Below are 284,011 nucleotides of genomic sequence, written 5' to 3'. Positions count from 1 at the left end.
TGTGAGCAGAGCTAGAGGAGGGACAACACCTTCTGTGGTTTATTTTTACATAACAAAAGACTGACTTGGACAGGAATCATTCAAGATCTCCTAAACCCCCCTCCCCAGCCCATCCTCTCTCCTAGAAAACTCCTTTGTCTTTGCTTTTTACCACCTCCAGAATCACAGCAGCAGAGATCTCCTCGGTGCTGGTGAATCTGTTGTGGATCCCCATCCCTCCCACCACCACCCACTGCCACCTGCAGCTCTGGGGACAAGGGGCCACATCTCTAGCAGCAAAGCCAAGCAAAGTGCTTTGACTCTGCAGCTTTTCCCTGAGAGGCTGGGAATTTTGGCAATGGGGAGGAGAAAAGAGAGGATAAGCATCATCATCATCCTCATCAAACACAGAACTCCACAGGAATGAACAGCTCCAAGATCACCTGGTAGTTGGCACGGAGATGGGTGGGACAGACTTTCTCCCTGCTCCCTGTCCTCTAAGGAAAGATGCACTTTAATGTGCCGATTACATTTGCACCAAGTTCTTATAAGTGCAAAACAAATGCAGAAACTCCAGAGATTCGCTGCACTGCCGGAGAAAAATAAACCCCAAAGCCTTTACTAAATAAATAGCATAAAGCTTCCATTTCTGTATGGGAGTTTTGCCGGGTTTACAAATTGATACTAGGGACAGATCTTGCACAGCAATTTCAGGGCGTTGGGTTTACACCTTGTCCATAATGTCATCAAAATCGCTCAGCAAAATACTTTTGGTTTCTTAATTATTGTGATGTGTCGGTGATGACACAAGAAGAAAGAAGGAAATCTCACCGGGACAGCGTGGGCAGGAGTGCCTGTTTTGGATGGAACTGGAAGAAGAGGGAAAGAAACAGATCTCTGCTGTACATTAATTGTACGAGAAACGCAAAATGGCTGAAAACAGAGGGATGGTATTTGTAAAGCTCTGTGCTTTTCGAAAGATCAAAGGCAGAGGAAGAGAAATAATCCGTCGGACGTGTCTAATTGCAAAGGGTATATTGTAAAATAATACTCATGCTCAGTGTGTTTCGCTGGCGTCCCGCGTCCTGCAGAGCCGGGGCCGCACCGGGCTGCGCTCACCGGCCGACGGCCGCGGCGGCTGCGGCAGCGCTGCCGGCACCGCGCTGCGAACGCGCGTGTCGGACGGAGCACAAACGCGGAGTGGCTTTGGAGGACAGAGCTCGGAGCAGGTCACAGGGACACTGGCTGTGACACCCAGAGCTGTCACTCGGAGGACGCGCCAGCTAGTTGCCACTTGATGCTCAGAGGAAAAAGCCTGAGATAGAAACGTCCAAGTGCCTTTTTATGGCTGATGGGGAGAGGCTGGATTCCCTTGAAAGCCTCGTCCTTCCTCAAAAATGCTCAATGGCCAGGTGGGCTCTGCAGTTTATACATCCCAAACTGCATTCACTCTCCTCCAAATCCATGTACTGCCGTCCCCAGTGCCCCGGGGACCAGGGCAGCGGCCGCGGGCTGCAGGGGAGCTTGGCGGGCTGGGGACGGTGACATGGATAGACAGGGGCAGGCAGGGCAGGTGGAGGTTGGGACAGCCAGGGCAGGAGCAAGCAGGGCAGAGACAGGCAGAACAAGGACACAGCAGACAGGACGGGAGCGGGCAGAGCAAGGACGGGGCAGGGACACGCAGAACAGGGCAAAGAAAAGGCATAGCAAAGGCAAGGAAGGACAGGCAGTGCAGGGAGAAGCTGGGCAGGGACAGGCGGAGCAGGGATAGGGACAGAGACAGGCAGAGCAGGCAGGATAGGGCAGGGACAGGCAGGAGTGGCTGTCGGGGAGCAGGGACAAGGGAAGCAGGGGGAGTAGAGCGCATCTCTGTCCCCGTGTTTTGGGAGAGGGGCCGTGCCCCGGGCCGGCGCTGGGAGCAGGGCGATGGACATTCGCCCTTCCCCCGGAGGCAGCCGCGGAGGGAGGTGGGGGATGCCCGCAGACCCGTGGGGAGGGCGAGAGGAGCCCCGGGGCCTGGACCCCACATCCCCGAAGGGGCGAGGAAGCGTTTTCCCTTCCCGACCGCTCGGATCCTCCGAGGGGCCGGTTGGTCTCCTCAAGATCCCCCCGGGCCCTAAAGGGAGCGGCGGGGGCTGAGCGGGAGGGGAAGGCGCAGACGAAGGGTCCTCCCCAGAGGGTTCCCCGGCCCCGGCGCTCCTGCGACCGCCACCCCTTCACCTGCAGCGGGCCCGGGGCTGAGGCAGGAGGAGGCTCAAGCAGAGCCGTTCTACAACCGCATATTAAAATTAGACTGGGCGGAACTGCATTGCCCCGTCCCTTTAATCCAATAAGTAAGAACTTCTTAACTGATTAATTACAAAATTAACGAGTAAAACGGCAGTGTTCAGTGAGGCGGGTTGGGAAAGGATTATTATTCTTATTTTAATGTTGTGCTCTTTAAGAAAGACTCCTGGAAATAAAGTTACCTCCGAGCGTCGGAGTGCTTTGATGCCTGTAATAGCGATTTAGTTATTACATTAATAGATTTCCTCTTTGTTTTTAACTGGGCGTTATTAAATATGCTCTTGTTTTGTCTGAACGAGCAACATTGGAGTTCACTTTTTTTTCATCGTACGAATTCTCCCCGCGCTAAGAAATATTTTGGGTTATTCGTCCGCGTTAATTCTCGGCATTAAAGTCAGATTCTCAGCGTATTTCACGGGGCGAGCAGGGCCGCCAAAGCTCCAGCATCTCCCTCCTTGACACTCCCCAACCCCTCCCCACCCGGCCCCAGCAGAGGCTGGGTTCACAAAAAACCCTTTTCCTCTACAGAGTACCGCATCCAACTCAGCAGCATCGAATCCTTCACCCAGAGTCCCAAACAACGGGACCGACGCTTTGAGATGGCACCAAAGCGTCAGTTCAATGCACCCTAAACGTATGAATCATCATCCATCCTTCCCTCCCTTCCCCCCCTCCCGCCCCGCTTCCCAAAACTCCGCTGGAGAAAATACGGCCGTGATGCTGCAGCAGCCAAGCGACAGTAGTTTTCCCCCCTCGTAATGAACTCCGCGGTGCCTTCATTTCAGCGGATTGTCATGCTTGTCACAGAGGAATCAAAGGCAGCGATGTCTGCCGGGGTGGTATTTGCAGGTATTTACACTTGCTTTTTCCCCGTGAAAACCGCAGCGCGGGGGCTGCGGCGGGAGCGGAGCCTGGTACCCGGTACCCGATGTTCCATACCCGGTACCCAGTGTTCTGTACCCGGTACCCGGTACCTGGAACGGGCGCTGAGGGCTGGTACCTGCTGCTGACCTCCTCTGAAACCAAATCGGCTCCCACTGCCATTAAAGACTAATATTTTTAGGGCGAAGAGAGGTGAAACTTGGCAGGGCGGGGGGAGGCGGGGAGAGATAGTTTTTTCCTTCTCGAAGCACTTTAGTAAATAAAGGAAAGGGGGAAAGGGGACTGTACCCAGTGACATACCATGGAGCGTTTGTCCCCTCTGCAGCTGCCTCTGGAGGGGAGCAGCAGCAGCAGGGAGATGCCGTCCCCTTCCACGGGACGTTCGGTAGAAAGATGGGCTGAGTTTGGAAGGGAGGATGGAAAATCACACCATGACAAGACTTTTTTTCCCCTTCTTTCCCTTGAGGAAAACAATCTCCCCAAAGCCCCCATCCGGCCAGGAGCACTTCCCTGGGGACGCCGAGGGGGGGAAGTTATTCCCTAAAAGCAAACAATAAAGAAATCATCTGCTTTTCTTTTTCTAGGAAAAGAGCTGCCTGGCCACTGTCCTCCCAAACACGGAGTTTATGTGTGTGGAAGTTACCTCCAAGGAAGGGATGAGGGTATGGAGGGGGAGGAGGGAGCCACCGCAGCCCGGGCCCGGCTCAGCTCCAGCTTCTCCAGCGCCGGGGACGGGGGGAATGGCCCTGCAGATCCTCTGCTTAACTTCCGCGGGGCTTCAACGCCGAAATTAGGCGTGAAACAGAGAAACGCGGCTCCGGCTGGGCTGCAGAGCCAGAGATGTGTCCCGACGTGGACACAGAGAGAGGGACAGCAGAGGAGAGGCAGGGGCTCGGGACCCACGGGAGCCATAGGAATTTAAAGACAGATTCCTTGAAATATCCCCACAAACCAGACCCATACGACATGCACAAGTTGTTCAAACATGGCTGGAAAGCTTTGGAGCAAGGGGGATGTTCCAAGTACACGCAGTGTGTAAACACACACACAGCCTGGCCCTATACATGTATGTGCCACTCCAATTCTATATGCATCACTTATATATACACACATATAAAACCTAGTGCATTCAGTGTAGCTACATAAATGGAGCTGTAAAGCTGTCTCTGAGAGGTGGGCAGTGTTGCACACATGGGAGATGGACTGCAGCTGTGCCCAGCGGCGCCTGAGGGGGCTTTTGCTCCCATTTTATAACCCTCCGAGGCAGATCCACACTCACCCTGAGCAGGGCAGGGGCACAGGACCTGGCAGGTCAGGGGCTGTGCCAAGGGATGGGGAAAGGTCAGATAAACATCCACAGCTGGGCTGAGTTGGGGGGTTTACAGGGGGAAGCAAAGCAGCAGGGATGGGATGGGATGGGATGGGATGGGATGGGATGGGATGGGATGGGATGGGGAGAAAGACAAGGAGGGAGACCTTGGGGACACACACACAGCATCATCCAGAGATGTCCCCAGTCAAGGGGACAGCCCTGGCACCATCTGCCCTGTGTTTCAGGGCCTGTTCACATCTAGACCCCCCCCTTTCCCACACAGCCCTCAGTGCAGGCAGAGCCTGTGTCTGTTTTTCCAGAGCTGTTGACCAATATTTTGCAGAAGTGCCATTAAATAAGTGTTGGACAGTATTTAAATATAGCTCTGTAATTACTAATTTCCCCCACATTCCTCCTTCTTCCCCCACCCCGTGCTCCCCCATCCCCCCAAAACGCTTGGGTTTAATTGGCTCCAAGACGAGGAAGCTACAAACAGTGTTAGAAAATGAACTGACCCCACGAAATGATGCAACATCTGGAGGCAGGGCAGCCAGGGAGGCACGAGCATCTCTGCAGAGCAGCCGTACGTGCAGCCTGCACGGAGGGAAGGGCCCTACCCAGCTGCATCCCAGCTCCTGCCTCACAAATCCCGGGCAGCCCTCGGAAGCCTCTGAGCGTGCTAAGAAAGAGAAGCCCCTCGGCACTTACCTGCCTGGAGCGAGGCACATCCCCTCACCACCTTCGGAAGAGGAGCCCTCTCCTTTCAAACAGCCCTAAAAAACTTCCCCTGAGTCCACCAGGGTGATTATTTTTTTAGAGCTAATCAAGGAAATAAAGTTAAAGAGGAGGAGAGTTCTTCTTGTTTGGGGTCTGATTTGGGGGAAGGAGGGGGTGGGGGGAGTTAAAGAGACCAGTTGCTGCCCACTGCTTTGACCAGCGAGGGATTCAACCCTTATTACCATTTTGTTTTTGTCCAGATTTGAAAGTAGGGCCCCCTGCATTCAAATCATCGCCCTCCATCGTTATTGTAAAGGACAGGCCTTAGTGGGCCCCCTTTGGGTTGTCCTCCATTAACAATCCCTTCTTTTGTGGAGGTGTTTCTTTTTCTATTCACACACATGGCTGATGGTACTTCAGGCCCAGCTCTTAAAGAAACTGTTTGCAAAATTATACCTTTCCACACGCTACTCCACAAGGAAGCAGGGAACTGTAGTTAGGAAAACATTATTGAGGCTTGTAATTTAATTAAAAATGCTAAAGCTGGCCAAGGGGAAAGGGAGAAAGAGGCAAAGGGTGCAAGAATGCAAACCCAGGAACCGGCTTCATTTTGTTTTAAACCTCCACAACAGCACATCCCTGAACACCCAGGGCTGGGGTGCATGGGGAAGTGCCTCTGCCCAGGGGAACCCCATGCTGCCCACGGTGGGACCTGTGCCCCCCACTCCCACACGAGTCACTAAGCTATCCCTAAGCAAATCATGGCTTTAAAATGTGAATGTAGCCTGGGAGGTGTGTGGATAGAGGGGCAGAGCCAAGCAGCTGCCCGGTGCTCAGCTCTTGCCTGGGGTAGGTCTGGGGTGCGTGTGCACCCCATTAGTCTCCTCCTCAAAACCTCTTGCTTTAAGGGTTTAGGCTGAAATAAAGGTGGAGGAGCTGCATCCCCTTCAGCATCCTCGCTAGTAAAAGGCTCAGAAGCACGACTGCAGCGAGGACGCCCTTCCTTGGGTTATTGTCGTTATCCCCGTCACCAACGAATGTGGAAACACTCCGAGAGCAACACGGCTTTAAAAAGAAATAGAATAAGAATTCAGCTGGGGAAGCAGGGCACAGCCTGACCTCCAGCTCCATGGATGAGTGCTTCGCCGGGCCCCTGCTGAGCCAATGTGGACCTTCAACATCAACTCAGAAATTGGTGTGATTTGCCTGGGAAACCAGCAGTCATAGAGCAACTGGCCTTGACAAGATGAAGAGGAAATGTATAGAAGACGTTTAATGGGTCGCAAAAGGAGGAGGAGGGGGGGAGAAACCCAGCCTGGTGTGCTGTGTTCTATATATCTGGAGGGGCCCTTCTGCTGGGGAGAGGAGACCTTCCCAAGTTGGGCTTCATTCCCCAGCCATTCAGGAACACTCTGCCCTGCAAGAGGTGAATTCCCTGTCCCTGGCTGGGACTCGGGCCCGGGCTGGGCTTCCAATAGAGAGGGTGATTTCTTTAATGTCAGTGAATAGCTGAAGGCAGGCGGCTGGCGCGGCTTTGTGCGGGGACTCGCTGGGCTGGGATTATGCACGCCTAATCGCCTCATTTTCTTCGAGTGATCTGGATGCCGTACTCTTGGGCTGGGGAACATTTTATAAATAGCTGTGCTTGGAGTTAATATGATTTACTGGAGAGAGACCGGTTAAGCAATTCCCCATCTAAGTAGAGCGGTAATGAACAGGCTCTGGAGAAGATGCCTTCGCCACCGGCCTCGAGAGGGGAGTGGGCAGGGAAGCAGGGATGTGGAGGGGTGATGTTTGTGTGCGTGCACAGAGTGTCATTGATTTTTAATTGTATGAAAAGAACTGCAGTAGCCACAGGCTGCCTCTAGGACTGGGCTTTTCCCTCAAATATGTAGAGTGGAGCCATGGCCTCCCCCTCCCGCTAACTCCTGCTGCTGCCACAAAACACCGGCGCAGAAGCAAGTGGGGACAGCAGAGCCCGTTCTCCACTGAACATCCCTTCTCCTTCTTCTTCCCTTTTCCCTTCCTCATTCCTTTCTCCTTTCAGGAAGCCAAACCAAACCAGCACCACTCCAGTCTTCATTCCTTCTGGCCAGGGAGCTTCCACCTCCGAGGGGTGCCAGCAGAGCCAGGCTGACCCCAGAGGGACAGGAGCATCCCTGGGCCTTTCCCCCTGCATCAGAGAGGGGACAGTGGCTCCAGCTTTGGCCAGAAGGGTCAACAGTGTCTGGAGATCCGGAAGAGATGGGAATGTTGAGGGCAAGGACACCTCACCATCACTGCTGAAGCCCTTAGCCAAGCCCTAAACCAAAGACACCATTTCAGTGAGAAGAGCAGCGGAGTCTCATGCACAGAGACCTCTCTCCTCCCCACTCCCAGACAAAAGCTACCCTGGGGCAAGGTTCTGTGGCTTGGGAGGACATTGCTGGGATCGAGGGATGAGTAGTAGATTAGAGACAGATGATGAGAGCAACCTCCTTCATCTAGAAAAGGGAAAGAGCAGAAAATACATAAACTTCAAAGCAAACCATGGAGGTGGTGTGGGGAACTATGAAAAGTCTGCCCGAGGCCAGCCCTGGATCTGGAGACAGATGGGAGACGGGGACAAGGTGGTTGGGCCCAAGCCCCCCAGCCCAGGCTGGCAGCAGGAGGGCAGCAAGCCCTGGGGAGGGGCAGGCAGTGTTTTGAGGGGAGTTATTCACATCGCTTCCAAGGGGTAGGAGACACGTTACCCTGTGCAGACATGGGCAGTGAATCCCTCATCTGTACCAGGATGGACCCCTCGCTGCGGTTGTGCCACCTCGGGCAGGGAGGGGCCATGTACTCCCCTTACATGAGGATGGGGGTGACCCTCAGGCACAGATAAGGTCCCCCTGGGGCAGCCTCTGCTCTCTCAGTCCCTAGTGCCAGCTCCCTGCACAAGTGCAGCATCAGCACTGCACCGCAGGCACACAATAACCAGGAGCTCCCCCCCTGCCCACCCCCCCCCCACCCCCAGCAGCTCTCAGCCATGCCTTCGTGAGGTGACTGGGAAAAAATTAGGCTGGAAACCATCCTGGTGATTGATACAACCAAATAAACATCTCTAGGGAAAGGGAGGAGGGGGGAAAAAGCTGCCTTTCTGCAGCGTGGAGCAGTGAGAGGGGAAGCAGGTAATTAGCTACGTGATGGAGCAATCCTCTCCTGCAGAGGAAATTCTTGACACCAGAATCCAGCCCTGAGAAACCATGTGTGACCCAAGGGAAGAATTTATATATCTTGCTCCTTTTTTTTTTTCCCTCTCTCTCCTTCCCCTTTTTAAAATTAAGATCATTATATGTTTTTTAAATGTCAAGCCCAGGAACAAGCAGAGGGGCTGGGGGGTGGGGAGCTGCGGGCATTCTTCACTTCAGAAGCTTGAATGTTTCAAAGTTGCTGCTGTGCTGTTAGCTGATGGCTATTGTGTGTGTTTAAGGCTGGGGGGGGGGGGGGGGGAGCATGAGGAGGGGGCTCAGACCCCCCGTTGGTTTGGATTTGCTGTCCAAAGACCGTTAGAAAGAGGCAAGAATGAATGAGATTGAATGGAATTGTAATGCACAAGGCCCTCCTCCTTTCTCAAGGAGCTGGGAGGCCAGGAAAGCCAGGCGTGGGGAGAGCAGGCAGCTTTCCTCCACATAGGAAGAGGCTTTGCAAATCAGCAAATTGCACATTTCTAGGGGCAGAAGGGAGGGAAAACGGGGGGGTTATTTATTTTATTTTTATTACAGATCTGAAAATAAATAAAACAAAAAGCCCTGCGACTGCCAAGAAGACCAAAAGGAGACAGAGAGAGAAAAAGAGGGAGAGGAGACTTGATAGAAAAATCTGATCCCCAAACCTCTTGTAAGTGTAATTACTTTCTAAGAAAATGAATTTCTTTATAAGAACAAAAAAGAGGGGGGAAAAAAGGCAGAAGAATACTTGAAATTATAGCAGGGACCAAACCCTGCTGATCTCTTTCCTCCGCAGCGAGATTTCTGGGGCCGAAAAAGCAGAGGCCTAGAGTCTGCAAAACCTTTCTCTGAGATTTGAAAGAGATCTGGGCTTCATTTTAAAGAGATTTGGCTTTCTCCTCCAGGCTGCGGGTCAGCTCCGAGGCCACGCTGGGGATGGCGGCGGGGCAGCGGGCGCTGAGCACCGCTGGGGTACCTGGGCCGCATCCTGGGGGCAGACAAACAGACAAAGGCTGTTTTGTTATTGACTTATTGAGCAGCAGTGAGGATGTGGATGAAATTTTGGGGGTGTTTTGGGAGCTCTCCTCAGCGTGTGTGTCTGTGTGTGTCTGTGTGTGTACACGTGTGTCACGTCGCCCAGGACAGGGCTGAGGGTGTGTTATTTTCATGGTTTGTTGTTTGATTTCGGGTTCAATCTTGTGTATTTTGCTAATGTGGTCATCTATGCACGGTGGAGCCGGGGTCTGGAAATGGAAGGAAAGTGGAGGCATGTTGCTTGTCTCTGGGATTTCTTTGTTCAGGGAACAGTAGGTGGTGGGTTTAAAAAGGCAGAGAGCAAAAGAGTGGGAGAAGAAGAAAGAAACAAAAAAAAAAGAGGAGGGGGGGGAAATGGCCTTTTGCAAATCATCTGACTATTTTCTTCCGGGATGTAGAAATGCTGCATTAGAGATTAAAGAAGGGCCGAGCTTAAGACAAAATGTCTCACTGGAAGTGTTAATAAAATAGCAGCCAAACCCCAGCCTACTTTTCAAGCCTGCAACTCAGGGAGAGGCTGCAGGGGCACGAGATGCGGGGTGAGCTGGTGGGGGTAAACTTTAGAGGGGTTGAACCTTTGGTAGGGTTTGTTTTAAGGGAGAAATAAAACCCCGCCGAGCAAGAGCGCTGCCCCCACCCCATACGACATCAAGTCATCAGCGCCGGGCTTTGCACTGACAGGAGCTTCACCATTCCCCATCACCGCTACGCTCCGGGGGAGGGAGGAAAATAAACCCCGCGGGTTCTCAGGGAGGATTCGAGTTGGGGGAAAGAGGCAGGTGAAGGAGAGTGCCCTGCCCGCACGAGTGACAGACAAGACAGACCGACCTCCCTCCGCAGGGCCTTTCAGTGGAGTAAAGATCTCTCTGGAAACGGGGATGAAGGGAAGAAATAAAACTCTTCTGTTTTATGGGGAGTAGCAACCATCCCCCCCCGCCTCCCCCGCTCCCTCCTCCCCTTCCCGGAGTGTCCCCGCGCCCCGCTGCTGCCGGCTCCGCTCCTTCAATACCATGGACAGCGAGCCGGAGCGGGCCGGGGCCGGGACCGCGGGCCAGAGGCCGGCGCTGCGCCCGGGGCGGCAGCTGGGACCGGGGCCGGGGGTCGGGGGCCGGGGCCGGGAGCTGGGGGCCGGGGGACGCCTGGGCGTCCCCGGAGTTTCTCCCCGGGCTGAGGGCAGGCTGGGTGCGGAGCATCCTCGGGGATGAACGCTCAGCCCTGGGGACGAGTCTCTCCCGAGGGTGCACACATGGGAAACCTTCGGGACAAGAAGAGAGGTTTCTTCAGTGTTAATTTGTTTAGGTTGTTTTCTTTTAAATCGATAAAAGATTGAGAGCCTTGATCTGTCGGAGTAAATAGGTCAATATGGAATAGGTTCTAAAGAAGCAGGTTTGGGTGGGTTTTCCTCCTTTTTAAAGTTTCAGGAGACGAAAAGCGAAGGGAAAATTCCCTTCACTGCATAATGTCAGACAGTGCTTTTCTCCGGCTTGGCGCCTATGCCACGAACTGCGGCGTTATAAAAGAGAGAGAGAAAAATGCACACAAATAGGGACGGAGGCTCGCAGTGCTGTGGCTGCCTTTTAAATATGGCTCTTGAGCTCGGGAGGTGATATTTCACCTCACTGCAGAGTATTTCTGCTCATTCATCGGTAGCCAAACGTGGCCCAACAGCTTTTTATGAGCTGCTCGGTGGAGGCAGCTTCCCCCTCGGAGCCTGCTCGGCTCTCCGGAGGGGAGATGCCATCCTCAAAACAACTGTTTTGATACAGCTTTTCCAGCGGTTATTACCCAGCTGCCCTGGAAATGCTCACACTGCTGGGGCAGGGAGACACTTCCAAAGCTGGAGCAAAACACTTTGCATCAAAACAATTGCATCCTGCCTTACGTCCTTCCTAAGAGGAAGGAAAATACCACAGTGCGTGGAAATCCACACAGGCAAATAAAACCTCACCTGAAAGCTCTTCTAGCAAATACGCATAGCGCTGTTGGCCATAAAAGTTACTCTAGATGGAGAATAAGGGTGTGCAGAAGCGCACAGACCTGCACCTCCCATCCTAAAAATCAACGTGAAGTGTGTGTGTACACACAATCTATTTATTTCATTTTTGAGGGGGGACAGAGTGGTGTCTGGAGGGAAGAGGATGGATGATTAGTGGAGAAGCAGTTTGCTCACCAAAACATGAAACACTCAAGGCTTTTAAGCAAAATCTCTCCTGGCTGGACATAGTCTGATTGTTGTTAAAAACGTTTTCACTCCCCAGAGATGAAATTCGGAGATCCAAGATAAAGAAATAAATCCTAGTGCCCATTTCCATTGTAAAAGCCGCCCCGTGATGAGGTCTGTAAGTTTAACCAACAAGAGCTGCAGTAAACCCATGTCTGACTGCTTTCTAAAATGAATATGGGGGAAGCAGGCAGAGAGACAGCGACTGAAGGGTGGCACAATGTGCCCGAGACGGGGACAGGGCGGCGGGGAGAGCTGCCCACTGCCAGGGCACACGCTGGGGCAGGTCGAGGGCAGCAGATCTATAGGTGATTTTGGCGTTTTCCAGGGCAGGAGTCTTTTAAAAACCCCACAACTCTCTCGGTTTGTCAATTGGAAGTCAATGGCATCTCCTTTCAGGTTCTCGCTCCTTTGAATCTGTGCTCATGTAATGTCAAGGAAAATGTAGCATTAAACCCCCAAATATGAAATTCGCATTGTATATTTAAAGGGAACCTCTTACTTTATATAACTCGGGACACATTGTCTCTTCTCGGAGAGAACGGGGGTGAAATCCTACACATTTCTCCTTTTTTTTTTTTTTTAAGGAAAAAAAGAAGAAGAAAGAAAAGAAAGCACGTTTTAAATTTACATCCATGTCAGCTTTAAAGAAAATTATCGCTGATGGTTTTTTGAGCTTGGAAAGATAACTGTAGGATGCAGCTTTCCCCTCCCCCTCTGCCCCTCCACCCCCTCCCTTCCCAGCCAAAAAAAAAAAAGGCAAAAAAAAAAAGAAAAGCAAAAGCAACAGAATATATAAAGCTCCTCTGATTAACAGTTTAGGTGCAGAACCCTATTTATAGGGTGGGCGCTCTGCTATAACGCCTCGGTCCTCCCTCCAGCCCGAAGCGGAACATTATCGATGCAGCTGCAAGTGCTCAAAGCTTAAACAATATTTTTGCCGCAAGCCCCCGCAGCCCGCCCGGGAAGAAGGTGGGGACGGGCTGGCGATGGAGCCCTGAATGTTACTCCTCCAGTTTCAAGGACATCTTGCTGATGAGGATTTGGTTAATGGAGGAGAACTTATGTCCTAGCGGTGACGTCATTGGGTCCCAATGTAATCCTCTTGTGCTGAACCCAATCAGCAGATGTGCTGAGAGCCGGGATGCGGAGAAGAAGCTCTAATCCCTTAGACTGGATGAGATCAGCTGAAACAGCCAGGACTAGACCCCAAACCCCTCTGCTAGGAAGATCAAGAGAAAAGGGATAAATTGAGAGAGACGCCTCATAACCCCTTTAAAGAGCTTTGGAGAAGAGAAGAGAAAGATGGGTGGTGCACCAAGTTCATCTTGCTTTGAAAGCCTAGCGGGAGCCTGGTTTTCGCTCTGATGAGGTCCTTCTGCATTGTTCCCGGGCGGGAGGAGAGAAAGGAGAGGAGAAAGGAAAAAAAAAAAGAGGAGGAAAAAAAAAAGAGAGAGAGAGGAAAGAAAAAAAAAAGAAAGGAAAAAAAAAAGTCTGAAATTCAAAGATAATGAGAGACTAGGCGCCTTTCTTCTTCCTCTCCAGCTTGCCTACCCGAGCCAGCGTGCGGAGCCACGGGAGGGCGTTTGCTCGGGGCTGCGAGGAGGCAGCAGCGGGTTGTGCCGCCGGCGCCACCGGAGCGGGTAAATCCGCAAACGCTAGTCCGTAATCCCGGGGTTCGGGCGACCACGGTGGGAAGGAGCCGGCTCTGTTGCTAACTTGGAAGAGCATCAGGAATTTTTATTTCTATTTTGTTTTTCCCCCTCTCCCCTTGTGCAAGCGACCTTAATGGGCTTGTGAATTGTTTTTCTTTCTATCTTTTTCTTTTTGACAAAAAGGACGGGGAGGAAGGGGAGGGGGTGAGGATTTTTCAGACGCGGTATCTAGAGAGAGAAATCGTCCTAAATTGATAAGACGCCTCTAAGTCCGACGGCGATCAACGAAACCGGTTTAATTGCTTTACCCCTCAATTCAACCCCTCTCCATTTTTTTTCCTTTTTTATTTTTTCCCCTTTTTTTATTGTTTTTAAAGTGGAGCGATGATCGTGCCGAACCGCGGCGGAGCGGAGAGCTGGGAAACGCATGTTTAAACCTCCGCCGCTTTCCCTTCAAGAGGACAGATAATCGGCTCCTTTGCCTTGCGAGCAAAGAGAACCACACGAGCGGGATTTTCATTTTGCTTTGGGGAGGGAGCGGGTGTCCCCCACCTCCCCCGCAGCCACCCACGCCTGCCCAGGGCTCAGACGGCGGCGGCCCGGCGGGTGCAGCCGCAGCGGCGGGACCGGGGGTCCGCGAAACATCTCCGGGCGCTTTGCCACGGCTCCCGCCTCCGCGCCGGGACGCGTCGCACGGCAGCGGCAGCCGGAGGTTTGTTGCGAGCTGTCCTCGGCGCTATCGGCTTTTGTTATTATTAATTATTCTCATTATCACCAGCCGCATTTTTATCGCTGTTAAGGCCGGAGCTCGGGATGTGTCTGTCTGTCCGTCCTCCCGTCCCCGGGGCCGTTCCGCGCCCGGCGCTCAGCATCTGGCCGGGTGCGATGCAGCGGGGGCGGCTGGCGGGGTGGGGAGGGGGGGTGGCGGAGGCCGGGGGTCGATGCTGACCAAGCAGGCCGAGGAGGGAGGGGATGGCAACTGCACCCGGCCGCAAGGCAACGTCCCTCCCCCCACGCCTCACCTTTCCCCCCAAATCCCCACGGCCCCGGCCCCGTCGTGCTTCCGCGGCTGCCCCGGCGGAGGGGCCTTCGGGCGGCGGGGAGGGAGGCCGGTGGTCCCGGCGGGGTGGACCCTGCACTGACAGCCTCTCTCTCTTTCTCTACCCCACACCCCCCGCCTCCCCCACACCCCCTCTCCCGCAAGCCCCGCTCGCCGCCTGCCCTGCTCCGAGCGGGGACAGCCCGAGCCCCTCTCTGCGTGTTCACAGCGGACCTTGATTTAATGTCCATACAATTAAGGCACGCGGTGAATGCCAAGAGAGGAGCCTCACAGCTTCATTTTCATGGAAATTGGGGACATAAACCCTCTAATTACACTTAACAACAGCCACGGAGCGATCTATGGAGCATCCTCGGCCTTTTGACAAATAGGAGTAACAATGCCGGCAGCGCCCGGCGGGGCAGCTGTCTGCTCGCCCTACCGAGGGCACGGGGGGAGGCGGGGAGGGAGGCCCCGCTCCGGCACTGCCGGGGTTGCGGGGGCTCCCGGCGTACAAAGGGCAGGAGGAGCGGCAGGACAATGCGGGCAGAGCCGAGGAGACCGCGGGAGAGAGGAGTGGGTGACAAGCTACCTCTTGTTGCAGAGAAGGACCCCCTATCCCATGCAAGGGGATCTCCTAGAGCAAGGGACGCTCCCTTCCCTTCCTCCACACTGGGCTCCGAAATGCCATTAAGAAGCTCCCCGAAAAAATACTCTTTCTGAGGTTTTTTAGGGAGAGAGAGATATGTTTTGTTTTGGTTTTTTTTTCCCCTTTATTTTCTCACTTGCTTTCCTGGGGGTTATTTTTGCCGCTGCCCCCTTGAAGCCCTGTTCCTGCGTCCCTTCATTGCTCTTCCATTGCGCCAGGGCTCAGCTGTGCGGCCCCTGCAGAGCTGCAACAGGGCTCCACGGCCCCATCCTGCTGTCCTGACCACCCTCATAGCCTCTTTGCAACTCAACTATTTGCAGAACTAAACCGGGAGCCTGCTTTTCTTATTTTTCTCGCCAAAAGCCAGACAGGTCCAGCTAGGTGAGGAGCTGTAGCACTGCAGCCACCCCAGTACCACCTCCAGCTCTGTCACTGAAGCCTGTGAGGTGGGACTCATCCTCTTTTGCCCATCTCCAGTGACACTGCAGTAACCCACATCGGTTCTTAAGGTCAGGCTTTAGACCTCAATAAATCTCTGTTGTGAGACTCGTGTTTTCAGCTTCCTAAAGACACGCCGAGCCGTGAGTTTGAGCCTCCTGAGAGCTGTGCTTGGGCAAGGGAAGATCTAATTATTTGGCTGCAAAAAGTCATAGAGCTGGATTCAGCCACATATATACAACTCTCTGCACCCCCTCCCCTCTTCATCTCTGCTCCACTTTTATCAGCATTGCGTCTGTCCAAGGAACCGAGTCCATAGACATTTCCATCCTCCACCCCTGCGGTGTTTGACGTGGGACACACGACCTCGTCTGCAACAGAGATGTTGGTAGCAGAGCATTTTCCTTGTTTAGGAGAGGGGGAAAAGCAAAACCTTACTGTACTTTCTGGGATTGCTTGGTACCGTGCTTGCCTGTGAGAAGCAGGCCCTCCTAGGTAGGGCTCCTGGGGGAAGCAGGACAAGGAAAGGGAAGAAGCAGAGGATGCGGGCGGCAGCGGCCAGCAGCGTGGTGTGAGGAAGGTAGCCAGGCTGTTCTGCAGCAGCGTCGTCCCACGAGCAAGCAGTTGAGAAGGGGTCGTGCCTCTGACCTTGGCAAGAGGCAGGAGTGAGGAAGCACATGATGCCCATACGGCTACATCCAGCGCTGCGGCGACCCTTTCCTCTCCTGTGGACCTGATCCTGAGCAAGGCCAGGTACTGTGTAACTGCAGAAGCTCAGAGGGCAAAGAGGTTGCTGAGTGGTGCAGGAGGGCTCAGCTTCATCAGGAGGGCTCTAGAGGCACAGAGATCCTTAAGAGAAGCTGGATTTTTCCCCTCCTGCTTTCCCAGTAGATCAGCACAAGTTCTGAGGTGTTGGAGATCTGCTTGCTCCCACGGCCATCAAGAGCTGCGAGGTCACAGGACACATTTTGACCTCATTTGGCCCCACCATAAGTCAGGGGCTATGCGGTGACTGGATTCACTGCTAGGGGAAGGGACATCTGTACCACCCTGATCTCTTCCATGTAACCTTGTGGGGGCAGATTTCCAGCCACAGGGCAGTTCTGCTCTTGAGCGTGTCCTCAGTTCTTTGCAAAGCAGGTAGTGAGGGGTAAGAAGCCAAGTGTAGGGAGCCAGACCCCAGTAAACCCAAAGATGGCATCAGGAGCCAGAAGGGAGCAAGTCACTCCAAGGTGATCTGCAGTGCAGAAGCAAATGTGCTGGCTCCCTCCAGGGGCCACCAAGAGCCCAAGGACAGCTCTGGAGGAATGCAGGTAACTGGGGGGCAGTGTGGGGTCCAATGGACCAGACTGGACCTGGTCACCAGCTTGGGGCCTGACTGGGATGGAGAACCAAGATCAACCATGCCAAGACACCGCAAGCCAGATGCTCATCCTGGATCAGATCCCTCTGCAGGTTTGCAGGAGAGGGAGAGTCACACATACTCCTCAGCAAACAGGACTGCCTCGATTCTCAAATGTTCTCTCCTCCCTCGAGCTTCCTATGTGTGCCCTTCTTCCTGGCCAAGAGGAGATTTAGGAGGTCAGATCACTTAGGCATAACCCTCTCTCTCCCACACAAAGCTCCCTTCAATGCAGCCACATGCATTGCTCTCGTCTGCCTGGCCACAGCAGTTCCCATCCCTGGGCTGCAGCTAGGGGTCTGCAGTAGACCTGCCCCAAACATGCTCCCTGGTGGCTGTAGCACAGCCAAGGAGGTTGGGTCACTCCCCTCTGCGAAGCACAGCCATGGGCTCTGCACTGAAATGAGCCATCCACACCAGTCTGAAACCAAGGGAGACAAGAGCATGAGGCAGGAAGACTCAGATCAGCTATGGCTGGCAGATGGAAAAGCAAGAAAGGCTGATGATGGAGCCAGCCGTGGTTTCACTTCTCATGCTTTCTGCTCATACACTGGCCCCTGTTTATTTGGGTAAGTCAAGGCCCAGTCACCTGGGAGGGGAGGGTTATTGCCCAGAGGCCTACGTATGTCCACAAAACTGCCCCCACCCCACATCCTTCAGTGTTTTCTGCTCAGTGGTGAGATCTCATGTTCTCAGGGATATAGTTCCACTCCTATGTCAAAGCCAGCTCCTCAGCCTTGCTTGCTGGTGATCCTACAGTGATTCCTGCCTGCTTGAGGTTTGCCTTGGGGCATCTCCTTCAGAGGGTCACACATTCTGCAGGCTGGTTTGATTAAAAAAGCTCTCAGAGCAATACCAATAGTCACACACCAAGGACAGCACCCACACCAAGTCATCTCCAGTCACAGGCATCATCTCCTTTCCATTGAAAAGGGGGATTTACCCAAGATCAGATGTGCCTCAGTGCTAGTTGCAGTTTTAGTGGAGTCAAGTCCAGTTTCCTGATGGAAAAGCCTTGGGAAATACGAGCTGGTTTTGCAACAGGAGCTCTGGATCAGGCCATTCCATGATGGAGTCACCACAGAAGATAAATTACCATCCAATTTCCCTCGTGCAGTTTGCCCACACTGAGGAGAGATGTACAGCACTTCCAGCTCTCCAAGAAAAAGCCCATTTGGGTCCAAGTTGGGGTGAGAAGGAAGATTTCCCTTCAACCCTCTAAGCACTCCTTCCTTGTAGATGTACACCAAGCACCACTCTCCCCTCCATACTCATATGACAACTGCTCAGGGAATGGCTTTGCCTTCTCCCCTCCAAGTCCTGACATCAATCATTAAGGATAGATTAAAAAAATACACCTTTTTCCTCTTAAATCACCACATAGCAGATGGAGCTGTCTTGTCATCCCCCTGTGTGTGCCACAGAGGCCTCAGCTTGCAGTCACCTAGAGAAACATAGGGGCTGCTTGCAAATAAGATAAGGAAAAACAAATCTGGGTTGAGGCCAAATCTCGAGGGAAGGTTTGATGAGTGGGTAAAGCTGAGGAAGAAAAAGGTTAGGGGAACAGTCAAATGAATAAAAGGTTGCTGTAAAGAGAGGGAAAACCACCCAATTTCCATAGCTGTGTAGGTAGTAACAAGCTCAATCTGCCACAGGAATGCTTCAGGAATTAGGAAAAGGGCTTCCTGGTGTAAAGGACAGAGAAGCACTGGAACAGCTTGGGAAGGAGGAGAAATTCCTTGTGTACTGCAGAAGCACCTAGCAAGAGTCCCAAGGCAGCACTGGTGCCTCCAGCCTTATGCAGAAGGTACCACAGTGGCATCACACTTTCTTCCCTCCCTCCACCCCCATCCAGAGATTGGAAAAGATTCCAATCACCTTCATGCCTTTTCCTAAACCCAAAGGTTTTATCTGTGTCACCACAGAGACCTGGACAGGTGCCACTGCTCAAGTGACAACAGACTGCAGGGTCTAGAAAGGCCTAGGCTCATCCTCCATCCACATATCAGAACAAGGTAGTGGCATCTCAAGAGAAGTGATCAAATTCACTGTGCCCCTTTTTCCTACATATGGGATGTACCTTCAGCAGTCCTAAGAAATAATCCCATTTGGGGTTACTTCCTCACACAGTTTGTCCCAAGCCAGCTCAAAACCAACTGAGAGCATTCCTGATGTATAATACCCCCAGGTGATACCTCAGAGAGGCTGCTGTTTTCTCTCACCTCCTGATAGCTCCCTTATATTTGCAGAAACAGAGGGAAACAGTGATAATCTGATGTGTCCAGGATTTTATAGGTATGTATGTACACAAACACAACTGTATCTGCAGCTTTCCCATCTACCTGAAAAGGACATGCCCAGGGGACTCACAGAGCCAGACAGGGAAGAATTCAAAGCACTCACTCAAGGACCTTGGACTCTGCCTGACCCTCCAGGGAGGGAAGAGGAAGGTTTTTTAGGTTATCAGGATAATTCAGCTCACCTTCAGCACAGCTTTCCCAGCCTGGGCTGCCAGAGTTGTGACACCAGCAGCTAAGGGATGCTCTATGTGCCCTGCAGGCCCAGCCTGTGTTTTAGAATAGCTTTCCCCATGTTTTTGAGGAGTGTCTAAGGGACTATGAGGGCACAGGGATCATTTTCACAGGCTGCTCTCACAACCCTCTAAGTAAGCCCATCGTCAGCTGCTGCCCAGCTGAAGCAGGCAATACCTGTTTAAACTTGTATCATTCTTATTACAAAGAGAGAACCAAGATAAAACCAGTTCCTGCAGAAGCAGAGAAAATAATAGCAGAGCGAAACCACTCTGTCTCTTGCAAAGGCCCAGGTGACCGCAGGATGGCACTACTGCCACTCCTCCTCCAGAGACCTCGCAGCCTGTGCCAGGAACTGGAATCAGAGAGGAGAAAGCTGTGGCAGTGCCGATAACCTACCCAGCGTTTGGGCCTCCCACGTGGGGTTTCTGTCACTTAACCACCAAGGAACGACTCGGTGTCCTGGATCCACGCTGGCACTGAGCGACGAATTTGGCTGTGGCTTGAGTTAAAATTCATTCTGAACTGGGGAAGCACTTCTGCAACCTCCTCTGGCCCAGCTTTCTCCAGGAGAGAGCCACCTCTGCTCTGGCATTCACAGAAACAAAACCAGAAGGCTGTTCTACCAGATTCTTTCACCCTCCACTTTTTAGTCCATCGTCCTCCACTGCCTTCTGCTCTCGCCCTCAGCTCTGAATCCCTCCTTGCGTTTCGGAGGGAAGCGGTCAGGCATCCTGCAGCCGTTCTGGTAGCCAGCACTTCTGCCTCCTGGTGCCTCGCTGTCCTTGCTGCGGCGTGCGGGAGGCTGCTGGGGAGGCAGGCAGGCTTGGCAGAGCTGTCCCGGGCTGCAGGCACGGCTGGGGCTGTGCACAAGGTGGCACTAGCTCTCCATCGTAGCGAGAGGCTGCGGGGACCTGCGCGAAACGGAGCTGCCGACGCAAGATGCAAAGCAGGCGCTGGATTCCTCCTCTGTGTCAGAAAAAACATGCTCCCGTTCCTTCCCTGCATACTTTGGACCGTCTCTGGATACCCAGAACATCAGCCTACTCAGGTCCTTTATTTTACAGCCATCCAGGGCTGCCACTTCCAGGGATGCACTGGATATTGGCCAAGAGCTTGTGTCTAAAATGAAAAGGCTGAAAGCATGCAAGGAACATAATCCCTCCTGCCCATCTGCAAACCAGGTGCATTTGAAGCCCCTTTTCCCCATAAGGGTGGAAGGTGACAGTCTCCACCTAGCTCACCTTTAGCTGAGTAACTAGTTCTCTCTCCTTTCACTCATTTCCACAGGCTTCTCAACTGAAAGGAACTTGAACGTGTCCCTTCTCCATCCCCAGAACCCCAGAGGCATCACAAGCTTCCCCTTCCCCAGCCTTGCCCCTCCTGAGTTAACTGTGGTAGCCAGGCTCCAGGAAGACTGGATGCTCTTTAATACTTCACTGCACAGTGGTAACCTCCAATCTGTCCTCCCATCATGTTGCAGGAAAGCTTGTGTCCCTTCCCATATGGAAATGCCAGCTGATTTGGAGATGAAAACCTTTTGTGCAATGAAGTGATCACAGGCTTGCTTGCAGTTGCTGAGCTTGATTTTAACTATTGCATGACACAAGAAGCTTGCTGCTAGCTCACCTTTTTCCCAACAGCATCTCCAGATGAGGAGGGAGATTTACATGAGATCTACAGAGATCACCCAAAGTGATGTGCCAGATCTCTTGCATTCAGATGAGGGGAGGGAAAAAGTAGAAGAAGGGGAAATGAAAGGATATATGCACGTGAGATCATTTGCCAAAAGCCTGTACATTGGCTCACAGGAGAGAGGAATTGTATCACATGCTTGTAAATGGGCAATGTCCCTTTTAGAGAAGCTCTTTGTAGCTTGGTACCCTCACAAAAGACATTCCATAGGGTCCTGCAGCAAAGGAGATTCCACAGTCCTGATCACAAAGCAGAGGCTGCCAAATCCGGGGGCAGTAAAGTTTCAGGCTTGGAGTATAAGGCATGAGAGGTTGACACCTAAGTGTCTGGAAATAAAATGAGGGGCAGGGATGGAACAGGGATGTAGCAAAGAAACACTGGAAACCAGCCAGTGGGAGCAGCAGGACACAGGGGGCTGTTTTACCGTGCTGCTTGGCAGTTGTCTGCTGTAGACTTCCTGCTGGCAGCACAAACCCTTCTCACCCTTTTCCCAGTGCAGCTAGAAAGCAATGCCCAGACCAAGCTAGACAGTAGCAAAATCCTGCTGCAAAACTTTACCTCTGTTACTTCACAGCTAAATTCAGGTGCAGACCCCAGAGATAGAAAAAGCTTTTGGCATCATTACAGGAAAAGATCTAGAAGTGCTGTAGGAAGTTACATTCCAATTAGCTTCACGTCAAAGGTGGGGTAGGCATTACAAAGCATTTAAAAGATCAAAAGCAAAAGCACAGCTTGAGTAACAGGAACCAAGGTGATTTCAGCTAGGAACAGTTGTGGTTAATCTGATGGAGCTCTTTGAGGCTGTAACTGCTACAGCAGTCAAAGCAGAGGAAACAGGCAGAGCACAATTAGGTTTGCATCGTGCAGTGGACAAGGCTTTGCAAAAGAAGCTAATGAGTGAGATGGGGAGTCCCAGAATAAGTGGATGTGCTGTGGCTTAATGTTCTGGAAATTGCCCAGAAACAAAGATGCAAGCAGGAAGGTATTAATGGAAACCTTCAATGTCAGAAGGAAACGATTCCTGGGATGGAGAAATACTGCCAGCTCGTCTGGAGCAGAACAAAAGGCAGTCAGGTAAGACAGAGGGCTCCCTAGGGCAGGGAGCTGTATTTCAACCTGAACGTGATGTTCCAAGACTCCTCATGTCCCAAAAAAGCAATTCTCTCCCCTCTCTTTTTTTCTTGAATAAAGCTGCTGGAATTCTGCTTTTTGTACTCCCTCCCTCATTCCTCTGCTCTAATGGTGTTAGGTACTTTCTCAACAAACCCAGGAACTCCTTTCAGAAGAAACAGTGCCAGCAGCAAGCACTGTGTGGGGATGGAACAGTTGCATGGATGTGACCACATCATGGGAAGGCAAAGAATAAGCCATGCCAGATGGTGCTAACTGGGAGTTACACTCCCCATATCCTTCCCTCCACGCATTCTGCAAATCTGCAGTTGAATGTGAATGGCAGGTGAGGAACAGAAAGACCTCCTTTTGTATCTCTTTGATGGAGTTTGCAAGTGATGCATATTCCAGTTGATTGGCACCTAAAACTCATCTAACTTCACAGAGCTTTGTAACCTGAGAGCAGGGACAGAAGAGAAAACCCCATTCTTAGTCATGTTGGAGTAAAGATGAGTTTTTCAGCTGTAGTCCTTGAATTCATTGCTTGGTTGTTGCAAGACAGATTGAGCCTCAGCTCTAGGTACATCAATTCAAAGACCCACTCAGAGGGATTCCTCACTTTCTGGAAGTCACATCTTCCTGTCATGGCCAAGACTCAAGTTCACAAACCTGTGAGCTACTCTTACCAAACATGGTCTAGGGTCAACTGAAAAAAACAAGTAAAATATGCCTGACTCCTGAGGTGCTGGACACAAGGGGAAAAGAAACCCACCCTGACCCTAAAGCAGCAGTAGCCATGAAAGTGAATGAATCAATTTGCCAAGGAAGTAGGGAAAGAATTGTGGGAGGTCACCAAAAGGCTCTGCAATGCACTCTTACCATTTACTACCCACTAGTGGGTTTTCAGGTGAATTTACTTCTTGATTCAACAGGTGTTGCAACTCTTGGAACAATTTACCAGTTCCATCACATTGCTTCAGAGTGATCCCCACATATCCTTGTAAGTTTAAATTAATGCCAAAGGCCTTGCCCTCTCACAAACGTCTGTACAAAGGCATCCTAAACATGCAGTTGGACCTATGGAAAGAGTCAGAGCACCAACAAGCTCCCTTGGCTCATCTAACTGAGCTCTACTGAAATGGTAATGACCAAATTAGCATCACTGAGACATCAGGATCTCTGCAGTAGGATTCTTGGCATGCAGTTTGCTATTACATTTTCTCCAGCTCTTCTAATTCTGGTCTTTTAGCCCGTGCCAGCTTTACTAGCTGTGCTAACTGCAGCCTAGGGTGTAAATCCAATCACTGAAATAAGGTATTTTGGGGTTTATGCTTAAGAGTTCAATTAAAAAATGGGCAGGACTGCATGGAAGAGGAGCAGCCCTCAGTGACAGCTACCTGAAGTGTCTTAAGACAGCTTTTCTACTAGTGACCAGGTAACACTGAATAAAAATCCTTCTTACCAGTGCTTTTACATTGCAAAAGAATTGCAGAGCTTTGCAAACCTATTGCCTTTTTATTTATCTGCAGGACTGAGAGCCCACCGTGGCAGAACCCTCTTGTCACAGGTATGGGCTGTAGTCACCCAGGGTGGGATGTGCTTTTACAGCAGGGTAGCTGGGCAGGCATCACACCAGACCACCCTCTGACAAAGGTTTTGTAAAAGCACGAAGAAGGGGGTTGGTTTCTCTGCTCTGCATCTCTCAAAACAGCCTCTGCTGTGCACTGCGCCTTCCAGACCGCCTCCTTCCTCCGCTCTTTCATCTTTAATCATCCCACTTGTCTCTTTGTTATCACCATTAATACTTTTAATGCATTTCTTACAAGAAACAGGGTGAGATTGTCAGCTAGTGGGAATCAGCAGCCTCTGGGGCCATGCCAATTCACTTCAGCCCAGACATACAGCCATACAGTTATGTCCTTTTCATCTGCATGAAGGAAAAGCCAGCACCATTGCTTACTGCACCTCCCTTGAAGCATACCAATATGTATATGTTTGTATATGTATCTATACATAATATACACACCACTTCCATAAAAGCTACTATCTAGTGGAGAGATCCCAGTGTTTATCCCAGCATGTGATTTCTTTGAAGAACCAACCAATGGCTTATTACATGTAGAACCTTCTTACTCTTCTGAGGATGAAAACTGCCTTGTAGAATTAAGTCTGGGAAAGCTGCAAAACTGTGTTGGGAATGATGAAATCAGATCACAGAGAAAATCCATTTTCATTATCCAGGACTGTGGGGCTCCTGTTTTGTACCACACTTCTTTCCTGGGGGCAGAGGTACTGCCTATAAACACCCCTTTGTCTGTGATGTGATGGCTCTTGTAACTGATCTTTCAAACTGATGGAACATGTGCTGCTGTCAGAATGCAAGAGGTGTTTGCCTCTGGACAAACTTTACCTGACTAATGGCACAGCTGGGTCTCTGGGAATCATTCCAATGGCTTCTTTATTGTCCCTACAAGCAACAACCAACACTTTAATAGCCACAAGCCTCTCAGGAAAGCACACGTGGGCTTCTCACTGCAGGTGTGTTGGTGAAGCTGATGACCAGACACACTGTGCATCTCCTATTTTCCCCCTCCTCCTCCCATTTTTCAATTTCTAACAGGACCACATCCTCACACTTGAAGAAGATGTACCAAAATCACAGGATTACATCCATATTTGCCACCTATCCCTTTGCTTTGCTCAGGTTTAGCTTCCTTGGTCCCCAGCTGTGCCTTTCTGTCTCACTGCAGAACTGATGGGGAGGGTCCCATATGCTCTGCCTGCAGAGCCAGCTTCCCCACAGGCTTCTGACCACTGACCTCAATGCCTGGAGTATTTCTGAACAAAAAGCTGCATGTGTTCAATGACTCAAAAGCACCGCTTCATAAATGCTTTGTATCTTTTCACTTACCCTCTTTATTACCTCTGTGGGCCACTTTTTAGAGCATCAGTCCATCAGAAGGAGGTGCTGAGAAGGAAAAGGGCTGCATGCTCTCCCAAATCATAACACAGGTTACATTCACCAGGGCAGACAATCGTTTTCTGTATGTTTCTGACAATGGTTATGTCTCACAGCCCACTTTCATTTCACCAGGAGGCTTTGGAAACTTACCAAGAGGAAGCTCTGTGCAATCTGTGATGTGCAGGTTGTCATCCTTTGTTGTATATATTACTTAGAATAAATCTTAATGGATTAATAACAAGAATTTTTTAAAACCTGTCCAAAGACCACCCCATCTGCCAGCATTTACCTTCCACTATCACACACTTTGAAATAACTGAACTAGCAACATGCAGTTTTTTCCCATCCTCAGCAAGGTCAGTAAGTTAAGGAAAAAACCTGACATGATACCTGGCTCATAAAATCACTCTTCTTCCCCATCTAGTATTTTACTCACTATGGGCAGATCACATTTCCCATAGGAGCTCATTAGTGTTGCTCTTGGCTCAGCAGCATCAGGCAATCTTTTGGAGTTGTCTTTACTCCCAGCTGGTAAAAATTGCTGCTTGTTTCCTCTCCTGACTTACTGCCCACCACTCCCATTCTGAAGTGGCATTTTTAGAAAGACAGAGCTTTTGGACCAAAATCCCCACTGTGCTTCTAACCTTGATGATGATGAACGAGGCATGAACTGAGGGTACAGAAAAGGAACAATTAAATACCCTTATCAGAGCAACAGGTTAAAACTAGGAACTCCTGTTCCTTATGAGAGCAAACGAGGAATTATCATGGTTTTAATGTCTTTGTTGCAATTTCTGTTTCACAGAGGTCAGATATATGAAACTAAAGGACACAAAGCAGCCTTTCAAAGTGCTGCATTTAAAATGCTTCTGGAGTGCTGCACACACTGATACACACCTCAACTGTTTGGTTCAAATTTCTTTTGGCTGATGGGCCATTAATGACAAAAAGCATAAATCACTTGGCTCCAAAGACTTTGTGAAATAAGCTTAGTTAAGCAGGTACTGTCTACAACAAGTGTAACAAAAAAAGCACTGAATTTGGTCTGATTAAGTGTATGACCTTCCAACTCCTGCACACAGTTCTGTTTCAGTATACTACAATCTAGTTACTTTGATTTAATGCAGTCATACAGCCACTTGCATGGGGACTGAAAGGGTAAAACAAGAAACAGTTGCCCACAGCTTGCCAGTGGCTTAAGCCAGGAAACTTGCTTTGGTATGTCAGTATCCAGTATTGTCCCAGAAATGGAATCCTTACTGGTAACTGCTTCCTTCATGACATGCCTCTGCCTGTTCTTTAGGCTGTTAGCTCTACTCACTGCTCTGTCTCACAGCATCTATGGGAAAGTACAAAATACCCCCTTTAAGGGACTATATAATGCAATCTCTAAGAAGAACAGTTCAAAAGGCCTATGCAATGGCACAGTTTAGTTATCTGTCCTAACCCCCACCTGCCTTCCAGGCTTTGTCCTGTCTCAAGACTGAGAAGTATAAACCAGAATCTCAGAATGGTGGGAGCTGGAAGAGCCCTGCAGAGCTGCTCCAGCCACAGCCCCTGCTACAGCAGGTTCCCCTGGCTCAAGGGGCACAGGAACGTGTCCAGGTGGGGTTGGAAACTGCTTGAGAAGGAGCCTCCACACCCTCCCTGGGCAGCCTGGGCCAGGGCTCCCTCACCTCAGCACCAAAGGTGTTTTTCCTTGTGTTTAAGTGGAAAATTTTGTATTCTGTCTTTTGTCCATTACCCCTTGTCCTGTCACTGGACACTACAGAGAAAAGTCTGGCCCTATTCTCTCAACACATGCCCCTTAAGTGTTCACAGCTGTTGATAAGGTGCCCTCTAAGTCTTCTCTAGGCTAAACAGCCCCAGGTCTCAGCCTTTCCTTGTAAGAAAGATGTTCCCTAATAAAGTAAGTATAGATCATTGTATCATTTACTGGTAGTATTTACTTTCTTCCTATTCTCACTCCATGGAATGGTGAGGGGGGGGGAAATAAAAGTTGCTTGAGAGATGTGTTACTGATGCATTACAGTAATCATTTCTGAACACCTAGAGGATGCAGATTTGCCAAAATAAGCACTTAACACTTCTTTCACACTGTCTTCATTATTGAAACCACAGCAAAACACCAGATCCTACTGATTTAGCAGCAGTTGGACAACATTAGAAATGCATTCAGTGAAGACTTTACCAACTGTCTGTTGTCATGGCAACATCCCAGGTAAAAATAATTTCTTGAATAACTTATAAACAGACAGATGGCATAAAGCCTCCTACACTCTCCAAATTCAGAGACTCAGTACAAGACAGTGTAGAGGTCAGTTCTACAAAGTCCTATATGTTGAAGACAGTTCATCTCCAAGGTCTTGCTCGTGCTATCATTAATACCACTGGAACGCGAACAAAAGGGAGATTGAGGATGTTACAAGAAGCAAGAAGATGCACAGAAGTCAAGTCAGCACTCTTTCATATGGGATTTCCCAAAGGATTACAAAGCTGCCCTGAAATCATGATCCTATATAATAATTCATTCTCATAGCAGGGAACAAAAGCTGTTCTTGTAACTCCTAAAGCCCTGCCCTGCTTATGTTCTTGCTTGGAAACTAACAATGACAGTGTCACCACATGGCATACACAATGCATCATGGCATATGCAATGCACAAGTCCATTTTAAAGGATTTTTTTAGAAGTTTTCTGAGGACAGGAACAATTCAAGTCAAGATAATCCCATTCAGCCTAACATCAGGTCAAAGTGCCAGTATATGTGAGCTGGGAGTCATACAGCGAGAATGACATTGGCCAGGAAACTGTCCCTTAGGCTGTTGCAATCACCATCTGCAAGTGGCCTGACATAACAACAAACATCAGGTGCTTTTATTCAATGGTAACATGTTTATAAAATGCAGTATTGCTTCAGTAAGCTGGTTAAAAAAAGCATGTCAAGTCAGATCACTGAAGTCAGTCAGGAAACACAGCCAAGTGCTGTAAAAGAAACTGTTCCCAGCTTTACTTCTATTTGGAATGGTCTTTGCCCATCTTGGTGACCCATGTCTGCATTATTGCCTCCAGAACAACTTCAGTGATTTCTTCAAGGAGGAGAAATGGATGTACAGCCAACAGCCACTGTACAAGCATGCATCTCCTGTGAGGAACAGCATTCAAAGCAGCTTAAATGTCCTCTGCAGAGCTGTGTGAAACCCTTCTGCAATCACCAAACATGCTGATGGCAAACGCCTTTCAACCACAGTCAGCATAAAGAGTGATTCTGACATAGGAAAACAACTGAATGCAGGGGGAAAAAATGAAAATGACATCAAACTTGCTAAATATGTATTGTTTATTAAGGCTTGTATTCTCCTAGAGGAAAAAGTTAATCTGATGCTGTCCATTACCCCTTACAGGCAGTAACAGTCCAGAGACAGAGTTATACGTTCTAAATACAAGTCTAAATGATACAGATTAAACTTTATTTCAATTGGAGGTCCTTTTGGAGTAAATAGTATTCAGAAGATACTTGCTTTCTAATATAGTAAAAGATCCTCTACAATAAACACGTGCAGATTCAGTGTGCTAGAGCAGCGGACATGAGCACCATTTCCATGCTTAACTGGAACTCCAGTTGGTGACAGGCTCTCCGACGGTCCCCTCACTCCACAAAAACATGACAGCAAATTCAGTTTCTTAAAACAGTTTTGTTTTGTTTTTTTTTTTACTCATCCAACAGAAAAAAAAAATTAGACATACACACTGTCAATTTTCAACATCTGAGGCATAATCCATCATATTATCCGTACTATTAGTTCCTACGTTAAAGCTCAGCATTATTGGTATAAAAACTTTAAATGGCATTAGGATTTGAGGGAGGTGGGAGGGAGTAATGAAGGGAAGGATTAAAAATTATCTGCAATTAACTAATAACACCTGAAAGCTGAAACAGGTTTAAACACATTGTCCAAAACCCCTGCAATGTTGATAGCATCACATTATTATTTAATTAAGCTACAAAAACCGTAAAGCAGAATTCTGGCTGAGAGGAAGCATCCCGCTCCCCCTCAGCAGGATATGGTATAACAAATGCACACTGAAGCACTGCTTAACAGAATGTGAAAGGGAAATATTTTTCCAGAGAAACAATTTCACTGTCAATTTGATTTTTCTACCAGACAGAAGAAACCGACACGGCGCATTAGCAATTCCAAAAGTGTAATTGTACAGGTAAAGAAAGAGGCAGAGCAGCTGCACCAAGTGATCAGAAATGGGAGGGTTTTCTCATTTCACAACTCTGAAGTGCAGTATCTTAAAACTTTTTTTAAAATGATCAAAACAAAAACAATCAATGCATGGTTTCTTACCTCTGCCATGAAGAAAAAAGGGCTTGGGGGGAGGATAAAGGAGGATTGGTGATGTATTCTCCATAATCTCTGTATTTGGCTAGGAACGTAATTTGTGCCAAAAGAAAACCTTTGGGAAGCACTGACACTTTAGTATGCTCACGTTTAGGTCCACATTAGGTTAATATAACTGTTTACCAACTTAAAAAAATAAAAACAGACACACCTTTATTAATGATTTCTACAGAATTTTACATAGAAAAGATACAAATTAACGCAGATCCACTTGGGCAAAAATAAACTACAATGTACTTAAAGATGCGACAACTTAATTTCCCCTGCACGAGAAGATACACTGGAGCTGAAAGCTTTAGTATGTCCTGATGCCAGGATACAGCACCAGCATACTTCAATTTTGTTTCTCATAGTCGAATTTAATATCAGTTCTAGTATAGATATCAAACTGGATGTGTTTATTCTTATTGTTTGTTTCGATTCTGACGTTCCTGCAAAGAGAAAAAAGTTAAATATTTTAGTTAAAAGCAGAAAGATTTCAGTAGTATGACAGCATTAATGTGATCCCAGACAATTACACCCCTTGTTAAAACACTGCTGCTACATTCTATAAATGCGTGGTATATACCTGACAAGCCCCAGAAGTGGATAACCTTAATATTAAAGTGTGGCTTCAAGCTGAATAAAGACTTGCACCATCACTTCAAACCACTAGCAGAGGAAGATTCATGCCTTTCTTACTGGGAATATCAATGCATCTAAGTTGAAACAGGACCTCCAACGCTCTGCTTGTTGGATTACTTTAGCTGCTGCTATTGCAGCACCAGCAATACACCAGTAGAAAAGAGATCAGTGAGCTCCACAGGACTGCTGTTAACTGGTGTTCTGAGTTTAGTTACATTCAGTGAAAGTAGGATTTGCAAAATTCTGTTCCTAAGTCTTCCTCACTGCTCAGCTATTCTGGGAGGTATTGTGAAATACTTGACAAGTCAGGGTGAAAAAAAAAGAATCAATCCATCATCAGATTGTAGAAAAGCAATGTGCTTTTGCATGATCCAACAGAAACCAGCACAGCCAGACTGAGCAAGCCAAGAGCTTCTAGAAGCATTCGGGTAAGAGAGGCCAGTGGACTTTTTGAAGCCTCTCTGAAAAGTTTTGTGCTAATCACAAATACTAAAACCAGAGACAGTGCAGGCTTTGTACTTAGTTAAAAGTGCTATATATTTAGCAAACTTTTAAGCAGTTTCTCCTACCTTGCTGCTTGCTTTCTCTCTCAGGGGCTAATCTGAGTCTTCCTTTCAAAAAGCATCTGAAACCACACAAACTGATGCAACAGTTCTTCGTGCTCCTGAGCACGGCTGCTTTTTAGAAGCTCTAACTCTCAACTTCTCTTCCTTACTTCTACTTAGCACTACTGCAAGCAAGAACAAGCAGTTTTGCAAACAACTAACAAGGCTTTGTTCATTTTGGTTCTGAAGATCCATGCAGGGCCTCATAGTTTCTGTTGTCCAGGGGACTTCTCTGGTATCTCACAGGGGAGCTCCTGCTGCATATACTTCCTTTGTGACATTAATATGTATAGTCTTCAGACACAGGAAAAAGCAGTTTTCATAAAACCTGCAATAGCTTTTGGTTTGCAGACACTCATCTCTGTCAAACTTCTGTTCCCTTCACCTCAGTTTAGAGTAGCTGTCAACCTTCCTACTAGACCTTATTTGTTAAGGTTGGTGGGTTGAAAGCATTCATCTTCTGACACAAAAATGTAAGTGGTTTCTTTATATCAGGAAGCACACTTCATATTAATCTTAAAATACAAGTATTTTTTTTACCTACAGTTTTGTAGGAAGGACAATATTCCATCCTTAGAGGTTGTGCATCAATTAATGTGTTCACAGAAAGTATACTGAGAGAGACTTACACCACACTAGAAGGAAATTAGTATTTCTAAGTCCCAACATGTGCTAGGTAATGCTTGACAATCTTTAATCACCGAAAGGGAGACAAGGAAAGCTTGGGGATTCAGGAGATTTCTGAGATAAGACTACTCATCTCTTCCAGCAAAACACTAAGGTGTAGACCTTGGAGTAGCCAAGTGCCTTGACATGGATCAGAGCTTGACAGCACAGCAGCCGAGTTGCTATGGCCATCTACTTAACTACAGCTGCTGACAGTACATAAACCCATTTGGCCTATGACAGAAGATTCAAGTAAAAATGTACAGAAATCTGCAGGAAGTTCATTTTCTTTACAACCTGAACTTGAGAAGATAATTTTAAGACTATGCAAACATTTTTCATGGGAATGTTAAAAATTAACACCATGTTATACTGTATTTTCTTTTTAAAGAAGCTCTCACACACACTGCAACTTTTAAAAATGTTAAGAGCTTGAGCTTTGATGCCAGAAGTTGCTTTCTCTGTGAACACTGCAGCTGCTTTCTCCATGGACACTGCAGTGGCGCTGAAAACAGACCGGGAAATACTATGAGGGTCAGGAGCAATTTCATGCCACTCCTTTTGCTAGTTCATTTGAGACACTGCTATCCTTCTGTTACTCCTTTCCCAGGTTCTGGGTCATCAGACTGGGCTGAAACAGTTTATTACTATAGCAAATCAAAAGGCAGACTTGAATCCCAACATGCACAAATCGTCTGCCAATTGTTGATGACAGGCCAGTCCTTCAGCAATGCTGGTAACGCTGATGAACCTTTGGCACTGGAGTCAATTTCATCCAGCGCTACCCCTGCCAAACCCTCACATGATGATCTGGTGTTAAAATAGAGGTTCCTGGGTCAGTTAAACTTGGAGAGCACACACTGGAGTTTATTCTACACATCAGTTAAGAAAACACTGGCTAGTGACCAGCTGTAACCATTGAAAGAACTGAAGTGCTAGTGGTTTGCACTGTACAGATTAAGTCATTCTTCCCTACTAAATATTTGTGTATAAACAGAAGTATTCAAACTCTCCACGTGTAGATTTCAAAGAATTGTGGCCCTTTGTAATCACAACAGTGGTGAAACAGAAGTGCAATATTTCAACATGTAATTTTACAGTTAAACACACTGTAATGAATACCTGAAAACTAATTAAGATGGCACACACACAGTGGAAAAGACCATTAGGTCATCAGATACCTTCATTGCTAATACAATTCTTCAAAAACTGTTGTTACAGGAAGGTTAACTTTGCATCAAAGAAAGGCTTCAACTTCAATAGCACAAACTTCTCAACAACAGTAAGAAGCTTAAGTGTGTGCATATCCAGCAAAGAAACTCTCCTAGTCATCAGCTGGACTTCTAACATTTATTTAGTCAATAAAGCAGAAAATATTATCTTTGCAGAGAATAGTGTTATAAAATGCAACCCAACAAGCAGCATCTTATCTGTCATTCTCTCGTTGTCCTTCTGCTTTACCTCTCCAGCACTGCTGCCTTCCTCAGTGTACTTTGATCATTTATATATTGTCCTATTTTGTAAGCTATTCAGAGAAACCCAAATACTGTTTGTTTTTTTTGAATGTCACGTATGCTAGAGCCTCGGTTTTAAATGAGGCAGAAAAAGTGCATTCTGTTGGAAAACTGATCCCGATATAAAGCAGTGAGTTGGGTAAGAATATTGTTAACAATACCTGAACTAAAAGTGGGAAACAGCTGTGTACATGTAAACAACCCAAAGTAGGATCAGCCCAACAGCTGAACACCTGCCCCAAGTGATTATAAAGCAAAGGCAGTTTGGCTTTCAGTAAGCAGCCACTGGGATCTTCCTCAGTCCAGGAAGTTAACTGTTCAAGAATAAACCCACCACTTTTCCCAGTACTCTCACTCCTTAAAACACTCACATTATTCTCCCCTCCAGACTTGGCAGCATGTCACAGGGACACCCAGCTTTAAAAAACCCCAAACAAACACCCACACATATGTTGTAAATACTGGACGAAGGGACTCAGGCCTTTTGACTTATTCAAGATGATCTACACAGGCAACACCTCTCCAAGATACAGGTTGCATTAAATATTCAATTGCTAATTGTCTGCTAAAAGAAGGCACACTGTATCTCAGGGCTCATTTGAGCTTTTAAGAGTTCATAAAATACATCTTCTCCCTCCTGATTTAAGGGTACATCCTATGGAGACTGTTTAAAGCAGTTGTAGCTGCATTTTAAATGGCAATAAAATGTTTAAAGTGGCAACTTCAATTTAAGCTCTGGAACATGTGTTAAGTCTTTCCTTCTGAACCATTTTGAATCAAGTGAGCTGCACTCGCCTGTCAAATGCTTTATTTGAAATTCTATTGAAAATGTATGAAGCACTGTCAGTATCAAGCAACTGTGTTACTTAGCTAGGAACTATACATTCCAATAGTTATTACTTTGTCAGTTCACTACTGCCTAATTAGAGAAATGCATTCTTGAAACTGAGGTCAAGGGATAGGTAAGGACCAATCTCTCGTGGTAGCCTGAGAGCCACGAAAGTACTGTTTAAGTTTGTGCTTTTCTTTCCCAGTTACTGCCCAAATTTCTGTTACTACATCTTGACTCGAAACTGCTTTTCAAGAATCGGTAGACAGATTTGACCTGGGAACTGTAAACCTTTATTTACCCAAATAATGATACATGTGACTCAGCAGCAGAAATGCAAACTTTCTAGCACTATTCCAGCACTTTTATGCAACTTTCTTTTCCAGAGAGATTAACTGAACAAACAAGATGAGGCTTCCTGCCCTTAAAGGCGATGTACAAATTGCAAATGCCAACACAGGTATCGATTTTGATAGCCCAGTCCTAGTCAAACAGTGCTAAAACATCTCGTATTTGTAAGGCAATAAACTCAACTGGCAATCACTGCCAGAACTCAATTCTGAAACAGAAGCTATTTTCTAGTTTAATAACCATTTAAAACAAAAAAATGAATCCAACTCCAAAAAGCTGGACATAATGTCCTTTACCTGCCTTGCTGCTTGGCTTTCTGCTTTGAAACTCAGTAGCTGTGAAACTGGCACAGAAAAACAAGCATCATTCTGGTCTTTGTGTTGTTAAACCCACATAGAACAATCAAGTTGAGATGTGTGAAAAGCATTTTCAATTCCTACTTACAGTTTTTCCACACAGCAGCCTTCACATTTCATTTTCCCCCATATCTGTGTGTAAAATAAAGTTTTAAAGAAGTTTACCTTCCGCACCACCTCCTCCTCTTCTTGGCGCTTTTCGTAATGAGAAAAGTCATCAAAGATGGAGGTCGTGTGCTTGTAAGTAGCAATAATTTTAAGCACTTGTTTTGCTTTTTCTAAGGGCACCTCCTGTGTGTCACGGGAGTTTGTAACAGGTTTGTTGTCATTGTTCTCCAGCCTGATGTGTCGGAGCTGGTTGTTGGGCACATCCTTGACAAAGATCCACTTGACATCAAACTTCCCCTTCCACTTATCCTGAGACCAGACACCTGCACTGGTGCCATAGTCCACAGGTGATTTCATCTCTGCTACTCCACAGAAGTGTCCACTGCCATTGACACTGAATAGCAAGTAGACTGGGCCCTTGCTATTCATGGACCGAAAAGCACTGTCCAGGCGTTTGTTGCCATGTTCTGTACTACACCAAATGGAATACTTAATGGAACGATGAATATCATCCTCAGAATAGCTCTTTATTATGAACACACGTCCATTTTTAAGGTTCCACTCAAAATCTTTAGGATTATAGCTGTGAGCAGCTTTCAGTTTTTCGAGAACAGGGTGGGACTCTCCGCTTGGAACAGGGTTGGGCTGGGTGCTGCCAGCTGAGTTGCTGTCATTACCAGTCCCTCCACTTTGGCCAAAAGCTGCATTTCTGTTGCGAGGAGCTACCCAGCGATTTTGGGGTGGCTGCTGAGGGGTCTGATACTGTGGCTGAGTCAATGGAGGAGGTTGAGTTGGAACGGGCTGAACAATTTGTTGCTGTGGCTGTGGAACAGACTGAGGAGAAGGTATCTGTTGGGGAGCAGGAACTTTTGCCACAGGACCCTTATTGTCCCAAGTACCTATGTCCATATTATGCTTTATAGGTGGAGGAGGCAACGCTCCTCCGATTACAGGTCCAGTTTTTGTTTTCATTTTAGGCTGTGGTTTTGCAGGCTTGCTAGCTATAGCAGCCCAGGAGGTTGGTTTAGATACTGGCAAGTTTACATTAGAGCCCCCGTTACCTGAGAGGGCACCTGTCATCCCAGCACTGTTGACAACAGAACCTACTGTTTTCACTGCAGAAGTTGTAACATCTCCACCAATCTTAAGTCCAACCATTCCCTGTTCAATACTGTTCATTCCAGGAGCTTTATTTAATGTATCGTTATGAAATCCTGTTTGTCCATCCACAATGGTACCACCCAGTGAACTGGGCGGGTAGCTGTAACTGCTCCCATACGCTGAGCTCTGGGTCTGCTGTCCTTGGGATCCGCTTGTTCCCCATGCTGAGAAGGCAGGATTTTCAGGGAAGAAGTTAAACCGGTGTTGATAAATGTTATTTCCCAGACCCCCAGGCTGTCCAAAAACAGCATCGTGCATAAAATGATGATCTCCATTACTGAGCTGTCCATAGGTGGTGAGATACGGGATAGGAGGATCTCCTCCTGTAGACCATGGAGCTTCACTGAGAGAATAGGGGAACCCAATAGATGGTGGATAATAACTGGACAGATAAGGATCAGTCATTGATGGATAGCTATTGTTCTGTTAAAGGAAAAACAAAGGTAACTTCAGACATAAGAAACCCCTTCAGATATAAATAGACACAAGAGTGTTGATAACCAGATAGAAAAGAACAGAGACAGGGTAATTTGATTTTTAATTACAGATCTTAGTTCACACTCCAAGGAAGACTCAAGGCTAAAATGCAATATCTGGGCATTTACAATATGCCCCAGGACCAGTGGCTCACAATCAGGTTAGTACTCAAGCTTTTTTAACTATGTGAGCTTGGTTACTAGGGGTACTTAGTGGCTTCTTCTAGAAGTCTATCAACTAGTATACCAATACTCTGAAATACTTTATGAAACTCATGGAACAGTATACTTCATTTATTTCAGAACTAAGGATATTTAGCATTTCTAGATCACTACATACCAGAAGTTTTAACTTAATGTGATATATGTGTTACATGTTACACATGTAACAAAACATGAGTCCTCATTACAGAATTGTTTTGAGGGGCTGAGTCCCTGACAAGCAAAACACACCTGAAGTGGTAAAACACGCAAAGGCTTCTTCTGACAGAGTGAGGATGACAGTCAGATCACACACTAAAAAGCATGCCAAGTTTGCTGTAAGCAGAGCCAACAACTGCAAACTGAAATTAAGGTGAATGGTATACTGGAGGCTAATATATGCAAATATGGCACGTGATGTATCTCACCTAAACAATTTGAGACTCTACTCAGCTTTTTGCAAAAGCCTCTTCCTCGGTAGTAAAGTTACAAATGTACGAGACTGTTTCTCACTGTCCTTCAACACAGGCCATCTTTCCCACTCTATACAGTAAGAGTCTTGAAGCATATATATTGGAGACCTCTCAAACCGACACTCTAACTGTAATTACCAGCGAGGAGGAGGGAAGGTCAGCATCTCCTGGTAACGAGTCAAACAGTACCCAGCCTTTCCTTACTCATGGAGAAAGATTTGTTTTTTTAAGATGAGGAACTAACCTTTGTTTCAAATTGCTACATTTCAAATTTGAAAAAAATAATCTGTAAGACCAGCAAAATTGCACTGAAACTTCAGTCACTTTTCCAAAAATCACATTTCTCAGCTCATTCAAAAGCTGAAGTAAAAAAAATCTCCTTACTGAAGATAAGCATAATATGCAGCTGGTATTCAGGAGTCATCTTTACTGCTCATTTTCCAGTGACTCCCTTCTACAACATCTCAAAACTGAAGTAATTCAATATCCTTACTTTCTGTACACAGAAAGAAACCATAAAACACTCGAAAGACTTATACACAGTACTACAAGCATACCTGAGATTTAAACTGCCTAAATCCAGTGTTGCGGATTCAAAAGAAGCCTCTGCCACTGTTCATGCTGCCTTTATTCACATGCAAATTCTACCATTAACAAGAGATACACACTTCCTAGGAGGAGATACTCTAAAATTCATTACATTTGCTGAGATCCATAAGCTAAAATAATAAATATTTAGCATATGAAAACATATTTTTCCCAAAGAATTGGCCCTGAGGTTGCTCTATGTGTCTCAGTAAAAAAGTGTAAAAACAAAACAGAGGTGGAAAGGAAAAGACATTTAGTACCTCCAAAGAACTATTTACCTTCATGTATTCTACAGATTTAGAATTTATCAAGACCAAAAAGAGTAAGCCTAGAGAAAGCAGATGTTTTGTCTTGAACTATTTCTGCTCAAGGATTCTAGACAATTCCTGAGACTGGCACCTTCTGTCACACAGCCTATGAAGTTTCCACAAGGATTCTAACAAGATTAAAAGAAGGTTCCAGCAGACATCCTTACAAAACATTCAATCTATTTGGACTGGCTTTAAGCCAGAGTGTGTAAAAGAAACCCTGACAGAAGTCCTTCACTGCAACTGCAGAACATTTATTTCAACAAACTTATCCTTGACCTTTCTGCTCCCTTCTGCATTTCTCTTCTTATTAAATAAAAAACAACCAATAAATCCAGCCATTCCGTTCATTAGGAAAGGGATGCTCCTTTCTCCTAAAGTACAATGCTTGCCAGTAACTAACTCCCTATTATTTATGATTCATCTTTTGGTTCTGGAAGACATTACACAGGAGATGCCTTTCTTGTTTGAGTACAACTTTGTATATGAATACTCTACTTCCCCGAGTTCCCTTTGCACTCTGTGCTTTACCAAAAAAAAAAAGCTATCACATCTGAAATTTGCTACTTGGACACTTGGACTTGATGGCAAGAACAGAAAGTAATTTTCAACAGAAAGATGGAAGACGATTATATTTGATTATATAACATGCTCAATACTCATTCTAAAGACTAATTTGTATTTTTAAAAGATGAAACTAACACATTACCAACCTACAATTTGACCTTTGATGTCAAATGTCCTGTCAGCTGCAGGGTTAATTTATGAAGCATATTTTAAAATATTCAATCAATTTCAAATCTTTTTTTGAGTCCCTGACACTTTACAGTAATTTTGAAGGCCTGAATAAAACTGGCTGAATAACTAAGATAGGTCTTTGTTCAAAAACATGCTTGTCTTCAGCACAAAATCTCATGGTCCTAATTAACGCCACTGTCACTTCCCACTTAAAATTGTAAGACGACTTACACAATTGTTTCTTGTAGCATGCCAACTTCTTACTGCAGCACAAACAAACCAGTCAATGGAGCTACATTTTCATGTAAGATAACCTTATTAGAATTATGGAAATTCTAAAAATCATAGCAATTTTCCCATGTCAACACAGTAATTGGGCTTGTTTGCAGCTGAGACAAATTTTGTAGAATTAAACTGCAAGAGATGGTTAAATATTTTTTTCTACATGAAGTATAATGTTCAGAATATTTCACATTAGGAAAACCTACCTTAAGGTTTAAGTAATTAGAAATTATCTATGAATGTGATCAAGTGGAACTTAAAAAAATTAGAGAGGGTAAAAACCTCAATTTCTTTCAAAACTGAATTTCCATTACAAGAGAAAATTTCACTTCCTTTTTCCCCACAAGCTTCCTGCTTTTACACCTGTTACAGTACATTAAATTTAGAGAAGAGGGAATGTTTCCCATCAAATCATTCTGACTTGGTGTAAGTCTGGAGAATGTGTCTATACTGCAGAAGACTATAAACGCAGCTTGGGAGCTGGAGCCCACCCAGCACAGTTCAGGAGGCAATTCATGTTGCCATACATTCACTCATCCTGTCTTCCAGAGTGGTGTGTCAGGTTTCCTCTGTGACGGAAATCAGCTCAAGTGTATCTATATGGTGCTAAAGTTTTGCACATTTCCTGAAAGCTACTATGATCCAAAAGAAACTTGTAAACACATTTCCATCTATCTGTCATAATGAAAAAGCTGACTAGATCTTGAACAAAACCAATATACAGTGTATCAACTGATACTAGTTGCTCTAGTGTTCAAGATTAAAACATGATTTCCACAAAGGAAACAAAACAACATGCTAATTATCATTTTTTAACCATGTGAAGTTCAGTTATGTGAGCAATATTAACAGTGGTATCTATCAGCTTCAGGCTGAACTATGAATTTCCTTTTTAAAAGATATCACTTAGCCTTTCTGCCAAGAAATAACAGTTCTCCTTCTGAAATGGTATTTCATATTTGTGAAAGAAAATCAAAAGCTATTTTAAGTTAAATAATAGTATTTAAGCCTTGGATTCTATTTAATATACATTATAATGAACCGCATCACACTGAGTTTACACTATAGTGCCTTACTCTTAAAATAACACATTTTTAATTAGTAAGGTATTTCAGAGGACATGAAAGATGAATAATATTTACTGAAGTGTAAAAAGCAAGTGGGATACCTCTACAAGCTACCTAGAAAGCACTGAAACCGAACTTCAATGATGCTAATTTCCAGGATTATATAAATTAATCAGGAGAGCCCAAAAGCAGAACCTTCAGACTCCCACACGCAAGTCATCTATCAAAGAATCATAAGATCAAATAGTCTGCCACAGTCCAAGCATATCAATAACCTGCAATTTGAGGAGAGATCAGCAGACACTAGTTGGAGCATTAACTTCATTTTCACTTGTGGCCATCTGGACATGCAGAGTAATATTAGCTTTGTGAGTACAAATGCTAGTTGTATTACCAAGTAACACAATATGCTAGTCATTTCTTTTTCCATGTCTATTTAAGGAATTCATTCCCTCAACACAATCCCATGAATTGAATGCCAGCAGCATGCCTACGAAAAAAAAGCTAAGTTAAAAATACACTAACCTGATTTGACTGCCCAGAAAGGTAAGGTTCAAAATCGTTGTCATGAACTGTATCCTTCTGATGTAATGAACCATTTTGTACTAGAAGAAAAAAGTTATAACATATGATAACACTCCTTAGTAGTGTTTCAGTAAAGAGACTCACTCTGTGTTATTTTATGGAAAAACCTTATTTCTCATCCACAGCACAAAAACTCTAAAAAAAAGACCAAGAGATGACATTTCCCCCCAAAATAGTTTCCATTTCTATTACTGCTTACAAAACTAAATTTCAGTAGAGTAAAAAAACCCACTAAATATACATGCAAGAGTGAACAGACAACTCATGTGTTACCTCAGAAAGAATAATTCTTGACAAGAATTTTGTGAAAAATGTTGGGAAACAACATCTATTGTTCTGTTCCACAATTAGAACTCTCAGAAACTAATTCACAGTTCTCCCCACATGTGTTTTTCACTGCTTAAGCTGCTGGCTAAAATAAGATGAGGTAATGTTACATTTAATTATGAAATAATGATTACTCAGTGCCTTGATATCCTGATATTTTCAGGAAAATTTAAGTCTTTATTTTCTCATGTGTAAAAAGAGGCATATGCCATAATCAAAGGCCTACTTAAGGATAAATGAACTTGTGAAAAGCATTCAAAGCCCCTTACTGAAAGACACCAAGCCAACCAAAATTGTTATTAGGTCACTTCAAATAATTTCCTTTGTTTGTTTTATATTTAAGAAAACAAGATCAAACACCTTATGTAAAAGCTACTTTGTTTACTTTTTTCACAGAACAGATAAACTAAACTAAAAGTAACACCAGGCCAAATAGGATGCTCAGCAAACAAGTCTGGGAATTTACCAGACTACTTCTGCAAAGTTTGTCAGGGACAGCAGAGGTATAAAAGTATTTACAAACACGGGAAACAGCATCAAACTCTCCCTAACTAGAGGCAGCTGAATTTTTAAGGTAGATTAAGATAAATTAAAAAACATTTATGAGGTGACTATAAGCCTAAACAGTTACATACTTATTAGCAATCACAGTTAACAATCAAGGTACTTTCTTAGATAAATACTTATTAATTTCACATTAAGCATGGAAGTTACCAGAAAAGGCTTATTTCATGTGAACTATTTTTATTTAAAATTCTTTAAATAATTAAGTCTGTAGGCTTATATATGACAGCTGGTACATACATCACATACATAGTTGTATTCATATAGTAGGAAGAACTATGCAAAACTATGTAAAATATACACTGAGCAGGCATATCCTTGTGTTTTTATGCAAAAATCTCCAGAAATATTATTTTAAGAAAAGCATTATTATGTTTTGCACAACACAATCCCTCCAACTGTAAACTCAGTAGCATTAAACAGATGCAAGTTTGCACAAATAACAGTGCCTGTTATTTCTGAAACAAAGCAAAACTTCCCTTGTTCCAGATGTTAGCCACATGGACTAGAAGCAATACCTTTCTGCTCACCTACAGATACCTGTGTAACTCCTCTGTTACAACACCAATTTAAACAATCAGATCTCAGAATAATCCTCACCTTTATTATCCTGTCCTTTCGGTCTCTGGGAAGCCACAACGAGATTGGGTAAGAGGGGAAAAAAAGAGAGGAAAACAGGAAAGTTAATTTTAGAGAAACGCTTGTAATGGTCACTGCAAAACACACAGCTTTTCATGACGGATACGAGGCTCATAAAAATGGCTAACAACGCATCAGGGTTTGATAGACTGGGGTTGGGGACTAGATTTCGAGTATCATTCAGCACCGGCCTTCCTTAGAAATGGCCACGGCTCTCGAAATACTATGGGAAACACGCTATGCCCACGGGGGAAGTTAATGAGAAAGACTGCGGTCCAAAGGCGCGGGAAGGGAGAAGAAATGCCTCTCCCTAACCAGACGCAGGCACCGGCCTGCAAGGGAAACCCCCTGCCCGCGGGTGGGGAGGCTGCAGGCCCGCGCTCCGCTTCGCCACTTACCTGAGGGTCAACGCTTGTGGCAGACATAATTCATGTACAGGGCCGCCGTGGTTCAGCAGAGAGGGCCGGGAGAAGAAAGCAGGGCCGCTCGACGCGGCACGGAGCTCCGGGGCCTGGCCGAGGGGCGGCGGCGCCTCTCCCCTCAGGCGGCGGCCGGGGAGGGGAAGGGGCCGGGGCCGAGGGGGAGGGAAAGGGGCCGCTAGCGCGCGCGCCGCCACTCGGCGTCTCTTCAGGGCACCCAGAGAACCACAGGCCGGTACCGGTCCCGCACCTCGCCTCACCCTGCCGGCCCCGTCTCCTCACATGCCCCCGGGCCTCGCCGCCCGGGCCTGCCCGCTGCCGTCGGGCCGCAGCGAGGGGACGGAGCCACAGCCTCCAAACTCCAATGGCGGCGGGCGCCGGGATGCGGTGACGTCAACGCCGAGAGCGCGCGGGGCACGGCGGGAAGGCACGGCCAGGCGCGGGCGGGGAGCGAGGGCCGGAAAGAGCGCGGCGGGAGCTGCTGCGCATGCGCGCCCGCCGGGCTGAGGGCGGCGAGTGGTCGTCTCCCCTCATCGCCCCTTTCTCCCCTCACCGCCCCGGGCTCAACTAGACCCCCTGCCTCTGTGAGGCCGTACACGATCCCCATTGCCCGCAGGCTCGGCCATGAAGTCTCGCTTGTCGCCTCTGGCGGAGCGTGAGGCCCGTCTCCTCTCATCCCAACCCGCCCGCGGTGCGGATCCGGCCCACGGTGGCTGCGGTGGGGATCCTCTGGCAGAGGGTTACAGCCAGCCTGGCTGTAGCAGCTTCCACTGTTGTCTTTAAAGTCAGGTTAATTCACTTTTTCCCCGTTGCATTCTGCTGTCTTGCAGAACTTGGGTGACATTCTGGGCCCCTTAGCATAGCTTATGTTCATTTCTGGGAGGCCAAAAAGTAAATTGAGTGGTTTTCAGGGAGACTTGGCATTTTCCTACACAGCCTTCTGAGAGGAGGTGAAGAAATGAGGCAGTGTTGAGTAAGCTGTCTGAGCTATAATGCCTCAGTCCTGCTTCATGGCATATTTTTAGGGAGGCTTGGCTTGAGAAATCAGATTAAATGAAAGCAATGCCCTTTTATTTCTAGCATTTGAGTTCTACTCCATCAATGATTGGATTTCTGCTTGTTATACATAATGAGTTGGGGGTTTTGTTTTGGGGTTTTTTTTCTCTGAAACAAATAAAATGTCTAAGGACCACAACTGTTGCTGCTTCTTAATAGTTTTTGGGTCCTACTTGGGATCATTTGCTCAAGATACAGTTTGTAGGTGCTGCACAAAAGAAAAGGGCAATTCCTGCCCTCCCCAAGGTCCTGAAGTTTACAATACATTATATATCGTAATACAGACACTTGTGTGACAGTCTGCCTCGAATCCATTTGAGTTCTGATGTCGAAATCTTAAATGCTTTGTGATTAAATAGAAATCAACATTGGTTTTGTTTCCTGTTGCTTGTATTATGGTAACACACAGAGATGACAGTTCACTCAGTGCCAGGTTAGAGTGTGGTGGACTGGGAGACTCTTAACTCCACAACAAAAGAAAATAGTTACTGCAATGCTCCTAAGTAACACTGGTACCAGATGCCAGCAACTGAATGAGATTTGTGGAATACAAGTTTTATTGACTTCTTTGGAAACCAGTGCAGTAAAAGGATTTATAGCAAAGAGTTTTCATTGATTAACAATATGTCACTGAGACTATCTTTTAACATGTTACATAGGTGTCTGACATCTATTGGGAGAAGGTAAATAATGGTCCTTAAATTGTCCAGAAACCTACCCTTTTCTTGAAGGAATCAAAATTCCAGCAGATATTTAATTTGGTTAAATCTTCCCTGGCTTTGAACATACCTGTTAGAATCATAGAATCCTGTAATGGTTTGGGTTGGAAGGGACCTTGAAGGTCATCTTATTCCATCCTCCCTGCCATGGTCAGGGACACCTCCACTAGCCCAGGTTGCTCACAGCCCCATCCAACCTGCCCTTGAACATTTTCTTTTTGTCTTTTGCTGATCTGTCAACAAGATAAGGAAGAAAGGGTATTGCATTAATCCTCAGCACCTGGAGATGCTTTGGGTACTTTCTCTGGCTTAGCAGGTAAAAAATGGTATGCTTTATCTTAATGTGGTTTGTCATACCATATAGCTATGGACAAAGTCTGTGCTCTTGAGAGTCCTCGAATGAGCTGGAAAGGCTCTCTAGAGAACTTCAAAGACAAATGTGGGAAAAAAGTGAGCACTGTGGCTGGAGAGTGCAACATCTGTCTGGAAGAAAAAAGGAGAAGGTTGTCCTGCATACTTGGGTGATGGGTACTGCTCTGAATTCCACGTGATTGTGTATGTTCACTAGTCTTGATATAGCAACGATGTGACTATGAATCATCCTAGCCATGAGTGTATGTGGGCAGAATGTTAGAACTGTATTTGCTTCAGTATCCTAAAGTACAGGGCACTGCAGCTATTAGGCTATACATGTTAGTTTAGTTTCAAAGATAGAGCATGTCAGGCATATATATATGTGTGTGTGAGTGTATATATATAAAAATTAAATCCTAGAATGGTTTGGGTTGGAAGGGACCTTAAAGATCATCTTGTTTCAACCACCCTGCCATGAGCAGGGACACCTTCCACTAAACCAGGGTGCTCTAAGCCCCATACAACCCACATATATATGTATGCCTAAGTCCATGTTTGTGGGAATGTTATTTTTCCTTTTGCAGTAGAAAAATGACAATTATTATTTCTTCCTGGTAACTTCTGCTGGGTTTGGCTGGGATAGATTAAATTTCCTTCATAGTAGCTGGTATGGGACTATGTTCAGGATTGGTGCTGAAAACGATGTTGACAACACAGGGATGTTTTGCTTATTGCTGAGCAGGACTTGCACAAGGCCTTTTCTGTTCATCACCTCACCCTACCAGTGAGTAGGCTAGGGGTGCAGAAGTCAGGATGGGTCACAGCTGTGACGAAACCCAGACCCTAGGATGCCATGCTCAGCATATACAGCTGGGGGAAGGAGGAAGGGGGGTTCCCAAGTCACCATTACACATGACAGAGACTTGCTGTCTTGGACATGGGTGAACACCTGCCTGATGATAAGAAGTTGTGAATTAATTCCTTGTTTTGATTTCCTTCTGTGTGTGGCTTTTGTTTTACTGTTTAAATTGTATCTCAACTCATGAGTTTTCTCACTTAAACCCTTTTGATTCTTTTCCCCATCCCACTGTGAAGGGAATGAGTGAGTGGCTGGGTAGGGCTTAGTTGCCTGCTTGGGTTAAACCACGACATAACGTTCAGCGTGATCTTGTCTGTCCATTGAGAAGTACAGAATCTCTCAGAAACAAAACCAGTAAGACGAGAAGTCTCAGCTGGAGCATCTAGATGAGGCAACATTCAGAATTATATCAACTCAGGATATTCTTGGAGTATAAAACTGTATCCTAGGGGGTAACACAAGGGATTTTTGTTTAGGTTTGGTTGAGAGAAACATGGTTCTAGATCCTTCTAGCATAAGAAAAATTTACAGATACCTTTTTCTTCCTTTGTTAATACTCCCTGAAATCTCAGAGCACTTCATGTGTAATTGAGAGAATACTTCCTGTTGTGGTTTGTTTGGGTTTCTTTAAATTCAGATTTTACAAGGATTTTAGGCAGCCCTCTTTGCCACGAGCAGAGGAGTGAAATTGAATACTGCCATACTGGAATCATCTGCCCTCTGCACTCTGTGCCTGCGTGGAATGTAACCAAAGCAAGGATCCAACATTACTTTTGATTATTTTAATATGACAAATAAAAGCAGACACATAGAGAAATAGTCTTTTTCTTGCCACTGACACATTATGAAAACACAAGAAGGGAAACCATACGAAGAATGTGCTCTGTGATATCATCTGACATCAGCATCACACATGAGGTTCTTTCCAAGACAACTTCATTGAAAAGCTGGTGCAAGGAGCACAACTGAGCAGGGATTGATCACAAGGACTCTCCCATGATTCCCTTGTGATCTTCATCATTGGAACTCTTTAATGCTCCTATCATTTAGTTTCCATTAAATGGTAAGGTCAGTCTGTCTTTGCTAACTAAAAGATGGTCACCTGTTTTTCAGTTCAGCTTTTTATGATGTTTCAGGTTGATCTGTTGTCTTTCTTCCTCCTGCTATTGATTATTGATATAGGGACTAAATAAACCTATTGCAAGTCAATTGGCAGGGAGAACAACAGACGATTGCTAGTGTGAATAGCTCAGGAATAGATCTTTCCACCTGTCGTCCAATGTTGAGGCAGCTAGACACATCTCTCTGCAATAAAAACATCTTCCAAACTATAGCAGAATTTAATTGGAAAATCAGATGTTTCGTGTTTCTTGATGGCTGATTTTCCACCAATTAAGATGTAGGATGAGCTCCATTAGAGTCATAACAATGCCTGACAAATCCTTCTTTAAAGCTAATTAATGGCTGAATGGTGAAACATAGGTTTGTCACAAGCCGATAGCAATCTCTTTTAAAGAGCTGTTAGTTTTATTTGTGCAGTAGCAATTCTGCCCAGTTTATGTGAGGCTACATGTTTTCTGCTCCTCTACCTCCTGCCAGGCTTTGAGTGGGTAGAGGGAATGAAGCACAAGCATGAGGCTCATTCATGTCAGAATCAGAAGGATTCAGGCAATGATCAGAGTCAGTGAGAGGGAGAGGCAGGAGCAGAAAAGCAGGAGATGCACAACTGGTCCTTTGGGGGAACCAGCCAGATGCTGCTCAGAAAAGGAGGAAGAAAGAGAATATCATTCATGTTTTCTATGCTCACTAGGGGAATTGTGCTTAGCCATACAGTTCTCTCCTGAAACTGTAATTCATGTTCCTACTCCCTGTGTCACTGCTCAGCTCTCTAAGCACTCTGCTTGCTCTCTGGCTGTCACAATGATCTGCTGAAGCCTGAAAATAGTTCATTCAATTAGTGACAGATTGAATTACAGATTTTTGGGTTTTTTGAGTATCCAGAATGTTGTGGGAAACAAACAAAAAACCCCAAATAATGGATGGGGTTTGGTTTTGTTCTTTTATATTCCCCATTGATGTTCTGTGTTCACTGGCAAAGGCAAGAAAGGGTAGAAAGCCATATAAAGAGAAAAAAATGACCCTTGAAAAAAATAATACATTTTTCAACTCCAAAAGCCATTTAGAAAAATAAAGAATAAACTGTTTTCTGAAGTTACCTTTAGAAAAAGCCTTGAACAGTTTTCAGCCCACACCATCTTCTAGAGATGAAAGATTTTTTTATAATAGGCTGGTCACTGGAATCCTGATGTTATGAAACAATCTAAAACATAGCAATGGCTTGTGGCACTTCAATTTTCCTTCCTCCAAGGAGCTAGCATGTTAGCTTGTTTTTCTTTCAGATTACAGTAGGATTTTAAGGTCAGTTCTTCTATTGATTTTCTTTTTGAGCATCTGCTGTGCTTTGCAGATTTTTCTTTTGCTATGAGCTGCATTCTGGTATATTCATCATATTTGATTCTAAGCACTTGCACGAGTCACGTGACAAGCTACATGTTAGCTGTTCCTATTACAGTACCTCAAGTTTTGAGGCAATCAGATGCTAGGGTAGTGGAGGCCAGAAGAAAGAACTAGGGATGGAGATTGAAAAGTTTGAGTCTATAGGGAAACACTTCAGGAAACTTGTAGCTCTTCCTCACCTGTGCAGTCCTTCTGGCAATACATATTTAATCAATGTGTTTTCATGGCGATGTTTCTCAGGCTTCTGGAATTAATGATTTTTATTGTTTGGCAGAACATTTTATGATTATTAATATATTAAATGTGTCCTTCTTTGTTACTGAAAAATCAACTGAGGGAAGTACAGCAAGAGAAGCGTTGATAGACAGGGAAAAGCCCTTTGGATGTAAAGCAGCATTCCTTATGGTAAAACAAGGAACCTTGAACTGCATGAAAAGGCAAAGTAATACTTCTGAGCTTTGCTATAAGGAAAGGACTTTGGTGTGGCCACTCCCTTTTCATTATTCACTGGTTTGGATCATGCTGCTTGTCCACAGTGAATTTGTTTTATGGGTGCTGTGGAATTTTGTGTCAACAGACAGTGATGTCCTTTGGTCCATCACTGCTGGACTGTAAGGCAGCTGAACAGACAGGCACCCTCACAGGTTTTGCTGTTCCAGGAAACATTATGCCAGCCACTCTTAGGAGAGCAGAAGAGCACAGGTGATCTTCTGCAGGATGAAACCAGCTGGCTATTCAGTGTGAAGGAAGATGAAGGACAACAGAGAGGAAGAGGTGGCCAGAAGAGGAAAAGCAAGGCCCTCAATGGAAAAACAGAAGCAACAACTTCCTTGTATAGCTACAAATGTAAAGATTTTCTCTGCTTCAGGCTGGAAAGCCATTGTATCATATATTCTGAATATTTTATTCTGAATAAAAATGGGATCCTTGCCTTCCCAGAGTGGTTAACAGTGGTTTTGAGCAAGTGGGGACAGAAACTATGCCATATATTTCTTTGATACCCAGTCCCTTACACATCTGTTGCAGTGGCAAGCTATGGCACCTCCATTTGTGTTCCCAGCCCCTTTGTTTCTTTGGTAATGCAAACTGATACCTTTATTTTCCCTTGTTACAAAAGCTTCCTTCCTTGGTAATTTTTTATTAGCTCTTAATTTATTGATGGAGGCTCAGTAATCTTCCTTGAGCTACACCACACAGAACACCTTTGTTTCCTTAGAGCTGTGCAGACCCTTGAGGTTAGAGATGCTGAAGCTGAAGTTTTTCCAGGGGCTCCAAGCACTCCAGCCCTTTCAAGTTCTTTCCTGTGCTGTTTCCAACTCTACTCTGGCCTTTGTATTTATTAATTGCTTTCCTTCCAAATCAGGCTGCTATTAAGAAATTATGTTTACATCCCTTTCTTACTGGAATGTTTCAAATCACTGTCTAACGTTGGTTTCCAGTTATGCTCAGAATAGGCTCAGCAATGTGGAAGTTACTGCATTCCAAGTGGAACATACAGGCTTGGCAATTCAGCACACCTTGACCCCACCAGTCTGGGGCATCCATGCTGCTCTGTTTTGTGGAAACATCCATGGGAGCTGCCTGCAAGGCTGCTGGGGAGGCAAGGCAGTAGCTGTTAGGAAGGTGGATCAAGGAGTCTACTGTCTTGCCAACACCTCCAGAGACCACATGTAAGAAACAAGGTGGCTATAAGCAGTACAGGATTAAATCACTGCTTGTGAAATGTTTCACAAGATCAGAACTATCGATTATCCTTATCTATTAACAGGTGATTCACTATAATGCATCAGCAGAGTCCCCAGACAGACTCTGTCTGAGGGATTTTGCCAACTCTGCATCTTATATTTTTAGGATACATTCTTCAAAAATCAATATAGACTTATAAAGAACAGCATCTGTGGAGCAGAAGATAATACCTATCAATTCGTTATGGCCAAAAAAGAACCACATTGATGAGTTACAAGATTCTATACATTTTGTACATAGGCACTGCCCTCTACTGCTCAGGGATTTGCATTAACACCTATTTAATTAGCAAAACAAAGCTTCAACATTCTCCTTTTCAATTAAAACATTTGTTTGTATGGGCTTGTCTGTGAGAAAAGGATTCTAGCTCTTTTTTTCTTAAAAGAAAGATCCTAATATAAACCACCTGTGTTCTCAGGTGGAACTTATTTTTTGACAAGCACATAGTTTAGAGTGAGCTGCATGAATCTTCTCAGGCAGAAAAATGAGACAACAAAACACATTTTCAAGCAATTTCACCTTTCAAAAGTAGCATTATAATGCTGCATTCTGAATTGTGACCCCAGGAAGACAAAGGAATAGAAAGATTTCAAATTGTAAAGATGCAATGGTAGCAAAAGAGTGTTTATTCCCAAAGGTAACACAACCTGTTAAAGCTGTCTTGAGTAAATTCTTGTTGCTATTCATCTATTAATTTTATAGTACATCTCCTTAAAAATTGTGAGGTGCAAAACATTCATATGAGAGCAACTTGAAAAAGACATGGAAATACTGCTTTACTGTAGAGTCACGATGATTGCAAGGGCTTAAGAGGACTTTCAGCCTCAGTAGGAAGCTGCTGTCATGACATACTCTGGTGACATATGTAATAACACCCATCTGGATAGCCTTTCAGAATATGGTTGTGTTCATCTTTGTTAGAGCAATAGAAATTAAAGAAGAAAATTAGGGCTGCAGGAGCAAAGGGACTATGATGAAATAGGAGGATTGCAACCATCATGTTGCAGGAGTAAAGATATCACAATTGGTACTCTGCTGGGTTTAAACACCACCACAAGGCTGGTGGTATCGTTTTGTGGTCTATCTTGGGGTTGTGGTTTAGTTTTGGGGTTTCTTAGTGTGGTGGATTTTTTTTCAGAGGCTCAGTTATTTTCTGAGCTTTACTTTACATCTTGCCCTGGTGAGTTCCACTTACACAGGTGAAATTTGGACCTTTTAGCCAATAGAGAATTTCAGCACAAACCCAGCCAATTGGGGAAAACGAAGAATTACAAATGGTCTCTGCTGCAGGTGGGCTCACTTATGCCTTGGAAGGGTTCCTGCTGCTTTGAGAAGGTATTCTGCATCAACTAGAAGTGGGTAGATTAAGCTTATGGGGTTAGGAGGGTTTTAGTTCTTAGAAGCTATTTGAATTTTTTGAGCATTCTGCAGGTAAATTTCTCTTTTGAGGGTTTGTGGGATTTGTTGTTGTTTTTTCTTATTGTGCTAATTGTAGGGAATTGTTGATATTAGCCATAATGTTGCTTTGAAAGTATATTGCCATGTAGATTTAAGTAGTGGGTTGTGGGAGAACATTGGCTTTTAATAGCACTGTTATTATTTAAAATATCAATTTGTTTTGGAGAGCTTTATCAGCCAGGTTAATGGATCTTCTGCAGAGCATATCAATGTCTTTGCAGCAGGTGAACCATAATGGATCTCTTCATAAGCAAAAGAAGTATATTGTTCTCCTATGTTACATCTTGTATTTAAGAAAAGCTTGATTCAGTTGTTAAGCTTTTGTGTGGAAAATCTCATTTTCTCTCTGCCTGTCTTGCTGTGAAGGTTGCTCTGAGGTGTATTTCCTAATGGGCAGTAGGCTAGGTTAACTCGTTCATCTTTTAGGTAGAAAACAGCATTTGTCATAGCTTAGAAATGATAACTTTTGTTTTGTTAGTGTCCAAGATGAGAGCAGCAATGAGATTGTGGAGTTGTACTTGATGAATAAGTCACTGTTGCCTCTCTGTTCTGAGAGTAAAATCTGCTGTGCAGGCTAAAAATTGTTCTTAAGTTTGCTTAGCTTGCAACTCCTGCTGGATGTCAGTGACTGGTTTTTTTCTTTCTATATGGCTGCAACATAGTTCTTGAGTAGCTACTTTATTAAAGCAGCTTCTAAACCAAATTGTTAGTGCCTTATTTTCCTCCAACTCTGGTTTCTGTGGTTGTGATTATAGAGGAAAACTAGTTGCTAGTGAACTTTCTCTTCCTTGTTACCTACTACTGTGAGAGGCACATGGTTGAGCAAATTTGCTTTTGAAGTCTCGCTGTGTAATACCTCTGAAGGATGGGTTTGTTAACTCTGGCTACAGGTCTTTACAACTAAAAGACCTTTTAAGGTTTTCTTTCCCTAAATATAGTGCTGCAGAGATGCTACTGGTCTGAGTGCCTGTTAAAGGTCTTGTGACTGTGTGTACTGCAGAGCAGCTGCTGTACAGGAGGTCTCCCTTTGATTGTATTTTTTACAGTGTGCCTATTCAGGAGTGCACTGCAATAGTTAGTTATTAAATTGGGGGGGGGGGTAGCAGCTTTGAAACACCATATCTTTTCAGATGTGTTCCTATTTCTTTTTCCCCTGTTTGTGAGGTTTTGGGTCTGTGTGCTTAGCTTTGCCTGCTGATAGCAGTTTCTTGGGATGAACTGACTTCAGTGGTGCAGGGATTTTCAAGACACTCAATAAGAAAATTGATTGCACCTACAACTTGATCACCTGATAGAGACTTCACTCTAAAGGAATTCCTTTGGAGTGATTAGTTAGATTGTATGACCTTTTGGAAGTGTATTTAACAGCTATGTAGAAAGTATCAGAAGCAGCAGCTGAGTTGCAATTTAGCTTACACATGCAGGGAAGGACTGTTACCTTAAGTAGGATGAGGGCACTCTGTAACTTTGCCCTTCATCTTGCACAGAACTAGCACCAGCAGAAAATATCATTGATTTAAGGACACTTTTGTGTAGAAAAGTTTTAGACCCTGTCCTGGAGAAGTTCTCTTTTATCGAGCTGTTTCTGTCTATTCACTCTTTAACCATCAGTACATTTTTTTCAAGACCTTGTGCTAGTCTGTGTAGTGTTTGGCTGTAAAATGAACATTGAGACACTGTTTGGGTGTGACTGTTCTCTGCTTTGTTGTGGCATGCCTTTTTTAATCTGTTTTTAGGAGGGGAAAAAAAAAACCCAACCTAGTCTCATTAATTTAAACTCAGAGCAAAGTGACGGGGGATTTATCAAACAGACCAGATGTGGAAAGCTGGATTGGTTCAGCAAGGGAGGCAGCACAAGTTTTGCCCTCCCCCTCCACTCTGTTCCTGCGAGCATCTCTCCTGTAAATTGGCAAAGGGACTCAGAAAATGCCAGGCTCTTCCCTTCAGGCACTAGTGAGGACTCAGCAAAAGTTCAACAGCAAATTACAGAAACAACAGATCTCTAATTGGGCTGCAATTCAGCTCTGTTAAGACCAGGATCTTTCTGGAACATGTGTGGGAATGAAGAACAAATAATACAGGGTGAATGCTGACTGACAGTGAGAATCAAGCTGACTGCTCTGGTTACCTCATCCTCTCTTTCAGATCAAGAACATGGGGGACATCTCACCAGCTGCTCGCTGCCAGCTGTTTGAGTCCAGCATGAGGAATGAAGCAAGAAGGCTGCGGACATTTCGGCAGTGGCCAGGCACCTCACCCGTATCTGCACGAGACTTGGTCAAGGCTGGCTTTTTCTTTGTGGGTCCAAGAGATGAAGTACAGTGTTTCTGCTGTGGTGGTGTCCTGCAGGACTGGGCACCTGGTGATTGCCCAATAGCAGAGCACCAGAAGTTCTTCCCCTCCTGCGAATTCATTCGTGGTGAGGATGTTGGGAACCAAGAGATGCTTCCTCTTCAGGAGATCTTTGACACTGTGGATGGGCAGTTCCTCAGTTTTTTGCAGGGGATAGACAGTGAGGAGACAGCTCTCCCCAATGAACCAGAATACCCAGAGATGGTAACAGAGGAGATGAGACTGTCTACGTTTCAGAACTGGCCACAGTATACTGACATGCATCCTGAGCAACTGGCTAGAGCAGGATTCTTTTACACGGGTAGGTGCTCTGGGGAGAAGGTTTAAATTTGTACTCAAGTTAACTTTTGAAGCAATCACTATGTTTTAGTGCTTGTACAAATACTTATGAGTATGTGTAGTAAGAAACCACATCCTTCCTTCAGCCTATACCTTCACTTGTTGCTTTTGCAGACTTCACCTCTGTGTTAATTCTTGTTTGGATACTCAGGGATCCACTAGTAGTTCAATTCCCTTACCAGCAGAAGTGGGAAAAGTGACATATTTTAAACAGATCTTTTACTGGTAGAAAAGGGTGTGATTTACTTTTTGATTTAAGATCCTTTGAGCCTACTCATTACTTGCATTTCTGACAGAATTTGAGGTACTTACTTGATGTGTCACATTCTGTGTATGCTCTGTCTTGCATTGAAGATTTCTCTTCTCAAAAAGCAAATTTGAGTGAAACCTGTGGGCAGTCAGCCCACTTGGCTGCCACTGTGGCTTATTGCCATAGTGACCCTGGACTTGTAATACAGAGATATTTTTATTAGGAAAATAAGGAATATTTCTTGCTATACACATGTGAATATCAGTGTAACACAATTGTACCCCCGAGAATGCTTTGCTGGTTAGATAATAGGTTTGAAAGACTGCTCCTTCCTGGGTGCATAAATTAAAACTCCCTTAGTAGAAGTAAAATTGTGCATTCAGAGTTCCTCACACTCTTGTGGAAGCAAAATTTAATTGCCCCTTTCTCCACTTGTTTAAGTACTGTTTGTTGGTAAAGATGGGAGTGGGGGAAAAAAACAGCCTTAGCTGTTGTGATCCAAGATGCAGCATGTGAATGAGATGCACACAGGAAAGACTGTCTGAATGCACTTGCCTTCTATTCTTTTAGCTTGAGTTAATGGAAGTGACTAGTACATCTTTCCACATCTGCAAGATTTTCACTCAAACTGTATGACCTGGATCTTGCTTTAAATCCAGTTAATACTAAAAAGCTGTACCTGTCTGCCTGGTGCACAGTAGCAGAGGCTAAACAGCATGTATGCCTAAATGGAAGAGCATTATAGGCATGTCAGCTTATCTGCTGCTCTTGACTTCTTGTTAGTTTTGAAGGTACACAAGACCAGCATGTCAAGGAACACAGAATAAACTATACAGCAATGTCTGCAACTAAAAGCCTGTGTGTCTTGTGTTCAGCTTCGATTTATCACTTTCAGAGCAGCTGTTTGAGAGCACAGCACAGAGGTTTGCTGGGGAGTGACTCATTAGGCAGATGCCGCCTGACTTGGTGCTGCCCTGTGGTCACTTGAGGGGAATTCTCGAGTTAAGCCAAATGGTGCTGTAACACAGAGTGGAAGATTGTGTCTGTGGCTCAAACTCACCGGCAGCTGTTACTGAGATTGTTTCACTGCCCTTAAGGCAGGGCAGTTGGGAGCAGTTATTCCTATCTGTGTTTGGCTTTTTGGTTTTTCCCTTGGTGATTTCTGTGAAGGGAAGCACAGTAGCAGGTTGGGTTGCCTGGAACCCTAGATTCCACCTATGGAAATGTGCCTGTTGCGGATTATGGTATATTTGGACTAGGAAACAAAGTATGTTTATAGTTATAATTCATTAGAGCTTACTCTAAATGCAGGCAAGACTGGATTGAATAGGTATATGCATACATGGGAGATGTGATACTCACATGCTGCCTGTTAGCTTGTGACCCAGTTCTGGAATCATCTCAACCTGCTGCAGCTCTGGGAGTTCAAACTCTCATCACATTTGCTGCCTGTATACAACTTGCACAGCACTGATGAGTTGTCATGTGCTCGTCTGTTCTGCCCAGCAGTATGTGTTTAGTGCTGGAGCTCTGCCAAAGTTCTCATCTGGAGCTAATGGAGCATGTGGTGTCTCAGGTGTCAAATAACATCTTGATGTCTTTTTCAGGACAAGGTGATGTAGTGAGGTGTTTTTACTGTGATGGAGGTGTAAGGAACTGGTCTTTTGGAGATGATCCTTGGAGGGAACATGCCAAATGGTATCCAGGGTAAGTCAGTCTTGATTGACAAATGTGGTTTGTAGCAAGACCAGAAGATATACTGTGCATTCCACATTGTAACTTCTTTTATCAGAAAATGGGAATACCCTCAGTTGAGAGATGTCACAGATGTGCTGCTTCCAGGCTCTGTTGTTGGCTTAGTCCTAGATTTATTTTTGTTTTAGTTCTAGTTCATATCCTGATAACACTTTTCTAAAATTCAAACTACTACTACTGCTTTCACTTGAGAGTCCCTGAACTAAGGTATTTAAATCTTTCTACTTGTAGGTGTGAATTTTTACTGAGGTCAAGGGGGAGAGGATTTGTTAGCAGTGTTCAGGAGACCTTTTCCAGCACCCTGCTGTCTCCAGTGAGTCATGAATAAATATTTTGTGTGTAGTGGATTGAAGTTTGCTTGATTGGGGAATTTGGAACACGTGCTTCTCTTTTGTGACTATCCTCTGATATTTTCAGAGAGATTCCTGGAATCAGACTGAACAACATTCCTCTGCTTCCCAAGGTCAGTGCCAGAATTACGTGTATTTTTTCTTCTGTTGAAAGCAATGTAGTCTTTACTATTTTCACTCCACCCTAGCTACTGTGTACTCTGTGGACATGATGTCTGTGAGATGTTTTGATATTCTAGAAGCTGTTTCACTTCATTTTTAGGAAATGGTCTCTGGCACAAGAAGCAGATTTGCTAGCTCTTACAAGACCTCTTAGTCTAAGACCAGAGACATTGAGCTGGTCTGGATAATCATGTGACTTCTGGATGCTTGCCTTACCTTCATTTTTGTGCATGCTCTTGATTTGATATGTCTGGAGAGTCTTTCACACTGTAACATCTTATACATACTTGATAGGAGACCAGAGAAGAGCTAGAGGGCTTAGTTATTCATGGAAGTATTGATCCCAAGGATCTATTCCCATTCATCAGTTGCTCCTGGAAATTTAAGTGAAATTTGCCTCCCATAACTATGGCAAAGTGATTTTTCTCCTTCTCCTGAAAGCCTCTATGATAAGATGAGCTTAAATACTGAAGCCTTTCATCAGACTGCCAGCAGAATTTCCCACTTCCATCTTTTCTGATGAATGGTTGAGCTAGATTATGAGGTGGGAGAGACTTCAATTGAGATGTTCCACCACATCTTCATGAAAGCAGTTTTGAGACTTCTATTCTGGGATGGGAAAACAAAGATAAGGATTCTGGACTGAGGCCAAATGTGGGTGACTTGATTCACTGATGCAGTAGAATAAAACATCCAAAATGAGTGTCTCAGCTTTTATTACATTGCCTTTGACTTTCTTATGAATTACAATTAGAAGTAAAACCTGTAAATCTGGATCTTGACCTAGCTATGCAGATAGCTTGAGTATTTTAGAATATATTAATGCTATATATGTAAGTGCTTTGGAGAGTGGCATACTGTTTGCCCACAGTTCCATCTTTTTGGTAAAGTATCTGCTCACTGCTTTACAGATCCTCTGAGGAATTGGGCAGTGCAGGCTCTTCCTTCTCTGGATCAGTTTACCACAGTGCAGAATGTCCTGCAGATGGGCTTTGACTCCACCTGGGTGATTAACCTGGTAGAGAATAGATACATTCTGTCTGGGACTTTCTACCTTTCTGAGTCTGAACTGATTTCTGATCTGCTTCAGTCAGACTGGGAAGAGAGCAGCAGTGCAGAGGAGAGCAGAGGTATGCCTGACTTGCACACCCACATTCTTGGTGGATATTTAACCTCTTATTCACCTCACCTGAGCACTGTTATGAATGTTTTGTGGGTCTGCCTTCTCTCTTCCTAGGCTGGAATTAAGAGTAGTAATGTACCCAAGCCTGCCATTCTTGAGAGGCTGAAAAATGAAGTTCTCCTTTAAAGAAACCTAAGGAGCTGTGATTACTGGCGTACCAGTAACGGTATCTGCCTCCAGTAGACTGTGATTGTAGATATCCTCAATATTTTCTGCTGCCCTTAGACCTGCAGTAGCAGACAGCTGCATGATGTGGAGGCTTATGCACAAACTCACATCTGCAAACAGAGACACGAGGCTTCAAGTATGGATGAGTACTCCAAGCCTATTTAAAACTGAATCAATCACTCAACCAAAGAAGCAGCATGGCTATTTCTGATAAATACATAGTCCCTTAACTTACCAATATCTGTCTTGTGTTACCTGTTTTGTGGAGTCTGTTTGCCAAGTAAAGTTTATTTGAAGCTCTAGCTCCACACAGGCTGTCTCTGGTAGCAAACCTGCTTTCCAAAGCCCCCATCTCCATATCATGGTCTTCCCTCTCCTTTAGCTAAGGCAAAAGATCCAGAATAAATGAAAGTGTGCTTAAATAGTAGCGCAGGAGTAGAGATGAGCAGCTGTTGGCTCTAGATGTCTTATAGATAAAGCAGCTTTGAGGAGACAATGTGTTGTAGGCATGTCTTGGTAGAGAGATTAACATACACAGCAAACATCAGCTTCAACAGGCTGTGTGTATGTGATGTTAACAGCAGTGTGAAGAGATGTTTCACATGAGGCTGCCAAAATCCAGGATATTTCCTTCTTTAAACAGCACTGGCTGAAGAGAGTGGAAAGGGGAAACATTTAATACCATCTTCTTTCCTGGTTATACAGATGCTGCTCAGAGAGAGAGTGAAACGTCACGTTCAAGAGAAGAAGTGCAATCTGTGCAACAAAAGGAATCAGGTGCACTGGGCTGACAGTGGTGGTGAAGTTGAGCCTAGACATAATTAGGATGATTTTTACAGTAATGGTATCAGTGGTCACTGTATTCCTCCTTTCTTTTTAACCCTTGAAGGGGAATGTGTGCTAGCTTGAACGGTGACTGAACAGAGAGGCCCTTACTCAGAAATTAGGGTTCCACTATAACCAGACTTACACAAACACTCCAGTTTATTGGGGTAAGTTGCATATTACAGTAAAGAAATGATTCTCTCTGTCCCTGCTCAGTCCAACATGTGTAGATATGCTGAAGCTTATGTAGATAAGCCAGACTTTACAATAGCTGTAGCTTTTCACCTTCAAGTTTACCTGAGAGATACTTTGGCTGTTTTCACAGTCAATCTCTGAACAAAATGATGAGTTGCAGTGTGACTTCCTAAGATGCCAGGCCTGGCACTCTGGAGCTGTTGGAATACTAATAGTTTGGGCTTATTTCTTTTTTCTTCTTGGTAAAGCTGAGTCTGGGATGAGCACAGAAGAACAGCTCCGCCGCCTGCAAGAGGAGAGGATGTGCAAAGTGTGCATGGACAGAGATGTGTCTGTTGTGTTTGTTCCTTGTGGCCACCTGGTAGCTTGTGGAGAATGTGCTCTCAATTTGAGGTTGTGTCCTATCTGCAGAGCACTCATCCGTGGAACTGTGAGAACTTTCATGTCCTGAACCATGAGGTGCCTAAAGGGGAAGAAATCTGTACAACCCATTCATAAAACATCAGAGGAAGGATATAAGTGAATAATTCAATTGATGCTGGAGCATTCTTATTTGCAGAGTAGCTTGGCATAAGTGTAAAAACTTCCTATGTGTGCCTTCTTTGCACAGTGTTTCTTGCAAGAGTTGCTGGTTTGCTGTACTCTTGCTGATCTTGCTGTAAGACTGCTCCAGGAAAAAAGAACTCTGCTTGTCTCTTTTGTCCTCTAAGAACAGAGCTTTGTGGATAGAGACTCTCCTCCAAATTCTTGCATTCTTAAATGATTCCCTGCTCTGTGTTGATATCAAAAGCTGTTTTCAGTAGGCTGTCTCTGGTTCTTTTTCCTCTCATTTACCAGTTCTTTAGAGATTATTCTGCTATGCTTGATGGCTTCCTTCAGTAATTGTGAGTCAAAGTGGGAGTATTTATACAAAATGCATGCTATTGAGATGAGCCTACTCAGCAGCAATGTAATGTGGGGAAAGGAGAATCTGGCTCTTCTGAGCTGTCTATGTTTCCCCTCCCCCTTTTTGGACTTTCAACAATTGACAGATGTTTCAGTAATACTCAGATCCACATAATGAAGTGAAAAGCCTGACCTGTTGTAGACTCTCCAACCTCTTTATTCTCAGCTGACCTTCTTAGACAGAAGGTAAAAGGCCCTTTGATGGTGAGGGTCACTAAATTGTCTCAATGAAGTTTCCTACAGAGCCTCTTCTCTGTTAAGTGCTCTCCTACTACAAGATAACAACGGAAACCTACCTTTTTAGGACCTGAGTTTGGCTAAACTGGTGACTCTTATTTTAAATGGAGCATTCTATCATGTAGCCAAAAAGAAGTTGTTTGTCAGTGCTGTATCATGTGAACTGCAGGGGAAAGGGAAGATATTTTTAAAAATGAACTGTTTTTTTCACTGAATAAAATCTGCTTTGTTTCTCTTAGAGGCATGAGTATCTGATTCTAGTGTAATGCCCTCCTAGGAGAGGGAGCATGATGGTGTTGTAAGATGTTAGAATGGCATCAGATTTTAGATCACTTTAACTTCTGTCCTTCAGTATTACATGGGCAAGAGTGAGAGAAACAACTGTTCTGTCCATACATTAGCTTCCTTTGGAACTGACAAGATAACATGTGAGCTCTCCAGGTTCTTGTAGCTGTAAAAGAAGGGGTAAGGATGCAGGAAGATAAGGACCTGATACTTGAAGCTGTGTAAGTGAGGAATAATTCTGCATCTGAACTCCAATGCAGGATTTTGGTACATGTGTGGAGACTGGAGTGATGGCTCTAGAGTTGCTTCTGTTTTCATTGCAGCCCTGGACAATGAACACAGTTATAAGCTTGTCTCTGAGTAACTTTAAAGTGTAAGTTATCCCTGGGCCATATGGGAGGGAAAATCTCTTCATCCTTGCCTTCAAAAGAAAGTAATCTTAATGCAGCTTTTGGCAAATAAGAGAAATTACTAGTTGAGCAGTCTAAACTCTCCAGCTCTGAGGAGTTGATAGGTCTTTGCCAGACAGCAGCTTTCATGGGAACTTAACTGCACACCATGCTGAATTAGGTGTTGTGTCTGGGTTTGAGCTATTCTTGGCTTAGTTTTACTTCTGTAATTAACAGCAAAAGCCTCCAGTTTAAGTATATACATGGTAATCTGAGGTGGGAAAAGATGCCCAGCTCAGTGTTGGTATAGTGTTGTTTCCTCCTAATTTTTAGGTCAGGCTGGAACCTAGCCTGAGTACCAGCAGAACTACAATGCTGTAACTATACTAGCTAGTTCTGAGACCTCTTTTAACACTGAAAACTGGAGCTTTTCCACCTCTGGAAGGGTGGAGCTATTTTTATTGTGTGAAGAATGTCCCTGCAGAAACAGGTACATATGGGTTTTTTTGACTAGTATTATGTCAAATGTGTCTGTCCCCAATAGAGGGCACTCTGAACCCGGTGAGAGCTGAACCCACTGGCGCAAAACCTTCAGCTCCTCCTTACTCTTAAAGCAACTGGAGGTGGAAACGACTGGGAGTGCCTTACCCTTGCAGAACAGGCTCATTGTGTGACCTCACGGTACTCGGAGTAGGTCTAGCACAAGCACACCAGGAGGAAGATTGTCAGTGTGAAGGATGAATGGCTCTGCTCTTGGAAACTAGAAGTAATCAACTGTGAAATATGATCCTTGGTAGCTTGTCTTCTTTCTTTTCAGACTGAAGGCTTTTTTCCTTAAATGATATGTGGCTGTCACTGAGACTAAATATCATAAGCTTACCTGAACATTTATTTGACTCCTATTAAAAGATGCTTAGTTACCTGTGTAACACAGTGGTAGTTATGAAGCTACTCAATCATCACACTTGTATTTATTTAGTTGATCTTTACCAGCGTGTATGAAAGTGAAGAGGCACTCTTTTAATGATATAGCTTGCTGCTTAGCTTCTTCAGAGTACTTGGCAAGTAGTTTTGGTCAGTCTTATTAGTAACTGTGGCATCAAGGCTTGATCAGTTTGAAAGGTATAGTGTTAAACATGCAGACCTCAAAATAATTCAGAGTTCCTCTGACTTCATATTATCATCTAGAAGAATTCCTTCCTGCAAACACCAGTGAAATCTTTCATCTGTTCTTTCTCCACCATCTGTGCTCAATTTTGCCAGTAAATAGTGCTGCTGTCTGATAGACAACACTTTTCTCTGAGGAAATCTTATTAAACCGAGAAAGTGTGAAGTCAGTGTTTTCTGATGAGGAAAGGGAAGAATTAATTTCAAAAGCCCTAAATAAATGAAATTTTTCATGAAACAATCTCATGGACTAAAGGGTATGTGTTCTTCCATTCCTTTTTCTGCTTCTTCAGAGACTGTCAGGTGGGCAAGTAGAAGTGAGTGTAAATACGTAAACTGAATCAAAGAAGAGGTGAGAAAGTGCTAAGATAGTGAGGAAAAAATACCTGCACAAGACAACATTTGTACTCAAAGCTGCACCTGCTCAGAACTTGGGATGTTAGGCTGCAGGGGGTGTCTGGAATGGGAGTTACACAGAAACAAAAAGTGTTCTCTTAGTGCTTATATTTTGGGTTTACAGAGGATTTTGCTTCCCGTGCCCTCTGAGATGAGATTGAGGTGCATCATTCTGTCTTTAGCTTAGCACTTAATGGTTTTCTTTCAATCCTTCCCTCATGCTTCCTCTCCTTTGCATGGCTCTTGGCTTGACTCCTCTGCAAAGCATTACTCAAAAATAGCAAGTCATCTTAAACAGATTAGGCAAGACAATAAAGAATTCGACTTGGAACGTACCAGCCACGGATGGCTGACAAGTCATCTTTCTCTGCTTGACACATAACATGCTGGGAGACATAACTAACAAAACTGACATTGTTTTTTGTCTGTTTTTTAATTAATTGCTGCAGCTCATTAATGCAACTCAATTCCACTTACATTCCCACTTCCCTTCAGCCCATTCCCTCCCCGCAAAGTTATCCTGTCACAAAAAGACCTTTTCCATGAGGCTGTTGCTAGGCTTGTGCCTGGAATAAGCACATTGTCTTTGTGAAGAAGGCAGGTACAAAAACAATCAGATCCATGAAGAACTGGGCCTTTTCCAGTGTCCTGCAGCAGGCTTCAGTTGTGTATATGGCTACACCAGTGTTAATTTAATGTAGATGGGCAAACCCAGAGCAAGCGTCAGCTGCTCTGAGAAGGGCTCGGCATGTTGAAATGGGGCTAAGCTCCATGCTGAGTAAAGACTTGGTGCTAGTTTTTAGCTGTTCAGCATTACAGGAGTTAGGTCACAGAACACTGAAATCCAGGACAAATGCCTACTGCTAAGGCCCTGATCATGTCTAAAGAAGAGAGAATGAGGAAGGGAGTCCTGGATAGGCAGTGGGGGAAGAAGGGAAGAGCTCTCATCTATAACTTAACAAAAAAAAAGCTTAAGTAACTCAAATGTAAATACCCCCATGTAGTTTAATACAGGCAGGGAGGAGATGAAGTTGTGTTAAGGGATTTAGGCTCCTTTTCACAATGCAGGAAAGGAGAAGGGGAAGAAACTAACTATAGAACATGTCCCAGGGTGTTACACAGTGCTTCCTCCTTCTTGGATCCGTGGCACAAGGAAGCAGCTCAGACTTCAAGTGTGTCTCTTGAGAGAGGCTTTCGGTGAACTTGTTTTTGCCTGAGGTCTTCAGGCCTGTGCCATTTATTGGTGAGTACCACCAGACTATGGTAGGAATGGTTCATCAGGGCACTTGGAGAGTTTCAAACCAACCACGTGGCCATTCTTCAACGTACATTCATGGCGTTTGAAAAGGTGACAAGGAACAAAAAATGGAATGGAGTTCACCATCCTGCTTTTCCTCTGCCAAAGATCCAGGCCACAGGGGATTGCTTCCTGCAGCACCTTTGATGGTGGAGTGCAAGGTTCATCCATCCTCTGGCTCTTCTTTACTTATGCAGGCCTGTAGATGGGAAAAGTAAAGGCAGGGCATCAGTGTAGAGCAAGTACTGAGTTCCTTATGGAAAATAACACATAATGTGGGAATAATGAGGGCACTTCCCATTGTGGGTTTTTAAATAAGATTGACTACAGATGAGAAATAAGACTGAGAGCTCAGAAGTAATGGGGTTAAGCAGTCCAAGTCTGGAAAGAATGCTATGCATATACCAGACCTGAACAGTTAGACTAAGGAATAGATATGAGCCAAAGTGTTAGATCTGCATATCCTCAGCATTTGGAGCTGCCTACAATTTTTGGTTAGGAATTGTAAAAGCTAGGGGTCATCACTAGAATAAAGTAGCTTCTTGAAATTCAAGTGATGTGCTTTTACTATGTAGATGCAGCAGTATAAGCAGATCTACTTTGTAGCCAGCAGTAAAGATGAGTGAATGTTTTCAGCTGAAACATCACCTCTCAAACATGCAGCTTCAGGTTGATCAAAACAGTTTGCAAATTCATGGTGATATTCAGCAAATTGTTTGTTTGGAAAAAAAGTCTACCTAGAAAGAAAAGCAGAAGAATTTTGTTCTGTGGGTTTTTTCTCTTCTCCAAACAAAGTGGGAGGTTTTTTCCCATTTAAGTTTTGTTTGTGAAGTATTCTGGTCATCAAAGTGTGGAGGAGTGAGGGGGAAAATGTTCTTAAAGGAGTTCTCCCAGTTTCAGTCTAGATTTTGATGCTTTGAATTGAAGAATGTTGTTTGTGTACTTGTACCTATCAGTTGATCTATTGAAGAACCCACTTCCACCCATAAGTGGATGACTTATATGAGGTCAAATCCTTTAAGGCTGTCTGCTCACAGCTGCTTCATGCCTATGGCTATCAGACAGACTGCACCACAAAAGAATTGATTAGGGAGTATGAAAGCAAGTGATTGCCAACTGGAGCCTTAAATCAATTAGCCAATACCTCCTGTTGCTGCCCTGTCAATACTGAAGTCTACATCTGATACAAGTCACACCCTCTGTTACCATATGGCCCTTTCCAGTGGTAGATCTGAGGAAAGCCAGGTCAGTGAAATCTGGCTACACAACTAAAATCAAATTAAAGGTCTTAAGCCATTCTTGTAATGCAGTACTTGGGGTGCTAGATCACAGCAGGTGTTACAGACTGGAGCCTCACAACTGTGCAATTCACAGCTTGTCCTTATAAGTGCAGTCTTAAAGGGCAGGGAGATCTACTCTTCTCTACCTTTTAAATAAATAAAGGCTACCTCTTGTCATCTGGCAGGCTCTTGATTTAGCACTAAATCATGTACAAAACCATTCTTTGAGACTATTCCACTTGAATTGAGATTGCAGGGTGCTTTCTGAAGCACATTCAGAGAATGATGTCAAAAGACTGAACGGCTGCAGCAGGCAGGAAGCACTGACAAATGATCCTGAGGAGCTGGGCCTCCTCCCCTCTTGGCAGGTGTTGCAGGGTACTTGGAGATAACAGCTTCAGTCAGGAACTTCAAAGCTGTCTTTAACCCACTGACAGTTATCAATGCATGGAATGCTTGCCTCTCTTAAAGGAGGAGAATTCAGTTACAAGTGAACAAGCAGTAAAACAACCTGGAGGTGACGCCCTTTCCTGTGCAGCCTAAGAGGAGACAGTGGTGCAAGCAGGCACAGCCTAGGTTTGAGCTTCAGCTCAAGGAGAGGCAAGAACTCAGCCTTTCCTTCCTGAAAACTCATGGCAAGTGTTATCTTTTTGACCTTGGGAGAATAACTGTTTTTCAGTAAGTGATTTATTCTCCTTTGGCAAGCACTTTGACCCAGAAATCCATGCACTGAAGGCTCTAACACTTTGCATCAAGATTCATACTATGTTAAATAACCAGTGCAGTACCTTGATTGGTAAGCAGCACTGAGATTAAGGGTAATTCTAGTAGACACTAAGACTTTCAGAACAATTTTTGCATGATAATTTGAGTGCCTTTTAATAAAGCTTGTGACTTGAAATAGGAACTATCACAACCAACCCCTCCTGGAGTCTGTGAAATATAGAACAGAAGCAGACATGGAACTTGGAATCAAAATAACTGTATTTATAGAGTATCATTATTGCTGTGTGAGTGTTGGAGGTGCTAATTAAGATGAAGCATATTTAAATCATGCCTTTGTAAGCAACAGTACTAATTTGTTGGTTGATTTGTTGCTGTTGCCTTTTTTAAAAAACAAAGAAAGAAAAACCCCACTTGGCTGGTAACAGTTTGTGAGGTTTTCCACTAACTGCTGACTTGCAGCTGAAGTCAAGGAGGTTGGTAGACTGCCATGCTAAACCTGGGAGAACTGGGTTGTGGTCTGGAAGTACCCACTGTCAATAATCTGGGGAGATGTTTTTGCCTCTTAGTTGGAGGCAAAGGTATTTAAGAACTTTTTCCAGTGCAGTGGGTGGAAGCTGAAGGCCAGAAATGGGGTGTACATTCTGAATCCTGAATTTAGCAGCTGTTAACCAGTGAAGTGGGCTGCCAAAGAATACAGCACTTTCTCTTTAATATCTTTGAACCCTGACAGTATATTAGGAAGTTATCTAACTCACAGGCTGTTTGGATGATACAGAGATTATGGGGTTGGTCTTGGACTTCAGCTATGCTTATCAGTCTAGGTCATTGCCATTGTTCTGTGGCACCTTCTGATCTGTGAAAACTCAAACATTTGATGAGATGAAGAAAGACTAGGGGAAAACTGCAAACAAGGACAAGGGAAAGGACACTGAGAGGAAGAGGAGAGTATGATCTCATCAGAAGAGGACAGATAAAGCCATAGTGAACAGGATAATTCCATTAGGTATTGAAGGAAAGTGATCCTGTTAGAGTTGTGCAACAGGGCAAGTGTGCTACCAGGAGAGCAGCTGGTTGCTGACAATGGAGTGATGCCTTCCTAAACTGAAAGTTCATTGTAGCAGTTAGCTCCCTGTCAGTAGCTGTAGAATAGATTTGGTTTTGTTCAGCACTTTCTTCAGCAAAAAGGAGTTAAAGCTAAAAAGCCTGTGTTCCTGACCCCAAGCTGTTCTGTAAACTGAAACTCGAAAGAAGTTGTTGTTTTGCATCTTCTTGACCAGGATATCAAAAAAGACACTGCCTTCAGTCATCATGGAAGTATTTTTATGGTAGGACAAGGGCATCTGGCACTCAGTTCCCCAGATTGTAAAACTCCATGGCACCATTAGCTGAGAATCAAGTGTCCATTCCTGATCTCACTTCCATCTGTACATGTGGAAGACAGGCAATAGCTAGATTGAAATAAATAAACAAAAATTTCTGTTTGGTGGCTGCTGTGAAATGTATAGGGGTTACCTTATTGCTCAGCAGCTGTTTTCCCCTCCAGAAAGAAATACTGTATTGTGCTTGCAGAAGCTATCAATAGATAAGTGATGGTCTGAAGAATGGGATTGAAGAACAACAAAACTATCTCTGTGCTTCCTTAGTAGCTTTACCATCTTACTAAGACCCTTGTAAGGAAACTTTTTGGTTCATGTTACAGTCTCCCCATACAGAAAACTTAATTCACAAGTTTCTTTCACAGGCAGAATTTGTCTTTTAAAGAAAAAAGTAGCCCAAGTCACAGACTGGGGAAGTGCAATGATTTTACAGCACACTGCTGTATCAGCCTAGTAAATCAGGGAGCTGCTTAAAGCTCCACAGCTTCTGCATACTGGAAAATTCCATCCCACTAAATGAGAAGGAAATCAATATTTAATCTCCTGTAGCATCCCTTCTAATAATGCTACAGAACCCCCAAAGTTACAGGGAATTTAACTGCTTTGCAAAAGTGACTTGTTCTCTTGGTCTTGTGCTGCCAGTGACACAGTGAGTAGTAAGTCCATGCAACACAAAAGGGGCACATCTGCAAATCTATTTGGGGGCAGTTTTTCTTGTCTCAGCCTCACTTTTCTCTCTCATCTTCACACCCTTCTTTTTGGCAGGCTTCTAGTAATTTTATTCCCCCAAAAAGTCCTCCTTTAGCAGCTGCTTTAAAAAAGTTCTGCACATTGAACTACCTTCTTGTGGCTTGATTCAAGGAGTATCAACAATTCAGATCTTGATGCTGCTTTAAACAAATATTACTGGCATTTATGTTTGAGAATCTCATTAAGAACCAGCTTTTATCTGGACTGCATGGAAGGGTGATCTTGTGCCTTCAGCAGGAGGAAGAGATTATCTGAGAACAGAAGTTGGAATTCAACAATGGATTTCTATCAGTGTAATGAGAAGAGCTGCTGTGCCCTTTCTGCTCCCTGCTCTCAGCTGAGCTCCTGGGATGCCCTGCACATAGAAGCCTCTATTCTTGTAGGCAACAGAATTAAAAAACAAATGAAACCTGAAGAGCAAAGCTTTGCCATTCTGCATACAAACCATCTAATGCTCAGTTCAATTTCATTCACTGTTGTGTTAGCTTTGTACCCTACAGATTCCCTGGAAATATAAGAAGATACAGGGAGACCCTGTACCCAAGCCAGAGTCAAATTTTGTGGTGCCACCATGAGAAGATTATTGGAGGATGACAAAGACAGTTGTGAAAATGACAGGAATGTATAGGTCAGAGTTCAGTTCTGACTGTCTGTCCATAGAGCTAAAATATGGCTTAAATTGTTGCATCAATTTTACTCCAGTAAAGATCTTTGCCTGGTAGACTACAACGTAACCTTGAGCCTGAGGATCATATTCTGCTATCCCCATGGCTTCCTCTCAGCATCCACTGAGGCTGACTGACTTCCTCACAGCTCTCACCTTTACCTGCTTTGGTACCATTCACTGCTGAAGAGCCTCTCTTTGCTTCCTTCAAAGAAAAGTCATCTAGTAGTTTGTTTACAATAACATCCTATAGTTGGCCTCACTGCTTCCTATCAAACAGTGCTACCATAAGCCAAGTATGGCAACACCAGGTTCACCCTGGCAACCTGGGGCTGAGCAGAGGCAGTTTCACCCCTTCTTGTGTCCACTTCTTCACTCCTTCCATGCCTGAAAAACCTGCAAGGAGGAAAAAACCCAAACCTGTGGCACCCTTGAACCATCAAACTATGAGGCCATGTGTAGCCTCTTAGCACAGGAGAGGATACTTACAGGTATGTCTGCTTGAACAAAAGGTTGGTGGGCTTTTCATTGACATGGTAGAGAGGAAATGGATCAAATCCACCAATGAAATCAACTGAAAAAAAATCAAAACTCAAATAAATAAACAAACATGGCCAGAAAGTTGAAAGGAAAGAAAAAGTGGGTGTGTGTCATGGCATAACACAAAGAAACTAGAGAGAAAAGAGAACAGAAGAATGGTTTTTCAGGCGTGGATTGCCTGGTGGAAACCTCTGCCTGCATAGACTGCTTCTGGAAGCTCCTGGGATGGTCAAGAGTGCCAAAGAGGAGATTCAGCTAATACAAGACTTAAAGCAGAGCCAACAAAAGACTCCAGTAAAACAAGAAGGGTTCCCTCATGTCCTTGGATATTGCCACCCTGCTGTGCCTTCACATGACAACGGAGCTAACAAGCCTCAGCCGTTCAGTGATGCGCTGAAGGAAGGAAGCTGAGGAACAGCTCATGAGCACATGCCAGCAGAGAGGATGGCACCACAGCAGTCCCCATGAAGGTTATATAGTGAAGTGGGAATTCTCTTGCCCCACTTGCCTTTCCTACAGCAGACAACAGCAGCTTTGGAAAATTGCAAACACCTCATTATCTTCAGCTCTGGTATTTTTCATGTCCCCTCTGCCAACTCAATTCCTTTTAATTGTATACAAGTAGGAACAATGCTTCCCTTCTCCAGTATTCACAGAAGGGCAATGCCACTAAACAGGGAAACTTTTAAGGGACAATTTCCTTAGTAACCATAGAAGAATTTTCCAAGTATCTCTTATTTTCCTTGAAATTAGGCCAAGTCTACACCACTGAGCTGGCCAACACAGCCAGGTCAGCGTGGGCATGATGCAGTGTGATTTGTGACTGACCTAGCAGGCCTTGCAGAAACCTTTAAACACATCCAGCTTCAACCACTTTTTGGTGCCAAGTTAGTGCATTTTGTTCAGAAGCATGAAAGCCATTCTGTTTCTGTCCAAGTGCCATTTACCAAGAACTGGACAGGCTTAACTATATCACTGCCTGTTGATTTTCCTTTCCTGAAGGTGGCACTATTATTTTAAATTTTACCTGAAGAGTTTTGGTATTTTTTAGTGAAGCAAACAACAGAAAAAATACTTACTAACTACATTGTAAGTGGAAAAAAACCCTCTTAAAATACATTTAGGAACCTGAGGACAAGGTCTTCCCACAAATGCCATATTAATGGAATGATACTGTGACTTTAGAGCAACTGTCAGTTAATGGAGTTAATCTGGAGAGGTTCTAAAGATAATTGCCAGTCGTTCCAGGGAGACTTGACCTTTTCTCAGCTGCTTTTGAAAGTGTTTGAGTATTTTAAAATCTGTTTAAAAAAGAACAGGTATTAACTAGGAACTTTAAAGAATTGTGGGTTTCAGTAACTGTTTAATACCTTGAACAAACAAAAGTCCTACTGTCTGAGCAGCCCAACCATGGAAGCACTCAGAATCCAAGCCACTTACGACGAATCTTAGCTGTGGATCATTGTTGCAATATATTACAGTGCATTAGCACGTCTGAAATAGTCTTGCCCACAATTCAGCATCAGTACATCCCTACTGCTGTGTTTTCTCATGAAAATCACGTTAGCACGAGCTTCCTGATTAATGTGCCTCAGCACTTATAATTACTTCATGCTGCATATCAAAGCAACATTTAAAGGAAACCACAAATGGAAGAGAAAATTAAAACGCAGCTCGAATTTGTTCGGGTCACTGGAAGGATCTGCTGCTGTGACGGTGAAATATTGATGGTTTGTCATTGTTAATTATTCAAGCTGGTGTTTTAACTCCAAGCTGGGAAACTGGGAGGGAAAAGGAATTAGTGAGGGGAAAAAAAATGACATATCCTGAAATTAACAGCTCTGTGTCTCTAGATAATGCTTCCTTCCATGTGGCTGCTTCTCCTAACAGATCGCTGCTATAACAATGAGCTCTGTGAAGTTATCTCCTGATCATATTCAAAAGGGGCTCAGAACTCAAGCTATTTAGCTATAGGATAATCTTAAAAATATCAGTGTTATTGTGGCACCTTTGCTAAGTGTACTGCCCAGCTCTGAACAAATGGTCAACTCCTGCAGAATCAGTTCAGCCACACGGGAAGGAAGAGAAAAACATGAGGACAAGTCAGAGGAGCAATGCATCTCATCTCACTCCTGTACAATCAACATTCTTCACATATTTTTAAATATTCACATAAAAGCTGTTGTTTTTCAGCTGAAATCCATGCCAGCTGCTGTTGAAGACAACAAAGCTGCTTGCACAAATCTAATCAATGTCCTAAAGAAGCAATACTTGGATATAAAGCCTTTGGATCAGAGCTTTACCTGGAGCAAACTGGCCTAGACCCAACACATTGACAAAGAAATCAGACTTCACAGTTATTTGAACACTCTGCATCCATTTTGGTAGTAAAATTCTTCCTCTCAAAAGGAGCTTTAGAAGAGTAAAGTAATCCAGGACCAGACTGTTCATACCTGCATAGATCCCACAGACCTGAGAGATCCCCTCTGAGTCTTTGCTCTTTGACACAAGTTATAGCAAATGCATGGCACTTAAGAGATTTGTATACCAAACATGAGGGAGTCAGCTCCTTCCTCCTTATAATTCAAATACAGTACTTCCTCTGCTTTTAAATTAAGTGGTCAGGTTGGGTTCTTGGCAAGAATCCTCATGCTCTGCTTCGTCCTCAGCTTGTGGCATATGATACTCAGCAGGTAACCTACTTGAGTGCTGGGCTGAGTTCATTGTTGTAGGTACTCTTAATTACAATAGTAATATTTTAAGCTTGAGAACACAAGCATCTGCCCAGTTGTCTGAAACTTAGAGTGAGAAACCAAAACCAAGTCTTTTGTGTGTGTGTGTGTGCTGGAAGTGTAGCAGAATTACAGCATCTAACACATACTGACAAAAAACACCTCAGTGAAAACAGCTGAGCCTTGAAAGGGAGGCAGTGCCATATCACATAGGTGGAGGGATGGGAAGAAGTCTGATGGCAACTCAAACATCTGAGAGAACTAAAATTTAATAAAACCTTTGCCAAGGGATCTGTTGATAAATACTTACAGCTGTCTTCTTCTTCTGTAAAAACACTAACAACGTAACAGGCGTAGACAAAGCCCACCAGCTGGAAAATACAGAGAATAAATCATTTTAGCAACAATTTTGTGAAGCTGGTCAAAACCCACTTGGCACAAGTTCAACAGCCAATATTTACTCTCAGCTTGGCAGCATTGCTGTAATGATGGAGCCAAGTCATGTTTGCTGTAAGGTAGAGAGTGCAGGTGGAGGCTTAAGGGTAGACACTGCTGGGAATATACTCAAAGCTAAAAACTTGCAAGACCCGCTTGTCATCTTCAGAGCAGCAGCCTCCTGTTGCCAGAATGATTGGCAAGAAGGTGGGTTGTCTCTGATAGTGAAACTACCAGGCTGAGTTTACTCTCTACAAGAAGTGATGGGGATGCAGGAGAGATACTTCTATAACATTTCAGACAAATGACTACATACAAGGCAGACACACATATATAGGGGTAGGTTTCATTAACAGAGGTCCAGTGACAAAAGCTCTTCAGCTCAATACTCCTGTCATAAGGGGTATGCATGGGAAAAGAAACGACATTGGTGCAGGAGCTACCAACAGGATGTGAGTAGTTTTTATGCAGATGAGATAGAAGTTTAATTAACCATAAAAATGGTGAATGGCAACTTTCAGAGACACTAAAATCTTTAGTAACTTAGGCTTGGGGATCAAAAATTCATTGGAAAGAAACCCCAGTCTTACTCTAGCTCTACAGTTTCTAAGATTCAATCTTTTCAGAAGAAACACTTCTGCATGAGCTAATCAAGCAGTTGGCCTGCAAAGTAGATGGGCCAGAGCATGGTGAGAAACAGACAAGGCGACAGCAATGGTTGTAATTCACATATGGCAAAGTTAAGAATAAATTGTCACCTCCTGGGAACCAGCTAGAAGTGTGGAAGGAGCAGTAAAACAATAGGGTGCCTCTCAAATAACAGCCATCCTGGTATGGCATGGCACTCCTGTCAACCCATTGCTCAGAGTAACCTTTAGAGCAGAGAGCTAGAATGAACATTCAGAAAGCAATTTAAACAAGCCTGATGGGTCTGTGTAGTTTGTTTTCAGTAGCAAGTTGTTAGCCTGACTAGAGATACAGACTTCTGGTACTATGGGAGTTAAGCATTCTAGATCCAGCAGGGCTTTATTTTGCTTTGCCTTCTTCCTGTTAATCAAATATCCTCTCCATCCTTCATTTTACATCTTTACATAACACCCCACTTAGCAAGATCTTGGTTGACAGTAACTCTATTAGTAAAGTTATTGTGAGACCTAATTGTTTTCCACTGTGAACTCAATTCTTTTGAACAAGAGTTAGAATGTAACGTACACTGACTCACTCTAAGGGAAGACAGAATGATGCATGGTAGGGCTTCAAAAGCAGAGTCCATTCATTTTTAATATGACAGAAAAATACATCATACTAGAAAAAAGAAAGCAAGATAATGAGATTTCTGCTGGGCAGTTATAAGGCATTCATGCTTGCTCCAGCTCTCCCTGACAAAACATACCTTGTTGGAAGGAAACAGAATGTTTTTGTAGCATCACTAAACCTTGTATTTCCTTTACATTTTTTCTATAGTTCTGAAAGCCAAGCCATCTCTCTCCTTTCCTTAAAGTGACCCTTATGGAAGCATATCCCAGTACCTCAATGGAGGAGAGGCAATCCTTCCCCTTTTGTGCATATTTGAAACCAGGGCTGCTTCATACCAAGTTTCTATAAGCTACAGTGCACTTCATGCAGAAAAGCAATAATAAGAACCCTTCTGGGTGTGATGGTAACTGTGAGGCCACGTGCAATGGCCTCTAATCTAGTTCTACCTGCTGACTTTCAGAATCACCTCCAAGTAGAACCATTGCTCAAAGGCAGACAAAAAAACCCCAAACCAAACCAAAGTCAGCATAATCAGAGGTTTTTCTTCTCTTCTTTTGCCTGTAGGGTGCTGACATAAAATCCAGGGATCCTCCTTTCCCTTCCTTCCTTCCCGGACCTGTGGTAGGTTCGGGGCGGGTTTGACAGCCCCGGCGCTGCCCGTGGTGCTGACGCAGCCCCGGAGCTGCCGCCGCCGCCTCCCGTTAGGAGCAGCTTGGCAGCTGGGCTAGGAGAGCTGACCACATCACCCCTTAGAAGTGCTCCTGGGAAAAGAGAGTGCTTCAGTTTAAAGCCCTCCCAGCATTCAAGAAGGTGTCTAACTCCACATCTGCACAATCTGGTCATCAACTAAGTGTGTTTGCTCTTGCCCTAGGAACAAATGTAGTCACACACCTTCTTTGTACTTCCTCTAGCACTTTTATAGGCTGAAAACTCAACCTTTTTTAGTTTGGCAGGATGTAAAGTCAAATCATGCAGTTTACATACACACAAATATCCAAGCAGGAAAGATACATCTTGAATGTGTGTTCTGATTCCAAGGAAACTCTTGGAAGGTTTTCTCTTGCCTCACATTTTCCATTATGCCTCAGAGTAAGAACTTTGGGTTCAAAGCCATGCTAAGTGGCAACCCTGAATCTATTAGCTGTTATTATACTCTATCACATGAACACCCCAGGAACTCCTGATAGTATTAACAATGACAATTACTTACCTGCCCAGTTTATGGACAGAGTGCATGAACAATTATCAGCTTTACTGTCATGGGGAACCTGTTAAACCTCTGAAAATTGTTCATGGTTCAGAAGCAGAAAGATTGATTTGGGAAGTTTGTTTTGCACACAAATTAATGCCTCATAACCCTCAAGCATCATTCTTCTCAACCTGTACATTTTTCCTTTATGACTAAGGTGACATTTTGCCTTCAGGAAAACAAACTAATCAAAAGCCAGTGAATTAAGTGAACTTCCCTAAATCTCCAGTCCCAGCTCTGTTGGAGTGGAGACTTTTCCTTTTTATTTCTCCTGTCTCCTGGCTTTGTTTTTAAATTACCTGTTAGTGTTTTAAATTCCTTTTCCTCTTCACATGCTTTTCAACAATTAAAAAATTGTTTGTTTAATGACACTTTTTACTTAAAGAAGTTTTGCTAATCTTGTGATCTGGCCAGAACAGGAGAGTTTCAGTGGTAGGGAAGAAGAGACATACAACATAAACATGAATTGCATTTTTACATGGGCTGACCTAAACTATAATTAAACATATCACCTCAGGGATGAAATTAACTCCTGGGGCTCCCATGTCTCACTTCCTGCATGAATTAAGAATGAAATACAGCTACAGAAAAGAGATGCTGCTCCCATTGCCCAGTTCTTGTCACTAGGAAGAGTCTGCTAGAGTGTGGGATGAGCAGACTCCAGGAGACACTGTCACTTCCCTTCTGACTGCATCCTTGATGAAGATGTGTCAAGCCCCCAAACATCACCAAGGTTAGCAGCAATTAACATAGAACAGAAAGCTTCACAAAGGCCAGGAATTTGCAAGTCATTTCACTCTTGCTCAAAGTGCCATGTTAGTTGCTTGTTTCAATACAAAAAAAGGGGTTTAAAGTCTGCTTTCCCAGAGAAATAGAAATAATTCTTAGATCTTTGCATATTACATAGGGGAGGTGGAAGAGGAGGAGAAATGTCAGTGATGTCAAATGACTTTAAGCTATTGCTCTAATTGCCTAAAGAATGTTATTGAGGTTTAGCTTCTGCTGCTGTTTCTCTCCTTGTTCTGCATGTTCAGTACCAACTTCATCCAGGCCACAGAAGTATCTGATTAAGCTTTTATTAGGAACACATGTTGTGGGCAGGTGTGTTCAGTCAGCCTGTCAGGCAGCCTGGGAACGCACATGCTGCCAAACAAAAGAGGATGGAGATGGGATGTCCCAAGCATTCTGCCAGCAAATGAAAAGAGCAGGAAAGACAGGAAGAGACAAGTGTGCCCAAAGGGAATGAGGAAAACATAAGGCTGTCACATCCCCTGTCTTGCAGTCATCTGAAGTTAACTTTTTAATAGTGAGTTGAAAAGTGCAGCATTGAACTAAAGTGATGGAGCTACAAGACTGAATTACAGCAAGATCTACAGAGAGGAACCAGCTGGCTGCCAGTGTGCAAAATACATGAAGGATGGGAAGGCAAATTTTAGGAGGTGTTACTGTTGCTTGTGCAAGATCTTAGCTTTAATTTACATCTGTCCTAGTAAAGATTCTGGGCTCTCCAACTTTTCTCTCAACAGAAAAACTTGACGTCGTTTTTTCCACCACAGAGAATATGTGCAGAGTCTCCTCCTTCGGGGCAGATGTATTCTAGGTTTCACTTCTAATCACAGCTAATGAAGTGTGTATGCTCTCAGCAGTGCAAGAGAGGGGAAATGAAGAGATATCTGCTACAAGAAAGCAAGAAGCCAGCTTGTGAAATAGTTGTTGTGACCAGATAGCCAAAAAGAGCCAATCAAAATCCTTTGGTTCCTTGACCTTCTTTACCCTTTGGATGCAATTACGGCCACTGAAAATTTAGCTCCTGCCAACAGCAAAGCATCTCTCTCAACGTTGCTTCTCACATAACATCTGCTGTCAAGCCTTGCACTGCTGCCTTCCTGGGAACCTTCCAACCTGTCAGTCTGAGTGAAAACAGCAGACAGCCAGGCAATGAGTTCTCTCAGTTGGGAAGATATTTTCCATTTCCATCCCATTCACTGCAGCCTCAGGAAAAGCCTAGCCCTCCCCACCCCAACCACCATATGGACAGCCCAGAGCTATGCCAGGTATTTCAGAACTAGAAATCACTCCTCTCCCTGCTGGCTGGCAAGTTGGAGAGATGCAAGATGAACCCTTGCTAAGATAAAACAAAACACATTTATTTTCCTGACAAACTAGTTGCTGTTGCATTTCCTAACTGGCTTGGTAGCATTAGTTTTACAGTGACATTTCTATAGCAGTACAGATTTTAAGAAGTTGCTACAATAAGCTTTTTTCTCCAGTGTGTTCTGTGCTAAAGCATTTAGAAAGATTTTCATAGCGGGCCCTCCAGCTACTTGCAGCATGCATGATAACTGACATCCCCAAGTTTGATTGCATTCCAGATTAAAAGCTGCTTTTGCCTTCAAGGAGTACAGACAAGCTCTGAGCAAAAGCAGACTGAGACCTCAGGTATCTTCAAATGCATGCCCAAGAGCAGGATGATCCAGTCAGCAGGAGTTAAGATGACAGCCAACACTGTGTTCACCATATGGATTTGGGTTTGCTTTTCCCACTCCTTTGGCATGCAAGATCAAGTTCAGTGAGCCTTACCCCAAGTACACAATATGGTGTATCACAGTTCCTCAGTGGTCTCAAGAAACTGGGATTTCCAGAAAACAATCTCAAATGTATGGTAGACAAGGTAAACTAGGTCACATCCCTTGTTGCATCCCCTGAACCTTCAAGTTCCTAGTTGTGTTTTTTGTGCTATTGATTTGGTCTCTGTGCAGCACAGTACCTGCCAGGAGCTCTGGAAAGGACAGCAGCCTGTAATAAAATCTGCCTCAAAATGAGATAAAGAGAACAGAAAAAGATACTGGCAGGCATCAAAGTGGCTGACCCTCAGAGACTAAAAAGGGAGAGAACTGGCTGACTGTTTTCAGGCAAGGTCTGGCTGGGAAAGTGAAAAGTCTTGCTTTTTGCCTTACCTCAGCAAAGCAGAGAGGAAAACCTCTATTTGTCCCACTACATGACAAAACTAGACAAGCGTTTCAAAGCAGGCAGGAGTTACAGGTCTAGGTTTAATACTCTACATTTATTACAGGACAAGTAGAAAGTTACTTCCCTCTGCATAGCTCAGCCTGTATGGTTTTCATGCATACAAGTATTTTAGCCTCATTTCCAGAGTTTAGGATTCAAAAATCCACTGCCATTTAAATATCAGGGAGAAGGAGAAACAAAATATTTACCTAAATCTTATGTTATCTCTGTCTCCCCATCTGGCACTTTGTGGTGTTTTGCAGATGCACAGAGAATATTGTCATATGCCTTTGGGAAGAAGCAGGGGAGAAAACACTCCCAGGGAAACAGACTCCTACATATCAGTTGATCACTTAGCTCAGGGCCATGTGCCTAAGTTAGCAAGCTGCCATAAAACAAAAGGTCTGTTCCAAACAAACTCAGGACCATTTGTTGGCTGAACCTCTAGCCTGGAGCACTGGGGGCTCAGCTCAGGAGGGGTGTTAACAGTGACATACTTCTGCACTTAAAAAATCTGGTGTGGTCAAGGTCTCTCAATTGTTACACCAAACTCTGGAAGAGCCCCAGCCCAGCAGCATCAATCCTGTTCCAGCTAACAGCCCTTACAAAAGACAACAGGGTCTATTCTTGTGGATGTACAGGTTTGCATCTCTCATATACTTGCAGCAAAGCAACTCTCTGACAGTTGAATGCAGATCATTTTCCCTGAAGGAGAACTAACCAAATATTAACAGCCAGTACACACGCCAGGGAGTCTGTCCAACTCAGGAAACAGGAGCTTCTCTGTCTGCCTCTTCTTTGTGACATGGCAAGAAAAGGGTCTGAGCCCTCCCCCTTCCCTGCAGTTCACTGGGTCACACAGATCGTCCCCAGCTAATAGGAAATGCAGGATCAAGGCAGCAGAAAATTGTGCCAAAAACGTGCAGAGAAGTACTTGGCAGTCCAGAAGCCTGGACTTTCTCTGTTTGTTATCCTTTAACGTTTAATCAGGGCACGTTAACCTTTCTAAGCCAGAACTGAAACGTGAATGTTTCAGCAGCCCATGTCCATTTGTACTTCAAGCCATTAACCACAAAGTAACAAACCAAAGCAGATTAGAAAGATAGAGGCTGCTGACTCGAATGCAGCCACAAAATGCAAGAGTAGCCATGAAGTAAGGGGAACAATGGACATTTTGTTTCAGTTCATTTCACTGACAAGTGAGGAACAATTAAGTAACAGTGAACACTATGGGCACTGAATTACTGCAGAGTACTCTAAGAGGCCTGTGCAAGACTGATGAAGAAAAAGTTGAGGAAAACATTTAGCAGACATATCTTAGGTGTCAGCAGAAAGAAAATACCCTGCTTTCTGCTTCCTCAAAGTTCCTTTCATTTTATGGAGATAAGGGTCTTCTCTCTTTTATTTCTTCACAACAAATGCACACATAGGTGCTTCCCCACCCATCACTAAGTCATGTGGAGTAAGAGAAATCCTCCTTCAGAAGGGTCTCTGCCCTTGTCAAACATGACTGTCCACCCCAACAGAAGGATTTGTTATCAGCTGGCTGTATGTGATGCATTGCTTCAGCTGTGAGGTTGCTGCTATCCATCTCCAACTCTTTCAGGCAATATTCTTCATAAGAGAGAACAGGAGAACAAACAAAACATTTCCAGAGGATTTTGCAATCAGATGATACAAACAGGGTGGAAATTATGGCCAGCCTCCATGCCTGAAAAAAAACCCAAACCCAAGAAGCATCTCATCAGTAATTGCAGCCCCCAACAGTGCTCTCATCACGTACTCACCGCAATCAGGATCTGGAAGGAGCTGTGCATGACCTCGATGTAGCGATACTCCAGGGCACAGCCGATCACAGAGATGTAGGAGTGGCTGTCCAGCCCTTTGATACCAGACATTGAAGCCTCCTTCCTTACACAGCCAGGACCATTTTCACTCCACCATGACTGGTGCCGGGAGATGTTGAATGTCAAGAGTTCACTGTCCTGAAGAGACAAAGTTGCCAAGAGATCTGCATTTACTATGGAGGTCTGATGTGCTGTCAGAGGTCATGTTAAAACCAAAGGGAAACCTACAGTTTCTAAGATCTCTACCCTCAAGAAACTATAGCACAAATCAAAACATGATGGCTTTGTGTTCCTATTTTACTGGCAAACTTCTGTGGTGGGAAACTGTCTGGGAGGCAATCCTGCAGCACTCCGACAAGTCTGTTTCACCATCATGAAGCACAATCCAGAAGGAGAACTGAGCAGCTTGTAAATCAGAAGGACACTTTCTAGGCTGCAGACCTAAAACCACTTTGTTAGTGGCTCCTGATCCCAGAAAAGAATCCTCAGGTTTGGTGAGCCTAACCTTGCAAACCTAGAAGAGAAAGGTAAACAAAGCAGCACTAAGCATCCTGTCAGAATCACATTTAATACATATGCTCTTCCCAGCACAGGAATCACAGATAACTGAGAAATATTAACTTGGAACCCTAAAGGGATTTCCTTCCACACTCCCCACAAATGGTGCTTCTGAGTCTTCTGTTGACCTGACACTGCCAGCCTCAGGTCAGATGAGCCAGCAGAACTGATCTCACAGGGATGACTGCAGCTTCTTGCAAACACTTCTCCTGCAGTTACTTATCATCTCTATGCTGAGAAAGGCTTTTTGTTTTGCTCTTCTTATCTTTGCTAGTTCAGTAATTGAAACTGTGCCATTGTGGGGGTTACACAGCAAAATGCCACACAAGTAGTGCAGGAGTTTGGTATCCAACCAGGTGCCCAGTTAAAAAATGACAACACATTCCTCACACTTGAGAAAAGGGTGGTACTCACTGGAGTACCCAGGAGAGCTTTGGGATTTTGATCTTACAGGATATGGCAAAGCTGTAAAAGACAAACTGAGGACTGGCTGAGGATGTCAGCCACATCCCTTCACAGAGGAGTGCGAAATGCTGGATGCCCAGCAGACATCTCAGTCACTTTGATGCAGAATCAACAACCCCTTTTGACCACAAAACAGGGCAAGGGCTTGGAAGTTTTGTTCTAAAGAACAGATTATAAAATGGATCAGGCAGAGAATCCAGGTGTTTCTACAGAGCAGAAATAGATACTGACTATATACTTCCCATCTAACCATTACTTTAGCACCTATCCATTTACTAGTTCACTGCTCATACCAGGGTCCTGCACAGCCCCTATAGGAAAGAAGTGGCTCCCAGGACAGCAGCAGTCAGAGCTTGGGGCATTCACACTTCTTATCATGGGAGACCTCACATGGCAGCTCCTTTGCCTCAGCTCCCTGTAGAGTCAAGAGGGAAAACTAGATTGAGAGCAGATAATCCAGGCTCCTGGACTGAGTTATCCTCCAAAGAAAGAAGCTGTCTGTACTGCCAACATAGGGAGCCTAGCCAGGCTGTCCTACAGATACACTTTTCTGTGTCCATGTTTGTATCCAGGGGTAAACTCGAGTTACAAGAGCAGGGAAGTTGAAAGCCACCTGTGAACAGAAACCAAGAGCCCCACTCTGCACATTGTGTAGTTACCCTCCACTCCACCACAGACACTCAAAACCAGTTTGCAGAGCTGTTATTAAAATATGCTGCAGGAAGCACATGTTAAGAAATGCGGACAATTAAGTGAGAAGACAGCTGCCAAACTCCTGACATAATCACCACAACAGATGGGATGTTTTACAGTAGATGGATGAGGGCACAGAGATGAAGTGTGGCACCAGTGCAAAAGCAGCCTGAATGGCAAAGACCATAGAGGAAGCTCTATTAACAGTTGGGAGTTTAAAGGGAGCTGTCTGCATTTGAAAGGCTACAGGGAATAATTATGAGATTGGCAGGATAATGCAGCAGGGCAGGGTGCTGTGCTATTGACATTTCTAGAGACAGTTTTCTCTTCCAGCTTCTCACAATTTTGGCATAAGTCTTTGGCTTGCTCTCTCTGCAGGGCATTGCTCTTCAGTGGCCCACAGACGTCCCACCTCTCCACCAAATCACACCTTTTCTGCAAAGCTTCTTTTCTCTCTCCCAGGTTCACATGTTCTGAGACACATGGGTCTTCCCCAGAAAAAGGCATTTCCTCCTGGAGACAGCCAGCCCTCCCTCCAAGCTGCTGGACTCCTCTCCCTCTCACAAGCCACTTGCCACTTAGGTTAGGGAAGAATCATCTTTCTCAAAAAAAACCCTAACCCAAAGGACTCAATTCCTGTTTCTTTGCCTGGGGCTTCCCCCAATTAGCACAGAAACAAAGCTGTTCCACAGGGCACCACAGGATCTACTCTTAATCTCAGTCCCCAGGGTTTCCCCTCTCTCAGCTCACAGATGGTACCTCCCCAAACCTGCCTCACTGTGAGCCCTTCAGTGCCTTCTCCACTCCTTACAGAAGCATCTATGTGTATTTGGCAAGTAAGAAATAGGCTGCTTTCCTCCTTGAATCTCCCTTATGTCAGTCCTTATAGAACTGGCTCTGGTTTAACTTTACTGCAGAAGCTGAACTTGCTTGTGAATTAAGCCTAAAAAAGCAGAACAGGTGCTGAGCTGGAGGTGGCAGGTGGAGGAACAGTAGGACCTAAGCAGCACTCACTGCTTTTTGCCTGCAATCATGCTCTGGCTCTGCAAAGAAACCCCTCCACACACACACACAACTTCAGAACAGATTGGAAAAACTGAGCACATTTGGATTCTAGAAGCACCACCACAATTCACACACATAAGCCATCCATCCATCTCACAGATGTAAAGTGAATACTGAATGCACACTGGGATGGTGGATGCCCTCATGTTCAAAGACACCTTTCTGAACAAGCATCTGTCTGGAGTGCTGCAGGGCATGAGGGCAGCATGAATGAAAAGGTCTCAACATCCAAAGCAATGCCATCCCTTTGCTTGTGTCCCTGGCAGGATGTCTTCAGAGGATACCTGCACTGATGGGGCACAATAGGAGAGCATTCAAGAAAAATCACTTGATTGACCTCCAGTTGCTCAGAACTTGCTGAGAGACTGGGAAAACTACCCAAAGGTGTCTCCTGGGGTTTGCCAGCTTCATTTGCAAGGAGAAGGTTGAAAAGAAGTGAAACTACAACATAGGGACAACACAATGAAAATCAGGAGAAAAGCATCAGTTGCAAGAAAGTTTAGGAAACAGCTATTTCCCAAAACCTTTCTGCAATGCAGTTGAAGCCTAAACACACTAAAACAGTCCCAGAAGTGGGCTGCAGGTTGGAAGATGTTAATCAGACCCAGGAGTGAGCCCTGCTGTAGGGAGAGAGGGATCTGTGGGTAGCTGCACTCCCCCTTGTTTCTTGGCAGGCAGCTATTTGAAGGGCTATTGCTTCCTTTTTAACCTTCAGCCTGGAGAGAAATAAATATGAGTGAAGAGTGATATGAGCTCCTTCCCAGGAGCATGTTGGAGACCAGCCAAAAAAATCCCATGTCAGTCTGAGCTGCTGTAGCACCTGGTTGCCATCCATTTGCCATCAGTGTGAGAAGGCAGGCAACAGCACTAAAACTGTAGTACCTACATTTTACAGAGTCTAATTTTCCCCACTCCCAGCCTCATCCCACTGTGTCCCATGGGGAAACTCACACCTACCTCTGACCCACCCAGAGCCAGCTGTGCTCCTTTTCTAAAGCAGTTTTCTGAAATGATTTTCTAAGGGACACTATCAGCAATGGGTTGATTTCTTAATGTTAACAGCCTCCTGAACCCACATTTCCCTAATCATCAGGCAAGCCTGCAGTATAATGGCTCTGGAAACAAACTGAACCCCGTGGGAGCTCCCAGAGCTTGACAGCAGAATAATTTTTAATCTTTGCAGTTGGAAAAATTTCTTATCAAAATAGGAAATATAATGTTTCTCTTTTAGTCATGTGTGCTGAATGGCTGCATCACCCTGAGACAACACAGAAGCGCCTTCCTTGTCTCTCAGCAGGCTTGTTGACAATGCCACAGCATTTAAAAGCTGAAGCCTAGGCTTCCAGTTTCTAAATTTAGATGGAATTGAGGGACAGTTGTAATTACACATGCCTTTATCCATCCTCCTCCTCACAGGAATTTTTCCAGGTATAAAGTCATCCCAAGGCATCATCCAGATTCTCTGGAATACAAATAACCCTCCATCTGACTATCTAAAGGCTGCTTCCACTTCAAGAAGGGATTTAGACCACCACAGCTCTGGATTCAGATCAAAGCACTTGGGTAGACAAGACAGAATATAAAGGAAGCTTAAAAAAAAGATAAATCACCATTCCAAGGGGAATCATTCCAGAGGGAAAAGACAAAGGGATAGACTGAAACACACAACACTAATTCCTCAAACCTTTCTGAATGTTTCTCAAGTACATGATGAAGAGTCAATCAGCATGACAGCTGGACAGACAGATGCTCACATGCCTCACCAGCAGGATTTTAATAATTAACTCAGACTTGGAGGTTGCAGGAGAGACTGTTTCACACTCAAGTAGACAGGGAGAAGCTTAAAGTGATTTCAAGCACAGCCTAGAAACTTCAGAGGTAGCTCCCAATGATTCACCTCACCAAATGGCCAGACAAAGAGAGGGAGATGGAAGAGAACAGACCAGAGGAACAGCAATCTGGAAGTTCAGCTGTGAGTCCCTGCACAAAGCAGTGGTACAGCACTTGCTGAGAGGCTGCCTTTCCCCCAGATGCTGCAAGTGTGCTCAGAACTGAGAGCAGAGCAAGTCAGCAAAGCAACACTGCCAAAAGTTGCTCAGAGCCACATCACCATCACACTGCCAGTGCTGAGGAGAAACCTTTTAAATCCAGATTGCTCTATCTCTTGTCTGCTCACTGGCAAAGCACATACAGGAAAGCTGGCATAGGCCCTGCTGCTCCAGTTTCTGTTCTTTAGATCAGCTGGGCACCCAAAGTAAGGGGGTCACAGTGTCTGTGCTCACCTGAACCCTGTACTGCACAGCACTCCCCCCTCACAGCTTGTGCTCCCTCACCACAGTGAAATCAGATCTGGGCCCCAGGGCACAAAGAATGAATTCCAATAAGTCCACATAACCATTTCCTCATTTTTTCAATTCTTTGAGCTTTTCCTAGACTTGTTACAGCAGAGTCACTGGCTCCTTTCCCCCTCTCTCTCACCCCACCTGAGGTATCACCTGTCTCTTTTGCTCTGAGCTGTCGTTACCAGCCACCAAGTTAACAAACTCCATCCCTTCTAGCTCTCTGCCCTTTCTGCATTTTGTCATTACAAATTAGCTTATTGCTGACAGATCTTCCTGGAAGGCTGCCCTTGTCAGGGATACAGAATGCTGCTCTCCCAGAGGCTCGCCAGGAATCAGAGGGAACAGCACCTGAAGACCTTCCTTAGAGCTATCAGCCCCTGGAGTGACTTGCACAGGAGCACAGCACTGCCCAAAACACTGCTCAGCATATCCATGCTTAGTCTAGTTGTTAGTGGGTTAGTGTTTACCTGACCAGCTCCATCAGCTTTGCTTCACCAAAGTTGCTCTTCTAATATTTGCAATCTACCTGCTTGCTGCCAGGCTGTTTACAAGCTTTGACTTCTTATGAGGAACTAAAGGGCAGCTTCTTCCCAAGGCCCTTGAGGGCACTCAGGTACTTGCTCCTCTGCAGCACCGCTGCCATGGCCCCCAGAACCTGTCTGACACTTGCTCATCCAAGCCCAGGTGTCCTTCTGGGGTCTGATCAATAAAACTCAGCAGTCAGCTGGCTTTGGATCAGGTTTCTAGAGCTGTAGGAGGAAAGCAATCCCACCTTTGAGTCCAGCCTGCAGCACCCCACACTGTCCTACAGAAAGCCCAGTTTCACATGTGTCTTTTCTCCTCGTGTGGCAGCAAAGGGTTTGTTCTACAAAGATTCAAATAATTCAGCTAAAGGGGAGGAGGGGGAAAGAAAGCACCATCATGAGTTTCTCTTCCAAGACAGCCTTTTTAAATCCAAGTAACTCATTAAGAACAGAGGCAAAGCTGCAAAGTATTTTACTAGCAAACAAGTACAAACACTTTCTTGTTTATGCCCGTTGCCACCAAGTGAGCAGCACGAATTTCTCATTACAGTGCTAGAGGGAAGTCCACTGAGTCCATAACAACTACTACTGCAGCACAGTTCTATAAAAAGAGTCCCCAGTCACAAGTGTCATCCTGGAGGCTAAATAAAGGTCCTCTGTGTGCTGGCTTTGCTAAAACGAGCCACGGCGCAGAGCAAGGTTATGAGATGAAGCTCCTCTGTGGTGGAGAGAGTTTGCCATGCTATTTGAATTGCAGAACAGCAACCCAACACATTGCAGGGCAGGTTGGGATTAGTAAACACAAGTAATCAGCTGGCTGGAAGCAAACACTGGCTGTCAGAGAAGCTCCCAGAGCAGTTCATCAAGCCAATATTTTCTCTGCAGAAGGAAACATTTAAATAGTTACATAATCATCTTTTTTCAGTTGGTCACAGCCAACCCCAAGATCATCTCAGGCTGAGTTTTCAGACCATGAGTAATCACTGTTTTGGACAAGAACTCTCTCAAAGTTTCTGTGGATAATTGAGAGGGGAAATGGAGATTAATTGAGGAATTAGGAAGTTGCATTTTCTTATCTGCAAAGGATTTATGCTGTCACTCATGGCTTGCTGTAGGCCTTGATAGTGCAGTTCCAATTATGACTGCACCTTAGATGTATGAGCAGGGAATTCAGGCCAGATGTAGAGTGCTCCCAAATGAACCTGTACCCTATAATCACTCTGAGTCTGCTAAGCTGCAGCAACACTTACTAATTCTTTGCTTACAGCCCAGGCTTAATTTAGGGCCTGCCTCCCATTTTTATTGTTTCTGACTCACCCCTCATTAAGCAGACAGCAATACTTAGCTTATCTAGTCTTCAAAGAGCTTCACAGATTAACTCTCAACACCCCTGGCCAATAGCCATGAATAACTTCCACTGTATTTGTTAAATAAGAATTAAGAGAGGGAAACCACATCACCTCTGAGGCTGCATCCAGAGGAGATGCACCAGCCTGCCCTGCATCCCTCTGCCTTGTTCACTGTTTAGCAGGGAGAGAGAACTCTTCCAAAAGGCACCTTGGGCAGAAGATGTGTCTTGGAGGGGAAGGCTCTCATGCAGCATGAAGTGTGCTCTCTCTGCTAGCTCTGTCTCAGGGAAGAGCTGCAGCAGAGACTCAGTCTGCTTGGGCTGACTTGCACCAAGGACTTTGCTGTAACTCTGTAGCTGACTAGATTTTGGTGTGGCTTTTTTTGCCTCCCATTCCTGCTGAGTACCTAGTGCATTTCAACAGCATCCTACCCCTCACCTTAACCACTCCTTCTCTTATCTCACAGCTAAACTCCATCCCTTTGGCTGTGTAACCTGAGTGCACACACATAAAGCTCTTACCTTTGAAAGCCCTCCCACTTCTAAGTAAAAGCAGATGATGAAGATGTTCCAGGTGACCCAAATTGCAGTCCAGATGGCATACTAGAAGGGAAGTGTGGGGAGAGACAGAAGCAACAAACATTAGGAAGTCATTGCAATTAGTTTATACAGATGTGATCTAGATGGAGAACAGTTGAATACTCTGAGTCAGCACTGCAATGGTTTTCTCATACTCTGTTTCCCATATGCAGATGGTCCTTTGCCTGATTAGAGATGCAGGGGTAAAAGTCTGGAGGGAGTGGAAGAGCTTCTGCCATGCATTTGTCCAGCATTGAGCTCTCCCTCTGTGTTGTGCAGTGTCTCAGTGTTACTTTGGTACCAGCAGTAATTATCTGAAATCTTCCAAGTTTGGTGTAAGTACAATAAAGCATTGTAAAGCACAAAGAGTGCAGCCCACTGAACAATGTGCTCCTAAGCACAGCCAGGCACCTCCTGCTGGAATCATTTGCAGTGCTTGTGCCTGATTTCCCAGGGGCTTTATGCAGTTCCTCATCACATGCTGCATCCCACCAGAGCAAGGGCTGGGAAAGGCTCTGAGTGGCTCTGAACACAAACCACTTACCACCACTATGTAGCGAGGTCTGTACTGAATGGTGCCAAACAGGCCCAGGATAACGATGATGATGTGGAGGAAGTTGGCTAGGATGGGAGCCCACTGGTATCCCAGGAAATCAAACACTTGCCTCTCTAGTGCAGCAAGCTGGAAGGGAGAAGGAGAAGGAGAGTTACAGCTTCTGGACCACTGATGTTTATTGTCAAGGTTTTGACATGTCCCCTGAGCAAATCAGTGCAGCAGCTGAAGTTGTTACTCCATCCCCAAAGCAATTTACTGCCTATGAACCAGGTCACTTGGACTGAATGTGTGTCTATGTGCTTCCCCTTCCACTTTCTACTCATCTCCTCTGATGGCTAAGCTAACACAGGCCAGTGAGCTCCAGTACCTGTGTGGGGCCAAGTCCTCTGTTCTGTGTACTTTGCAATGGAGGGCAAAGCTTTGCTCTGACAGAGGGCAGAGGTGAGCAGTGGGACAGTAACATCTGAAATGGCTGCACAGGGACTTTCAAGACCTCATTTGCAAGAGCCTTCAGCATCACTCCATCATTCCTGACACCTCTCCTGTTTCTACTCTCCAGCACACATCCATCAAAGTAAGAGAGAGGAGGAATCTCTCCCCTCCACCTTCACCTCACAGAAAATGCTGCCACCCAGTAAAGACATTCTGCCAACACATCAGTTTCCCAGGACAGACTGTGTTCCTCTCCAGCACTAACAACATGGTTCAAGGCTAGTGCTGTGTTCTAGAAATGAAACTCCATTACTGGGGAAGTGCTGGGCCTGATTTTCAAATCGTATTTGCATAAAGATGTGTTTTTCATCTGTGCCATCATCTGTTTATCAGGCAACAACTGGCCTCCTGGATCTGAACTGCTGTGTTACACATACAGCTGAAAGAGCACAGTAAACATGTGATTGCTTCCTAGTCTTTACATCCCCACAGCCTTTAAATACTGCATCTATAGGAGAAACAGTGAGTGGAGGGGCCAAACCCATTCCTGAAAGCTTTTCCTCAGGGCCCAGCCTTAATGCAGGGAGTCTTCTCTTTGCTTGTCATCTCACACAGTGCAATCAACCTCCCCTCATTGGCCAGTGGCTTTGCTAGTGTTGAGGCACAGCAGGAGATTCCCCTGTCAGTCTAAGTGTGTTTAATTACCACAGGAGCATGCTGGGACTGCATTAGGGCATTTCATATTTATTTTCACCTAAATCACGATTTACCATGGACAGTCAATACTAATTTAACTACTAATTAGCCAGGGGTGATCCTAGCTTACATACACTGTTTGTCATCAGCTATGTGACTTTTTTTTCCTGGCTTGGCTTCCTTTTTAGATGGCAGCTGGGGACCCAGCACAAGAGCTTTTGTAATGGCTTAAAGCATTGAAGGATGTGAGTAGTTGCAGGTCTCTGTCAAGCCAAGTGATGAGGGAAGCCCCATCTATTCAATGACTGTTATTCCTCCTTCTTCCTGGACCAGTGGGGAAATCACCTTCACACCTCTCTTGGGCTAGGAAGGTTTGCAATTCTCAACACTGCCTCGGTATTTCAACAAAAATCTGTATTTCAAAGAAATCTGTAGCAGCCCTGGCCAAGGGACATCAATCAGGGCAGTGGGAAGCAGCTTTCCCTCTCTGACATCTCTCTTCTGGCAAAGGAGGGTAGAGACAGTGGGCAGGGAATGGAGGCAATCTCTATCTTCTCTGCTAAATAATCAGTCTTCCCTTTGAGGCAACACACCCTGCTCCATTCTGATCCCTTTGAACCCCCTGGAAGATGCTGTGTGATGTGCTGTGTGGCCACGCTCAGGGCACGGGGCTGGAAGAGAGCAAACGCTGCTCATTTCCCCTCTCCGCCTGCTCTCCCCCCAGGCAGGGCAGATTGGCTCTGTCTCATCAGAAACAGCAGCAATAGGTTAAACACTTAATCTTCTAGGAGGGGATTAAGGCATGTACCTTAACAATATTTGGCAATTTGGGCCCCTGACTGATTGGCAATGGGTCACTTGACTGGGAGAGCTTCATTCAATCAGGCATTTAATTGGCTTGGTGTGTTCTATTAATGGGGGGGTGTGCCATGAGGCCAGTGCTGTGCTGCCTCAGCTACCCCAGGGGACACAACAGGGGCTGTTCTGCACAGATAACACCCTGCTCAGCTTTGCCTCTTGCCTTCAGGCACTGACAAGAGGGATAAAGGCAGATCTTTCCTACCCATGCCTTCTGCCAGGAGTTTTCCCACTCCAGACTTGGGGCATCCCTGTCTGGAAAAGTGTTTTCTTCTCTCAAACAAACATCTGCTATTAGGGCTGTACAAAAAGAGGAAAGCTTGTCCTTTCACAGCTTTGTGATGTTTCCTGGCTTGTCTGTGAGGTAAGAGGTATCCAACCATGCTGGAGACAGACCTGCCAACCTATGCTAACTTCAGACTGGGGCACAGCTTCTAGAGAAGCCTTCAATCCTGGCCACACTGGATTTTTCCCCATGATCACAGAAGTTACCTTCATGTCACACCTCTGTCTTCCTTACTTTGATTACCCTAGTCTCCAGATTGTTTCTGTCCTGATTTACATTCCTTTACCACTTGCTCTGCATTTTTTCTTGATGGTTTTATGTCTGTGGGAGCTGCAGGTGTGACACAGAGACTGGCTGTCTGAACTTTAGCTGGTTCAGCTAAGGGGAGTGGGAGCCAGGTGGGAATAGCTTGGTGTGATGTGAGAGCTCAGGCAAGCTGTTTCCTCCTCTATAAAAATACAAGCAATTCTCAGTAAGATGTGTGTCACTGACATGAGCAAATTCTACTGATAAAGCTCTAACACTGTATACTGACAGGCAGGTAGTGAGTCTGTGCTGCAACCCAGCCATCAGAAATGCAGCCTGAAGTTCCCCTGGGCTTGTCCCTGTTCCCACAGGAACTGAGCAAATCTAAGGAAGTATTTGCTAAAAACAAACAGACAACCAACCATTTCACCCAATACACTCCAGGTCTGAGTGCAAAGCTTCCCCATTAAACACTGCCGAGATCTGCAGGGAATCAGGGCTGTTTGTGCTAAACTGGCTTTGATTTGGGGTTGGGATGTGAGGAGTGTTGTGGTACCCTTCAGCCCTGGTTCCTACAGCCTGGCTCAGAAATGACAAGAGTTTGCCCCTGCTACATCTGCACCCTCACACTGAACCTCTCTTAGATCCCCCTGGTTGAGCAGGGCAAACGCCAGCTCTCTGCTGCTGCCACGCTTCTGCAGAGTAATATCCTTGCTGTAGTGTTCTTTACAATGATTCACGGTATTCTATTGAGAAAGCCTATTATACTGTAGAGATAATCATTGCAAAGAGAAATTTCACAGACTGTGACACAGATTTCAACCCATTCAAAGCTGACAGGACCTTTCCATCAGGGAGGGTACATTTTTCTTTATGACTATTCTTATTAAAAGCATGAATCTACTCCTTTTGCTTCTCTAGCCCATGGAACATTTTTACCTTTCATTCTTTACATGAAATGATTTGTTGCAGTACTATAAGCAGAATAGTTGTGACAGACTTTTCTCTCCTGAAATAAACCCCATTTCTGCTGATCTGAGTGAAACTGGAACAGCAACTAACCATGGGAAGCAATTGTTAGGCAGGCAAACAAAACAAGCCAAAGCTCTCTGTTGGGCCATCCTTCATTTATATGTTGAGGAAAGATGAGAAAGGCAGTGAAGATGTTCTGCAGTTTACAGAGAGCCTTATCACACAGCTCATACACTGTGAGCAAAGGAAGGCCTTGTTAGCCAACATGATGGGACACACTCACGCTCTTGACACCATTAAGACTTCAGCAGGGATGGAAGCTGTAGCTGAGCTGGAGGGAGTGTTGTCTGTTGGAGCCTATTGCAGAATAGGAAAATGGTCTTAGAAAACTTGTCAGGATGTGGAAGAGTTTCTTGTGGCAGGGTTCAACCCATTGCAGTTGTGTTTCTGATGGCTCTGGCAGGACAGTCACTGGCAGACGTTGATGCCAGTAGGACACTCCAAGCTGATACAACGTGGGATGGGAGGTGATTGTTTAAAGCCTGGTCCCTCAAATCTTTTCAATCTCCTCATCTTTTTCTTCTGTTGCTCCTGTCATACTGATGAGCTGGAGAGTTCAACCTGTTCCCCTTGTTCCTCCATACTGCTAAGGAAGAAGGGATGCTGCTGAACCAGTCAGTTACCCCTAACTCCCTGTCCTTTACAGCCTACTAACAAGACCATCTTATCAACTAGATTTGCACTTCTTAGCTTATTAATCTCTTAAGGCCTTTAATCTTATTGGCTTTGGATCTGTGTCTTTCACTGCATTTCTGAAATCAGCTGGGATATGAAATAACAAACATCACTTATGAGATGATGACATGACTCGTACATATGCAGGAAGGATGCTCAGCCCAGTGACAGCTACAGATATGCAAAAAGGACATCCTGCCTACACACATCCATATGTATCTGTTCCTGCAAGCAAACCTGCTTTTACACTTTCCAAGTTCAGCTTAAATAAGAGATTTCTATTTAAATGAAAGTTAGAAATAAATTTAGAAGCATGCAATGAATGGAGCAAAGGGGAAAGGCTGATCCTGCTGCTACAGACCAGCCAGGGCTTAAGGGTTCCTGCAAAGAAGAAACAACCTTTTACCCAGTAACCTACACAATTTGCCACTTGGCCTACAAAGAAAGCAACTGGAAAACTGTTTTGCTGCTCTTTACCACCATAAGGACACACAGCCTCACAGACTGCTCCACCTCCTGCACTACCCTTGTTCAGTGCTGTGCACAGACGCCTTGGACCTCTGCATGTGTATCTACAGCTTCAACACAGAGTGAATTTGCAACTTAAACCCCTATATTTACCTTCTCTCTAGTCTGAACTGAGAAAGAGCCTGAGCTGCAGCCCTCGGTCCCCACTGCACTGCTCTGATGCTCAGGGCTGCCTGGCTGATCCCTCACCCCTTGATTCAGCATTTGATTTCCTGCCAACCAGCTTTGCTTTTTAAGAAGATGCTCTTTGTTTGTCTGCTGTGCAAACACCATTGGAGCAGCCAAGACTTTCACTGATAAAGGTCACGGGTCTTTCCTGGAGGAAAAACTTGCAGTGATTTCCTGAGGTACTTTGGCCAGGCAAAGGTTGATGATTTGAGTTCAGGACAAAGTCACAGTGCTGCTGTCCCTGTGAGACATCATATAAGGGTGAAAATTGAAGTCCAGCTTAGCTGAAACAGCAGGGAGAAATGGCAAAGTCTCAAGTGTATCATTTTAAAAAGGCACTTATTTGTACTTGGAATACAAACATCTTTATTTTTTGGCCTTCCATGCCACTGAAGTTTAGCACTACTAAACACCCATCTGCTCTGGTTATTATTATTGTTCTTGTATTGATGTTATCACTAGTATTACTGTGCTATATTATTACACTTAATCCTTCTATACAACTGCATTGCATCTGTAAATGGTGAAACAGAGCTCAAGAATCTAAAGAATCCAAGCTGCAGTGTAGTGAAACTATCAGCAGTGAGCAGAAAATTCCCTTCTGTGCCAATGCTTATTCAAGGTGGAGAAGGTTTTGTGGGTAGAGCAACTATTCAACAATAACTCTGCTTTTCCTGCAGTGGCTGCCTTGCTAAATAAATATTAATGGTTGTAATAGCTGCTTAATTAGGTTTATCTGAAAAGCAGTTCACTGAGCCAGTGCTTCACAGCCCCCTAACCAAGGGGCTCCTTCTGCAAGGTGCCATGTCCTTGTCTCTTCTAAAGTCAGTGTCTCATGGGCTAATAACCATTGCATTCAGGAAAACTCATTTTTCTTCAGTAAGTGTTGTCAAGGAAACCTTCCTGGGGGCCTTGTGATCCACAGCTCCTTTCCCAGCATCCCTCATTCAACCACAGAGGTCAAGAGACTAATTGCACAGGAAGCCTCTGTTTGTCACTTTGTCTCTCAGGCATCTTTGGCCACTCTGGCCACTGGATACAATAAGCTCCATTCTCTCCTCTGTTTGGTCTGTTTTCTCCCCAGAAGCTGCTGAAATGTCTCCTATTCATACAGACATCAGAGAGGCCTCCAACAGCAAACCTTATATCTTTAAATCATTTATGTTTCTGAAGCGAAGTCTGGTCACTGTGATGACCTGGAAGCCCAATGCCAGCAGCTGGAGAAGTCTCCAATGCTGGCATGAGCCTCACACCAGTCAGTGCCCTGCAGCAGGAGTTGACTGAGGGGGTTACACTCCAAAGGCAGCTTCCACACTGCACCATGCCATAGCATCACCACTTCTCCCATCCCAGTACCATCCTGGGCTGATTTAATCCTTCAGTATGGTCCAGCACAACTTCTCTACTGGAGCCTGGAGCATCCTGGTGTTACACAGCTCAGAGTTCAGTCCTCACCACCTCCTCCTTCCCCTCAGCCTGGCACCTTTTTGCTCTAGGTTCTCCCTTCCTGGCGTTGCTTTGTGTATCACCAACGATGCTCTCAGGAGTGACACTGTTTTGACTTTGATCTCTATGCTTTCTGCTTCTGATGCCCACCAGAAACACCCAGGCTGCAAAGATAACTCAACATTCAGTCCCACATGCCTGAATGCTGCTCAGCATTAGAGGAAAGGCACAGTCCTTGCTAAAGGCTGGCACTGAAGCAGTGCAGAAGCCTATTTGTTTGTGCCTGGAGTTGAGGCTCTGGCTTCAGAAGGACTGAGGTTTCCTCATACATCAGGTGTAGCCACCAGCCTTGCTCAGCTGAAGACACACAAGTATTCATGCACACAAACCTCTCACATCTGTTTTTGTTCCACCTGTTGGGTTGGGCCACACGCGCCTACCAAGTGGCACATCCTCAGGTGCAGCAGCAGTGGGGCAGCTCTTCTCCTGCTCCACAACCCTCTCCCTGAGTGCTCAGCAGCACAGTTACTTAGCTGGCTCTTGCACATAATGTTGCAGAGGGGAGAGAAAAGGTTGCCCAGCACTGACTTTCTGAATGGTGCTGAGAATACAGTTCCCAGGAAAAGCATTGCTTCCTAGGAGGAATGTTTCAGTCAATTTTTTTGCCCTGTATTGCCCAAACCTTTCCCAAATCAGAGTCAGTAAGATGCCTGGTGAGGCTTGTGCTCTGTATATCCTGCATGGCCTGTGGCATTTGCTTTTCCTGGATCATATCTCGCCTCAGGGATGCAGAGAGGTGTCTGTGCAGCAGCATCACACGCTGGAGCTGCTCTGGTCCCTTTGCTCCTGCTTGTGCCTCCCGATAGCATCTAAGTACTGCATGCTGCTGTGATTGCTGATTGCTGAGATTAGCAATCAGGCTAAATTAATAAGCAGGTGCCTTTGTGATCCAGGCAAAAAAAAAGCATTCTGACAAGAATGACAAACTTGTTTTATTTGTAACCTGCATCAACACTCAAACCCAAGTTTCCCAAACATAATTAAATTAATCTGTTGTGCCCACAATGCTCTGCCCCCACTGCCTCCCCCAGCTTTTTTCTCCTCCCTCACTTTTATAGCTCAGCTTTGGCTCTCAGCTTTGTAACTGAGAGAAGGGGATGTGACTGTATTTGCAACAGACATAAAAAATGACAAGTTTCTTCAACAAGTGCCTGACATTTCTGTCAGTCAGATGCTCTGAAAGGCCCAGCTTTATCCCAGGCTCAGGCCCCACACTTGTGGCAGTCACAGAATCACACAGAATCACACAGAATCAGAGTCTCAAGGATTGGAAGGGACCTCAAAAGATCATCCAGTCCACTCCCCCTGCCAGACCAGGACCACCTAGAGTAGGTCACACAAGAACTCATCCAGATGGGTTTGGAACGTCTCCAGAGGAGACCTCACAGCCCATCTGGGCAGCCCATTCCAGTTCTGGCTTTATCTCTCCTGTTGGAAGACTTTCTGTCCTATCTTAACCCTCCACCACTGATGACTGTGGGCAAACAGCTTTAGCACTGGTGGGGACTTTCTGCCACCAGTAGCACAAATTTCCCTGTTGAGTGATGTATATTAAAGAGGTGCCAGTAACTCACCAGCCATCTCCATCAGGAGATCTGCCACCATTTATGAAGCCATCTAAACCCTACAGAGGCTGCCTGGCAGGGCAGTGTTGGAGATTGGCAGGAATTTCATTTTCTAATGGAGAGGTTTATTCCCTATGTACAGGCCACTGTATTCTGAGATCCCTGTCTCTGCCCAGCCAGGAAGGTTATCTAAAGTTTGGGCTTGTTCACATGATAGGGATGCAGGCAAAAGGTGAAAATACCTCAAGTCAGCCAAGGCACTGTTTTGGCCAGGCCTGCCCAGTCTGTCTTGTCATGATGTAGCTCTCTGGAGTCTCCTGGATGTGGGAGCAGCAGTTTGAGAACAGCTTGGAGATTCCTGTGAATTCTCAAATGCACTACAAAGACTTAAAATTCTTCAGGGCTTGGACCAAAGCTCAGAGGGTACGTAAAGCCCATGAGATACCAGCTGGACTCACCTAGTTTAGACAAAATTATGGCTATCTTTGCTGTTTTATAGGCACTTACTACAAACTGCTATTTGATTTTGCCTCTGGTCACCCCAAAGTTGAATTATGGCTTTAAATATACTCCTGGCAGTTTCCCAAAGGTGGCAGAAACAATTGCTACAGGCTTGAAAAGCCAAGCTTGGTTTTTCCTCTGTGCTGTCCACACAGCCCAAGTGATACCACTGTCTCCCAGTGAAACCAGGAACGTTCCCTGCCTTTAGCTTTGTGAACAGAAGTGTCTCATTCATGGCTGGCATCTGCAGCACTTTCCCTCACAATGGGTCAGCTGTAGCTTGAGTTAGGAAAATGCCTCTCTGAAGACAAAATACCTGCAGAAAGCCTTCTGAAGCTGGGTTTTTTTTGACCAGGGAGCTATGAGGATGAGAGCTGCTTGGTGTCCATGTAGCATGGCCACTAAAACCCCACTTTCTGCAGAGCAATGTGTGTCAGAGCAGCCCTCAGTTCAGCAGGCTGCTCCCCAGCACTTGTGGACAGTCTCTGTATGGCTGGTCATTTGTGGGCTTTGCTAGATAAAGCTCTGTGCTCTCTTCTTTGCGTGACAGCCCCTCTCCCTCTGCTCCACACCTTCCACCCTTCCCTGGCTCAGCGGCTGCTCTCCCCCAGCTCCATCCCTGCACGTTGCACTGGGAGCTCTGGCAGCTGATCCCCTTAATTAGGTCACAAATAGATCACGTGTCAAACTCTTGCACCAGCCAAATCCTCTGAAGGAAAAACATGCAAGCCCTGCAACTGTGGTAAAAGCTTGAGAGAGGAAGGATGCCAAAGCTGAAATAACTCCTCTAAACTTTGTCCGTAGGAACCCTGTTTCAGTTTCTTCTCAGCAGCTGGGTCCCTGCTCCCAGCCACTGGAGCTAAGTGGTGGTGTTGCTTTAATTTCCTCTTGCTCCTGCTGCAATGCCAGATTGCTCAGATATTCATAAACAGAAGGAGTTTAATGAAAATGATAATTAGAGCCCTGCGGTGCTCTTGCAGGTCGCCTCTACGCCAGGCTGTCTATTTACATTACAAATCAGGCTGGTGTCATCGTGGAGTCTACAGCAAGGGAAGAGGATTCATCAAAAGGGAAGTGCAGGGTGGGTGAGAAATAGGGGAGAAAGAAAATGATATTGTTATTATGAATAATCTAGGAAATTGGGATCTGCCACGGTCTTGCTACAACTTTGGTTCTAGAAGACAAGCGTGTTTGTAACCAGCCTGCAGCAGGAGGGGAGGGAGCACAGCCACCCCGAATTCCCCACTGGTAATTACTGTCCCAGTGCATCCTCTGCATAGGGCAACTGTTCCTCATAGAAAGCAAAGTGGCAATAAAGACTTTCTCTCTCCCACCAGGACACAAAGTAGTGCTCTTAGCACTTCTGCCTCCTAATACCTAGCTGTGAAGTTGGGGAGAGTCAGGGAGAGACAGCACATAAAGCCAAAGGGATGCATTTCCCATGACTATACAGCTGTCCCTTTCCACCTGCCAGCAGCTACATATGATGCTTCTTGCCCCACTGTAATGCCACAAGCAGCAGCTCCTTGAAAAAGACAGACACCCTCTGTCAGTCGAGCATCTGCCGACTTGAGGCAGAGAGGATGTCCAGCTGCAGCCATGTGCTGATGGGCTCTGGAAAACCTGGGTCTGACAGGAGCAGAGATCCCATGGGAACTACACAGAGGCATCTGGCCATTGATGCATCAATGGGCTCCTGTACACAGCAGCACAAACCAGCCATATCCCAAACATGGGCCAGTCTCACAGCTTTGATTCTGCTCCTGCTTCTTCCACCAAAGCCCTCCAGCACAGTTCACTGTCTTCATAGAAGCACAGAACCATTTTGGTTGGAAAAGCCCTTCAAGCTCCTGGAGTCCCAGCCCTGCCCTCACCCTGCCCAGCCCAGCACTAACCCACAGCCTCCAGCACCTCAGCTTCATGGTTTTGGGATCCCTCCAGGGCTGGGCACTGCCCCAGCTCCCTGGGCAGCCTGGCACAGGGGCTGACACCCCTCTCAAGGAAAAGGTTCTTCCTCAGCTCCAATCTAAACCTCTCCTGGGACAACTGGAGGCTGTTTCTTCTTGCCCTATCACTTGGGAGCAGACACTGACCCTCACCTCACTCCAGCCTCCTCTCAGGGAGCTGCAGCATGCTCCTGTCTCCCCCCAGCCTCCTCTTCTCCAATCTAAACACTCCCAGGTCACTCAGAGGCTCCTCATCAGACTTGTGCTCCAGCCCCTTCCCCAGCTCCATTGCCACCTGTACCATGGAATTAGAACTAACACCCTCATTTTACACAGAGGACTTGGTGTGTATTTGTAAAAACCTTCTTTACTATTTCATAGTAATCATCCTGAATCAGCAGAAGCTGCATCCCCACTGCAGGAGTATTTTCAGTGGATGCCCACCTGCCTGTAGTGGCAGAGAGTTGAGATTTTAGGTTAGGACCCTCTCCATGATAACTGCAGCACCAACCCAAACCCCTCACCTTTCCCATCACCATCACAGTCTGCAGGGAGGTAAATTCAACCCAATCCCCTCTGTGCATCAGGACAATATGCATCAAGTTTTCAGTCAAATTAGAAGCTGGAGGACTTTAAGCAGCAAATGGGCCAAGTGCTTTGCTTGGATTTCATGCCCACTGTCAGCAGTATAAAATGACCCATCCTGCCACAGCATCACTAGCAGCACTCTGTTGTTTGTGCTTTAACCTAACATAAAAACATTCTCATTTCACTGTAAGAAAGGACAAAAGAAACATTTCCCTTGAAAAGCTGTAGTTGAAAAACAAAAAAAACAACATGGAACCATTTTTTCTTCAGCTGAAAAATAAATAGCAGTGAAGAAACTCTGACCATCTCTGCCCTAATGAATGTACCAGCAAAGCTCCAGGTCTGTCAGCAAAGCATGAAATGAAAAAGGAATTCAGCAGAAAAGAGCATTTTGGACATGAAAAACATTTAGTGGTCCAGCTTCTGGTTCCAGTAAAATGCTTTTGACAGGAAGGGTTTGGAATGGGAACGAACAAGAAAATGACTGTTTTGTTACAAATAGGGACAGTCAGAGGCTTGGGGGCATTGCAGGAGTTTCTCAATAACCACAGTCCCCACAAACAACTTCCCTTGTACCAAGAACATGAATCCATCACTATTGAATTTCCTCTTCTGATTGCTTCACTGGAAGAAAATTAGTTGTGAAACATAATTGATTAATTACCTTAGTAATTACAGGTAACGAATTTAACTTCCCTTTGCTCCCTCAAGACATGCAAACCAGGGTTATTTCAGCTTTGCAGCCACTTTAAGAGGCAGAGTGAATTTTGTGTCAGCCAGAATGACTTCTTGAGCTGTCACTCACACCATGGGAGGCACCAGGACCTTCAGCACAGCCCCAGCAGCGTGTCCCCACTGCTCTCAGAGGTGAGGAAGGCTGACCACCTCTTGGGTTCCTTCCTCAGCTGTAACCTCCCCATGAGCATTACAGGCTGGGAAGCAGAGACTCAGCTTTTTTCGTTTTCTGAAGCCAATAAAAGCAAGAAAACAGAGACACTACTCTAGGTGGTCCTGCTCTGGCAGAGGGGTTCAGCTGGATGATCTTTCGAGGTCCCTTCCAACCCTTGAGTTCCTGTGACTCTGTGTGAAGTGCTCAAATGGATTAATCAAGTAAATAGCTAAGGATGGAAGTGGCACTAAGTTTAGACAGACATTAGAGGTTGAAGATCAGCCTCTCTCTTTCATGGGTTGATGAAGCAGCTTGAGAAGCTCTGGGTGGTCATTAAAGGGTAAGAGTGCATCTCTGCTACCAACTAGACTGAGTGCTGGAAGGAGGTGCTTTGAGGCAGAGTTGCAGGTTCAAAGTGAGAGTGAGCAGTGGTGGAAGCCACCAAGCCCGTGTTTCTCATGCCCACCATTCCCTGCACTGCTGTGCTTTCCTGCTCTACTTCAGAGGGTTTCTGTGAGACTAAAAATTCTCATCAGGGATGTATCAGCAATACAGTACCATGCTAAAAAGCCCAGAAGGTTTAAGAAGCTCTCCCACTTGCACTCGTGGCAGTGGCCACATCACTTTTTGTGCAGCATCGCCTTTGTTTTTGCTCTTCAGCCCAAGCAGATGATGAAACGAGACCCGTGACGTTCACTTTGATGGAGGAGAGCTGCTGGCTTTCCAACAGGGGAAATCAGGATTCAGGGCCTTTGAAAAAAAGCATTATTTTTAAAGGAAAGCCCTTTTGAGTGAGGGCTGGAATGGGCTTATTTTCCACATGACCAGGCGTCAAAGGGAAAGCGGCAGCCCAGCCCATGCTCTTATCGCCCTCCTCGAGTCACCCACTGGATAGATTTGTCACAAGGTGAAATAAGAGCAAGTCCTCAATTTATTATCATTTTCTACTTGTCTTCCTTAATGCAGTTCCTGCCAGGATGAGTTTGCTATGGGAAAGCAGAGTGAAACCAGGCCTTTCAGTTTGCTGCTAAATGGGACCGGGGGGGAAGGCTTTCAGGAGGTAGAGGAAAATCTCCCTCATTATAAAGGGAGAACGTGCAAGGCAGTTTGATGGGGTGCTGCCCAGCCTCCCAATTAGGATGACTGAGACAAACAGTGGCATTATTCTACGTAACTGTTTATCCAGTGTCACCCAGCCATCGTTTATTTTATGAGCATAATTTATCTCTTCTGTTGTGCTGCCCAATTTGTTTGCATTCTCAGTCCAGTCGAGTGTCTCTGCTTTATTGTGTACATCTTTTGGCCTCCCACCAACCGACTCTCCAATTAAGTTGCCAAGAGTGTCACACAATGGCCGGGCTCCTCCTGCGCTTCATTTCTCACACGACGTTTGTGTCCCCTTCATTTCTGCCGACTCGCAGCTCCTCAATGCCTCATGGTTTATTCAACAGCAAAGCTGAATTTCAGCTTTTCCCTCTCTTTTTTCCCCCCCTCCTTCCCCCCCCTCCTCCTCCCTGCTCTTTTAAAACAGAGGTTGGTCAATAGATGCCACTTCGGCAGCTCTGGAGAACAAAGTTCATCCGCGCCAAATCTCTAGCGGTCGTGCCTCTGCGGTGCAAGGGTTTGGTGGCCTTGCAGGGACTCAGCCCTGGACTGTGGGGCTGCAGCTCGGGTATGGGGCACTCCTGAGTTCTTCTGTCTCCTCTGGTCATGAAAGGGGACAAAGACTTGCCCTCTATTAGCTTGTGTCACCAAAGCTTCATTCCCACAGCCTCCCTCCTGCTATCTCTGCCCTTGGAGGTGAGAGATGATTCCTCACCCTGGACTGATGGCATCTTTGGCTCATTCCTACTCAAAACCTTCTGACCAATGTTTTTGTAGTCTTTTGATCTTCTGGCTTGCAGGTCTGTCTATGAGGATTAGCTAAAATAGGAAAGTGCTAATCCACATTATGGAAATTCCAATCTTTGCTGCCACATTGGGTAATTTCAAGGAAGTTTAATCTGGCCAGACTCTGAGGTGAACTCCAACGGGGGATAACATTGTCTGTGCATCACCTCTCCCACTGCTGTGGCAACACTGCAGTGCTAAGCAGCAGCATTTTCCTCCTATTGTAGCAGGCACCAGGCTATCACCATTTCTGGTTTGATGCAGCAAAATCCCATTGAGCTCTCAGCCCTGGCTTGCAGCTGAACATGAGCTTTGCTGCTGCCTTCCCACCGAGTCTGACAGGATTGGCTTTTCAAGACTTCTGCTGGAAAATGTGTACAGTGTCTCACCACCAGACACTGGAGCTCCATCTGAAATGGCCTTTGTCTGTGGGTCAGTGTCCAAAACTGGGAGTGAGGAACTCTACATGCCCATGGGAGCCACCATGAGGTAAACACTTGGCAGCCATGAAACCTGGGTTACGTCTCAGGCGAGGAAAGCATCCTTTGGCTAAGCAATGTGCGATGGAGTTTACTGCCCCTCCACCTCCTGTCACTATGGGCTGCTTTAGAAATTCATCGTACTTTAAATGATTCACTCAAGTATCCATTCAGTCCCAGTTCATAGATTGCACAGCCTTTATTACACAGCCATATATTTAGCAATGCAATCGTTCTCAGCAGTTGTAACAGCCCTGTCATCTAAGGAATAAAACAAAGAGCCATTATTCATCAGAAGGGAGACACAGTCTTTATTGTCTGAAGCCATGGCAGAGTTTTTGTATCACCCTATCTATTCTTTCAGGCTGTCACACAACTCAGTTTTAAGCTGTTTCAGTGGCAGCCCTGGAAGCCCAAAGGCTTCTGTGGCTTCTCATGGCTAACTTGCCAGCTACTGTTGTTTTACACTGACAGCAGGACTGATCCTGAGCACACTGAGCATGGCCAGTGACTCAAGAGCAGGAAATTAACCTTTCCAGAAAAGCTTGAGGCAGACACTTGTCTCTGGCTAGATCAGGAACAAAAGCCATGCAGGGTAATTTAAATACATGAGGAAGCATAGCTACAAGGAGCAAAGGATGAACGTGCAATTAGGGCACTGAGTATATCCTGAAGATCTGAGTTTGGGCTCTGATCTGATGGCAGAGCATTGTGGAGACTGAAGGACCCGAGAACACAGGGAGCTGTATGTGCCAGCTGTCCCCATCTCACACTGGTGTGGCTCTGTGGGCTGCTTGGTGAGTGTCCATCCAGCATAAAGCTGGAGGAAGCAGCCTGGTTCTCTGATGTAGATACCTGGGGAGTACTACCTTGAGATGTTCTCTGCATGAACCACCCTCCAACCCTGCTTAGCATCTGCCCAACCTCTTCTGCATCTCTGGGAAAAGCAGGTCAGATTTTGGGCCAGAAGGCCTCTTCTAACATCAACTTCTGTGGTGTAAATCAGCCCATTAAATGCAAACAACAACATTCACAGAAACAACTACCATCAGGGTTTCCTCAGGCTTCTGAGAGCATTTGAGCCAATTGAGAGCAATTCTGACAGCAGTTGAGCTTCCTGCATCAGCCCAGAGGCAGGATAAAGAGCACACAGACCAGATAGCTCTGAGAAGGTGTCCTGCAGGGGCTCTCACCATCTGTGTGGCAGATCCATCCTTCCCTTCAATATCTCCTCTCAGAATAATGAGATGTGAAACTTGGAAGCCCCAGAATCCTAAAATGTGGCAGACATTTGAGAAAGAATTGCCCTTTCCCAGCTTTGTAATTTGTTTTAAGGCTGGCAATCGCATCTCCAAAACCCCATGCTCACTTTTCTCCACATGCTCAGAAAGCAAAGGGCACAGAACAGACTGGGAACGCTCCCACCACACTTCTCCCAACACCCAGCAACCTCCCAGGCTAATTAGCCAAATGGTATTCTGCACATATTTAGCATTTCTGAGTAATTAGGATAATCAGATTTCTCCCCTAATTCTGTACATGTACAATCTAAGCAGGTGTGTTGCCTTTCCCACAATGGTATCACACAAAGTGCATTGCCTGCCAGAGGCAGGGATGCCAGCCGCCTGTCAGAGCCCATTCCCATCTCACACATGGAAATCTGCTGCTAACAGATTACCAGGAGCCATGGGAAATTCAGAGCTGTGATTTAGCTCAGTAGCCAGTGCTTCAGATATTCACACAAGATACCTAAATGCACAGTCTCCAAACCTGGACTGAGATCTGGGTGTTCTCTGCACTGTCCTCCGGGGAAGAGCTGCAGGGAAAGCATTTCTGCACTGTAGTTAAACAGGGGGTGTTTGGACCAGGACCTCAAAGGTGTTTTGAGTTCTGGAGTGGTGCAATAGTCTGCCCAAGACCCAAGACTCAAATCTTGGTCATCCTCCACAAAGTTAATCAGCCTATGGACCTAGACCTTCTCCCTGTGAACCTGTTAGCTGGTAAACACATACTTGTGGTCTCTGCTGCTTTCAAGGCTTCTAAACAAAGGTCAAAGCCAGTCAAGCCAGGCCAGCTCTTTCTTGTCCCAATGGGGTGGGTGTTTGGTTCAGAAGGACTTTTTCCTTCAGACAGCTTCACTCAATTTCTTCTTAGGGTACCACCCAACATACTTCCAAGACAAAGTGTCATTCCTCACATGCAGGGCAACCCTCTTGTTGTAGTACCATAAAATAATGCCCAAAGCTCCTAAACATGCACAAATCCAAGTGAGGTCAGGATTTAGGCTAAACATCCTGGTAGTGAGACTGAGCTCTTGTTACTACAGAGGTAATTTTCAGGTGGAGCTGAAGACAGACAGTGACAAAGTGTTAATTGTGGTGAGGCTGTTTATCTGTGATGGATGAGCACACCATGCAGAGCACTCCATGCAAGGTTACACTCCATATTTTATAAGTTCTGTGTAGGTAATAAAATGCTCTATCCCCTTCTTCAGTGTCCTCTATCTCACCTTCCCTGTTCAGATGAAACAGCCTTTACAGATGAACCATCTCCAGAGAACAGCACTTGGGAAGTATAATTCAGCACCAGACACTTTAATGGGTCCAAGGCTGTTGTCAGAGTCACCACAGACACAGGACAGGTCCCTGTTCCCCAGAGAGGGGTCACAGGAGGCATCTTCCCAGGCTTTGTGTGTTTGCTCTTACTGTGCACCTATCTGAGCACCAGGATTCATTTGTTATCACATGGACTTAGAAGCACAACCCAACTATCCTCAGTAATATTCCATTCTTGTTCTTTCATATCTTTGACCAAAGGGACTGGTTGTCCAAGTGCTCACTAAACAAAGGAGAGAGTCGATCCTGTGTCATTCTGACCTGCCTCCCTCAGGTCAGTGATGTCTCAGGTCATCTGGGGATGGCAAAGTGACAGCCAAAGAGACTTGGAGAACTGTGCTGAGAAAAGATTGGGATCCTCAGCTGTGTTCTTGTCTCCTCTGAGGGCAGTGCAGCAAGTCTGTGTGGTGAGGAGCTGCCCCAAAGCGCAGAAAGGGCTCAAAGGCTGGATCCCACACACACCCCCTCAGCCCTCCTGCCCCATCCCTGTGCAGGGAGGCTGCCTGCTGCCCAAGGGGGTTGCAACCTGTGCACCCACACTTCTGAAAACCAGGGCCTGTGCTTGCTCCATTGGTGCAGAAAAATAGGATAATGGTCCTGGTTCTCTAGAGTTTTCATCACTGCAGAAAACAATGGAGAGAGAGGAGGTGGGAAGCTGCCTGCAGGCCTGGCCAGTCGCTGAAAGGTGGCAAAGGAAGCTGGCACAGCAACTCCTGATGTCTGCCTTCTCCAAGCAGGTGACAAAGACAAGCTGTTGCCTCCATTCCCACAGTATCTTTTCATTAAGCCGTGGCAGATGGCAGCAGAGGTCACCGCTTCCACACCACCATCCTCTCAGCTGAAAGGTGTCAGGGATGTGACATCTCAATTACTAGATTCCCCCCAACAACATCCAGGATGAAGGGGAGTGGGGGATCAGGAAAGCTGCTCTCTTTACTTCCATGAATCCTCACCTATGAGAGAAAATCTGGGGCGTGTGCTTCCCTGATAAACAACATATGTGTCTAATGTCCTGACACAGAAGCAGCTGTGCTGAGAACGAGCCACAGACACCAGGAAAATGGCAATGAAGTCCTTGTGGAAATGAGACCAAAAAGCATCCCTTGGAAAAGACAGTTGATGTTAATGAGCTACAGCAAAGTCAAGGGAGGACCTATTGATCTTGCCCCAGCAGAGAGCTGCTGCTCTCCCCTCCAGTCTGTGAAACCTCAGAACACAAAGCAAAATAAAACTCCTGTTCTTCACTTCACAAGGACTTTCAGATGTGGCCCCAGGGCTCAGCTAACCCAGGGAGAAGCTATTGACTGGTCTGAGCTCAACGTGAAACACAAAGCCAACGTGCTGGTGAGCAGCAGTGCTTTTCTCAAACCTCACCTCAGAGATCTCCACCAGGTATTTCAATCACTTCAGCTTTTCTGATCATATATTCCAATCATTTCACTTTTTCTCACCCCCACTATCACTACCTACTTTCCTATTATTACTTTTCTATTACCATTTCTCCACTTTCTACAACTATTAACCCTTGCATTTGTATTCCCTACTATTTTCTTGGCAAGAAGGTGATGAAATAAGATTCTGACCCTTCCCAAAGCTCAAGAAACGAGAGAAGGAGAAGACATTTATTCTTTCTCTGAAATCCCATGAGCTTTAAGGTAATGACTCTGGAACAATTAGGAAATATCTCAGCCTGGCAGTTCTGCAGGGTGTTTATTCAGTGAGTTTCCTTCTACAACAAAATTACCAAGGACCTATAAGTGAATGAGTCAACTCAGCAAGGCACTGCCCTGCAGCAACACCCAGACCTCTGCTTTCTCTTTCAGGGCTGCTGCCTTTAAACCCCAACAAGGAGCTGGGCTTGGGAGACATGATGATATCAAAATGTGAACTTCCAGAGTGCACAACTCCAGAGGAAAACAAAACCCAACAACTTCTATTAAGGGAGACTTTTCAACTGTCTGACAGAAGCTTGAAAATGCTTCTGAGAAGCTCAAAATATGTGGGGTTTGGCACAATAACCTCCCCCCCCTTATCATTTTCAGCAACCATTGCTAAAGGCCAGAGTATTTTCAGGTTTTTTTGCCCAGATTTGTCCTTTTTCCACTCCTTGTGTTCTAGAGGTGGGGAATGACAGAAGAATTTGCTGCTTTGCAGACAAAAGTTTCCACCTTGTTGAAAATGTCTCTTTCTATCAAACTTAAAGCCAGAGACACAACCTATGGGGAGAGGTGTGCTCATCACAGCTACTGCAGTCTAGGACACCCCACATGCACAAGGACATTAAATCACAAATCATCTCTGAAGTCTTTTAATCAGAAAGAAAGGTTGAGTCCCACTGACCTCAAGCCCCATGTTTTGTTGATGGGAAAAGGGAACACTGCAGCTGAATCACAGGCATTTGCTTAAGTGCTCGAAAAGTAATGGGCTATTCCAGGGTTTTCCTGGAGGAAAAGCAATCACAATCTGGCCTTTGTTATCCAGTTTGTTCTCCAAGAGTTCCTACTTGAGGGCCCCTGGAGCAGATTCTTGGAAGAGCTCCACTTTGCACCCCAGCCAAAATGATCTGAGTTTCCGTGTATTCTTAGCACACAATGGAGCAACGTCAGCTCCCTTAACCCCACACTGGCTGGGGGAGAGGTTCCACATCGAGGCAAAACCAGCTCCTTCTCTTCTTGCATGGCCCTGCTGCTCAGAGAGAGGAAAAGGAGAAAGCAAAGGAGCAGAGAGTGGCTGGGAGAATAAAAACCTCTCTTCAGGAGGTTCTGCTCCCCCTCTGCTCTGCCCTACTGAGGCCTCATCTGGAGTCCTGTGTCCAGTTCTGGGCTGCTCAGCTCAAGAGGAACAGGGAACTGCTGGAGAGAGGCCAGTGCAGGACCAGCAAGATGTGTATGAACATGTGTATGAGGAGGAATGGCTGTGGGACCTGGGGCTGTTCAGCCTGGAAAAGAGAAGCCTGAGCTCAGGGGCACCTCAGCAATGCTTACAAGTATTTAAAAGGCCTTTGTCAAGAGGCTAGGGTGGCACTTTTTTCTCTGTAGTATTCAATGACAGGACAAAGGGTAATGGACAAAAGATAGAATACTAAATATTCCACTTAAACACAAGGAGCAAGTCCTTTGGTGCTGAGGTGAGGGAGCCCTGGCCCAGGCTGCCCAGGGAGGGTGTGGAGGCTCCTTCTCGGGAGGTTTCCAAACCCACCTGGACACGTTCCTGTGCCCCCTGAGCAAGGGAAACCTGCTGTAGCAGGGGCTGGGGCTGGACCAGCTCTGGACATCCCTTCCAATCCCCATCATCTGAGGATTCTGAGCAACCAGCGAGAGGTCAGGCAAACAGACTGAAATAAAGCCCCACTTCTCCAAGAAGAGTTGACTTCAACATCACCCTGCCCTCAGCTGCTTTTTTTTTTGGCTTGGCTTTTACCAAATTTCATGCCTGGGTTTGGTTAGAGGACACAAAGAAACATGGTTTCCATGAGTCACTCACAACCTCCACTGCTGTGGCAAAGGTGGGTGTGAGGTGTGGGGCACAGCTCAGTCTGAACCAGGGCACACGGCCGACAGAGCTCAGGCTGCTCTTCCCTCGTGCTGAGGCTGCTGTGTCTCAGCAGTGCTGCCTCCAGCTGCTCAGGAAAAGAAGAGAGGGGGAAAAAAAAACCAAACCAGAGAAAAATCTCCTGCAAAAAATGCAACTTTTTGTAAGAAAAAGCTCCACAACTCCAAAGTGAAAGTGTTTGCCAGCACATTTTTGATGTGTCGCCAAAATATTCTGGCCAAAACTTGGGAGCAAAAAAAAACCCCTCGGGGTTGGCCATGGAAAGCAGATACTCCTCATGAAAATATTCATTTAGTCAAATCCCCAGGTTTCTGCTGAAAGTCTGCTTCAGTGGAAAATGCTGACGAGCTCTATTATTGGCATAGCTTTAATTTTCCTTTGTCTGGAGCAGACCCGGAGAAGACAGCATCTGTCAAACGTGGGCTGCTGTTGTTCAGCCTGGAGTAGCGTTCAAGGACTTCAGGAAGGGTTCAGCCCATCAGGGTGTGAGGTGCTCTGCTTATGCTTATATTCCCTAGAGGGACTGCAATTTAAGCACAAACCATGGGGAAAATAAACAGCTGGGGAGAGCACAGGGTCATTTTGGAGGGGTCCTGAGCAGCGTGATGAGCAAAGGGCGCTGCGCTTGCCTTCCCACCTGCTCCTGCCTCCAGCGTGCTCAGCTGAACCACAGCTGCGTGAGCTCCAAGCTCTCTCAGGATACACTTCCAACTGCCCTGGCTCCAGAGGCAGCTGCAGAGGAGAGGAGAGATGAGTCCTGCTCTCCCCACCCTGCCTCCACCTCAGAATGGCCCTGGGATGGAGAGGAGAAAGCCAAACACGTTGTCTCTGCAGCCCTCACATACCTCAACGCTGTTTGCTCCTTCCCTCAGGTGGGAGGACTCTCTACCACCCTCCCTCCTGCAGCCCACGTGTGCCAATCCCATTGAGCCCACCTATTTTAACTCACACTTTTTTGTGCCTAGGTCCTGCCTTGCTGTGCAATCCCACCTGCCTGCCTGCCACGCTCCCCTTTGCCCTCACCCCTCCGTGCTCCTCAACCCCTGATGCCTCCATCAAACCAATACCACTCCTTTAGCTTCAAGAGTGTAGTTAGAGAGGGATCTGTGCTGCTTTCAAATAGTTTCCACAACTGGTCACCCACTTCTGTAAGAGATTAAAAAGGCATTGCTGAGAAGGGAGTGGGGGAAGACAGACAGCACAAGGAAATAAATAACTGACTAAGGGTCTATGGTTACTTTTGGTTGGTGTCAGTGTGCAGCCCCAGCCCAGGGAGCCTTGTTCTGGGCTCATTTGAAGTATTAGTCACTTTTTCCATTAGAAGCTCTTATTCTAAGGGGATTTATAATGTATCTGTAAAATTGTCTCCAGGCTTTGCTTGGCATCTGAGCTCTCAGTCCACAGACAGAATGTAAAGAAAGTGGAGTTGTTTGATTTATTGAGACAGGGCATGGGGCGGGAGGGAATTTTTCTGTGCTCGGTGGAAATAAATTCACACGGTGCCTTCAGTGCACAATCACTTACCGCTCCAGAAAAGACCCTGTTTGGGTGCAATCTCAGCCTGGCAGAGAGTAATGATTTTTTTTCATATCTCTCTGCCCTCCTCTGTGGTTTCTCACCATGACCCACCCAGCCCACAGTCCTGCTGGGTGCGCCGGTCTCTGTCATACCGCTCGTGTTCAGAGATCCTGCCCTCACCAAGCTCTTCTCAACCCTAATTTCTCCAAGGGACACTTCTTACCCCTCTGCAGAGGCTCTCTTGCATAGTCCTGATTTTTTCCTGAGGAGGCCTATGATAAATTTTGCTTGTGTTTCTTAGGATGCAGCTGCCCCAAGGAGGGGATGAGCAAAGGCTGGCAAGTAACATCAGCACCTGAATGGCTGAGGTGTTTGGGCAAAGAGAGAGCTGAGGGGTGACAATACCCTTGGGATGCACGATCTCGGGGCTACAAATACCCCATCACCTCATTGACAGTCTCTATGCCATGGCTGAGGAGGAGCAACTCTGCAGGGCATCCCTGACCTAGGCCAGCATTCACCTAAACTTCTACTGAAGACAGGGGTGGGTTGGGAAGAAGGGAAGGATTAGGGACAGTGAGACACACAGCGATCAGGCACAGGCAGAACCTTCTTGCAGCCTCCCTGCAGCATCAGTCAGCAAAGCAAGAGCCTAAAGTGAACATTTCAAGGAAACAATAACCTAAAATTGGAACATGGCAAATTATTTATTCAAACTACAGCCTTCCCTCCCCCCTTGATTAGCAAACCCCTGGGGACTCAGCCCTGATTTCCCTCAGACAGACACATCCAGCTCTCCTCCTCCGTCTCTGCCAGCAGCACTGAGCACTCAGCCCGTGGGGGGCTGAGGATCTACTTGGTATTCTCATTGTGTAGCACCTCCTTGAATTCACACGTTGTTCTGCTCTCTGGATCACAAACTTTTTCTTTGGGTGCATAGACTGCAATGATGAATATGTTTGTTTTCTGTCCTTTTTTTTCCCGGGGAAACACTTAGGCTGCAGCAATGCAAACACTTCCCCACACGCTCACTCCCTTAACTACTTGCACCTAATAATCTCTATGAAGAATTGCAACTCAAATCCCTGCTTTGTGTTTCTAGTCATTATTTCTTTTTAGCCCCAGTGAATCCTTGAAGAACAGGCAGGAGAACACGGGGAGAAACGGGGATGTGCTGCAAAACTGAAATGGGAAATCACAGCGCTGAAATCCTCTCCCCATCTCAGTCAGAGGCAAAACCTGTACAGGTCAGAGAGGAGCCAGGATTTCACCCTGGGACTTGGGGAGTGGGAGACAAGGAGCTTGGCAACACAGAGGGAAGACTGTGAAAGGTTCAAAGTATCAAATGAAGCAGAGCAGGGACATGAGAGGAACAAAGGAAGTTCACGTCATTATAATTTATTGATGAGCTTGGCCTGATCGCTTCAGCGTTTTTAACAGATCCCACCCCGAGCAGCAGCGAGTGCTGCAGGTCACTGATGTGCAAGTGATGTGACAACCTGCAGACAAAGTTTGCTTGCAAAATAACTTTAAAAATAATACAAAAGCAGCAGGCTGGGTCTCTCCCTCACCCAAGCACTTGCTGGGAAGCAGCCAGGATCTCCTGACCTCACCCCCTCCGGAGCACGGCTCCAGGAATTCCCTCACCATAGTTCACATTTTTCCAGCTCTACCAATTCACCCAGCAAGTACCATGGGAAATCGCTCCAGCCCAGGCATCCCAACTTGCTTAAGAATGAGCCAAACCGATTCTTTTCTTCGAGGAGGAGGGTCTTCGGGAAAATAAAATGCTGGGGGTTCTTTGTCCCTGTATCTTGGATACGAGAGAACTCCCACGCTTGTCAGAAATAAGAACAGCACCAGCAGCTCACGGCTTTTTCTCTTTCTTATTCTTTTCCTTTCTCCCCCCAGTGTGTGCTTTAAAGCAGGATGACACAGGGATGGGTTTAGGAGACACAGAGTGTGGAGGTGACAGTTTCTAAGGTAATACAGGGTGCAGCTTCTTTTTTTAATCCAGGAGACTTCAAGCAGCCTCCAGCCCTTCAGCTCCCTCATCCAGACACCTCACAAGGCTTTGTGCCAGGAGCCCCCACCGCTGCCACTCTGCGTTTTGTATTTAGCTACGAGTCAAATGTGCCAGCTGCATCTTCAGACTGTGCTGCTCCGAGTTACACAGGCTTCCATCCCCACCCTCTTCCCCTTTAGTTTTAAGGCTGGTGGTCTACATTTAAAACCCAGCAGGTTTTTTTCCCTAAGGAGAGGCTTTGTCCCAGCTCCAGCGCAGCGCCCGGGGACGGTCCCTTCGCACAACACACGCCGCTGGCACGGGGAGCAACTCCAAACCAAAGAGTTTTAGCTGGACGAGTTTTAGCTGGACTCACCACTTGGCACCAGCTCACCATTGAACAGCCTCAGGAGGCTGCCCGTCCTTTCCCGCACGCCGCTAATGCTCCAAAAGAAAGCAAATTTGGAAGGAGTAAATGAAGTTAGACATAGATGCTGTCATTTCCTTTTTAAGGCTGGAGGAGCCCTGGAGCCCATTAGCTATTGACAAGAAGGGGACCCTCCAGATCCAGGCTGGGTGCGCAGACACTCGGGGAACAACCAGACCTTTGTTTATCATGTCACCGTGTATGCAGATATCATGAGGCCGAGCAACCCGCGCCCACCGGGGGCCACACTTTCAGCCCACCGGCAAGTTTATTCCTAAATAATTACCTGTCTATTTATAAGAACACCTTACCCAAACACATCATCCCCAGGAGGTTTGAAATAATTCCTTCCAAGTCGGCACAAACCCTTCCCGTGCTGGCGGGAGGGGAGGGATGCGGGCGAGCAGGGAGGGATGCGGGCGAACAGGGAGGGATGCGGGCGAACAGGGAGGGATGCGGGAGAGCCCTTTCTTGCAACTGGGCATGAGAGAGGCTGAAGGTGCCGGTGGCTTTCGGCACGTAGGAAGTTTGATTTGGTTTGCAACAGCGTCCCCGAGCCCGCCGGGACTCCTTTGTAGTTGTATTTTATAAGCACAAAGTTAAGAATCGAAACTTTTGTTTGTCTGGTTGCTTCTTTCTAAGCGTTTCTCCGAGTTTTAGGCATCACTAAAATTCCCCCGCGCGGCAAAGCGTCCCCGGAGCGCAGCCTGACATCCCTCCACCTTCCTCCTCTTCCTCAGCTTCGTCTCGGAGGGACCAGAGCCTTCACTGGCCCCCGGGGCAGCGGGTACCGAGGCTCTGGGGTGGCTTTTGTTCCCGTCGCTGGGAGCCGAAGCCCCGCGTTCTCCGCCGCGTCCCCACCACTCCCCGACCCCCGCAGACTTACCAGCTGCAAAGTGCAGAGGAAGATGAGGGTGCAGCGCCCGGTGCAGCATCCCATGGTCCCCGGCCGCGGGGCAGGGGCAGCCCGGCTCGCTCGGCCCCGCCGCCGCCCTGGGGCTTCTCCGCGCCCCGGCCCGCAGCTGCCGCTACCCGGGAGCGGGGAGGGACGGGGGGAGGGAACCGAGAGAGGGAGGGAGGGACGGAGGTCGGTGGTGGCGGCTGCCGGAGCCCCTCCGGGAGCCGGGGAGGAGGCAAGTGGGGCCACAGCTTAAAAGGGCAATGCTCCGTCCCAAATGCGGGTAGCGCTTGCGGCTGGCGCTCCCCCCGCAGCCCTTGTCGGCGCAGTGGGATGCTCCCGGACCCCCGGGCAGAGCCCTCCCCCGGAGGCTGATCTGAGCAGTTACTTTGCTCCTGGATGGTGAGGCAGCCCCGGGTTGGTTTATTTAGCTCGATGGGCCATTTTTCCGCAGGGGTGCTGGCTCTGCCGCTGCCCGGGAGTGCCCGGTGTGGGACGGGGGTGCCCGGTGTGGGACGGGGGTGCCGGACGGGCAAGCTGTGTATTGGACACAGAGCATCCTAGACAATGGGAATCAGGGGCTCTTTTCCCCTTTCCACGGATGCCCATCACCTTCCTCCCCGTGCAGGTGCTGCCATGCTCACCCTGAAAATCATGGAGCCTAAAATGAACCTAAAATACAGTGGTGTTTCCCATGAAATCTGTCACTACATGGAAGACAAACTCAGAAAGGGAGATGAGACATTAAATGTAAGTTTAATGGTATTTAGATTCACATTTGTGGGTATTCTAAAGCATATACCCAGGCTTGTGAATGAATCACTGCTGACTAGCAGCAGAGGGATGTAGGGCAGCTTCTCTCTTCCTCCAAGAGCTTCTACCTGAGCACCATCTCTTCACCGCTCACCATACCCTGCACCTGCAGGAAAGCAAGTCAGTCTACTTCAATTGCAAATAGCAGAGCAAATCCACGACCACACAATCACCTCCTTTACATGCCTGAGTCCTTCACATCACCTCCTCTCCAGAAGGAGAAGCAGGGTCCTTCACATCACCTCCTCTCCAGAAGGAGAAGCAGGGTGCAGCAGACCGGGGATCAGGTCAGCCAGCCCTGCTGTACACGACTCCACGCTGTGATTGGGACAGACTTGTTGCTAAGCTCAGCACAACAGGATAAGAAGCTTTGGGAGAGACTCATCTGATGACAACGTCCTCCCTTGGCACTCTTCAGTGTCTCCAGTTTGCCCTGTCACTCTCAGGCTGTTCCTTCTTCCTCTGAAGCAACTCAGGGGTTCACTTCTGCCTCCAAGGTACCGTGAGTGATGCTGCTTTCTTTTAAATGTGTGCCACTCTGCTTCTTACAGCGATATGAGGAGATGGGAGCTGAAATGACAGAAGCTTTGTTGTTTTACCCGAGGAAAGCCTTAAAAGACAATACCCCAGGGAAGCAGGATTAGTCCTAAGGTGCTAGGAATGTTCAAACCCTTATATTAACAACATAATTGTTATTCAAATCAGCCACAGCGAGAAACAGAACAAACAAACAAGCAGACTGTGAATACCTGAGATGAGCAGGCAGACTGCTGAATTGATGACAAATCCTACTGGTTTCAAATGGTGAAGTGTATTGATTGTCTGCCCTGTGCACTGTGCATAACCAGGGCATCAATTAATGCAGCTGGGTACAATAAACCACATGTTATTATAGGTGAAAGGAATACACCCAGAGATAAAACCAGTTTACTTCACTGGGAAACCTGTGGGTTGAAGAAGTTTTGGCAGTATTTGTACCCCCAGGAAGACAGTTTTTGGGTGGCAGAGGCAATATGAACAAAGAGCTGTTTATGCTTTAATGAAGGCAGATGAAACTTTTCTTACAAACTTCATAGGGAGGCCTCAGTCTGCACTGTAGGATCAGGCAACTTGACATCAGGCTTAAAACAGGAGCTGAAGTCTACCAAAAGCAGGCTGGGTTTCGTCTGGTTTGTATGAGGTGCTCTGGATGCTGCTGGGCATAGCCTGGGAAAGGCTGAGTTGCAGTCACATGGGTCAGTACCTGGCCTTTGTTTCATTTCTTAAGGTTTCCTGCATCTCTTGTACTGCCTCCTGCTTCTGAAAACCTCCCACAAGCACAGCTATTTTCCAGCTCAGTTGTACTACAAAGCAGACATCATGTGAAGCAGCAAAAGGTATTGCTGCTGAATTACTAAGTTTGACACAAACAGGATTTTTTCCACCTGTGCTTTTATCTTGTTAAGCTCAGTAAAAGGCAACTGAGTGTCGGTTTGGACTCCATGTGCATCTGAAAGAAAACAACTCACTCTCCTTAGCTTAAGAAAGGTGAAACCACAGGGATAACATAACCTGTATTTCAAAGACAGACACTTAAAACTCTCAGTTTGCTCTTATAATCTCCTTTGGTACGATTTCTTATCTGTATCAGTGTAGCAGGGGGCTTGGACACAGAAGGGATCTGCCTTTCAGCATTCTCATGGGTTTTAGTGGGGCTCCTCACATGTGGAAAGTTGGACATTTGCTTCAACACTGTGATCTCCAGCCTCTTTGGATGATGGACACCAGCAGAGGCACATTGGACTCGAGTCTCCTGACAACAGGTTTGGAGTTTTGGTTACTCTTTGCAGGCCAATTAAAAAGTCTCCTGCAGACCTCCAGAAAATCCCTTGTTTCTGCGAGATGAAATATTAACTTAGTAGAATTTGAGCCTAAGTCAATAAAACACATAGAACTTAGATCCCAATTAGGTTTGTTTAACTAGCAGGTACATTAACGAGGCACCATTGGATTGCTGCCCGTTCCCGAAGGAAAACACAAAACAACCGAGGTCGTTTTATGCGGTGCTTTATTGAGGGCCCTAGGGACCTGAGGACTAGTGTCCAAAGTCAGAGCCCCCACTAACAGAAAATTTCACAGAGTTTATATACTTTCCACAAATGATTACTTCATCAGGTCCCCGTGATGTTTACCAGTTTTCTTAGACATTAGGATTATGTTGTGCTCTTTCATGTAGTTACTTGAGACTATGCTTATCTGAATCCACAACAAGAAATTTCCATAGATAACAAACAGGTAAACATTCGAGATAACGATTTCTTTGAGAAAAACAAGATTCAGCGTTCAGTATTCTTCACTAATCTCTTTGCTTTGTTTAAGCAAGAATGCACAAGCTCAGCATGCCCCACTAGTTCCCTAGACTGCTAGGTTACATCAACATCCCACACTGCTCACTAGGCCTCGATACAGACCTTAGCCTAACTACTTCTAACTTTCCATATACAGTAATGCTAACAAGTCCCCCCTTTTGAGCATTCTTCTATCTTGCAAGGATGCTCAACATCATCTGTCTTTATTGTCTGTGTCTCAAGTAGTGGTTTCCTTATATGATGGAGGAGGAGACCCATTTCCAGTTCCATTTCTGGTCATCGCATTCATTAATCTGCAGGTGTTGAGCTTTTCTCTGGTAATGGTTCCTAAAATACACTTGTAAACTATATAAATTATCATCAATAGTATAACAAACATAATTACATATTGGATGACTGAGGAAATCCACCCAGAGACCTGGAGCCCCAATGAATCAAATATTGCACCTATCCAATTATGTTGAGCTTCTTTTTCAATTTCTTTGGCTTCGGTTTCAACCTTTTCCAATTGTAAAATATCTTTTTCTACTTCGATTGTCATGTTTGGAATATGGATACAGCAGTGATCAATTCTTTTGCTCAGGTAACCACAGACCCCATGTTCCCGCAGCAGCAACATATCTAAGGCCATTCTATTCTGCAAAGTCATTCTGCTAGTTGCCTGTAGCTGCAAATTCATATCCTTAAACCCTTTCTTGGTGGCTGCTGCTAATCTTTTAGTCTGGCCCAGTAGCTTATACAACATTTCCCTATTACGGTAAGATGCAACCTGTGCAAACAAAGACTCTAAAGCCCAGCCAAATTTTACTCCATCACTTGGTTCATGCCACTCATCTTCTACTTTGATATCATCACCTATTTCCCTTTTCTTCCGAGCTATCCTTGTTTCTAATTTAGATTGTCTCCAAAATGGGCATAATGTGGGAACTCCCAAGGTTATTTGAGTTACTGGACCATCAATTGGTAAATGGGTGGTCCATTGCCCATGACCCATAACCCAAACTAAGTTTCCTGGACTTCTGATTGTAGTGGATTTGCAACTAATGACCCTTTTTCCATACATCCCTTTCTCATGTACATCTCCCTTTATTAAACACCCATTTATCCACTCTTCATACTTTATTGATACTTGCTTGCAGTTCCAAGTAAAATTAACAGAGGTTTCTGGCATGGTTGTTATTGGAATAATTCCCCAGGGTATAGGTTCACCTGCAGCCTAAGGTAGTGGCAAACATGCTGTAATCTTAGATACATTCTGAATCATTCCAAAATCTCTAATCAACCCGACCACTAAGTTTTCCTGTCCTTCATCTCGATGGAAGTTTATTGTCCCATTTCCTAGATCCCGTATTCTCCTTCGGCTATATTTGCCTCTAATTAATGATACTAACATCCTAGAGTGGGCCCACCACGCATCTTTGGCTATCCAACACCAATACATCCCTTCATCATCTGACTATACGTCATTTATTATTAATACTATGGTGCCGCCTAACCTTTTCTCTATCCGATATTTCCTTCCAGGCTATATACTGCTATCTCCAAACCACCACCCAAAATCTGAAAAACTCATTCTGGGATTCACTTTACATGTTAAAATAACTATTTTCCCTTCATTGGCCTGATACACCCCTTGTGTGGCCCTAATTCCTTGATTCAAATGAGGTCAGCCCTGCACATTTCTTTTTCCATAATTAGAGTAGGGTCCACATACAACTACACATAGATATTGTCCATCCACCTTACCCAACAGAGGTTGAGTATAATTCAGCCATCCTATCCCTCTGTTCCCCACATTCCACCAACTGATTCCTTGCTCGATCCTGTCCCACAATCCTTGAGGTCCCATTTTCCACCATTTAACTTGAACCGGGGCTTCACATTCTCTTTGTGAAGTAAAAGTGCAGTTTTATCCTCAAGGGTGGGCCATCCCACATATCCATTGAAGCTATTTTGGTATTACTTCTACTCCCCACTGAATCGGGGACCAAGGTACCACTCTCAAATCTATTCGCTTATAATCAAAATTTTCCCGAATTAACACCAAACACATGTATACTCCTGCTTCTCCTAACGTTAAATTAGTCAATTGCAAGGTAACACTTCCTTTTTTGGGTATCCTTATTCCAAACAGTAACAATACTTGCAGTCAATCTGGTTTGTCCTTGTTTCCAAATCGCAATTATTTCCTCGGCTCCAGCTCCTTGGTCATCAGCAATGTCACAGGTTAAATTGACATCCATCCCTTCCATGACAGTAACCACAGGTTCTATAACAGTGACAAATACAAATCCATTGACCGATACCATTTTCAATAATATCAACAGTACAACAGTTAAGAATGCTGTTTGGCTCGAAATATCATTCGAGTGGGGGATACCACTTGGGTTTCCCATTCGGTTGGAACCTTCTTGACTCGAGTGTAGTGGATCCAAGCGTCGATTCCCACTACCTTTATGGCTGTGAAAGTTGTCAAGATCACTTGATGGGGACCGTCCCATGTCTCTCTCAGTGAGTCTGTGAACCAATTCTTCACATAGACCTGATCTCCCGGTTGAATATCATGCACTGGATTTTCCAGCAGGAGCAGCCAATTCCATTGAAGGGCACCCCGTAAGGCGTTGAGAACTCTATTGAGCAACATAACATAGTTAAAATCACCTGGTCTCCCAATACATGCGGGTCTCCTTTTAACACGGTGGCATGATAAGGTTTGCCATACAGTATTTCGTACGGACTTACTCCTATCCTTTCCCTAGGTTTTATCCTAATCCTAAGTAAACACTAATGGCAAAGCTTGGGGCCACTGAAGTTTGGCCTCCTGTCATATCTTTTTGATCTGATTTTTCAATGTTTGATTCATCCTTTCTACTTGACCACTAGACTGGGGTCTCCATGGAGTGTATAAATTCCAGGTAATGTCTAACGTCCTAGCCACCTCCTGAACTATCCCTGCCACAAAATGTGGGCCTCTATCTGATGATAATCCCAGTGGTACTCCAAATCTAGGTATTATTTCTTTCAACAATGTTTTCACCACTTCCTTTGCTTGGTTTGTTCTACAAGGGAAGGCTTCTGGCCACCCCGAAAAGGTGCACACATACACCAACAGGTATTTAAGTCCCTGAGCCCTTGGAAGTTCTGAAAAGTCGACTTGCCAATAATCTCCAGGCTCTGGTCCTATTTGTAATTTTCTCAACTGCACCTGTTTCCTTACAATAGGATTTTTTTTTTTTTTTTTTTTTTTAATAAAACAAACTGGGCACATGGCATTCACCCTTTTCGCCAGCGTTAACATTTGGTTGGAAATTATTTCCTTTTTCAAAAATTTTACCAACACCTCTGCTCCCCAATGGCATTTATTGTGTTCAGTCTCTAATATGGACTTCATAACATTTTTGGGCACCACCACTTGTCCCATTGTCGTTACATACCATCCAATTGCATTCTTCTGGGCCTTTAGATATGTCGCCAATTTCTCATCATCAGCAGAATAGCTCGGTCCCCGAATCATATAACAAGAAACAGGGCTCACCTTGGTTGGTATTAAAGCCATCTGAGTCCAAACCTGTCGAGCAGCTTCTTTAGCAGTGATGTCTGCTAGTTCATTCCCTCGATATATCTTTCCTTCTTCTTTACGATGTCCCCTGATGTGCATTACTGCTACCTTTTCTGGTTTATGTACCGCATCCAACAGGGCGAGAACTTCCGATCTGGTTCCATTTTCCACAAAGCTAGATCCATCGGTAAAGAGATCCCAATCTGAATCTTCTAACGGTGTGTCCTTTAGGTCTGCTCGGCTCGCATACACCTGTTCAATTGTTTCTACACAATCATGAACCAGCTCCCCTTCTTCCTGTTTGCTGTGAAGAAATTCTGCTGGGTTGATATGGTTAGTTATCTTAAGTTCCACATCATCTTGTTCTCTTAATATAGCTTGATATTGTAACATTCTGCTGGATGATAACCAGTGACCCCCCTTTTGTTCCAGGACAGCCAAGACCATATGGGGCACAAAGACCTCCATTTTCCTTCCCAAAGTCAGTTTTCGGGCTTCCTGTATGAGGATCACTGTGGCCGTAACTGCCCTCAAGCATGACGGCCAACCAGCACTAACATTGTCCAGTTGTTTTGAAAAATATCCCACTGGGCGTTTCCATGACCCTATTTTCTGGGTCAACACTCCCAGAGCCAGAGTCTGCCTTTCATTTACATAAAGCTGAAAATCCTTATTTAAGTCCGGCAACCCTAAGGCAGGTGCTTCTTTCAGAGCTTGTTTTAGCTCCTGAAAGGCTCTTTTCCTTTGTGGACTCCATTCCAATTGGGGCTCCTTCAAAGCCTCATACAAGGGTTTGGCTAACAATCCAAAATTTAGAATCCATAGTCTACACCAACCAATCATTCCTAAAAATGATCTCAGTTCCTGATGATTCCTTGGAAGGGGTATGGCACATATTGCCTTAATTCTGTTTGTGCCCAATCGTCTCTGACCTTGCATTAATTCACATCCCAAATAAAGAACACTCTCTTTGAGGAGCTGGGCCTTTTCCTTAGATACTCGATATCCTGCTTGTCCCAGCATATTCAGTAAGGCAATTGTAAGCTTCAGGCAAACTTCCTTTTCCTCAGTTGCCAACAGAATATCATCCACATACTGCAAAATCACATAAGAGAATGGAGATTCTCTTACCTGTTCAGTCTTCCATTCCTCCAACTCTTTGGCTAATTGATTTCCGAAAATAGTGGGGCTGTTTTTGAAACCCCGCGGAAGCCGTGTCCATGTCAGTTGTTTCTTCCTTCCCGAATTTGGATCTTCCCATTCAAATGCAAAATACTTCCTACTTGGTAATGCCAGCGGGATGCAGAAGAAGGCATCTTTTAAATCAATTACTGTAAACCATTTAAACCTTTCCGACACAGATGTTAACAGAGTATAAGGGTTAGCAACCACTGGGTGAATGTCTTTTACAATTTCATTTATGGCCCTTAAATCTTGCACTAGCCTATATTTACCATTAGGCTTACTTACAGGAAAAATAGGAGTGTTATACTCAGATTCACATTCCTGTAAAATTCCCTGAATCACAAATTGGGTTATCAGTGGAGCCACTCCTTTCCTAGCCTCCAACTTAATTGGATATTGTCTAACCCTAAACGGCTGGGCTCCTTTTTTTTTCTTTTTTTTTTCTCCTGTTCTACAACAACAGGCTGGGCAGCTTTTGACTTTCCTGGGGTCCCTGTTTCCCATACCCAGGGTACAACTGCCTGATCTGTTTCTTCTGGAATGGGAGTAGGTTCTATTTCCTTTATTACAAAAATTTTCCCAATTTCTTCATTTGGAATCTCCAATTTTACTCTCCCATTTTCAAATATTATTTTCACGTTTAACAAAGACAATAAATCCCTTCCAAACAGGGGCTTGGGACAATTGGGCATATAAAAAAAATTGATGATCCAATTCCTTTCCCCCAAATTTCAAATTTAGAGGCTGCAAAAATGGTCTTTCTTCCAGCTGACCCATAGCCCCTACCACCTGTACGGTGGTATCACTTATTATTCCCAGTCTTTTGTTGAGAACTGAATAAGTAGCTCCTGTATCAACTGTGAATTCCTGTTCTTTACCATTTATTTCTAACCTTACCTTTAACCCTTGCTCTAGTCAGCTCTGATTTTGGTAATTCCCCAAAACCAGGGGTTAGGCGACATCTGCCTGAGGCATAGGATAACTACCCATTGTCCCGGCGCCACCCCCCATTCCATTTTTCACAGGACATTCATTTTTCCAATGTCCTATCTATCGACAAAAAGCACACTGATTAGAACCTAGCTTTCCTTGGTTAAGGTTTCCCATTCGAAATCCCCCTCTTCCCTGACCATAACCACCTCTTCCTTGGGCAGAGCCTCCCCTACCAGGACCTCGGCCCCTTTGTCCTCCTGATTGTTGAATTACAGCCAGTATACCTGCTTGTTGCCGCTTAGCTGATTCTTTTTCCCCTACTATTATAAACCTTCCACGCAACTTCTAACATTTTATCTAAGTTCCTGGTGTCCTCATCTTCATCCTCTTCTTCCTCCTCATTATCATCGTCCTCACTATCCTGTTCCATCTGAGGTGGAACATAGGGTGGAGCAGAGGGACCCTGTCCACTATGAGCAACTAATAACGATAAATCTTCCTCTGGACCAGAGGAGGCAGCTAAACACTTAACACACATAGATCTCTTCTTACATTCACTACACCCTAATTCCTTTGTTTCCAAAACTAAAATACCACATTCCTTCTACCAATCCAGTTTTCGCCCTAAATAATAAAACAAATCCAAATACGGGATCTCATCCCCATTTCTCATTGTCCCGTAAATACTGCATCAAAGACGATATAATACCCGGATCGACAGTACCGTTTAGGGGCCACGCAGGTCCCCCTTCTGACTCATATAAAGGCCACCAATGATTACAATAGTTTATCGTTTTACCCTTATTCAAATCCTGATAAAATCCAGCACTCCTCCATCTTCCCAGCAAACATCCTAATGGGGTGTTTCCTGGGATTTTACTATTAGACTGAACTAACGGCTTAAAAGTTTTAAGCGGCATCATTTCAAGTATTCACGAAACAAAATAACAGCAGACAAAATAACAGCAAACACAAACACTGTAACGATACAAACAAAAACCACAAAACCAATAACCAGTACCAAACCAACTTGCCACTTCTCGACGCCGCGAGGGGCAAGTGCCGGACCTACGCAGCTTTCGCCGCGTCTTACAGCCGGCGCCTAGGCATCCACCAAGACGTCTTAGCCCAACTCAGCGAGGATCGCCGCCTCGTCTTATGAGCAGGCACCCATACCAGAAAATAAAGCACCTATGGGCTTACCTTATAGCAGTCGTCCGCCAGGTGCGGGGGTCGGGCACGAACCGATGACTCCCCGAGAAACTCTCGGTGCCGGCGTGGAGTAAATCAGCACGCGAACCTCCCCAGGCACCCTCGGAGTCCTGCCGCGGTCGCCAGAAAACTGCTGCCCGTTCCCGAAGGAAAACACAAAACAACCGAGGTCGTTTTATGCGGTGCTTTATTGAGGGCCCTAGGGACCTGAGGACTAGTGTCCAAAGTCAGAGCCCCCACTAACAGAAAATTTCACAGAGTTTATATACTTTCCACAAATGATTACTTCATCAGGTCCCCGTGATGTTTACCAGTTTTCTTAGACATTAGGATTATGTTGTGCTCTTTCATGTAGTTACTTGAGACTATGCTTATCTGAATCCACAACAAGAAATTTCCATAGATAACAAACAGGTAAACATTCGAGATAACGATTTCTTTGAGAAAAACAAGATTCAGCGTTCAGTATTCTTCACTAATCTCTTTGCTTTGTTTAAGCAAGAATGCACAAGCTCAGCATGCCCCACTAGTTCCCTAGACTGCTAGGTTACATCAACATCCCACACTGCTCACTAGGCCTCGATACAGACCTTAGCCTAACTACTTCTAACTTTCCATATACAGTAATGCTAACAGGATGAGGCAGTGCAGAGGCTTCCAAAACACTGTGCCATCATGGATGTGCAATACACCACCAGTGATGCCCCGTGGGTCACTGCACCGTGGCACTTGGCTTGCCATGGTCACAGTGGCCACCAGACTCTCTTAAAATCCATGCAAAGTCCTGACCATCTGTACTCCTGCACAAGTGCTGCAGGGCCACACATCTGCCCTGAGGGTTGCATTCAGAAAACCAACTACAATGTTCAATTAGCAAACAGAAAGAAGAAAGAAAACCCAAACTACCCAGTATCTTGATTTCCTTGCTGGAGTATAACCCCATCCTCAGCTCTTGATGGGCAAAATGTTGCTTCAAGAGCCCAGTCTGGACATCAGGAAGGATTTCTCCTGATTAAGGGATTGTGAGTGGAGTCTGAGGGACAACCACAGGCAGCTCCATCCCTCTCCATCAGGAGAAGACGACGACACTGGAATTGGTCAAGCAGCCATTACTGCAGCCACAGGCATTTGGAAAAGTCCTTAGTTGTTTCTTTTTTTCCTGAGGATGCCCTTTCACTTTAGATCCTGATGCACATGCTGGCCACATCCTGACTTCTTGGGGGGACTGAAATCCAGTTGGGAACCAGCCTCAGGTTGATACAATGCTCCAGAGACTGAATGTCTCTGTTCTCAGCCAATGCTTGAATCAGAAACCTCTTCCCATCCAAATTTGTTATGCTGAAGGTGTTGCATGGATCCAGCTGCATTGCTAGGGGAGATTAACCTGCAACAATGGGACCTTGTTATCACTCCTTCCTGCTTCATTACAGCCAAATTACTTCAAAAAGTCTCTGGTTTACTTCAGAAGAACTGGAGAGCAAAGTTAGGAAGCTTGAAACAAAGCAGCAGCGTCTTACCACAGCTTGTTATCTCTCATATCCGCAGCCTCCTCGCTCTGACAGATCAAGATGAGCAATAGAGGCTAAAAGTATTAGCTGGGGACATGTCTCTTCACAGCCCAAACCCTGTAATTGTCACAGCAGCTGAAAGCTAGAGATGCTCTTACATCCCATGATCCACATGGGGTGCATTATTCCGCTCGGTTCATTTACATTCACCTCCTCTCCATTTTAATAACCTCATCTGGGTCATGGAGCCTTTACAGATGTCTGATCAAACACAGGGGTGTCAGAGTGCTCCAGCCTTATCAATGCCACATCCAACAGGCAAAATGTGCCTGTCCCAGTGCTTTGTGGCCCTATGAGCTCATCAGCCAGCCCACTGCTCTCCTTCAGGGCAGGCAGCAGCCTTCCCAAGGTGCTGTGTCACATCACGTATCTGTCACAAATGAGAAGGAAAGCCTGCTGCTGGTCATTTGCTGATGACAGCAGCTTTTCCCTGTGCACAGCAGCATTTCACAGGGGACAGGCTCAAAACAATCCCTTGGAAAGTCTTCATGTAAGAGGTGGGTGAGCTGTGATGCTTCCTGCCACAGGACACTGTGGGTGCTTAAAATGGATGTGCGTATGGATGGATTAGGGTAAATCATCTTCCTGGCTGGGAGGAGGAAAGGACACTAACCTCTGTCCTGGCTTCTTAAAAGAGTAACGTTAGACCAGTTACAGGACCTAAGTGCTGGTGACCAGAGGTTGCCACAGCTCAGCTTAGGCAGCCAGCTCTGGCTGTAGGAACTGCATGCAGTGATATTCCCGTGTGTCTTAATGAAGACTTTTTAAGTAGAAAAGGATTACTGAGCCAGAAGCAGATCATGAAAAAAGGGCAAGGACTTTTGACCTTCTGATTTTAAACTTGTAATCTTTCACACCTCCCATTGCCCTGGGGTAATAACCTGAGAGCTTTGACAGAGCTCAGCTGAAGATGAAGCCAAGACTATCACAGCAGAAGACCCAAGAGAGGTGGCAATGGCACAGGCATGTCCTTCTTCTCTCCAGAGGAACCAGAGAGGCAGAGAAACCCAAACTGAGCAGCACCACAGAGGTACACACTCAGCAGCTGATGTCTGAAGGATGTCCAAAGGAGCCACACTCTTCCCTCCCTTTGCAGACAGCTGAGCACATTGCAGAGGAAAGCAGCCCTGTGAGAGCAAAGCACAGCGCTTTACAAATGGTGCTCATCACTACACAACAAAGGAAACAACCTCAATGACTTTTAAGCTTTGAAATGGTTCCCCAGCAGCCCAGGGCAATCTGTAACATTTATCAGAAGTGGTGTGTGAAATCTGTCATTTCTGTCTGATCCCTGTGAAGTTTTTGGGTGTTGGGGATGAGGCGGCTCCTCATCAGGCTCTTTGGCATTTTGGCACCATCTTCATCTACACTCCACATTTGTCATTCCTTGATATTAACTTGCTGAGCTGCACAACACATTCTCACCACTCTTTGATGAGCAAGTGGAGGGTGGCAGAGGTGGAAGGCAGATTCACTGAGTTCTCCAGTGGGTAAGAATAATAGCAAGGTGAACAACTTGTCCACATCTATGGGATACAGCTGCCTCACTGGTATTATCAAGGGCTTTTAAGAAGGAAATGCAACTGATATCCTTCCTCCCTTGGATCAAACACACAGGCACCCATTTACCACTACAGTGGAGTCAAGGTTCAACTTCACACTTTTACAGCTTTAATAAGATGCCTTGACAATTCTGCCATAACATCCCACAAGCAGTCTCTCAAATCATTATTTTTCTACTTCTCCATGGCTTTAAAGGAAAAATACAGAGACAGAAGCATTCTGGAATCTGACAGCATTGTTGTTCTGCAGTGCCCAGTGCCAGGACAAGGGGTAATGGGCACAAGCTGGAACACAAACAGTTCCCCTGGCACAGGAGGAGAAACTGGTTTGGTGCTGAGGTGAGGGAGCCCTGGCCCAGGCTGCCCAGGGAGGGTGTGGAGGCTCCTTCTCAGGAGGTTTCCAACCCCACCTGGACACGTTCCTGTGCCCCCTGAGCCAGGGGAAGCTGCTTTAGCAGGGAGTTGGGCTGGGGGAGCTTTGCAGGGCCCTTCAAACCCCCACCATTCTGGGATTCCACCTGATTGTGTGAAGAGCCTCTCCCTTCACTGGGATTGCCAGTCCATCTTATTTACAACCTGCAGACTGAGAATGTCAAACAACTACTGAACCACTTTGGGGAGAGCTGCTCAAATTAGAGTTATAGCAGCTCTGGGGAGAGTGTGCCAACAGTCCTGGGTAAAGACTGCAGGTGGTTTCACAGGCGGAGGCTTGAGTGGGGAGGAAGGAGTGCCCAAAGGGTTAATTCCTGCAGGAAAAGCTGTCCCAGCTGACACCCCAGCATCTCAGCCCATGCAATCTGAGTAGCTGGCATGATTGCAGCCACATTTCCAGCTGCAATTTCCCTAGGCACTGTGACCAAGAAGTAATTCAATGCAGCTGCCAAGGTCCCTGGGCATTGATACCCAGTGATTATTCAAGGTTTCCATGCAACAGTTGCATTTCTCAAATGATAAGACAAAAAAGGAGCCAACAGGGTGAGAGCAGCCTCCGGTTTTGGGCAGCAGCTTGGGGTGCTCTCCTTTTGACCCTGATAGGAATCTTGTTTTTCCTCTCAAGCCAATTTAACAAGTCTCGTGTGATACAATGGAGAAGAAATCGACAACAGATTTCTTTCAGAGTGTCCTTTGAAGGACTCCCACAGCAGCCTGTGCAGCAGTGTGGGTGCCAGGATGAGCACTGCCCTGAGGAAGGTATGAAACGTGCAGTCAGGAGCTGTTCAAACACAGCTGGGCACAAAACAGAGCTACTTTTTCTGCTGTGTTTTCAGGGACATTCTTTCCAATCCCAGCCACTGAGAGCTCATATGTATTAAGAAGTCGGCAGTGTCAGGTGCCACCAGGCTGAAGGGGCATTTTTTTAGACACATTTAGTTTAGAAAGACTTAATTGTCTTGGATATAAGCCACTTGAACCAGAACCCAAAGTTCACTCTGAATATGCACAGAGTAGACAGAGGCAGCTGGCAGCCCCTCCAGGCTTTTCCTTCCTGCCTGGACTATGCTTGATAGCCACTTTGATAGGTTTGATTGACAATGATACCAACTGTGAGGTGACACACACATAGGTAACATTAACACTAAATTAAAGCTGCGTGTAGTGGCAGCTGCTGTTTAAATGAAAGCTTCTTCTCCTCTGTTTGCTGGTTTAACATCAGAGGTAAGGCTGCCTGCTGCCTCCTTGCAAGACTTAGCAAATTTTATCTCATTCCTGAAATGAAAAAAAACCCCAAAGTGCACAGGCAGAAGGTCTGATGGGGTTCTCTAAATACAAGTGGCTGCTTTTCTTCACCTCTAGCTATGAGGTGGAGAAACATCATGAAAAGATGTCATAGATTAGAACAATGGCCATTGTGCTAAAAGGATTTGTAACTTAGTTTCAAGGCAGAAGAAATTCATAATCAGAGAAAGGGAAGAAGCAGGGAACACAATGCAGAATGCCTTTGCAAATGTTTCTCGTTGGCATTAGCTATTATCTTAGATATTTGTCACACATTGCAGAGATGGGAAGAGAGCTATGTAGCCATCCCAAATTCCAGGAATGGAGCAAACTGGACTTGCCAGGGAATGGCATGCATTTGTTTGCTTGCTAAGAAAGGCAAATGTTTGTGGCTTCCCTTTGTTGCTACTGAAAACTGGAGAGTCCTGTCCTGAAGCCTTCACTCCTGTGCTGTACTCACTCACTGTACAAAGACGATTCTTGCTTCAGAGCAAATTGCAGCAGCGTTGCTACAGTGAAAACACAAGAACTGTTTCGTGCTTCTTTGGTCCCAGAAGAACAAAGCTGCCCCTGCAAGGGTCTGCAGCCCAGACATGAGTGTGAACATGCAGGTTTGGTGGGAAGCATCAGTCCCCTGGCCCTGCAACACAGCGGTTGAAAAATATTGCCCAACACTGCTCCCCTGAGGCTGCAAGCACAAGCACTGCATGTGCCACGCGTGTCCTTGCAGAACCACCACTAATTACACAGACAAACAGGGATTAATGCTCTCATTTAACCCTATAACACAGCGCCTGTATAAAGGGAACCTCGGTGCCCATCGGTTCATGTTTACCAGACAGTGCTTATCAGAAGGTGCTTATAAAAGACCACTTTCTCCTTAACTGGGACTGAAATGATTTCAGCCCAGCTTCTGTGTGTGGCATTCCTCTCTCTCTACACACACCCCACTCCCATTATCCTCCGGGGGTTTGCACACGTAGCCACTATTAACGCTAATGGAAACAGCTCCCCTGTGCTGATAGTAAGATAATAGCCGACTTTAACAAGTAGGAAAGCCAGAGTTGGCCCTGAAACAGCAGTGTATTGTCTCTGTGGGATTACTATGGAAATACCAAAGCACTGCTCAGTGTCTGGAGTTGATTCACAAGAAATCAGCTGCAGCACACATAGTGACTGTCCCCTCAGAGGCCGAGGTCCCCTGGGGCCGGGGTTTCGGCCGAGGCCCCGGGGCCGGGGTCCCCCGGCCCCGGGGCCTCGGCCGAAGCCCCGGCCCCCAGTACCAACCTCCGCCGGGCCTGAGCGGGTTAAGCCGGGCACCCATAATGCCTCACGGTCCTGCAACGTCGCTCGCCTCGGCGGGGGCAGCGGCTGCGCCGTGCGGGACCGGGGACCGGCGAGTGCCGCGTCAGGGCCGCGGGGATCTGCCCTCCCCGTTTTCCCCGGGCTTGCTTCGCTTCTTCCTTTCTTCCCACCCCACGTTAGTCCTCGGTCGGGGCAGCTTCTGCTTGGGCTGGGTGGTGCTGGGATGTGGGGGAAGGGGGGGAAGAAGGCAGGGGGTGGTAGTGCCTTGTTGGCGTGGCGGGGAGAGGCCTGAGCGGCTCACGGCTCTTTTCCTTCCCCTATTGAATCTGTTTTTCCTTAGGAAGGAGAGGCCGGTGCGCTCGCCGGGGATTCGGTCATGTTCTGAGGGAGGCCTCCGAGACTCGGCTTGGATCCGGGTGTTGCAAGTGTACGTGAAGAAATTGCCCTCATCTTCCTCCTCCTCGCATCCCCCCGTGAGCTCCCGGTAAGGTATGTGTGGAACTGCACGGCTTTAAAAGCGTCTTGCACGGGATCTGGGGGTGTGCAGCGCGGAGAAGAGAAGGCTGAGGGGGGGTCTCATCACCTCTTGCAAGTACCTAAAGGGAGGGTGTCAGGAGGATGGGGCAGCACTATTTTTCTGCAGCAAGAGGACATGGGGTAACAGACATGAGCTGGAACACAAAAAGTCCCATTGGAACGGGAGGAGAAAGTCCTTTGGTGCTGGGGTGAGGAAGCCCTGGCCCAGGATGCCCAGGGAGGGTGTGGAGGCTCCTTCTCAAGCGGTTTCCAACCCCACCTGGACACGTTTCTGTGCCCCATGAGCCAGAGGAAGCTGCTTTAGCAGGGGGTTGGGTTGAGGGAGCTCTGGACATCCCTTCCAACCCCCACCATTCCATAATTCTATAATACATCTTTGAAAGTGAACCTTGCCTGCTCCAGGGACATGGGTGGCAGCGTCTGCTTCAGAGCATTTCTTCCGCTGGCAAGGCCTCTGTGTAGCCTTTTGCCCTCCCGAGACATCAAGAAAGTGCCTGAGCACGAATCACTCATTCCATCCTGGTGTACTGACTTGCAGAGCTCTTTACAGCTTGGCTGGGAGAATTTGCATCAGAGGAGTAAAGACTTACTGTAGCTCATTTCCACTTAAAAGTGTTAAATGCTACTTCTACCTTTTTCCTTATTTTTAGCAAGTTCAAAGACTCCTAAGGTGGAAACTTGTATGTTTCACCGTGAGTTTTTACTCTGGAAAGGGATTGTTTGGGTAATCAGAGTGTGAAATTGACCCGTGGGAAACGATCTGTTTCCGCTTGAAACTTTTAGTCCCAAATATTTATGTTCTCCAATGTAAACGTTGCTACTCTCAGTGTTTTCTTCACTGCTCGTGTCCCTTTACATCAGATCATAACAATGCGTGTTTGTTTATTTATTTAAGGAGCCTGCAGAGTTGTTACTTCAATATTTACTCCTGAAACTTAGAAAGCACAGTGGCTATGAGCCCTAATAGCTGGCTGGGCACATTTGAGGGGTAAACAACAGTAATTGGATCACTTATAACTTTATGGACAGATGGAGTTGAAAATAGATGTAGCACCCCTTAGAAACCTCACAGCGTGACTTTTGTTCCTCTTCTCCCTTAAGTAATATCCACATGATTTGGTGGAGGAGAAGCTGGTGGCCTCAGTTACTGCCTCCTTTTCTTGGGTGATGTGGTGTGGATGGAGCTCTGCCTTCCCACCAGACAGATGTGGTGGTTTGATCCAGGAATTGGGTGCTTCTGGAATGGGGGGGGGGGGGGGGGGGTGTTCACCTTGCAGATGGATGAATTAAAAAGGTTTTTATCCAAAAAAACCCAGTTGTGGCAGACCCAAAGGTGATTCTTGTTGCCTCTGTCAGCTTGGAGTCAGAGATCTGAAACTCCACTGGTGTGGATGTTGGCTGTAGGAGGATGGATGTCTCTGCTCTGCAGAAAATTCCTGGCTGATGCATAGTTGGAGTGGGCAAAGGCTTTCCTGTTCAGCTCTAGCGATGATCCTTTGCCACTGAGGCTGGGAGACCTTTGCATTTAGTCTGCCTCCATTTGTTTTTCTGAATGAAAGCCTGGGAAAAAGGAGGAAAAAAGAGTAAAAGAAGGATAGTGGTAAGGGAAAGTGGCCAGACAGAGAGAGACACCTGGAAACTTGGTGGTAATGTACAAGAAGGAAATAGAGCCCTGAGGAAGGGCAGCTGGCATTCAAAGAGAACATAACAAGAGTGGCAAAGAGGGGGCCTGAGTTGTGCACAGTTGTCTGGCTGTTACTGCTGAGTGATTTTCCTGAGTCCTGTACTGGGGAGGATTATTTTTCCCTTATCTCACCAGTGACATGGACTTGGATTCATATAAATGTGTTTATGGTCTCTGTTGAGGATATGAGCAACCAGGTTTTTATGTGTGGTGCTATTTCCCTCCTGTCATACACATGGGTAAGTTGTGTGTGCAGTTAAACATTGCTGTTGGAATGCTGTTGGTGAAAGTGTGTTTCATTATTCAAGAGGTTTCCTGCCATGCTTTTTTTTCCCCCCTCCTTTTCTGAAACTTGCTCAGTTTCCCTTTGATTATTGATTCCAACAATTCTCTTCAGTTTGAATTTGGTGCAGGATGACTGGAAGATGTTAGCATTAATTACAGTAACCTTTTCAGTCTAACCCACTTTGGACAAAAACAGGTCAGTAGTGAAAAAAACAATGTGAATTAATTGGAGATGGGAAGATTCTAAATGAAAACCCCCTCTCTTAAACCACACAGAACTGAGTGCTTGTCAGCAATATGTTCACAAAGGAGTAAATGCTTTGGATAAAAGGCAGTAAGTTCTGCCACACAAGTCTTCTGCTTTTAATGGTGATAATATGTAGGTACAAAATAGAGCTTATTTCTTTCTGAACTGTCTTGTCTTTGTTGGTGGCTGCAGTTCCCAGGAAGGCTGTGTGCATATGCAATTGTATGTAACACTTGATTCTGAAATGACTGCAGGGCTGTGAGTCCTATGGATGACTTCAGGATCTGGGGCAAGGGTCTAGTTGGAGGCCTGTATCTAGTGGAGTCCCTCAGGTGCTGGGACCAGTACTGTGATTTATGGCTTCTTCATAGCAGAGTGAAGAAGTGTCACAGACTTGCATAAAGGCATTTCTGCCTCTCAGACTGGGATTTGGGGAAAACATAGACCTGCTACTGTTTGCTTTGTATCTCGACAAATTAATCCGTGAGCTCCATATTCAGTAGTTGATGTGGTTTCTAATCAGCTTGGTGACTCCTCTATCTTGTCTTGTGTCTTAGAGGTTCGTTTTCTGGAGTAGAAATGAAAAGATGGGCTGGAAGTAAAAAGGAATTGCAGTCTTGTGCTGTACCCAACCCTGTATCTCTGTTAACTGTGTTTTGTGTGCTTGCAGTTTTGCCAGGTTGTGTATTCTGTGTGGGAGTCACATTTTTGGTCTTAATGGGAGTTTTATCAGTAGCTTGACACTGCTCCCTGCTGTCACTTTTCATCCTTCATAAAAATAAGAAAGATGTTGTGGTCTGCCAGTGAGACATGACTGTCAGAATCAGAATTCAATGCTGTGTAAAAGGTCCCTGCAGTTGCCTTATTTTCTTAGGATTCAGCTGATAAGCAAACTCAGTACCTCTGGAAAATCACTTTTTGATGTCCTCTTGTAAAGTGTTTTTGTAGCACCATGTTCAGCACTCACAGGTGTCAGAGCTTCTGCTGGGCGTTGCTTTGCTCTGTTTAGTTGTCTGTGTGATCCTGTGTAATCCTGGGTGGTGATAAAAGGCTTTCAGAGAGGGTCCTGGATGGGTCTGGGAGCAGCATTGAGTCAGTCTGTTTAGTACAATGTATGCCATAGATGAGTCTCCACCTTTATCACTCCCCACTCACTCTTCAGCTGTGGCTGAATTGTGCCTTTCCAAGGAATGAAAGATGACAAATCCCCCAAAATACACAAAGCAAATAGAAAAGTAAGGTTGTGGCTTTTATGGTGTGTTGGTTAATTGTTGGGGTTTTTTCCCCTGTAACTGTTGTGATCCAATGGCTTGGGTTGCAGTCTCCTTTTCCCAGAGCTGTACTACAAGGTGCTAAACATCTTAACCAAATCCTTGCATATGACTTGAGTCTTTTGTTTTTCTTTGTAGAACCATGGCAAGCCCAAGAACAAGGAAAGTTCTCAAGGAAGTCCGAGCACAAGATGAGAACAATGTGAGAAAACCATCATCTTTAGATTAGTGTTGTAGGATTTCATTTTCTTTTGATCCCTCCCAGATGGATGCTGTGCTCTGCTGCAGCAGTCATCTTCAGAGCACTAGTATGGCCAACCAGCACTAACCTAGACCTTCAGGAAGCTCACATTTGTGTTAGTTCCAGTAACATTTATTCATGTATGTATTATAGTAACGTTGCTGCATATTTGGCACGAGACATTTAAAAGTTCTAGTGATGCTGCAATGAACAAGTGTTGTCTTGGGCACACTTGTCTATTTCAAGTAGCTTGGTTGCACATTGCCATAAAGGTAGACAGGGTCAGTTTTGTTTATACTGATGTGTTTAAGCCTTGAACAGTGATTCCATTCAGAACAACTTCAGTTGCTGCACTGTATGAGCAAAAAAGCTATTTTAAAGAAAACCCCCTCAGTATAGATCTGCCATCATTTACTGCCAAACTGTAGTATGTCTAAACATTCCAAACTTGCAATGTTGTGTCTTTGTTTTGCCAAGGAAACCTCAAGAATTCAGTTTGGTTCCTTTCTCCTCCTTAAAGACAATATGGAAATGGAATCAAGTTGAATTCTTTGCTCATCAGTTTCATTATCTCATCTGTATTTCCTCACTGGCTTTTGGTAGTACAGTAGTTTTTATAACCTAACTCAGGCAAGTTAATAGTTCTTCCCATGCAGCATAAGTAATTCTTTATAGGAAGCTTACACTGTCAAGGGAGATGTTTCCAAACACAAAGTTCCCCTCTGCAGCGATTTTCTGCATACAGTGTTTTCATGGTTTGACTGTTTGATCTGTGCTGTGAAAACTCTGCAGAGACAAGTGATGGCTGAGTGTTAGGGAGAACTGTTTTTTCTCTTGCAGGTCTGTTTTGAATGTGGTGCATTTAACCCCCAGTGGGTGAGTGTGACCTATGGAATTTGGATCTGCCTGGAGTGCTCAGGAAAACACCGAGGGCTGGGAGTTCACCTCAGGTCAGCCTTTCCAGCAGGGGATGGTTACCTCGGGGTGCATTATGGCTGGGAACAGAATGTTTTGTTTTGGAAGGGTACAGATTGTTTCAATTCCAACACTTCACTCTCAGTTTTGCTTCACGCTTCTCTCCCACAGTGAGCTTTACTCTCTGTGCCTTGCCTCTAATGAGTTGGGGCATGTGCTGCAGCAGTGCAGCTGTGTTATACCCAGTTCTAGAAAGCAATGCCTTGAGCTACAACTTAAGGTTGTGTAGTGGGGTTTGGCAGCACTGCACTAGTCCTTGTACCCTGTTCTCTTAATCTTGTGGAATCTTTATTGATTAAAACTGAAGTAGTGCTAAAGGAGCTTGAGAGTTGAGCAAAAAAAGTCACAGTATGCTTATAGAATGTTTCTGTGGTGTATGCAAGCGTATAAACCAGTTTTATTCTCTAAGAGTGGTAATATAAATATGGGGTTTGTGTTTATCCAAGAAACATACTTGACTAGAGATGGGAATCTATGGAATAAGAACTGATCCTTGTCCTGGAGACTCACAGTGTGGATATAGGGACAGAGCATGGAACAGTTAGTAAAATGAGAAAGGTCAGGAGGGAAATGGCCAAAGAAAGGAGATCACTCAGAAGTATTTGCTCTTCTTTTCAAGGGGTAGTTGAAAGCTTGTTAGTGAAGAGAAGTTACATAGGAAATGAGAGTTTGGAACTATTCCATGTATTACAGGAAAGAAAAAATGAAATTACTGAGATAAGGATGTGATGAAGAGTATTTCTTTAGGGACAAAAAGAAAAGAAGTGGTCAAAATACAAGTTTGAAGAGCCTTCTAGAGGATGATATCTCACTTTTCCCCCCTTATGATCTTGTGTTTAACCACAGGGCACTGTCTGGGCTTTTGGGAGCTGGGCTTTGAATCAATTTTTTCTGTGTTTTGGAAACAATACAGTTTCATGAGCAGTAGTGAGAAATGATGTCTCAGAGCAGAGTTGAGATGCTAACTGCTGTCACAAGTGCCCTGGGGTGAGGGAAACTATTGAGCTGTCAGTACCGCTGGTCGTTATGAGAGGAGGATGGGGAGGGGCAGGAGATGTCCTCACAGTTGCTGAGGTGTAACTGTGAAAACAGGCAGGAGAAGAAAAATTGCAGGGTAAGGCAATATGGGCGAAAGTTTCTTTTATATAGTGGGTTGGATTAATTTCTGGACTTGAAGAAAGGTGCCTTTCTGTCCCTTCCCTCCTATTGACTGTCTCTTAAGTGCCAAAATACCACATGATTTTAGCATCTTCCAGTGAGGACCTGCCTCCCTTCTTATGATGATCTGTCTTTCTGTACTTGGAGACTGACATGTTTTACATTCTCAACTTCTGAGATAGGTTGCAATAAGCTTTTCTGTGTCCCTGATGATGTAGCAGGAAATTACAGCAAGCTGTGATATTCATATCTTTTGGAAACCCCCACCCTGCTTTTCAGTTTTGTACGTTCTGTAACCATGGACAAATGGAAGGATATTGAGCTGGAGAAAATGAAGGCTGGAGGTAACAGCAAATTTCGACAGTTCTTGGAGTCTCAGGATGATTATGATCCCTGCTGGACAATGCAAGAGAAGTACAACAGCAAAGCTGCAGCTCTTTTCAGAGATCAGGCAAGTTCAACTGGGGGTGTGTGTGTGTCCTCATCCCTTGCTATCTGAAAATACCCCAGGACTTTGTGAGCATTTCATTTCAAAGGGTAGGAGGGAAAGTAGCAGCCTTTTGAACCTCTCCAGTGGCTCTTGAAAGAGATCAGAGTGCTTCTCTTCAACTCTTGAATGAGTTTTCTTTAGAAACTTTTCTGCACTCAGCTGAGGTGCCTCAGGTTTTCACTCCTACAGCTTGTCACAACTAGTTGGTGAAACTGTCCCAATCCTCAGTAGACAGTTTATTCCTTCAGCAGTACGTTTTATCCAAAATGATTATTGATAAAGCTGTTGTGTATTTAGGACCAAAATGGTAAATTGATTTGCCAAACAGTGGTACAGACTTATGAAGAAATGAATCAGTAATTGTAATGGCATTATCATTGTGTGGAGGTCTGGGATTTCCTAAAGTAAGATGACAACCAAGTTGAACCCCTGAGCTTAGAATCTGAGAAAGATACTATTTTTTTTCTGCTGTCCCTGCCACAGAAGTGGCAAGAAGGTGCATTCTGTGCTTTCTAGGGTGTCCAGTTGGAAGTTGCTAGGAATAGGAGGCAGTTGGCTAAAGTTGAATATCTTGACAAGAGCAAAGATTCCGTAAGTTCTGTGCTACCGGCCTTTTAGTCTGTGAAATGGGCAACTATGAAATTCCTGTGGGAAGACCTTTGGGGAATTTTCTGTTGACTTGCTGAAGTTGTGACTTGGGTTGGAAGAGTGGCACCAGGTGAAGAGATGAAGTTCAGGTCCATTATTTGAAGGAGGCAGGAAGAGCATTTAAAATCTGTGTATAAGTTTCAGTCCTCCTATGCTAGGGTGTTTTAGATCCATCTCTTTCCGTTCCTCCCTTGTTCTGGAATTACTGCTTACACCTCTTTGTTAATCTGGTCGTTCCTCTTCAATCCAAAGTTGCCTAAAATCAGTTGCCTGGAATAAAAGCAGTGCTGAATCCAATATTACTGGTCAGAGTCAAAAAACCATCAGTTTCTTGATCAATTTGTGCTTTCACTATACAAATTGGAAAAAGAAAGAGTTGTCCTCTCTTTACAAGACCAGTGTATAACTTGCATGAAAGCTTTGACCTAGCATGCTGATTATTTTGCTGTCTCTTCTAGGTAGCTACAGTAGCTGAAGGTAAAGAGTGGTCCATTGAAACTTCTCCTGCCAGGAACTGGACCCCACCTCAGCCTAAAATGTGTGTCTCTTCCACTCATCGGTATGTATTCTTGTTACCTAACGTTGATACAGCTACAGCAGGACCAGAACCTGATGTTGGGATGTCTGCTTGTTTTATTCTTGTTGGTGTTTTGTCAAGAAGCATTTCTTTTGCTGAAGTGAAGGAATAGGAGGTAGCAGGACTTTAATTTCTCTCATAAATCCCAGCTCCTCCACCTGGACCTTAAACCATGGCAGAGACAAGTGGGCAAGAGCAGAGGACAAGCCATACTGGTTTTATCTTCACTTGTAACACACCTGAGACTCTGTGTCAGTCGCATACCTTCACTGCAGTGCCCTTCCAGTTCCTGACTGAGAGTGCCAGGGAAGGTGAGACAGACCTTTCCCTTACAGTGCTAATTAATAACAGGAGCATCAAAGCTGGGCTGTGGCAGTTTCATCTTTCAGCTTTTCTGTGTAACATCTGTTATTCTTAGCACTGAAGAACCAGGTGAACTGAAAAAGCAGTTGTAAATGAAGCAAACAAGTGCTTAGTGCCGGACTGTCACCCAGCAAGATCAGGGGCTACCTGCAGGCTGAGTAGCATTGCCTGTGTCTGGGCCTGCTGTTGCTTCATTTATTCAGTACTCCAGTGCATTTTAGTGGGTGCATCAGAGTTCTCTGCTTGATAGATGAAAGAAATAATCAATTCTACACCTGTATTGTGATGATAGATGTCAAGCTACACTGCTGAGTTAGTGGGTTTTGCTCCACACACTTTAATTCTTAAGCCTTTTATTTCAGGAGTACTGCTGGACAATCTCAGACTGCAACTGCCTCTTCTGACAAGGCTTTTGAAGACTGGTTAAATGATGATGTCAGCTCCTACCAAGGGTAATGCAATATTTATTCACTTTTTGAGTGCCTGGCCCTCTGGAATAACAAAGACTCAGGTGTTACACTTCAGCTGCACAACTGTGAGCCCCATTCACTTGTTAACAGTTAAATCTTGTTTGCTATTAAAAATAGGCTGATGATATGTCCTTAAGGAGAAGGAAAGTGCCTCTTAATGCAGTTGTATAACAAAAATGTTGAAAAACATTGAAGAGTGAGCTTGCAACTCCAAATGTTACTGTGCTGAGCTGCAAACTGGGCATTTTTTTAGCCTATATGCTATCTTACAGTCATTTGAGTTAAACAGAGGTATTGTAAAGCTAAAACTGTTTGCTTCTTTCTTTTCTTTTCTTTTCCCATTTCCATGCATCACTGTATTAGGACTAACTCAGAATTCTGCCATCAGTGATGTATGAAACTTGGAGAGCCATTAAGACCACGTTAACTTGCACAGGGAACACTTGAATTTGCAAGGACTCCCCAGAGGATCCTTGTTCTGGTTTTGTCTTTATGAAGTGAGTGGGTTTGTGTTTTGGGTTCTAGGTGCTTTAGGGCTTTATTTTCCAGATGTAGTTTAAAGTCTTCTGTGCTTTTCACTGTTTGTTTAATGGTTTTAATGAATAGGAACTGACACAGATACCACTTACTCATTTTCTTGTGCAGTGGCCAAGAGAATCGCTACGTGGGGTTTGGAAACACAGTGAACCCTCCCAAAAAAGAGGATGACTTCCTGAATAATGCCATGTCTTCATTGTACTCGGTGAGGAACTGCTTCAAGCTCTCTGTGACCTCACTTACTGTTTCCTTCAGTTTTGTCCACTGTTATGGGAGAATATAAATGGGGAAGAGAAACCAAAGACTGCAAGTAGATAACAGAGAGATGTAGAGTGTTGGCTGTATTCTCAGAGTGAAGGAGATACTATTGCATCTTTAAAAGGCAAATTGAAGGGAGAAACTGAAGCAAAGCTTGGGTATTCCATCTGATATCAGTCCGTAGCAATAAAGAAGACTAATTCTATGTATAAAATGATAAATTAGGATATAGCAATGGGTTAAAAACTAATACTCAACAGGGCTTGGGGAAGAACAAAAGGAATTACTTGTTGGGAATAGCAGTTAGGCTGGTAGTGCTCTAAATAGTTGAACCATATTAGGAGTGTTCAGTGGCAAAGAACTGAAATGTGTGTGTACATGGGTGCCAGGAGCCCTGAGCAGTGATGAAAACATTTGAAAATGCTTGTGGCAGGATGTGAAGAGATAACAGCATATGGCTGAACAGTTGTCATGATGAAGGCAGAGACGGTGAAAGATGTATTGTTGAAGGAAAATGGGAATCAAGTCGGAGGCAGTCGGGGACAAATTGGTGCTTTGATGGGCTGCAAAGTAACAGTGCTGAACCATGTTTGGGTTTTGGAGTCACTGAGGAATAAGGAGAAGTTTTCTGCCAGAGTTAGTGGCCAGTGGTCTTCTGTAAAGATTTATTGGTGTGAACATCCATCCACACCAGCTTCCATTGTGGCTGCTGGGTTTGTTTTGCTTTGTTTTTTGATTTTAAATATACTGATTTCACCAGAGCACAATAGAAAGAGGTGATGCCTGAGCCTGCCATTCCAGGTGATCCCACCAGGTGCTTAGTGTGGGTCTGCTGGCTGTATTCTAGATGTGTCACAGACCACAGGCCAGGGAGCTCAGATGAGAAACTGCATCTATAATGTTACAGCTGTGCTGAGACAGCGAGGGAGAGGTGACACTGTGGTGTCCAAGTTAGCCCCTGTGAATCCACGGTCGCGTTGAAACTTATGATTAAAATGCCCTCTTGTGGCCACAGGTACACACTGCAGTGCCATTTAAACTCGTTTATTGCAGTGAGACTGAAGATTTGCAGGCATTTTGGTACTGGGGAGGAAACCCAGTTTTGCTTGCCCTGTGTGTGATTGGCTTTTTCCCCACACATCCTACCCTTATGTGCATACATTGTTTTCTGCTGTTGCATGTCAGGAGGAGCATTTTCTGCAGTATTCACACTGACTACACTATCCAGCTCACTCTGTAAAGAACAGATGTCACTGCACTTTAGGTTTGTCTTGAGTCCCTTGAGGCTCTGCTTAACATAATAACCACGAGACTTATCACTTTGCCTTTGCTGCACTTAGTGACATAATTATCTGTCAGGGAATTAATGAGACTTCAAAAGATCAGGCACAAAGCTATTTTTTAGCAGCTTTTTTTTCAAGAAAAGACCTTCCTTCAATGTAAATACATGGTGTAGTTGAATTAAACAGAAGAGGTGATGGGGAAAAGCTTCTATTTCTGGCCTTAATATGGAGATCTACCCAAAAGTGAACACGTTACCAAAACATCCATGCTTTAAACAAAACATCTACACTGACAGAAATTGATAGAAGACACTGGTAGACATGGATCTGAACCTTGCATTCATAGTGCTGTCTTCATGAGATTTTGTGGCATAGGTTAAAGCTAGGTGGTGATAACCTGCAAAGGGAAAAAAAAAGCCCTTATATCTATTTCTTCAGTCATTATTGTGTACAAGGAGAACCACACACACCTTAAAGTTCATGTCTGGCTTTTATCCATTCAGATATTTCTTTATGGCTCTTTCTTTAAAGACTTTAATGAATCAGAAAAGGTTTCTTCTGACTATCAATTGTCAGACACCAAATAAGAAAGCAGCTAAAAGAAAGAGCCAATGGCTTTTAGATCTTCCAAGAAGCAGGGAGGCAGAGTAAAGCTTTGTTTCTATGGCTTGGAAAGATAGATTTTGTAGGAAATGAGCAGGTTGAAGCATTATGTTGAAATGGGATATAGTTAAAGCAGTCATTTTAGTGGAATACCATCTGAAGCACTCAGGTTTGTTCAAATTGCAGCTGTTTGGACATAAATAGTGGAAGTTTATTGCTGTGTTACGGTTGAGTGACTATACTTTGTGCTCTTCCTAGCAAGTAGTTCCTATGACTACAGGACAAGCTGTATCAGAGAACAGTTTGACTTAATTCAATGTGTAATGCTGAACACCTGGTTATTCACTATTATTACTCACACATAGCTTACAACATTCTCTCTTTCTTTAAAGGGATGGAGCAGTTTTACAACTGGAGCAAGCAAAATTGCCTCAGCTGCCAAAGAAGGTGTAAGTAAAACAAAATGCACTTTAGTATAATTCATGTAAACTCAAGAGATTCTGTTAGTGTTCCAATAGTGATGTATCTTTAAAAGGGATTATCAAATTCTGCTCTCTGTGGATTTTTGCCTATGGCATATAAGATAAATGCATTTTGAGTGTAGATATCTGCTTTAAGTCTCATGTTTCTGAATGGAAGTTTGCCCAAACTTGCCCACTGGCTGTAAGCATCGAGAAAGAACTCCACAAACATTTCTGTCTGTGCCACATAAGGCCAAACTACATTATTCAGCAGAAATTTAATACCAAGTTACAAGCTGCTGCTGGTTTTGTATTTTTCCCCTTCCTTTGACTTCCAACTACAGCATTTTTGGCAGTTGAAATAGCTTGTTGGGCAGAGGTTGTGCCCAGAGGAACCCTGTGGGAAAAAGTGAGGCATGGTCTTCATGCACTGCATGTTCTGCAAACTCTCAGAGACTACACCCAAGGGAAGTGAAAATTTGTTGCATTGGTGGTGGAAAGACATGAAATGTTTGTGTGCAAGTAATGGATTGCAGCTTTCTTCATTTTGCTTAGTATTCTTCCAGCCTTCTATGAGCATAATAGTTACCTCTGAAGTTTAAACAGTTGATGAGCATTGTCTTTGGGTATGCTGCTCTTCTGCATTGACTCTATATTGTATGAACACCCTTTCTTCCCTCCTGTTGTAAGTTGAGAAAGGCTGATGCTTCCCCAGAGCAATCTGGAATGCCAGAGGTGGTGATACAGATGTTCTCTGCTCACTGTGAAGTTCTAGCAAAGGTCCATTCCTCCTGGAGAGAGGATCATGCAGCATTTCTAAATGTGTCTATTTACAACTTAAAGGTTTTCTTCCTTTCACTAACTTCCTAGTGAACTTGAATGTGTTTGCTTCTTTTCACAGGCTACCAGATTTGGATCTCAAGCAAGTCAAAAGGTGATTATAGCCCTATCTTATTGACTGTAATTGGCTTTGTGTCATGCATTTGTCTGCACCAATTGATTTGGACTTGATCACCAACAGGCCAGCGTGTTTATCTTTCTCAGTGCACAGTAATTTTTAGGTTCTAGCTCTTATTTCTGTGGGAATTGCAATCAACCACAGTGATCAAATTAAGCAAGAGAGAAACAGTGAGGCTCTGCTATGTGTTGAAGAGGCAGGAGAATAAAGTGTTTGCATTTAGACTTGCAGACTTAAAATACCCTGTGGTCTGTCTTGAAGTAGTTTTCTCAGTGATCCAGTGCAAGCCATCTCTGCATTGCTGAAGCCTAATAAGATATTGCAAATGTAAACTGTTTCATAGTGTTGTTAAATGAACTTGCTTGTGTGTATTTTTAAAAGTAGCAGTTGCAAAAGCATTTCCCCTTTCAAACTAAGGCTGAAGGAGAGGCAGTCAGAGCTGGATTACACAGAGCTGACAGAAGCAAGATCAGTTTGCATGGGAGAGTTTTAAACTCAAATGTACAAGTTGTGCCAAAAGTGAGTGAAGGAGGGCTTACATGGATTAATATATAGTGTAGGGAGTTTGACTTGGAACTGTTTACTCTTCCTGTATGTGTAGCATTAGCCTGGCCTGCCTGCTGGTAGACAGTGCTCAAAACAAATGTGAAGCCACAGTGTTGGTGTCCAGGCAGATGGGCGCAGTAGGATGCCAATACTCCAGCAGCAAGCCAAACTGGGGCATATTTTGCAATCAAAATGTCTTGTTAGAGCACCCAAACTCAATACCTAGAAAGCTTTAAAGTATTTGCTGCTTGGCTTATGTAAGAAAAGCAAAGTGGTCTGCAGGTCTTCCTTTGTCACTCCTTCCAGAAAAGGTTCTCAATTTAGTGTTTTTAGCCACTGAAGATATAATGTTAAAGCTTATTGCATTTACTGACAAGGACAACAGCATCATGGTGCTCTGGAGCCTCAGCTGTGTTGCTGAAGCTTAAATTTGGTTCCTGAAACATCTGATCTCTTGCTCTGTAGAACAGGCTTCATTTCTCTTTTTGATGTAATGTATTGGGTGTCCAGTGACCAAACCCATCCTCTGACTGTCTTGCCAGTAGATGTTATAAGTTTGAAAAGGTTTGTGCTACTTAACTTGCCTGAAAAAATGCTGCCAATTTGGGTGTTTTTTTGCTAAAAGCTGCTTCTCCCTTCCTTGCTCTTTCTCTTCTGCTGTCTGGGTAAAGTTTTGGGGCTACAAGCAGCAGCCAGAGCCGGTAACGCCCTCACATATATTCTTGTGCATGGACTCCTTGTCACTGTTGGTGCTGAACATGTGCATCTGCTCCTGAGCTGTCTTGTCTTCTTTTTTTTTTGCCTTAAATCAAATCTGTTTAAAATAATGTTGTGTGTTTCATACAGTAATGTTTCTCCAAACCTATTGAAAGTTGGATAGAGATATCCAAGCTCTGCACTCTCAGAAAACACGCTGTACGTTTCTTGTCTGTGCTCTTCATAAACACAGGTGACTTCAGGATGTCTGGTTGCATGGCTGGTCCAGGAATGCCAAGGACTTCCCTGGGGTGTTGTTTGAAGTGCCCCATCATGTAGTGTTGGTGGTGGTGGTTAGGATGTTGTCCTGAATTCAGTGATAGCAAAGATGAAGCAGCAATTTGGATGGAAAGACAATTGTACCCAAATCCTTCTATATATATAGAATTATATGGTTGAGTAAATGGGATAACCTAAGACTTGTTTATCATTCTAGCAATGACTCCACTTAGCATGCCTGAGCTGTTAGTCTTAGTGTATTACACTCTTTATCATATTAAACCTGGTAAACTGTTCTTTGAAAGGATGAAGAATCTTCTTTCATGTGCTTAGACACTTCCTAGCCTCACTTCCAGTGGAAACAACCCTCATGTAACTTGCATTCGTGTTTCTTACTAGGTGGAGGTGGGGTTACCTTTTGCCTTTGTCTTAAGTAACTTTTGAACTGGTAAGGAGTAAAGTATTGGAGATAATGGTAGCTGGGTAGAGAGGAGATCCTAGTAGTGCTGTGGCTTTTTAGACACCTCTGTGGAGGAAAGGTGCTTGAGGTACTCCATCCCTAGGAAACATGAATGAAGGCTCACCCACTAAACCACGGTAGTGGTAAGACATAAACCCTTGGGAAATGAAACTTCATCAGTCTCTGCTAATGTTTAGAAATAATATTTGTCTCTGAGCAAATCGACCCTTTTGGATTAATTGGGCTAATTCAGAAGGTAATCAGCATAATGTGACAATGCTGAAGGAGAGCTAAAATCAGTCAGCAGCTTGTGGTAGTAGGGAGAGGAATGATTTCCCATGAAACATTTGCACACCCTTCTGTCCGTGTCATCTCATGAATGGAATTTTGTGACTTACTCTGTGGGCTTACATGCTGTAAGGTGCTTCTGAAGTGCAATATCCTTATGCATCTCCTTCTTGATTGCAATAGATTTCTGAAGTTCATTGTTTTCTCTCCCTGCCAACCTGGAGCTGTAAAAAAGGATTACAAAAGCCTTCTGTCACAGCTTTGCCTCTTGGGTATTGCTTAGAAATAATTGGGCTGTTGTTATAGATTAAACAAAAGGCAGCACTCCAAGGCAGAAAAACGGGTGAAAAATTGGCCAAGAAAAGATACCTAATTCTACAAGTAATTCCATTAGCAAACAAAAGTCAGGGTGGGTGAGGTTGGTTCTTCCAAATGCTCAGCTGCAGGCATTAGCAAGGGGCTCATCTTCCAGTTGAACCATTGCTTCTGCAACGTCAGACTTTGCTTGGGCTCTGGGCATCTCCAGCCACTTACTGCCACGTGCATCTGTGTTTGAGTATCTTGTCTCTGAGTGTTTTCTGCAGCACTGTACTGTGTGTGCTTCTCAGCTCACCCTGCTTGTGTGAATCAAAGCTTCAGGCTTCCCATGGGTTTGGAGATGTGCAGGCTGGTTTCTCAGCAGTAAGATGTTGGCTTGTGCTTTGATATTTCAAGGGGAAAAAAAGGACAATATAACTGACTTTGTTTTTTGTTTTGCTTTTAAATAGGCATCAGAGTTAGGTCAGACATTAAATGAAAATGTTCTCAAACCTGCACAGGAAAAGGTAACTTTGGAACTAGTAAATTACTTGCAGATGGTGCTTATGCTGAGGTGGGGAGTGATTGTTTCCTCACCTGATTGTCAGTGTGTCCTTCTGGCTTTTCATATAGTAGCAAAGGGGAAACATCAAATAATTCAGAGGTGGTTGTGTTACCAAAGAAGGGATAACGAGAGTAATTTCACTCCATGTACCTTTCCCATGTCTACAAGAGTCTGTTACGTTCTGCCTTGTAAGGTGCTATTTTATAGATTTCATGCTTTCAATAAAGATGGGGCAAGATGAAAATGCACCCTAAATGGATGTAAAAATCAACTGTTAAAGTAAGCAGCTATTCAAAGTGTCTTTGAGTGTTAACTTGTAGCTAAGGTCATCAATTCAAGTGAAGAGGGGCAATTTAGCAACAGAAGTAACACATCCTTGCAACCTGTATTTGGTGTTTATTCCGGATATTCTGGAGGTTAAAGGTAAATTTTGCCTTCATTCATATGCAAAGTGTGGTCTAAAGTTTGATTAGCTGTTCTAGCTGCTGTGGTGTTCCTAGGAAACTAAATTGAAGCAGATTTTCATCTTCACTTTACTACTGTGAGTGACCATGTGGCTAATGGCACTCCCAGCAGCAGCAGGGGGAAAGCACACATGCTGACCTGGGTAAACACAGATGGTCAGTAGTGGGCAAGGCAAAAAGCAAGGGCAGTCCTCAGAAGTGACTGGAGATCACTGATTCAGGTCAAATGTTGCCTTCCCGTTTTCTGTGTTTAAAACCAAAAGTGTACTCTCCCATCTCTCCCATTTGCCATGCATTTTATTCTGTGCTTCTGGAGTTTTGGATCAGCTCCAAAATGTTGATGAAGTTGATTTGTGATACTGTGGTGCTCTACTTACCTACGTACCTTTGTCCCAAAATGCATTGGTTCTCATGAAGCAGACTAATTTGGCTCTCCTAAGAGAAGCAGGGCCACCACTTTGGGACATGGATTAATCTTCCTGTTGAAAAGAATGGTTTAATCACATTACAAAATAATTTCTCTTGCATCACCTTTAATTGAACATTCTTTATTTCAGACCACAGGAGGAGATTCTAATTGGTTTCCTATTCCCTAGAACTATCCACAGCTTCTTTCAGAGTGCTTAGATGCTTTATTTTCAGGGTTATTTTTAGGGTGCATTTCCTTGAGCTGCTCTTTATTTTGTAGGACAATTCAATGAGGAATGTTGCATTCAATATTAGAACAGAGATTTCCCTTAGGATATTGTGCTCTCAGTTCTAAACAAGTGTTACTTTTTCAAGTGAGTGTTCAGTGATCACATCTGTGCTTGTATGAAGTCACTTGCTTTGGAAAAACTGCCATTTATTACTTGGTGAAAGATACCAATTGGTTTCCGATTGACTGAAGTTCAAGACCCTTTTAATATTTAAATCAGCTTGTATAAAGACAGAGAATAAATTGCATCTGATGAGTTTTTAATCTCTCCCAAACAAGTCTTTTTATGCAGTAAAACATGTCCCAAATATGTAGCATTTGCAGCTTTTTGTTTTGTGCTGGTGCTCAGCATTGTTGTGGTGATACCTTCCTCCAGCTGTGTGTGCATCAGAACATTCCCACAGGCTTCACAGGACCAAGGTTCACTCCATTCAAGACCAGTGCACTTCATATGTCACTTCCTTCACGTTTAGCTTTGACTTAAGGATATTCTGATTTGTTTTCTATTTGGGGGTTTTTTCCCCCCACACTTTTTGGTTTTAGCTACTAAGCACAAGTCTTAAGGCTTCATTACTACTTGATTTTCTGACTAATTACCAATACTTTGATTCATGTAGGTGAAAGAGGGGAAAATATTTGAGGAGGTCACCGTGGGGGTATCCCAGTTGGCCAGCAAGGTATGAAGTGGCCTGCTTGCCTTTGAAGGAGGCCAAACAGCAAGCCAGTCTCCATATTCTTACAAAGAGTTTGAAGTGAGTCAAAGCCCCAGTGCAGATTTAATCTCTGCTTGTGCTGAATCTGAACAGTTTGAAAGTGTAAGTTTCAATATGCAATACTTCTGTTGGGGCACTGAAAAGCTGTACAGATAATGGTGTTGTCCTCAAAATAGTTTCCCTAAGGGCATGAGGAAGAGTTATGAGACAGCCAGTGCCCCAAACACAAAAAGGAAATATCCAAAAGGGAATATGGAGACAGCTTGCATTGCATTTGTATGGTTACACTTACTAATGTTCTGTACCTTTTGTCTTTGTCTTTGCCTGCTCTCATTGCTTGGTAACGTGGTAAGTGCTCTCCTCGACTGCTGAGTACAGAAAGTCAACCTATTCTGGTAACTCATATGAGGTTACCTAGGAAGATCTGTCTTTCTAGCACAGTGAAAGTCAGCACTGGAAGCTCTATCATGTGCCTTGAACATTGGGCATATTTGACCTTAAATAAGTGACATGCCAGGCTCTAAACAGAGCAGGTAAACTTGAAGTCTGAGTTCTGGGATTCATCATCTGTATCTCTGACACAGAATGGTGACTTCCATGTGTCACATCAGAATTTGGGTTTCCAAAGCCAGTCTGTTAGAATAACCTCAAAGGATTCTCCTAGTAGTCATGTTTGTTCTAGAGCTGGTGTGTTTTATGTGGAATGAAAGTAGTTTTGTACAATGGTAGAAACATGAATCCTGGCAAACCCATCAGTGCTGGCTTAAGGTTAGTTTTATACAAGGGGTAATTCCAGCATTTTTGTCTAGGAGAGAATTCAAAAGGTGTTAGTGGTGATGGTGGGTGAAAAAGCTGAACTCAGCCTCCTTTTTCCCATCTCCCAGCAGCACAATGCTGTCAGATGTGTGCTTTTTACCTCCAGCACCTAACTGCCCACCAAAAACACTCATAAATGAGTGAAGTTTTCTTGTGAAACCTGTTGTCATTATCTGAACAAGTGGAGGAATGTGGTGTGGCTCTTGCTGTTGGACTTGCAGGAGGAGTTGGTTCAGTCCAGATGAGTGAAGTGTCTCTCTTTGTTCTCTAGGTTCAGGGAGTTGGAAGTAAAGGATGGCGAGACGTCACCACTTTCTTTTCTGGCAAACCAGATGATAACTCTGAAAGGTATTATTTATTGTTATTATCTTCTGTATCTCTTCTTTCTCTCCTGTGTGTTCTGTGCAGTATAGTAGCAGCAGGTGACTTTTAAATATGAAGCAATTCTTCTGTCATTGCTAGTAGGCTTTCTCTAGGTAATATGGAGGAATTCAGTCTGTTTGACAGTTGTTAAAATGAGAACAAAATAGTGTAGAGCCCTTTGGTTTTAAACTTATACCAAATGCCTGTTCCCATCCCTTTCCCTACCCTGAGCCTGTTACTACTAAAGGCTGTTAAAAACCTGTGCATTAGAATGCAACCTTACACCATTTGGAGCAATATGTGTAGTTCTTCTACCTTCACCATCAGTTTTTGTTTGAGCAAAGGGCAGTAGCTTAGTTGTTCTTGTTTGTAGTCATTTGTTGTTATGTTTGTCATAACTAATTTGTCCCTACCTTCCTTTTTTTCCCCTGCCCCCTCACCCCTTCCCAATAAAAGACCAGCTGAGGGAGACAGCTACCAGAACAGTGGAGGGGAGGGCTACCAGAACAATGCTGTAGATCAAAGCTTCTGGGAGACCTTTGGCAACTCGGATCCACCAAAAGCTCATAAATCTCCAAGCAGTGAGAGCTGGACCTATGTGGACAATTCCACAGAGAAGAAGAGCTCCGATAGCTGGGACGTGTGGGGCTCAGGAACAGTCTCCAACAACAAGAACAGTAACAGCGACAGTTGGGAAAACTGGGAGACCAACTGGGAGAACACAGGAGGGGAGAGCAAGACCAAAAAACCTCCCAAGGCAACAAAAAAGGCTTCTTCAGCTGATGATGGGTGGGATAACCAGAACTGGTAAAACGTGGTGAACCCTGTTTTGCACAGCTAGGGGAGAGAGGCTATACTGGCTGATGGAGAACGTTTTACACACAACTGGAGTATCTTGGTTGACCTTCTCAATCTGTTTTTTTTTGTGCTTCCCATTCATTCTCTTTTCATCTATCCTGGTTTAGGAAAAAAATAAGTAGCACCTGAGTCTTTTTATTACATAGAGGTGGCTCTCCCTTTGTTATTGAGGATAGTGAGAACTCTTCTCCTTGCACTATTGAGGCTGTGGACAGTGGCTTTCTTAAGGTGGATGTCTGAAGGAAAACCAAGTCAGTGCACTTTCCTGCAACAGCCTTGCATGTCTAGGTTAGTAAGTGTTCATCCAGAATCCTCATACAATTTGAGATGACCTGAGGTGTTTAATGCAAGCAAAGGACAGGGTGTGTCTAGGAAAGACAGACATTAAACAAGCAAGGGAGCTGAACACATCTAGTTTCGATGCCTTATGGATTGCTCTGACCATGTGAAGTCTGGCAGTTCAAGATGCTCTTTAACATACTTTTTAATGGAGCTTTGGTTTTAAACTTTATGATGTTTTCTTTGTCTTTAGCCTTTTAAAACTTATTTCCTCCCCTTAGTATGAAAGAGTAACCCAGAGGTAGATGGTTATTAGTATAAACTCATAGTTTTGACCCGACCTATCAAGGAATATCCAGAGTGGTTCTACTTGACATTCTTGCTCGATGCATTGAGAGTTTGCACAGTGCAGCTCCCTTACACAGATAAAATGCCAAACTGTGATCTTCTTCCTTACCTACACTCTTTCCCAGTTTGAGGGCTTTACCATAGTCTGGTTTTTTAATGTCTCTTTTCCTTCTTCTACACATCTATTTTATCTGTTCTGATACAAGTGAAACCTTTCTGCTGCCCGTGGCCCTTTGGACATTTGTGTGGCAATTTTTGGCAGTGAAACAACTTTATACAAAAAGATTCCAGTAAGAAAACATGGGTGGAAAAGATGAGAACACCGAGGAGAGAGGCTGGCAGCAAACCTCTGTCAAGATGAGTAGATGGCTGGATTTAATAGTAAAACTTAAGCAGATGTTTTCCAAGTGTGTCCAACTGCATCTCTGCTTCCATCCTGTGTTTCTCCATGTTTTTCTTCCTGGATCCTGTTAAAGAAACACCATGTAAAATAAAAAAACCCTTAGAAGCTCTTTTTCAGCATTAAGGAATGGAATAGAAGACTCAGTGATGTCTTAGTTCTGCCCCAGCGTATTGCTTTGTGTTGCAATTTCTACAGAGGAACTGTGACTTTAACAACAAGGGTGTCCTGTGCATCCCACTTTATTTTGGGAGTGTGTTGTAAATATACACTGAACCCCAAACCAGTCAGCTCACTTCACAGCATCATGATTTGCTGTCTGCTTTACTGCCAGCATGGAGTTCTGTACTGGGGACTCTGCACAACTTAATACATACCTAAAAAGGCTTTAAAACGAGTTACTTTGTTCAAGCAAACGCCCAGCCCAAGTTGTTGCAATTACAGGGAGGTTTTTGAGCTTACAGTAATACCAAGAGGTTAAAAAGGAAGGAAAAGCAGGAATCACCTCAAAAGCAGCAGATTTTAAAGGCTTAGGTGTAAGTAGCAGTGCCTCTAGAGCCTGGTTCTGTATTTCTACTGATAGAGTCTTTCAGACAGTGAACAACAGTTTTTTGTAGTCTTCTCTAGCCCTGCCCCACGAGACTTGGGCTTTCTTTTCCTTTGTTGCTTCTCCTGCTGGTGTGGTCTCTGAAGCTGGAGCAGCAGCTGGCTCCTTGCTGCTGACAGGCTGCCCCTTTGCAAGTGCTGAAGGCATCAGAGATCTGTCCTTCCCATGCAGTTTGTGGTGCCACTGCCAGACCTTTGCAGCCTGACCATAAACCACGGATTCACTTCTGCCTTTCTTTTCTCCAGTTCCAGACATTGCTTTGCCAGAGCTGAATTGCATGTCAGACTTGGTAATTCCGTGTTTGGCTGCACACACCTCTGTTGCCTCCTTGTCCTTCGCCTGCATGCCTCTGGGAAGGGGTGGCAGTGGCTGCAGTGGTGCTGCCTGACCCTCCGCTGATGGTTCCTCTTTGTCAAGCCTTGCAGTGATGGTGATGGCCAAATGCAGCCCATGGGCTGCACTATCTGGCTACTGCTGTCTGTCTGGAGTGGTGTGAAGCTGATCCAGCTTCCCCTGTGTAACTCTATTACAGTTTCTCTTTCATAAACCTCCTGAAATAGCTCATGGCAGGGTAAGCTTGCTTTTAGTCCATTCAGAGAGTGGTGTGGATGCAGATGTTCTCCTCAGCTCTGTGGTTTGTCTCAGAGAAAACCGCTTTATTTCTCCATCACTTGCAGCTACAATTGACATGAGCCATTTTTTTTTCCTTCTTCTGGTTTTATTTTTGCATCTCTTTAAATTCAACAGCCAGAGCCCTGCTCAGGCAGAAGCTTTGGACAAAGGTTTCTCTTCTCTTTGAGGATGCTGTGAGAGAACAGTTCCCCCTGTCTCTTTCCATGGTGCTGTAGAGAGGCAACAAAACACTACATCTCCCAGGAAGGTGTTAATGAAAGATATCAAAAGAGTAGCAAATAAGTACAGCCACAAAACCAGTACAGCAACTGGGCTCAATTTGCCAGGAAAATGGGCATTTTTTACTGACTTGTCTGAACCTGAGTGTTTTACCACGTCTTCCAGAGGAGAGGATTTTACTCAGTGTAGATGGCTGGGAAGCTTCTGCAGTGTGGTGGAGTGCATGCAGCCAAGGGGCATGCATAGAGGGGGTGTTTGTGAGTTAGACTTTGGGGGTTTTTATCTCCTCTCCTGTCCCCAAATCCTATTATTTTGGCCTGGTTGTGAGCACTGTGCCCAGAGGTGTTGAGTGCAGCCTGAGGGAGCTGAGACCACTGCACTAAGCAAAGATGCAGCTGTTGAGTCTACGTGAGCCTGTGCCTTGGCAAAGCTTTAGCATCATCTGGTTTTGGTGCATGAGGAGGGCTCTCTGCTTTCCTTTCAATCCCATGCCATGTGTTAATGCTTTTAAGCTGTACAAACAACTTGCCAGGAGAGAGAGTGCAGAAGGTGAAGCGTCTCCTGCAGCAGTCGGACATCTCAGTGTTGGGTTGAAAGGTTTCAGACTGGTTTGTTCCTTTGTGTGGCTTCCACTTTGGAAATAAAGAGCAGCTGGAGTCCTACAGGTAACCTGAAATCGGAAAAAACTTCAAGACATTCAAATCAAGTGCCACTTGCAACAGGGTGAAAGTCAGGAATGTAGTCCTTGCCATTAGTGATTCTGTTAAAACGTTTCAGTTGTGTCTTGCAGCCTGTTAATAATTACATCACTTCAAGAAATGCTTGGTTGCTCAGCTCTTTTCTCATGGTTGAGACCTCAAGGACAATGCTGCTGCTTTTATTTTCCAGGCCAGCCTGTGTAACATTCCGTGGGTTCATGATGTATTTTATCAATGTAATGATCTGTGCAATAATTTAACAAGTGTAGATAAAACCTTTGTTGTTTAATCCAGGATCCATTTAAAGATACAGTGGTCCTCTTGGAGAATGGCAGGCTACCCAGGTATTTCAGTTCTCACCTTTACTTGGGCAATATTCAACTTCAGTGACCCTGGTAAGAAAGGTTTGAGAGATGAGTGATTTAAACCAAAATCAAGAAACATTTGACTGTCCATTTATTATCAGAGTTCAATTGTAATGGCTTAGTGACCTCTAGCTGTAGAGCCCTCTTTCATTTTCATGCCAGCAGAATCTTGGTCAGTATTGGAGTACTGTATCTTTAATTTTCCTGGTGTGTTTTTTGTGAAGTTCACAGGAATGGCAATTTCAGTGAACACTCCTCATTGTTCTGTAGAGTGGTACCAGACTCGGACTGCAGTGTCATCTTTTAAAGAGCATTATAATAAAGCAAAGAGATATGGAGCAGAATGGTGTTTAGCCCTTTTTCAGGAGGCTTAGCTGACTTTAAATCCCCCATTATCAGGGCTTCTCTGGTCTTTTGGGTGAAGGAAGTTAGTTTTTGCTGTGGTTAACATCAGAGAGTGAGCCCTAAATGGGGACACTTAATTAAGAAGGCAGGGAAGTGTTGTTACCATCTGAGTGTGAAGCTGTCATGTTGGAGGAGGTGAACTGACATTAACAGCATGGCTGCATGTCCTGATGTGCTGCTGTCATGCATATTCTTTATTGCCAGTGTTGATGACAGAGCCAAAGCCAGGTGCCTCAGCTGTATTTCACTGGAGCCTCTTAGTCTTAGTTGCTAACTTAAGGCCTATGTTAATGAGGAACAGTTTTAACACAACACTGGTTGCCTCCTTTATTTAAAGACAACTTTAAAATAGAAATGAAAATGGTTGCAAAGAGATTTATGTACTCTGAGATTTTTATTAGCTCCAGAGGCACTTGTCCCAGGAGAGACAGGTCCCTTTTACAGCAGTTTTCCTTTCCAAGAAGTGAGGTGTCTCTGACAAAGCCTTCAGCTGGTGGTGATGCTGCACACCCAGATCCCTTCAGCAGCCAAACAGTCACGTGAGTACTGCAGATGATCATGACTGAGCTTTATGTAAACCTGAGTAAACAGGATTTGCTGGCTCTGGAGGGAGATTTTTTGGCCCTCAGTTCTGTCAGCATCTGGAGGCCAATGGCCTGGAAACGTACAGAGTGCCTTGGGAAGCAGCAATGTGTGGTCTGAATATTAAACTGAGCACAATCAGCAAAAGCTGGTAGAAAGTGGAGTCAGTGGACTAGGAAATATCATAGTCATTGTCTTGTGGGGGAACAGATAGCTGCAGTTGTGGTGTCCAGCAGCCTGTGCCAGGGCTCTCTCACCCTCAGAGCAAAGTTTTTCCTTGTGTTCCAGCTCATGTCCATTAGCCCTTGTCCTGTCGTTGGACATGACAAAGGAAGTGATGCCCCATCCTCCTGACACCCACCTTTAGGTACTTACAAGTGTTGATGAAATACCCTCAGGCTTCTCTTCCCCAGGTCCTGCAGCCTTTCCTCCTCACATACATGTTCTATCTACTGATCATCTTGGTGGTCCTGCACTGGCCTCTCTCCAGCAGTTCCCTGTTGAGCTGGGGAGCCCAGAACTGGACACAGGACTCCAGATGAGGCCTCACCCAGGCAGAGGGGGAGCAGAACCTCCCTTGACCTGCTGCCCACACTCTCTTCAAGCCTCTCAGGCTGCCATTGGCTTCTTGCCCATGAGGGCACGTTGCTGTTCATGTTTATTTGCTGCCCACCAGCACTCCCAGGTCCCTCTCTGCAGAACTGCTTTCCAGCAGGTCACCCCCAACCTCTCCTGCTGCGTGGGGTTTCTCCTCTCCAGCTGCAAAACTCTGCCCTTGTCCTTGTTGAACCTCATGAGGTTCCTCTCTGCCCAACTCTCAGGCCAGTCAGAATGTTGCTGAATGGCAGCACAAAGTCCTGTAAGGAAGGAGAAGTGGGGCTGTGTTGTGCTGTTGAGAAGCTGTGACACCCAGAGCTCTCATGTAGATGCAGCACCATCATTCATCATCTATTGAGTCACAGATTTGCAAGGAGGCCAAGACACGTTGCCTGTCTGACTTGGCTGCAGCTATTTGTACTCTGTCAGCAAGAAGCTGCATCACCTCAGTAAGGCAGCAAAGGAAAGGTCAGCTGCCCCTTCTGAGGGTTGGTGTTTGGTTTAGAGATGAAAGCACTGTGGCTTTCCCTCCTTTAACAGTGCTGCCAAGCTCTGAATCCCACCAGTGCTGCTTCAACAGCCATGTTTAAACTGGCTGAAAAAGGAAGAGATGAGATAAATAGTTAAAAGCCCTCCTGGGAGAAGCCTACTTGGAATCACTGAGAATGAGTGGGAGAGACAGAGCCTCTGGTGGGGCTGGTTACAAGGATTGCCAAGGATGTAGTTGTGTTTTACCTTGCCAGGATCATCATCACTGCTCAAGCAGGAAAATCCAGTGCTATCAGCTCTTCACAGTTTGTAAACTGGTTTTTGTCTGTCCCTTTAAGCTCTGCCAAAGCACGTGCTGCCTCTGAGAGCCTCTGCAGCTGTGCTGAGGCTGCTGAGCTGTGCAACAGACAACTCTGCTTCTGCCAGGAAACACAGAAAGGCTACAGTTTGGCTTTAGGGAAAAAAAGTTTTGCCACTTCTGATTTGAAGTGCCACTGCTTAGTATCAGCAATCCTGCACTTGGTTGCTCCTTGAGCAAGGTAGCCACTTGGAGCTACCTTGAACATAACAGTGTTTGGCTCCCTGGGGCAAAACCCACTTGTATGTGAATTTTCTTTCCCCATTCTACTGGCCTGAATGGTTGATACATGTAAATAGATGTGCCAGACTATATAAAGGCTGTTGTGATAAGGTCAGGCTTGGAATTCTCTTCTCTAAAGTTGCCTTTCTGAGTGTCTTTATTGCATAGAAGCTTGTTACAGTTGAAGAGTGAATTGCTGGTTTAACTCAGTACACGACCCTGTGGTGGTTGTGGCTGAGGGGATGTTGATCTCTGCTCCCAAGTAACCTGACAGCACAAGAGGAGAGAGCCTCAAGTTGCTCCAGGGGAGGTTGAGATTGGAGCTGAGGCAGAACTTTTCCCCTGAGAGGGGTGTCAGCCCCTGTGCCAGGCTGCCCAGGGAGCTGGGGCAGTGCCCAGCCCTGGAGGGATCCCAAAGCTGTGGAGCTGAGGGCTGTGGGTTAGTGCTGGGCTGGGCAGAGGCTGGATTCCATCAGCCTGAAGGGCTTTTCCAACTGAAACAATTCTGTGATTCTAAACTTTCCCACTCCAAGGTGTGTGTCTAAGCTGCTCATAGAACTTTGTACTCACACAAAGCATTCTGAAGTGGAATAAATACTTCTTGTGTAGCCTGGGCTGCTAGTGACAGCTGGCTAAATGAAACCTCTGCAGAATAGACTTCCCTGTCCCTATGCCTGGTACATGCCTGCTGCCCTGGGCTCTGCAGGGTGCATTCCTTGGGCTGAAGCTCCTCCGGATCAGTCCTGGCACAAGCCCTCTCTTGCACTGGTTGTGATGAAGGGCTGGGACAATATACCACCTCACCCGGCAGATGCTGCTTTGGGGCGGGGAGCATCACTTCTGCTTTCTTCCTCTAGAGGGGATTGTGTTACTGTGCGTGGCTCGAGGGAGCCCAGCTCGAGTGAATGCTGGAGGCAGGGTTAGAAACGGGTTTCTGCTCCTGTGTCTGTTTATCCCAGCCCCGTCCTGCCCTCTGACTTGGACTTTTATGCTGTGTAAAGCCAACACGACACAGATTCCTCCTGCCCAGCCATACACACAGACTTCTTTGATTTCACTTCCTACCTTTGGGCTTTGGTTCAGTGCACTAGGCTGGATGGAGGCAGTTTAAAGTTCAGGCTGTAACAAACCCCAAGTTCTGTTTCATTAACCCCTGTTATCCCAACCCTTTACTGTTAAACCAGTGTAACAGCCCTTTCCTTATGCTGAGGAAGCAGCAGACTAGTGATACAGAGGCTGTCCTCTCCATCACTCCTGATGGAAAAACACAGAGCAATAGCTAACACCTCTGTTTAATGGTTGATGATAGGATTATACTTCCCCTGCCAGGAGCTGTTCCTTTGGCTGTGTTTAGTGAAGGCTAATTGTAACCTAATTAGCACATTCCCATTATAACATGAGACTGGAGACTTTCCCACCCTCTGAAGCTTTGAGGGTTTCTTGGAGAGAAATGTGAGCCTGGAATTGGCCACTGCATGAACTGTGCAGAATCTGCCATGGCCCTGGTCCAGGTGAGGGTTTCCAGACAGTGCTGGGCAGCTGTGGGTGCAGCTCTGCTCCTCTCTGGGAGCCTCTCCTGGAGCTGGAGCAGCAGAGGTGCAGCTCACAACCCCCCCCCAAAGTCTTCACATCCCCATCTGAGTGGTCTGAATGGAGGGGATTCAACTCATCTGGTCTGCTTTAAAGTCTCACACCCAAGCACTGGGGTGGGAGCTGAGAGTTAAGGAGTGTTGAAAGGTTTTAAGGTTGTACTGGCTGTTGAGGAATGGGGAGGTGCCAGAGCTGAGCTGCTGACGCAGGTTGCTGCCTTGTTCCAGGGGAGTGTTTCTTTTGTTGATGTTGCTCTTTGGGTTGAGGGGTTTTTTTCCAATAAAAGCTTTTATTAGGTCCTTTTGCAGGTGAATGTTTAGTGGTGCTTCCTTCAGGGTGCAGCTCCCAAAGCAATGCAACTGTGGGACAGTTGAATGTTTCAATGTTTTGGGCTTGTGGGTTTGTTTCTGTGTCAAGCTGAAGTTCTGGTCTTTGTAGTTTGGGATAAACAGGACTAAACTGGGACTGGTTAAAGTTTCAAGGGCAGTAAGAGCTCCCTATTTGCAGTTTTGAAGCTTTTGTCTTCCACTCAGCAGCAGTCCTCCTCTTTGTGGAAGAAAGCAACAGATATTGCTCTGACATCCAGACTTATTTTCAGGAACAAAAGGAAGGACACTCAATGACATGAGAGCTCCAGCTTAAGATTCATAACTGGCTAATGAGAAATTGTTGAATAACTCATCTCATTTGGTGCCAGTAGAAGGTCATAAATCTTCCCAAACTTTTCAGGCTCTAAGGACACTGCTGACAAGTCCCATTGTCAGCTCCCACCCCAGGAGTGAAGGAATGTCCATGCTGCAGCACACTTCCCTGCTGCACAGGAACCTCAAGGCTGGCTTTAATGGCTATGACACCATGCCCCTGGGTGCTGATGAAAGGTCTCCTTGGTGCAAGATGCCCCCAGTATTGCTCATCTGCTCTTTTAACTGCTTTTCTATCAAGGTCTTTGCTGTGAGGTATCCTCCTGCATTTGTTGTGGTGCTGGTATCAATGAGTGAAGCAGCAAAATAGCCTCAGGTGTGGGTTGTGAGCAAATAGAGACTTATTTTCTGAAAGCAGCAGGAGAACCTGACCCCCTAAGCCAGGCTGGGGCTCCCTGCAGACCAGCCCAGGTGAACACACCTTCCTGGGGACAAGGGCTCTGTCCCTGGGGAAAATGATCTCTGGCAAGAACAGCTCACTGCCACTTGGCATGGGGAGGTTCTGCTCACTCCAAGGAAACACAGGCCTTGCAAAACCAGGGATTTGTATTGTGTTGATGTTGGCTGTGAACTCTATTTTTTTGCTAAGCTGAATCCACAGCAGTGTGTGGGGCAAGAGGTGATGGCTGCTGACCAGCTGCAGCCTGCTGCCATCCTGCCTGCCAGCTCTGAGCAGGAAGGATCTCAATGCCAGGCTGTTGCCAGGCTTCTCCTGCCCTGCATGGGAGGTTGCTGCAACTCTCTGCTTGAAATGCAGAGCCCATGGGGAGGACACAACTTCAGCAAAGGAGTAAGGCAAACTTGGCAGTCGTGGGCAAGGACAGCTCGTGGTGTCCTCTGTGCTCAGTACTGACTTGCTGCTGCAGGAGTGTGTTACAAAGGGGTTTTATCTTTGGCCAACTTGTGAGTTTATAATTCAAAACCAAAGTCATCTAATTCCCTTCTGTCTTTTCCTCAGCCCAGTTGGGGCAAAGCATGACAAAGAAAAGGAGTGGGGAAAAAAAAGAGTGGATGCTAAACCTTCTGCTTGATGTAACAGTGCTGAGAGCTGAAAACCAAGGTACCTGTTTGTGCCCAGAGGTGCCTCTGTCTTTTCAGAACACTTAATGAGTCAAAGTACTTACAAATCCCTTGAAACAGAAAAACCCAGACACTACAGTTCCTCTGGAGAGGAGACCTAGCTGCAGTGCCTCTGCAGTGCTGTCTGCATATTCGTGGGAGCCTTGGCCTCCAGAGCCCTGCTATGAATAGAACTTTTCATCTGTAGTTCTGGCTGATAGCTAATTAAATCTAATTAATCCCTGCATGTCTGGGGAGTGGGGGAGACAAATTAGGGATTGCTTTTTGCAGCCTCCCAGTGCTGTTCCTTCCAGGATGGTGTTAACAGCAGCTGCCTTGGTGGGTGTTTCCTGCAGTGACACAAAGTACTGAGGGAAAGGTGTCAAATCTGCAAGGTTTAACTTCTCCTGAGGCTAAATAAGAACAGGGAGCTGTGAGCATGGGGCACTCCTGGCTTTGGTTCAACATCCCTTGTGTCCTGAACTGGCGAGATACTCTTCCTCCTAAATGCCAGTGTAAAAACCCCCAGGCTGTGACATTCAGCTGTGCTGATGGAGAGCAGAAGTTCCTCCAGAGCTGGATCCCTGCTCTGCTGTGAACCAGCAGCACATGCCAGGGAAAGAGGCTGAGAAACAGTGAGTAACCTCTCCACTAACCTCTCCTTCCAGCAATGAAGATGGGAGTAAGCATCTGGATCAATACCAAGACCTGTCCTGCATGAATTTGCTTAATCCCTTTTTCACTCTGCTTGGCTTTTTGAGGATTAATATCTAGAGGTGATGCACTTCACATCTTCATTCTGTGCTGCTAAAAGGGGGGGAAGAAAATCCTGTAGCTTGTCTTGAGCCTGCTGACCCACTTCATGAGCTTGGCCCTGGCCCTTGCTGGGAGAACAACTACTCCACAGTCACCTTCTCTGTAACAGTTGTCATTTGACAGTGGTCCTCTGTGCTCTGATGAGTTTTAGTCCATTTGGCTGCCCATCATCTCCACAGGCAGCTTTCTGAGTGTGACTCCTCCATCCTCAGAGCTGCAGATTGCTGCCTGCTGGCCTTTCCTGCTGCTCTCACAGCTTGAAAAGGGGGAGATAATACATTTTCAGTAGCTTCTCTTCTTTGTTTTTCTGGCTTAAGTGGAATCACCAATGTCTAATTGAAGGGCATGTTTTTACAGGGTTATTTATGGAAGCAATAGGGTTTTTTTCCCTTTTGTGTTTTTCATGAAAGCAGCTGGTAAGAGCTGAGATCTTTTACCTTGTTACTGCAACAGCAGAATCTTCACTCTGGGGCTTGGAGTTTCACTGGCAAGAGTCTCTCTGAAAACAGTCTTTAGAAACACATTCAATAGTCAATGAATAAAACAGCAGCACTTTCTCCCTAGTTGAATTGAGGAATACCTGGCCCAGAAACAAAGCAAAAGGGACTCTCATGATCTCTAGTACATCTCCACAGTGAGAGGAGATAGTCCTGAGCATGGCCAGAGCAGCAGGTGAGTCCTCACAACCCCTTGTGCTGCAAGGAGGTGACAGGAACCTCCCATCTTTCTGCTTTTAGCTCTGTGCTGGTGTTTATACCACCAAAAGCAGCTCTGTGCATGCAGTGGGTGCAGGAGAGCAGCTGCCTACAGATGCTGGAGTTTGGAAAACTCCACTTTTGCTGTGAGCTAGGAAAAAGAATCATAAAATTGCTTTGGTTGAAACACACCTTGAAGCTCCTGGAGTGCACCCTCTGCCCTCACCCTGCCCAGCCCAGCACTAACCCCTGGCCCTCAGCACCTCAGCCCCACGGCTTTGGGATCCCTGCAGGGCTGGGCACTCCCCCAGCTCCCTGGGCAGCCTGGCACAGGGGCTGACACCCCTCTAAGGGAAACAGTTCTGCCTCAGCTCCAATCTCAACCTCCCCTGGCACAAGTTCCTCCAGCCAGCATCACCACTGCTGCTGCAGGAGCAGGAGAGATGGAGCTGGTGAGGCTGAACAAATCTCAGTCACAGTGCTGCTGTCCAAGTCAAACAGCTGCTGCAGCCCAGCTGTGGGGAGAGCAGCAGTGCTGGGCTCCACCAACAAGGCTCCTTCTATCCAGGCTGTCCTGGAGCACACTGACTCCCGTGTCCTGCTGCTCACACCGTGCCATGCATGCAGGAACACAGGCTCCCCTTGTGCACAGGGGCAGGCTCAGCCAGCAGCCCTGGGGCAGCTCTCAGGATGTCTCCAGGAGCTTGGTCTGACACAGCTGATGCTGGTGTGTCTCTGTGCCAGTCTCTGCTCCCAGGACAGGCAGGGTTGTCCCTGTGCACTCACCTGGCCCCGTCCCCTCCTGACTTGACAATAATTAGCAGCGTTTGTCAGTGACCATATCAACAGCTGGCTGTTACTGGGCTTTGCACCCCAGCCTGGAGAGCTCTGTACTGCCCTCTGAAATGTCTCAGCATCCACCTCTTGGGAAACCTGCTTAGGACTCTGTGACAAAAGCATTTTGATGCTTGGCTTCTGGGTGAGAGCTCACAAAAGGTAAGAAAGACCCTGGAGGCACAGCCAGCCCAGGGCCACTGGAGCCAGGACAGCAGCCAGGCTGACAAAGCTCCAGCTGCCCTGTTCCCAGGCCATCCAGCAGCCAGAGGGGTTGCTCCTTTGGGACTGCCAAGTGTGCTCCCCTGGAGCAGGAGGCACCCAGCTCTCTGGAAATGCCAACCTCAGCTTGATTTAGTGATATTATGGTGCAGGGGGAATGTAAACCTGGAAGGGTCTGCTTGTGCTGATGGGGATGTTGGCTAAGTAGCTGCAGGCTGATGAATGGCTGCTAAAGATGATCTAATTATTTATGAGGCTTCAAATTGAAGCAGAATCTCCTCTGCTGATACAATTTCCTCTTCTTCACTCACCCCCATCTTCTCCACATTCTCTTTTGGTAGGTTTCCACCCCCAACCTCTCTTTTGTGCTTCTGAGGTTTGGTGCTCTATGCCAGGCACTAATTTTCACTCTAATGGATGTATAATTGCACATGCAGCTGATGATAATGATGGATGTAGTTAACCATCTCCCCCTCCCAGTTCCTCTGCCTGTTTCTTTGCTGAACACTGTCACTCTCAGGTCAGCTCTGGCCTGCAGAAAACATCTCAAGTACTGGAAATGAGTGGTAGCAGCTGAGGCAGGTCTCAGTGCTTGGAGGTGGATTATAAAGGCTGTAGCTAGTAGCACCACAGAGCCAAACAGCTTGGCACCAGCAGAGTCCCTGACTTGGCAGTGCCAGCTCTTGCTAATTACAGCCTGTGCTTCTCCATCCAAGCTCTGTGTTGGCTGCTGCAATGAGGAAGGGCTCAAGCCCACTTTTTAGCAAGTTTTGGCCATGGTGTCATATGGAGCCTGTTTGGGAGAGAGGTGAAGAGCCCTTAGGGAAGAGGTTAGGGGCAAGTCACGTCCCCTGAACCCTTCATAGGGGATGAAGGGAGATGTTTTGTCCATCTAATTGCTAATCAAACTCTTCATCCCACAGCCTATGGATTCCCAGAGCCTGCTGGAGTCATCTACACACAGCAAGCAGGAGGGACACTGTCCCCAGCCTGCTGAAAAGCAGACCTGCCACCTTTCCTTCTCCCAGCTGAAGCCTGGCTGGAGAGAAATAGGTGAGAAACCAGCAAAGCCAGGATCAGATTGCAGCAAGCTCCTCCTCCAGAGACTACAGAGAGGGAAGGAGAGGCGGGGAGCTGGAGCCAGCAGCTCCAGGCTGCCTCCCTGCACCTTGCCAGCCGGGCTGGGGACTCTGCTGGGGGTCAGCATCTTCTCAACCCTCAACCCATGGGGTGTGTGGAGCCCCCCAGGACTCCCTCCTGCCTCAAGCACATCTCCCCACTGCTGCCCACCCCCAGCCTGGCATGGAGAGCCTGAGCAGCAGCCTGAAGAAGAAAGCCACGGAGCAGCACTACAGAGCAGAGGTGATGATTGCTGGAGAGCAACTGAGGTAGGAGGTGATGGGCCCTTCTCCAGGCTGGGACAGGGCTGTGCTTTGGGGCTCAGGATTGTATCCTGTTAGCAAGAGGCTCCAAGGTTTATCTTTAGGCAAGTTCTTTCCTCCCAGGTGTCAGTGCATCCCCCTCCCCAGTATCTACTGATCCTTCCTTCACCCACCAAATCAGTGATGAACCAAGTGCTTCCCATATTACTCACTCCTGCCTCTCCTCTCTGTGCAGCTCTTGGCCATCCCTTCCAGGTGCCAGAGGACTTGCAGGTGGTTTTAGATAGCAACAGGAGGTTTTTTCTCCCTTTGCATCTTCCCTCAAGTGCAGACCCTGAAGTGTTGCCATTGAGCAGCCTTCCTGAGGTCCCTGGTCCCTGGCTGGCTGGGATGACACCATCCCCAGGGCTATTTGGGTTGTTTGGGGCGATTTGGGAGATCATCCAATGGGTGCCATGCACCTGGATTATTTTCTACAGCAATATGTAGAATCTTTCCTCACTTGAAAGTCACTTTTGGGAACTTCTGCTGGTTTTAGTCCCAAATCCTGAGCAGCTTCTGAGTTGTGGGGTTTTATATTCCTGCATTCATAAGGAAAAACATCCTGTGCCAGAAAACCTGTGTGGCTGGGAAAAGGTGTTCCTTGTGTACCTGGGATCACAGACTCCCCTCTTGCTTCTCAGCATGCAACTGGAGGCTTTTCCAGCCCTTGAGCTGAGTTTGCTTGTTTGTATCTGGAGCTGTTCTGTTTTGGTTTGAAATATGGATGGAAAACAGGAAATACATCCTTGAGAGCCCAGAGCTTAAGTGTGCTTCCATCAGATTCCTAAAATTAGCTCTCTGCTGCTGTGTTGGCCATTCTCAGTCATTTTAACCTTAGCTCTGTATTTGTGCTGCATCAAGGAGTGATAATCACCAACTAAAGATCAGAATCCCACCTTGAAACCACAGCCAATGCCCAAAGTGGCTGGATTTTAAGCATGCAGTGGTGGTCAGGCACATTTCTAGTCTGTTGTCTTTCACAAATATCACTCTCCTAGCCCCAGAATTTAAATCTTTTCCTAGAAGAGATGCTGTTGGGGGAGGCTGCATCAGCCTCTCTGCCCTTGCAGGGTTTACAGTGCACATTGTAAGTCAGGCTTTGAAAAGCAACTGAACTTTCTTATAGGGGAAAAGCAGTGACTTCCCTCGTTTCAAGAACTTGGTGCAAGAGACAGTGCTGATTTTTATCATCCCATGGGCTGGGCAGGCTTGTTTATATTTCTGTTTCTAGTACTGCACTCATCTGGAGGGACTGAAGTCTCAAAGGGGTTGTATAGGCTGGGCCAAAGGAAGGGGTCAGGTATTCAGAGAGAAATGAAATAATCAAGGTGTGTGTGCAAGGGGAAGGACGTGGCTGCCTTGTGCCGTTTGCAGGGCAGGAGTTGAATAAAACCCCCAACATGTGTTGTAGTTTTTGGGACACCAATTATCCTATTGTATTTTTTCCCCCTGTAGCTGGAGTGTTGCTGTGTCTCCTGCTTAGGAAGCTCCCTAAAGTTGGCGAGTCTTTAGAGACAGCACATTGCAGCATATTGCAATCCTGAGCTGCTTGCTCCTGCTCAGTTTGCTACCCCAGGGTGAAGCTGCTGCAGGTTATCTGTGCTGGGAGGGGTGAGAGGACGAGTTGGAAGCTGGTAGGAGTGAAGAGAAGAGGAGGGAGCTTTCACCTGGGAAGCTGGCAGCTGCTGGGAGACACAAGTTGTTTTGCAAACACCACAGAATGAATCTGCTTTTGGGCAGCACTGACTGCTTCATGCCCCTGACCTGCTCTTGGAGTGCTGGAGCTCATTGTTGCCTGGAGAAGAGTGGGTGGATTTCATCCAGCACAACTGCTGTCCTCTTCAGCTGGGCTTTCTGGGTGGTGGGTGCCAGTGCCAGGGCAGGACCCTGAGTAGCCAGCCCTCACAGTGACAGGGGTGCTTTGGCACAGAGAAGTCACATCCTTCTGCTTTGGTCAGGATCCTGTTTTCAGTGCAGAAAGACTGGAAGGAGCTGCTGTGAAACCTGGGGAGGAGGGTGAGGAGATGGACACCAGCCTGCAGATGGGCTTCTCTTTCCCCTGTAGCTCATCCTGGTGAAAGGAGAGTTACATGGTGCAGAGCAGAACAAGCTGAGTGCTCAAGTTTGCCTCTTGTATTCTGGGGATCTTGCAGCCTGGCAGGTAAGGAGTTGGTGACTGAGTCTTCCTGGGGCCTGGATGCCCAATAGATAGCAATGGGGAAACTGAGGCAGGGGGGCTGGATGATGACTCAGGCAACAGCAGATGGGACAGGGCTAAACATCCTCATTCTGCTCCCTTACTTTTCCTCAGGTAAGGAACAAAGAAGCAGGTAAAGGAGCCTCTTGTCCTGCCCTGATTCTGCAAACCTAGATCAGCAAACAGCACTGTTGTACCTACATAAAACCTCAAACATGTGTTGTGCCCTGTTCTCTGCTTCCTGCTCAGCCTCTTTGCTTTGTATTTAAACAAACAAACCTTTGCTCCATCTTTACAGTTCTTTGGCTCCCCAGCAAGTTTGCAAATCCCTCAGAGTTTGGTTTGGGCAGAGGGATGAGTCTGCTCAGGATCAGGATGTTTCCCAGCCAGAAATAGCTGCAGGAATGAGGGGTGAGGGAATGAGCATCGTGGGGGTAGCTGGGAGTGAAACACACCCTGGAGGAATTGAGGGGAGACTGGACATTGTGCTTTGGGCTGTCTGTCAGTTGGGGTCCCTTTGCTTCCTTGGGGATGCTGCCCATGGAGGTGGAAGAGGAGCTTTGGGTCTTGAGTTTGAGAGCTGCTGGTTGAGAGCATCTGGATTGTGGGTTTGAGAGAGCTGCTGCCTCAGGCTCCTTCCTCACATCTCCTACTCTCAGTCTTCTTTTGTTTCAAGTACATAAAGTTGCAGGAGAATCCCACTAGTTTTACTGGGTGTTGTGTGTTCCTGGGTGACAGCCTGTAAGAGAGGCTCAATTAGTCACTTCTAATTGCAACAAATGGCTTATCTGCACACAGGTATTCTGGAACAGCCACTTGCTCTTTGAATTCACACCCTGCTGTAATCAGAGTTTCTCAAGTATAGACAAGCCCTTGTGCAGGCTCATGGTCAGGTGCACCAGCTGTTCTTAATAACTCTGCTAAGCTGCATTAATCACTCTTAAATGTAAAATAGACTTGGTAACTTTATGTCTCAGGCAGTAAAAGTGAGAGTTGAAGCCAGGTTTTCCTCTCTGGAGAAGGAAATTGTGATTTCAGCCACTGTCCAGTTTTTTCCCAAGGTTCCTTGGATGCTCAGATGGAGACACTGTAAATGAAATGTGTCTCATTTAAAGGTGTGTAGTTGAACATGCCTAAATAGCTATTCCTGGCCAAAACATCTTGGGTCCACAGGAGCTTTAGGGGATTCTCTGGTGAACTGGAATCTCTTGAGGAGGGGATGTCAGCCTGGAGGAATGGTGGAATTGGGTTTGTTTGTGGTTTGGGGTCTTTGTGTTGTTAATATTTTTCTTTGTTCCTGTAAAGATAGGAATAGAAAAGATCTTTGGGGTGATGGATCTTGCCAGGTTGTACTTAAACTGCTGTGGGAATGTGAACTGGAGCTAATACACTTGAAAGGTCCACCTTGGCATTTGAGATGCTCAGGGTCTGTTTACATGTGTAGGAGGTGATGGGGAGCATCCCAGGGAGACATTCCCACTCCCTGAAGGCACGTGAGAGCTGTTGGTGCAGAAGGGCTCCCACTTTAGGGATACAACCACTACTAGAGATACAACTACTGTGCAACTACCACACAGTAGAAGCAGCAGCTTTTCCAGCACAGGTAAGCCCTTTCCTTCAGCAAATGCCTGGATTCAGACTCTCTTCTGAAGCTGTGTTAAACGTGACCAGAAGTAATCAAGAGGAGTTCCTTGGGTTGCTCTCCAGCAGTGGACATCTGTAACACTGCTGGGCAAATGCTGCTCTGCCAGAGGAACAAGGAAGCTGTTACAGTGACTTAAACTCCTGATTCCTGAGAGGTTTATGTGTTGGGATTTCCCCCCCTCCCCACTTCTGTTTACACTGCTGCAGATCTCCCTTTCTACAAGGTTACATGGGATGAATAATGATGTCTTTGTGGTGACCTTGACAAAGAACCAATTTGATTACCTGAGGCAATCTATTGAAAGCCAGTGCATGTGAAAGCAGAGCACTGACTGCCAAGCCAGGAGTGGCTCATAACAGCCTGTTCTCATGTTCCAGCAAGTATTTTAACCTTGCATTATTCTTTCTCTTTCTTCTTTTCCTCCTTTGAAGGTGCAAAGTGTACATGGGGTAAGCTTTGGCACTTAGGAAACTCATGGTATTGCATTATACAGCCTTCCTTCAAACTTCTTCTCTGGAAGCACAAACCACTCATAAGCTCACAGGGTTTGTTTTTACATGGGCTGGTTTACAGAGGGTGTCAGCTGAGCTGCTCAAAGGCACAGTTGCTGCTGCACGTCCTTCTGTGTCTGAAGGACAACTTGTCTCCTTGATGGGAAATGGTAAACAAGAGGAAAGTGGAAAGACCCCAAGGACACTCCAGTGGTGTATCTTCTGGTACCCTGGAGCTGCAGGCAAGAGGACAAGTGTCACAAACCTAAAACAGCCCACGGGGGGTCCAGGATGCTGCTGCTCCAGAGTTGCTTCAGCACCACTTAACTCCTGCCCTGGCAACTGTCCTAACAGAACAGTGTCAGAATAAGAGGCTTTGAGGGGTTTATGTGTGCTGGACTTCTCTTGCTCTTGTTTTTGGGGGTTTTATTTACTAGTATTGTTTGATGGAAATCTTCTTTCTCTTTTTCCCTTCCCCCCCCTCAAGATTTGTGCATTTTCTATAGTGAAAAGTGATTAAAAAAGGAGACCTTTAGGGGAAACAGAAGTCTCCCACTCAGTTTCTTCTCAGCCCTTGTGTGATTATGGTCTGTGTGATATCATGAGTGATGTGTGTCTGTGTATATATAGTCTTTTATAGGCTCCTGCAGACTCTTGATAGCAATGGAATACTCTTAGTACACTTCTTATCTCTCCCAAACATGCCTCTGGAGTGGCATCTTGCTGATTATGAAGGAAAGAAAACATATAACAAAGTGACTGTTTGTCTTCCCCCATAGCAGAGGGATGCTGGGTTGGGAAGCCTCTCTATTTGCAGTTGCTGCTGCCTGGGTCTGATTGCATTTTGACATGGGACCATGAAATAAGGGAAGGAAAAAGCTAAAAGCTCTAAAAATAGCAGGTAGTTGTCTGTGAACTGTTCTCTTCAGGTAAAAGTTGTGTGCAGAATGGCTGCTGGTCACTGGTGGGAACGAGCCTTCCAGCTAAAGAGAGTATAAAGTACTAACTCTGTAGAGCTCAGGATTTAAAGGAGGCCTGTCAAAAGCAATGCCAGGAGCTGGTTCTGCATGAATCTTTGGTTGTAGTATTTTAGTTACCAAGAAGATCAGAAAACACCTGCTAGGAATTGATGTTGGCTCATGGTAGCCTCAGTATTAATCTCAGCAATCAATTGCTAGTTCTTCACCCAACAAAAGGTTTTCTCTTAAGGCTTCTGAGCCCCCAGTGTTAGTAAATCCTGTAACATAGGAGAATCCATTATAACCTGAATGTGAGGGGATGAAAAACTACTTGTGCCTGAGACTGTTGTCCAACATGCTGTGTTTTAGTAAAACTTCTTCAAAAAGAACAGAACTTGAGGCATGAAACACAGAGAGGCTGCAGTGATTAATGCCTTTGTAAAATACACTGGCCTGGGGCAAAACTGGGAATTGAAATGGTTTGAAGTCAGAAACAACCTGGAGGAGATGTTTAATTAACATCTCTCCTCTCAGTCTGTTGCAGTCCCTGGGTATTTTCCAGGGTTAGAATTTTGGGAACAGTCATGTCTACAGGGCAAAAGTTTGGCTCCTGAACAGATCTCCTGCCAAGTTGGGTTGGCTTTGGCTTGAACACAGAAGATCTCTGTGCCTTGTGGCTTTGCTCAGTTGTTAAGGTCCTTTTAAAAGTCAAAGCCATGCTCACCTGAGTACCCATCACCCACATGTACCTTTCTGTTGCAGTCACAGACTGTCCATAATGTTGGGGTTTTCAAGATACTTTTAGGTAAACTCTGTCCCAGTTTGAACCAGTAAACATTAGGCCTGCTGTCCAGTGAAACTGTGGAGTAATGGCTACATGGATTAGTAAGAAGTGCATGGGATCCTCTTGGAAGAAATGAGTGCTCCCATTCCTGCTTCTACCCCAAGTCTAAAGCCAAGGGATTGGGCTGGACTTAGAAGTCACTGTGTGCTTGCCAGAAGTTCCAACTCATCAATGGTTTCTCTAGGTTTCTCGAGCCCTGTGATGGGCATTGGTGAGGCTACACCTCAAATTCTGTGTTCAATTTGAACCCCTCACTACAAAATAGACACTGAGGGGCTGCAGCGTGGCCAGAGCCAGGCAGGGGAGCTGGGGAAGGGGCTGGAGCACAAGGGTGCTGGGGAGGGGCTGAGGGAATGGGGGTGTTGAGCCTGGAGAAGAGGAGGCTGAGGGGAGACAGGAGCACTCTGACACTCCCTGACAGGAGGCTGGAATGAGGTGAGGGTCAGTATCTTCTCCAAAATAACAAGCAATGGGACAAGAGGAACTGGGCTCAAGTTGCCCCAGGGGAGGCTGAGGCTGGAGCTGAGGCAGAACTGGTTCCCTGAGAGGGGTGTCAACCCCTGTGCCAGGCTGCCCAGGGAGCTGGGGGAGTGCCCAGCCCTGCAGGGATCCCAAAGCCGTGGAGCTGAGGTGCTGAGGGCTGTGGGTCAGTGCTGGGCTGGGCAGGGTGAGGGCAGGGCTGGGACTGCAGCAGCTTCAAGGGCTTTTCCAACCAAAACTATTCTATGATGCTGGCCTATGAGACCCAAAGTCCCTTGTCAGAGCAGCTCAGTGCATCTTTCTCTGCAGGCTTCGCCTCCACGATGGGAAGCTCATTAAGGACAGACGGTACCACCTCCGCACGTACCCCAACTGCTTCGTGGCCAAGGAGCTCACGGACTGGCTCATCGACCGCAAGGAAGCGCCGGACAGGGAGACCGGCATCCGCCTGATGCAGAAGCTGATGGACCACTTCATCATCCACCACGGTGCGTGGGCTCCTCTGCCAGCCCTGAGCCTCCCTGGGCATGTGGCTGTGGGGCTGCTCGTGCCCAGGGGGCTGAAGCATTGGGAAGGTCACTCTTCACAACCTTGCTGTGGGTGAGGGCTCCTGGAGAAGCTGGGAGATGATGAGCAGGGATGATGCTGCATGGGGTTGGATCTGTGGGAAGTTGCAGTGCTTTGGGGGATGTACCAGTTCCCTGCCCCACAGAAAAGGGACTTGGGCTGTGCCCTGGGAAAACAGTGTCTGAAGTTACTATTGTTTGAAAGCTGAGGTAATCCTGGAGGCCTGACTCCCCTGGGCACTGTGTGATGTAATTTCAAAGGCTTTTCCATGGAGTCTCTTAAAGGAAAAAGGGTGGGGAGGAGGGGAAGAAAAAGGAGGGTAAGAAGCAGCTTGATGCCCTAGGTCTTAAAAGAACAAAGACTAAATGCTATTTGGAACTTTCAGCGGTGTTGGATTAACTTGGGTCATGAGGTCTGTGCCTGTCCCTGAGCTGCAGAGCAATCCCCAGGCTCCAGCCCTTGGTCCTGACACAACGAGAAGCAAGTGCTTCAGATCAGTGAAGAGCTGTTTCTCTCTCTGTGATTTTGCAGGGCCAGTCAGGAACAAAAGTCCTGGGTTGTCAAACAGGCCTGGGAGACCATTGTCCTCAGTGGGAAGGGTTGGGGCTCAGCTGCTGACCCTTGGCTGAGCTCTCTTGCTTTGGGACATGAGCAATGGTGTCCTGGAGTTGGGTGGCAGCTTGTCACAAGAGGATGAAGCTGAGGAGTCAGATGCAGAGGACAACTATAGCACACTTCATCCCTTTTCCTCTCTATGGTCCACAAAGAGCTGCTTTGGACCACTGCAATGCAAACACTCTCTGTTGCCATCTGCTACTTGCCGAGGTTAATGCCTTTTACATTAAGCTGCCTTGAACAAAAGCAAACCTCTGCTGTGCTTTATCACAAAAGCCTAGAGCTGAAGTAGTGAGTTCTCAGTTAACCATTAACACTTTAAACTGGTTACTTTTCCACCTCCAGTGACAGTTTCAAATCAATCTATTAGTTAAGGAAACCTGTGCAGCCCAGAATACCAGTGCTGGTTTGGTTGTCACAGCCACATCCCTCCTGCTCCTGTGATTACTCCTGGCAGGACACACAAGTCGACTTTCCAACGTGCCTTATGACCATTCATTTCTGTTAGTCCTGTGGAAATGAAGCTGCTTTCCAACAGCAGCTCTGTGCTGAGTGCTTTGCAATTGACTTGTCTAAACTGTTTGCCTTCTTCTGTGCTGGGATCCAGAAGACAATAATTATCTCATGAAGATCATTGTGCTGCCTCTCAATGGTCTGATGTGGTTTGAGCTGTCATTCCATTCCACGCTGGAAACACGTTGAAATTGGCCTTCAAATAACAACCCCACTTTCTTCTGCTATGGGCTCAGTCCCTTGAGGCTTTGTGTGTGATTCCTGATTACAGTGACTGAGTTCTGAATCACTGATTCTCAATTGTTGCTCCTTGGAGTTGTGAAGGTGCAAACTTTCACCTCTTACAACGACTCTCTGGACCTGCCTTTGTGCTCAGTGAGTCACACTTCAGCTGCTCAGGAGGAATGAAGAAGTCCAGATAATCTGAAGTTTTAGCATGGAGCTGCTCACCAACAGAGGAATGAAGCTCTGCCAGTCTGCACAGAAGGAACAAGTGCAATTCTCCCAAGACCTATCTCACATCTTTCAAAGTTGCCTCTAGTGGGTTATGTTACTTTAGGGAGATCTGTGGGTTTTTTTTCCCCCTTTAACCAATTTTCTGTGTTTTCTGGGCACATCTTTTACCCTTTTTTTCTTTGTAACCACTGAAGTTTCTCCTCCTTGCTTCCTTGGGAGCTGGAGACTGACTGATTTAAAAGCTCAACTGATTTCTGGGGCTGGTTTGGCTTTGTTTGTTTGCCCACTTGTAGTCTAGAAATAATCTGTTGCAGGCAGGTTTATCTCCAAGCCATATCTCAAATATTTACCTGCTAAATGTTGCATGCACTCAGCAGCCCTGTGTTTACAGACTGTGTGCTTATCCTCAACATTATACTGAGTTGGTTTTCTGTACAGATTTGATTATTCCAGTTGCATGCACCCAGCTTCGAAGAACAATCATCTTTCTTGAGGTCAGTTTGCCATGCAAATGTTGGGTAGGGTTGGCACAAGCTGGTGTCGTTACACATCTTAGTGGTTTTGATAGGGACAGAGGGGTTTATGGGGTTTTGGATGCACTGTGGGGTTTTATCTCCCCTTGTCCTGCAAATCTCCTTACCTGTGACAGCATCCTTCTGAAAAAAGACCTGTTTGACACAATTCCTTTTGTTCTCTTTCAGTCTGAACCAAAACATCAACATGTAACCAAAAAACCCCCAAATCCCTGCTTGTTCTAATGAATGTTTTAGTGTCTGGGTCGAAAGGTAGGACCAAGCTCAAGCTTTCCCAGTGGGACTGAGCTCTCCAGCAGCATGGGCTGCAGATGTTCCTCAGCACTGAAGGTCAAATGCTGGTTGCTCCATGGTACGAGGGGCAGGGAGAAGGACGTGACATGCAGCCCTCATAGCTTTTAACCTGGAGATAAGATGTCTGTGCTCTGTGCAGCTCTGCCTGTGTGTTTGCCACAGCCTGGCAGCTGCTTGAAGCACTGATGTCCCTGCTCTGGGCTCTTTTCAGTCTGTGACGAGCACTCGGACTACAAAGACGCCAAACTGCTGTATCGCTTCCGCAAGGACGACGGGACCTTCCCTCCCACCAAGGACGTGAAGGTGTTCCTCAGAGGGCAGAGTCTCTATGAGAAGTATGTGAGTCCTCCCCCTGCAAAACACCTCTCAGGGAGAAGCCTGGGGAGCTTGGCTGGCTGTGCTTGCTGCTGATGCTCTGCACGAGAGCCGTGGCTACAGCTGGCTCCTCTGTCCCTTCTCTGCACCCCGTCCTGCAGTGTTGGCAAATGCTGTGTCCTCTGCCCTGTCTTTGGGGCTGGGACTCTGAACTCTCACAGGTGCTTTCAAGGGCTCCAGTCGCAGTGTAGGTTCTGGGATCTGGTACTTGGAAGCACCAGGGTCCACTCTGCAGTTTGAGTGCTCTTGGGTTGGGGACATCCAGTCCCTTTCCCCAGCCTCCCTGCATGAGCTGCTTCCACCAGCACCTCCAGAATCAGGAGGGTACAGGACCCTCATGGCCCTGGATCCCTGCACCTCACTGAGCCTCTCTGCAATTTGGAATGGAAAAAGTAATGCTCAGTAAAGAAAAGTCCTCCCAGCTCCATGTGTTTAGTCCTCTTTGTATGGACTGTTTCTGGTTCTAAATCCAAGCCATCATCAGTCCTTTCATTAGACTGTGTTTAAGCACAGACCACCCTCTGGACTCATTTCCTTCAGCAGCCTCTTCACATCATCTGCATCCTCACACCCTGGCAGTCAGAGGCACAAACTGCAGGCAGGCAGGCAATGCTCTCAGCTGCTTCCCTGAGCCTCTGGCAGATGTGCAGCCCTTGTGCTTCAGCTGGGCTGTGGGCTGGGAAGAGTGTTCATCTCATGGCTGAGCCCGCTGCTCCCTCTCGTGGAGACACTGGATTGAGCTGCAAACTGAATCGTGGAATCATTTTGGTTAGAGACCTTTGAGATCATCATATCCAACCCCTCACCTTACACAGCCAAGGCCACCACCAACTCATGTCCTTCAGCATCTCATCTCTGTGTCTTTTAAGTAGCTCCAGGGCTGGGGGCTCCCCCAGCTCCCTGGGCAGCCTGGCATAGGGGCTGACACCCCTCTCAGGGAAACAGTTCTGCCTCAGCTTCAATCTCAACCTCCCCTGGGACAATTTGAGCCCATTTCCCCTTGTCCTATCAATGATTACTGGAAAGAAGAGATTGACTCCCAGCTCACTGCAGCCTCCTGTGTGGGAGTTGCAGGGAGTGCTCCTCTCTCCCCTCAGCCTCCTCCAGGCTGAACACCCTCATTTTCCCAGCCCCTTCCCCAGCTTCACTGCCCTTCTCTGGACATGCTCCAGCACCTCAGTGTCCATTTGAGGGTCCCAGTACTGAACACAGTGTCTGCTGCAATGCACCTCCTCCATCAGTTCAGGCTGGCTGTTGCCTGCTTGGCTTTCCTCTGGAGTCGCAGCTGAACTGATTGTGCTGAAGCTTCTCCCTCTGCTGTGATGAAGGTTTAAAAAGCAGCTCTGCCTTTCTCCCTCCCTTCCCACTGCTCCCAGGCAGCAGTGTTTTGGCTGTAAGGCTTTGCCCACCTCTCGTGGCTGCGTTTGGGGAGGCTGCAGCTCCCGCGTGGGCCGGCGGAGCTGCACAGCAGCACGGGAGCCTTGTCCCACCTCTGTGCCAGGCTGGTGAGTGGGGAAGAGTCCATCCTGAAGGTGAGAGAGGAGAACTCAGTGAAGTACCAGAGGACTTTCCTGGGCTGTGAGATGATCGACTGGTTGGTCCAGGAGGGAGAAGTGGAGACCAGAAAGGAAGCAGTGGAGCTGGGCCGGGTGCTGCTGGAGCACGGGATCATTCAGCACGGTGAGTGGGGGTCTGCCTGGGGCTGCTGTGGGAAGCAGGAGATGAGCATGGCTGTCAGAGCTGTGCTGGGAACAAATCCCCATTCATGTCACATAACAAGTGCTGGTCAAGTGCCCACTTGGAGATGGCAATGGGGCCTTTTAGTTCTATCTTTGGAGCTGCTGACCTTTGAAACTGGAGCAGTCTTCCACCACTCACAAAGGCTTTGAGTTGAAATGTGAGCTATTGCTTTTCAGTTCTTCAAAGCCTCTGGCTGCAGGGTGAGGATCCAGCCCTGGGCTGGGAGGGCTGGCTTGGGACCATGCAGAGTTCAGCTCAGCTTGGCTGGAGATCGTAACCATCTGTAGGAATTAACCTTTCAGCCAGAAGGCAGGGAGTCCTCTGAGTGTGTTGGGACAGGGGCAGATGGAGGGCTGTGACTTGGGGATGCAGCCCTGGGAGGTGACTTCTCCTGGGGAGCTGGTTCTGCTGTTCCTCCTTCCCTGTTTCAGTCAGTCAGAAAACCCTCAGCAGCACCCAGAGATGTTGAAACAATCCATCTGCCCCCTCCCCTCTGTATATCTGCTGCCTCATTTTGCAACCTCTCCCTTCTCCTAGTTTCCCCTTTTCTCTCCTAGTTTCCAACAGGCATCACTTCTTTGACAGTGATATCCTCTACCACTTCTGGATCAACTTTCGCCGCAGGCGGCGTCTCACCGAGCTGCTCAACGAGAGCTCTTCCCGCGCCCTCTCCGAGAGCCCAGACAGCCCCTTCTGCCTCCGAAAGCTCAACCCCGACCCAGGCAACACCAGCTTTCTCTCTGGTACCTGCAAATGTGTCTCTGGAGGGATGGGAAAGCAAGGGTGATGTTAGCAGGGGTATCCCAGAGCTCGGAGGGTGCTGCACTGGTAGATCGTAGGGTGTTCCTCCAGGTGTCCCATGAAGTCCTCACCCATGTCACTGGTTTGTGGTGGGTGTCATGACGTAGTGGTAGTTTCTATCAGAGCTCCTCATCCCAGGGATGTAACTCAACTTGTCAGCAACCTAGCTCTTGCTCTTTCTTTGAAGGTAGTTTGTTTATAGGCTCAGATGCTTCAGTGGATGCTCTACCTTCCAGACGTGGGCCAGGCTGCTGGGGAAAGTTTGTCATCTGTTCTTTCTTTTGCTAATGCTTATTTCTCCCTCTTTCAGTCCAGACCAACAAGGAGATCAAAATCGTCTCAGCAGTTCGAAGGAGCAGCATCACTTCCCTCGCTGGGAACTCCAACCCTTACTTCAGCACTGCTCCTACCTTGATATTCCCTCCCGTGGCCGAGTGCAACCCCAAATCAGGTCTGGGCTCCTGCACTGCCCTGTCCTTGCACAGGATACATCTGTTCCCTCAGGGCATGGGCTAGCTCAAGCCTCAGGTCCAAACCCATCAGCTCAGCGACTTGCAAGAGGGAGAGGGTCAGCCTCAATTCTGAGCCTTGGTTTGAAAAGCTGTGCAAGTGTTTCAAAAAGCATTGGGCTGAATGCAAAGATTTCAGTACCTGGGGCTGGTCCTAACATCTACTCCCCAGCCCATGAGAATCCCCAGGCTGCCTCAATATGCCCTTCACTGTATGAAACCCTTGACTCTGATAGGATCTGTCACCTTCTGCTCTAGTGTTAAAGAGACCCGTCACCAATGAAGAGCTCCTGTCCCCTGGGGCCCCCTACATCAAGAAAACCTTAACTGTAAGTGACCATTGAGAATGGGATTGCTCACCCAACAGTCCTCAGCTCTCTGGCTGCTCTTTGGCAGCTTTCTGCCTGCTGCTCTGACCTCTCTACATTGGGACTTTGATTGCATGTCACATCATGATGGCTTTGTCTTGGTGAGTCTCAGTGGGTCAATGTCTGCAGATATCCCTGTGTGTGAAAACCTGTGCAGCCTCTGCTTGAGTTGAATGTAGATCAAAGGGGTAGGTCAGGAGAGAGAATGTTTCCTGGACAGAAAAACTCCCATAGAATTCTTCCATAGAATAAATCAAGTCTTGTGACAGTTGAGACTTTGACACTCACTCTCTGTCACTCAGATCCCACCTTTATGCACCTCTCATGCTCCTGCTGCAGATTACCTGTGTTGATACAATCCATCAGCATCTGGGAGCACCTGAGGGCCACTCTGCCTTTCCTCTGGAAGGGCTTTTCTTCACTGACAAAATAAACAAACACACTCCAACATCTCCAGGATGCTGCAGACAACCCGAGTTTGGGGCTTTTGCTTTTTCAAGCTGCTCCTAAAGCTGTAGGACCTGTCAAGGCAGAGCCAGTGGGTGCTGGGTGTGAGTGTTGCAAGACAATTCCTGCCCTGTGCAGATCCTATCCTGCTTGGTTGGTTTTGTGTAAATCTTCTCAGCCCATTCCTTTGACAGGGGGAATCTGAGGGTAGCCAGTGCAGGAAGCATTAGGAGTGTTGTTGCCATACTGGCTTGGCATAAGTGGGTTTACAGAGGAGATGTGGATCAGGTTCCCAGATTAACTGTGCTGTAGAAATTGGTGGGAAGGAGCAAGAAAAATAAAGCAGGTGATGAGTGTGGCATGTCTGAGGACGTGCTGTTCGTTCTCCTCTGGGTTGCTCTTGCCCTGCCCTTCAACTCTGCCAGCCTGGGCCTTTCATGCCTCATTTCTTTCTGCCGAGCTGTGCAGTTGCTGTTATTTATTTATATGGGTAACTTGCAAAGTCCCTTGGGAATTCCTTTTCTCTTTTGGTCACATCAGATGGCCACAGTGTCACAACAAACTGCTCTGACAGCCTGAGATCAGAGTGGCAAAAATTAATAGCAGCTACTTCCCCCCTGGAAATGCTCTTTGTGCCAAGGAAAAGGCACCCTGGGCGTGCTCTGGAAATGTTCTCAACATGCTCTTGGTGCATGCCTTGCAGCTGCATGCTGCCTATGCTTCACTCTTCTGCACTTGCTGGCAGGGAATTTTAACCAAAAAGCAGCTTTGCAGAGAGCAATTAAGCTGTGATTCTGCATCTTGCTGCACTGCCCTTTCTCTCCCACCCATGACAAACTAGGATCATGAGCAGAGCTCTCCATCTGACTAGGAACTGTTACATTTCCTCTATCCAGCCCATTCCTTGTTTTTTAAAACCCATTTGTTCTGCTTGTAGATTGTGGGGGATGCAGTGGGCTGGGGGTTTGTGGTCCGAGGAGGAAGACCTTGCCACATCCAGGCAGTGGACCCAGGAGGACCTGCTGCTGCTGCAGGGATGAAGGTACTTCTTAGCCATGGTGACTTAAAACAGGAGGCAGGACCTCTAGTCCTGCTTGAGCTTTTCAGGCTGAGCACATCCTCTGTGATCCTCTCACATCCTGCAGTGGAGACCAGTCCTCTCCAGCCAGCGTGTGGAGCTCTGGCAGTGTGGTGGCTGGCAGAGGGGGGATGCTCTCTGCAGCATCCTCCGTGGGAGGCTGCACAGCAGCACATTTACCTTTTGCCAGAGCAGCACAGGGGCTGTGGGCAGCCAAAACTGCAAAAATCTCTGTCAAACAAACTAAGCTGTCTCTGTGGTAGACTTTGGAGCTGTTAAGAGTGCTTGAGCTGCTAAAAATAGAGCAGAGAATTCCCAGTTCAGCTCCAGGAGCTGTATGTAACCCCAATGAAGCAGGGAAGGGGCAGAGCTTTATCCTCAATCGCTGCTTTCACAGCTCCTGAGATGTACCACCCTTTGTGTTTCTCTGCTATCAGCTATGTTCCATGTGGAACTATTTAACATGTATATGCAAGCTTAGGAACCTTAGACTGATGCCTTGGTTTGATTCATCAAGCAGCTTCCAGTATTTCCAGCTCAGGTGAAATGAACTGGAGCCTTGAAGCTCCTTGTAGACCCAGGCATGCCTGGGTTGTGTGTGCAGAGTTTGAGGCGTGAATGAAAGGAATGTTGAGTTCCACAGCTCCCTGTGCAAAGCCCAGCAGCCAGGGAGTGATTTCCACAAGCTGATAGAAGTCTAAGTCATGTGGGTATTTGAAATAATGGGATTCTTCAGAGGCAGAGTGTGACTCCGTGTTTGCTTCAGGCAGGATGGGAAGGGGATGGATGGATTTGTTTCATTTACTCAAGAGCCCAGTTAATTTCTCCTTACCTAATCTCATTTGCTACCAAATTGCTAGATGTTAATATTGTCCCTCATTTCCATCTGTGAAATGAAGCACTGCTCATAAGTGAGCCTTTCTTTTTTCTCTGTTAGCTCACAGTCTAAATCCCTTTGGTCCCTTTTTTATGATACAGTGATCGTGGCACAGTGATTATTAGTGCAGCTTATGGAGTGCTAATGCTTTAGGGCTTGCAGGATTTTGTAGCAAGTTATTTGCATTGCAAAGCTCTGTCTGCAGTCAGTCACAGGCAGAAGCTCCCACAAAGACATCTGCTGAAGGTAACCTGCCCTTCCTCTCCTTGCAGGTGTGCCAGTTTGTTTTCTCAGTGAATGGGATGTATGTTTTGCATCTGGACTATCAGACCATCAGCAGCCTCATCATGACAGGACCACGAACTCTGGTGATGGAAGTCATGGAAGCTGTTGAATGAGAAGAGGAGTCTCATCCCAGGGCTGTGTGGAAAGGCAGGACCCCATCTCCTAAGCCAGGAGGGACAGTGGAGAGGGATCTAGCTCGACCATTCCCTCTGAAACATTGGCCAGGCATTTTAGTGTCCTTTCAAATAAACACATTCTAATGGACAAGCCTCAGATTTTGGTGGTGTTGAGATATTTGGCTCTAACTGATCTTGAGGGAGTCTAAGGTCCTTTTCAATGCCAGTAGCAGTGTTCAGCCTGGAACTAAGCCTTAGAAAGAGACATGCACCCAGCCAAGCTGCAGGGCAGGTGGTACAAGCTGGTAAGCAGCAAGAAGTTTGATACCAAGCAAGTGAATACATCTGAGCTCCCCTGTGCTGTCTGTGCAGTCTACTGAGAGCACAATGTGCTTTCCAGATGGCCTGATAAGCTGTGCCATCGACTCTGTCAAGAAAATAAGGGAATGCAGTGTGATGAATGCTCCCTTGGAAAGAAAGTCTAAGGCTGCTGCTATTCCCTTGGCTTAGCCACGTCCACAGCCAGGACTGGTTGCTCTTCCCAACTGGTTCTTGAAAAGGTGAGACTTCTGTGATTGCTCTTTTTGTGCCCCCACCTCCCCAGTAAGGCTTAAATTCACTGTCCAGCTTCATCTTGGTGTGAAGCCAGGCAGTGATGTTAAACCTAGTGATGGGAGGCAGTGGGGGAGAGACCCTGAACAGTGTCTGCCCAAAAAGAAACGTGTTTGACTTTGGAAAGGAACAGAAAGGAGTGAAAGCCACCAAAAACCCAGCCCCTCTGTGCCTTGCTGCTCCCAAGATGATTGCATCTGCAGGCCATGCAGAATATTCACATGCAGAATACCCTGAAAGTGAACTAAATATACAATGACATGTAACAACAAGAAAAGGGGGGAGGTTTCTTGCTTTCCAGTTCACAGAGCATCCTGCTTGTGATCAGCCTGCAATGCTGATTGCCAGCACTCCAGCTTAGGGCAAGTCTTTCAGTGCAGCAGTTTTGGCCAACAACCAAGTCTTAGAAATAAATCAACCACAAACAAACAAACAAACAAAGTGGTGGTGATTTGTGTTAAAGTGGGAGCTGACTTTCCTGGAAAGCCTGGTGTCAGCTGTGTGTTTGGTGTTGCATTGCTGCTGGCTGCCCTTCTTTTCCCTTGCTATAAAGTGTTATGTTCTCCCCCAGCCCTGGTGCAGAGGTGATAGGACTGCTTGGAGCTCAGCATTCCTGGAACATGGTCCAAGCAAGATATTTGCATTGATAATCCATTGGGGTCCTTCCAGCCCCTAAGTGAAAACAGACAATCTTTTAAGCCACTTGTCTATACTCACAGTTGTTATTTCCAGCCCTTCAGAGCTGAAGCAAAGCAGCATCCATTTGTCTTTTTGGTTTTTCAGTTCTGGCTTGTGTTGCTGTGCAGGGAGGGTTTGTGTGTCTGTGGTGGCCCCAAGGTTTAATCCAGAGTGTTGGGCTTGAACTGAAGTCAAATCTATGTTGTGGGCATCTTGGGAAAGGTAGACCAGAAAGGAACAAGGAGAACATAAGCACTGGAAGCAGCTCCAGATTTGTCTGACGTGAGCAGAGCACGAGTTTTAGCCCTGGATGTGAATTCCTTGGAAGTGAAGTGCAGGAGGTGTGTGCTCATCCCTTTCTCACCCCTTCTAGTTTGAGAGTAAACTGTGGCAAATCTGAGCAACTTCTGAGATCCAGTAGGAATTACAGAAGAGGTAAGTTGTGGCATTTACATTGTGGTGCAGTGACAACCCTCTCTGCACAATGCTCCACGTTTGGTTTCAATGATTGAAGTGCTTTGGTTTGGTTTTATCCTTTAACCCCTATATTGTGATGCTTTTAAATACTTACTAGATTATAAACCAACTCTGCAGGGAACTACCAAATGTTTGCTTACTGTGCAAAATATTTGCAAACTATGGGTGGGGTGTTTTTCCTCTCTAAGCTGACACTTTTAAAGGTGCCTGTGTTCCCCTGGAGTGGCACTTGCAGTTTGCTTGTTTGCAAGGGGAGACTGCTGCTGACAGTCCCCAGAGATGTAGCTGAAAATCTGGGCTCCATTGTCAGTTGTTCCATTCCTGGTAATGATGACAAAATCTTTCTGAAAGAAGTCTTGGCATGGAGTCTGGGGGCTCTCCCAAGGTCTTCCTGGGGCTGGGGACCATGGGAGCTCAGGGGAGACTCTCCCAGGGTCCTTCCAGGGCTGGGGACTACAGGAGCTCAAGGGGAGCTCTCCCAAGATCTTCCTAGGGCTGGGGACCACAGGAGCTCAGGCGGGGCTCTTCCAGGGCTCTTCTGAGGCTGGGGACCACAGGAGCTCAGAGACACCTCTCTCAGGGCTCTTCTGAGGCTGGGGACCACAGGAGCTCAGAGACACCTCTCTCAGGGCTCTTCTGAGGCTGGGGACCACAGGAGCTCAGAGACACCTCTCTCAGGGCTCTTCTGAGGCTGGGGACCACAAAAGCTCAGGGAGGGCTCTCCCAGGGCTCTTCTGAGGCTGGGAACTACAGGAGCTGAGGGGGCTCTCCCAGGATCTTCCCAGGGCTGGGGACCACAGGAGCTCAGGGTTTGTATCCCACAGCTGGGAAATCTGCAGCACCCTCGAGCTCCAGTTCATGATTCAGCCTCTGGCCCTGCAAAACTTACAGATGTGCTTAATTTACTTCAACACATGCAACGTGATTTGCCTTCAGTGCAAACCCCGGGCTCTCAAATGTGTAATGGGATGTGACCGGGGCCAGACTGATTCCATCCCCGGGAGGCTGATGGTGGGTGGGAGCCATGACTTGTTGCTGCACTCTAGGAAATCACCCTGCAGCTTCCCAGACAGAGCTTTAGCATCTAGTTACCAAAACCAGCTAAACCCACTCAAAGCTGTTTCTTGCCTTTCCTGCAGGCAGGGGCCAAGCAGTGCTCTGGCTGCGAGGTGAGGGAATCGCCGTCCCTCTCCCTCTGCTCTCCCTCCCCTTCCTTATCCCTCCTGACGTGTGGGAACTGAACTCTCTGCTCACACCGAGGAGCAGATGAGGCACCAGAGCTGCTTCTCCCACCCTGTCAGAATGTAGCTGGACTCCGTCGCGTTCCCGGCTGCCTCCAGAGGTCTGTGCTTCGTGTCCCTTTGGGGCTGGGTTTGCAGGGATGCAGAGGAGGGGCTGCCTTGTTCTGGGGGAGGTGTGTGGGGATAGTCAGAGCAGGGAAGTTGTGCAGGGTTTTGCTCTCTGGGAAACTTGGAGCTGGTGCAGCTCAGCTCGGGGCAGGGCTGCGATGCTGCACGGGCTCTCAGCCTCTCGTGGTGAAGCAGCTTCGAGACTCACCCACTGCAGGTCAGGTCTAAATATTGGCAGGACTGCTTCAGGAGTTCTGTTGGAGTGCTGGCTGGGAGAAGTGTGCTTTGCTTGTTGGATTGGTTTTTCTTTTTTCTTCCTTCTGTTTCATGCTTAATTGTATCAAACCCGTGGGAAGCTGCTGCCAGAGAGGACTCTGCTTGGAAGGGTTTGTTGTCTGGGTGGGTTTTTCCTACCTGGAGCTGTGATGTGGGTCTGAATCAAGCTGATGGGACTAAGCCTTGCCTGGGCTATGGGGAGCTGCAAAGGCTCAGCCTGGAAGTGAAACTTGTGCCTGACTTTTTTTTGAGACTGGTGTTGAGGTAACAGAGTTTTCATTCAACAGCTGAGCTGAAATACAGCAGATTCCCAGGAGAGAGCAGAAAGGGCTTGATGAACGTGGTGTAATTGTTTTAGGCTGTGTCAGGTCCATGCACTCAGGGAGTGTGGGACAGATTTACTCCCCATGAGCACCTTGGGCAGGTGGCTGGGCTGTTCTGCAGGGCTGTCCCTCTGCAGTGAGCAAGACAGGAGATGCTGTAGCTTCTGCCAGTGCTTCTGTGTAGAGACAGTGATGACCTCTGGGATGAGAAAACGTCCCCAGACTGTGACTGTGGAGGGTGGGAACAATTCACAGTATCCTCCAAAGCCCCATTTTTAGCTGTGCTGGGTGAAACATCTGCCAGGGGTTTTTTGTACAGGTGATTTTTTGGTCTCTAGTGAGTTGAAGTGACTCCTTTTAAGATTTTGTGCACAAATAAGGGGATGTCCAACTGCCTCAAGCTCCCCATCCCCTCTGAGCACACAGCTGGGAGTGGTGTTTCGTGTCCCCCCTCAACATTTTCCAAGCCTTGGAAATACTCACCACATGCTCCATGTGTTACTGGCTCCAAATTCCTTCCCTGGGCAAGTAACAGGAGAGGGGCACCGGCGTGCCAGAGGCTCCCTGCCTGCCAGGGGGCTGATGTCACCGTCATCCCCTCAGTCCCAGTGTCCCCAGCTCAGCCTGGCTGGATGCTGGGGTAAAAATGAATGGGGAAAGACCACAAAGAGCTAGAATGGGGGCTTGGAGTCCAGCAGGTAACCTGTGGGGAGCAGAGAGCTCCTCCAGCCCCAGATCTTCCACCCTTTCAAGCAGATGCCTTTGTTACTCCTGCTTTACAGGCACGAAAATGAAACAGTTTTGGAGAAGAGGCAAAATAGCAGTGGGTTTGCCTCTGAAGGAGGAAGAAGAGATGACGTCTCTGTACTTTGCTTTAATCTCAGTAAAAATCCACACTCCTGTGGACTTTATGAACCCGGGTTGGATCTAGTTTAACTCTTCTTTACTGGCACATCAGAGTGGAAGCTCCTGGCTGAACTGGACCTTGCAGTGAGCCCAGTTGAGCACAGGCTGGAAAAGTCTGTGTGTTTATTTCACTGGACTTTGGAGTCCCAGATAACCCTGCTTAAGGTGAAAAGACCTGAAAAGTGCCAGGCTTTTGCCACAGTTTGGCACCCCATTTGCCAGAAGATAGGTGGGGAATTCTCAAGGGAATCAAGAGCAGTTTGGTGGCCTTGCAAAATGTCACAAACTGACTTTTGTCCATTATTGATTCAGGGACATTTTTCAAGCTTCTTGCTGTTGTTTGGCACATGTCTCTGCAGCCAGGGCAGCCTTTGCTTTGCTTGAGGTGCCAGTCAGATGCCTGAAACCCACCTGTAGAATGTTTGCTCTTTTTAAAAGCAATGACTTCATTTAGCTGGAGAAAGAAAAAAAGCAGGTGTTTCCCATGGCTAAGGGCTTCAGTTACACTGCAGTTGTTCTCTATAACCTGATCTTCAATCAAAAGGGGAAAACAACCCACCCATCCCAGGCTGAGCAGGGTGGTTAACATCTCCCTGTTACAACTTGCATGCTTTTCCATTCATTCTTGCAGCAGTTTGGAACTGATTGAAACCCCAGGAGATCAGGCTGGGTCACTTGAGTGCATATTTGTTTTTATGTGAATGGAAACAGGCATTTGCCAGGAGCCTCCAAATACCTCTCCATCCACGTGAAGAGCAATGAAATGTCACTGCAGACAGCAGCAGAGGAAACTTGTGCCTGGTGTGGTTCTGCCAAAAGCAATGAGGTTGAAAAGAGCAGCTCAGAAATGACAGATGCCAGTGATGTGTTGCAAAAGGCCAATAGCGTGTGCCTCCAACCTGGTGCATTGGGACTGAGATGAGAGGGAGGCAAGGTTTCCATGGGGGTGGGTTCATTGCTGAGCTAACATTTCTGACCCAACCTGAGTATAACTGAAAGCCAAAGCAATGGGAACTGAAGATCCTGGAGGTCTGTGGGCTGGCCTTAGCCACCCAGCTGCAGGTTACTCCTAAGTCCAATTGATCTGCATGATTAATTCTGTAACTGCATCTGGTTTTTAACCTATTCAGAGGAACAAATCAAAACAAGTCAATCCCAACAAGCCCTGAATGTCACTTCTCAGGGACTCCATCACAAAATCAGGAAGGAAAGCTTTGTTTCTAAACTGTTGGCATATAAACTCAGACAGGTCTGCAGTACCCTTCCTAGGGGAGAATTTATCACAGCAGCTGTAGGGTCATTACATCCATGATGTGAGAAGCCTGTCTGAAAAGAGTGCTCCTCTAAATGCTTCTCCCTTTCTGATCAGTGGGTGCCTTGCAGGGACATGAGCAAGGTGCTGTGTGTTTGTGTAATTACAGTGATTTTGGTCAGGATCATTGGAATGAATTACTTCTGTATGGCTGAAACCAGCAGTTGTTCTGCAATCTATGGCTGCACAGTGATTTGGCCAATGTTGTTTATTTCCATAACCAGAGCAGACCACAGCACCTATCATCCCACCCATCTCCAGGACCAAGCAGGATGAGTACTGGGTGGAAGCCTACTCCCCATCAGATTTATAAACACAGTTTAGTACTGGGCCAAGGCACTGAACAGTATTATGCAGAGAGCAAGAATATAGAGTAATACACAGGAATGGCAAGAGAACTTCCACATAGCTCTCTATCCACCCTTTCAGTGCTGCAATGATGCACAGAGCTGTAGATCTCAGCTTGTGGTCCCTTAACTGAGGAATGCACAAAAATGTGTGTTGACATGCTGAAGTGTAACTTTTGCTTCTCCTCCCTGGTGTTTGCCCTCTTGCAGGTCCTGCTCACCATGCTGATTCACATTTGTTTCTTTTTTGCCTGCCTGCCTGTGGTGAGCCATGTCTGGGGACGAGTTGGCCAAGGTAAGGAGCGCACTTGTCCCTGCTCTGGGCAATTCCCTGTGGTCTGGCCATCCCCTGGGTCAGCCTGAGTCCTTCCCACATGTGAGGGTCATTCCCAATCACACACAGGATTTCATGGGGTGGCTGTGTGTTGGTGAAGCTCCAAATCTGTTTCCCCAGATGAAGAGCAACAGGCAATACGGGGGCCCATTTAGAGAGAGCATCTTGACCCCTCCTCACCCTGCAAAGTCTGTCCTCATCACTGGCAGCAGGTCAGCATGCTGCTCCCTCACACCAGGGATGCATTCCAATCTCTATAAGCAATGGAGGATGCTTATGTGATCTGCAAATGAGGCTTGAGAAAGAAGAAGAGCAAGGGTGTTGTTTCTGTGAGTCACTGCATCTGTCCTCTGGTCTGAACCTATTGCTTTGGATGTATATGGTGAGATGTGGTGTAAGATCTGGATAAGAAAGCAGGAGGTGCATTCCTGCTGTGACATATAGTGCTCCCATAGTACTGTAAATGACCAGAAAACACCTCTGGCACCTCACCACTGCCTTTCTGATGTTGAAGAAGTACCTCTGTATGAGGTTTGAACCTTCTGTGGAAGCAATCAGCACAAAAGTTTGAGAGAGGTGATGGTCTTTCAGAGTTTGGGCAGATGTGTCTCCATGCTGTGTATCTTTCAGACCAGCCTCTGCAGTTAAGTCAGGACTTAACTCACTGTCAGCTGGAGAGCAAGGTTACAGCATCAAATAGCACACATCCAACACAGGGCAGGGAAACAGTGGAGCTTTCATGGCACTGGGGTTCATTTGCATCCTGTACATAATGGCTCTTTAGAAGATGCTGTTCTTTCTCATCTGTCTGGGGACATTCTTGCCTTTTTAGCTTCTGGGCTCCTAGAGTGATGGCTGAGGAGCTGGACCACACTTGGTCAAAAGAAGAGAGCTCCATGTTTAATCTAACTATGAATTCCCCTTATTGTTCCATGATCCTTTACCATTTCTCTTAGACATGATTCTGGGATTTGATTTTGCCCCTCACCCCTCTTCTCCCTGTTTTCTTCCTTCCCCTTCAGATTTGCCTGGGGTGGGATGTGAATCTGAGCTTTGTTTCCCCAAAATAGTCATCTGCTTGTTGGGCAGCCTGCAGGAAGTCTCTGCAAGGAAAGGTTAAGGCACAGATGTTGGGCTGAGACAAGCAAATCCTCCCTGCCAGCTCACATTTTCCTGGGCTTTGACTTCATGGAGATGTCTGGACATCATGCAAGACCACATTAGGGACCTGATAGTCCTGTGCAGCAGTTTTTGTTGGTACTGAGATGGATGCTCCTGGACACCTTAAGCTTTTTTAAATGAGTGATGGTAAAGGGGATCAGTAACAACTGCAAATGAGAGGGGAATCTGAGTGCAGATGCTTACAGCGTGCAGGATGTGCTCACTCACTGTGAATCAGGGCAGTGGGCTGGAAAGGCAGCTGTAGGTACAGTGTCAGGAAGGAGGAGAGAGAAATCTGCTGATTTGCCATCCTGTCTCCAGTCAAGTGAAAAAGCTTCATATGGTGACATTTCTATGTCAGTACAGCTATGTTTTACCAAGGAACCATTGATTCAAGAGTGACACACGAGCTCAGACAACTAGCTGGGGTTTAACAGGCATCTGTGAAATGTGGAGATGATAAGGGAATGTGCTCTTCTTTTTACCTCATTGTCTGATGGGATCTTTTTCCTCAGCATTTGTCATTTAGTTTGCTGTTCCCTGTAGCAAACTGATACAAGCTGGTGCCCAGGAGTTATGGTCCTGCCAGGAACTGTTATTTACACCTTATCAGGTTTCCTCAGCAGCCCAAGCCCATCAGAGCCTCACTGAGCCTTTTTCTCTGGTTCCTCCCATTTCAGATGCTTGCACTGCACACACTTGCTGAAACAAAACATTCTGCATGGAAGCTCCCAGGAGAACCCTCCAAGAAGTGAGGGGTGCAGAGAAAGCTCTCACCTCTGTGGCAGACTGTTTTCCTGGCTGTATGCAGCAGTACATATTGAGATCTCCTTTGAGTGCCTGAGAACCCCTTCTTGGCTGCACATTTGCAGTGACTCCCAGTGGGTTTCCTGGCAGAGGGGCTGGGGACTGCAGGAGTTGCTTTGTCGTGTCAGAGCACGCTGAGGACTTGCATAGGTGAAGGTTTCCCCTGCACTGCAACTGTTGTGTTGTCTGTAGAGGAAATGCTGTGTGTGGTGTTCTGTGGGTGCAAAGACAGAGGGAGGAATTGCACCCATAATGAATGGTACAGACATGTCTCCTCCTCCCCAGGATCAGGCCGGCTGAAACTCACTGTCCTTTCAGAAGACAGGCTCCAAATGAAGTGGAAAGAGACTGAAGGGAACATCAATGGCTACAAAGTTCGGGTAAAGCCCATGGCAGGTGTGTGCTCAAGTGCTGGATGTCAGACCCAGCAGGGATTTGTGTACTGAGCTTTTTGGTTGGTGGGCAACAGGACTTCAGCAAGAGCATTGCTTAGACCTTAAGGTGATGGAGATAAGGCAGAGTGAATAATCCACTGGTTGTTCTGTGTTGATTGTCTAGAACAAAGCTTTCTCCTGGGCTGTAAATGTGGTATGGACCAGAGGCAGACCCTCTGGTCACCATGAGAGCAGTCTGTAGCAAGAAATTCATCCCCCTTCATCCCAGGGGAAAGCCTTAGCCAGAAAAAGTTGCATTTTGGGATTGTGTGAGGAACAAAAAGATGAGGAAAGATTCATTGCCTGGTTCTTCTGTGGGAGCTCCCAGCCCTTCCTACACCTATAGGGACATGAGATAGGAAGCCCTTGACCTTGTGTGAGTGTATATGTGTATGTGACTGATCCTCCTGGCTCCCTGACTTCAGACACTGAAGCTGATGCTGTTGGAAGGGCAATGACATCCCTCAACAAGAGCAGTGGTTGGAGGCAGCCTTGGTCTTGGCTGGCATTTGATTTTCAGCCACTACCAGAGAGCTGCAGAAGAGAGCTGCCAGACGGCAGCGTGTGTGGCAGAGCTCTTGTGATTATCCCCCTGCTTTTAGCTCAGCCCCCACCTGTTTCCCAAGCTGGAGCAGGAGGTTTCTCATTCCTTCCCTGCCCTGCTCCTCCCTGGGCCTCAGCTCTCTGGGGAGCACTGAGCATTCAGGGAATGCAGGGAATCCCTGCCAGGCTGCCAGCACAATGCCTGAGGCTTTCCCTCTGCCTGAGCTGGGGACCTCCATCTCCAGCCCTAAACAGGAGCACAGGGATGGTGGGGTCAGGAACACATCCACTTCCATGCTTTAAAGCTCATAGACCTTTCCTAACTGGAGGGTTTAGGGAGCTTGTTTGTCTTTCCCTTTGTTTTGTGTAGCACAGAGCCCAGTTTGCTGCTGCTTTGCAGAGCTCCCTCCTTCCATCTGCTCAGTGCTGTGGCAGCACAGAAATGCTCCAGTTCAAGGCATCACAGACCCAGGACAGGTCCCAACACTGTGAGACATGGCTGGAGGGGTCTGGAGGCAGTGGCAGCCCCAGAAATGAGCTGTCTCCCTGCAGAGAGCAGCTGCCCTTGGGGAGAGATGGATCTTGAGAGACAGCACAGCAAGAGTGGCTGGGTTAACAAGATGAGTTCCAAGCGTCAGTAGTGACTGGAGTCATCAAGCCACTACCTCATTTTGTCACATATGACCTCAAGCAGCTCAATTTGGTTGGATATTTTTGTGATCAGCCTTTAATGCCTGTTGCCCAGTGTCTCAGCCTGTGAGGAACAGCTTTTCCCTCAGCAGCTTGAGAAGTTGGTGAGAGTTGCACTAATGCTGGGTGGGGACTGGTTTTCCTTTTGAGGCATGTATAAGGGATTTTAAAAAACCCCAAAACCCCACAACCTAAACATTCTCCACTATGGGCTGGGAGAAAAGAGTGAAAATCAGAGATGCACAGAATCAGAAACAAAGAGACAGGAGTTGCCTGAGGTCCCTGGGCAGACATTCCCTCCATTGCACAACTGCTTTTGCTACTGTCAGCTTCAATGTAAGCTCTGCCAGGCTCTAAACAGTGGCTTCATCCCACCTCAGGGGACTCGGAGCAAGAAGTCATGCTGAAAACCAAGACTCCCAAAGCCACGGTGGGGGGGCTGAGCCCAGCCAAGGAGTACACGCTGCAGGTTTATGTGCTCAACGGCTCCCAGGAAGCTCTGTTTGCCAAGAGGAAGTTTGTGAGTAAGTACAGCACAGCAACATCATACCAGCGAGCTCCATGAGGCTCCTGGAGATGTGGCTCCTCAGAGTTGGTTGGGAGGTTAGAAAGGGGGATGGTGAAGGCTCAGGAGGGGAGGGATAGGCTGTGATTCCCAGACCTGCCCAGGTTGAATCTCTTTTTGCTGGTTTTCTACAGTAGAGGAACTCAAAAATGCATCCCAGCTGAGAAATAACCGAAGAAACTCAGGAGCTGTGTCAGGAAAGAATCTCACCTCACTGGGGAGCTCAGCAGCTGAGCACAGTGGGGTGTCAGAAGCCACCCCAGCACCCCTGAACACCCTCCTGACACAGCCAGGTAGGTGCACTGATGAGTCTGGAGTCATGTTGGATTGATTTTGAGCCACAACCTCTGTCATGCTACCCTAGTTGGGGCACTAAGCACTGCTGTCCCTAAAACCACTGCTACCGTCTCCCTGCAACCTTCATCAGGGATGTTCATTCCTTGAGGTATGCCAGCTCAGTCTTATCCCTTGTGTGCAGCTCTTAAACACAGTAAGCAACCCAAAAATACTTGCCCTTCATGCCAGCCAACCTGAAAAATCACATCCATGGGCACATGGGGCTGACTGGTATTCCAATTCAGCACTTATAGTCATATCCCTCAGCTGAGAGTGGATCATTAGAGAACAAGCTGTGTCCCAAGGTTGGCTGCAGATGGTCTATAAGAAGGTGTGATCCCTCCCCTGTGTCTGAGGACTCTGTAAGTGCATAAATTCTCATGTGGCTGGCAACAAGATTTGCAGGAGTTCAAAGGGTTGAATGAAAGAAAGATCCATCAGGGCCATTGTGCACCAAAGGTTTGCACCAGCTCAAGATGTTTCCCTGATTCATATTTGACAAGCTTTCGTTGTTTTTCATCATCAAAGGGCAACCTGTTGATGTGATCCACTGCTAACATGGTTATGAACTCCTGAGAACCATGGATGAGGATGGTCTCCTTTATCTAGGAGCCTTTTTGCATAAACCTTGTCAGGACTTTCACCCTCTCTGAGCCCCTAACAACTCTGCTGAGTGGAGCAGGTTGCACAGGGATAACACAACCAGGACAATACATTTTCTTCTCTTTGGAGCACAGCAAAGGACAGAACTGAAAAGAAAAGGCAGAAGGGGATTCAACCAAAGGGCTCAGGAGAAACAACAAGAAACCAGCCCAGTGTGGAGGCCAGAGTGACAGAAACAACACCAACCACAAAGCCATCCCAACGTGCTCCTGCAAACTCAGAGAGAGAATCTCTAGGGAAGGAAAAACCCACAAAGGATTCATTGAGGAAAGGTGAGAGGAGCTCCAAACGTGTTTTGATCCTTTTTCCCTACTGTTCTCCCTAATGCTCATGGAATGCAACCTTTCCATCCTCCTTGCTGTCACAGGGATTTTCAGGGATACAGTTTTCAATTGCTAGGTCCTGCTTTGGGGAACTGTCAAGGGTCACTGGAGAAATCAGGAGTCTCTAGAACGTCACAGATTTTAAGACAAAGTGGAGCTAGGCCAAAAACTCCTTCCAGATGATTTCATATGTTGGTTTGTCACTCTTCTCCCTCTTCAAACTGCTACTTCCCCCTCCTTCTGATATTGTATTCTTCAGTAGACCCTTCCAGCCATGGACCTTTCCAAGCCTTCAGAAGGGGAGGAGAGCGTCAGTGATGTTTGTCACCTGAGCTGCTCCACCTTCTGGGCTTGTTCCTCGTGTTTCACAGGTAACTGATCCGTGATGATCCTTCAGCTTCATCAGTTGAGGCTGTGGCAGGGCAGATGACTCACAGCACTGTGAAACCATGGCAATGGGATGGGGACTGGCCAGAGCATTCTCACCTGGTCCCTTGAGACCAGTGGGAATCTGTGGCTGTGAGTAACCTCTTTGGAGCCCATTGAATATTTATGGGATCATCTATTTCTCCCTCCCAAAGATGGAGAATCCCCCATCCAAAAAACCAGTCAAGGAAGATGCATTTGATGAGCAATTTGTCCCATCTTAACCATCTTAACCTGCAGGTCTGGGGTGGGGAGAAAGGCAGAAAGGCAGGGCTTGAGTGTGATATCAGTAGGTTTTCTTATGGAGAGACTGAATTTAACATAAAGCCACAAAATCATTCCAGCCCACAGGGGATCTTGTGATGGAATGGAATGAAGGAATCACCTGTGATTCCTGGAGACTTGGGGAAGATAAAAGGGGTGCACTGGGGCTGAGGCTGAGATGTAATGGAGCTGACAGCTTGCAGAGAGTAATGCCTGAGTTAGGCACATGCTTCCTGACAGCTTTAACCATTTTGTGGCAGAAATCCAGCCACACACCACTCAGTTTCTTGATACTGAAGTGGGTCACCCTTAGCTACATGGTTTTCCCAGGATGCTGGGGTGTGTCAGGCTGGCAGATGGTCCAATCCACCATCCAGACAAGGCTTTACAGTGCACATTTTCTTCCTCTCTTCAATCTGAAGCAGTTCTTCCTCTTTTATAATTGCTTCTCTCAACACCAAACCTTTTTCCTGCCCCCAGGTTCGCAGTTCCAGTGTGACACATCTGCCATGGCAGATCTCATCCTGCTCGTGGATGGATCCTGGAGCATCGGGCGCAGCAATTTCAAGCTCATTAAGGAGTTTCTGAGCAATTTGCTTTCCCCATTCAGTATTGCCCAAGACAAGATAAGAGTAGGTAGGACACTCTCCTGTTTCCTGGCCTTGGGAAGTCAGTGTTTGTAAGAACTTTGCTTTGTGTTCCTGCAGTTGTGTGCTCCTCTTGTGCTCCTTGAGTGTAGGATGCTGCTTGCTGCTCCTCACAGGTTTCCCATCTGGTAGCCAGCTCTGGCCTCTAGTGGCCATCAGCAGTAGCTGCACGGTGAACTGAAGCATCTTTTGGGCAGCTCCAGGTCGGGCAGTGGTGCTGAGACGAGAGAGACTGGATTTAATAGCGTTGTAATGGATTTTATACCTTTGTGCTTTGCTGCTCCCCTCTGAGGAGGTGCTCAGCCTCCACAGCACCACGCAGGAGTGGTGACAACATCACATTCACTGTTTTCTGACATCTTCCCATAACAAGCCTGACTCTGCATCCCCAGAGTAGGTCTTGTCTTGCAGCTTACCTTGGCTTGCATGATGCCAGTAGCTCTTGCCTTCCCCAGGGCTGTCTCAGTACAGCAGCGATCCCCGCACTGAGTGGGATCTCAGCACCTACTCTACGAGGGACCATGTGCTGGAGGCTGTGAGGAACCTGCGCTACAAGGGTGGCAACACCTTTACAGGTAACTCCACCTGCAGTGGGGGAAGCTGTTCCCATGGGATGACATGCCTGTGAGGATCAAAGCCACTGGGGACAGAGAAAAGGGTAAAGGAGGGGACTGTCTGCAAGGCTGTTGTGCACCATCCATCTCTGTTCCTCCTCAGGTCTGGCCCTGACCCACGTCCTGGAGCAGAACTTGCAGCCAGCTGCTGGTGCCAGGCTGGAGGCTGAGAAGCTGGTAATCCTCCTGACTGATGGAAAGTCCCAGGATGATGCCAACTTGGCTGCTCAGACCTTGAAAAACCTGGGCATAGAGATATTTGCCATTGGTAAGATCACAGTCATAGATAAGCTGTAGGATAAAGCCAACCTGCTTCTGATCTTCTTCAAATTGAACGTTATGTTACCCCAGCTTTGGAAGAAGCATCCAGAGGATATAAAGTTAAGGTAGTGCATAAGGCCTCGTTGCATTCTAGCTGAGATAAAAATGAACTACTTTACTCATCACATGCAGTGTCTTTGAAGGATGTTTTGTTTGTTTAGAAAAGAAAAGGTCACTGACATGAGAGATTTCACACCTTCCATCTAAAACCCTGTGTGAGCCTCCGAGACCTGTGCCAGGAGCCCAGAACTCTCAGGTGTGGGATTAAGGAGAACACTGCAGTGGGGAGAGCTGGAGGCCTCCTTTATAATTACTGCCCCTCACAACTTTCCGTTTCTCTGAATAATAACATTAGCTGCTCTTTGCTATCTGGCAGCAATGGTAAGACACCAAATGGCCTTGAGCAGCTCTGTCCTTGATGACTACACAAGTCTGCTGGAGATGAATACAAGAGCAATTATGTTGCATAGAAAACTCTCTCAAAATTGCAATCCACAAAACTGAAATGCCAATTTAGGTTGGGAACACACTCACAAGGGTGCATTGCATGGGGTATGTATCTCAGTGGCTGGCACTGTGATTTCTTTCATGGACTCAGAGGAGCTGCTGAGCCTCAGCTGCATGTTGTGCAGCACAACAGACTGTACCTGCAATCACTTGGAGTTCTGGTCCTAGCTGAGGTCTTTGTCTTTCCCCTCTGCTTAGAGGAAGATCATAATGTTTGGTCCTTAGACATCAGGACCTGAGTATTAATCTCAATAGCACCTTGACTCTCACTGCAAGAGAAGGAGGAAGGAGGCTGGCAAAGCTGCTAAGGTAATGATCTTGGACTGGAGAAACTCAGTGGGATCCCCATCTGGTAGTGATACTGCTTGGGCAGTGTTAGGGCAGCTTTGAGCCCAGCACTGGGAAGCAAAATAAGTGGAGCTCAGCCTGCAGAGGGTTAATGAGGATGGGGAGCAGAAGGATAGGGGTGCAGGGTGCTCTGTGATGGTGAAGCTCTGCAAAATAAACTCTCTGGAAATGCAGTGTGATGTTCTGATGAGCAGCAGACTGTGGGGAGTGCTGGCATCTCAGAAATAGAAAGCTGTAGTATATTCATTCACTCCTTCCTATATTTATGCCAACTGCCTCTTAGGGTGAAAAGTATCTGCCTGCCTGGTAGCAAAGCCTGCAAGTGATGAAGAGGCAAGAAAACAGAAGGAGGATTCACTGGACTGTGTCCAGACCACAAAAGTCCTTCTGAGCCCACAGAGTCAAAAGCACTTCCCAGGCTGAACTGAGGCTGTTGCTGCAGGAAAGCCCACGGCCATTCTCAGACACCACCACCTCACTGGAATGACTGGGAGGCTCTGCTTGGAGAGCAGGGTGTGGTGATGGACCCATCCTGCCCCCAAAGAAACCATGCAGGAGCAGGAGGCAGAAGCTCTGAGGGGAGTGCTCTCAGTGTCGTTGTCTGCTCGGTTGCAGGGGTGAAGAACGCGGACGAGGCAGAGCTGAAGCAAGTGGCCTCGGAGCCCCTGGAGCTCACTGTGTACAACGTCCTGGACTTCCCACTGCTGAGCTCCCTGGTGGGCAAGCTCACCCGGGTCCTGTGCACCAGGATCAAAGAGAGGAGCAACAAGGAAAGCACAGGTGAGGTGAAACCTCCTCACTTCATCATCCACCTTCCTCGCCATCGGGACTGACCCTTTCTCATACTCGTGTCTATGAGCTGGAAAGTGCATTTGGCATCAGGAGTCCTGAATATAAGAAAGTAACTGTGTTTTTAATTCCTAGGCAGCGCTGTGAAAGATATCCCTGTGAGTACAGATCCCCAGCTGAGCCCAACTGACCTTAAAATATCAGCTGTGACCTCTAAGAGCATGCACTTGAGCTGGGGTCCTCCTCCGAGACCACCGAGGAAATACCGGGTTGTGTATAGCCCATCGAAGGGGGGTATCCCCAAAGAGGTGAGAGGCCTTTCTCTGGGTGCCTGAGACTGCAGTAGCTTCCAGGTGATGTCTGGGAGTTTGAGTAGGGTTAAGTAGACAGAGAGGAAAGTAGAAGTTCAGTTTTTGTGGGGAAAAAAAAAAGCCAGAGGTGAGATGAAACACACAGTGAGTGTAAATGTGGTTGGTTGACAAGATAGAGGGTGACATCAGATAAATATCATCTTGCTGGGAATACTGCAAGCCATGCTGATGTCAGTTTTTCTCTTATGTAGTGTTATCCCCTCCCTAAAGCATCTGTTTTGACTCAAAGAGGATCCACAGGTACACAGAGCTGTACAAGGATGCTCATCAGGGATGGACACGACTTACAAAAGCAAATCCAAGTTGTTGAGACCATGGTTAGAGGCTTGTGCTTGGTGTTTGCACAGATGCCAGCCCCAGAGGGCAGGAATGCTTGTTGCCTCTTACCTCTGCATTTTGGGGAAATGGTGGCTGGCACAAAATCCAGAAGGGAACTGGATTTCATGTTTCCAGGCACAAAGAAGTCACTCTTGCTGGGGAACACCACTTCAGCCATTTCTTTGTTACAGAGCAGCCAGCAGCACGCTGTTGTGACAGCCCTCCTTTGTGCTTTCAGGTGCTTTTGGATGGAGGAGTCTCCTCTTTGCAGCTTTCCAATCTGACCTCACACACGGAGTACCTGGTGTCAGTGTTCCCTGTCTATGACACAGTTGTTGGGGATGGACTGAGAGGCATCACTTCCACATGTAGGTCATGAGTAGAGAGGCTTATGCTGGTGCATGGTCATGATGGGGGAGCAAAGCTCTTTGTAACCACTTCAGACAGGAGCCTGACACTGTGTTTTCCCCCTGTCTCAAGTTGAGCTGTACAGCTATCTCCAGCCTGTGGAGATGTCCAGAACTTGACCAGACAAGACCCTGAGCAATGGGTTGGACTGGAGACCTTCAGAGGTCCATTTCCACCTCTGTCATTTCACAAAGCAGAGCCCTGATGTGGCAGTAACACATCATGCTAGAAATATCTCACAACACCATGCTGCCTTTTTATCCTGGTCTCTTTAAGTGACTGCTCCACTGAGGTAGATGCAGGGCAGATGTCCATCATCTTGCAGGAACCATTGCAAAGCTAGATCTCAGAGGTCTGAGCTCTTGCAGACCTCATACACTGAAGATCTCTTTCTGCCTTGTTTTTCCCTTCAGTGCCTCTGTCTTCCCCTCGCTCCCTGCGTGTGTCTGAGCTGAGCCACAACAGTATGAGGCTGAGCTGGAAGGCAGCCCAGGGAGCCACACAGTACCTGGTGCTCTGTTCTGCAGCCCCTGATGGAGCAGAGGACTATACAACAGAGGTAGAGTTCATGAGAATAATGACAATATCACTTTTTCACTGGCTGAGTTTCATTCCAGCTTTAACCTTTGTGAATTGTGTTCAAACAGCTGGTTTGTTTAAATGCCAGCATTATTGCCAGCAACATCTTTCATGGAGGGTGGTTTTTTTCCAGTGGTGTATCTCAAGGAGATTTGTAACTGTGGGTTTCAGGTGGGAAATTCAGGAGGGACCCAACACTAAACACCATGCTCAAGTCCTCACCAGCACTGAGTACAGGTGGGCAGTCACTTCCCAGGTCCTGGTGGCTACACAATTGCTGATCCAAGCCAGGATTTCATTGGCCTTCTTTTCCAGCTGGGAACACTACTGGCTCATGTTCAGCCACTATTGATCAACACCCCCAGGTCTTTTCTCTCTGGCAATGCCTGTAGCATCAACTGGGGTTGTTGTGACCCAAGAGCTTCCCGTGTGTCTTTGCAAACTGGGATCACATCTCTCACGTGCTCTCTGATCCAGCCCAAAATGACAACAGCAGCAGCATTTTTTTGTGTAATAGACTTCTACCTTTACAGACCAGGGGAGGAGAAGGTGATGTGTATCCCCAACGTGCTCACTGTCCCTTGGGAAGAGACACAAAGCACTGACCGCTGCAGAGCAGCTACCCAAGGAGTGAAGTCCCCTTAGTGTAACCAAAGAGACCTTTGGCCTGTGTTTCTACAAGGTCTTGCTCTGTTGAGAGCTGAAGGGGATCCCAAAACATCTCTCTGTTGACAGGTGAAGGTGTCCCAGCCTGAGGTTGTGCTGGAAGGGCTGTCACCCAGCACCGAGTACTCTGTGGCAGTGTATGCCATGTATGGGGAGGATGCAAGTGATCCAGCCAGCATCCAGGAAACCACCTGTAAGTGCTGCTGCTTACTGAGTTGTTATTAAGTGTTTAAGGCAGGAGAGACATGTTAAATGAGCTGCTTCCCATACTGTGCATGTGGCTTGTAAACACACTGCCCCTTCCCTGCCTGATCTTAGGTGAATATTGGTCCCTGAGGGGATCTCTAATCCCTGTGGAAAAGGAGTGACTTTTCTACTGGTAAAAAAAAAGGACTCCTGAAAGTGTTTCAGGGAGCTGAGGACTCCTTGAGTTGTTTCTCTTGTTCCAGCTATTCTCTGGGGAGCAAAAGGGACTTACTGGGCTGTTCCTTCACCTAAAGCCCAGGTAGCCTTTTGTGACACCCCCAGAGGCACGTGCATGGTAGCGACATGAGGTTCAAAGTGAGGTTATTTGGAGCAGCAGGAGGCAATGGGTGCCATTGCCGTGGTGCAGCCTGTGAGAGCTCAGAGTGCTGTCACTGCCTGTCGTTGCAGTGGCCTTGAGTCCTCCCAGGTACCTGAGCTTCTCGGAGCTGAGCCACGCGTCCGTCCGGGTCAGCTGGGACGCTGCGTCCGCGGCCGTCAGAGCTCACCACGTCACCTACGTTTCTGGCAGAGGGAGCAACGCTGGTGAGGTGAGTCCTCCAGGGACTGGTGGAAGGAAAAGAAACATGGGAGCTCAGATAATGCCTTGTTCTCCTTCAGCTGCGTGGTTCAGGGAGGGTTTATCTGCACGCAGTGTGTTAATGGATGCAGTTGTCACCCTTGTGCTCTCCCCTCTGCAGCTGTGCCCGTGTTCCTCTCCACATCATAGAAGCATAAAATAGTTTGGGTTGGAAGGAACCTCTAATGACCATCCAGTCCAACCCAATGAGCAGGGACATCCTCAGCCAGATCACTTTGCTCAGACCCCCATCCCACCTGCTCTTGAATGCTTCCAGGGATGACATAGCCACCACCTCTCTGGGCAATCTGTGCCAGTGTTTCACCATCCTCATCATAACTATGTTTCCTTATAACTAGTCTGAATCCACCCTCTCTTAGTTTGAAGTCATTACCCCTTATTGCTACAAGTCCTACTAAAAAGTCTGTCCCCATCTTTCTTGTAAGTTCCCTTTAAATATCAAAAGCCACAAGTTCTGCCCAGAGCCTCCTCTTCTCCAGACCAAACAACCCCAACTCTCTCAGCTTTTCTCTTACAATACTCCTACAACTCCTTCCCTACAGGTGGAAGTTCCTGGCACTGCATCATCCACTGTCCTGACACCTTTGTCCTCCCTTACCCAATACTTCATCAGTGTCAGATCTACGTATGATGAAGGAGACTCCATTCCAATTACTGGCAATGTTACCACCTGTGAGTAGGGAATGGAAATGCTTTTGGTCCCAGAAAGAGGTGACAAATTGGCTTGTGTGTGTGTGTGAGCTGGGAGGTTTTAAACACTGATCCCAGCAGCAGAACCTTTGCACAAGCCCCAGATGACCGTTTGTATGCCAACTGTGTTTAAAATGAGGTGGAAGAAATAAAGTAGGGAAGCAAATGAAGAAAAAAGCACCTCTGTGTCCTTCAGAGCTCTCCCAAGCCTCCTCCTCTTGATAATGCTGGGTTGACATGTGTCCTCTCCACAAATGAGATAATCCTCCTTAATTAGAGGTTTAAAAATATTGTACCCCTCTGTGTCCTGATGGCTGCTGTCACATGGGCCTGGAGAAGCAAAAGCCAGGCTGATCCCAGACATCTGCCTGGTTGATGTTTTGGTCCCCAACCATCTGCCTCCCCACCTTGGCTCTGACAAGGCTCTGTCAGTGCCTGAGCTTCAGCTCCTTTTCCTTCTGCATCCCTCAGTAAAGGTCCCCTCGCCGCGAGCACTGAAGGTGACTGAGCTCTCCGGGAACAGCCTGCGGCTGCACTGGGAAGCTGTGGCTGCCTCTGATGTGGTTGTCTATCAGATCAAATGGAGCACAGTCACTGGAGAGAAGCCTCAGGAGGTATGGACCCCACATACAGCTCTGGGGAGGTTGGCTTGGCCTTGTTCCTGCTTTAATGGCTCTGAACTCACCTGCAAGAGTGGCACAGGGCGGTGTGAAACTTGTTGAGGTTAATTCACTGCAGCAATTAAACACTTCAGCACCCAGTCAAATGAGCCTATGGAATAGGACAGGGTCTGTCCTGAGTCTGTCTCTGTTCAGTGGAGCAGTCACCTTGAGTGCTGGAAGTAGGAGGCACAGTGGGACAAAGTCCTACAGGCTCTGGGAAGATTGCAGAAGTGTTCTGGAAAATCTCAAGGATGAAACTCAATAGGGACAAGCAGAAAGTATTAAGCTTAGGCAGGAATAATTAACTACAGGTATACAGGATGTAGAACAAACAGCTAGGAAGCAATTCAGTAGAAAAAAGATCTGGGGCTGCAGAGAATCACCAGCCCACAATGTCAAGTTGTTGTGGAAAAGTCAAAGGTAATACTCAAGTATTTATAGCTAGAGGTATTGCCTCTAAGGCAGGTGAGGCAACTTCTGCTTTCCTCAGTGCTGGTGAGCACTGACTACTTTTGGGATGCTGCTCTTCAAGAAGGATGAAATCCAACTGAAGAGCACACAGAGGGGAATGACCTGAGACAGAGCTGGTGCAGGAGGGGCAGGGATGAACCAGGCAACCTCCTTCATCTCAAGCCACTATTTTCTGTATGAGTGCAAACAGGAGTTGAAGTGGTGGCTTAAATCTGAGTCACTCGTGCAATGCTTCACATTTGGGCTGGAACAAAAGGTATTGGGGCTTCTGCCACCAGAACACTGAAAGGCTCTAAACCAAGCAAAGGGATTTCATGCTCCAGGTAGGCTGACTGATTTGTGTCAGAGCACTGCACTGTGGTACTGAAGTAGCTGCTGAACACAACTGTGCAGCAATGCATGGGCATCTACTCTGCACTGCTCAGCTGCACTAATTGTGCAACCCACAACAGCAGACTTTGTCTTAAAAACCCAGTGCTAACTCATTTGTGCCTATGGGCAATCTGTGAGCCAGGCACTCAGATGGCATGACCTAGCTTGGGGATGCCTGGGAGTCACTCATTTGACTCATTTCTTCCCTTGCTGCAGCTTTCCATCGCTGGAAATGTGGCAACTGCTGTCCTGACAGGCTTGCAGAAGAACACTGACTATAAGATATCCATCTGGGCCTACTACAAAGATGGTGCTCGAAGTGACACCGTTTCTGTTCAGCACAGGACCAGTAAGTACAGCCTGGGCATAATAAACAGGGCATGGGGTGCTTCACAACCCATCATGAACCAGCTCATCTCCAGCTCTGAAAACCCAAACCTGAATGTCTGAAAGGGGCTGGAGATATTTACCCTTTGTCTTAAAGGCTGAATATCTCTGTCCTTGTTGTGAATTTATCCTGGGAAGTATAGGCTGGGCAAACACAAGCCAGCTGGTGCATCTTACAAGCATCTGACACCTTTGCAATGTGTTTCATGTGGAATATATTGCTTTCCCTCCTTCTTCTGTGTGGTGTGTTGATACAAATGAATTGCCTTCCTGCAGGGTGTTCAGCTGGATGTGTCACTGCGCTGCCTAATGAATGTGTGCTGTTACTGAAGTGTTTTCTGTTAAGGAGGGTGAGGATTTCTTTGGCCATGTTGTTGCTGAGTTGTGCTTCATCTGAGGCCACTTACAAAAATGAGTGAGAATCCTGCAGGCAGACTCTGCCTTGGATGCATTATCTAAATCTTGCTTTGTCCAGGATATGAGGTTAAAGAGTGGCACTCCCAGAGGTCCTCTTAATTAATATTGCCTGTATAATGGCTTTGTTGGCAGTCAATGGAATACAATCCATTCAACAGCAGCAGTCCTCTCCTCCATCTCTCAGCTTTCAACCTCTTTTATGGAATAAACTAATTGAGGCTGGTGCTGAGCTGATGAAGCTCCAAGTAAGTGGCAATCCTGGAATAAGGAGCTCAGGTTTTATTAATAATGAATAATGTTTGTTTATAGAAAGGTACTTCAGGCAAGTACCCAGGAGCTGCATGCTGACCAAAAAAGTGTCCTAGAAGTACATGTCATGATAAAGGGACTGTTAGAGATGTTTAGAGCCCTCAGAAAATGAATGGCTACGTTTTAAGCCATGAATTGCAAAATGTCAGTGGGCAAATCACACGTCACTGCAAATGACATGTGCTGGTGCCCTTCTGGGCATCTTTGAAGGAGCCAGTCCCTGCTGGTGTGAGCATGCTGGTGGGACATGGAGAGGAGTTTGACTTCTGCTTGTCTGCTGCTGTCCTTGCTCAGTTACAAGGATGCCTTAGGGCTGGCAGGCTTTGCTTTCCTGCACAGAGAAAGCAAAGAGCTCAAAGCAATCAGGTGTGCAGCTGGGCAGCCAAAGCAGGTCTCAGTGCTTGGGTACTGCTGGTAGAATGGCTACCATGTGCTTATTCATGGTTAAGACGTTTCTTCTTCTCTCTCTGTTATATTTAGACTCTCATTTGGGTTAAGAGCTCTCCTCTAAGCACGTTACTGCAAGTTGTCAAGTGTAACAAAGTCCTTACCCTTGACCAGAAGCTCTACACAGGGATCTTTTGTCATCTCAATAAATGACATTAGTGGTGCTTCAAACAGACACAAACCTTTCACACGAGCTAGTGGGGGTGCAGAAGATGCTCTTTGGTGAGGAAGATGATGGGACATTGTGGTGATGCTGAGTGGTGATCCTTGAAAGGTGCTGGAAGTGATGGGCTTTTGATCCTGCTGAGAAGCAGACAGGGAACTCTCCTTTGTACTGAGGGGAATTTCCTTCATCCCAACTGAGGGAAAGGAGCTTGAACAAAACAAAAGGGTCACCTGTTTCTTCTGAAGGACAAGGACATTGGAGTCTCTTTCTCTCATGGTGCTTCAGGATTGAGGCCCTGAGGCAATGGTGATGTGAATGGATGTGGAAGAGGGGATCAGAATGTGAGCCACAGAGTTAGGGACACGAAAGCAGTCCCTCAGCTTGGGCAAGAGGAAATAAACTTTAGTATATGTGGCCTTGTGAAGATCTTCTTGACAAATTGAGCAATGTCACCCCTCCTCATCTTTGCCATCTGCTCAGAAAGTCTCTCTCTGAAGTTTTTGCCACCAGAGCAGAGCACGTGAACGTGTCTCATCCTCTTCTGTGCAAAAAACCAAGAGAGCAATTTGGATGGGAGCTGCTGCTGAAGCTGAGCTGAGCCGTCCTGGCTGACTCTGCACTGAAGTGGATTACAAAGTGCATCTGTGCCCCATTCCTCTAACTAAGCTGTTCCAGCAGCATCTCCAGGGTGAGGCTAATAAATGACTCTCAGTTCTTTATCCAGCTCCTCAACGAGCTCTTAGGAGAGCAAACACTGCAAGTGAAAGGGATTGAAATGTGGGGAAGAAACTTCAACCCATGGCAAAGAGGGAAAAAGCTCCATGGCCCATACAACCATTGCAGAGGAGTGTTTTGATGGAGCAGGCTCCAGGGCTTTACTTTTATTTGAAAATGTGTCTGTGGTGCTGCTTAGGCCCCAGAGCAAGCAGGCTGGGATCCCTCCTCTGAAGGAGCAGAGGTTCAAGAGGTAATCAAAGACCCAGCTGGTGTCTTCTGGTTCAGAGATGCTTCCATCCTCTTGGGCAGGTTGAGGAGGTGACCTTTCTCCTGGCTGTCAGATCCATGCCATCACATTCTGCCAGGCCTAGGGGCTTTCCAGAATAAACCCAACTCAGAAGGCTTTCCCTAACTTTCCCTTTAAAGTTCATTTCAACAGAGTCTCCACTTACCTCAGCTGAAGGAAATAGCCAGTGCCACAGGCAAAGACACAGATGTACAGCATAGCACTAATAATAGTGCTGTTGAAGTGACTTTACCTCCCACACTTGTTTTCTTCTCCACCTTACCTTGCAGTGAGGCACAGCAACAGCCTCCAGCCTGATTCAGCTGCCAGCAAGCTTGGTTTAGCTTCAGTAAAAGTAAGCTCATTTTATACAGCAAAGGGAAGGAGGATCAATGGAAAGGCAAATGATCTTCACCAACCTGTCCTCTAAGGTCTCCTTGAACTTTGCTAAGTGGACAGAAGAGCCTTACAGGTAAAACTGCAGAATAGAAGGAAATCTCATGGCCTGGGTGTGTGTCCTTGACAGTCTTTAGGGCTCACCCATCAGTTTTAGTCTCTTCTGAATAAAATGCTTCCTTTTCTCTATCCAAAACTCCTGTGTGCTCACACCAGCACCGGGTCCAAGGCCAGGCACATGCATTTATGCAGAGCAAGACAGTGCTTGCAAACAAGCTCCAGGAGTTTGGATGCATTTAACCCCCTCTGCCTTTCTCTTCCCAACTCTCAGCCCCGGCTCAGAGAAATCACTCCAGCATAACAGCCCCTGTCACCAGCTCCAGTTTGCTACACAGCAGGACCTCAGGGAAAGAAATGCATTTGCATAATGAGAAGCTGCTCAGCTTTGGTCTCTGGCAAACCCTTTTCTTGCTGACCAGGCTGTCAGCTGTTTGGTGTGAGATACACTAGACTGCTGTGGTTGCTGGCTGTCCCAGGCTTTTTTAGAGTTAAAACACAATGAAAAAGCTGGAAAGCATTAGAATTACAGAATCAGAGACTCTCAAGGGCTGGAAGGGACCTTGATAGGTCCAATTAGGATGGATTAACTTTGATGTGTGATCCATATTTAAAGCTGTTGGCCAGTGTGTCTCCAGATCCTCAGGTCTTCAGCAAGGGTATCCTTTGGTATTTGTCCATGATACAAGCAGAGGATTTGTTTCCCTTGTGCTTCTAGGACTCTTCACTCCTAGGATTTTTCTTCCAGGTGCTAGGATTTGGATTGTGGAATGGTTGGGTTGTACAGTGATGTACTTATGCAAACCTCATTCCTCCTGAATCTGTTTTCACTCTTGCCTGGTCCTCGAGGTGACTGCTTGTGCTCTGAGCATTGCTGAACAGCACAGCAGAGCACTGAAGCATCCAGAAACAGGCCTGGAAGCAAGTGCTGCTGCCCCTGTTTATAGTCATTACTTCCTACCTTTCATGCTGTTCACCTTTAATCCCTGCTGTAGATTCCAGGAGCCCACCCACCAACCTCTTCATCGACTCTGAGACCCCCACCAGCCTCCAGGTCCACTGGACCCCTCCTGACGGCCGTGTTCAGCACTACAAAATCACCTACAACCCTGTTTCTGACACCAGTGATCAGCAAACAGTAAGTCTTCATCTCCTTTGCAGGTGACAGGCACTGGGTCAAAGGGACACAGGGAGGATTTCATGCCCAGGAGAACTCTGCTCACTCTGGCAGAGCTTATTGTGAGGGTAGATGGTCTGCAGGACTACAAAGCCAACTTCTTCCTTTGACTTGCTGGTGTGTTGCTTGGTGAAGGAGACCTCCATGTTTCTTTGTGATTAAGTCATTTGTGTCCCTCAAAGCCTTCTCCTCTCCTTGAATTGGTGATGGCGGATTCTTGGAGGCAGAGGAGTTGAAGATAAACTGACTGCCTCTCTGACTGAGGGAGGTTCAACGTTAACCTTTTAAACCCCAGATTTTCTACTCAGACCCAGCCTGGTTACTGTGTCACAAGGCCCTTCTGACCCATTGGCATGGGGAATATTGAGATCTTTACACAGGGAAATACTCTTGGACATGGCCAGTCTGATGGCAGTGCAGAGCCAGACTCCCTGGGCTTGCTTTCACTGTTACCCGAAGTAAACTGTTCCAGAACTTTCTCCTAGAGCCCCTCCACATGCCTCTGAGGAGTAAGAGCTGTAAGATGAAGCCTGCCCAAATTCTGGGCTCTCTTTCTACCCCTTGTAGATCATGGCACCTGGCAAAAGCAGCAGTGTGACCCTGCAGCCTCTGCTGCCTGATCGAGCCTACAAGGTGACCCTGTCTGCCATCCACTACACAGGAGAGAGCGAGAGCACAGCCACCACGGGCAGGACGGGTGAGTGCATCAGTCAGCACCTGCCTGTTCTTCACAACCCTCCAGCCATCAGCCCGGAGGCAACACACTGGGGCAGCAATGTCTGTGCTTTCACTGGGCTGTGGCCAAGGTTGGGGTTTTGCTCAGCCTCAAAGAGGGCTCCCTCAGCTTCTGCACTCCTCCCATGCATTGTTTGCAATGTCAGGATGGCTGGGAAGGGCTGGTGACCATCTGGGTTCTGAGCTATGCATCAGTACCCTGAATAACAGAGCTCATGTGTGCATTGCTTTCTCTTCCAGCTCCTGTGTTGTCTAAATTCCCTTCCATAAGAGGATTCATTCCATCCAAAGCAGAGGGTAAATCACCTCCTGTAAACTCTTGCTTTCTTCTGGGGCTTTTTATTTGAGTAACAAATCACACAGTGTGGGCTCTGCAGGGAAAGCAGGAGTGGGCATGTCAGTTCTTGACAGATACCTCTGGGGACTGCCCAAGGACAGCCAGAAACCACATCACTTCTTAAACTCAGATTCACTTGGTAAAGGGGCTGATAGTATTTGTACAGGATTTCTGCACAACTTGACTAAAACAGAGCGAAGGGAAGGATGACATTTAAAACTGAAGTTCCCTGTAAAATCCCTTATTAAATTTAATGAGCATATGTTCTCATAGCTGATACAAAGCAAACTATGAAATGGATTAGTGAGAAAACCTTGAATTAATTGGATCATAAAAAGTTGTTAGGAAGCAAATATTAGGACACAGATATTGTGGCAGTAATAAAAGCAATAAAAGGCCAAAATGCCTTTTCCTGTCTGTCTGAAATGATTCTAAACAACACTTCAGATTCAAAATGCCTTGAGGGAAGCCCCAAAGGAAGAGTGAAGTGATGTAACCAACAAGGAATGTATCAGACTGCATTTTCAAGTGGCTTATTGAGGAAATCTAGAGGTGTTTAGACCACGTTGGAAATGTCCTGTGAACTTGCAACCAGAAAACAACCTTCCCATAAGGCTGATGAGTCACCTTGTAGGATTTAATACAGCTGCTTGGTCATGATGGCTGAGAAGGCAATAGAAGAAATATGACACTCTGTGTGTTTGATAAAGTCCCTTCTTTGCTTTGGAAGAAGAGGAGATGATATGTAATAAAGCTGAGAAAACAGTGGGATGTGCAGCAAGAGACTCCAATGTTGATATGTAACCAAACTATGAGAGCAATGATCTGAAACTGCAGGGCTGGGTCTTTATTGTACAGTGAATAACTGCATTTGGCTGGGACTTGGGGAGAAAAACAACAACCAAAGAGAACAACAAGACAGCAGGAACCTGAGGCTGGGAAGTGGAGGGGAAAAAAAAGCTTCAAAGTAGAATTGCAAACTGGCAGTGTCAGGGATCCTCACCCTGACTCTGATATGCATCCTCTAAGCTGAACACTGCCAAATCAAAGAGCTATGAGCAACTCAAGTGACTCCAGCTTCAGAAGGAGAGAGGGTTGCCAGGGATGTCAGCAAGAGGGGTCTGGGCAAGGGTCAGGAGGAGCTCCCTGATTCCCAAGCAAGAATGTCAGATATCTGGCAAATTGACAAGTTTACAGCCTCTTTCTAAGAGTTTGAGAGGAATTTCCTTTCCTTTCCTTTCCTTTCCTTTCCTTTCCTTTCCTTTCCTTTCCTTTCCTTTCCTTTCCTTTCCTTTCCTTTCCTTTCCTTTCCTTTCCTTTCCCTTCCCTTCCCCTTCCCCTTCCCCTTGACCATCAAAGTCACAGTTTTGGGTGCCCTTTCTTTGATGTATGTCCTGATCATGAAGAATAGCATTGAAAGCCTTGTATATTTAGGACTCTCAAGTGCCCTTCAGTTTTTCTAACACATATAGAAGTTAGGTATGGAAAATTGGAAGCCCTGCCCTTCTGATGAGGTATGAAACAGCCCTGGTGCAAGAATAGCAATAGCAAGGCTATAACAAAGCCTCAGAATAACAAGCTGCTGGATTCTATTACACTCATGACCTAGAAAACCATTTATGAAATCACCCATCTCTTCCAGTGTCCTTGATTTTCAGAGACATTTCTCATTTTGCATCAAGCATTCCCTTTGTCCCAGCTCCATCTGGCACCCATGGCCTGAGATTTACATGGCAGCAGATAATTGAAGTGAAGATTCTTCTGCTATTTCCTAAAACAGCCCCTTACCTGAGCCTTAAACAGAGAGTGCTCACCACCACGGTGCCTCACCTTCCAGCTTCTCCTTCCAGCCTTTTCTCCTTTGCTTTTGCTTTCTGTCCTGTGGCAGATCAGAAGGTTCATCAAGGGAATTTCTGAAAGGCAAGCTGCAAAACTTTGCCAGAACTCCTTGTGCTTCCCTGAAGAGTTCAACAGCCAAAATCTCCAGTTGAGATACACATTTCTTTGCTGTGTGTGGTTTGAGATTCAGGTACAACGTTTGCAACTGCAGCTACCCTTATTTTCTGACACCATTAAGGTGCATGTTGCAGTCAAAGCACTGTTTAAAAGGGTCAGGAGGAGCTCTGTTTAAAAGGGTCAGGTGGTTTCATGTCTCTGTTTAAAGAGAAACTTGCAGGACATTAAGCTCTCTTGTATTTCATATTGTAAGTTGAGATAGTCAGAAGGAAGTGATCATGGAGATGTTTGATGATGACAGACAGTAGTCCTGTTTTTGTGATGGGCAAGCCAAGTAACAGCCTTTATGTCTGCAGAAACACAAACTCTGCCTCCTCATATATATAAGATCAAAGTCCAAGCTCTGAATTAACCTGCAGAATACAGTTTTGCTGTATTTTCCCACTGCTCTGCCTAGAGGAACTGTGTTCACTTGGCTTCCATAATCCCCTATTGTCTTGTTTTTTTCCCCTAACAGTTTTCCCTTTTCATTTTCTTTTCACAGTCTGCCCCACCATCAGCTCTACCCAAGGCTCCCTACGAGGTACAGTAGCATGTCAAGCCCCAGTGGTGAACCTGACTGAGGGGAAGCTGCTTTAGCAGAGGGTTGGGCTGGATGAGCACTGGAAGACCCTTCTCACCCTCTTCACTCTGGGGTTCTGTAAGGGGAAGTGGTTTCCCTCTCTTGAGGGAGACAAGTCTGAGAACTGAAACAGGCAAATCTCCATCTGGTAGAAGTATATTCTGCACTGACTGAGTTGGTATGTCCCTGCTGTTCCAGCAGCTCCTGCTCCTGGCTGTTGGTGCTGAATGCTGGGATTGTCATTGGCCTTCAGGGAGATAATGCTCCAAAAGGCTGTTGAACTTCAAGAGGATTTAGATTCTTAATTCATACACATTCCTTAAGAAACACTCTCAGCCTGTCACCAGCATCACCTGTAGAATCCTCTAGAGGAGGTGTAGGTGCCCAGAGAGCTCTCTGCAGTCAGGCTGCTTGTAGGGGAGCAAGTTCCCGTTTCTCCTGTCTGTGCTGTAACCCCTGTTCATGTTGTTGGGATTGCTGTGTGCATTTGTTACTTAGAAAGCAATTAGTCCTGCTGATAAAGTAAAATCACCTTCCCTTTGTGATGTGGATGAGACTGAGAATCTGCCTTCAGTTCTCAGCTCCACTGTTACCCCAGGGCTGAGACACTTCATCTTTGCTCAGCTCCCACCTCTGACTCTGTCAGCTCATGGAGATGAGCATTCCTGCATGGAAGGCTCCTGGTGCTGTTGCCCTGTCTATGGATGCAGAAGCCAAAGCCACAATAAATGTTGACCTCTTTTTCTCCTCCTCCTTGACAAACAGGAGTAGCCCATTTCCTCGGCAGCTCACTGAAACTATTCCATGGCAGATTCACAATATGATAGTAGGTTTATATTGGTAACTCAAGCCTTATCTTCAGTCTTGACACTTAAATCCTGCATGTTTTAAAGGAAGAACCAGTGCCAGAGGCTCCATAACAGAGATAAATGGCTCTCAGGTAGATCATTTCTTTTGGCAACCTCCATAGTACTGTTGGAAAATGCAAAAAAAGAGAAAGCAAACCCACCCTGGACCAGTCCCCAGGCAAAAGAAGCTGCAGAAGATTGTGAATGGCAAAGGGCTGAGGCAATCCAGACTGAAAGCACCACGTTGTAATGAAGTTGTAGCCTTTCCATTTGCTAAAGAAGCTGCTATCTCCCTCACCCCAGCCTGCTGCAAAGCCTGATAAACTGGGGGAGCAAAAAACTAAAAGGAAAAAGAATCCCTACTGCAAGATCTTGTCTTACTGAGCAGAAAACTGAAATGAGAAAATGCCTCTCAGCTGAAGTGATGAGCTGGGAGGGTGAGATGAAGCAGCACGAGCCAGGGAGGTGATGTCAGAGCTGTCAGGGCAGAACCTCTGCAGGAGGCAGGTGAGCCCTGGGTGTCTTGTGAAAGCAGACAAATGCAAAGGCTCATGTTTTAAAGTGCTTTCCTAATTTTCTCACCCTTCCATTTAAGGCATTTCAGATCAGGAGTAATTACCTCCCTGTCAGCAATTACTGGACTGATTCTGTGTCTTTTGAGGAGAATACTTGTGGTTCTGGTCAAAAAGGAGAAATTGTTGGAGCAACTTCTTTCTCATTTTGGTTTTCTTTTGTTCTGAAGATTTGCAAACACAACTGTGAAACTCTCCAGCGTTAGTCTACCCTTCTAGAGGAGGAGATTACAGCAAATGTGTACAGAGGGTTCAGACACAATCTATTTTCCTTGGCTGCCACATGTGGAGTAGGCTCCAGCTTTCCAGTGAGCCTGCACAGCCTTGTTGGTGTCAGTGTTGCTATGGTGTCCTCTGTGCTAGCTAAAGGCTGATTCTAGCTGCTCTTCAACAACTCTTCTTTTGCACTCTTTTCTAATGGCTTCTTTTTCTGTGTGTCTGTTGCAGGATTTGATATGATGGAAGCTTTTGGCTTAGTGGAGAAGGAATATGCCTCTATTAAAGGCGTCGCCATGGAGCCGTTTGTATTCAGCGGTTCCCGCACCTTCACCCTCTTCAGAGACACTCAACTCACCCAGAGGACCAGGTGGGAGCAGAGCTGTGGCCAGTGTCACCTTCACCATCACTCAGGCATACACATGTAGCCATGCTCACAGCCAAGGAAGATCACTGCGTTGTGGCTGAATGATGCAGCCCCACTGGCAGCTTGGAAATGCCAGAGATGCTGAGCTAATGCCAAGCAGAGGTGGGCTGGGAAGAATCCCACAGGATTCCTTAATAGAGCCAGAAATTAACCCCTGACTTTCCTCAAGATGGATGTGGAGTAGGTCACACAGAAGTTAAGGGGAGATGTTCATTGCAATTTATTTTGTGCAGCCACACTTTTTCCCCAGGGAGGTTTTTTCCCTTTCCCTAAATCCCTTTGTTCAGCAGCTTTGGTTGCTGTGATGGACAGAAGGGTCATGCCATGGATGGACAGTGCAATATTCTGTGTGTGTTCTGTCCACAGCCACGTGCACTTCAGTGATGGCAGTCTGAGGTCACATTTTCATCTTCAAATCCATCTCTCAGCATCTCTGGTTTGGAGATCATCTGGTTTGGAGACAGATCTTTGCTTTAGAAAGGTTTTGCCTCAGAGCTGCTCTCTGCAGCTTGGTCCTTATTGATGAGAGGGAATAACCACTGCCTCTGCTTTGTGACTTGACCCTGTTTCCTTGTGTGTGAGGCTCCTCCACAGGGTCCCACATGGGCCAGGAGACTCCCATGACCTCACTCATTTTTTACTACTATGAATGAGGAATGATGTGACTCCTGACATTCCCTGCTGCTTTGTTTAAAGCCTAATTACTGAGGCACTGGCTCAGTTTAATCTTAGTTAAAGAACCCAAGCTTCTTAGAGTAAACAGAATGGGGGAGATTCAGAGAACTCTTTGGTTTAAATACTCAGAAAATTATGGGCAAATCCTTTCTCGTTATTCAACTGGCACACAAGCCCTTCAAGGACACTGCTCCTTCAGAAGCAGGAACAAGAACCTGACATTACTTATGAATCAGTCCTGAAAAGATGCTTGATGAGTTGTGTATATATGCCCATGCAAATGTGTCCTGCTTCAGATTACAGATGTATTTCAGGCATAACCAATTCGACCTTCCCCGTTGCCTTGCATCCTCTCAGTGTGCTCTGACAGGTTTGGCAGCAGCTGCAGAGGGAGCTGGGCTGTGCTGACAGGCATCCCTGTGCTGACAGGCATCCCTGCACCTTCATGACTTCCACCACTGACCCCAAATGATGCAGCTGGGTCATGGGGACCCAGAGGGGACTTACTGTGGGGTCTATGCTTATCCCTGAAGAGCACTTCTTATACTGATTTCTGCCAAGGCTTAAAGATTTACCCCATGATACGTGGTGGCTATTCCTCCTCCTTCAAGAGGAGACCTGGGGGAGGTGTTTTGGAGCTTGGTGGGGATGCTTTTTAAGCTACTGCTGATCTCTGTTTTGAAAAGCATGAAGGTTGCACTAGCTGTGTCTTGACATTCCCTGAGGCAGCTCTGGCAGTGATGGACTGACACCAACTGCTTCCCCTGGGTATCCCCCCCAGCACGAACCGAAAGCCCATCACTCAACCCAGGCTCCAACAGCCTGAGAGGGATGCACAGAACAGGGACCAGGCTCTCTCTTGGTGTATCATGTTGAGCTCCCAGGGGTAAAGCTTTTCCCTGCCACCTCCCCCAAGAAACACGATGGATGAGCCCTGTCTGTAGGATTCTCCCTGCTGCCTCTCGCTGCTTGAAGCCCCTGATGCTTGGCTTGTCTCCTTCCAGTGACGTCCATCTCTTCACCATCCCACCTGAGCACACCATCAGCATCCTCCTGCGCCTCCTGCCCGACACCCCCAAGGAGCCCTTTGCTGTGTGGCAAATCACAGATGAGGACTTCCAGCCCCTCCTGGGTGTTAACCTTGACCGTAAGCTTTCTTGTTGAGCACATTCACATGCATTCAATGCATTTCCATACATTGACCTCATTTGGGAAGCCTCAATGGTTGTGTTATGCAGCAGTGGTTTTTTGGGAAGCCTTGCTATTGCTCCCAGCTTTGCATTTTAACCAGTTAAGCACCATGTTGTCATTCTTATTCTACTTGTAACATATTCTCTATGTTTACACACTCATTTTCTTGTCCATTGCTTAAAAGGATTTCATTATAACACACCAAGCCTCTTACCATTTATTTGCCATTGTTCACATGTGGGTGAAATCCATTTCTATTTTCATCCTAAGCTGCTGTTTCTCCTGTTTTCCCTGTAGCCAGTAAGAAATCCTTGACCTATTTCAACCATGACTACAAGGCTGATTTCCAGGAGGTCTCCTTTGACCAGCAGGAAGTGAAGAGGATATTCTATGGGAGCTTTCATAAGGTCCTTATCAAGAGAGGGAGAGATGTGGCTCAGGATCTCACTCCGGTCTGGCAGTATTATGCCATCAATGTGTGCTGTTCAAAGTGAGGAGTGATTGTGCACGTGCTTTGCATCTGATCTGCCAGGGAACTGGCAAACGTCTTTGATGTGCTGATGGCTGTAATTGTAAGGGATTCAGGTTCATCCCGTGTTCGAAAGATGGCTTTTCCACATATTGATTGCTTCCCTTCCCCACTAAAAGCTCCCAAGCTGAGGGGGGCTGAGGTTGTAATAACAAGGGCAAAAAGGAAAAATAGTGTGTTAAAAAGGTTTTTGAAGTTGGAGTGACCATGGAGAGAAGGGAGGGAAGAAGGGAAGGAAGAGAGGGGAGGGAGGGAGAGAGGAAGGAAGGGAAAGAAGAGAGGGGAGGGGAGGAGGGAGGGAAGAAGGGAAGGAAGAGAGGGGAGGGAGGAGAGAAGGAAGGAAGGGAAAGAGGGAAGGAAGGAAGGGAGGGGAGGGAAGGAAGAAAAGGGAGAGAGGGAAGCAAAGGAGGAAGGGAGGGAAAGAAGAGAGGGGAAGGGAGGAGGAAGGAAGGGAAGGGAAGGGAAGGGAAGGGAAGGGAAGGGAAGGGAAGGGAAGGGAAGGGAAGGGAAGGGGGAAGGAAGGGGAAGGAAGGGAAGGAGGGAGGGAAGGAAGGGAGGGGAGGGAAGGAAGAGAGGGGAAGGGAGGAGGAAGAAAAGAAGAGAGGGGAGGAAGGAGAGAAGGAAGGAAGGGAAGAAGGAAGGAAGGGAGAGAGGGAAGGGAAGGAGGAAGGAAGGGAAGGAAGAGAGGGAAGGGAAGGAGGAAGGAAGGAAGGGAAGGAAGAGAGGGGAGGGAAGGAGGAAGGAAGGAAGGGAAGGAGGGAGGGAAGGAAGGAATGAATCTAGAAGCCATTTTATCAGTCATGACGGTACTTTTTGGCCATCTGAGTCCTCAGAGCAAAGGTATTCCACCCAAATGAGCACTGAGCACTTTCTGTTGGTAACTGTAAGCATTTTTACTATTGAGCTAGCTCTGAAAACTGAAAGATTCAAGGTTACAACTCCAGAAAGGCTTCTCTTAAGAGGTGAGAGAATATCAGGGAACAGTGCAGTGTTGCACAGCAGACATGGCACATCTTGAAACTTATTGCTGAGCTCCCTTGATCCATTTGCTCATTAGAAACACACCACCAGTAAGAGCAGCAGTCTGGGAATTGGGCAGCAGGCAATAAGTCTGTAAGAGACTCCCTCATCTCGTCGTGGAGCTCCAACCAGCCTCTTTCCACCTGCTGCCCAGGTGCATGTGGCCGTGAGCCACTTCAAGGTTAAACTCTATCTGGACTGTAAGAAAATAGCTGAGAAGCCCATCAACACCCTCGGGAGCATCTCCACCGCTGGCTTCATCATGCTGGGAAAAGTGACAAGGAGCAGAGGGCCCAGGAGCGGGTCTGCAGCGGTGAGTGCCCGGCTGCCACGTGCTGCCAGAGAGCAGAGGGGCTGAAATGTGGAGCTGGCTGGGGTAGGCAGATGGAGGGGAGTGTCCTCTTGTATCATTCTCGCTCTGAATGCCTCCAAATGCTGCTGTGACGTGTGACCCTGGCCTGATCCTGCTGATCTCTGTGGTTTTAATGAGCTTTTCTGGCACGGTGTTTCTCCCCTTCACTTCCTACCTCTTTTTGAGAGCTGCAATCAGAGGCAGCAGCAGCAGCATGTACTGGAGGTGCCTTCAGTTGGTTATGTAGTCTGAGGGCTGGGAAAGCACAGATCCTGCACTGAGGTGCTGAAGGACATGGGAATTGCTTCTGCAAGGGAAGGTTGTGTCTATCAGCCCCCACAGAGTGATGCTGGGAAATGCTAGTGGCTGAAAGCTGAATCTGCTTCAGTCTCCAGTGTGTTTGGGCTTGTCTATCTGCATGCAAATGACAGGCAAAAAATCAGTACAGAGGCATTTTGTCAGCTGCTACTTGATAAAAACCCACAACCCAACCCAATCAGTTGGTGCCAGGCTCTGGGTCTGTCCTTACTGCGTTGTGCAGCCCTGCAGAGCCTGCTCCATGCAAGAGGGAAGAACCGAGGGGAGTATGGGCTTGGTGTGATGCCCAGTGACAGCCCAGTGCATGGTCCCAAGGGCAAAAACACCATGTATGCCATTGCCTGGCAGTCTGCTGCCATACCACAAAACAGCAGTGTTAAATAGGCTGGTACAGAGATGATCAGTGGAGCTGGGGAAAGATCTGGAGCATCAGTCTGATGGGGAGGGACTGAGGGAATGGGAATGTTCAGCCTGGAGAAGAGGAGGCTGAGGAGAGACAGGAGCACTCTGACACTCCCTGACAGGAGGCTGCAGTGAGATGGAGGTGGGTTTCTTCTCCCAAGCTACAAGTGATAGGACAAGAGGAAACAGCCTCAAATTGCCCCAAGAGAGGTTTAGATTGGAGCTGAGGAAGAGCTTTTTCCCTGAGAGGGTTGTCAGACCCTGTGCCAGGCTGCCCAGGGAGCTGGGGGAGTGCCCAGCCCTGCAGGGATCCCAAGGCCATGGAGCTGAGGTGCTGAGGGCCAGGGGTTAGTGCTGGGCTGGGCAGGGGGTGGACTCAATAATATTAAAGGTCTTTTCCAACCAAAACAATTCTATGGTTCTATATGCAGAGTAAAGGGCAAGTTCATCACTCACAATGCACTCGTGGGACTGCAGAAAGTCACAGGTTATGTGTAGATTTTACTCCTTGGCTCTGCTCGTAGCTTTGCAAGTCCAGGGATAAAGAGCTCAACAATTGATTTACAACTTCCCTTGCCTCAAAGCAGCACCTCAAAAATAGTTTGTCCCCCATGCCCCATCTGCAAAGAGAGAAGCAGAGGTCTGGGAGATAGCACGAAGAAAAGTGGACACTGGGATTGCCTGTGAGGTCTGAGGCCAGTTGCTTAGTTAACCAGGTGTCAGTGGTGTTCAAGCAGTGCTTACTTATTTCCTAAACAAATTCTGTGGCAATTTCATCACAAGCCTGTGGCCAACAAGGCAGGAATCTGTGCTTTCCTTGTCTCTCCCAAATTCTCCCTGCTAGCAGCTTAGCTAGACAAGCCTCAGTAATGAACAGCTTCGTGCTGTCCTTACTCCCATTGGCTTTGAAGCCCAGTACAGTCTCACGTCTGCCACGGCTCTGCTGCCCTTGATAAGACAAGAGTGTCTCATTACTGGTGATAGGGGAGCCTAATTTAATTTAAGATATCTTAAAATTACACTTGATCTATGGGACTCATCTGTATGTGCATGCTGCCTGTCACGCTGCCTGGGCCATGCAGCTTGCTCCTTGCTAAATGCATGGAGTGGAAGGAAAAATCAGATGAGAAACAGTGTCAAGGAAAGAAAAACCCCTCTGCCTCGTGGTTTTGGTTTGGCTTTGTGCAGTGTGTGCTCCTTACTTGGTCAGAATGGGGAGGTGTGGCAGTTGGGAGGGATGTAGTGAGAGAGGAAGAGGAGGAGAGGGGATCACATCTGTCCTGGAAACTGCTGCTGCCACATTTACTCCTGTCTCCATGCCCCTGTGGGGAGCAAGGCAAAGTTTGCTTTCACATTCAGGTGATGCTGAAGCCCAATTGCTTGAGAACCTGCCTGTTGTTGCAGGATTGCAAGTGACTTGGAGACCTGGCTTTTGCTGATGTGAACCTAGTTGTTGACTTGCTTAGGAAGACACAGAGACCCAAGGGCTTGTCACCCCCTCAGGGGCCAGTGGTACTTTTCATGCTGTGGCTTTTTGGGGCCATAATTACAGTTGAGACCACATGGAAGAATCCCATCAAAGCAGCACTGAGAGTTAGTTTTAGCACGTGAATGTCATGAGATTTGGTGATGGGCTGTGTGTGCCAATGCTACTTCCTTGTCAAACTCTCTTTTTTTCCCCAGTTCCAGCTACAGTCTTTGCAGATCATGTGCAGCAGCACAGGGGCAGAGGAAGACAGATGCTGTGATCTCCCTGCACTGGTAAGACAATAGATACCTCTCTGCTAATTGATATGAAGCTAGGGATGTTGGAACAAGTCCATGACACTGGAATGACTCTGCAAATGGTTTTGATGAACTCAAGAGGGGAACCTTTTGGTTTTTTTGTCTTGTCTTGGGAACAGCACCTGTGTTTTTCTTGGTGAAGTGAACAAAACTGTGTTAGCTTCAAAGGAAAGAACACTCCACATCCCAGTGCAGTGTATATCCCTCCTGTCACGACCTCGTCTGTGACAGCAGCCCTGACAGTCCAACAGCTTTGCTGCCCCTTGAACCCTGAGTCGCAACATCACCCTGCTTTTACTTTCAAGTTTCCTTCTCGATACAAAAAGTTGCTTTGTGGGGTGTATAAAGGAGAAAATTCTCTTACAGTATGTTATGCACACTTCAGGCAGGGTGATTTGTTATTTAACTGAGAGATAAAGCACCCAATTGCTCACAAAAAATCTCTCAGTGGAGTAAAGTTCTGCTTTTCTCCAATAGAAAGACTGGATTTTGAAGCACTGAAAGTGTTGTCTGTGATCCACGCTGCTCTTGCCACACAGCTGCTCATGCCACTTTGGCTTGCTTTTGTTTCAGAGGGATGAGGAGACCTGCCCTACTTTAGCTCCTGCCTGCTCCTGTACTTCTGGCCGCCCAGGCTTGCCAGGACCTCCAGGCCCCCCTGTAAGTTCACCCTTCCATGCAAGATATTACACCAACTGCAGTTGCTTCATGTTGTCTGGGCATACCAGGCATGAGGATAACACTCCTGGGGATCCATGAGATTTCAGAATCATAGAATCATTTAGGTTGGGAAAGACCCTTAAGACCATTGAGCTCAACCATTAACCCAAAGCTCCCAAGTCCACCACTCAGCCATGTCCCCAGGCATCATGTTTATACATCTCTTAAATAACTCCAGGGATGGTGACTCAGTAAATTCCCTTGGGCAGCCTGTTTCAATGTCTGATAACCCTTTCAGTGTAGGAATGTCCCCTAACATCCCAGCTAAGCCTCTCCTAGTACATCTTGAGGCTGTTTCACTTGTCCTATCTCAGGGAGCTTTGATGATCTCCCCATGCCAGGGCAAGGCTGAGAGATGCCCTTCAGATGCTGATGGAATGGGGAGGTGGTGAGTTGGCAAAGCAACAGCTGCAGCTGGGAACAAACTGAGCAGTTCTTGGTGCCACGTTAATCCTCTTAAGAGAGGGGAATGGATCACCCTGGGTGCCTGCAGAGATTTCATGGACTGGAGGCTCTGAAACTCTTTGTAAATGAAAAAGAAACCCCCACAAAAGCCTCCTATCTGATTTCTGTGTTAAGAGCCTTACAAGTGTCTGTGTGGTGGGCAGTGTAAAGAGAAAGGGGAGACTTTGCAATCCTCTCTCTCTTTACAGTGAATGTGACCTGAAAGAAAATCCTGAAGGCAATGAGGGGGAGGTGCTAACAGTCATTAAGTGTTTAACATGCTTAGCAATTAGGGGCAAATGTAGCAATTTGCCCTATCCATTGTAGATGCAGGAGAGACAGCATGGATTTAAACTACAGGAGAAGGTATTTCAGTTTAACACTAGGAAGCACTTACCAAAAGCTTGCTTTTTGGAAGTTTGGGGTAAAAAACCCCATTTTATTTGTACAACTTGTCCAGAGCACCCTATTACAGCCATTCCAAGTGCTTTTCTCCTGGAAAATAACCATTAGAAACCCATTGTCCTCCTCTCTGAAGCGAAAAGGTTTCAGTTCACCTCTTGCATGGCTGTGGTTGAACTGTGAATGCAGCTCCACACTTTGCAAGGAACAGAGGCTCATTGCAGGGCAATTACATGCTCATTCTGGTGGAAGTTTAATTACACAGCAAGTCCCACTATCACAGTTTGCTTCAATATCCTAAGTGCATAATTACCAGGTTGCATTGCCCTGTGGTTTAAGCATCTCCACAGTACAACTCTTTTAAGCATTAGAGAAAATATGGCTTTGACACATAACCTTATCCTCACACCACTAAACCCTGGGTAATTTGCTGCTGTTACAAGAGCACTCCTTGCTATTTTTAAAACTTCATTCAGCAGGACTGTGTCCCACCTTGTGTTTATCACTGTCTCTAATGAATGTTTTTGACCAGGTCCAACTGACTTCTGAAATAAGTCAGCTGTTCCCAGAGCTGGTTGCTGTCCCTGATCTCAGAATGTGTCTGTTCTCTCAGGAGGGTGTTATAAAAACTAACAGAATCCCAAAGGACTGTAGATGTGAGCATCTCTTAGGTGGGACTGGAACATGTTTCTTAAGAGGAAAAGCTTGGAGACTTGGACCTGGGGAAAAGAAGGCTTAGGAGGGACCTTAACAATGCTTAAAAATACCTAAAGGGCTGGTGTTGAGAGGATGGGGCCAGTCTGTTTTCTGCAGTGCCCAGTGCCAGGACAAGGGGTAACAGGCACAGGCTGAAACACAGGCAGTGCCCCTGGTACATGAGGAGAAAGTCCTTTGGTGCTGAGGTGAGGGAGCCCTGGCCCAGGCTGCCCAGGGAGGGTGTGGAGGCTCCTTCTCAGGAGGTTTCCAAACCCACCTGGACACGTTCCTGTGCCCCCTGAGTCAGGGGAACCTGCTGCAGCAGGGGCTGGGCTGGAGCAGCTCTGCAGGGTCCTTTCCAACCCCCACCATTCTGGGATTCTGGGAGTCATCTTTTTCTCCTCAAGTGTGTTTCCATGTTCATATGGTCTCAGCATGGATTCACTGGGGAACTGGAAGGAAGAGGTTGAATGGGTTGACAGTTCCTCTCTCTGTGCTGGGAGTGAGTAGCCTCTGCCTGTCACAGAGGGGCTGTGCTGTTCCTCTCTACTCCTCTTTTCTACATTTGTTGGATGAGTTGATTCATGTTGGTCTTGTCTCTATTTGCTGCAAACTCTCTGGGTCAGGAAACATCCTTTTTTTACTGTGAACTGCAAAGTGCACCAATTTCTGTTCCCTGAACTCCTGGTTAGACTGCACTAAAGATGATGATATTCATAACAGAAGCTTTGTGTCCTTCTGGCAGGGCAGCCCTGGGAGGAGAGGACCTCAAGGGGAGCAAGGGGAGCCAGGACCCAAGGTGAGTCCTGATGCTCAGCATTACCTCTGTTTTGTTTGCTTTGTGTCCCAAGGATGGTGCAGGAGTGCAGACAGCTCCATGAGTGCAGCTGGATGTGTTCATTCCTGGCCTGAGCTTGGGCTGGGGACTGTCTCATTGCACCAAGCAGTGCCCAGACAAGAGCCTTAAGGACTGACACATGCAGGAGGATGGGAATCACTTATTAGTAATTAAATTCTTAGCTGGGCTTTGGAAATTGAGATGATGAGCCTGATTGCACTGAATTGGTGCAATGTATGTGATCAGCAGTGTTCTCTGAAAGCAGCCTTGCTGGGAAATGGTCAGTCTTTGTGCTGTGCTTGTGCTGGCTGCCAAGCCTCCAAACCAGACAGATTGGTTCTGCTCTAGGGCAGAGCAGCATGGGGAGCAAAGCAGAGCAAGAAGTACACAAAATCTTCAGGAGCAGCTCTAGAGGTGAGCATAAGGAATGCCTGGGTCTGAATCCCCAGACCCTAGAGACTAGAGCAAGCCCTGGTGCAAGTGTTCAGTGCAACACAAGACAGAGCCAGACCAGCACATTGATCCCTTTCTTGGGATAACATCTGGGAAAGCAGCATGGTTACAAGGGAAAGATTTTGGGGAAGGAATGAGAATGGATGGAGATCTCAGCCACAGGTTGAGGAACGTTTCCCTTTGCTCTCTAGACACCTTGAATAACAGGAATGACCCATTGCTTGAGAAGGTGAATTGTGCTTTGCAAGGCGCTCTCTATACCTTTGCTATCTTCTCCAATGAAAGATGCATCAAAACATTGGACCTAAAAGGAAAAGGCAGCTGAGGATACTAGAGATCCCCTCACTGGCCTGACTTATGTCAAATGATGTGGATGGCTCATGCTGATCCAGGTCATGCAATGCAGCCCTTGTGGAAAGCAAGCACTCTTTGCTTGCTTGCTTGCCTAATGTTGGATTTCATGTCTTTGGCTTTAGGGTGAACCAGGCCCACCAGGACAAGTAGGGCCAAAGGGTCCAAGTGGTCAACAAGGCTCTCCAGGTTCCCAAGGAATCACAGTTCAAGGTCCTGTGGTAAGTGGTTTCTTCCATTGCCTTTTTTTGGTCATTTGCTCTTTGCAGTTAGAACATGTTTCAGAAATAGGAATCTCAAAAAAACCTCAGAAAATGTCAGTTCTATATGTGTACATCATCCTTAGCAACAGCTGGACAGCTGCATTAGAGAGAGATGATGATCCTTTCTTTCATGCTGATGAGATCCTGCATTTAGTCACTCTGGCCAAAGACTGCTTTTGTCCACACTCTCCCTAATGTGCCTTTAATGAAAAGAGCCCAGTGGAGTATTCATGCATTTTTTCTCTGCAATGCTCATCATTCCTTGGCAAGGAGAGGAGGTGGAGGCTGCTGTGTGCACGCCTGTGGTGGCAGAATCCTCACACACATGCTGTGGCTGTAAAGTACCCCGTCGCACTGCAAAGAGCAGGAGCAACCTGGGATGCAGAACATCTGGATGCTTTTTGCTTTGAAAGATGCTGCAACCTATCTATGTGCTTCTGTTTTAATCCTAGGGACCTCCAGGAATTAAAGGAGAGAAAGGAGACACTGGAAGTCCTGGCATGCAGGTAATGGTAGACACTTTTCTTTCTAGTTGTCTCAACAATGTGTCCACTTTCCCCATTCATTAAACAAGACTGAAAAGCCATGGAGTTGTTACTCTTGTCTGCTTGGAAGCTCTCATTCTGGACTGCTGCCACATTCCCAAGGGAAGCTGAGTCTCTGCAAGAGGGATAGACCTATCTGGAAGCTAGATATAATGCAAATAGAAGTGTGGTAACAGTGGTTGCTGTGTTTAATGAGTAACTCTGTTTCTTCTTCCATCCTTTTCTTATGTCTGCTCTTACAAGATGAATTAGGGCAATGATAACCAGATGCCAACTCTACCCAACCATTCTGATTTACAGGGCATTCCTGGTGTGCAGGGAGCTCCAGGCAGGGATGGTCTTCAAGGTGCAAAGGTAAAATACCTCACTTCTGAGCTTTCATGCATGAATGCCTAGAATTCTGCTCTGATCTTGCCAGCAGTCCTGAAACATCCATCTCTCCTAAAACACTCAGTGCATAAGTGAGTGATCTTTTCACAAAGCCAGAGGGATTGAGGAAGAAAAAGAAAGGTCATCTCAGATTAGGCCAAATTTGGCCAGGTGCCACCCTTTTTGCCTGTTTTACCTGTTCCTAGCAAGCTCTTGTTAAAATCAGCACATGGAAAAACCACTTCACTGCTTACTAAGTGTCTTTGGATCCTCTCATGAATAAGTGACTGGGTTTGGCTTTGCAGGGAGTGAGGGGACTAGAAGGTACAGCTGGACCTCCAGGACCTCCTGGACCAAGGGTGAGTACTCACTAGGAGTGATGAATGTTGAAATCTCATCCTCAGCAGGAGGTTGAGGTTTCTGCTGACTAGCTGTCCCCCCGAGGTCTCAGGGCAAAACCCCTTCTCAGGGTATCCCAGGGAATACCTGGCACATTGTGCAGATGCCCATTTTCCCCACCACTGTCAGTGTAAGAGGAAGAACTCTGCTTTCTTCTGGGGAAGCTTTGACACAGCAAGGAGATGCTTGTTTTGCTATTTTGTTGTTTTTCAACTGTTGGTTGAGTTTGAGGTGTATGGGCTTGTTACTGAAATCAGCAGGAATTGGATGCAGGGAGGTGTGAGAAGTTTCCCACCACATCATTTCCAATATAGAATATAGATAAGGGTCTTTGCACTCTGTTGTGCCCAGGATAGCAGAATGAACAGAGCTGATTTACATCCATCTGCTAATCCAAGGACACCACAGCCCTTCCAAGTTCTATGAAACAGATACATCTCATTTTACATGGGAAACTGAGCCAAGTTTGGTTTAAATGGTGGGTGGTAGAGCTGATAGTTACTGATTCTCTGCTGAATTATAAGGAGTTGAGCAGTCCAGGATAAAGTAAGGTGGAGACTGGTCACTGCTGTCCTTTTCTTTAGACCCCACAGTAGTTGTGCTGAAGTATTTATGGGAGCTAAGGCTGAATTCAGCCCATAACTTTGACTTGCTCATCCTGGGGAGATGTAGAGCCAACAAAGCTGAACCTCAGCTTTATAAATACAAGGAAAACACAGAAACCTTCAGAACAGGTTCTGAAAGCTCTGCTGGTGCTGCCTTGAAGATTTCTTTCATTTTCACCGATCAGAGGAGTTGCTGTTCTCCATTGACCTTAAATGTAATAGCTGGGAAATGATAAAAGAAAGTACTTCTACTGTTGGGTTTGGATTGTTTTATTCTTCCCTTTGTGGCTCCAAAGGGTACAGGAACTTCACAAAGAGGAGATGACCAAAGTAGGCAGTTTCCACTCCCTAAGCTGCTGTTACTGTTGTAAAATATTAGAGGCAAACACAGTTCTTAAAGGAAGAAGAAAACAATGTGGTGTTAGAAGACTGCAGAAAAGGGCTATGCTCTAGGCTATATCTAAATCTGAATATGTAATGAAGGATCTAAAGCCTAAAGGGTAAAAAACACATTGCACTTTGTTGGCAAAACTCAGCTTTGCTGGCTTGACCGTAATTGAGACAGTAATAGGAAATGATGTGAACATGAGTCATGCACAGAATACTCTTAACATTGGACTCACAGCTGGATGAGGTACAGATATAAACCTCAAGGCTACAACACCCATGCTAGAGTCCTCTAAACTCAAAGTACTGGTGCCCCTGGAGCTGTAAGGAGACGTCAGCCTTGAACAGAAAAAGAAGAGTTAGGAGATAACTGGAGTTTTATCTGTGTGTTGTGATGAATGTCTGCAGGGTTTCCAAGGAGTGACGGGCTCCCGAGGCAGCAGTGGAGAGAAGGGGCCTCCAGGTGATGTTGGGCCAACAGTAAGTTTCTGCTTTTGACTCTCAAAGAAGGCCAAGACATGAAATAATTAGTAGAAGCAAGCTGTTCCCACAGCAGCTCTACTGTAGAGTCTAAATAGTTTTAATTCACACTTATCCTTAAGGAGATGTCTGCATAAGCCAAGCCTGGGCTAGTTAACTCTTGATAAAGCATTAACAAATCCCATCTCCTTTTACATTCCAAAGCTACACACACACACACAAATCCAACATCCAAACAAATGTCTGGTATGAGATTCTACAATAAAGCAAGAGAGTCATTCCTGAGTTGGAGTAGCTGATGTTGGGTTTGTAGGTCTAGGTGTCACAGTGATTTCTTCTCAACATGTTAAAACCACCTGCTCTGCTGGGAAATCTGTTTTTAACTGGTATCTGGGTAATTTCTGCATCCCTGTTAATGGTGCTTTGAGCCACTGCTCTAGCTGTTGCTTTATATTCTTTTGCTTAATAAAAGAGACCAAATGACTCAGATGAGCTTGAAGTTCTTCAAGTCACTGTCATGAGGTCAAGGAAATGATTAGTGTTGGAAGTAAACCTCAAGTTCCATGTCCTGCTAATGCAATCCAGGTCCCCATTGATTGCTTGGTTTGGTTTTTTAAGCCTATTCTGCTCTTTCTTTCCCTTTTATTTTTTCTTTTCTTCCCTTACAGGGGCTGCCAGGTCCAAAAGGAGAAAGAGGAGAAAAAGTGAGTTTTTCTGGTGCTAGGCAACACTGTCAATGTATCCTACACTCAAAAGATTGCTTTGCAAGCTTTACAGACACAAACCAAGCCACTGACTGCACTGGTGGGATAGAAATAATCCTGCAGCAGTCAGGAGCTCCTCAGTTTCAATTGTGGTAATGAAGAGGAAAAGGCAACTGAAAATCCATTCTCTGCTGAGAAGGAAAAACCAAAACCACTTGGCTTCACTGAGTTGTCCTTTTTTAATGTATTATGTAACAGAGGACTCATTTGTGGTGATGCCCTGGCGTGCCTCAGCACAGTGCCTTTGAGGGCAGGAGACTCACCTTGTCTTTGAAGGTTATTTTATTGGCAGAAGAAGTTTTCCTCATCCTACCTTTTGGGTGGAAAAAAACCCCAACCCCTGTGTCTTTCTAAGAGTCTCTTTGCCAAGACTGATTTACATGCATTAGGTTTTGGACAGGGGTGAGGTGCTTTTGTCTGAGGTTAATGCCTTGGTATCACAACTTTTAACAACAATCTCTTTCCATTCCCACCAGCTTTTCATTTTCTATGCATTTTTTTGCAGTGAAACTTTTCTCCCTTCCCTTGGGTGTTGTGCTGTTTTATTTTTTCCCTAAGTCTATATAATCTGCAGAGTGCTCCAGCCAGAGATGCATATTTTACAAATGGTTTAGGGAGAACACAGGCTGTTGGTGATGAATTTTCACAGCTAGAGACAAGGTTTCTTTTTAAGCAGCATTTTGCATTTTTATCACTTTTCCCTACTTCATTACAACTTTCTAAAGGAGCCCTCATGGATGGTTTATTCAGAAGAGAGTAATGGTAAGAATCAATATTCATAAAAGATTTAGCAACAGATAGGAGGTTCCAAGCATCTGATCATGTGAAATGTTTTACATATCACAGAACTCTGTGCTAGAGACTTGGCATCTCTTTTGATGAAGTTGAAGAGTGAAATTTACTGTCCCTTCTTTGTTTTTTTTTCGAGCTTTGGTAATTATTGAGATTCAATCTGGGCTTTTTGATGTGTGGGAGAAAAGCAGTTATTGATGTCTCCTAATTTCAATGTTATGGCTTCAGAGCTTTGTGATAAATAAAGCTGCATTTCATGGTCATTAATAGCTCTGACAAAAAGGATGAGCAGAAAGCTGTCAGGAGTTATGACACTGATCAGGTTTCACAGATATTACTATTTCCTTCTTTTATATTCCTTGAATTAAAAGAAAATGTTTCACTTTAGGGGGAACCACAGTCCTTGGCCACAATTTACCAGCTCGTTAGCCAGGCTTGTGAGAGGATGATTCAAAGTGAGTATAACTAACCATGAGCAGCAAGGTGCCTTTGTGGGCAAGAAGCCAATGGCATCCTGGGTGGTCATCAAGAGTGTGGGAAGTAGGTCAAGGGAGGTTCTTCTTCCCCTCTGCTCTGCCCTGCTGAGGCCTCATCTGGAGTCCTGTGTCCAGTGCTGGGCTCCCCAGCTCCAGAGGGACAGGGAACTGCTGGAGAGAGGCCAGTGCAGGGCCACCAAGATGATCAGGGGAATGGAGCATCTTCCTGATGAGGAAAGGCTGCAGAACCTGGGGCTGTTTAGATAAGAGGAGACTGAGGGGGGATCTCATTAATATTTACAAGTATCTAAATGATGGGTGTCAGGAGGTCGGGGCAGCACTTTTTTTCTGTGGTATCCAGTGACAGGAGAAGAGGTGATGGGAAGAAGCTGGAACACAAAAAATTCCATTTAAACATAAGGAAAAACTCTTTGACTGTTGAAGTGAGGGAGCCCTGGCCCAGGCTGCCCAGGGAGGGTGTGGAGGCTCCTGCTCTGGAGGGCTTCAAAACCCACCTGGACACGTTCCTGTGTGGCCTGATCTAGGTGGTCCTGCTTTAGAAAGGAGATTGGACTAGATAAACTCTAAAGATCCCTTCCAACCCCTCCCATTCTGTGATCCTGTGATAACCAGCCCAGCTCCCCAGTGTGTTCATGCCTCTCCAAGTGAGCAAAACCAGAGGGGGGATAGCATGAAGCTTGTCCATCCTGTGCCATGCTGAGCAGCACCCAGAGCAAGTGGCCCATCCCAGGCTCTCAGGGTCAGATTGGGTGGCATTAATGTAGAGACCTGTGAGATATTTTTTTGGAAAGCCCTTTGGCACTTTGCAAAGAGTTCTTTCCATTTCTCAAATGGAAAAGCTCCAAACTAATTTGAATGGAATTATTCAGTGACTCCTACTGATTCTGCTTCAGACAAGGCATTTCTGGTGAAGCTCCTGTGCTGTGATGCACAAAGAGAAACAGAGGTTTGCCCAAAGTCAGGCAGCAGTCATGACTCAGCTGCCCATCTTCCTTTTCAGCTTCTGGCTTTCTCAGTTTGGACTGACAGCTTTTTTAGCACTAGCTGAGAGTTTTAAGTAACTTTTTAGACAACATCCTTTGATTTGACCTCGTTTCTGAATCTCCCAGCCAAGGAAACATTCATTTTCTGTCTTGTCTCCTCAGCTCACGTGTTGAAATTTGACTCATTCATTCATGAACATGCAAGGAAGCCAGTTCCTGTTTGGGAAGAAAGGTTAAAACCAGGAGAGCCAGGACCACCAGGTCCTCCTGGTCCCCCTGGGAGCAACGGAGAAAGAGGAGAAACTGGCATCCCTGGACAGCCAGGCAAAGATGGGTATCCTGGAGAAAGAGGTATGGACAGAAGCATCTGTGACCATATCTTTGACAATTTAACTAAACATTTTAGTACCTCAGGCAGTACTGTAAAGATAATCCATGATATTATCTCATGATATTATCTCATTTCTATTTCCCTTTTGGACTTCTCTCTTCTAGAAAGAGAAACCCAAGTTAAGTAACTCACAGAGCAGGGAGAAGAGAGATGCAGCCCCCTCTTTGTGCAAGCCCTGCTTTGAGATGAAAGAGAATTTGCTCCCATATGTAGGTTTTGGAGGATGGAGAGTTTAATTTTAGAGGGCAGGAGGGTTTCCCTACAGAAAGGCAAAAGAAAGAGCCACGTGGATGAACACGTGGTGGTGGAACAGATCACCTCTGGGCAGAAACGACGAGTCCTGGAAAACACTGAAGGAAAGCATGAGGCAACTAAAGTAATATTGAAGATGGAAGTAGGTTTCTGGATCAGTAGTTCCAACAACAAAAGCCTCACCCATGACTAAAGCAATAGATTAATGTGATCTCAGCAAGTGGCATCAGTTGTTGCACACGGATGAGTGTACAGTGGCAATACTTCTACGCTTGGATTTGCAGACAGTGTTTGTCAGTGGCTCAAGTAATTGTCTGTCAAAATAAAACCAAAAGCTGGCATCAGCAGAGTCCTAACACCTCTGAGTAACTAGAGATCTTCTGGTTAACTCTTTGTTTTGGCACTAGTCAGTCTTAGCTGATATCTGCAGAGCCCATCAAAATGTCACTGGAGAGAAAAGGGAAGTAACAGCCTGCAGGTATTTCCAGCCTGTTGAGCAAGGAGATGGGAGAAGACAGATCTCACTGAAAAAAGGCTGTCTTAAGGACACAGCTGATCAAAATATTTTCATCTTAAAAAGCAGAAAACAAGGTATTTAGTCAGAAGGCACCTGTTGCTCTGAGATGTAGTGATTTCACAAGCAATTCCACACGGAAAGAGGAATCCTGACTAATCCTGGGCTAGAGAGACAGTTCAGCTTTGTGGTTTGTCTCATCTGTGTGAGGCACTCAAGCCAGTGCACCAACACCAGCACTATGAATTTCTCTGTGAAAAATCCCAGTTTTCACCCATACCAGGCTACAAACCAATTCTAGTTGGAGCCCTGTTGTTCATGGGTGACTCGCTACTCTAGTAAAGAGGGAAGGTGCCCAGGCAGAATTAAAGGGAATGGATATTCCTCTCTGCTGCCAAGAGCTGTGACTTCAACATCTAAGAGCCTGGTGGGGTCACTGCAGATGCTTTAATTCAGGGTGAAATACAAAATGGAGTGAGGGGACACTTCTCTCTTATCTGCAATTAGGTGCCCCAGGGCCCAAAGGAGAAAAAGGGATGTCTGGAGCCAGTGAGGAAGGGATCCGAGGACCCAGAGGCAGAACAGGTAAAGTGAATAGTACCTCTTTGTACTGACTTTGTACTGACAGTGGGCCCATCCAGAGCTCACCAGCTGCCACATTCAAAGCATCTTTAGGACCATTAAAAGGCAGATTGACCTTCCCACCACAGCACTGTTGGCAGCATCCTGGATGGTTCCTCTCTGCTAAGATGGAAAAGACTGCTCCAGGCAGCTTTTTCCCTCTGGTACCCATTCCCAGGTAATGCTATATGTTAAGGACCTGAGACACAGCCAGGGAGTTGAAATTTTGCTGCCTTTTTATATGCAGGACCAGATGCTCAGGTAACAGAAACTGAAAAGTCAGATCGTGAAGCACAAGAGGTTTTGAGTAATCTGTTAGGATTTGGTGTACTCCTTCATCCTGATCTCTGTTGCTTGGGATCAGAGGGAGGCTTGCCACTGATGTAACAAACCAGGCACAACCAAGAGAAGTGTGGTCAAGCATATTCTTCTGCATTTACATTTTTATAGCTGAGATGTAAACCCACAAAACAAAAACAGTGGCTCTGGGATGGGTCCTGGGGTTAAGGTGATTTCCTGCATTGACAAATAAGTGCACTTTGGGTTCTTATAATCAGGCTCTGTTTTTTAGCCAAGCTGGGCACCCTTAAGATCAAGAATAAGCCTTCTAGTTACTGGATTCAGGAGAGGTTTTCCACCAAAAATGAGGAAATGATACTCTTAAAAATAAGCAACTTGTAGGATGGAGAAAGGACAGCAGAGGTATTGCACTGAAGCAGCTGAAATACATGTGCTACAGCTTACAGAGCTTCTCCTTCTTCAGGGCCACCAGGAGAAGTTGTGCTGGGGAATCCAGGTCCAAAGGGTTACCCTGGGAATACTGGTCCTCAAGGATTTCCTGGTGTCAGAGGGCAGCCTGGACAGTCTGGCTATCCAGGGGGTTGTGATGTCTCTGGATGTTATGGGACAGGTAGAAGAGGTAAGTCCTGACTATCTCAGTACAGAAAGTGATGATTCTATAGCTGATCTGCCTGGCTACTTAAGTTCTTAAACAGGGCAGAGACCTTTGCTCATCCTTCAGGCACTGTCAGTCCTACAAGAGCCTCCTTTGCAAAGCAATCAGGATGATTCATGTGCAATTCATATGGATTAAAGCCAATTCAATTGGCTGCTCCTCGGCCATTCGTCATAGATTAACACATAACTGCAGCAGTAGTTGAGCAGGTGGAGTGATTGTGGGGTTATCTTCAGTTCTTAATGTCCCCAGCAATGCTTCTATGGTGGAGGAACAACATTTTAGTTCCTGCACATACATTTCATGAGAGGCTCAATTGCACAAAGTCCTGAGTAATGAAGAAAATCTCTGGCACCAAACAAAAGATCTACAAGGGAAAAGAATGAACTCTATGCCATTCCTTCTCAGTGTTTGACATGGATACATTTGTTTGCTCATTGGCCTCATCTCCTTTCCACACACAGATTTCATCCCCTGACAGCTGATGTGGAGGCAGCTGAAGACACTGTTTTGCCCTGGAAACCTCTGGGTGAAAGCTCCACACACTCCAAGAGAAGCAGCAACCTGAACACCAACTGTGTTGGTTTTGCTTTTTAGTGTCCCATCATTTCTGTATGGGCAAGTCAAACAAATCCTAAAGCCACCAAAGCAGCCTGGGTTCAGACCACTCATCTGTCTGTTTTTCAGTGCTGGAGTGTTCAAACTCACATTGCATGTCCCACAGCAAGCCAAAGACACAGTCAGATGTTCAGGCTGTGACAGACTTGTAAGAGAAACAACCGATGTATTGAAATGCTCAGAAATAACACATCATTTTTTGCCCATTTGTCTGCTCGTGGTTTATTTCTGTCACTTTTCATTCTGGTTTCCCAGCACAGAGAAAAACATCCTCATGCCCAAAGATGGAAATCCACTGGAGCAAAGCTGCGTGTTCTGATGGTTGACAAGGTAACAAAGTCTAGCACTGTTGTGGCTGTTTCTGCTTTTGGCAAAGTGCTGACGGTTTCCTTGCAGGGGTGCTGTGTACACACGACCCACAGACTCCTGATGACCTTCCCATGATGTGACAAATCCCACTGCTCAGCCTTGCTCTCTGGGGCTTGGTAACTGTCAAGCAAAGCGTTAGATCAGACAGAGCACTGTCATGTATTGAGAGGAGCTGGAGATTAACCTGCTGGCCTTCTCCTCCTCTCCCTGATGTGGTTTGAGTGACTACTTTACATTCCATCAGGTGGAATGTTGAATAGCTCTGCATCTGACTTGTATCCACATGACACGAAGGTGCTCATCATGTTACACCCCCATCCCTTTGTGGGACTCATAGTCTAATATTTGCCTGCAACAAACCCTCCAGACACTGATCAAAATGTTACCTCCTCCTTTGCAATAGTTACTTCAGGCTAGTTACACTGCTTGTGAGCTTCCCCTGCTTCAAAACACCTATTTCTGACCTGGGATTTAAACCTGGAGCAGCAAAATGCTTCTCTTTTTATCTTTTTTTCTTGCAAAAGCAGAAGGAAGCAAAATGAACCAGTAAGAAATATTGTCAAAGATATGAGGAAGGGTGGGGGGAAATGGAGCATTGTGCATATTCCTGTGCACTTTGGATGTGCAATTACATACAGACTGGGAACTAGGTACTCATACAGCTACACCCAGCCTTTTGAAACTTCACAGCACGTGCATCCACGTAGTAGAAAGCAGATTGTCACATAAATACCACAGAGCAAGAGGTGTGCCTGAAGATTAGGTTGTTTAGACAAGGAATCCAGATATTATTTCTCCTTGCCATTGTGGAAAAATCCTGTAGGATTCAGAAACCTTGCTAAAGGAACATCTGAGCAGAGCAGACTTGGATGGGAGTCACCCTCCAACAAAGGTCACACAATCATCTGAATACTGCATCCTGTAAGTATTTCAAGAAGTCCTTGGCTTAATGTATGTTCTTTCTCTAGAAGCTCCCAAGAATGAATGTTTTCAGTATGACAAATGTTCCCCCTGGAAAATGTAGGAAAATGCATAGAAATCACATTTGTATTTGCTTTGGAGCTTTCCAGAGGTGCCTTGACACATGAAATAGAAATCTCTTTAGCTTAGATGAAGTGTTGCTGCAGATAAAGCTCCATCCAGAAGGAAAAAGGAGAGCTCAGAGGAGCTGAAGTACACAGCACATGGGGAACAGAGTGTTTGGAAGAGATGTGTTCACTGGGACTGACACTCTGCATATGTGTGGTGGAGTTGGAAATGTTTCTGTTTACACAGGTCAAAGAGCTTTTGATTTGTGTTTTCTCTGTTCCCTGAAAGCATCCTGGAAACCAACCTACCAAAGCTGTGTTAAGTTGCAGTTCAGAATGGTTCTGCATTGAGCACTGGAGATAAAACTCAGTAGCTGTGGTGACAACTGGCACATGCAAAACAGAGGGCAGGAAAGGCAAGGAGGTAAAAAAGGGGTATCCTGCACAGCAATTGCTCCCATGAAACAGCTGGGAAGGGAAGCAGCTCAATGGAAGGGAAGCAGTTCAATGGAAGGCAAGCAGTCCAATGTGGAGAATCTGCACTTTACAGGTAATTCTGCCTCCTTTCTGGTTTAAATCAGTACAGCTCCATTCCCAGTTCTGAACTTTCTGCCCCTCCTCTCCTGGTAACTGCAGGTGCTTGGAGATAGAGCTTCTTTATTTCTCTTTATCAGCTGTGTTTGGAAGTTGCTAACATCATCTCACTGCCTGCCTTGGGATTTAATCTATTTGGTAGAATTTCAAGTGGCATTTGCTTTTGTCTGCTCATTTCAGATACAACAGAAAGGATCAGACTTAACAAAGCTGGGTCCCAGAAGTGCTATTGATTAGGAGACAGACAACCTGCACAAACAACTCATCCTACTTTGTCCCATTAGTGGTTTTATTTACTTGGATATCATGGATATTTAGTCCACTTAGCATCACAGAGCAAATGTGGAAGTGCTTTGTAACCCTTGAGGATAAGGAGCATTTGTGCTGAGAGGTTTGAGGCTCTGAGAGTGTCCTGACCCAGCAATGAGCATTGCAAGCTATTAAACAGCAAAAAGATTTCAGGGGTTGGAGAAATGCAGCAGCCTTAACCATGAAGATGCTGAGAGGTTCAGGAGACCTTGCCCAGCTCCAATTGCAGTGAGCACAGAAATCAGCCAGTTGTGAATGTTGTTATCCCACACCCTTTGTTCAACACAACCTGTTGCCTTCCCTCTTGTGCCATTCTTTTGCACACTTCGTACTTTTCTGGCCCAGTTTTTACCACTTGCAATGCAAACTGTAGTTAGGGACAGTGTCATTCATTAGTAATACAGCTTAAATATTCTCTTGCAAGTCTTTGCTTAGTAGGGGCTCTGTTCTCATGGCTTTAATTGCTACAAAGGAAGATTGGATATTGGTTTTTCTGGATATAAACCTGTTTTCTGGTTAAACCTGAGTTAAGTGCATAAATGCAACACATCCTTGTGAAATCCCACAAGTTCCAACCATTTCTTCACCTTTGCAGGCTAATGCCTGTTTACCTCCTTTTCCATTCCATCCTTCTAAAAGTCTTTTGCCCTGAGTTGCTCAATCTTATGGCTGCATTATTACTCATCACTGTGGCACAGAGGCTTTAATTTCCACACAGTGTGCAAATCATAGCTTCAGTTTCTTTACAATTTCTATCCTCCCATCCTTAAATTGTGATCAATTAGGGTTTTTATCCCTGCTGCTGAGTTTGACCCACCTGGTGCAGCTGGATTCTGGCAGAGGCTGAGCACCTTCCAGAGACAGATCTTTTTTTGCTACGAGCATCATTTTCTGGTATTAAATTGGTCTCAAGAGTAAGGTACAATAAGCACAAAGGAGTAAGGAGCAACACTGCTAACAAGCAGCTCTGAAAAGTCTTTCTCCAGGGCTCAACAGCTTGGCTTGGCCAGATTTAAAGGGCTGGAAGCAAAGAAGATGTCCTGGGGTGGGGATTAAAGGTTTCATAAATGGACATCACTGCAGTGAGAGAGAGCTCACAGGGGTTATCAAGGCAAGGCTGTTGTAGGGAGTTTCCTTAGTACTGTATGTGAATCTCATGTCTCACACAGACATTTTTCTCCCTGCCTGTCTCTATACAAGTGGATTTCTTCAAGTTCAGTCTCCTGATAAATGTCTAGAGAGAAACTTAGCCAAAAGGGAGGTGATACAAGCTATGTGGGTTAGTTCACTGCAGGACAAAATGATATGGTGGAAAACAGTCCTGGAAATACTGGGGATTATGTTGATCACCCTATGAGCCAGCTGCAGATAAAATACCCCACGTGCCCCATGGCTGGGAAGATGAGCCAGACAAAGGGAGCACCAGGGCATCAGAAGCAAGGGGGAAATTGAGGTTATTACAATCAGATTTCCATGCCTTTGGTCTTCCATTCATGGCCAATGTAAGATCAGCATCTTTGTCTGCTTTGTGTGATGCCTTTGGGTCTCTGAGCTTAGTTTTGTGCTCCTGAAGACTAGTTGCTTTGCTCTGAGTCTCTTGCAAGGCAGTTTTAGAGATCCTGCTGTATCCCAGCCTTGTTTCCTCTCTCTTCTTCTGATGTCAGCTTGTTCAGTCAAGACCTGGGAATCAGTTCTGAGTGGGAACACTGCAAATACTAACAGGCTGGCTGCATACATTTTCCTGGAGTCTTTCATATGCTAAAAACATCTCTCTCTGTGTTTCATGGGTTTGGAACAGCAGAATTATTCATTATTCTACAGTTTTCCTTTAGTTCATGTCCCAGTTTTATTCCAGTCTCTGATCATTGAACCCTAAGGAGGGATATCATCCTCCTTAACCTCCAGGATGGAATAACCTGAGAAAGAGCAGTAGGTGGTAATTCCTATTTTCCCTGATTACATTGTACAAGGATGCACTTCAGAAGCAGAATACAAGGCTCCACTTGAACTTTAAACCAAGGAACCACTCATGTCATGTGGGAAGAGACAGAGTTGCCCCTGTATGCAAAATGTTCTGATGTCATCAAAACAGGATGGCTGTGAGCTGCATTCCCCCCAAATGCCAGTAACATCTTTGCAGCTGGTTTCACCTGTCACTTCTCATCTTCTCCTTCCAAACCCTGCAGCCCCACAGTGGTGCTCACTCTTCAGGGACACAGCCACATCCTTAGCACTTCTAATCACACCTGATACTTCTGATGTGCTAATGGAGCAGATGACGTGGCTCTTTCCTCTCCCTCCTGAGTGGCAGGTTCATGTCCTTGCCAGGCAGTCCTGCTCTGTTGCTGTCACAATGCCACACTCCCCTTGAGATGCTGCAATTCACTCTGTGTGCACTGGCAAGAAATTTTGGCAGATAAGGTGAAGGTTTGAGATGGGTCCTTTCTGTGGAAAAAGCACAGCCTATACCTGGCCCTACTGAATTTCCCAATATACCACCTTAAACCTTGGCTCTTAAACCTGTCCTTAAACCTTTATCAGTTCCCATCAGTCCCAAATAATTCTCTTCTGCTAGACAGACACCCTCACCTCTGTGGGTCCCCATCCTGGTCTGCACTGGCCATCTCTTTCCTACTGCTCGAGCCCACATTCAGTGGGAGACGTGAGCAGAGGCTCAAGCTGCTGCTGACTGTCCAGCCAGGCTTGGAAAGAGCATGTGGTTTGACTGCTAAAAATGTGCATGCACAGCCAAGCCTCCCACCTGCTCTGTTGCTGTTGGTGCTCATGGGTTCAGGAGGGTCAGCAGGAGGAGGAGGAGGTCACTTGGAAGCTCTGAGCAGCCGTTGTGGGCATTGCTGTGGTCCTGACCCAGCAATGGTCATGGTCAGAAAGCTTCCCATCTTCATGATTATTTTATCAGAGAAATGGAGAAAGGCCCTGGAGAGGGTTCAAGCCACCTCCATGAACCCAGCACAGCCTCATCCCTGCTGTGTGCCCCTCTCTGGCATGCAGCCTGTGACACGGGCTGCAGCTGCCTTGGTACATTTATGCACTAGACCTTGAAGATATTTGACTGTTTGTTTTCCTTTCATTGCCATAAGCAAACTCACTGACTGTGAAAAGGGATAAATTAGCATCTCTGAAGACTGAACCTCTCTTTATTCTGCAAACAAGCAGAGAGGAGCTGCAGCTTTGGCTCCCTCATCCTCCCTCCTCCCCCTGTGCCAGCACAGCTCTTTGTGGAACTGACCCAAACCACTGTTACTCTCTGGTTTTGTGAGCTGTACAGATTTTAAGCACTTGTCTGAGTCTGTGAACACAGAGGTCAGTTGTAGATTCTTAGATGAGGCCAAACAGGCTGATCACTGCCTTGATTTTTAGCCCATATTGTTCAGACTGAGTGCAGTAACTTGTATTTCAAAGAAGTCCCTTTAAAACCACATTGGTCCAGTTCCAGCATTACTGTCACAAGCCTGTGCAGCTCTGTGCAGCTCATTGAGCCACATGGCACAAACAAGCTTCACATGCCAGGCTCCAGTGTAGGGATGCCACACATCTCACCTACCCCAGGCTTTGGCTTCTACCCATGCCTTCTGTGCTGGCCTCCAGGCAGCTGCTGGTGTGCTTCTCCAAAGCTCTGGGCTATCTAGAGCTGCCTAGCAGCAAAATTCTCAGTGACCAGCCAGCCTTGTACATGCTGATGCCAGCTGTGAAGTGTGGAGGCAATGCTGGGTGAAACCCAGAGCCCCTCAGCTGCCAGCCTGGGCTTTGATTCATGCAGTCATAGCAGGTCTCAGGGGGAAGCCTGTATTTTTAGACTATGTCTGGCTTTCCTTGCACTCTGTGGTAAAATGTTTGTAAGCTCTTCTGCCTGTGAAACATCTGAAGTAAACAGGGAGATGCTGGGCTGGGTCCTGCTGGGCTGTTCCCACCTGGCACTCAGCAATCAGCCATGAAGATGGGAAAGGTGGGTTTGTGAGTATTAAAGTGAGGAGATGCTGAGCTGGATGGTCTAATGGTCTGTTCCAGTATGGTCACTGTGCTGTGGTTGTATACAGAGAACAGGCAGAATCTGTGTATGACAGGGCTCCAGCAACCCTCCCACCATCTGGCCATGGTGTCTGTCCCTTCCTTCTTTCTGCAGGTCCCAAAGCAAGGAAAGATGAGCACAAAGCTTGGTTTAGTTTGGAGAGAGCTGGGAAAGGCACAGCTGCTGAAACAGCTGGCCAAATATAAGGCCACAATACATGTCATTACTGCAAAGGCCAGTCTGAATTCCCAAGCATGGCTCTGTGTCCTGCTCAGGTTTTCCCACTAAAGTGCAACCAGCTCAGTCTGAACCCCAACCCCAAAGGTCCCTTTGTTTGGGTGATCCTCACCCAGCTGTGGTCTCCATGGCTTCTCAAAGGCACTGGCCAATGTCAACCTGTCAATATAAAGACTGAAACTACTGTGTTAGTGACCACTATTCATCCCAAAGGGACTGAGCTGCCCCAAGCAAGTTTCTCAGCCTTTCCAGTCTGGCTTGATCATCTGCCCACAGACTTACACCCTGCACAGGTATCCCAAAGCTGGAGCTTTATTTATAAAATGACTCACACAAGGACACACAGTCCTGAACCACTTCAGCTTGACAGGGCAAAAGTTACTAAGACCACACTGAGACCTTTGAAGACAACTGGAGATAATTTGCCAGGGGCTGGTTTGTAGATGCAAAGCCTCTTTATGTGCTGCTTTAGGGAAGAAGCTCGTGTTCTTACATTGCTGAGTACATGCCAATGAATGCCACCATGCTATGTACAGACTTTAATAAGAACTTTTCCCCTAAATTAGATGGAGGAGGTGAAAATGGCTTGGCCAAATGATATGACCTTGGGAAGTATTCGCAGAGAGCTCAGGAGCAACTCAAGCACGGACACACAGGAGATTATTCAAAGGGCTGTCTCTGTTTCTCTGCTCCTTCCAGGTAAGCTAAAATCCATGGGGAAGGATATACTTTCTTCCTTCTGGGGCTATATTTAGATCATTCCTGCCAGCCAGGGTGGGAGGAAGAGACCGACAGTTCCCAGCAAGCACACGATGATGAACATCCAGAGGAAGATCCTGTCAATGACCATTGCAACGTACTTCCAGTCTTCCTTCACCTGGGAACACAGAGGTGAAAGGCTCATTAGCAATGCTCACTAGGCAGTAAAACTTAGCAAGACTGTTAGTGCTTTATTCTAAAATAGGCTATTTCCCTTTCAGTTCAGAGGTGGGAGGGGAAGGTTTTGCTTGCAGTTTGTGCTCCTCTGTGATGGCAAAGATTTCTTCTATCAATTGCTGGCATGGGGGGGATGGATTCCCAGACTGTGTGGGTTGCAAACCCTGTTCACAGCTCCCCAGAGATGACATATGCCTGTGGATAATTCAGCTCGTCTGCACACTCACTATCTCATTTTCCACAAGCAACAGCTGTAATTGGGTGTGTAAATGAGGTTTGGATTCAAGCTGGGGAAGCTGAGGTGGAGGGAAAAGAAATTACTCATTTCCCCATGATCATAAACAGATTTGTTTACAGATTAACAAAGCCAAACTCTTTCTGCAAAGGGATTTACAGCTTTGGGTGAGTAAGCAGTGAAAATGAACCAGAAATGGTCTTTGTCATCCCACTTTTCCCCCACTTTTGTCTTGCTGTGGGAAGATTTTCCAGCAATTCCTCTCTGGGGAGGTCTAGCACTTATTAATACCATCAGGCAAGAGTTGGAAATGGCTGTTTCCCTAAGAAACCACAAACATATGAAAGCCTCTTTTATTACATTGCTATTATTAACTTCTTTCCCAGGAAGAGGCCTGATCAGGTGGCAAGGTTTTATTTGATATGGCTGTACCCATTATCTTTTCCTACAATATACCACTTGGTGATTGATAGACCCAGGGGCTGGAATCTGGCACACTGCCTTGCTCTGGAGGGGAAACATCTCATGGTGGGGGTTGGAAGGGCCCTGCAGAGCTGCCCCAGCCCCAGCCCCTGCTAAAGCAGATTCCCCTGGCTCAGGGGGCACAGGGACGTGTCCAGGTGGGTTTGGGAACCTCCTGAGAAGGAGCCTCCACACCCTCCCTGGGCAGCCTGGGCCAGGGCTCCCTCACCTCAGCACCAAAGGAGTTCCTCCTGTGCCAGTGGAATATTCTGTGTTCCAGCCTGTGGCCATTACCCCTCCTCCTGTCACTGGACATGACAGAAAAATGGCCCCATCCTCTCACCACCTGCCCTTTAGGTATTTATCAGCATTGCTAAAAGCATCCCCTCAGCCTTCTCTTCTACAGGCTGAACAGGTCTCCCAGCCTGAGGAGACAGCAAAGCCAAGGCTGTGCTTGTCTGTGACCCTGAGCAAAGCCAAGAGTGGCTTCACAGTACCCAGAGCTGCTATGTGCACTGGGCTGTGGCACGAGTGGAAAACACAGTACAGGAAGAATGTGAATGTAATGGTACAGGCCCTTTCAGAAACAGATCCTAAGCTTGTTTTAAACAGAGAGAATCATAGATATCAGCCCCAAGCAATAGTTGTGAGTGAAAATAGGACTTAGAGGGGACCTGGCTTGATTTTTGTGGTGTTTTGGGTTTTATTTAAGGATTTTCTGATTATGCTGAATAATCATTTTGATAAGAGAGGCAACACAAACAGCCCTGAAAGAGGCATCTGCAGCAGGTGGGTTTTTCACAGGTACAGAGGCAACTCCAGGTCCTAAAATATATCTGTCAAGCACCAAACAAACAAGCTCTGAGGACAACAGAGTGACTCTGCAAGCTCACCTTGAGTCTTTCTCTTCATCAGTTATGGTACTTAACCACTACATTTCATCCTGTCTTATCTTATCTTGTGGATGATACAGGGAGATCACAACGTGCCTGAGAGAATGCACAATGCTGCCTTCCCTTCCCTGGCCAATGTTGTGGCAATGTATTGAGCTAAGAGAATGATTCTTTGCAGGTAAGATGATGTGAGCATTTAGATCATTTTGGCATGCTGAACCTTTCATAAACTGATCATCAATCTTCCAGTGTATTTGTAAAGGACCTGTCCTCAGTCTGTGCCTCAACACAAGCAACGTTCAGCTGAAGCAATGATGTCAGCAAAGTGAGCTCTTGAACTTTATCTCTCATTATTTCCACATGGGCTGCTTGGTGAGGATTTTAAATCAGCTGCTGCTGCTCCCTGGCTGAGTAGGCAGCTTTGTAAATTGGCAGATGAGGCACACATGGGGCAGCATATCATATCTACCCATAATTCGTTCCCTGAACAAAGCATCTCCAGTTTCAGGAATACCCTTTAAAAACAGCACCAACTTGAGCAAGTCTTGACTATTCAAGAGGCAAAGGTAAGCAAACAGAGGTTCATCCTTGTTACTCTCTTGGGAGAAACCACTTTGGTTTATGATTGTACACACCCATCTATAATTAGGGTGAGTAAAAGAAATAGTGGCCTTTGAAACCAAAAGGGATTCTCTCATCCCAAGGGTGAGGGCTCAAGGGCTAACTCCATCACTTTCAGAGGGCTGGAATGAGTGATGCTTAAAATTCCTCGTGAGAAGGGCAGCTAAGCAGGCTTTGGATGATTGTGTTTATGGGATTAGTGTCTCATGATGTAACCAATGTGTAAAGAAAATCTGAAATGTGCTGGCTGCTGTCTGGCTGGAAAGCTGGATTGAACAAATAGTGCCTCAAAATGGGCTTTGCTGAGTAAAACTAAGTGCTAGAGCACACATAGAAAAGAAAACAGGTGAGTTCCTCATTCAGAAAAGAAGGGGGAGAGTGGGAGATGAGGAAAGAATTGGGAAGTTCAACAGAAGTTTGCCTTCCAATGCATCAATGCAGCAGCCCAGCTTGAAAATGATGGCTGAGATGTCTGCAAAATCAATAGCCAGCTTCAGAGTGAGAGCACAGAAGGGTGACATTGGAAATAAGGGGAGAGGCAGTGAAAAAAAGAGAAGAAAATAACATTGGCTGGACTTTTTGCTTTGTGTTTTGCCAGCACTGTGGCATTTCCCTGGGCTCCAGCACCTCACGTGGAGCAGGGGCCTCTCTGACCACATCTCTGCCAACAGCTGCCAGCCCAACTCCTGAGCTGTATTTTGATTAGTTTTTAAGAAGCTCACTCTATTTTTGGGAAAGGATCAGGGGCAGGAACCAGCTGCCTCTCCCAGCCCCAAATCCCCCAAAAGTGAGGGAGTCTCCAGTTCTTCCCTGGTCTATCTCTCCTTGCAGGTCTGAGCAGTGCCAGCAGAGCATCCTGCCCCAGGAGGAGGGTTGAGAGGAGGGTTGAGATGCCTTGGTGACCTCTGGTTCCCAAGCCCCAGAGCCTGTGACACAGCTTAGAGCAGTCCTGAGGGGTTTTATTGTACTTTGTTAAAAATAAACCGGTGAGATTATCCCATGTTTCCCCCCTCCCTTCCCTCAACCACATCCTCTCCCATTTCATTTTTAAGCTGTTTTCAAAGCCTTTTGATTACAGGAGGCTGGAGCTGCACACAGGCATGAGGACAACAAGGCTTTCCAGCCCCTGCTGATGGTGTCTGGCTGTTTTGCCTCGTGTGTTACATGCGACTTGTTTTTGCTTCTCAGTCTGTAATTAACTCCTAAAGGCATTTCCATCAGATGCTGGGACAATTCAGCCCTGCACTTTGCCCACTGCACCCCTGTGCTTGGGTTGTTTGCAGATATCTTTAGGTATCTTTTGGTAACAAGCAACTGCCTCTTGCATTTCCCATTCTCTCTTTGCTGAGGCACTTAATTAAATGAGCTGTTTACTTTTAATTTAGAAGCACTGCCCCTGTGGCAATGGTGCTTTAGAGAAAAAAAACTTCAAAAGCAGTTGTGTTCTCGTTCTGGGAAGGTGGATGGCTCTGAAAATATTACCAAAGAGCCAGCCAATTGTGTCTCAGGGGCTTCAGCTGCATCAGAGACGTCTGCTGATGGATTTATTGAAGACTTCCATGAAGAAATGCCACAATTTGAGTTTTAGATGAAAGTGAATGTGTGAGTGCTGATTTTTTTCCTCCCAATTAATTCTCATTTTGTTAGATCAGTTCTGCTCCTTACAGGACACTTCAATTCCAGACAATCAGGTTTCCTTCTTAGTTGTCGTTTCCATCTGGTGAAACAAAACCTGTCCTTCCCCTCTTGGCATTAGTTGGATTCAGAAAAGGAAAACAATAGATAGCAATATATCATCAATCAGACTGGGGGCAGAAATTATTCCCCCAGATCTGAAAACCTGACCCCTCCCTCCACATGTCAACCACAGCTGCTGTGAAAGAGCAGAAATCTATGGGCAGGGTTGCAGGGTCTTGCTGGTGCATCAGTGGTCCTGGGGTTGACCCTTCTCTGCTCATTGCTGGGTGTTTTCCTGATGCCTTTGCTCACAACCTGCCTGGCAGATAAGTCTGGTCAGAGCCCTCAAAACTCATCCTTTTCTTCTGCTTTTGATACTTCATGCTATCAAGAGCTTTCTCCTCGGGGGGGGGAAGAGTAGCTGAAGGTACAGGAAGAAAACTCCTGGTTTCTGAAGACTGTTTTCATTTCAAGGAAAGAAAGTTGTAGTCATGGGTTAAAAGGAAAGAACCCAAGATAATAATTGACTCTATTCTTGATGATATCACCAAGCTTAGCAGAAAGAGGATCAGATGAAATGGAAAGTATTATTGGTGTAATATTCTTTCATTTGCATCAGGGGGAAACAGGTGAGTTAAAACCAACTGACTTGCAGGGGTTTACTTGTGATTATTGCTGGGAGGAGACAGCAGAGTTTAATTGCTGCACTCCTAATGCCTGGCAAAGAGTGCTGTGCTGTCAGCTAATGAAGATGGGGATTCACAGCCCATCTCTGCAACAGATTTGTTCCATGTCCTTGAACAGGTCACCTCATCTCTGTATTTTGTGTGTCACTCCACAACACAAGGAATAAACAGTTGCTTCCTCAAAGGGATGCTGTGAAGTGAAATATATCAAAGAACAGAGGCCTCTCAAACTGTGGCACCAAAAAGGGACAGCAGCACTTAATCCTTTGTTGCTGCTGCTAAGTGCTCAGTGCTGTGAAAAATGCAAATATAAAGGGACTCTTCATGCCCAGAAAGTCTTGCACAAACCCACTGTGATCTGCACTGGCTAAACCTTGAGAGAATCAAACTGTAAGCACAGCTGGAAAAGTACCTTTTGCTGACAGATCCCTCAAGGAAAAGCTAGGTAAGACTTTTCTTTAGCGAGAACATCAGCTTTGGGTTATTTTGTGGCTTCCTTTGCCATGGCCATAATTAGCTAGCACAGGGTGTGCATTGCCTTGCAGGGGAAGGGCTGCAAGTGGTGTGAAAGAACGTGGCATTTGGATGTGCACCACTACCTCCATCAAAAGACATTCTTTCAGCCTCTACTTCCCTTCTCTATTTGTAGCCATATTTAGTAGTAAGTGTGAAGTTTGTGTGTCTACCCCTCTTCCTGCACTGAGCCAGCAGCTCCACTGGAAGTCCACTGCTGTGGAATCTCATCCCACAGAGCCAAACACAACCCTGTGATGTCCCCACGCTACCAGTGCTGCCCACATCTACAACCTGTTTTGGGAGTTTGCTTTCATAAGCTCAGGAGGAGAGACAATGCTTAACAAAGAACAGACAGTGTGGGTTCCCTGTCTGTCAGAGGCTTCTCTATAAGAGGATACCTGCTACACATCCACTGCATGACTGCTCTTTGGGTGTCTTACAGTATGAACTGCTTCCTTCCTGCCTAACAACTTCACTCTTGTTTTCTGCTGGAAAACAACTCTTGTTTTCTTTCTAGAGCAAGCCTGAGCATTATCTGGTTGTGATATCCCCTTGGCCCACGTGCCTGCCAAGACCCCGAGGCCAAACACTCCATCTGTCCCTACAGAAGGTGGTGGGGTTTCCTTAGCAGGTAAGTTTTTGCCTTGCTCAAGGAGAGCAGGCTGAGTTAGCACACTTACTGAGAAATCAGCATCCTCTGCTCGCAGGTGGTCTGCAATGTAGTGAACCCCTTCCACTGCCAGCTTCAGGGCTGGGGACATCAACACAAGGTGCTGCTCCTTGGTGCTGTGAGTCTTGCTCCCCTGAGCTGGAGCGCCTGCTGCCTTTTTGCATTTACACTTGCACTGAGGGGCTTTATGGTGAGGCTGCTCTTCATTTAGGTGGCACCTCTGGGATGCTGGGGAGCCAGTGGATTGGCCATTGGTCTGGGAAGAGTCTTCTTGCAGGTAGCAATACTGGATGCTCCGGGACCTACAGCGGATACTTCCTTCCTCTGCTTTATTAGGGCTGTACATCTGCTGAACGCTTAGTGATCTGCCTTTCAAGGTGGAGGTGGTCTGGGTGTCACTCAAGGGGTGACCTGAGGGTTGTGGAGAGGAGCAGGTGACCTGTACAGGCTCTGGGTGCAGCACAGAGTACTGCCCAGAAGGGGACTTGCAGATAGGTTGAGGCTTGGCTGGTTCCTCGAGGCGAGCACAGAAGGAAGATGTGGGTGATGGTTCATTGCTCTGGGGGCTGGGGGAAGATGAGGTAGTGAAGTTGGGTTCCACATCGATCTCAGACCAAAGCCTTGAGGTATTGGTTATTTTGTGCATGGATTCAATGAGCTTCTTGCAATTGTCTTTCACTGCAGAGGGACGTTTCATGAAGAGGAGGCGTGGGACTATGTCAAGGAAGATCCTCCTCACCCAGTCAGGCATCGTGTGGGTCCGTGGGGAACGATGGTGCACGTTGAGCACAAAGACAGTGATGATGATGGACAAGGTAACAAATATCATGGTGAAGAGAAGATACTCCCCAATCAGAGGGATGACCAAGGAGGTAGATGGGATAATCTCTGTGATGAGCAGCAGGAACACAGTGAGGGACAGCAGCACGGAGATACACAAGGTTATCTTCTCTCCACACTCAGAGGGCAGATAGAAGACCAGGACAGTCAGGCAGGAGATCAGCAGGCAGGGGATGATCAGATTGATTGTGTAGAACAGTGGCAGTCTCCGGATAATGAAGGAATAAGTTATATCAGGGTAGATCTCTGTGCAGCATTCATATTTCTTGCTGTTGTAATTGCCCACAGCGTTGATGATAACCCATTCCCCACTCTCCCAGTAGTCCAGCTGGTCCACATGACTGTGCATGCTCACCAAGTCTATCTTGGCTTTGTCATAGGTCCAGGAGCCAAACTTCATTGTGCAGTTTTGCTGGTCAAAGGGGAAGAAGGTTACATCGATGCTGCAGGAGCTTTTATAGATAGCAGGTGGCATCCATTTAATTCTCCCATCATAGAAGAGGTGGGCCTTGGTCAAGTGGGTGACTGCAAAGTCACCATCAGCACTGAGGAGAGAGAAAAGATTAAAAAAAGGCTAAAGCATCTCTGGGACATCTCAACTCTGTTAAAGAAATAGGATAGGTAGTGCCTGGCTTTCAAAAACACACTCAGGCACCTGAGAGATGCAAGAGGCACATCATGAGCAAACACTGGATCCATCCACTCTGTCCAGTGGGTTTTGAACTCTTATGGTTTATGCAAAGACTTGCCTTTGCATGCAAATGTCAGCCCTCACCTTGAGGTGAATGTACACAAGTTTTCCCCAAAGTTGTCCCATTAATGCCCTGGAAAGAGCTGAGTTTGCTTTGGAGAGGTGGGAGGAAGCACTATCAGGTGTTGTGGCTGAGGGTTCTGAGGAATTAGTTGGTGCCAGATGCTATAAATGACAGAGTGTTGGGTAACCATTCAGGCTCTTACATGAAGAACAGCAAGAATGTTCTAGTAAAAAGAATAATGGAAGTTAATCTCTGTGTTTGTCTTGCACTGTGAAGCCAGAGAGAGACATGAAACAGGCACAGCAAGTGACAGTCCAGTGTTTGCTGTTCTTGGTGGATTTCTTTCTGCATGTTGATAGGAATTAGGAATGCAGTTCTGCAGTTACTGAGATCTCTGAGGCGTGATTAAATCTTTCATTAATGGAGCAATATGTTTATAATTGGTCTCACATTACAGGAAATGGATAATGAGCATCCACTGGTGTTTTCCTTCTGAGGTAAAGGAATGCATAAATGGCTGGGTAAACAACACAAGGTGTGTGTTGGAAAAGGGCATGAAACTCTTGCTTAAAACTCATCCAGGAACAATTATAATTCATGTAATTGTGTTTTGTTCCCAGGAATGTCTTGCCTGGCAGGTTTGCAGTCTCTGCATGACTAGCCACACACCTCTCTCCTGCAAGACGAGACGTACCCAGTGTGATGCTGCAGGTCTCGTGTGTCAATTCTTTGCATAAACAATCTGCTGCTTTGATGAGGGACACATTTTTAATTGCTTGCTTAACAAACCCAGTCTCACTCTGATTCCTTTTCAGCTCACACATCGTTACAAATAACACTGGTACTGCCTTCCAAGCTGGATGTTGCCTTCAGTGCTATGGCAAGAGTGAAGACAGCAGCAGGATAGCTTCTTGCCTTTGAGAGTCAGCTAATGGCTTTGAGGAGTCATCAAACACCTTTGGACTGTCCTGCTTCTCCCTCACCCAACAGGGCTGTGAATTAAATTCCTGACTTTACTGGGCATGTTTGAATTTCTCATTGCAGTTCAATGTAGAGATATTTGATCAACTTGTAAGCAGAGTAAATCAACCATGCTGTTGTACATAGACTATACCCAAGCTATCACATGCAATGTTCACAGTTGTCTCAAACCTTTCATGCATACACACATTTTTGTGTCCTTCCCCAGGCTTACCACCCACACTGGACCTTCAAACATATGCTTCCTGGCTTGGAAGCTAGTCTTGCTGGCAACCTGCCTGTGCAGGGTGAACCTAGAGAGGTGTTTTCATCCTGGATGAGGCTTTCATTCTGCCCCTTGTGACAGGAGAGAGGGAGCAAACACAGTCACCGGGCTGTTGATGGTCTTCCAAACCCTTTTCCCAATCGCCTCCGAGGGATGAAGTTGAGACAACTGACTGCAACTGACATCTGTAGATAAGAGACTGGGGAAACCCTGTTTTCTGTGGGAAAACCCATTCTGTCCAAGTTGTGCTGACTGCATAACATGAGTATTTCCTTAGGAAGGTGGGGGATCTGTTACAGTGGGACAGAGAAGATCTGCAGTCATTTCTTTATAGTGGTAGCACATGCTCATGTTGTTGTCTAGACCACTGTGTTGTGACAGTTGTCACAAAGAACTATTTGCAAGAGGGAGAGAGTGCAAGGTAAAACATCACAAGAAGAATTTGAGCAGATAACCAGGCTCTCCTGATTACTCTGACCTGACAGCTCTAAAACCTGTCAGTAACAGAATACTGGAGCTGTTATTTTTCTTCATGCCAAATACAATAGTGAACAGCAATAAAAGGAGAAGGACAGTTGCTTATTTTTTTGCCAATGGAAATAGCACTGCTAGGCTCTGCAGCCTTGGATTTCCCTTTCTGCAGATAAAAGCTGCTCTTCTAAAATCATCTAAGTTTCTAAGGGTTCAAGAATGGCATTGGTTTACTGGCAGCCATCAACCCTGCCTCATTAACAAGCTTTGCTGCTGGAGAATCTCTCTGTTTTTTTGGGAGGGGAGCAGTTGCTCTTTTCCCTGCAGTTGGGACAGACATCATCTCCCCAGATTCAATGTTTTCAGAATGTATGGAAATGAGGCACACATCTATTTTAATTTCTGATGATGCAATTTACATCCAAACAGAGCTTTAAAAGTCTGAAAATTAGCTATGTACATACATGGATATAGCTGGAACGGCCTCATTCAAACCATTCTTGGTCCAACAGCAGTAACCAAGAGAAAAAATGGTTAAGACCCCTTTAAAGAATGGATCCTGCACCCTTTTGGTGCACATGAAAGAAATGCCTGTGTGGCATTCAGATCAAAGTACTCTCCAAAGGCAAAGCAGAGAATGTTTTGTTGAACAGCTGTTTTGTGCTGCCAAAATGATGACTATAAATGCACAGGTTGGAAGGGACCTCTGGAGATTGTCTAGTCCAATCTCACTGCTTGAAGCAGACTCAGCTGTGAGAAGAGCAGGACCTTGTCCAGCTGGGTTTTAAATATCTCCAAGATCTTGGCAACTTGGGTACAAAACGTCTTGGGTACATAGATGAAGGCATCTCTGCAGCTTTTGCTTGCTTCAGATGTTTAGGAACCACTGGTAACTGATATCTTGATTGCTCCTCAGCAAAACAGACATCTGTGGCAGAAATGGCTGTGCTACCCAAGGAAATAAGCACAAATTTCCCTGAAAGCTCTATCAGTGCTTAACTCATGCATTTTGCTTCAATTCTTCCCTTTGCCAAGCATCCTCATCAGCACTTTGGAGGCAAAACTCTGTCTCTGTCCTTAGCATAATGGCAGGAGTCCCTGGATGCCAACTCAGCAACAGCCCAGGAGACACATCCCTCTTATAGATTTCTGTATTACTGGACAGAGCTTGGCAGTAAACCTCAAAGGCATCTAATGATCTGATTCCTCTCCAGAAACACAGCCATTTCAGACATCCTTCATCCAACAGCAGCAGCCAAGAAAAAAATTGCAGTTTCAAGCCTCCTTTGAAGAATGTTCCCTGCACCCTTTTGGTACAACTTAAAGAGATGCTTAACATGGAGAGCTTAAGTGTGATTCAGTGATTATGGGCCTATTGGAAGTCTAACCAGGTGCAAAATAACAAGGTCTGTGCAAGTACACACACACATATAAAGGAAAATGTCAAGTGTTTCCAATCTTTTAAAGGTCAGACTAGGGCACCTTGTGGTATTTCTCCTCCAAAGAAGTTTTGGGATGAGTCAGAAAACCAATGTTACTCTGTTAAGTCTCACTGGTTGCAATATCAGAGGATAATTCAAAGGAACAGGATGTTATAATGTAGTTCAGAGGGACTCCTTGCTTTCTCCTGATCTCCACAAGCTGCATGCCAGATGACCTTCTAACCCAGCCCACTAATGGTTGGTGTTGAGGTGAATTCCTCAAGATAGTTCCTGCTCCTGACTACTCAGTTTGTGTTTCAATTCCCTCCACGTTTTAGCTTGTCTTTTGTTCTTGTTCATGACCATGGGGGCTAAGGCAGAGATTACTTTCTGGAACAACTGATGTCAGAAAATCCTGAGAAAAGAGAAAAGTTCAGAAGATACTGAGAAAAGAGAAAAGTCTGAAAGTTCCCAGTAGTTTCTTCCCAGATTTCACCACCATCAGGCCTCAGAAAACAAATGCCACAATGCTATTATGAACGTCCAGGTGAAAACCAACCAGCTAAGCTCACATTCTGAGTTCCCTGCTCATCCATTAGTTTACATATGCAAAGGAACACTAAACATTAAATATACAAAGGAAAAAAAGATGTGCTTGAAGTCCTCTCATGAATGGGAAAAATAATTCAATGCAGAGGATTAGATAATTCATTTATAAATGATTTGGTGGTGTCTGAAGATCCTTTACAGCCTCAGACAAAGAACAGCTGGTCTTCTTGGCAGAGAAGAGGCTTTGTCTCTTCACTATTAACTCATATTCTGTTATACATATGTTTTGTCACATCTAATGGAAACTACTTACAGAGTCTTGGAATTTATCTCATCAAGCCTGAAAATTCAACAGCATATTCATTTCCCTGTAGGATATTAATTTGGTTTAAGGTTCCTTATGGATGTTGACAACTACATAAACTCTCTAGGCCAAAGCAGCACTTTACTGATTTAATTTGAGCCTCCAGAGTGGATAAATGGAATGTTTTGACCATAATGAGCTTTGATATGAGAATAACCTCACAACAAAGGAGTAGATTTCCTTCAAATCTCAATGTCCTGTCCAGGAAAGTCTGTTTTCCACAGGATACCATCCCAAATAAAAATACCATACTTCTGCCAGAGCATGTGCTAAGCAATAAACAGCTCACATTAAAAAGCCTGAACAGTGTAAAAGGCCAATGTGGCCACTCTCCTCTCTTCATCACAGTCTGTTCCCAGAATCACTTGCATCTGCTTTAAATTTCCTCTGAACAATATAGATACATATTTAAAGGACATGTATCTTTGTAAAATAGGAGAGGAAATCCCTGTTAATATCAGCCATGAGGCTCTGCAAAGCCTTTCTCTCTGAAACATTTCTATCTGAGAAGCCCACAAGCAGAAACACTTGTTATGCAGTTGGTGAGCTACCTTGCATGCACTGCATTTGCCTTGCAACCCCTAAAAACCACAAAACCTTACAGAGGAGTGCAGCTAAGACCTTGCCTGCAGCTTCAGATGTGAAGTTAGGTAGAAGAGAGGGGCATATCCCAAAGCAGAAAACAGTTTCTATAAGCCTATATGAAAGAGTATGGGCAAATATAGCTGTAAAGAATTAGTGGAAAACCATTACTGAGTGGCTAATGGTTGGTGCCTACACCATGTTTAATTCATGGATTAAGTAAGCAATTAAAAATGCATGATAGACTCATGACAACTATCAGAGGAATGTATGATTATTAATGCTAAGTATGGATAAATGGAGAGAAATGGCTTGGGTTTAGGTAGCTGGGGCACTAAGATCTCCCATTCCTGGCAGCAGGTCATGGGTACAGTTAGACTTAGAGAATACACTTCCTATTTGCCCTGAGAGACTCACACCCAGAAGAGGATAAGGAAAACATTCTGGAATGGCTGCTGTGGTGACAGTGAACAAGGAGAGGAGGGCAGAGAGGCAGAGCATGTAGGGGCAGAATCCAAAGGCTGCCCAGCTCAGAGGTCTGGGTGCCCATTGATGTCTGGGGGCTGCTTTAGCATGAAGTCCCAAAATGTCTACAGCACAAATGCATGGACCATGTTCATCAACTGTGGTGAGCATGAGGAGCCAAGGGAGTAGACACAGATGACACATCAGGTTCTGTGTATTAGGAGCTCCACAATGGGTGGTTCGAAGCACAAAGCTCCCATAGACAATGGAGATCTGTGTAGCACTGTGTCCTTTGGCACTATGGCCCACCACAACAACCATCAGAATGATAATCCTCACTGTTGTCATTAATTAAGTGATGAGAAGGTCAAGGCCATTCATATTTTTCCAGTGCAAGCTGTGAACACTTTTCTTGGCTGCAACGTGGGGCACTTGTATCGTACCTCCCAATGCTCAGAGTGTGTCCCTGTAGCACAGGAAGGTCCAAGTGCCAATGAATTACTAATTTCCATCAGTCTAATCTCTGAAAGAAGACAGACTATGTGCTGGGTGAGGGTGCAATGTTCTCCAAGAGACTTACAATCACTCCAGTGCTAATCAGAGAGAAGCTAGTGGGAAACATAACAATTCCCATAATCTCCAAAGCTCACAATCCTCCTTCAGATTCCCTCTTTAACCATTTTTGGGGTTTCTTTCAAAAAAAAAAAGAAACCTAAAATCATATCAAACTAAAACCAGGCACCTGCCTATTAAACATGAGCATGGCTTCTGCTCTGAGCGGGTTTTTTCTGACCGTTAGCCACGTACAAAGATGGTTTTGTTTGATTCTTGCAGCAAGTGTTTTCTCTGCAGCCTGTGCTGAGAAGGGAGACTGGGATATCTGACATCCTAGGAGACTGGAGAGCTCTGGTATGATAAGCCAAAGAGAAAACAACCTTGGCACTTGGACAGTCTTTCTAAGAATATCAACAGGCTCCAAAGGAAAGGAAGAAAACAACCAGCTGCCTCCTGGGAAATGTCCACACAACAGACAGATTTCAAGCATTCAGGATCAGGAATAAATATTCATTTAAGAAGAATTCTAAACTGGTATTGGCCTGACCTGAAACCTGTATTTGTAGACACACAAGACTGACATGTTTCAGCATATTTTCCTTGTTTAAGCCCACTCTCAGTAATTGGCTTTTCCAGTTGATGGGGATGAATTAGGGGAGAACCTCTCAGTGAAACAAAATGGAAGAGGACTGAAAGCCTAAATCCATCCTAATTGTGTATCTGACATGTGAAGATGAAACAATACCTGGCATCCCCCCAACATAACTCATTAACTATCCAGAGGAAGGACCATTAGGAGAGCAAAGCCCTTGTGATGGGTTAGTTAATGTCATTTAAGGCACTTCTGGGACAGGCATTATGAGAATCTACACAGAATTCAACCACAAAGAACAAAACTGGGAGGAAAAATTGCAAGAAGCATCTTAACACAATGGGCAGAGAAAGTTTACAAGAATGGGTTTGCCCTGTGGCCACGGTGCTCACACTCACTTGTTGTAGAGGACGATATCTGGCCTCCAGATGAGCTCCGAGGGGATCCGGATGGACGTGACGTTTTCATACTCTTGAGGGTCCCAGCGCAGCTTGTAGTCGTGCCACTCCTGCCAAAAAACGAGGCAGTATCAGAGCTGGGAGGGTTCAGATCATAAAACTAGAAAGGGACATGGCAAAGCCACATATTCTGATGCACCCACCTGCTTCACCCACACGTTCGTGGTCATCATCTGGTTTTTCTCGTCCTGCAATGCAAGAGCAGACGTTGGTTACAGATGAAGTGGCCAAAGGACCTTGGAACGTTTCTCTTGATTGTACTTAATTTCTGTAATTACAAATAATCCCTGCAGTAAATGTAAGTACCATCCTGGGAAGAAAAAGCAGATGTTTCTGTCATTTAACGTGGGGCAGGGTGCAGCTGCCTGATACCACTGAACAGCTGAGGCTGCACTCAGCAATCTCAGCAGCAGACGGGCCTGAATTTATTGGGATTCTCCTCAGCACTGATGGATTCAGCCTAGGATGGTGAGGAGTTGGACTAGATGATCTCTAAAGGTCCCTTCCAACCCCTACCATTCTGTGATTCTCTGATGGCAGCAGGCAGTAGATATTGCTCCACAGCTTTGCTTCGACCTGAGCACCGAAGGGAGTGATGGATATATAGCTCCTCACTCACATGTGTTTGCTCAGCTTCACCTGCAAGTAGTGTTTAGTGCTTCTACTGTGATATATTGTGTGTGAGCACAGTCCTGGAAACATGAAGCTCAACAGTGTTTCTCCTCCTGCCAAATACATAAAGTGAGAGCACTCTGGACTGGGTTTTCTGTATAAACCCAAGCTGTCAGGTAGCCCTTAGCCAGCCTAGTGTATACCCACCCTGTCAGCTAGTAGATATTTTCCCAACTCCAAGTATAAATAGTATGAAAAGGCAGAAGTGTATATACCTACACTTTTAAATCATGTAAGGTAGATATGCCATCAATCAATAGCATCAATTTCTGCTTGCCTTGCACGCTTGTTACAACCCCTGTGTAAATAAGATGAATAATGTGAGGCAGAGGCTAGTGCTGGCCTGATTTAAGTGTCACACCAGAGTTCAGTGCTTATTTATGTGTCTGTTTCCTTTGTTTTCTGGGCTCAGAAAACCCTCAGCATGTCAGGGTGAGGTAAGGACACGTGGGGATGTCAAGTTCCACGCTGATTTTTGCTCCCCTGCCCCTAGCTTTTGTCATTTTGTCATCAGGAGCTGGGGGTTGAATATGGCTCTGATTTCTCTTTCAGACTTCTTGTCTTTGGGAGCTGAACATTGGCTCTAACAATTGCAGTGGGGCTGCACCCAAACAGTGTCACTGTTGGGAAGGAGGAGAGACAGCTGAGATGCCACAGAGGTGGCAGAGGGAGCCATCAGTCCCCAGCTACACAGACTGGGGCAAGAATGAGATCTCTCCTCCAGCCCCAGCATGGAACTGCCCTCTAGTTGCATTTCTAACCACTGACATGGCTTTAAGAAGATTAATTCTTCTTAAGTAAACTGTGGCAAGCACTATGAAGCAGGTGTATCGATCCCACCTCTTCCACAATTCAGCAGCTGCATAATGGAAAGTCTCTCTCATGCCTCCACATTTACTAATGTCTCATCTTTAGTCTTATCAATTATTCAGATGAGAACTGTACAACTTCAACATTAGCAACTGCCAACAGCCCTGGATGCCTCAGGCTGACGTAAGAGGAAGGAGGGGAATGGAAGACCATTTCTGTGCTGCAAAGCTGGAAAGCTGGTGGCTTGTACACAAGGAGATGCAACTCTCTAGCAACTAGTGTCTGATTGCTCACCTCACACATCATCTCTGTTTCCTCTGCCTCTCAAAACTCTTACCTGGAAGTACAAAATGTGGACAGTCACCTGTTGTGATTGTCTCAGTTGCATAATGCTTTGCATTATCAACCCCTTTTACTCTGCCACACAAATAGGGCAAAAAGTGATAGAAAGCCTCCAGAATGGAGTCTGATACTCATTCAAGAGATGTGCAACTACCAACACACTGTCCTGGGATGTGCTCTGTGCAAAGAGGGACAGGAGAGAGCAGCATAAGGGTGTAAGATCTGCACAAGCTATAAAGCCTGTGTGTGTGCTCAACATCTGCAGCCCTGCAGGGATCTCTGTTGGATTCAGCACTTGACCCCACCACACTGTGACAGAGCAATCCTTTAAATACCATTTCAGCCTGCCCCAGCCAGGAGTGCAAACCCCTCTGCTTTGTACACAGCAGATGCAGGTTGTACATATCTCACTTCCATTGGAGCAAACATTCAGAAACAATTTTCTTTTTAATATCAGCCAGATGAACTAAAACCCCTCAAAACTTACATTTGCAGAAAGGCCTTCAGGTAAACTGTCTTCCAGAGGTGTATAAACCCCTGTTCCTATTACTGTGTGTCAATTGTCTTAATAATTATGGCTCAAATCAGCTATTTGGGTTTGTTCCTTAACTAGGACTTTCTGGCATTTATACCAGTTGCTCCACTGTGATCAGACCCTCAGATAAGCTTAAGGAGTTTGGGAGTTTGCCTATAGTAAATGAGGAATAAAGGATGTACTTCAATGACCAGCTACCCACATGAGTCAGCCTCCATTCCAGCAGAGCTGTCTGCATGAAAACTCTCCTCTGCTGAGAGCAAAGTCTTCCCAACCCAACCCTGGATCAGCCAGTAAAACCCACATGCACCAAGAGCCTCTCCCTGAGCCCCAACCTCATTAATCTTGGCCACTTGTTGCACTGACAGGTTGCACTTACGACATCGATGAGCTGGGCGATGGACAAGCCGAAGCGGACGAGAACCACGTCGGAAATGTTGGCAACAGGACGGGACCACTTGTTGTAACCAGAGAAGAGTTTCTTCAGGAGACGTTCCTCTGCGTGGGCTCGAGTTTCCACATGGCCAAAGGCTGTGGGAAGGGCATTGGGCAGAGTGGTGTGAAACTCTGGAACCTTCTCTAGGGGGTAATCTGGCTAAACCCATCGATGGGCAAGTAGAGTCATGTGGGAAGCTGATGCCACCCTGGTGATTTGCCTCCCATCAGCCCAGGCATTGCCATGTATTTAGCACTCTGCTCTCTACCATGGCCAATTCCCAGTGCAAGGTGTCCATTGCAGGGCAGGATTGAGCTGCAAAAACTGGGGGCATCACTAAAACCATTTGAAAAACACCACGTGAGCCATTGTCCCCCGAGTCTGATTTTAATGGCCACCTTGCATCAAGTTTCCAGCACTGAAGTCTACAAGCAGGACAGAGGGGTGTTAGAAGGGCAAGACAAAAAGGGAAAAGCAGCCTCTTGCTGGGGAGGTAGGAATTGGGGATTTTACACATGAAAACTGGCATCAAACTTATCACCAAACCCGGACTGAAATTCAGCTCTTCAAGCTACCCTTCACAGCTGGTCCCTCACAAAAATGATGGTGAGGAAGAGGATGGGGGAAAGCACAAATGGGGTGACAACAGCACAGTTCCCCCCAGCTGTGACTTTAGAAGTTGGAGGCTGCGAGGTGCAGCCCTGACCCTGCACGTACACACTTCAGGAACAGGAGGTGCCTGTTGGTTATTAAAAATTAAAGGCACCCTTCTTGCAGGGAGCTGCCAGGGGAGCTGAGCTCCTGTGCCAGCTGCACGCAGACACAGCCCCAGCCATGGTGAGAGAGCCAGGGGCTCTCCCCCCACCCCTCGTGGAATATGGCTCCTACTTAGTGTTTAGCTGCCCTGGATTATACAAAGAGAAGCATTAGCTGAGCGCTGGCTGAGCTCTCCCCAGCCTGAGCTGTAGCCTGGAGACACATTAACACACTTTACCCGGGGAAAGAAAAACTCAGGCAAGAAGCAGGGTGCTGAGCCTGTATTCTCCATCCTGTCCCCTTCCCTACTGTGGCTTTAAGCCTTTCCCCATCATGCAGGCAGAGAATAGGAGCAGGGAATAAAAGCAAAGCATTGCCCAGCAGAGGCTGAGAGGGACCTGTAAGGATGGGGCAGGAGGATGCAGGAGTGAGGGCAATGCCTAACAGGGACTGGTTTTTGTGGCATGGCTTTGTGAGGGATGAGGGAGGAAAGAGCTAAACTGCTGAGAAGGGGTAGAAGGGATTTCTCCAACTTACCAGGGAAGATGCTGGCACACAGCAGCAGGAGGAGGTTTCCTTTAGACACGAGAAATACCATTGTGGAGCAGAGCTCAGGCTCTAGCACGCAGAGTCTCCCGTCAGGGCAACTTTTCCTCTCCGAGTCTCTGGATTCCTCAGCTTCATTCCCCTGAACTCCTTGTTCTGCCCCTCACCTGCCTCTGGGAAGAGAGAACAGCTTGTGGTTTGGTTGGTTTTTCTTTCCTCTTCTGTTTGTTTTTTCTTTCCTCTTCTGTTTGGTTTTTCTTTCCTCTTCTGACTGATTTCCAGCTCTTCCTCCCAGGGAGATGCTCTTCCCTGGGACACTGATGCACATCTATTTGCAAGAGAAGTGCAAGGGCTGCAGAAAGCTCCTGTAAAGAGACCTGAAAGGCTCAGCCTCCTCCTGAGCTCTCCTGCTTGCTCCTCTCTCCTTTCCTACGGGGCGGTTTGCCTGCTGGGTTTATTTGTTGCTGCTGCTGTTATCACCCTTCCCCCAGCCCTTTGGGTAGCCTTAGCTCAGATTTTGCTGCTCATGGGCCACCAATGCCCACACCAGCCCTCGGTGGAGCAGAGAGGGAGCTCAGTATGTTTGTATATTTAATGTAGTTAGACCTGCCCACCTCCTGCTTAGGAGGAGGAGAGAATCTGCGTGCTCCAGCGAACGGGCTGCAGGCAGCAAAAGTTTGAGCATGAGAAATAAAGGGAGAGATGCAGCCACCAGCTGCAGCCAGAGGTGAGGGCTAAGGGGCCATCTGGGACCCTTATTGCACCTGAAGCCCAAACAGTTCCTAATTAACAAAAGCTGTCTGTTTAATCTCGTCCAAATGGTTTTCAGAATCACTCTTGTAGACTAACAGGGTAATTAACCTGAGAGACAGTCCTGGCCTGGACGTGTAGCTTTGCTGTCAACAGTTATTGGGCTGATGAAGCTGCCCATGAGAACAGGGATGTGCTGTGCTTGGTGCTGTACAAACACAGTCTTAGGCTCTGCCCACAGGCAATATGCAAATCAAAGGGGAGACTGAGACCAGAGGTTACTTGAACAATCAATATACCTGGGTGTACCTTCAACACACCCCAAATAACTCTGCTGAGGTCATGAAGACTTTTTGTGAAGCAAAAGAGAATTCCTTGTGTTAGTAGAGAATTATCACTCCAGCCCTTCATCTCAGATCCTTGATTCCTCACACAGGAGGCAGGGTAGAGCCCTCTCCATTTCATTTTCAAGCTGGCTTTGACATTAACACAGTTGCATCCACATGGACTGCAAATGGATTTCTCTTTCAGGCAGAGGTGCTGTTGCCAGCTGCAAAAATTAATCAAAGCCTGTTTTAATAATGCTAGCTACATATTTTATGTATTATAATTGCCCTACTCCCAAAGCATCTCAAACATCTTGCAATAGAATAGATTGCTGGCTGAAAATGGGAAGGATTAAAGCCACTAGAGAAATTAGGTCTGTAGTGAGATTATAAATAACATCAGTTTAACACCAAACTCATTTTGTCTTTTCTTATCTCTTCTTCAACAGTTGTCAGCCTTTCAAATGACAAACCCCACCATTTTTTGCACTGGGTGTCTGGAGTCCTGCAGGGTGTTCCTGCCTTGCTTTGGGTGTCCTGACCCTCACTGCAGCACCTGAGTACCTGTGACATGCTATAAAAATCCAGGCTGCTCATTCCAGGGAACCATCCTGCACTGATTGAATGACAGCAGATGTGAGATCTAATGAATTTAAAGCTGAGATGTGGGTTACAGCCTGAGAGCCAGGTCCTGTGCAGCACTGAGCACCTTCCAACAGCCAGCAATAGGGCAGCAAAAGGGCCATCATTCCACATCAGGGTAAAATCAGCATCACTCACACACACACTGCAACCACACATTCCCAAACACCCATCTGCAGCAACCAGAAAAACCTTTTACTTTAAAACCCTTTTTGCTCTGTGAAGTCTGGAGGGAGAGGGATGTCAGTGCAGTTTGTGTGCTGCTCTGCTCCTCTTCCTCCCTTAACTGAGGCAATCCTGGCTTTCAGCTCATCTGGTTTCCAGCAACAAGCACCAAGTACAATGAATCTTACAAACTGCCAAAGGCTCCTGGTGGGAAACAGGAATTCCTAGGGGCAGTTTTTTCAAGGAGGCTGGTGCTCTGCACAGGTCACATGTTGGGAAACCAAACGCAAGGGATCCAAGCTCAGTTATTCCCTTGGCCATAAATAACACAGGCATCCTTGACTACAGGCTCTCCTGTGCAGACCTGCTTCAAACCCCATGGACAAACCCCATCCATCTTCCCCTTGCCTTGGTTTCCATGCTGGCAAAGCAAAGGAGCAAATCCAGCCTTTGGATTAACCCTATAAATAATGTTGATTAAAAAAGGATTTCCTTCCTTTGGAAATCAGTCATAAATCACTAGTTCCTGTAAATGAAAGGTTTATCTCTCACCCCCCTGCCTCTGTTTTTCTATGATGTGAGGGATGAGCATATTTTACAGAGGGTTCTGTGCCTTGAAGTGACCTTGTTACATCTCAGTGCCAGTTTCTTTCTGCATCACTGGGCCATAACGAAATCTCCATCAGCTCCTGTGTGTGTTTGGGAGGCAGTGCCTTCCACAGGCACGTGTGCAGGGGACTCAGACTGGGACAAAAGATGCCATTTAAAGGCTTGAATGATTTTTTCATTGTGGGAGAAAGCTGCAACTCCAGCCTGATTCTCTGAGCCTCCTCATTATGATTATCTTCCTTTGTCTGAGAAAGACATGGATGGTCTGGGTAATCCAGATGTTCACCAAAGCTGAATGCAAACACCCCAGCTATTGAAAGCTGTAGATTGAACTAAACAGATCTAAGGCAGTGTTTCCCTCAAGGCTTTCAATGAAATCTCAGACTTGTCCTTGGAATAAGGGCAAGACAGTACCAAGCTCAGGTTCAAGTGCTTCATTTATTGGGATGCTAGGATTCTGCAAGGATCTGGTAACTCTTGAAACCATTGCCTTGCATTCTGCACTCCTGCAGAGCTCCTCCCCATTTCAGCCCTTTCACAAATAACTTTTGTCTTATCAAAGGCACTGGCAGAAGGGGGCTGAAGGTCCCTGAGAGGCAGGTGTTGCATGTGAACTGTGCCTAAGCCCCCATCCTGCCATCACCACCTCAATGCAGGAAAAATTCAGCTGCTGAAGTAGGCAGAGGCACACTGCACACATGGGGAGCCCCAGGACAGCATGTTTTCTTTGAATTTGCCCTCTCTCTCTGTGATTTTGCCTTGGATGGCACTGCCAGCTCTTGAGGGTGAGCCCTCAGCCTCTGTTTATGTTGTAAAATGTCCTCTGGATGTTTGAATCTGAAGAGGTGGGACATAATAACGATATCTCCTTATTCCCTGCTTGGGCATGACACAGGGGACAAAGCTAGTTAATGGGAGGCTTCAGAAACATCACCTTCACATTCAAAGGTGGTCTGCTTCTATTTTTTCCCTTGTCCCCATCCCTATGCTAAAGATTTCTCTCTCCTCTTCCTCACTGCTTCATCATCAACAACAGAGACTGCAGCTGGAGCAAAAGCAGTAGGAAGAAAATCAACACTGAAAGGGGAGAGATATCTTTGCAGTGAAATGTGCAGAGCAGAGAGATGTGAGAGGCTGTTTCTCAGAAGAGCAAGCTCCCTCTGCCCCTGGGGAAGTCTGCAAGGACCTGCTGGCCTCACCAGAGTGACTCTGATTTATTCAGATTTCTTTCAGATTGGCTGCAAAGCACCAGAAGGTTGTGAAAGACATTTCTAACTAAATTAAACATTTTTACTCTGGAAGAGACTTTTGGCCATGTAGGGAAGCTGACACCCCTGCATGGGAGTAAAAACAGCAGAGAAAAAGCAAGTGGAGTAATGATTTCTTTCTAAAGCAGTAGATGTGGTTCTGAAACTCAGGTTTCTCCCTTCTTTTTCCTTCTTGGAAGCTGGCTGTGGAGATGAGCTTCCAACCATACAAAACTACTGTAGCCTCTTATTATTTCCTGCAGCATCCTCGTGGCACTGATGAGACTGAGGACAAAGGCTGGGTCATGGCTTTACAGTAGTTATAGCACCTACAGTGAGAAAGCAGCTTTGTGTTGGTGATGAGCAATACATCTGATGTGAGATGCTCCAAAGCTGCATGTGATTCCTTTCTAGATTAGTTTTCATCACAAAGTGCATACAGTGAGCAGACAAAACTGGCAGCCCCTTGCCTGGCAGCCCAGCCCTGAGTACTCAGGGCTACCACAGACACATTCCCTCCAGTCAAAACAGCACAGCCCTGACCCTGGGCAGCCCCCCCAGTTCCAGCCACGTGGAGATGCTCAATGGAGCAGATAATTTACACACTTCACAGCAGGGCAGGGTGGTGAATGCAACCTCCTCTCTGAGAGCTGATTGAGATTGGAATCGAAGCACAAGAGCCCTAATGCATTAACCTATTGTGTTGCCTTGAACTTCACATGCATTACTGAGCTGGGAGTTAAGGGGGCTCAGCACCTTGCAGGATTAGCTCCATCGTGAAGCTCTGGGGAGCATCCAGTTGTATTTACCCCTGGACAGTTTGTGCTGATGGGAGCAGAGGGAATTCTCTCACCATCTTTGATCCTGGCTGGTTCCCACCTCTATCTCCTCTACAGCTCTGTACCATGCTGATGATCTGTTTCTTCAAACATTAACTCAAGGTGTTGCCTGATGTCAGCAAAATGCACTAATCCAGACATTTCTTCTCTGAATTCCTCCTTTTTCTGTTCCTCACTCAGATATATCCTGGGAATTTTGGACTAAGGTTCATGGTTAATAAAGCAACAAGAGGATTTGTGATTCTGGCTATGCCAAAACAAAGCGAATCAAACACTGAAAATGGAAAGGGTGCAAAGCAGCAAGTTATGGTCTCATTAAGTTTTCCAGCTCTATAGCCATTAAAGACCTCATGTTACAAACCAGATAAACCTTTACATCTTATTTGGAAATGCCAGAGTTCATGGTGAAAAGCCTGCAAAGAACAAGGAGGAAGTTTTTGCATCTCTTGAGACCCAAGGCAATGGATTTTTAGATTACAGAACAGAAACATGTCTCTGCAGACAAGTTTGTTCTCCAAGGATGGCTTTGGTTTCATTGCTCAGCTTTGTAGATCTAAATTAGGCTCTTGTCCTTCCTCACTAGAGGGCAAATGCTGCCCAGTTTATCTGCTAAAGAAATCTGGAGTTGACTGACTGACAAACCCTTTCTCTTTTCTCTCCATCATCAGCACTGACTACAGATCACCTCTTCCAAACCAGCACAAACCTGTCCAAGGGCACTGCGTGCTACAAGCAGAGCAAGGCTTGGTGAGAGTCACAGTGTAATTAGCCAGATGTGGTGGCTGAATAGGTTACAACCTCCCCTGAGCTTCTGGTCTGATGTATTACTGTGCAGGGTAATAAATCTGCTCAATGTCCCAGGCTATGAATGTCAGGGGCTCAGTGGTGCATCCAGCTGGAGAGCAGGAGCTGGGAGCTTCTGCAGCCACCCCCTGGTTAACTCAGTGGAGCTCAGGAGGGCCCCTGATCCTGGTATATAGACACTATCAAGAACAACACCCATGCCAGGAATTAGCAGCCTGAGCAGAGAACATTTTAGCCAGGCATGTAGAGCAGAGCAATCCAGGTCTTCTGATGTCTACTTCATGTGCTCTCACCAATGCTGTAGTGAAGGCAAGAAGGAGATTTGCCAGAGACAGACCCTGCTCCAAGCTCTGGCTTGATGAGTTTGGGCTTCAGTTTCATGCCCACATCAATGTGTGAATGTGATCTGTGTCCTCTGAGCAAAAATCAGCATTAAAAAGTGCAGTCAGTGCTAAAAACTTGGTCATAAATATTGTGCTTGGCACCAGGCTTTGGCCATAAATATTTCCTTGGTTAACCAATAGGAAATGATAGCTCTTAAATCTCAATTATAGTTGAGTAGTGACTGGCTCACACTCGTTGGCACTGAGGTCCTGCCTTGCCTGTGCAGGAAATAAGGGCAGCTTTCCCACAGCTTCTGAAGCAACCCTGAAATGCTGGGTTCTGGTGATATCCAGAATTCAACAGCATTTTGTCCCTCTTCAGTTTGGAAGAGCTAGGATGAAGAAATAAAAGTATATATACTTCCTTAGGCTCTGTCCAAAAGCTTCCTGCAGTAGATGTTGCAATGACAGATCTGTTCCAGCTTCTTGTTTTCCCATGACTGTCCTCATTACTGACTGCATCTATTCACACACAGCTGACAGTCTCAGGATGTGAATCCTCAGAAGTACTGTCAAAGAGGAGGAAACCTCTGGAATTGGGAGTTGTTGAGATCTATCATCCTGTCTGGATAAACAAGCCAGTGGAGATAACCTTTGGTACCTGCTAGAAATTCTGCAATCAAAATTAAAAGAGAAAGAAAAAGGAGGTTCAGAGCATCAGCTTCTGATGCTGCCAGACAAGCTGTGGCCACCCTCACTGTACTGGTACCTGATCAGGGCATTGTGTCTCTCCAAAGTGCACCCAGGGATGTGGAAATGGGGCAGTCCAGGAGCTCCAGTAAAAAGCAACCCATAATAGTCTGAATTTATTTACCCCTTCACATCTGTTTTTGTGGCAATAGATAAGTCTTTTGATAACCAGGAAGGTACAACTTGATCTGTCTGCATCCACCTCCCACATTACTGGTACCTTCAGGCTCACATACCCTTTCTGCTCATTAAGACACATGATTCTGTTATTTTCCTGCTGACTGGCCTACATGAAAAGAACCATCAGCCATCTGTTACTACCACAGTTTTCTGAATCACAAGGGTTTATTTGATGAAGGAGGAAGGATTTCAGAGGCACCCATTTCCCACTGTTTCCCTAAAACTAAACTATCTGCCCCTGAAATCACAGCCTCTTTGCCTGCTTGCAAAGGTGCTTTCATATTGTTCAAGTGTGTTCTCATATTAACACCACACCAGCCTTCACTTGGGTCCAGATTCAGGTGCAGGGAGTGTATTTGCACAGCAGTTCCTCACAGCACTGCACATTGCTCAGCCTGAGCAGAGGAACACAAACACTTCCAGTGCCTGAATATCCTTGGGGATCTGGACCATGCCCATCCAAGTATTGTCAGAAATCCACAGCAGTCTGATGCTATTTAAGAACTCAGCTATTTTTTGCAAAAACAATCTTTTTTGTCACATTTTCTGGATCTTTAGTGGCAGGATGAGGCCTGAAGTGCTGGGATATTTATACCTGAGCTGCTGCTTGTTTTGCCAGTGAAGATGACTGGGCTGGCAAAGCTACAAGTCTCCTCCCATCCTTGTAACTGTAGAGCTTGGAATCAGCATGAAGATACTTTGACATATTTTAGTCCTGATTCAATTCTTCTTCATTTGGCATGGACTCATGTCCCATATGGCCCATTGTTGGACCCTGCACCAGCTGAAGGGAAAGCATTTTTGATTGACACTTGAAAATACCAAGTTGTGCCTTTGGGCTGGCTCAGGCTGGAAATGCTCTTGGCAAAAGGAGATAGTCATGTCTTTTTCATTTCACTGCTCAACAGGAAGAAGACATTTTCTACACTGAGCAATAGACATAGAAAGTTTATTCTCTAAGGGGATAAAATATTCCTCTGTTTGATCTCCTGTAGTGTATTTCCAATGGGAAGTGAGTTTAAGATCAGGCATTCATCTCTGAATGGAAAACCATTCCCAGCCCTGGCCTCCAGGTTTCAAAAATCAAGTGGCTCTTTCCTCTACAGAACAAAACTCTTGGTCTTAATAACCTCTTGCTCCAGGGGTTTGAAACCCTCGTGTGGGATACCCACACCCACGATCAACCACCTTCACCCATCTGTGTCAATGGAAAACCTTCAGAGGGGGCTGGGGGTTGTGATTTGGAGGAATGGACACTGGAATATTTCTTTTTTGTAGACTATCTTCAAAAACCAAACCAATAACCTGTGCCTTGAGACAACTAGACCTGTGTCTACTTGTCTGCTTTACTTCCCTTGATGTCCTCAGGACCATCAGGAGTCAGAGTTGAGCCATTCTTTCAAATTTTGTTATGATGGACTAGAAGAGAAATGAAAAAGGATTCCCCAGACTATTTCACACACAAATAGCTGTGGGTGAATGAGCAGCAACTAACAAACCCCCTTATTGCCAGTAGCAAGGCTCGTGCTAACATCATTCTTCTTGTAATCCCAGTGAGAGTATTTCAGAGCAGTCAGAGAGCTGCTGACTAATGTGTGAGCTGCAGGGAGAAGTCAAATTTGTGTAGAGGAGGAAAAGACGGGCATGGGCAAGTTATCCTCACTGCCTGTCCAAAGGGTGCTCATAACAGACTATTTGCAAGTCTTAAATAGTCTCAGTCATCTCATTCCTGGCAGGGGAAGCAAATCAGGCTCTTGGAAGAGCAGAACATGGAAATCACAGATTGCACCCATCTTGTGGGATGGAAGATTTGGTGGGTGCAGAGCTGCTGCCATGTGGGAGTAGTTGAATTTGATCCTACAGCTTAGGTACATGTAACAAACATATAAACTCCTTCAGCATCAGAGTTGTAAAATGGAAATCAGACAGACAACTCCACACAGCACAGAGTGGGGAAGAAAAAAATCAATCAGCTCTATATAGTCAATATAAAAGGCTGTGCTGCCAGGGCCTGAGAGCCCTCCTGCACTCTCCATTCAAACACCTCCAGAAGTGGCTCCTCTGGAGACTCCTTTCTGCCAGAGAGAGTTTTCTCATATTTGTCCTTAATGAAGACTCAAATCATCAAGCTGAGCTTTGCTTTGTGCAAGGAAAAAGTGTGCTGACCACTTAACATAGAAACAGAAGAGTCCACAAACATGAGTCTTGCTCCAAAAACCAGAGATCTGTTCTTTTCAACTCTGATTTGCCTCAACCTACAGGGAGCCTACACTTCTTGACTAAGGCTTTTTACAGCTCTGAGGAAAACAAATCTTAGATACTTGTTTAGATGGGGGTTCAGGCTGTGGATGAGACATGACAAGCCCTGTCACCTAACCCTGAGACCTGGCAGTGGCAGCTCTTCAGCATCACTGTGCAGCCTTCTGCCACTGCTGCATCCTTACAGAGGAGAAGCAAGCTTAGAAAACCCAACATCTGGCCACACTTTGGCATTGCTTGTTGTGCTCTGTAAAATGATGTTTACTGGAATTGTGGGTAACTTTCTAGATTTGAAAGCTCACATTCCAGGAATGGAGGCTTTTTGTTGCTGGTGTTTGATAGTTTTTCTTCTCCCACTAGTGAAGGAGCTCTGGAATTCATGGAAGTGAATTGTTGAGGGATATTTGGTTCAAAAGACTGGCTCTGTGAGCAAACCTAGCTGGAAAGCAGCCTGAGTTCCCTGCAGTTCCCAGATCTGGCACTCCTGCACCTCTCCAGCAGGACAGTCCCATTCCCTCAGGCTCCTATGTAATTTATCACCTCCTTTCTTCTGGAAAGGATTTGTTCTTCTGGATGTTGAGGATGCTGAGTGTGATGCCATGTGCAAAAGGACCTGAGAGCTGGCCTTTAGAGGAGGAAAAACTATAACAACCAGAAAAATCTGAACTGGTTAAGTGTGCACAGGGGAGGCTTTGTAAGGCTAATTAGAGGTAATTAGAAGTCATCCCAGAGCCCTGCTGAATATTTATTGCCTTGTTAGGGACTGCTCACAGGTATTCCCCAAGATAGTATTAGGGAAAGGCAGTGATATATGTACTTGGAAAGCAATTCTTGTCTGGAATTGCTGTGTGCTGAGGCTCTGACAGGATTTTTTGAAGTTTTATAGGGAAGGGCAATGACTTTTCATGGGATACATGTGAGGGGTGACCTGACCTTCACACAAACACTGGGCCATCTGCTGTTTGAAGGACTGTAGTGATATCTGCCTGAGAAAATGCTACACATGAATAAAACTTTAAGCCAAACATTCGTGAGTCTGGCTTCTGAAATGCCTTCCCTTTAAAATCACAGGTTATGGAGCCATAAAAGAGAGAATCAGAATCATTTGGGTTGGAAAAGCCCTTGAAGCTCCTGGAGTCCCAGTCCTGTCCTCACCCTGCCCAGCCCAGCACTGACCCACAGCCCTCAGCTCCACGGCTTTGGGATCCCTCCAGGGCTGGGCACTCCCCCAGCTCCCTGGGCAGCCTGGCACAGGGGCTGACACCCCTCTCAGGGAAACAGTTCTGCCTCAGCTCCAACCTCAACCTCCCCTGGGGCAACTTGAGCCCCTTTCCTCTTGTCTTATCACTTGTTACTTGGAAGAAGAGACTGATCACACCTGACTGCAGCCTCCTGTCAGGGAGTGGCAGAGGGTGATAAAGTCTCCTTTGAGCCTCCTTCCTATATTATATGGTTGTAAACCTGATATTTGCAGCTACAGTTGAAAAAAAAAGAGGTTAAGAATTCACAAGCAAACCAACCATGAAAGCAAATCTCAGCATCATCTCAATTTCCCCCTCTCTCACCTACCCAGCATTACACATTGCCCTCAGTAAAGGCTGTGCCTGCCTCACCTGCACTGGAAACCAGCACCTACATTCCCATGTGAGAAAGGCTGAACAACCACCACAGGCAGGGAGGAGAGGGAGGGAAGGATGAGTTTAACATCTCAAGAAATCCAGGCAAGAATGAAAGCTGCTGCAGGGCATGTGCTCTGCAGAGGGATGATGTGGGACTCCAGTGGCTTTTGTACTTTATTTAAGACACAGTGCATGTGCTTTGGAAGCAAAGATCATTTACCAAAGTTGGGTTTTGTGCTCCTGATGCAAATATTAGCAGAGGGGGTATATGTAGCTCTGCACACACAAGAGCTTTGCTTCTGCAATTGTAGCACTCAAAGCATGGGACACATTTCACAAGGCAACTCTGGTTACAACTATGGGACTCATGTCTCTGAACACATACAGGTGCCTTGGATATTCAGGCTCCATGTGAAAAAGATAACCCTCAGCAATTGACCTCTACTCACCACCTATCCTTCCAGGGAGGTGAGGAGACAAGCTTGTGCACACTTGTGGTTACACAACCCCCAAATCAAACCTCTTTTTGACATGCATCTCTGGAAGACACACAAGATAAATATAGACAGGGCAGTATCCCAGATAATTAAGCTCTCACAAAGGTGAACTGCTGAAAGTTTAATTAGCTGAAGCACAGCTCCCCAACGTTCCTTCTGCAAGGGTGTTTGAATCAAAGGCAGCTTCAGCTGGATCTCGTTTGTAACAGGAATCCAGAGGGGAAAGTAGTCTGTCACCTCTTTTTTGGAAGCAGCACTTCATCACAAGCACAGGGAAAATAAGGGAATGGCATCAGCAGGGCTCCTCCAGGCAATGTCTTACACCTCTCTGTTAAAATCATTCATCTGCTGTTTCATCTTGTACCTGTTTTCACTGAAAGGCTCAGCTCAAAAGTCCTATTGCTCTAATCACTTGGAGTTTCTGTCATGGTTTAGTAGAAAAACACTTTGAGAAGGGCAGCAGAGGGGCATTGGGTGGCTCTTTCCTGGTGAATCCCATCAACTGAAGGTTACCAGAGCTCCTGGTTTTCTCTCCCACAGCCTAAGCCTCTCTTAGTGGCATTTTAACAGGAGACAGATTGATGTTTTCCAACAAAAGCAGATGTCTGAGGCAGGGGTAGAAGGGCTCTAAGTGCACATTCCACCTGTGTAACCACAGGCAGAGCTGCTGATCTAAGCCAAGGCTTTCCCCAAAGCTGGGGCAGCCTTATTTGCTCTGTATCAGCAGTCTGGTGCAAGCTCTGCCACGTGCAACAGGGAAGCTTCATAAATCAATACAAGTGTTACTTTTAATTACATCTTGAAACCATCATCTTTTCTAAGCCAGAGTGAAAATACTACACATCAGTTGAAGTCTCTCCAGAGCTTGAGAGCAGGAGTGATGCAAGTGGAGACTATTACAACTTGCAAATTGGGTTATTTGCTTGCTGTCTCCAAGCTTTCTTCCCATCTGAAATGCATAAATCTTCCTTTGAGAGCAAAGTATAGACTGTGATGAAAATTTCTGGATGCTCCCAAACTTCCCCCTGCCCCTTAAAGAGAGAAAATCCACTGCCAGCCACCAGCAGCCCTGCTTTCCTCCTCTGTGCTTGTTGCAGCCAGGTACCCTCTCTGCAAGAGCATTCTCTCCACCTGAGACTCCTCCACTGCCTCACACATTTGCAGGTAAATAAGAGCAGGGGGAGTTTCAAACAGGTTTCTAACCACCTCTCTAAATTTGGCCTCTTTTTGCCTCTCTGATACAACCCACAGGGATGCTTCCCTTTTAGCACTACTCATCCCTCAAGGCTCTGAGCCAGAGGAGGGGAAGCTCAGCAGGAGCATCCAAGGAGAAGGGAAGGTCAGAGACCATCATTGTGCTTCTTGAGCCAAAAACTGCTGAACAGGAGCTCTTAACAATAATTTTCCATGGATAGAAAACCAGCCTTTCACTAGTTATTTCTCTACCATACAGATTCCTCAGCTGGGCAGACAGGGGCTATGTAAAAGGAGCAATTGAAATCCACAGCAGTAGAGATCTCTTCCCTCCCTCCTTCCTTAGATTTAAAATCAAAAGGGTCCCTTAATTCTGTCTCTCTCTGTCTGAACACGTCAGCTGCTCTGCTCTGCCCATATGCAAGCTCTTACCCCACAGCAAATGAGAGCTAATTGGAAATGGTTTGTCATGGGAGATTTAAAAATACCTTCCCTTTTTTATTCCCCCAAAAGAAAATGTTGTGAGTCTGAGGCTGTCCTAGAATCCAGGAATTATGTTTCTCCCTTCTAATTTAATCTTATCCCCAGCCCTTTGATTCCACTGGAGCCTCTTCCCACCAGTACCAACAAACAAGCAGTGGTTTTGCTGAAATTGTTTACTCTTGCTTTGCTTTGACTCGAGCAGAAGGCATGGCTGCTTAAAAACAAACCATTTAAGAGATAATTAAAAGCCCCAAGACAAGCAGAATGTGGCAGCAGGAAGGAATTACACAGTGCCTGGAAGAGAACAGTTCATCCCCTCCCTGAAGTTGAGTGAGGGGCACAAAATTCATTTGTATCCCAACAGGATTTTCCTTTGTAAAGAAAAACATGAAATGTAAATCAGCAATTGCCATTCCTCCTTGGGGAATAAGAGAGAAAGAGTGACACAGAGTGACATGTGACAGATGGCAGACAAGTGACAGTACACTTTGCAGAGATGCTCCAATCATTTGTTGACAAGGAGAGGTTTAAAAGCTGGAACAAAATTAGATATCTCTGCTCATGCATTGAGTCAGCTAGTGCTTAACTGGCTTTGTGAGGAAGGCAGAAAAAGGCTATTTAAATGTTCTGAGGATCTGAAAGGGGGAGGGGGGGGAAAGCAGCTCCTGGATGATCATTTCCTTTAAAGTCCAAGTTGTGAATAAATGGTAATGCATTGGCATAATGTTTTCTTCAGGATAAGACTTGAAAGCCAGCAGAGGAAATAGGTTAAATCAACAGAACTTGACTGTCACCAGAAATGACAGGTTTGCAGCTTCCCATAAAGACTTCTTATTTTCCAACAGACACCTTTGGAAGCCTGACTTGAAAGAGCCCATATACTTGTACAGACAGCCCATCCATATCTGTATGTCTGAACACAGTGTGGTTTGTGCATAAAGAGATGGATAAATGAATGCAAAACCATTTCCCCCCACACTGGGAGGGACACCAGAACCTCAATGAGGGACAGCAACAGGGAACTTCAAAAGGTATCAAATGGGATGGAGAACAAAGTGGAAGCAAGTTCCAAAGTCCAGTTCACCTCTTCCCAAGAGGCTTCTCAGGAGTTCAAGAGGACAACACAACTCCTGCTTCTAGCTAAAACTAGGTCTTAAAATCAGCTAACCACACTTGGGGCTGATCCCCTTTGACATTCCAGCACAGACAATACTGCAAAACATGGAACAGTTTAACCCCCACTTTGTCAGAGCCCAGGCCTTAAACTGCAATCAGCTGCCAGCAATAGATTAAGGCTGTCTCTGATGGCTTGATTGATCAGTTCCACAAGCTCAGCAGGAGAAACAGCAGGTGATGGATGGCAACTGGCTCATCTGCTCCCTTCCTCATGAAATTTAAAGTTACAAGTGACCAAGAACAGACCCCAAATAAAGGACATTTTTCATCTCTCAGAGGTCAGCTGCTCTCCTCACAGAGAAGAGAAACATCTTTTATTTAGATGCTTTTAAACACAATGTGCTGTGATCTAGAAGTAACTCAGGCAGGACAGGGACAGTGGGTGAATCTGCTTCTGCAGGGGGGTTGGACTAGATGATCTCTAAAGGCCCCTTCTAACTCCTACCATTCTGTGATTCTATGCTGCAAATTACATAGCTAACGAACTAATAATGGAAACAATGAGCTGAAACACTTCCCAGCCTCTCCCTGGGCAAACCCACATCCATACTTAGTCTGGAGTGGATTTAAAGAGATCTTCCTCACAAGAGGATCATCCCTGTGCAAGACCTGCTTCAGAGCAATAACATCCCTGTGCAAGACCTGCTTCAGAGCAATAACACAGAACCTCCAAGCCAGGAAAAAGCCCCACCTGCAGCAGGGGGAGATTTCCCCAGCACCCACACAATTACAGAGAATATCCACAAAACAGCCAGGCTACTGCTTCCTCACAAGCAGAGGTAAGAAAAAAACAATCCAATTACTTCATCCTTTTTGTCATTCAGGAAGAAAAAAACACAATTGAAGTGTTGGTCACTCACCAAGTAGGAAAAGCAAGGGAAACAGCAGCTACCTCCCCAGGACCAGCTGAACTTGTCCTGAATGATGCAAAGGCACAGTGGGCACTGAGCCCCTGTAAGCAAGCACCTGAAGAGTGTGGATTAATAGAAACCAGGTGACTGGGAAGGGAGTGGTTGCTGCTAGAGACAAGCTGTTTCCATAAGGAGGGGGTAAATGTTGGCTGAAAACTCAAATATCTGCTCTTAACATATATTCATGTTCTTTTATTCAACATATTAGCAGCCAGGCAGAAGCCTGAGCTCTGTTCTCTTAACTTTTCAGCTGAGAAGAGAAAAAAGAGAAAGGATAAATAGTGGAGAATGGAAATTTCATGGGGGACAACAGTTGTGAAGGCGTGAAATGAAGACAGGAAAAAGCTGAGGAGTGGAAGTCCAACACCGTGGATCTTCTGTTTTCTGAGTCCTGAGTAGATGGTACCTAGCTTGAGGACTTTGCCTTCTCTTTTCTAGAAGCTTTTCCCCCTAAAACCTGTCCTCACCAATATTTTCTGTTCATTGTAAACCAAACAAGGAGGAAGGTGATGAATTCACAGAGCTGCAGGTGCCTCTTCTCTGGTGGGGTCAGGGCAGCCTGAAACCCTGAAAGAGGGACAGGCACCCAGGTGAAAGCACTTTGGTTTCTAGTGATGGGCTACATGAAAAGAAACAGGTCACACTCCTAAGAAATGGGGGAAATTATGGCAGGAAAGAACAGACTTTGAAGCCCTGTGCTTGTGGCTCAGTGTGAAGTTAGAATTGGGGGGTTGCTACCAGAAAGGGGAAATTACCATTGCTTTTGCTGTTTGTTATCAAGGTGGCAAACATCAGGCTGCTTTTCAGCAGCACCATCAAAGGAATGAAGTTGAGAGCACTTCTCAGCCCTGCCAGCCTGCTGCACACTCCCTGCCTGTTTACTGCAGGGATAATGGCTCCTTGTCAGGACTAATTCTGTAGGGAGTGACAGCCATTTAGGGGCTGAGTGGTGTCATTAGCTGTGGCCTGCATGCTCTCCCCAAACTCCTTTTGCTTCCAATTTATGCCATGTTCTCTTTCAAGATGTGCAGGAGTGGTTGGAGGGAGGAGAGAGTGCAGGGGGTTATGTATCCCCAAACCTTTCTAGCAGTGTTTGGGCAGTGGTGAGTTACTGCAGGCTTAGAGATGCACTTGGGGAGGCACAGAGAAGAGAAGCATGTGCATGAGGAGAGAGGAAACAACCCCAAATCTGCTTTTCATTACCTTGTGCAGGTCCCTGGTGTCCCCTGTGTTCATCTGCCTATCTCCTATCCATCTGTCAATGGATAGGAAAGTGAAGTGAGCTCCTCTGCACAGCAACACTGACAATTCTTGTACATCCCTGTTTTTATACCTCTTGTGTTACTTTTGGAAACCTAACAGGACTAATTCATCCAGGATTTCCCTCCTGTGACTGCAGATCAGGGCACTGTTGAGTCCATTGTAAACTGACTCTTTGATTGATGGCTGAAACAAGGTTGTTATTCTCAATTAAGTGTCCCCTGCTCAAGTATTCATCAGTTATCATTCTTCACTCTGGAAAATCAAGGTTATGGTTGCTCTCAGGTGCTCATGTCTTAACCATTGACAAGATCTTTACTTTGATGAAGGCCAAAGAAAGCAGGGAAGCAGAGCAGGCTGCTGTTCTAGCTGCAAGTGCAGCTACAGTTTTCATTCATTTGGGTCTGTTCTCTGGCTCTCATCATGAAGCATCATCCCAGCGTGGGGTTTGCTGCAACAACAGGCTTTCCCTCTCACCTGGACTGGCACAAGCTTTGCACTTCTCATCTTGGCAGTAGGATAACAAGGTTTGCTCTTCCTTCAGACAGAAAGAAACCAATATAATGGGAGAAGTGGAGAGGGTAAAAAGCCAACCAAAGCCTGGAGCAGCCTGAGTAGGACCCCCTTGGCTTTGTTCCAAACAATGTTATCTGCAGGTCAGCATCACTTTCTCTAACACTGCTGTGTGATCAGCAAAAACCCACAGCCCTTGGAGAGCTGGCTGTGCCCTGACCACAGGTGTCAGAGGCCAGCAGAGCCCACTTGAGCCTTTGCCATTTAGTGGGCAGTTAATTTGTTCTGATGCCAAATGAAGATGTTTCCTCCTCTTCCCTCATGGTTAACTGTTCCTTAATATAACTCCTTTTCTCCCAACAGTCACGCTGAAAAATGGCTAAAATGAGTTGAAATGACTTGATTTGGGGAAGATGGTTAATCACATTGAATGGTATGACACATTTGAGCCTTGGTGCAGTGATACAAGCTTCTGAATCATGTTCCCACGGGATATGAAGGAGTTGCACCCATTTTACATAACAACATGCATCTGGACAATAAACCCCCCATGTGCTTTACCTGGCTGGCTCTACAGATCCCTGCAAACACTCTCTCTGCTGCTCTTGATATTTTTTGGGGAGGGGGGGATATTTGGATTCATTTTCACATACAATTACCAGGGCTGATGTCAATGGGAGTTATTCTTAGCAGAGGGCAGGCAGGCTGGGGTTTTAAATACATAGACTTGTCAGACAGAACTCATGTCAATCAAACATTTCAACTCTTGGCAAACAACAAAAGGCAGCAGTGGATTCTTACACGTCTTTAGTTGTCAGATGCAAGTTGGAGCTGTGCAGCATTGAAGGTGGAAGAGAGAGCTGCTGGGCTCAGCAATAATTTATGGTGCTGACATGCCATGGACAAAAACCTGAGGGTAAGTAAGTCCTGTGAAGGGAAGGACACATCTGAGGGATGTGAAATGTGAGGCCCACGTTGCTGGGAGTGCTGGCATGGGTGAGGGATGGGCAAGAAGCTCAAGCAAGTATAATGATGGATTATGAAAGCTGCTTCAACTGCAGGGAGAGGAATTGTCCAGGTGCTGAAAGGAGAGACATCCAGCATGCTGCTGGGAATGAAACCCTTTATTTGTGTCACTGGAGCCATGCCAAAAGACTGTTTAAGATCTGAATGTCAGAGAGACTTTGTGGTGTTCAGGTTCTTTTCTGTCTCCTGGATGGTCATTGATTTACTGACCTTGGGTGTTGCCTCGTTGAGTGGCACACCACCCTCCCTGGTCCCCTACTTTTCATCCAGGCTTTTAGCTTCAAGTGATCATTTCATACACAATCCAGGAATCTCATTTTAATTCAGTACCAAATCACAGCTCTATGCTGTTGCATAATAGAGCAGGTGATAAGGCTGTTGCAGGGTACTTGGGAACATGCAGATAAGGGAGAAACACCTCCCTTTATTTATGTCTTAACAGCTGAAAGGCAGGGCTTAGCCATCCTAGACACCATGAAAACATGTAGGGAAAGAAGTTTCCTGTGTGAAATAAACCTCCTGTCATTTCTGAGGGGGCTGAGCTGCCCCAAAGGGGTTTTCTTCCAGCCCTGCCATGAGCCTGAGGAGGGAAGATGTCTTGCTACATCCCTGCTTTGGGCAGAGATGGTGTTTTAGAAGACAAGAGGGCTGTGGCTTTCCCTAGGAAAATACAGGAATAAAACTCTGTCCTCTGTATGCCAATGCAGAGCTTTGGAACATCAGGTCATTAAAAATACCTGTCACCCTGATTCTACCTGTGGACTGGGCTGAGCATCAAAAAGATGTCAGCTCCATCCAGATGTACTCACTGGGCTGAACTGGGGGGGTCCTCTCATCCCTCACCATGCAGCCTTTTGCCTGTCTTCAGCACTCTGCAGTCTCATTTTCTCTTGCCTGTCTGCCCTCCCCCTTATTCCTTTCCTTTTCTTTTGTTCCATCTTCCCCAGCATTTGTCCCCTTCTCTCAAAACCTTTTCCCTCTCCCTCTCTCAGATTGTTCTTCCTTTCTCCAGCACTCTAAATCCTTTCTGATGTCTGAGCCTTTGTTCTGTTCCCTCCTCACCCCTGCTGGGACCTAGGCTGCCTTTTCTGTTTACAGGCATGTCTATACAAATTCTGTGGCTGACAAAGCACAGAAAAAAATGCCCCTCTGAGACCCTTTTTCCTTTTGCAGAACAGTGTGTCCTTTATGTCAAAATAATGACTCAGCACTGCCAGGGGGAGAAGGGCTCTATTTACTCCTCAAGTGAGATTGGGACGCAGATGAGCCACCCAGGCTTTGCACTGAATCCGTGCCTGGGAGATGTGATGCTGACAAATGAAACCAGCAGCAAGGCAGAGAGATGGGGAGGAGGGAAAATACTCCAACAACATCAAAGGTACTTTGTTTCCCTGGAGTGACCAGCAGTCCCTCTATAGTTATTGCTCACTACAAGAGCAGGTCCTAGGGGGTGGCGCATTCCCTCTGTGTAACTTGAAGCATAATCCCATTATAAAAAGGAATTGAGGCATTTTGAGCTTTCAGTCAAATGTTCTGGAATGGTCACTTGTCACCCTGACTCCAGCACTCTCTATCAGTCACTTCATTCCACAGCAGCCAGCTACATCTTCCAGCACTGCCCACTGGAACTGGCTGCCAGCTTCTCTCTGCCTCACAGCATTTTATCTGAAGCAAAGGCAGTCATGGACTATTTCTCTTATTTGGGGGGGAAACTACAAATTGATGACAAAAGGTAACATCTCTATGTTTCTTTTCCACCCTCAAGGCTCTGAAGTGCCCCTTTCTCTATCATTGGGATGAGAGACTTGCCCAGGGGTGATCAACAGTGGTAGGTTCAGCCTCACCTCATAGATATTGGGATTTCTTTGTGCGAGTCACCTCTGCTGATGCTTCTGGTGACACAAAAGCCTTCTCACCTTCTGCCCATCCCCACAAATTCACCCTCCCCATCTCTGTGTCCCCACATGCCTGACTGGCTTTGCTGGGCTTCCCAGCATGAGTTCTGGAGCCAGGTAAGTGCACACTTTCTCCAGAGGTTCTTCTCTTTGTGAAGAGAAGCAGCAGAACCTCCTGTTGTCATGATAATCCTAAAACCATCTACTCATGTTTTCTGCAGCTTCTTTGCTCTTTGCATCCTTTAAAGATGGATTGCCCTTATCTATTACCAGTGGGGAAGAAGGGAAAAGCCCTACTGGAGTTTCTTGGTAGCCCTGTATGGGGATAGACTGGGAACAAGCTGATTTTACCCACAGAAGATAATAATAAGCCGTGGGAGGCAGCGATTAGTGGAGCAGATTCAAAAGGCACCCCGCTGAGTCTAATCTGGCTGTTGTTGTTCTGCTGCTGCTGTTAGGTCTAAACAGCCAGGCAATGAGCTAGCCACCAGTTTCCCTTGGGTTTATGTCAATCTTCTGACTTTTCATCTAAGTAGTGTGGGGTTTTTGTTGATGGAAGGCACGGAGTCAGGGCTGGGCTGTGGATAATCTCTGCTTAGAGCTTTTTGATCCATTTTCCAGAAATGATTATTTTAATCTCTCCTTCCCTTCCCCCAGCCCATCTCCCCACACCAAAGGATGATTATTTATCCTCTTGGTTCACCTTACTTTCACCAGGCCACTGTTTAATACTGGCCAGATGCTGGGAGCCGAGGAGTCGGGGTCAGTTGCTGTGTAAGGGCTGCGACACGGCACAGTAGCAACAGGACTAAAGCACTAAACTCCTGCTTAAGTAAACTATTGCAAAGCTTGGCTGTACTCTGAGGCAGGCAGAAGCCAGGCTGACCCTGGGACAGCTTTGAGCCATCTCTGGGATGCTCTGCTTTGCTGTGACAAGTCATTCTGCCAAGGAGCAAAGGAAAGAGGCAAAGCCTTCAAGAAGTCAGGTCACAGCACTCGGCATCGCCTCCAGCCTCCCAAACTTTGCCCACACAAAACAGGCAGCAGCTAAGACCTTCTGCCTCTTCAGCTGCTCAGTTTTAACAGCACTGAATTTGTTCTGAAAGAAGTTATCATATTCATATTCAAAAGCCTTAAACTGTCCCCAAATGACAGTGATTTCCCTCAAAGGCTGCTCTAAATCCACGCACTGGAAATTCTGGGTTTGGTGTTCAAGATGATGCTCAGGGTGAATGTCACCAATGTCAGGCCACACAGAGACAGAAATTATGTACATGCTGATAAAGGGAATTGGAAATCCCATCAAAAATATTATTCAGGATCTTTTCCCTTTCTCCTCCTCCTACTTTTGTCTTTAGTAATCCTCCTCTTCCTACTCACCCAGTCCCAGAGAGTAATTTGTCCCTTCATGGCTTGTGGAAACTACTTGAAAAGCTTCAATTAGTGAAGAAAGGTTCTGGCCCTGTATTTGCAGCACTTCCATTTCTTGGTTTTGCTGAACCTCTGTCTTCATGGAGATTACACACTAATCTTAATTAGGAAGTGGAAGAGGAAAAGAGGGGCTTTTTAGCCTGCATTATTCAACTTTGATCTGTCTCATTCCCTTTCATTTTGGAAGAAAAACATTTCAAAGTCTTCTAGGAGCCTTCATCTAATGGCATTGACCAGAGGCACTATCAGTTTTGCTGGAGAAGAGAAAAATGCACTGATATTGGCAGTTCCTCATCCAGTGTAATAATGCCCTTCTTAGCAGCCAGCTGTGATTAGACACATCTTTATATTTAAGGTCACATACCTTTTTTCCTTGGGTGGTTCTCATTTAAGCTTCTACAATGCTTCTCATCTTATATTTTGGTTAGCTTTTTAGACAGTGAAAGATTCATGGTCTCTTACTTTAGGTTTCACAGGCAGTTATTAAACACACTTAAACATGCTGAATATTTTAAAGAAACCTCAGGCACTTTATCCTGCCAAAGGAGCAGGGACCCTGCATCCAACCCTCCTCCCTCCTGGTGCAGCATTGGCATGGTGAGGGGGTTTATTTACAAGATGGATTGAGTTAGCTTGTCTCACCCTGCTCATTAATATTTAACAAGTACCCCAAACACAAACAGCTTGTGAGGGGTTTTTTTTAGGGGAGAGGAGTTTTTTAATGCCACCTTTTCTTGGAAGGTGATGTTTGTATTAAGGCAAGTAAATGTAGTCGTGGGGGTCAGCAGTGCATCGCTTGGCACCCCTGAAGAGTCACCTTCTGTAAGGGAAATGCACATCATAGGAGAAATCATCTCATCTATACTGGGTTCAATTGTACTGCAGAGCTTTAGAGTCTTTGTAGTTATTTTGGTTCCAAGATTAAATGGTATGATGGAAATGTACTGGCAAATGGCTCTGGTTTTGGTGCTCACGTTCATGCCTCGCTGCTTGAGCTGTCATCCTGATGTCCTCCTCTCCAGGCTGTGCAGAGCCTTCAGCAATAATGCATTATTAACATCACCCTTCTGGACACCAGCAATCAAACATTAATAGACTCATACAAAGTGTTTCAGTTCAGATTACTCCTTTCTTCCCCTTTTCTTGCTAACAAGAGTTGTCAATACGAAGCACATGCTGAGCTGGGAATTGGCTGAGAGTGGAACTTCATGTCAGAGAAGGAGGTTTGGTGAGGTTTCAGTTCACTTAGTCAAAGCTAAATACCCTTTTACTGCAAGATGGAAATGCCAGGGTTTGCCTGTTTCCTTGCTCCTTGGCTGAACAACTTGTCACAGCAAAGCAGAACATCCCAGAGATGGCTCAAAGCTGTCCCAGGGTCAGCCTGGGCTCTGCCTGCCTCAGCCAAGACAACTGTGTTTTCCAATAGTTTACTTAAGCAGGGGTTTAGTCCTTTGTTGTGTGAACCATGGGCCTTCATCTGAGGTTTAACAATTAAACCAAACAACCTCTTCCCCCACAGAATACACTCTTCCTTGTTGGGTTCTTGTTGAGCATCCCAGGTAGTTTCTCAATGGGATCTCCCACTACTTCTATTTAAAACAATAAATAAAAGAAGAAGAAAGAAAAGAGTGTGGGCTTTTAAAAAAGCAGGAAACCCTCCCCAGCAAAAACTCCCCTTCAGAGGCAAGGAAAGAGGCCAGGATCAGCCATCCAAAGGGTTAGCCAAGGATCCTATTTATAGGACTGCTCTGGCAGCAAATGAAACATGAACCCTGCCTGGTTGGGGCTAAAGGCAGAGTCTGCCCAGAAGGAGCTCTGCAAAAATCTGAGTCCTCCAGGACGTTGTCAGAGAGACCCAAACTGAGCTGTGGCATCTCCCCCCCCTTCAGCCTGCTGAGCTGTGCCATGTCATCAGTGCAGCAGGGAGGGATGACATTTCAGGTGAATGTATTCTACCTGTAGAGCCAGATCTGATTTGTCTGACATCCCAAGAAATCAGCCAGCTATGTACAATAAAAACACATACATAGAATCATAGAGTGGTAGGGGTTGGAAGGGACCTTTAGAGATCATCTAGTCCAACCTCCCTGCAGAAGCAGGTTCACCTAGATCATGTATAACAAGGACACATCTTCCTTTGGTGCTTCAAAGGACGTGGGTTACATGAGGCCTCTCAAAAGTAGCCTGAGATTTGCCTTCCTTTCCCTAACAAGACCCAACAAGAAGACAGGAAGGGAGAATGCTCAGATTGTGCTGAGCTTGAGATGAATTCCTGTAATGCAGGCAAATGAGACACGTCTGACTCTACCAAGAGAGACTGTATATTTAGGAATGGGCAGCAATGAGAGACTCTAAATGTAGCCTGGCTGAAGAGGGACCATTTGGCACTGAATACATTTCCAAGTTGTAACAAGGAGGACATAACTGGTAAGGGGAAGTGTTTGTCCTTGCAGAGATGCCTCCAGACAGGACAAGCTGCTTGTTCATCTCGGGTGTGTTGGTGTACACACAACACTCACACTGGAGTGGAGGAGAAGGCACAAACCCATCATGAGAAAGAGGAATGTTCTCTCTGTTTCACATCTCAGCCATAGCTTGAGGCAGCTTGCTCCAATTTCTGGAGGGCCTCTAGAGCTCAGTCCTGAGTCTGCCTTCAAGGCAGCATTTTGGGAGAGGGAGCCCTGCTAACCATCAGTGACAGATGCTGTGTGCTCCTTGCTCCAAGCATTGGGCAAGTTGCTATATTTTAATAGGCTGGATTTTCCTCCTATTGAATGAGGCACAACCAAACCAGGCTGATATCTGTAATTCAGCTCCTTCTTTTGTATTCTTTCAAGACAGAATGCTTTCCCTCTCCTCTTCCCCCCCTAGTGCCTCATTAGCTTCTCATTGTATTTTGCTGTCTTAGCCAGCCTCCAATTTTCTTGAAGCATCATTCTCATCACCTCTATAGCTCCAACCCCTCTCTGGCACAGGTAGGGCCAGATCATCAAAGGGATACAAATCAGCCTCATTCCAGTACAAACCATGAGATTCAGCTGCTTTTAAACAACCTGTGGACGTGCCTGAAATATCTCACCAGAGCCAAATGAGACTGTGACACACTTTACATTGTGCATGTCAGGGTGACTCAGAGCCTGTGGAGGTGGGAACAGTGGTTGGGCACAAAGAAAACTTTACTTTCACTTTGTTTTCTTAAGATGAAATAACAAACCCAAATCCTTTTCAATACTTTCCCCCCCTTTCAGATTATAACTCACCTTCCCATAGTGGTTTTTCCTCCAAGGTGTCAAGAGGGACATCCTTCACTACAAAATACTGACCAGGAGGCTTCTTACTAATCATTTCATGCCAACCCTTGTAAGCCAAAGCAGCCAATCCCCTGAATGGGGCTTTTTATCTTGTCCCTTTTCTTATTATGGGTTGGTCAGTTCTCAGGGATGGTGTTGATAGGCTAATAGGCAATTAGGGCTCTAATCACAGGCCATCTAGAAGGAAAAGAAAACACCTGAGAGAAGTGAAATGCAGAGTTACTGTTTCTGAAGGAGAAAAGCTGCTGCAGAGCTCACAGTGTGCAGTGGAGGTGGATGAGTGTGTGATGGCAGCAACTGCCAGGAGGGACTATCCTGGGGATGGGGATAGTCCCTTTGCTGCTTTCAGTGGAGGCAGAACTTGCTTTCCCTCCTGATGGGCTCCAGCTGCATGGCAGGGAAGGCTGAGCTGGCTTTGCTTCATGCAACTGTTACCACTCCTCTTTGAAGTGTTCAGTGAATCTAATCTTGTTTTTCCAGACTCTTATCTACCTCCTATAAACTAAGGACTGGCAAACATTTCAACCCTGCTTGGGAAGGTGTGAGAAGAAGATTAATGCATCTTTCTTCCAGTCCCAAGATGGATCCTGCCTCACTTTTCTGAGCTAGGGTTTGGCTCTTTGTGCTGCAAAAGCTTCTTGACTCAGTGAGTGACTGTAACCTGTGAGTTTCTGAAAGCTTGACCTCCACCAGCTCATCCCAGGCTTCCTTTGGGCCAACTTGAATGGTCAAGACCCAAGTGTTGTGCTTTGCATGCAGTCAGCACACCCTGTCCTCTTTCACATTGCTGCTGGTGGAAGCAGGCATCTCAGATGTACTACCCAAAGCCAGAAAGGAACTTCTCAGCAAGGCTCTGGATCCTAGGACCTAGGCTTCAACAGAAAACCTCCACTACTGCAGGGTGTAAGCTCAGGTTAGAAAGATGGTATGTAAAGAAATAAAGGCATTGTCTTGGACAAAGCCCTGTGAATCCCTCTCTCAGGGCACAGAGTGATGCACACCTCAGTGATTTGGCCCCCTTGGGACAAAAGCTGCAGCCTCCCCCTCTCCCAGAGAGATGTGCCCAGCTTAATCACTGGGACCAGTTGGTCCCTACCTCAAAGAGCAGAAAAGGCTGCTCTGGGTCAGGACAGAGTGCAACAAGGCAGGCACCTTGCCCTTGGACCTGCACACCAGGTGGAGATGATCCTTACTTTTTCATGGTCTATCACACTGTAACAATAGCTGTGAATTGAAAAACTGCCTCTTTTCAACCTGTGCTTAAGTGAAGATGTACAAGGTGGCAGCAGCAGCCAGGAATCTGAGGTGGGGCACTGTAGGTGGGAGAGATGGAGAGGCACCAACTGCAGCTGGAGACTGGAGATAGTGGAGCCCCATTTGGGGCCAGAATCATGGTCAGGTTGATCACCATCGCTCTCCTAAACAGAGAGAGGAACAAGCACAAAGAGCTGGGAGCCTTTGTAGGCTGCCTGCCTGCAGCAGATAACTGTTCTGCAAGATTGCTCTGCGTGACCAGACAAGGCTTAAAGGATAAACCTAGAGGTTTTGTATTCAGGTAACCTACTTGCACATTCAGAAACAGGGAGAACAGTGATCTCAGACAGTGATTTTCAATGCAGGCAGGATTCCCCCCTCCTAGACTTGTATTTTAATGGGTGAATGAGGGAATTGGTGGGATTTTCTTTCTTTTTTTTCAGGGGGATTTATGTATTTTCCACTCAAATAAGTATTTAGTATTTGGACACTTCACCCAAGTGATTCTGCTGCCTGCTTCCCTTGGCCTCTCCCACCCAGAAAATCTCACCATCTCACACCCTGAAGGGTGGATGGAGACAAACTGACATTTTCATTTCACAGGGAACTCAGGGACAGAGAAACAAAGAGATTGATCAAGATTAATCCATGGCAAAGCAGAGTCTCCAACCCTGAACCTTACCTCGTGGCTTATTCTTTCCCTGTATACCTTTAATAAGAGCAGATTTGGAGCTGGAAATCAGGCTGCATTCATGCTCCATGCAGCATGAAATCCTCCAGTCTATACTACATCTCTGGAGGTCTGAGTTGCCTGTGTGCAAGATCTGGCTTTCAGTTCTGGCTCCTGATTTTAATTTCCCATCATATCCAGGTGCTTGGCTCGGGAGCCTGCACTGCTGCTGGTCCTGAATGCTAATTCCAACCAAGCCATATGAAAGAGCTACTGTAAATGTGATAAGGAAGCACTGCAAGCTAGTGTCAGAGTCTCAGCTGATTGTAAACTGATACTGCTCCCTTGTTTAAGTGGAAAATTAGCTGGAAAGAAATCATTAAAACATGGTAGACATTTACTTGAGGCTCTTCTGAGGGCTGCTGCTTCCTGATGCATTCAAATAAGGTTTGTATTCCCTCTGTCCTTGTAATACAGAGCAACTGTCTGTCAAAAAGTACATGCTTACCTGCTGCCTATTCTCTGTTTTATTGTAATTAAGGTACCAGGAAGGTTTATAGGATTCGGGTCCTTGCATTTATTGAGTGTTGGACTTATGCCTCCAATTTAATCAAGTACTGGACTGGTTATTAGTAAGACAGGACTTTGGAGGCACACAGCTGCTTACAGAGGTAATGAAGATGGATTCCTTTCCCAGAATAGATTACAAGTCCAGAGTCTGCAATCATGGATTCTGAGGTGTTCTTGGGGAGTAAATCATTGCAGAAAATCAGAGGGAGATTGACAAAAGATGAGGGAACTCTGAAGAGCAGCAAGAACTGTCCCTGCTGAGGATGCTGTAAGTGGTAGGAAGCGAGGAGAACAGTGGGATTTTCTTTCTTTGAGTTACAGTTGGGCTTAAATCTAGAAGAAAAAGGACAGCAAGAGATGAGTCTTGGGCATCATCAATCATTTTGAGCTCTCATGAGCTGATTTGTTCCAGGCATCAGTGTATGATCATGAGACTTTGCTGTATGCACTCCCCATCGATCACACCCACCGGCGTGTCTGTGTCCCGAGACACACACACAGCCCCTCATCTGTCACAGGCTCCCTTCTTGTGTCCCTTCTGCCCTTCATCTGCCCCAGCTGGGTACTGTACACATCCATACCTCCCCATGCCTCCAGCTGCAAAATACAGTGCTAGTTCCTGCTCAGTTTTCAGTCAAATTACACCTAGTGTGTGTCTGTGCCTCTTTTTGCACAGGGGTGGATGATGTCTGGAGGGGCTCTTGAGTGCAGAACAGTACAAACAGTGATGAACACAGAGGCAAAAATATGGGGAAGCAGGACAATATGAAAGATAGGAATAAAAGGCAGGAGGTCAGGGATTTAAGGCCATGGAACAACGATTGGCAACACTACACTGCTACAGTTTGGTGATTCGTAATAAAGTCAGCACGGTCTGGATTTCACTACCTGCACAACAGAGCACTTGGGGGAATAAAGCTGTGTGTCCTGAGCTTTGTGTCTGAATTGCATTAGAAGAAATATATTTGGTGTTGAATCTGTTGTGAGTCTGACACCTGAAGGTGTTGTTGCAATGGTCTGAAAAGACTGGCTGCATGGATGGACCAGAAACCTTACAAGGGACAAGCTCATGGACAGAGGCTAGGCAGCCTCCTTTTAACTTGAAAATGAACTCTAGGTTTCTGAGTCAACAGCCACAGTGTTGCATTTTAAACTGAGAAACCAGGATCTGGGACACTTGGGACTTATTTTAGACTCCCTTGGTCACCTGTAACACTGTGGGCACTGTGTTGATCCCAGCAGCCAGTGCCTGCAGAGCTCAAATGTCAGAGCACTGTGGTATTAGCAAGGTCATATGTTTTTTTGTCTGACAAGTTTTTTCCTCTCTTCTACTCACCAGGGATGAATTTTATCTTTTGACTCAGTTCCTTGGGATTCCCACTGAGAATAGATCTGGCAGCTGTAAGTCTGTAAAAGGGCTTGAATGCAATCAGTCTTGGTGTGACAAAATAAGGCTGTGCTCCTTCTCATAGCCTGAAATCGCTCCACATTGTGGTTCTCAGGACAGTGAAAGTATCTCCTTCCCCCAGCTGCCTGACTGAATCATATTATTTGTGTCCAGATGTTATCATGCTGGATCAGATTGTGCTGTTGCAAAAAAAAAAGCACTAAGTTAAACCTCCCCAGCCACTGCTCACTGCCCACAGCCTGGCTCCTGCTGCCACATTCGGTGCTGATCACCCTGGCAAGGGAACAGCAGCATTTCCCACCATGCTGACACCTGACACAGCTGTATTCACTTTTCCATTATTCACCTGATGTTGTGTAGGGAGGGAAAGGGAAGCACTGGTTTATTTCCATAATCCTGGCCTTTACATTGG

At 46.2% G+C, this 284,011-nt stretch overlaps 7 protein-coding genes across 13 annotated transcripts; 4 read left to right on the top strand and 3 right to left on the bottom strand.

Annotated features, from left to right (window-relative positions):
* Positions 1-28,424: 28,424 nt before the first annotated feature.
* YTHDF1 (YTH N6-methyladenosine RNA binding protein F1) lies at positions 28,425-42,767 on the bottom strand. The gene is made up of 5 exons (XM_010195625.2): positions 42,372-42,767; positions 41,935-41,959; positions 40,384-40,463; positions 34,622-36,148; positions 28,425-29,942 (listed from the first exon to the last, which is right to left on the bottom strand). Exons 1-5 carry the CDS (start codon positions 42,396-42,398, stop codon positions 29,916-29,918), a joined length of 1,686 nt encoding a protein of 561 aa, XP_010193927.1. The 5' UTR covers positions 42,399-42,767; the 3' UTR covers positions 28,425-29,915.
* Positions 42,768-53,255: 10,488 nt separating this feature from the next.
* BIRC7 (baculoviral IAP repeat containing 7) lies at positions 53,256-59,131 on the top strand. Its single transcript, XM_062009261.1, has 7 exons — positions 53,256-53,754; positions 55,650-55,749; positions 56,029-56,110; positions 56,215-56,260; positions 57,221-57,439; positions 58,366-58,437; positions 58,929-59,131. The coding sequence occupies exons 1-7, from the start codon at positions 53,256-53,258 to the stop codon at positions 59,129-59,131; spliced, it is 1,221 nt and encodes a 406-aa protein (XP_061865245.1).
* A 3,005-nt stretch (positions 59,132-62,136) lies between these two features.
* On the bottom strand, positions 62,137-112,872 carry NKAIN4 (sodium/potassium transporting ATPase interacting 4). 2 transcript variants are annotated; one of them, XM_062008998.1, is made up of 8 exons: positions 112,680-112,872; positions 87,380-87,517; positions 86,779-86,859; positions 79,202-79,399; positions 71,775-71,835; positions 68,682-68,766; positions 64,045-64,133; positions 62,137-63,595 (listed from the first exon to the last, which is right to left on the bottom strand). In XM_062008998.1, exons 1-7 carry the CDS (start codon positions 112,731-112,733, stop codon positions 64,130-64,132), a joined length of 621 nt encoding a protein of 206 aa, XP_061864982.1. In that variant the 5' UTR covers positions 112,734-112,872; the 3' UTR covers positions 62,137-63,595; positions 64,045-64,129. The 2 variants fall into 2 exon arrangements, with proteins under 2 accessions (XP_061864982.1, XP_061864981.1); XM_062008997.1 differs by lacking the exon at positions 64,045-64,133 and having other exon boundaries at positions 62,139-63,595; positions 112,680-112,870.
* Positions 112,873-128,953: 16,081 nt separating this feature from the next.
* ARFGAP1 (ADP ribosylation factor GTPase activating protein 1) lies at positions 128,954-153,170 on the top strand. 3 transcript variants are annotated; one of them, XM_062008848.1, is made up of 14 exons: positions 128,954-129,067; positions 129,233-129,376; positions 133,055-133,118; positions 133,998-134,107; positions 135,570-135,741; positions 136,887-136,987; positions 137,731-137,820; positions 138,484-138,580; positions 140,912-140,968; positions 141,882-141,914; positions 144,975-145,031; positions 146,848-146,907; positions 148,031-148,107; positions 148,579-153,170. In XM_062008848.1, exons 3-14 carry the CDS (start codon positions 133,059-133,061, stop codon positions 148,931-148,933), a joined length of 1,269 nt encoding a protein of 422 aa, XP_061864832.1. In that variant the 5' UTR covers positions 128,954-129,067; positions 129,233-129,376; positions 133,055-133,058; the 3' UTR covers positions 148,934-153,170. The 3 variants fall into 3 exon arrangements, with proteins under 3 accessions (XP_061864832.1, XP_061864830.1, XP_061864833.1); XM_062008846.1 differs by having other exon boundaries at positions 129,233-129,381; XM_062008849.1 differs by lacking the exon at positions 144,975-145,031 and having other exon boundaries at positions 129,233-129,381.
* Positions 153,171-162,220: 9,050 nt separating this feature from the next.
* On the top strand, positions 162,221-178,864 carry LOC104559970 (DEP domain containing MTOR interacting protein). The gene is made up of 9 exons (XM_010205154.2): positions 162,221-162,487; positions 169,449-169,627; positions 172,329-172,452; positions 173,994-174,172; positions 174,790-174,975; positions 175,344-175,484; positions 175,801-175,871; positions 177,295-177,399; positions 178,585-178,864. The coding sequence occupies exons 1-9, from the start codon at positions 162,402-162,404 to the stop codon at positions 178,708-178,710; spliced, it is 1,197 nt and encodes a 398-aa protein (XP_010203456.1). The 5' UTR covers positions 162,221-162,401; the 3' UTR covers positions 178,711-178,864.
* Positions 178,865-185,215: 6,351 nt separating this feature from the next.
* COL20A1 (collagen type XX alpha 1 chain) lies at positions 185,216-230,278 on the top strand. Its single transcript, XM_062009448.1, has 39 exons — positions 185,216-185,288; positions 187,581-187,691; positions 189,343-189,486; positions 189,662-189,820; positions 190,601-190,798; positions 192,020-192,175; positions 192,642-192,761; positions 192,904-193,068; positions 194,592-194,756; positions 194,901-195,073; positions 195,693-195,822; positions 196,276-196,421; positions 197,177-197,300; positions 197,762-197,901; positions 198,494-198,623; positions 199,113-199,255; positions 200,363-200,495; positions 204,324-204,466; positions 205,073-205,202; positions 205,481-205,537; positions 208,078-208,116; positions 210,023-210,161; positions 211,898-212,040; positions 212,382-212,491; positions 213,788-213,946; positions 216,389-216,466; positions 217,064-217,150; positions 219,498-219,551; positions 220,520-220,615; positions 221,110-221,163; positions 221,503-221,556; positions 221,877-221,930; positions 223,371-223,442; positions 224,111-224,146; positions 225,387-225,453; positions 226,641-226,829; positions 228,143-228,220; positions 229,020-229,175; positions 230,226-230,278. The coding sequence occupies exons 1-39, from the start codon at positions 185,216-185,218 to the stop codon at positions 230,276-230,278; spliced, it is 4,458 nt and encodes a 1,485-aa protein (XP_061865432.1).
* Positions 230,279-237,147: 6,869 nt separating this feature from the next.
* On the bottom strand, positions 237,148-255,539 carry CHRNA4 (cholinergic receptor nicotinic alpha 4 subunit). 4 transcript variants are annotated; one of them, XM_062008899.1, is made up of 6 exons: positions 255,479-255,539; positions 254,129-254,280; positions 251,534-251,578; positions 251,331-251,440; positions 243,103-244,477; positions 237,148-237,273 (listed from the first exon to the last, which is right to left on the bottom strand). In XM_062008899.1, exons 1-6 carry the CDS (start codon positions 255,537-255,539, stop codon positions 237,148-237,150), a joined length of 1,869 nt encoding a protein of 622 aa, XP_061864883.1. The 4 variants fall into 4 exon arrangements, with proteins under 4 accessions (XP_061864883.1, XP_061864885.1, XP_061864886.1 ...); XM_062008901.1 differs by lacking the exon at positions 255,479-255,539 and having other exon boundaries at positions 243,103-243,267; positions 243,556-244,477; positions 254,129-254,251; XM_062008902.1 differs by lacking the exon at positions 255,479-255,539 and having other exon boundaries at positions 243,103-243,322; positions 243,689-244,477; positions 254,129-254,251.
* Positions 255,540-284,011: the final 28,472 nt, after the last annotated feature.

This window comes from Colius striatus, chromosome 16 (genome assembly GCF_028858725.1).
Source record: "Colius striatus isolate bColStr4 chromosome 16, bColStr4.1.hap1, whole genome shotgun sequence".
Classification (NCBI taxonomy): Eukaryota; Metazoa; Chordata; class Aves; order Coliiformes; family Coliidae; genus Colius; species Colius striatus.
This window is presented reverse-complemented; position numbering and strand designations above follow the sequence as displayed.

Bases quoted from the DNA above. Each gene is read 5' to 3' on its own strand.
- YTHDF1 (XM_010195625.2), bottom strand. From the start codon at position 42,398: ATGTCTGCCACAAGCGTTGACCCTCAG. The intron at 41,960-42,371 runs GTAAGTGGCGAA...GTGGCTTCCCAG, and splicing joins CCACAAGCGTTGACCCTCAG to AGACCGAAAGGACAGGATAA. The intron at 29,943-34,621 runs GTAAACTTCTTT...TTCTCTTTGCAG, and splicing joins AGGAGGAGGTGGTGCGGAAG to GAACGTCAGAATCGAAACAA.
- BIRC7 (XM_062009261.1), top strand. From the start codon at position 53,256: ATGGGGGACATCTCACCAGCTGCTCGCTGCCAGCTGTTTGAGTCCAGC. The intron at 55,750-56,028 runs GTAAGTCAGTCT...TTCTACTTGTAG, and splicing joins CATGCCAAATGGTATCCAGG to GTGTGAATTTTTACTGAGGT. The intron at 56,111-56,214 runs GTGAGTCATGAA...TGATATTTTCAG, and splicing joins CCAGCACCCTGCTGTCTCCA to AGAGATTCCTGGAATCAGAC.
- NKAIN4 (XM_062008997.1), bottom strand. From the start codon at position 112,733: ATGGGATGCTGCACCGGGCGCTGCACCCTCATCTTCCTCTGCACTTTG. The intron at 87,518-112,679 runs GTAAGTCTGCGG...TCTCCCTTCCAG, and splicing joins TCCTCTGCACTTTGCAGCTG to CTTGCTGCACTAGAGAGGCA. The intron at 79,400-86,778 runs GTAAGAGCTTTA...TTGTCTCTTCAG, and splicing joins AAGTGGGAGGGCTTTCAAAG to GACAGTGAACTCTTGACATT.
- ARFGAP1 (XM_062008848.1), top strand. From the start codon at position 133,059: ATGGCAAGCCCAAGAACAAGGAAAGTTCTCAAGGAAGTCCGAGCACAA. The intron at 133,119-133,997 runs GTGAGAAAACCA...TTTCTCTTGCAG, and splicing joins GAGCACAAGATGAGAACAAT to GTCTGTTTTGAATGTGGTGC. The intron at 135,742-136,886 runs GCAAGTTCAACT...TGTCTCTTCTAG, and splicing joins CAGCTCTTTTCAGAGATCAG to GTAGCTACAGTAGCTGAAGG.
- LOC104559970 (XM_010205154.2), top strand. From the start codon at position 162,402: ATGGAGAGCCTGAGCAGCAGCCTGAAGAAGAAAGCCACGGAGCAGCAC. The intron at 172,453-173,993 runs GTATGTGAGTCC...CCTCTGTGCCAG, and splicing joins GGGCAGAGTCTCTATGAGAA to GCTGGTGAGTGGGGAAGAGT. The intron at 174,976-175,343 runs GTACCTGCAAAT...TCCCTCTTTCAG, and splicing joins CAACACCAGCTTTCTCTCTG to TCCAGACCAACAAGGAGATC.
- COL20A1 (XM_062009448.1), top strand. From the start codon at position 185,216: ATGCTGATTCACATTTGTTTCTTTTTTGCCTGCCTGCCTGTGGTGAGC. The intron at 185,289-187,580 runs GTAAGGAGCGCA...CCTCCTCCCCAG, and splicing joins CTGGGGACGAGTTGGCCAAG to GATCAGGCCGGCTGAAACTC. The intron at 221,164-221,502 runs GTAATGGTAGAC...TCTGATTTACAG, and splicing joins CTGGAAGTCCTGGCATGCAG to GGCATTCCTGGTGTGCAGGG.
- CHRNA4 (XM_062008899.1), bottom strand. From the start codon at position 255,539: ATGGTATTTCTCGTGTCTAAAGGAAACCTCCTCCTGCTGCTGTGTGCC. The intron at 254,281-255,478 runs GTAAGTTGGAGA...CCCTTCCCACAG, and splicing joins GTGTGCCAGCATCTTCCCTG to CCTTTGGCCATGTGGAAACT. The intron at 237,274-243,102 runs GTAAGTGTGCTA...CTGTGTTCCCAG, and splicing joins CAGAGGATGCTGATTTCTCA to GTGAAGGAAGACTGGAAGTA.